A 288,358-nucleotide genomic window follows, 5' to 3' on the forward strand; every position below is an offset into this window, starting at 1 on the left:
CCTCAAATGCCATGTTATCTGAAATAGAGAGAGGTGGTCTGAAGCAGCTAGGACCCAAATTATGTAATGCTTTATACAGATTAGCCAATCCCTGAATTTTAATTGGAAGTATGTAGGGGGACTTGGCAGCTGGTATAACAGGTTTCCTGTAGATAATATTGCCATATAAATATCGAATAGATAAATGGTCTTCAGTAATCCAGTTTAGCCGTAACAAAAGCATGATTACGGTGCCAGGGTCATAATTCTATGGGGCTATCTGCACAGTATGACACTACTCAGTGAGAGAAAGAGAGGAACATTCTGACCAATACTCCCCAATCCATGAGGCTTACTTTTATATATATATATATAGGAGGGTCACATACTTACATAGCCCTGAGATTTGTCTACAAACAAAGAGCTAGGTCCAGAACCTGCACATACTTACACCCATACTTAACTTTAAGCATCTGAGTAGTGAATGGGATTATCTCATGCTTAAAGTTAAACATGTTCATAACTTTTCAGGACCTAGCCCTTATTTGCTCAGATAAGAATGTACCAAATCCAGTGAATTCGACCCTCACTCACTAAGTAGTAGTGTTCTCTTCCAGGCCAACAACTTAGATTTTGTTGAAGAGATCTTTTTTAAAAAAATTATCCAGTTTACTAGGTCATCCAGATTTTCCTGTATGATATCCCAGTCCTTCTCTGTATTGGCAAAACCTCCCAGCTTTGTGTCATCCGCAAACTTTATTAGCACATTCCCACTTTTTGTGCCAAGGTCAGTAATAAAAAGATTAAATAAGATTGGTCCCAAAACCGATCCCTGAGGAACTCCACTAGTAACCTCCCTCCAGCCTGATAGTTCACCTTTCAGTACGACCTGTTGTAGTCTCCCCTTTAACCAGTTCCTTATCCATCTTTCAATTTTCATATTGATCCCCATCTTTTCCAATTTAGCTAATAATTCCCCATGTGGAACCATATCAAATGCCTTACTGAAATCAAGGTAAATTAGATCCACTGCATTTCCTTTGTCTAAAAAATCTGTTACCTTATTAAAGAAGGAGATCACGTTGGTTTGGCACGATCTACCTTTTATAAAACCATGTTGTATTTTGTCCCAATTACCATTAACCTCAATGTCCTTAACTACTTTCTCCTTCAAAAAATTTTCCAAGACCTTGCATACTACAGATGTCAAGCTAACAAGTCTGTAGTTACCCGGATCGCTTTTTTTCCTTTTCTTAAAAATAGGAACAATGTTAGCAATTCTCCAGTCATACGGTACAGCCCCGGAGTTTACAGATTCATGAAAAATTCTTGCTAATGGGTTTGCAATTTCATGTGCCAGTTCCTTTAATATTCTTGGATGACGATTATCTGGGCCCCCCTCCCCCAATTTAGTCCCATTAAGCTGTTCGAGTTTGACTTCTACCTCGAATGTGGTAATATCTACCTCCATATCCTCATTCCCATTTGTCATCCTACCATCATCCCTAAGCTGCTCATTAGCCTCATTAAAGACTGAGGCAAAGTGTTTAGATATTGGGCCAAGCCTATATTATCCTTAACCTCCACTCCATCCTCAGTGTTTAGCGGTCCCACTTCTTTCTTTGTTTTCTTCTTATTTATATGGCTATAGAACCTTTTACTATTGGTTTTAATTCCCTTTGCAAGGTCCAACTCTACATGGCTTTTGGCCTTTCTCACTTTATCCCTACATGTTCTGACCTCAGTAAGGTAGCTTTCCTTGCTGATCCCTCCCATCTTCCACTCCTTGTAGGCTTTCTGCTTTTTCTTAATCACCTTTCTGAGATGCTTGCTCATCCAGCTTGGTCTACGATTCCTGCCTATTAATTTTTTCCCCTTTCTTGGGATGCTAGCTTCTGATAGTTTCTGCCACTTTGACTTGAAGTAATTCCAGTCCTCCTGTGCCTTTAGATCCACAAGTTCTTCAGTCCAATCCACTTCTCTAACTAATTTCCTTAATTTTTTTAAATTAGCCCTTTTGAAATCAAAAACCCTAGTCACAGATCTATTTTTGTTTATCCTTCCATTTAGTTTAAACTGAATTAGTTCACGATCACTCAAACCAAGGTTGTCCCCTACAACCATTTCTTCTATGAGGTCCTCACTACTCACCAAAACCAAATCCAAAATGGCATCCCCTCTTGTTGGTTCAGCAACTACTATGAGAAGGAATCCATCAGCTATCACATCCAGGAAAAACTGAGCCCTATTATTATTACTAGCACTTGTCCTCCAGTCTATATCTGGGAAGTTAAAGTCTCCCATGATCACACAATTCCCATTAGTATTTACTTCATTAAGAACATTAAAGAGGTCTCTATCCGCATCCAAATCAGATGCCGGTGGTGGTCTATAGCACACCCCAAGCACTATCCCAGGGGAGGCTCTAGTACCTTTCTTCCCCAGTGTAATGTTTGCCCAGACAGACTCTGTCTTATCCATTCCATCACTTCTTATTTCTTTACAGTCTATCTCATCATTGATATACAATGATGTATTGTAAATTCTCTAGCTATGGCTCACTTTCACAGATAGTTCTGTTCTCCGCCATCTGTCAGAAAACTTAGCTTTTTAACTATTTTACAGTTAAATCCTGTAAGCATCTTGTTCCTGCAAGTCCAGATTTTCTTGCCAACAGTGCAAAGGCCTTTTGCCCTGGTGTTTAGTGTTAGAAAATCTAGACTCTTGGGAACAAATTCTGCATGGTTTATACTTTGTGTAGACCCACCACCTTTGCCTTTATTTCTGTCTTTCCTAAATAGCACATACCCTTCAATACCTGTACTCCAGTCATGACTACTATTCCACCACGTTTCTGTTATCCCTATAATATCTGGTTTCACTTCCTGCACCAGTAACTCTAGTTCCTCCATTTTGTTACCTAGGCTCCTCGCATTGGTGTACAAACATCTTAATTTTTGCTGTTTGGCTTCGCTCACATTCTTTACCCAGTTAGGCCCAGACATTCTATTGCCAGTATCACCTATTAGACTGGTATCTACACTACCCTTCCTTCTTATGTTCATTCTCCTACCCACGGCTGTATCCTTTCTTACTTCATTTTCTTCCCTCTCAATGTTAAAATCTGGTGTGGAGATTACCTGGACATCTCCCAACCATCTCCCCCCAATTCCTAGTTTAAAGCTATCTTAATCAGTTGTGCCAGCGTCCATCCTAGAAGTCTATTTTTCTCCCTACTCGGGTGAAGTCCATCCTGAGAGAACAGTCCTCTGTCCATGAATGCCTCCCAGTGGCCATACATCCCAAAGCCCTCCTTATAGCACCACTGCCTGAGCCATCTGTTGATTGTCATAATCTTGTCATACCTTTGTTGCCCTTCTCTAGGAACAGGCCACTGAAGATCACCTGAGCCTCGATTTCCTTAAGTGTCTTCCCCAGCTTGGCATAGTCTCCCTTGATACGTTCCAGCAAGAATCTAGCCATATCATTTGTTCCCACATGAAGGACAATCATTTAGTTAGTATTTGCTTAATGTAATCATTTGTCTACACTTTGAATCCAGCTATCAGAACAATCAGATACACATACACTGATTGCAACCCTCAGATTTCAATGGGTCTACACAAAGTATAAACCATGCAGAATTTGTTCCCAAACGTCTAGATTTCCTAACACTAAACACCAGGGCAAAAGGCCTTTGCACTGTTGGCAAGAAAATCTGGACTTGCAGGAACAAGATGCTTTACAGGATTTAACTGTAACATAGTTAAAAAGCTAAGTTTTCTGACAGATGGCTGAGAACAGAACTATCTGTGAAAGTGAGCCATAGCTAGAGAATTTACAATAACAACTCCTTATGAATATGAACTGCTAGTTTTTAATGTTTTTCTGAACTTGCCATTTACTAGTTTTGCAACATTGCCTACACAAAAAAGAAGATATTGTGACCTTTAATGTAATGTGGTGCAGCTTAGTGTGCAGCAGCGTAGCAAGGCATGACAATGCTCACAAGTAAACATTGTGGTTTCTACAAAATGGGGAATCATGGTTCAATGACTGTTGAAATTTTTGTAGGATATGCACAGCTATATTGACAGTTTGCCAGTGTTGTGTTTTCTATACTTAATTGGTCACATAAGATTTTAATAAAAAAAAAAACATTTTGTATATGCAGAATGTCTCTGTCCACTCCGAGATGTTTAGTTGGGAGAGGAAAAATGTGATGTATTAGATATCTGCTATCAAAGAAACAAAACAACAGTATTTAGATATTTCAGAATTGCATTTATTTATCTATAATTTAAATAAGCTAGCATAAAAGAATACCTGTCTCCGGCTCTCTTAGACTCCCTGGCCATCAATCAAAAAGTAAAATTCAAAACCATTACAGAAGAAAAACACAGCACATTGCCCTTACACTCAGTCACCAGTAAACATGAACATAATTACAGACCAAGTCAAAATCTTCCCAGCCCTCAAATTACCCCCAGGTGCTTCAAACCCGTAGACTTTGCAGCATGCCCAAAAGGTCAGACATTGAGAATATTCTGGACCCAAATGCAATTTGATTTCTATTAGGATTTTGCAAACCCTTCAGGGTTTGATTCCCCTGCATGTTTGCTTGGAGGTTCAAGTTCAACCACCTCAAACCTGCTAGGAAGCATCCTTCCTCCCCTCAGGAATCCCATGCTTAGTCCATTGTTGCAAAACACCTCAGCCCCACACAGACTCCCAAACTCTGTGGAGCTATCAATTCACTATTCAGCCTTAATTTTCCAATGGGACGTGGATTTGTATGTCATTGGCAAAATGATGGTTGAATGAATGAGATCCTACCAATGCAGCCCAATATGCTGTTAGCCTTCTTGGCAACAAGGACACATTGTTGACTCATATCCAGCTTCTCATCCACTGCAATCCCCAGGTCCTTTTCTGCAGAACTGCCGCTTAGCCAGTCAGTCCCCAGCCTGTAGCAGTGCACGGGATTCTTTCATCCTAAGTGCAGGACTCTGCACTTGTCCTTGTTGAACCTTATCAGATTCCTTTTGTCCCAATCCTCCAATTTGTCTAGGTCACTCTGGACCCTATCCCTACCCTCCACATATCTACCTCACCCCCAATCTTAGTGTCATCCGTGAACTTGCTGAGGGTGCAATCCATCCCATCATCCAGATCATTAATGAAGATGTTGAACAAAACCAGCCCCAGGACAGACTCCTGGGGCACTCCGCTTGATACTAGCTGCCAACTAGACATCAAGCTGTTGATCACTACCCGTTGAGCCCGACAATATAGCCAGCTTTCTATCCACCTTATAGTCCATCCAATCCATACGTCTTTAACTTGCTGGCAAGAATATTGTGGGAGACCATATCAAAAGCTTTGCTAAAGTCAAGGTATATCACATCCACTGCTTTCCCCATATCCACAGAGCCAGTTATCTCATCATAGAAGGCAATCAGGTTGGTCAGGCATGACTTGCCCTTGGTGAATCCACGTTGACTGTTCCTGATCACCTTCCTCTCCTCCAAGTGCTTCAAAATAGATTCCATGAAGACCTGCTTCAGGGACTGAGGTGAGGCTGACCAGTCTGTAGTTCCCAGGATTCTCTTTCTTCCCTTTTTTTAAAGATGGGCACTATATTTGCCGTTTCCCAATTGTCCAGGACCTCCCCCGATCGCCACGAGTTTTCAAAGATAATGGCCAATGGCTCTGCAATCATATCAGCCAATTCCCTCAGTACCCTCGGATGCATTGCATCCGGCTCCATGAACTTGTGCATGTCCAGCTATTCTGAATAACCTGTTAAGTTAAGCACATGCGTAAGTGTGTGCGGGTTCAGGGCTCATGTTTGTACAGTGGCCAACACAACAGGGCCACAAACGGGCATGGGGCTTTGAGTGCTCCTATGATATACATGTTTAACAACCATTAATAATAATAACAAAACAGTTACAATAACTGCTGTTTTCACTTAAAACCCTTGTCATGCATCCTGTGTTATTTCAATTTGTACTCCAAAATAGAACCTCATCTCACCGACAGTTTTACTTTCTCAAAAAAGTAAACCAGTGCTAGAAACCAGTGTCATCTTTTTTGGCAGTAAGTGATAGAGTAAGTGGTTGCCTGACTCTTAACATTTCAAAAGAAATGTGTTCAGGACAGGTCTGTTTTTTGGGTACAATTTAGCAGTTGGAGTAAATTTCACCTTCAATTTGTGTCCATAAATGTGGAGGCTCATTATGAAAAATAAGCCTCCAAATAATTTCCATTCTTCATCATCTCTAACAAGTGATAATATTTAAACCAATAGAAGCCTATTTTCAAGCATGGGAACTTTAAACAGCTGCCAGAATAGTTTTGTCTCTACCAAGGCTGCTTTTGTTTCAATGAGTTATCTGGTTCAAATGTGTTTTAAAAAGATCATACTGCCAATGCGAGTAGTCTATTCAAAAAGGTCCTTTTCTCCCTGTGAGCAACACAAATGAAAAATGTAGTGTAAGAAATCAATCTAGATATTCTTGTAGTCAAGAGAATTTTTTTATCATTAACTTTGCAATGCTGCCATGTATGAAATTGTGAAAGTACAAAGATATGACTGGATACCTTCTGAAAAGAACTTCCCTTCAGCTTTTGCTGTTGTCTCTGAGGTTGTAAAATAATCTGGTTTCAAAATCTTGTCATTAAAATATTTGCTATTAACAAAAAATGACTAAAGAGCTGGTATTTGATTTTAAATTATGGGTGACTCAGAACCCAAATAAAGCTTGTTTCTCTTTATCCTGCTTCTTTTAAAAAGAAATGAAAACCTTAGTTAAGTTCCATGAATTTCATATTTTCTGATTTCATGGGGGGAAAATCCCACTAGCACTGGTAATTACATAAACGTTATAGAAAAAAGGAATGGATGAATAAAATAATTCAAGCAGTGAGGTTTACTACCTGGACCAGATTAGTTTGCTGCAATTGTAATTTGCATAAGATAATATTAAACATATGGAAAATGTAACTAATGCTCAGAATAGCTATAGATATATGGTTCAACTAACAGCAAGGTAATGTGAATAAAGATAAGGAAAACTGTCATTTAAGGTATTTGGGAAAATGTTATGACATTCTGAAAATATGATTTCTCATCTTTACGAATCACTTCCATTTTACCTATTGGAGGTTACTTTTACAATGTGGGGGATTATTTTTTTCCTGAAAATGGTCTGCATAAGTGGTGAGCACAAATTCTGATCCATAATAAAGTTGTACAAAGTCCATTAAAAATGAATATGATATTGTGAATGATTTTGGTAGCAAAGAAGTTGTGACACTTCACGGAGAGCTACCACTGATCAAGCAAACCATATTGCTGATGCACTTATAAAATTACTTATTCATCATGCATCTATTGAATACAATGAAAAATAAGGTGCATTATGTTAGAAAGCATTTTATTGTCTTCTGTATCTAATTTTATGCCTAAACTAGTAAATGGACTTCTTTCTAATGACATAGCCATGTTATTATCAAAGTGCATATTGTACTGCTCAAGATGAAAGAAGCATGCTTGGAAATCCAATTACAAATTCTTTCAATCAAAAATACTGTGAATGCATTTGAATATTTTTTGACCTAAAAGTATAAAAACTACAGGTACATTGTGTATTTAACATGTGGCTGCTTTTTTCACCTTTCCATTTATTTCTAGGTTCATCTGAAAAACAGGTAAGTCAAATTCAAGTACCTTTGGCAGTTCTGAACATGACATCAATTTTCCACAATAAAGGAAAAACTGCCCACATTTTGCATGTGATGTCCATGAATAACACACAGTGACACTAACTGCTCTGCTCTGAATTAAAAATACACCCATATTTTTAATGTATTCTGATTCCTTATTGCACAATAGAAAGAAGAAAGAAAGAAAGAAAGAAAGAAAGAAAGAAAGAAAGAAAGAAAGAAAGAAAGAAAGATTTATTTCTTCAAATCCCAACTTTTCAAATCAAGGGCTGAAGTGAGGCTCTATTCTTCAAAGTGACTATAAAAGTGGCATTGTGGCCTCCCAAGTTTCAAATCTCCCACTGATTTCTCTATCAAATGTGCTCCATTTTCAATTAAAAATAACATTTTTCTTACTGCCAGCCCTGCAAACTTAACTGGTATAGGAGAATCAGTCCATGTTCTTTGCTGCTTTCTTATCCTCACCAATAATGAAGCTCCTACAGGCCATATTAGGTCCTCAAATACCCATGTGCAAAACCTCCAAATTGTTTTCAGATCACATCCTTGGTAACACCCGTACAACCCCTTTGCCTATAAATGATTACAGCTTAGTACGTAATTCTGTTTATGATGAACGAGTAGAAATAAAGCACTTCTGCTGTGTTGGCTATGTAGGATTAAGAGAAATAAAAGTAATCAATTTTGTTATTAAAGTATGCTAATGTAACCCTGGATAGACACAAGGAACAGTTTTGTTAAGAATGCCCAATCAGTATCAGGGCCTCATTGTGCTGGGTGCTGCACAAATATATCCTAATACTCCTTGTGTACAAAAAGTTAGATTCATGTTTAACTACTGACCAGAATCAGGACTTTATAAGGACATGATATCACAGAGGGATAGATTAGCTATGTGCATAAATTTCAAGTTTATATATATATATATATATATATATATATATATATATATATATATATATATATAATATACACACACACAAATCAACAAGAGATTTATGAGGGCTCCGCAGATAAGCAGGCGGCCTGTTACATATCCATCATAATTTCCTCTTCATTTATTTTCGTGTACGTTAACAAAAAATAATAAAACCTTAAACCCCAATTTCAGTTAAAATCTTGGAGCTCTACTGTAATATCAAGATATAATAATTATAACAACATACTATTTTTGATGCAGGGACAGAGTTGTACATGTAGGTGGTGCTTGAATGGATCTGTGAACTCAACTGTCAAGTCTGATACTCCCTTCTTTGAAAAACTTATTGCAACTTTTCTCAGATTTACTTTCACCTAATCTCTGCCTTCCAGGTCCTTGCCTTTCTTAAAGACGAATGAATGCTATTTATAATCTCTCTAATTACATGGATGGGTTTGGTTGTGCTATTATTGTGCTTATTATTTTAGGGAAAGTTTCATACCCTTCTATCATCTTTTATACTCAAAACCTTCTGTCATACTGTTATCTTGCGATGCTTCTCGGGGTTCCCGAAACTGTGAGTCACCTTGTTACCTCCCTGCCTCCTGTGAGAGGAAGAATTGTTTATGCTTAACTGACTGTCAGCTCTCTGATACCACCAGCCTGTTAGCCACACAAACAATCTCCTCTGGGCTATGCCAGCCCATACTTTGTCTTGCAGGTTAGCAATAGGTGTACCCCAGTCCCTGAAGCACTTTGAAACGTTCCCCTGTGTTGTCTCGTTCTTTATCCATTGATATACCAGAAATCCACTGATATCCACAGAAATACCAGGTCTGTTATCCCCAAGAAAACAGTGTACACACCAGCTTGTGTGATTCAATTGAGGACCAGCTCCTTTTATAATACCGCAACACTGAGATACATTTCTAGTGAAAATAATAAATTTATTATCAAAGATTCGAGATTCAAGAAATAATGAGTAAGGATAGTGGAAATAAAAGGGTGACATATAAAACAAAATCAATCAGATAAGGAATATTGATAAATGTTTAATCTTCAACAAGAAAGGAGATTAATAGTGGGATGCCCCAAGTATCTGTAGCTGGAATAGTGTTGTTTAATATAACTATTCTTTATAATTATTGATGATCTGAAAAAGAGGGTGAACAATAAGGTGGCAACAAAAATAGTCAGGTCTAAAGAAGATGATGTGGAGCACCAATGGAACTTAACAAACAAATAATTCAAACAAGTAGATCAAATTCACTGTTGACAAAGGAAAGGCAATGTACATTGGAAAGAATAATCTAAACTACTCATACACATTGCTGGTTTCTAAATTAACTGTAACCATTTAGGAGCGTAAAAACATGAGAACTACCATATAAAATGGCACCAGTGGTCCCTTTACTCCAATGTCCTGTCTTCAGTAGCCAGTACCAAATATTTCAGAGGAAGATACAAAAAATTATGAAGTAGGCAGTTAGGAAATAATGTGCCCATAGAGATAGTTTCTTCCCACCCCCACATCAGTTAGAGATGAGCCTATGCTCAGAAGTGTGAAGTCTTATATCCTTTTTCAAACTCATTTTGTTTTTTATTTCTTACTATTGTAACTTTAAATGGTTTTCTCATCCATAGAAATTTCCAACTGTTTCTTTGAATCTTACTAAATTCTTGGCTCCAATATCTTGTGACAATGACTTCCATAGGCTAGTTGTGCATTGCGTGAAAAAGTATTTCCTTTTTCACTTTTAGTTTTTCTGCCTTTACATTTCATTAAATGCCCACTTGTTCTTGTAATATTAGAAAGGATGAATAAAAGTACCTGATCTACCATCCCCATAAAATTTATTATTTTATATACTTTTATTGTGTCCCCTATTATTTACCTCCTCAATAAAGTAAACAATCCCAATATTTTCAGTATCTCTTTTCCAGGCCTCTAATCATTCTTGTTACACATTTCATATAGATTCATAGATCCCAAGGTCAGAAAGGACCAATGTGATCATCTAGTCTGACCTCCTGTATAACACAGGCCATATAACTTCCCCAGAATAATTCCTAGAGCATAGCTTTTAGAAAAACATCCAATCTTGATTTAAAAATTGTCAGTGATCGAGAATCCAACATGATCCTTGGTAAGTTGTTCCAAAGATTAATTAGTCTCACTGTTAAAAATGTATGCCTTGTTTCAAGTTTGAATTTGTCTAGATTCAACCTTGAGCCATTGGACCCTTTTATACCTTTTTCTGGTAGATTAAAGAGCCCATTATTAAATATCTGTTCCCCACATAAGTACTTATAGACTGTAATCAAGTTGCCCCTTAACCTTCTCTTTGTTAAAACTAAATAAGTTGAGCTCCTTGAATCTATCACGATAAGGCATGTTGTTAAATCCTTTAATAATTTTTATGGCTCTTCTCTGAACTCTAATTTATCAACATCCTTCTTGAATTGTGGAAACCAGAACTGGACACAGTATTCCAGCATCAATTGCACTAGTGCCAAATACAGAAGTGAAATAATATCTCTATTACTATTCAATATCCCCCTGTTTATGCAGCCAAGGATCACATTATCCCTTCTGGCCACAGAGTCACATTGGGAGCTCATGTTGATTTTGCACCACCACTCCCAAATTTTTTTCAGGGTCACTGCTTCCCAGGATAGACTCCCCAGTTGTGTAAGTCTGGCCTGCATTCTTTGTTCCCTTACATTTAGCCATATTAAAAAGAATAATTTTTTGCTTGTCCCAAGCTTACCAAGTGATCCAGTTCACTAGGCATCAGTAACCTGCCCTCTTCACTATTTACCACTCCTCCAAGTTTTATATCATATGCAAACCTTATTGGTGATGATTTTATGTTTTCTTCAGATCATTGATAAAAACATTAAATAGTATTCTCTGATCCCAAGAACCGATCCCAGCAGGACCTCACTAGATACACACCTGTTCAATGATAATTCCCCATTTACAATTACATTTTGAGAACCAGACAGCTTTTAATCCATGTCATGTGTGCCATGTTAATTTTATAGCTTTTGAGTTTTTTAATCAAAATGTCATGTGGTACCAAGTCAAATGCCTTACAAAAAGCAAATATGAACAACCAAATTTATCAACCAAATTTGTAATTTCATCCAAAAAAAATCAACTTAGTTTGACAGGGTCTATTTTCCATAAACCCATGCTGAATGGCATTAATTATATTACCCTCCTTAAAGTCCTTATTAATTGAGTCCCATATCAACCGCTCCATTATCTTGCCCAGGATAGATGTCAGACTATAATTATCTGGGCCACTCTATTTTATTTTTCTAAATATTGGCACAACATTAGCTGCTCACCTCATGCTCCAGATCATCAATAAATATATTATACAACATTGGTCATAGAATAGAATTTGTGGCACTCAGGGTTTAATTTTGAGCTATGATGAAAATTGACTGTTTATAACTATTCTTTGTTTTCTTTGTCTTAGTCTGGTTCTGATCCATGACAATTCTTTGGTTCTCACACTAGGACTAGTTAAACCTTGTATGTAGTGTGTTTTGATCTCCCCTGTTTTGAAATGAGAGTAGGGAACTTTTTGCGGACAGCAGCAGGGTACACAGACAGTTAGTGCATGGCAGGCTAGTGCAAGGTAGATTTACACCCTAGCTTGCTGTGCACTAACTTTGTATAGACAAGCTCTTTGTTTCTTTAATAGCCTCTTATGACAGACTTTGCAAACGACCTTTTGACAATCCAAAAGGAAAAATACCTGGGCTTCACTTTGGACAACTAAACATGCAGCAATAGTTCAAAAAGCAAAATCATGTTAGAATATATAAAGAAGGGGACAGAAAATAATATTGCAAATATAGCAGTGTTTTAATGTAAATCAATGGTACTCTGTGCCTGGAATACTGAATCCTTTCCTATCCCTACCTCCCATGACTCCACTCATGTGAGGTGCAAAATAGCCCGAAAGTCAATGTAACCATGTATGTGGTTTAGTGTAAAGGGAATCTCTGTGTTGTGTAGGGCTAGTTATGCTGGCCATAAGCCACTCCTTTCCCAACCCCATCTCGTCCTCTCCCATTCCCAGCATAGATCCATAACTAGGGGCATGGCTGAGGGAAAGCGTTTTTAGGATGGTGCACTCTGAGGTTCCTTGGCTTATGGAATGGCCTTTTGGAGGGTGTCCAGCACTAGTCCTTAGGGTGTTCTAAATTGTGCTGTGAGCCAAAATGGTCCCAAGGCAGCCCAAGATGGAATGATATAAAGGTGGCAAAAAGCCATCTTTCCCCACCCTCAACTTCAATGGGACATTTGAGTATCTGGCCCTGCACAGGTCAGTCTGATGGCCAGCTTGCCTAGGGGTCAGGCAGTGATTTCACCATCCTTTCCAGCCTAGTTGCTCTAGAAGGGGCCCGGCTGAGTTCTATGTGTCAGGCCTCTTCCACTCCCTGTAGGGTTCTGTCATGGCAGAGGTACAGGGAAGCAAGGAAGAGGGACCCCAGGACCTCCCACTTCACCAGGTCCTGAACCAGGGCCCTAGAGGGTCGTTATAATATCCAGATGACTTGCTGGTCCACCTCAAGTAACACTATCCCCTGGGTTGCTTCCTATGGGGCTGTGGCTCCTCTGATTGGGTATAGTCACAGGCTCAGGAGTATCCACTTAGTCTCTCAGTAGGATAATGTCCTGCTCATCACATATCAGAGGGGTAGTCGTGTTAGTCTGGATCTGTAAAAAGCAACAGAGAGTCCTGTGGCACCTTTAAGACTAACAGATGTATTGGAGCATAAGCTTTCGTGGGTGAATGCCCACTTCGTCGGATGCATGTAATGGAAATTCACCCACGAAAGCTTATGCTCCAATACATCTGTTAGTCTTAAAGGTGCCACAGGACTCTCTGTTGCTTTTTACTGCTCATCACAGTCTCTTGTGAGCTTCCAACTCTCAAAGGGGGAGAAGGGGAGGAGAATCTGAATCACTGCTTCCAGAGTAGCCTTAGGAATACTGCAGCCACTCTTCATGACAACTCCAGCCATCAGCCTCACTTCCTAGTGCCACCTATTGCTCCTTCACCACTGTCCCTTGGGCTTCCAGTGCTCTTTTAAACTATCCCTCCACCTGGAGCATGCCCTGCAGCTGCTTAGGGGTGGGGGTCTCCCTAGCACTGTACTGTTCTGTTCATTGCCCTTGTTTAAACCACATCACACACTCTTCCCCTCAGTTCCAGAATCGCCAGGTGGACTTTTGTTGGCAATACCCCCCACCCTGTCTTGTGGAAAGAAGTCTTAATTTTTGTGATCCTTGCCAGTTCAATCTAGTACTTTGAAAAGGTTGCAGAGACAAAAACTACTGCATGACTTGGGGGTTGTGGTCCTCCATTGATTGTAACCATCTTGGGGGGATGTGGTCAGTCACCAGCCACAATGAGTAGCCCCATAAGTAGTAATGCAAGGCATCCACAGACCCTTTTATTGCTAGAGCCTCCTTCTTGACCACTGAATAGGCAACTTTCCAGGGAAACAACTTCCTACTAAGATAGAGGACAGGATGTTCCTCTCTCCTCATTTTGTGTGACAGTACAGCTCCAAGGCTGACATGCAATGCATCCGTTTGTAAAAGGTTTTGAGAAGCTGGGATGGAAAAAAACGGATTCCTGAACCAGTGATTTTTTTAGAGTGTGGAAGGCACTGTTGCAAGCTTCATCCATCATATCTTCCTTAGTAAGGCATCTTTCACCAGATCTCTTAAGGGGGAGGCAATCATCACAAAGTTGGGAATAAACTGCTTATAGTACCCACTAGCCCAGGAAGCTATACTGTGCAAAGGGGATCAAGAATTCTGGCAAAGCCTTCAACTTTTCCACCCAGGTGCATAATTGTCCCCCAGCCACAGTATATCTCAGGCTAATTGACATTTAGCAGGATTTGCTGTCAGCCTGGCTTCTTGGCGTCCCTGTTGGACTGCTGTGAGGTGTTTTATGTGATAGTTCCAGGTCTCGCTATAGATGACAATATCATCGATTTAGGCAGCCACATATTATCCATGTGCATGTAATATCTGATCCATTAATCACTGAAAGAGCAGTGGCTCCATGCAGACTGAAGGGCATGGTTCTAAACTGGAATAAGTTCAGGGGTATATAGAGGTCAACTTCTTCCAGGATTTGGAGGTGAGGAGAATCTGCTAGTATCCCTTAGTCATATTGAGGGCAGATATGTACCTGGCAACACCCAGCTTCTCCAGCAATTTATCAATCTGATGCATAAGATAGACATTGAACTTGGCCACTGCATTCACGTTTCACATTTCAAAAGTCAATGCAGAACCATGATGAGCTGTTGGGCTTGGGCACAAGTACGATTGGACTTTACCACTCACTGTGTGATTCCTCAACAACTCCCAGGCCAACAGTTTTGCAGTTCTTGCTGCACCGCTTCCCACATTTTCCTGGGTAGTGTTTGCACATTCTCCCACATTTTTCATCTAGGTTTGGTTACTATAGGGTGGAAAACCAGGTGAGTCCAGACTGGGTTTGCAAAAAACACAGAGAGGAAGGTGCTGATGAGCATGTGTATTTGCTTCTCCTTTTCAGGTCATAACCCCTCTCCAACTGATACAATCTCCAGATGGGTAACCATCATAGCCTGTGGGGCCGAGCTCAGGCAGAGGGGGAAACGAAGTGATGAGGAGTTCCTCCTGTTCTTTCCAAGCTTTCACAAAGCTGACATGATATACTTTAGTACCCTTTCTCTTCCTGGGCTGCAGAATATTGTAATCTATGGTTCCAACCCATCTCACTATTTCAAAGGGACCTTGCCATCAGGCAGCAGCTTGGATTCAGAGGTAGGTAACAAAAGTAAGACCAAGTTTTCTGGTTCCTTCTTGTGGGATCTGGATTCTGCTACCTAGACATGCCCATAACTGCAGTCCATGTATAGGAAATCCCACCAGAAGTGGCCCAGTTGCCCACATGTGAAGCAGTTGCCTGGCCATGGAGGGGCCTCAGTTGTTTGTACTCCCAAGTTTGACTATGTTTCCAGGGCAGTAGAGAGCCTCATGCCAGGCTGGAACTATTGTCCTGTCCCATCTCTCCATGAGGGTGAATTTCTGAGGTCAGTCTCTGTTTGGTTGATCACCCCCATTTTGGCTAGGACAGCCAGGTTCCTCTCACACCTCCACTCCAGGCTCTTCCTCCAGTTGTTTGAGTTGGCTATGGCTGGGCTGGGTCCCCTTTGGGTATTTCTCTGACACACCCTGCAGTCAGCATGTAGTTTTTGGTCAGCTTCACTGCTTCTGACAGAGTCCCTGATCAATGTTGAACCACCCGCTCCTGTACTTTGGGTGGGAGGATCTGGATGAATTGTTCTAACATGATCTTCTCTTCCATCTGTATTCCTGTCTTTTCCTCAGGATGGAGCAGCCACCAGCAATGTTCCTTTAATGCCTGGGCCACTATCCTAGGTTGAGCTGTGGCTGAGAACCTCTCTCATCAGAACCTCTGGTGGTGAGTCTCACTGGACATGCCAAAAGAACGTAATATGGCTGCCTTAAGTAGGGAATACTCCTGTGCCACCATCACATTGAGACTTTGGTATACAGCCTGGTCTGTCTCTGTCAGGTCAGGAGCTATCAGAACTGCCCAGCTCTTCACCAGCCAATGGGCCACCATGGTGATCTTTGGGCTTGTCATCTGGTCCCATTTTTGTCAGTTTCAGAGAGAGGTTTGGAGATGGGTTAGGGTTAGCCACTCCCACCAACAGATTAGATGGCATGTTTTGGAATTGCAGCACTGTCCCCATCTGTTGCACCAGGGGGTTGCTGCTTCTCCCTGTATTAAGTAGTCAACTCCGTAACAAGCTGTTGCTGCTGCTACTGTTCCTTCAGAGCCTGTTGTTGTATCACTAGCTGCTGCAGTAACTGGGTTTCTTGTTGTTGTGACAGTTGTTGATCCTCCACGACCCTCTTTTACATCTTCTCAAGATCCATCTAGAAAACCCTCTTTCCTTTTTTTATTTTTAAATGCCTGAAGGTTTCCTTTAGGCCTGATAACCTTTTCCCCACATTCTTCACCAATTTTGTAGTGGGTCAATCTGATGGCCAGCTGGCCAGGTGATCAGGCAACGGCTCCACAGTTCTCTCAGTCCTGGTCATTCTAGAAAGGGCCCCAGTCGAGTTGTATGCAGCAGACCTCAATCCTTCCTGAATTTTTCTTCCATTCCCCTTGAGGGTTCTGTCATGCTGAAGGTACATGGGAGCAAGAAAGGGGGACCTAGGCCACCTCACAGCACCAGGTCTTGACCCTGGACCCTTGAGGAGTGTTACAATGTCTGGACCACTTGCTGGTCCACCCCAAGCTATACTCTCCATTGGGTCACTTCCTATCATGGTGTGGTTCCTCTGTTTGGGCATGGTCACAGGCTCAGAAGTAGCCACTTAGTCTCTCTGTGGGACAGTGTCCTGTTCTTCACAGTCTCTTCACAGGCTCTTGTGAGCTTCCCACTCTCAAAGAGAGGGTGGGGAATCTGGATCACTGCTTCCAGAGTAGTCTTAGGAATTCTGTCACTCCTCTGACAGCTCCAGGAGTCAGCCTGATCTCCTAGTGCTGCCTAGTAGCTCCTTGCTCCTTGTCCCATGGGCTACAGGTGCCCTTTTAAACTATCTCTCCACCTGGAACATGCCCTGCAGCTGCTGAGCAATGGGGCCGCCCTAGCACAGTAGTGCTCTGTGCATTGCCCTTATTTAGTGTAGAGTCTGTAAACCCCATCACAGGCCCTTTGTGTTCAATTCTGGTCACCCTACCTCAGAAAGATATAGTAGAAACAAAGAAAGTTTAGAGATGGACAACAAACATATGTAGAGGCATAGAATCAGTATTAATCTAATGTCTCACATTCTTATTACCATAAGTGAAGACCTAGAATGAAAACCTGGTTCTGCTGAAGTCAATGACAAAAATCCCATTGACTTCACTGGGGCCAGGTTTTTCTTCATGTGCTGGTCCCTATGTGTATTCCACATGTGGATATGCATGCACCTGACACTGAAAAATCTTGAAGTCATGTCTGTTGTTCCGCACCTACCCCCTGGATATCTTGTGCTCAGAATGGAGGATATAATGGGGGGGGTGAACTGACCACCTCTCCAATGTCTTTGTACAGCTGCATGGCCTGAGTCAGAATCCTCTGTGTCTGGACTTATCCTTCCATCATCTTCACAGAATCATAGAAATGTAAGACTGGAAGGGATCTCGATAGGTCATTGTCCAGTTCCCTGCATTGAGGCAGGACTAAGTATTATCTAGATCATCCCTAACACGTGTGTTTGGCTAACCTGTTCTAAAAACCTCCAATGACAAAGATTCCACAACCTCTGTAGATAATTTGTTCCAGTGCTTAACTATCCTTACAGCTAGGAATTTTTTTCTAATGTCTAACCTAAATCTCCCTTGCTGCAATTTAAGCCCATTACTTCTTGTCTTGTCCTCAGAGGACAAGGAGAACAATTTATCACGCTCCTCTTTATAGCAACTGTTTATTTTCTTGCAGACTGTTATCATGTCTTCCCTTCTCTTCTCCAGACTAAACAAACCCAAGTATTTTAAATCTTTCCTCGTAGGTCATGTTTTCTAGACCTTTCATCATTTTTGTTGCTCTCCTCTGGATTTTCTCCAATTTGTCCACACATTTCCCAAAGTGTGGTGCCCAAAAATGGACACACCACTCCAGCTGAGGCCTTATCAGTGCTGAGTAGCATGGAAGAATACTTCTTATGTCTTGCTTACAACATTCCTGCTAATATATCCCAGAATTATGTTCTTTTATTTTTATTTTTTTGCAATACTATTACATTGTTGACTCACATTTAGTTTGTGATCCTCTATAACCTCCAGATCCTTTTCTGCAGTACTCCTTTTTAGGCAATCGTTTCCCATTTTTTATTTGTGCAATTGATTATTCCTTTCTGAGGGTTGTACTTTGCATTTGCCTTTATTGAATTTCATATTATTTATTTCAGACCATTTCTCCAGATTGTTCAGTTTATTCTGAATTCTAATCCAGTCCTCCAAAGCACTTGCAACCTCTCCCAGCTTGGTATCATCTGCAAACTTTTCAAATATATTATCTTTGCCCCTATTCAAATCATTTATGAAGATATTGACTAGAACCAGACCCAGGACAGATCACTCAATATCTCTGTAAATATAATTGTATATAGTTTGTTAGTGTTTTATAATATTTTATATAGTAGTGTAGCTTAGTTTTTCCCACCTCAGGAACCTTCTCTGTCCCGCCTTTTGGGAGTAATACTATGCCTAGGATTTAAAAATTGTGTCTCCTGTTCTTGCTCCTTCTCTGTCAGTGATGACCACCAGCACTACCTTTACTGCCTTGGGGAGGTGCCTATCTCCACCAAGTGGATTATTTTTCACCCCCTTCCATGCTCAGGAGTAGTTGGAAGAGGAAAATGACGAGCTGGATCCACTGGTAGCAGCAATACCAAAAGGCATATCATCTTCCTCACCCAATAAGGCAATTGCCCAATTTTTACCATCTCCTCCCAACAACTATAGGCAATATCAAGAACTATTGCAGAGGGTGGCAGCAGAACTTCAGGTTCCATTAGAAGAAGTTTAGGATATGCAGTATAAGCTCTTAAATATCCTGCAGTTCACTGGACCCACTCATGTAGCTTTTCCAGTAAATGTGACCAGTATGGAATCAGCTAGAGTATTGTAGCATACACCAGCATCCTGTAGCCCTACTCCTAAAAGGGCTGAGAAATGTTACTTTGTGCCTGCAAGAGGGGCAGAAGTCTAGCTTCCCCATTCTGCCCCCAGCATCCTAGTATACAAGCAGCCACAAAAAATCCAGGCAGAAACATTCTAAAACCACCCCTGTGGACAAGGAAGATAAATGCTTGGACCTTCGGGGCAGGGGGTGAGGGGGAAGGGAGGGGAGAGGTATTTCCCTCCACCAGCCTCCAGTTTAAAATCTCTTACTACCAGGCCCTTGTATGAAATATGATTTTATGAACTATTCCAGGGGTCAAAGACAAACTCCTTGAGGAGGAGAGGGCCCAGTTTCAAGTCTTGGCTGAAGAAGGAGACTTATAGCTAAAACCTCACAGCAAGCTGCAGTGGATGCAGTCAATAATGGATCAAGGTCTATAGCAACCACAATAGTAATGAGGCGAGAATCATTACTTCACTCTTCATGGTTCCCCAAGAGCACCACAGAGGATTTGCCCTTCAATTAAACCAATCTCTTTAATGAGAAAACAGACAAGCCTTTGTACTTGATAAAAGACTCCAGAACAACCCTCCATTCCCTGGGCATATATACCCTGGCCCCAAAGAGGAGGTATCAAAACCAGTATATAATCCAAGGCCTCTTCCACAGCCTTTCTACCACCAATGACCATACAAACTGCTGAGCAACCATCCAAGAGTACAGAGGCTAAGGGATGCAGCCTCACCTACCATGACAACAGCCACACAGCCTCATCCATCAATTAAAGGTTACTTTTGATGGGATACTTGAGAGTTGCAACCTAACAATAATGCTATCCCCCACCTGCTTCTAAACTCCCTTTTGGTGGCTGCCTAGTGTACTTTACCCAGAACTGGAAGGCTATAACAATGGACAAATGGGTGCTAGATATCATCCACTTTGGCTATGCAGTTGCATTTCTTTCTCTACCTCCTCCAAAACCCCCTTCCTGACCCCAATTCAGGGACCACTCTCATGAGGAGCTCCTCTGACAGGAGGTAGACTCTCTCCTTGAGCGAGGAGCTATAGTACATGTGCCACTTCAGCATCAAGGGAAAGAGTTCTACTCCAACTATTTCAAACCCAAGAAAAAAGGAGGATAGAGGCCCATTCAGCTAAATATTTTTATTCTCAAATTAATGGTTATCTTGGCATCACTAATTCCTTCCTTGAGAAAAGATACATGGTTTGTAGTTATAGACATGAAAGATCCTTACTTTCATGTGGACATTACCCAGCTCACAGAAGACTTCTCACATTTCTGATAGGACCGGAACACTATCAGTTCAAGGTACTCTCATTTGGTCTGGCTGTGGCACCAAGGGTCTTCATGAAAGTCTTCTCAGTGGTTGCAGCACAGATGAGACAAAATGGCTACACCATATTCCCATACTTGGACAACTTGCTTCTAAGTGATGGATTCCATGTGGAAGTTCAGTCAGCAACCTTGTCCTTGCTCCACCTCCTGGCATTCTTGGGAATCTGTGTAAACATGGAAAAGTGTACTCTGACTCTCACAAAGCTCATAGACTTTATTGGGGTGATCCTTCCTTTTTGCAGACAGATTCCATGACATGACCTGTCTGATAAACCAAGCCACTCACAAACCCCAAGTAACAGTCCACATCTCTCTTTCTTACATAGTGCTGTTCACCAGGCAGCATCTCTGTTGTCTGCAAGCCTGGCTCCAGTAGATATATATGGCAGACAGGCACAGCATGAATATCATAGTTACAATCCCCATCAATATCAGGGCTTCACTCACCTGGTGGATGAACTTGAATGTGTGCATTGGAGGCCTTTTTCTACCACCCACACTTGTCATGATGATAATCCTGGACACATCCCTCAGAGGCTGGGGAGACCACATGGGCAATCACATGGCACAAGTCATGTGGACACCTCAAGAGGCCAGGATGCATATCAGTCTCTTGCAATTTAGAGCAGTCCGATGGATCTGCAAAGCATTCCTACCACTTATATGATCCCGACAGGTCCAGAAAATGTCAGGCATCATGATTACTTTTTTCCATATAAACAAACAAGGAGGGACAAAATCCCTCGCAATGTGCACAGAGGCAATCAATTTATGGAACTGGTGCATCCTGAACCACATCACAACTTCTGCAATGTACCACACAGATGCTCAGAGCTTGCTGGCAGCCTCAGCAGCATTTTGCCACTGATCATGAGTGAGCATTGTACAATTCAGTGCTGATTAACCTCTTCACTCAGTGGGGAATGCCCCAACTTGAGACCTCTTCATCTCCCAGATAAACAAGAAGTTCAATGTATATTGTTTCAGAGCAGCACAAAGTCAAGACTCCAGGTATAATGTCCTCCTACTGTCCTGGACAGGCCACTAGAGATATGCCTTCCCTCCTTCCCACTACTTTCCCAGGTTCTATGGAAGATTTGTCACAACAAAGCACTAGTCATTATCATTGCACCCAATTGATCCAGACAATTCTGGTTTCTGGACCTCCTAAAAATGTCAACCCATCATCTCATCAGAATTCAGTCTTTCCCAGACCTTCTAACTCAGGAGAATGGTAGGAGCCGACATCCCAACCCAGATTCTCTTCACATCACAGCTTGGCATTTGGATGGGCATCAGACTTCGAGACCTCATGTTTGGAGGCCATTCAAATTATCTTCAATCAGAGCAGGAAAGATTCTACCAGGAAATGTTATCTAGTCAAATGGAAGCATTTCTCTACCTGGGTGCAACAGAACCAATTATCATCAAGACTGTCATGCTGTCTGGAGAGGCTCACAACTGTGAGTGCGTATCTCAGGGCAGACTGTCAGAAACAGGGCAGACAGCCCAAGCCGGTGGTATGTTCTATAATTATGTTTCACCAAGCCAGTGACAAATGTAAACTCCTGGATCACTATACCAGTCTTACCATAGAGTCACAGACAGTCCTCTTAGCCTCTCAGGTCTATCTTGCCATCCAGACAAACTGGACTTGTGATTAAAGGTCACAAACCAAAAAATCATACCACATCAGGTTGTTCCCAGTCCCAGCCTCAGATCAGTTGGTAATTCAGATCTTATCCCAAAAAAACAACGCTGGTAGGCAATTCTACAGTAAACTAAGTAAAGGTTTATTAGCTAAGAAAAAGGAAATCAGAGTTATTGAGAGGTTAAAGCAGGTAAAATGTATGCTCAGGTGAGTCTCAGTCTATAATTCCAAATGGTGGCAGTGATGTAATAAACTTTTCCAGATTCCCAAAAGTCTTTTCAGAGTACCCAAATTGTCTCTTGGAGGTCTCCACTTTGCATCTGATACACTTTTCTGTAAGACTCCAAACAGTTCATAGCGTCGTCTCACAGAAAACAAGCTGACAGTGTCACTACTAGGGCTGTCAATTAATCACAGTTAACTCACACGATTGACAAAAAAATTAATTGTGATTAATTTCACTGTTAAACAATAGAATACCAATTGAAATGTATTAAATATTTTTGGATGTTTTTCAACATTTTCAAATATATTGATTTATATTACAACACAGCATACAAAGTGTATAGTGCTCACTTTATATTATTATTATTTTTATAACAAATATTTGCACTGTGAAAATGATAAACAAAAGAAATAGTTGTGAGACTCTGTACCTCAGGGGGACACCCTGCACCCCTATGTTTATCCTTATAATATGATTGTGTGGTATCTAATTGATGCACTGAGCATGGCTGTTACAGTGATGTTATACTTTGTAATTTCATGTATGTAGTTATGAGGCTGAAAATGTGTCCTCATGGCTTAAAACAAGGCCAGGCAAAAGTCTCCAGGAGCATAGGGACAGTTCACACCTCATCAGGGCAGGTATGGGACAAACCCAGCCCAGCCTCACAGGAACAAAGGGCACTGGCCTAGGCAGCAACAAAGGATCTGTTGGACTCTCGAGTGAGTCACCCCCCTTCCCTTGGTCAGTTTGGGACTACAATGAGGCAATGCTCACCTGACTCTGAGGGTGGGGGCGGGCAAAGCCAAGAGGGAAGAAAGGACATGATAAAAGGGAGAGGTGTTTGCTAATCTCTCTCTCTACCACCTCCATCTATAGACACCACTACCAAGCGACTGAAGCGCTGATCAAAGGGGAGAGCCTGGCTGAAGGGGAACCAGCCAGCCTGTGATGAGACGCGTCTAAGTTTGTAAGGATACTGAAAGTGTTAAGATCAGCTTAGAATGTGTTTTTCTTTTATTTCATTTGACCAAATCTGACTTCTTGTGCTTTGACTTTTAATCACTTAAAATCTATCTTTTGTAGTTAATAACTTGTTTGTTTATTCTACCTGAAGCAGTGCGTTTGGTTTGAAGCATGTCAGAGACTCCCCTTGGGATAACAAACCTAGTACATATCAATTTCTTTGTTAAATTGATGAACTCATATAAGCTTGCAGCTTCCAGCAGACATAACTGGACACTGCAAGATGGACATTCCTAGGGTTGTGTCTGGGATTGGAGATATTGGCAAGAGTCATTTGGTTGCACAATCCAAGCAGTGGCTGACCAAAAGTGCTCACTCACATAGCTGGGAGCAGCTTACCTGCTAGAGGCTGTGCAGGAACAGCCCAGGAGTGGGGGTTCTCACAGCAGAGCAGGTAAGGCTGGTTCCCAGAGTCGAGGATTGGCATAACCTAGCAGATCACAAGTCCAGATAACACCAGGGGAATGTCACAATAGTATTTTTCAATTAATCTCATACAAGTACTGTAGTGCAATCTCTTTATCCTGAAAGTGTAACTTACAACTGCAGATATTTTTGTTACATAACTGCTCTCAAAAACAAAACAATGTAAAATTTTAGAGCTACAAGTCCTACTTCTTGTTCATCCAATTGCTAAGACAAACAAGTTTGTTTACATTTACAAGAGATGCTGCTGCCTGCTTCTTATTTACAATGTCATCTGAAAGTGAGAACGGGCGTTCACATGGTACTTTTGTAGCTGGCGTTGAAAGGTACTTACATGCCAGATATGCTAAACATTCATATGCCCCTTCCATGCTTTGGCCACCATGCCAGAGGACATGCTTCCATGCTGATAATGCTTGTTAAAAAATAATGCGTTAATTAAATTTGTGACTGAACTCCTTGGGGGAGAACTGTATGTCTTTGGCTCTGTTTTACCCGCATTCTGCCATATATTTCATGTTATAGCTGTCTCGGATGATGACCCAGCACATGTTCATTTTAAGAACACTTTCACAGCAGATTTGACAAAACGCAAAGAAGATACCAATGTGAAATTTCTAAAAATAGCTATAGCACTTGACCCAAGATTTAAGAATCAGAAGTGCCTTTGAAAATCTGAGAGGGACAAGGTGCAGAGCATGCTTTCAGAAGTCTTAAAAGAGCAACACTCAGATGCAGAAACTGTAGAACCCGAACCACCAAAAAAGAAAATCAACCTTCTGCTGGTGGCAGCTGACTCAGATGATGAAAATGAACATGCATTGGTCCACTCTGCTTTGGATTGTTATCGAGCAGAACCCGTCATCTGCATGGACGCATGTCCTATGGAATGGTGGTTGAAGATGAAGGGACATATGAATCTTTAACGCATCGGGCACGTAAATATCTTGTAACTCCAGCTACAACAGTGCCATGCAAATGCCTGTTCTCACTTTCAGGTGACAATGTAAACAAGAAGTGGGCAGCATTATCTCCTGTAAATTGTAACCAAATTTGGTTGTCTGAGCAATTGGCTGAAGTAGAACTGAGTGGACTTGTAGGCTCTACAGTTTTACATTGAAAAATAAAACAATGCAGTTATTTTTTATACATAATTCTACATTTGTAAATTCAACTTTCATGATAAAGAGATTGCACTACAGTACTTGTATGAGGTGAATTGAAAAATACTATTTCTTTTGTTTTTACAGTGCAAATATTTGTAATAAAAAATAAATATGAAGTGAGCACTATACACTTTGTATTCTGTGTTGTAATTGAAATCAATATATTTGAAAATGTAGAAAACATCCAAAAATGTTTAAAAAATGGTATTCCATTATTGTTTAACAGCGCAATTAATCATGTGATTAATCACAAATAATTTTTTAATCGCCTGACAGCCCTAGTAACTACCCATGTCAGTTTTTCCTTAGATGACCGTCTTTGACTTCCCATCATCACACACACTGACTAATTCCTTTGAAATTAGTGCCACGTGACTGCCCATGTGGTTTCCCAAGCATCTGAGAGATGTGTCCATAAAGTTCTTTATTTGCATTCCACAAGGCCTCTTCCTGTTTGATGCATTATTTAGTTACAGTGGTATACACAATGTAAATGTTTTCTATTACATTATAACAGGATACAGATAAATGAAAACAATGCAACTAACATCTCATTAGTTTTTATGAAGTTTAAACTCCAAATACACTCTCATACATTTAACAATTACTTTGTTAAATACTAATACACAAGTGAACTGACCTGGGGATTTGGCATGAATTGGCACTTGGTCTGTCAGCATCACAAAAGCCAGCAGGTATTTCTGCTATTTTAAATTACTTCCTTACTTTCAAGACATCAGGTATTTCTATTAGCTCAGGGCAGGACTACCAGCCAGAAATCAATGAATTTCATCCTCCAGTAGATGGCCATTCTATTTTTTACTCATCTGGTAACAGTTGGATTCCAAAAGGGTCCGACTAGGCTCTTCCCACCAGTAGTGAAGTCAATGCTGCAGTGGGACCTCAATCTTGTACTTTTAATATTTACTGTGCCACCTTTTGAACTGCCAGGAAGATGGGTGAGCTGGATACTCTCCTGGCCAACCCACGTTAAACTATATTTCATTAAGAGAAAGTATCCCTTCACCTCCACCCGAAATTCATCCCAAAGGTAATTTACGAGTTCCATATAAACATTCTATTCACTTATTGGTATTCTTCCTGCAGCTCATGCCTCCAGAGAGAAAAGGAAACTTCATTCTCTTGACGTCAGACGAGCATTGTGTTCTACATGCAAAGGATGAAACCATTTAGAAAATCACCTAGACTCTCTGTTGCTATAGCAGAGGGAGCACAGGGACAAAGCATATCTGCTCGGAGACTCTCTATGTGGATTTCTGCTTGTATCCTCCTTTGCTATCAGCTGGCACATCTTTCTTCTGGATGGCGTGAAGGCCCATTCTAATAGAGCGCAGGTGACCTCAGTATCATTTCTTCAAGAACTGCCTATTCTGGATATTTGTAAGGGGACAGCCTGGAGTTCCATCCACACTTTCACAAAGCATTATGCTTAGTCCAATCTTCATCTGCAGAGTCAGCCTTTGGAATTGCAGTGTCATAGACATCTATACCTGCATCTATACCACCTGCATTTGTGCACTCTCCTCCAAACTGAAAACTTACTTGACAGTCACCCTCATTTGGAATACATATAGGGAACAGCATTCAAGAAGAAATGGAGGTTATTTACCTGTGTAACTGGAAGTTCTTCAAGACATGTGATCCCTATCTGTATTCCAATACCCACCTTCCTTCCCCTCTGCTTTGGATCATGACTGGATTCGCAGTAGCGAAGGAAGTGAAGAGGCAGCCAGTTCGCACTTCCCCTTATATCCTTGGTGCTGAGCACAGGGAGAGCCAGGGTGCTGGCATGGACCAATGGACACTATTTGCAAGATTTTCCAATCTCAGGTGTATGGTGCACATGTATACCCACATATGGAATACAGATAAGGACCACAAAACTTTCAGTTACTGGTAAGTAACCTTCATATTTCACCCATGATGCCTTTTTAATGTTAAATTAGTTTGGGGGGTCAAGTGTTTCCCAAATTTCTGTAAAACCACATTCAGATTTATTTCTTTCAGTCTTATTTTGCAGCCCATCCCTCTCATTCCCCCCCCCAGACATACACACACAACACAACACACACACACACCAAGGTGAATGTGTTATAAATAAACTTTCTATGCTGCTTCTCCCACCATATGCATGAACAATGATGTGGCTTTTCCTCTGATTATATAGCCATTAAGTAAATCACAATCATTGTTCAAATTATTTTCCATTATGCCACAAAATTCTCTGTGAAGTTTAAATGAGAATATGGTCCACTTGCTTATTTTGTCTGAGTTTTAATCAGTCTGGTACCAAACTATATTTAGGAGGCAGCCATGTTGAGTGTTTCTGTTATTATTCGTTATTTGAGTTACACAACAAGTAAAGGAACATTATCTCCACTAGGTAGAACTCTTTTACTACCATAATTATTTCATTATCATAAGAACTATTCATGAAGTAAGGTACTATTCTGTATGAGTAAGGGTGGCAGAATGTAGTGAAAAGTTTATGTGCCCTCCAGAATAAATTACTGCAACATGTTCTGATTGTACCTGCCCTTGAGGACCACTCAAAGAGCCTGATTCTCTTTTATACGAGAGCCATTTTACACCACTCTGGCAGTGAAAGAATTATACTTTGTTGTGAAACCAGACTGTCCTACCAATACGTATGTGTAGCTTTTCTTAACTCAAACAATGAATGCAAATTCTCTGCCATAGTTCAGCAATTTCAAATTTGTTGGAACAAATTCATTCCTGTTGTAATTCCACTGAAGGGAAAGAAATTAAATCAGGGAAGAATTTGGCCCACCATGCTTAGGTGGGTTCTACAGAAGAATATGTGCAATATGTATAGACCAATGGCCCATAGGGTCTGGGTATCCTACAAAAGTTATGTGGGATACTTCAAAGGAGGATACCGATAGGCACTAAGCTATGCAATTCTATCATTGGGGTACTGATGAAGAGTGGCAGGAGAGTATGTACTTGACCCCAGTGAGGTTTAGATTTTAGCTATAAAATACTATAAAATCTATAATACTACAAAATGGTTTAATGTAGAAGAATAGAAGGAAAAAACTACTGAAGCATGAACAATACGCGTAGGGACAATTATTGACTGAGAGGAGCTAAGCTTCTTTTTCCACTTTATTTTCCCACTACTATTGTTTTATCTGGTTTTATGTTACTGAACATTGATTTCTTTGTTCAAAACGTTAAAAATTGAGTTCTTCAAATTACTTTTTCCCCAAATGTTTTGGGAGAAAACAGAACCTGAATCAGAATCAACACCTATCCGAGATCATGTGCACTTCTGTAGTTAGATATGGTTCCAGCTATAGGATGTGATAAACCTGAATTTAGGACCACATGGTCTAAAAATCAAAATTCTAGCATGTCTTCTTCATCCCACAACACACAACAATCCTGTCTATGATCTCTCTGATAAAGCTGTAAATTCTGGGTTAATAAAAGAGTGCTGTTCTTTCAAAGGAAATGTTAAGTCACTGGAGCACCATATATCCCCCTTCATCTTAGCTTCCCCAGCTTCTACTTGCTAAATATTGTGCTAAAATGCCTACTTAATCTATAGCCTTCTATTTAGGCTATGACCTTGTTCAGCCACTGCTTATCCTGAAAGAAGACATATAGGAGTTACCATATCACAAGCTTTTCTTCAAACTTAAATACACAAATGTTTTGGCTATCTTATTTTCAATCAAATATACTGTGTACCCCTAATTGGTCACAGTAAAACAACTCTCTTATATCTTTTCTTTTCTTTAAAAAAAGTTTGAAATCATGAGTGATTTCTTCAGTAGATTGATACAAAAATACAAATTTATTTGGCTGATTGCTTCTGCTTTGTGTCTCGATTAATTTATGACATTCCCTTATCTTTGAAGTTAGTTTTAAACTTAACATGCAAAATTACATAGCGTTTTTTCTCAGGTCTGTATATGAATATGGAAGAATATGATAGTTAACTCTTTACTGTCAAACCATTCACAATGAGCAATTCAAAGATTATTAACATTTACACTCTGGATTGCAAGGCACATTCCCAGCAGTATCTATTAGAGTTCAATATAAATCAATACTATTGTAAAATATTTCATAAAGTCTTTCTTTCAACTGCCTACTAATGTGAGGAATTCATCTAGCTTCCATGTTAGACAAGAAAATCAAATGTATTCTGTACAATTCTAATACAGTTTCCTGTCATTTAAAAATGGTGGTAAGATTGTTCTTTGTGCAACATAAACATGATAACCTCTGTGCATTTGATACTTATAGGCAGCCACCTAACCACAGAAAATCAGATTAGATATCCACAGCAAATTTATTTAGCCCATGTGACCACATATTTACCCTTTCAAAGGACTATTTGATTGTTTAGCCTTATATAGATGAAATGTGTGAATTTTATCATTTAATTTAAGAATGTTTCACCATTATTATAAAAGAATTATTTGAAAGAGTAAGAGTAGAAATATTGCATGCTAAGGGCAAAATAAATTAATGTTGCCTATAGTGGGTTGTCCAACACAGAGTCAAGCATGAAAAATACATGCTTACTTATATTTCTGTTCATCTGTTAGGCTAACAGTTAGGCAACCTGAAAGAATCATTATAAGCAGATGCAGTACAGGGATGTTGCTTCAGAAACAATAATTCAGTGCATTGAAAAAGGTCTCTTCTAATAAATAGAAGAATCAAACAACAACTAAAGGAAACTAACCTTTTTATTTTGTACATACCTAAGTCCCTATTTTCCTATTTTCCCTCCTTTGTTTTCCTCAATGTAACCTTGACACTAATTATGTGAGTTAAAATATGGGTGCAAACCAGTCTTCTAATTTTTTAGTGGCACGTGAAGCAGTTTGCATTGTTCCAAGAACACTAAAGAAAACTGTTGACACTATATTTGATGGAAATGAGTGCTTGATTCCTATCAGAAGACCCTAGTATTGCCATCCATTTACTCAAGGTAACTAGTAGGAGTTAACCATGATTCATAATATCAGGAGCACAGCAATTCTTTCACAAGTTCAGGCAAAAAAGAGGGTGGTGGTGGTTTTTTTTACATTATGGATAATAATTTATCTTGATTTTGGCATCTTGTTGAGCAGCAGGTAATGCTGAACTATGATCCAGAATTTTACATCAAATGCTATAGACTAGATATTAATTAATTCTTATAAAGTGGGGCAATAGACTTTACAGTTGAAAATGGTTAACAAATTAATTTATGTTAATTTGATGATATACACAAGTGAATAATATTTATCAAAGCAAAAAATTTTAAATGCATTTCAATATATAGGATAAGCACTTTAGCTTACAAAAAAATCATCAAAATATAAAGCATGGTGCTTAAGTAAACTTTTCTACAGGTTTATTGTAAGCCTTTCCTTTTATCTCAGATTTGACAGGAATTCAGAACTTAATCAGCCTAGGGTTCAGGGCTGGAATCGTTTTCTACTAATCGGGTACCTGACCCAGTATTCTTTGCACTTCCAGAACTCCCATTTACTTAAATGCATATTTTAGCTGTGATAGAAATTCCAAATCAGGTTTGTTTCTTCCAGGTCTCACAATTCTAATAAAACTGTATTATTCCATGAAAACTACTATTGGTGAATGATTATCTGACGTTAACAAATAATGTAGTTACTTCTTTGAAACAGACAGTAAAACCCTGTTTTCAACTGTAAACATCAACAGAAAATGTTTTAAAACTTGAAGTTATTTCACCAAGATCATATCCCTTATATTCTTGTAATTTTTACAATTTGAATTAGGGTAAAAAAAAAAACTGTTGCAAAGATTTGCTGACCCATTTCTCTATTTAAATTTTCATCAAATTGTTAAAAAGAAATCTGCATTTCATTTGAGTGTGAGCACTGTGCACAGTGTCATCTCTAATGGAAAAGTCAGGTCATTTACTCAGGTAAGATGCACTTACTGCTGAAAAAAACATGATGATTTGTCTCCTTTTATTATATATTATTCTGATAATGCTAAATAATTAAGTTATTTAGAACCTAGGAACCTGTGACATTATGAAAGTAAACAGAGATGTTAATAGGAAAGGATTTGGAATACTTTTGCTTAGATTTTTACGATCCCTAAAGATTTCACAAAAGATGTTAACGTTAAAAAGACATCATAAAATCATTTTCAAAGCTCTCAAAGCTTCATTTGATTAAAGGTGGAAACAATTTGGATTATTTTGAAAGTAGACTATGGTAGTAGAAGAGAAACACGTGATTTCATTACACAGCAACATACATTTCCAGTTGTTTTGCAGCTGCGGAAACTGAAGAGGTTATTTCACTGTACACATTTATAATAATAGTATTGGAGAAAATCAGACTTTGCAATTTACATACAGAAATTTAGTGCTGTCATAGAATCACAAAAGAAAGATGAAAGAGACTGATAAGGTCATCCAGTCCATCTCCCTGCTGGTTCAGGATGGATTGTTCCCTATGACATTTTTGCTAGTCCTTCGTCTATCTAATTTTAAATATCCCAAGAGATACTATCTACTTATTTTGGGAAACTGTTCCACAGACTGAAGCATCTCACTATCAGCATATTAGTCAAACTTTTTTTTTGTTTGTTTTTCTTACTTTCATCCAAACTATACATATTTAGCTTTTTTACTCTTTACTTATAAATCAATTTCACTCCCTCCACCCTCAGCCTGATAATGTTTGCTATTCTTTTCTGAGCTGCCTCCAATATATTTTTGGTAATGTGAAATCCAGAATTTAATACAATATTCCAATTATGCTCACCAAAGTAGGACAGAGAAAGACTGCTCCAAGACAGAAAACAAACAGTAGGAATAAAAGGTACATTTTCAATACGGTAAAGGGTCAAAAATGCTATTCATCAAGGATCCACACTAGGATGTTGTCTATGGATGCTTTGGATATATTGGGAGAAGCTCTAACCACAACCTATTCTTTGGATCCTTGTCTTTCCACTAGGGTTACCATACTTAACAAATAAAAAAAGAGGACCCTCCACGGGGTCCTGGCGCCGCCCATTTCCCACCCAGCCCCACCCAACTCCGCCCTTTCCCCGCCCCAATCCCGCCCCCTCCTCCCTCCCACTCCCAGCCACACGGAAAGGGCTGCCCGAGCGCTACCAGCTTCATGGTTTGCTGGGCAGCCCCCAGACCCTGCGCCCCCGGCCGGCGCTTCCCCAGTGCAGCTGGAGCCCGGGAGGGTAAGCGCCCAGCCAGGGGCGCAGGGTCTGGAGGCTGCCCGGCAAACTGTGAAGCCGGTAGCGCTTAGGCTTCGGGCAGCCCCCTTGCCTCCGGACCCTGCACCCCAAGACGAGCACTTCCCCTCCCGGTCTCCGGTGCTGCAGGGTCCGGAGGCAAGGGGGCTGCCTGAAGCCCATAGCGCTCGGGCAGCTCGGCTCTTAAAGAGAGCCGAAGAGTCAGGGGAGGAGCAGAGCCGCCGTGGGAGGGGAAGTGCCTGGCCGGCATTTTCCTGGACATGTTCGGCTTTTTGGCAATTCCCCCCGGACGGGGGTTTGAGTGCCGAAAAGCTGGACATGTCTGGGAAAAACCGGACGTATGGTAACCCTACTTTCCACACTGGTGAAGGCCAGTGGGAAAGTAATGGGCCTTCTGGAAGTGGAGATTGTCAGAGCCTTACCTTTGAGAAGAACAGGGTGCTCTGAGAGAAGCTTGTGTCTAGCCTCTGCTCCAAAATCCATGTATTGGTCCTGACATTCAGTCTAATTATTGAACAGTGTTCCATTTTCAGATCAATTATGGAGAAGATTGTGATGAGATAACTTTCACAGTATCTGGATACCTCCTATTTCCTTGATATTTGGCAACTAGGATTCTGATCTGGATATGACAAAGAGACTACTCTCATTGCATTGACTGAAGATCTTCTCCTAGTTATGGATAAAAAACAAGGGTAAAAATTTAAAAAATACCTAAGTGACTGAGGAGCCTGAATTTCATTTTTAAATGTGACATAGGCACTTAAAACCAGATACTTAAAGGCACACCTCTACCCCGATATAATGCGACCCAATATAACACAAATTTGGATATAACGCGGTAAAGCAGTGCTGCGGGGGGGGGGGGGGCAGGGCTGCGCACTCCGGCGGATCAAAGCAAGTTCGATATAACGCAGTTTCATGTATAACGCGGTAAGATTTTTTGACTCCCAAGGACAGCGTTATATCGGGGTAGAGGTGTATTTGAATGCCTGAAGGTGCAGATAAGAGCTTAGTGGGGTTTTCAAAAGTACTTAAGCACCTAAATCCCATTGATTTTGCAGATAAGATTTAGGCTCCTACGTAGAACTGGTCAAATATTTTTCATTAAGGTTTTCTCTCTCTTGCTCTCTCTCTGTTGAAAAAGGTCAAAACAGAAATGTTTCAATTTCAACAAAATTTCCTCATGCCCAGGATAGGATTGCTGGTTACAGAGAGATCCCACCCAGCCCCACAACATCCAGTAGCTGGGTAGTTTGGGCAACCATCTGTGATGTGAGAAAGAAAAAAAAACAGGTTCATCTCACTGCTCCAAGCAGGGATTTGAACCTGGGCATCCCCACACCCAGGGTATTCACTGTCCTGTAGTGAAGTAGCCACTCTCTTCCACAACATTTTTTTGGAAGGTCTTATTTTTGTTCTGATATCTGAGAGGAACAAAACCAATTTTTTAAACCTCAAAAATTTTCATGAAATGGAATTGCTATTTTCCAGCCAGCCCTACTCCTAAGCTCTTTTGAAATATTTACATTTTAAAATATTAAGTCTATCAGCTGCCTTTGATACCACAGATCCTGAGTTGATATCAACAGATTTTGGTCCACGGCACTGGATAAGGATGCTTTTCTATAGCTTTTTTTCCTTTCTGATTGAAGAAGTCTAGAGGGTAGCACTGAGCAATTGCCAACCTGTTGTCATGACTAGATGTGAGTGAGTTGAGCTCTATCTTGAGAAGACAAAAGGTGATGATGGTTGGCTGGAGAAAACAATTGGAGGATTTGGCTGAGGTTATATTGGCCCTTGTTTGACAGCATATATTCATCAGAGGTAATGAAGTTCACTACTTGGGAGTTAGGTTCCCAGCTGTTTTTACATGGTCAAATAGCAACAGTGACCAGAACTACTTTTTTCTATCTATATCTGGTCAAGCTGTTGCAACCTTCCCCCTCACATGCACACCACAGTTCATGCTTCAGTCATCTCTAGACTGCACTGCTGTATTTCACTCTATCAGGGGCCACAACTTAAACCTATCTACAGAGGGAAGGTAGTGCATAAATCAGCAATTTACTTACTGAGTGAACATCTACACTGCAATAAAAGACCTGTGGAACAGCTGCAGCTGGCACACGCTAGCTGCTTCAGGGTCATGGGACTAAGAGTTGCAATGCAGAAGTTCAGACTCGAACTGAAGTGCGGGCTCTGAAAACATGCCAGTGGGGAGGATCTCAAGGCCCGACTCCAGCCTGAGCCCAAACAGCTACACTACAGTTTTTAGCCCTACAGCACAAACCCAAGTCAATTGCCTGGGCTTTGAGACTCGGCGCAGTGGGATTGTTATTGCAGTGTAGACTTACCCTAAGTGGTCAATGTGAGCATGACTCCTGGCTACCCTTTGGATGCTAAGTGGTGTTTAAGGTGCTGGTTTTGATCTATGCAGCCCTAACTTGTCTGGGACTCTCCTATCTGAGAGACCACCTGTTCCCTGGTGACCTTCCATTTAAAAGAGAAGGGTTTCCTGGCAGAATTTTCTCAGTGAAGGTGCCTTGACTTTGGAATTCACTTCCTCCCTACGTCCAAAATAACCAGAGACTGTTGGCTTCTGGGCATGCTGTAAAGTCCATCTGTTAGAACAGGTGTGTGAAGAGGGCTGAGGTGGTTGTCAGAGGTGGTTGTGAGAGGGGAGGGATTTTTGGCTTTGCTTGGTGGGAGGTTCTGATTTTGAGTATATGAGTTGACTGGTGATTGTTACAGGAGATGAGACAAGAAATATGCTTCTGTTTTCGTTTGTAATTATTTTTGCATTGTTTCATAATTTGTGTTAACAGTATCTGGAGGTATGGGAGCGCTTTTAAATTCAGAAAAATAAATAAACAATCCATATATTTATTAGTGATTTGGAAAAGGAGGGGAATAATGAGGTGGCAAATTTGCAGAAGGCACAAAATAATTTAGATTAGTCAACGCTCAAAAAGCCCATGTGGAATGCCAGAGGTGCTTAACAAGAATGGAGAATTGGCCAGTTTGTTGACAGAGTAAATCCAGTGATAACAAATTCAAGGCAACATACACTGGAAAGTGATAAAGCCAGAATGATCTAAACTGTTCATGCATCTTAGTGAGTTCTAAATGAACTGTAGCCACTTTGGGGGAAATCTAGATGTCATTGTAGACAACTCAGTTAAAACATCTGCTAAATGTACAGTCCAAAGCCTTCAAAATAATAGAATGTATAAAAATAGGGCATGAAATAATACTGAAAACTCCTGGTGAAGGAGGAGCGATTATGTGACAGAACAGGTCGTGCTGGTTGGGGGAGTGGAGAAAAAGTGTAGAATCAACTGAAGTAAAAACCTTAAATGAACCAAACTGTACTATAGAATCTCTATGGGTAGTAATTCCATGCTCTAATAATAAGAATATAGCAGAAGGGATATATTACCGACCACCTGACCAGGATGGTGACAGTGACTGTGAAATGCTCAGGGAGTTTAGAGAGACTATTAAAATAAAAAAAACTCAATAATAATGTGGGATTTCAACTATCCCCATATTGACTGGGTACGTCACCTCAGGACAGGATGCAGAGATAAAGTTTCTTGACACCTTAAATGACTGCTTCTTGGAACCCATAAAAAGAGAGACGATTCTTGATTTAGTCCTAAGTGGAGCACAGGATCTGGTCCAAGAGCTGAATATAGCTGGACCGCTTGGTAATAGTGACCATAATATAATTAAATTTAACATCCCTATGGCAGGGAAAACACCACAGCAGCCCAACACTGTAGCATTTAATTTCAGAAAGGGGGACTACCCAAAAATGAGGAAGTTAGTTAAATAGAAATTAAAAGGTACAGTGCCAAAAGTGAAATCCCTGCAAGCATTTTAAAGACACCATAATAGAGGCTTAACTTAAATGTATATCTCAAATTTGAAAACATAGTAAAAGAACAAAAAAAGTGCCACCATGGCTAAACAACAAAGTAAAAGAAGCAGTGAGAGGCAAAAAGGCATTCTTTAAAAAGTGGAAGTTAAATCCTAGTGAGGAAAATAGAAAGGAACATATACTCTGGCAAGTGAAGTATAAAAATATAATTAGAAAGGCCAAAAAAGAATTTGAAGAACAGCTAGCCAAAGACTCAAAAAGTAATAGCAAAAAAAAAATTAAGTATATCAGGAGCAGGAAGCCTGCTAAACAACCAGTGTGGCAACTGGACAATCAAGATGCTAAAGGAGCACTCAAGGATGATAAGGACATTGTGGAGAAACTAAATGAATTCTTTGCATCAGTTTTTTTTTCAAACAAAGCACAGTCTGTGGAACTCTTTGCCTGAGGATGTTGTGAAGGCCAAGACTATAACAGGGTTTGAAAAAGAACTAGATAAGTTCATGGACGATAAGTCCATCCATGGCTATTAGCCAGGATGGGCAGGGATGGTGTCCCTAGTCTCTGCTTGCCAGAAGCTGGGAATGGGCTGGGAAGGGGATGGATCACTTGATTACCTGTTCTGTTCATTCCTTCTGGGGCCCCTGCATTGGCCACTGTCAGAAGATAGGTTACCGGGCTAGATGGACCTTTGGTCTGACCCAATATGGCCATTCTTATGTAATGCTATTATGCAATGAGATTCATCAAGTTTTGTAACCACTCAGTTTTGTTAATATTATTCTTGCCCTACCTTCCCTCTCCATCCTATTGTTCGTGAACACCAAATTTTAATGTCTTATTTTGAAATCAGATTCTAATATCTCCAGGGCAAGAACTATGTCGTGCTACAAGTTTTTATAGTAGGTCATACAAAGGGGTCTGATGCTGACTGTGGCTTTTGGGTATTATCAAAATAAAAATAAATAATAATTCCAACCAATGTTATGCCCTCATCCTGAATACTGTGCTTATTTCTGGTCAACTCATCTCAAAAAAGATATAGCAGAAATGCAAGGAGTTCACAGAAGGGAAATGTGCTATCTAATAAAAAAATAAATAATATAATTTCATGTGGAGATTTAAAATACTGGGGTTTAGAAGAAAACTTGTAAGATATAAATAAAATAGTGAATGGTAAAGAGAAGGTAAATTATGAGTTCTTATTCACCATATCAGGACAGAAGAACCAGGAGACACTCAATAAAATTGAAAGAAAACCAATTTAAAAATTATACAAAACCTTTCCCCCTGTAATGCATAGATAACCTGTTGAATTCATTGCTACAAAATGTCACCAATGCCAAAAGCTTAGTAGAATATTTTTTTAAAGAATTAGACACATTTCACAATAAGTACATCCCCAATAAGAAGTAGATAGAATAAAAATGCATAAGGAATATAAACTTTCATATTTCAGGGCATAAACCAAACAGTGCCTGAAGGGTATTAAATGAAATCTTTTTCTATGAGCAAATTATTCCATGACTGTCCACTACAGATATTGGCAACTGTCATAGACAAGTTACTGGATTGGTTGAACTACTGGTCTGATCTGTTATGGGATTTCCTATATTTCTTTGTAGTTCAACTTCTATACATAAAGCCCAAAATTTCACCAGATTGTGTTGCTACCCATATTGCATTGCATATTTGTGTTTAATTTGCTGTAAACCATTACCCACGGTCTCCTGTAAGCATTCTTGCTTCTCTGTTTTCTCCTTCCCATTTAATGTGTCAGTATATTTTTCCAGAGATGAATTAACTTCATTTTCCCATTATATGTCTTAGAATTTTCAGTTTTACTTTATATAACAGTGTTTGAAAAGAATTTTTCTAAGACCAGCATATGCTCTGATTATTATACATCACTACTAGCAAAATGGCATTATGCACCTTATTAGGATAGCGGTTTAAACTTTTGATTGAAAGGTTAAAAGACTTCAGTCACAATTAAATGCTTCACTTATTTTGCTAACTTATATAAAAGATATATTTTTTCATATTTCCTAACACATGAGATTGGGAATATTGAATTCATAGCACCTGTCTTCTGGCAGTTTGAATATCAGAAATCTGTTCATTTTTTTCCCCTTGAGTTTGTTGATAAAAGTCTGAGGAGGAGTCATTTTCACTCAACTAAGCAGTTATGATAGTTTGAAAAAAAAAAAAGTGCCTATAAAACTGCTTTGTTCTCAAACTGCAATGTCACTCATTACAATATGAGGTACTGTGAAGTCCCTAGTTAACATCTCGTGCACTTAAAGTTTGAGTGTAAATATGAAGTCAAATTCTTGGTCCCATTGTAGTGTCGTGGAAAAACGACCACGCATTGTGTTTGGATCAGAATCGCCTGAGGCCTCTTTATTTTCATGCATGCACGGGGGGTACCAGCGAACTGGCAATCCCCCCGACTACAGATTTTCAAATAGCTTATATAGCATAAAACCGCAATTAGGTAATGCATACTTTCTTATCAACATTGCCATATTTGGAATACATTCCTCACATACTTTCATGCCAACATTATTGCCATATTTGGAATACATTCCCCAAAAAAGGGAATATAGCTTAGCAAGCTTTCCTGTTTTTCACAGTCTGCCCTTTGTGGTTCCCAAGCTTCCCCCAAAACTATTAGTGAGCCGTTATGAATCATAGGCCTTGTGATTATAGATAGTTCTGCTTTTGTACTTTTCCTTCACCCTGCCTCTAAGAACCCCTCTTCTCCAATAAACTTAACTAATGTTCAGGTCTGAACCAAAGTTCAGGCCCGAGCCAACTAAAATTCAGGCCCTAGCAAATTTTTCCCCCACAGTAGAAAGCCCTGACAATTGTGGCTATCTGGGGGCAAACAGAAAGAGATTTGTTCAAAACATTTATCTAAACAGCTAGCTGCCATATATATTGTGAAGAGCAAAACAAGTTTAAACATTAATAGCTAAATCTTCACATCTAATCTGTGGGCCACAAATCAGATAAACAGCTCAAATTAAGGATTTTCTTGAGTGCAATGCAGAAATGTTACTATACAAGATGTTTCCATTCTCTAAAGGTGGGTTTACTCTGGCTTCACACTACCTCCAGGATGGAGTAAGCATGTTTCTAAAATGGGATGTGCTGTGCCAAAAAGGAATGATTTTAGTCAAACATACCTCAACCAATGATTTTACTATCCTTACAGTGTGTGAAATGAAGACTAGTTCAGGCAGAATAGTTATTTCTCCCCTTAAGTGTAATAACGAATACACATCAGCCTCCTCACATGTGGAGTCATTGGGCAGATAGATTGAGGTAAGGTATAGGTTAATGAAAAAGACTTCATGCAAACCTTAGCACTCAATAACATAATAAAGATCTGAGACATGAATTTAAGTTCTGATATTGGTGGCTCTTTCACTTTTAGATATGTGCAAGTGGCAAGAGCACTGTTTCATTAGTACTTCACTTGCTCGCTTTTTCTGTGGATGGCCATTTTCACCTTTCTTTTCACTTTTTTTCTTCCTGAAATGATTCATTATTTAGACTTCAAGCTTTTCAAGGCCATGACTGTCTTTTGCTCTATGTTTGTACAGTGCCTGGCACAAAAGAGCCCAGATCTCAGGTTAGGCACTATTGTAATAAATAGTAAAACTAAATAATGATAATATTTTATTTTCTTGTGTTTATTTTCATCATTGTAGTTAATTTTAAAAGAACAATTGGCTTATTTGGATCTGAAGAAAAAGAATCATAGCAAGGTGACTAATGATAAAAAAAAGGGATATCTTTATGGGATATCTTTGAAGAGTTCCTTTTTGGAAGAGCAAAGTGCTCAAATGGCAGCAGTTGCAAAGGAGGATCCTGTCTTTGGTTGAAAAGGAAGAAAATCAGAAAAAGAAGTCTAAAATGCCTGTATAAGGAAAAGATAAGAACTGATGAAAAAGATGGGGGTTTAGAAGGTTACAGCAGTGTTTTTACAGCAAAGGCACTGAAAAAAGTCTTAAGTAAAAATCCACTTTCTTAACTCAAATTGGAAAAGAGACATTTTCAGTCCTGAAAGATTTGTTTCTTTCAAGAATTTTCTACAATAGACTGGAGGAGTTGCTGAATTACTTAAAAATCTGTACATATCCAAAGGAAATGTACTTAGGGCTATAAGTTTCACTTTGGAAAACAAAGAGATGGAGAAAATATATTGAAATTTTGTCTAGTCTGGAAAGCTGTGCATGTCCTCTTCTTTTAGTTATTATTAGCAAAGCCCTCAGAGATCATTTTCTATTTGTGATCAGAAATCCAGAATTAAGGGACTGTCTGATGAATCTTGTTTACAAACAGAACCCATTTGAGAAGGGTTTACAAACAGAACTCATTTGAGACTATTGTTTACAAACAGAACCCCTTTGTCTGGCTGGACTCAACTCCTGTAAAATATTCACTCCTCATTGAATATTATGCAGGAGTTGAGTCCAGCTAGAGAAGTGGGGCAGTTAGAGGGAACACCTTTGTGATGTAAAGGAAGGAAGGACCAGTCCATATGCAAGGAAGACAAGAGTCATCACACCAAGGAAGAGATCAATAGGTGGAAGGGACCTATGTTGTAATTCCTTGGGAGCATCACATAAATCAGATGATTATTTTTTGTTTTCTTTTTAATAAGATGAATTGCTGGAGCTGGGGTAAGATAGGCTATGTAGCTTGTGCCACAGTTCAGGCAACTGCACCTGTATTCCCCCTCTACAGTCTAGCAAGGGCACCCATATTAGGCTTACAGCTCCACGGCTATTGTCTCATTTGGGTGGAGACCCGCGTCTCTCTCTTTCTCTTCTGACCAGGGGTATTTCCAGGCTGAACAGTTCCCTGTCTATACTGTGACCTCTCCAGCAAAAAACAGGTTACCTAAGCAGGCTTGTTTTGCTATCTCTTCAGAGATTCTTAACATTGTAAATTACCACAGTTAATCTACCACATAGCTCTTCCTAAGCGAGCATATTTTATTCTTAAAGTGAAAGCATTACAGATAAAACATATTAAAAACTAATAAAACAGCCTACACACATGCTAATAAGCTTACCAGAGATCACCCTAACTCCAACATGGGTGCTGGCAGGTGAACAGGGCCAGTTCCAGCGTTTTTGCCGCCCCAAGCGGCAAATAACAAAAAAAAGCCGTGATCGACGGCAACTCTACCGCCGCCGCTTCATTCTTCGGCATCAATTCGACGGCAGGTCCTTCCCTCCGAGAGGACAGGACCCGCCGCCGAATTGCAGCTGAAATTGCCCCTTTCCGTTGGCCGCCCCAAGCACCTGCTTGCTGCGCTGTTGCCTGGAGCCGGCCCTGCAGGGGAACAGTCCTTCAAACCCCACACAAGAGTTTTTCTGTGGTTGCAAGTTCATAACACCCTTTCCTCAGGACAAGAACCCAAATCTTATGAGGCATCTGTGATCAATGAAGGGGAGGGGGTAGCTCCCTTTTATGGACACCCACCCAGCCAGTTATCTATGAAGTCCCTCTTGGTGGCAGTTCTCTGCTTGCTTTACCTGTAAAATGTTAAAAAAAGACCCCAGGTAAAGGAAAGGGAGTGGGCACCTGACCAAAAGAGCCAATAGGAAGGCTAGAACTTTTTAAAATGGGGAAAAAACTTCCCCTTTGTGTCTGTTGTGTTCTCCAGGAAAGAGGAGAACAGGGAGCAGTTATGCTATGAGAAGCTTTAAGCCAGGTATGATCATAAATCATCAGATCATACCTAGAACTATTTATCTGGAACTCCCAAATGTGTAAGTAGATCAGAAATGTTTAGAAAGATGCAATTCTTTATTTCTGTTTATTTCTTGGCTTGTGGACTCCTCTGTGTGAACCCCAAATGCTTTTTGTTTTGCTTGTAACTTTTAAGCTGGACCTCAATAAGGTTATTCTTGATGTTTAAATTTTGTAAGTGGGTTTTTTAAATCTAGCAAAAGCCTAAGTTCTAGATGTATTTTCTTTCTTTTTCCCCTTGAGTCTGTTGATAAAAGTCTGAGGAGAAGTCATTTTCACTCAACTAAGCAGTTATGATAGTTTGGAAAAAAAGTGCCTATAAAACTGCTTTGTTCTCAAACTGCAATGTCACTCATTACAATATGAGGTACTGTGAAGTCCTTAGTTAACATCTCATGCACTTAAAGTTTGAGTGTAAATATGAAGTCAAATTCTTGGTCCCATTGTAGAAAGCCCTGACAATTGTGGCTATCTGGGGGCAAACAGAAAGAGATTTGTTCAAAACATTTATCTAAACAGCTAGCTGCCATATATATTGTGAAGAGCAAAACAAGTTTAAACATTAATAGCTAAATCTTCACATCTAATCTGTGGGCCACAAATCAGATAAACAGCTCAAATTAAGGAGTTGTGCACCAGCTTCGTGCCAATGTTTTCAGTCACCCCAGGATGGACAGAATGGGTGTACCACTCCATTGATACAGGTGATGCTCTCCCAATTAGAGCCCAAGCCTACCGGATGGCTCCTCAAGCCAAAACTGCCAATAGAAAAGGAGATCAAGGACATGTTACAGATGGGTGTAATCTGCCCCTCTGAGGCCTGGTCTACACTAGGAGGTTATGTCGAATTTAGCAGCGCTAAATCGAATTAACTCTGCACCTGTCCACACAACAAAGCTATTTAGTTTGACATAGAGGTCTCCTAAATTCGACTTCTGTACTCCTCCCCAACGAGGGGAGTAGCGCTAAATTCGATATGGCCATGTCGAATTAGGGTAGGTGTGGATGGAAATCGACGCTAATAGCTCCGGGAGCTATCCCACAGTGCACCACTCTGTTGACGCTCTGGACAGCAGTCAGAGCTCAGACGCTCTGACCAGCCCTCAGGAAAAGCCCCAGGAAAATTTGAATTCCTTTTCCTGTCTGGGCAGTTTGAATCTCATTTCCTGTTTGGACATCGTGGCGAGCTCAGCAGCACTGGCAACGATGCAGAGCTCTCCAGCAGAGATGGCCATGCAATCTCAGAATAGAAAGAGGGCCCCGGCATGGACTGATCGGGAAGTCTTGGATCTGATCGCTGTGTGGGGCGATGAGTCCGTGCTTTCAGAGCTGCGATCGAAAAGACGGAATGCAAAGATCTACGAGAAGATCTCCAAAGCAATGACAGAGAGAGGATACAGCCGGGAGCAACGCAGTGCCGCGTGAAAATAAAGGAGCTGAGACAAGGCTACCAGAAGACCAAAGAGGCAAACGGACGCTCCGGATCCTAGCCGCAGACATGCCATTTCTACGAGGCACTGCATTCCATCCTAGGTGCGGCCGCCACCACTACCCCACCACTGACCGTGGACTCTGAGGATGGGATATTGTCCACGCCCGCTTCCTCTGAGATGGTAGTGGACGGGGAAGAAGAGGAAAGAGATGAGGAGGACGAGGCAGTCAACAGCGCTTACGACGCTGATTTCCCAGACAGCCAGGATCTCTTCATCACCCTCACAGAGATCCCCTACCAACCGTCCCCAGCCGTTAACCCAGACCCAGAATCAGGGGAAGGATCAGCCGGTAAGTGGTTTAAACATGTAAACATTTATTTATAAAAGAATATAAATATTAACTGTGGCTTTTTCATGATTAGACTGTCCTAGGCATTTAAAGTTCTAGTCTTTGGCAGTGCAACTGCTGCAAAAAAATCTAACAATGTCTGGTAAATCTTGATTGGTTTGCCCTAGGCGCTGTACTGTTTAGCCCTTGCCAGTGCAGCTACAGTAAAATTCGGTCAATATATCTGGGGATAGAGCAGAAATCCTCATGGGACATCTCCATGAAGCTCTCCTGGAGGTAATTGGAAAGCCTTTGCATGAGGTTCCTTGGGAGAGCGGCCTTGTTGTGTCCTCCGTAGTAGGAAACGTTTCCGCGCCAGGCTACCATCAAGTACTCCGGGATCATTGCCTTGCACAGCATGGCGGCATACGGCCCTGGTCTTTGGAGGCTTTCCCGAAGCATGCGTTCTTTCTCGCTGTCAGAAATACGCATCAGAGTGATGTCGCTCATGGTCACCTGCTTTGAATTAGGGCAATGTTAGTATTGGGACTGCTTCCCTGTTCCTTTACAGAACTGTAACCGCCGGTTTACAGCCATGCGGTGGAGGCGGGAGAGGGGCAGCATAGAGGGATCTTTCCAGGGGACAGCCGCGAGGGGGTGGGACAGGGGCAGAGTTCATGCTTGCCGGATTGCTGGCAGCAGGAACTGGCCAACGCTAGGAGCATTGCTTTGAACTTGAAAGTAGGGCAGTGCTATTATTAAAGTTTTAAGCTGCCACAAGTCTACGGCTTACCATGTCAGCCCGCTACCCAAATTCTGCTGTGCTGTTCCGATTCTGTGATCTGCACTGCAGGACCCCAGGGACTGAATGCGAAGGCCGAAAATTCGACCTTGTCCTGAGTGCGCATGTGATAGGTGCTGTGAATGGTCTTTTTCACAGAGAAAGACTATTTTCTTTGTTCACCCAAAAATTTATCTTTCTGAGGCATTCACTCCCTTTTTCCCATCCCACAGCCGTGGCTGTCTCCCGACCTACCCTGTCATCAGACTCCCAGAGACTGTCTCAGATTAGGCGTAGACGTAAAAGGACACGGGACGACATGTTCTCAGAACTTATGGGCTGCTCCCAAGCCGAGGCAACCCTGCAGAGACAGTGGAGGGAGAACATGTCCCAATACCAGCGAGCACACAGCGAACGGGAGGAGAGGTGGCGGCAGGAAGACCAGCAGGCAACTCAAACACTGCTTGGACTAATGAGGGAGCAAACGGACACACTCTGGCGCCTTGTGGATGTTCTGCAGGACCGGAGGCAGGAGGAGAGAGCCCTGCTGCAGTCTATGTGTAACCACCGTCCCCCGCCACAAAGTCCCATACCCCCCTCACCGAAAGTACCAAGAAGGAGGGGCTGCAGAGCCCGTGAAAACTGTCACTCTACCCCTGCAGACTGCTCAAGTGGCAGGAGGCTGTCATTCCCCAAAATTTGATAAGTCCTTTCCTTCCCGCATCACCCAATCCCCCATCCCAGTTTCATCCCCTAACTGTCCATTTGCTAATAAAAAATACGTTTCTGTTAATTGCTGTTTCCATCATGTTTTTTTTAGATGACAGTCTGTTTTAAGTGGGGGAAAGGTGGTTGGTACAGACACAGGGGCAGGTTCAGCAGCAGGTCACACACACAGTGCAGTCACTAGGCACCCTGGTCAGTCTGGGAGGTGGTTTTCATTGTCTGTTGGGGGCGGGGGGCTATGAGATTTTTTGGCGGTGGAAGGGCGGTTACAGATCTTATGCAGTGGTCCTTATCCTGGATCACAGAGCCACGCAGCAGGGAATCTGTAACCGTCCTCCCCCTGCCACAAAGTCACATAGCCCCCACACACAGAGTCCCGAACAGGAGGGGTGGCAGGCTCCGTTCAAACAATCAGTCCGCCAGTGCGGACCACTGTAGAAGCAGGAGCCTGGCATTCCTCGAGTTTAGAAGCGTCCTTTGCATGAGTACACTACAGCCGCTCCCCACCACAGTCTGCGTCCCAGTTTCAACACTTTCCCACGAAAACAGTAATAAATAAAATGTTGTTCATTAACAAATTATCAGTGATTTTATTTTTAAATGTGGATTGGAAGGGGGTGAACAGGGTATGAAACTGGAGAGGATTGTGAACAGTCACTGGGTAAAGAAACGGGGCCAGGTTCAGCTTCTCTGTAAACCAACAAAATTGTCACAGGTTACCCTGCTCACTGAGGAACCTAGCTTTCAAAGCCTCCCGGATGCACAGCGCGTCCCGCTGGGCTCTTCTAATCACACGGCTGTCTGGCTGGGCGTAATCATCAGCCAGGCAATTTGCCTCAACCTCCCACCCCGCCATAAAGGCTTCCCCCTTGCTCTCACAGAGATTGTGGAGCACGCAGCAAGCTGCAATAACAATGGGGATATTGGTTTCGCTGAGATCGGAGCGAGTCAATAAGCTTCTCCATCTCCCCTTGAGACGTCCAAAAGCACACTCCACCACCATTCTGCACTTGCTCAGACGGTAGTTGAAGAGTTCCTTTTCACTGTCCAGGGTGCCTGTATAGGGCTTCATGAGCCAGGGCATTAGTGGGTAGGCTGGGTCCCCGAGGATCACTATAGGCATCTCGACATCCCCAACAGTTATTTTGTGGTCCGGGAAGTAAGTACCCTCCTGCAGCCGTCTAAACAAACCAGAGTTCCTGAAAACACGAGCGTCATGAATAGGGTGACCAGACAGCAAGTGTGAAAAATCGGGACGGGGGTGGGGGGGTAATAGGACCCTATATAAGAAAAAGACCCAAAAATCGGGACTGTCCCTATAAAATCGGGACATCTGGTCACCCTAGTCATGAACCTTGCCCGGCCATCTGACGTAGATGTTGGTAAAACGTCCCCTGTGGTCCACCAGTGCTTGCAGCACCATGGAAAAGTAGCCCTTTCGATTAATGTACTGGCTGGCCTGGTGCTCCGGTGCCAGGATAGGGATGTGAGTTCCATCTATGGCCCCACCGCAGTTTGGGAATCTCATCGCTGCGAAGCCATCTATGATCGCCTCCACGTTTCCCAGGGTCACTACCTTTGACAGCAGTACATCAACAATTGCCTTGGCTACTTGCATCACAACAACCCCCCCGGTAGATTTGCCCACGCCAAAGTGGTTCGCGACTGACCGGTAGCTGTCTGGTGTGGCAAGTTTCCAGAGGGCTATGGCCACTCGCTTCTGGACAGTCAGGGCTGCTCGCATCCGGGTGTCCTTGCTCTTCAGGGCAGGGGACAGCAACTCACAAAGTTCAAGGAAAGTTCCCTTCCGCATGCGAAAGTTTCTCAGCCACTGGGATTCATCCCAGACTTGCAGCACTATGCGGTCCCACCAGTCAGTGCTTGTTTCACGTGCCCAGAATCGCCGTTCCACGGCATCAACATGACCCATTGCCACCATGATGTCCACGGCGCGGGGTCCCGTGCTTTGTGACAGGTCTGTGCCACTCTCAGACTTCATGTCCTCATCGCGCTGCCGTAGCCTCCTCGCCCGATTTCTGAACATCTGCCTCTGGAAAAGGTGGCTGATAAGGTGCGAGGTGCTGACAACGGCCATAACTGCAGCGATGGTCACAGCGGGCTCCATGCTCGCAGTGCTGTGGCGTCCGCGATGTCACTCAGCAGAAAAGTGCGCGAACTGATTGCCCGCCGGCGCTTTCAGGAAGGGAGGGAGGGAGGGAGGGAGTGACGGTTGGATGACGACATTTACCCAAAACCACCCTCGACACATTTTTTTCCCCAGCAGGCATTGGGGGCTCGACCCAGAATTCCAATGGGCAGCGGGGACTGCGGGAACTGTGGGATAGCTGCCCACAGTGCACTGCTTCCAATGTTGACGCTTGCCCCGTTAGTGTGGACTCACAAAGTCGAATTACTGTTCTTAGTGTGGAAACACACGTTCGACTTTGTAATATCGATTCCACATATTCGATTTAAGTACAATCGAACTACTCTCGTAGTGTAGACATACCCTGAGAGTGGATGGGCCTCTCCAGTGGTTCTAAGAGGTTTGTGCATATGTTGTTTAATTAGCTGATTACAACTAACAGCTGATTTTGTTTGTTTTCTTTCTCAGCTCTTTCCTGGTGGCAGCGGGGGGTGAAAGGGCTTGAGGGTACCCCACAGGAAGGAATTCCCAAGTGCGCCTTTCTAGTTTCAAAAGGTTTTTTTGTATTTAAGTGGTGGTAGCATTTACCCATCCAAGGTCAGAGAGAAACTGTAACCTTGGGAGTTTAATACAAGCCAGGAATGGCCAGTATTAATTTTAGAATCCTTGCGGGCTCCCACCTTCTGCACTCAAAGTGCCAAAGTGGGGAATCAGCCTTGACATGGTGGCAGAGCAGTGACATCATTTTGAACCAGAAGCACAGTCCTCAGGATTTTAAAAGGATACATTTTTCCTTTTGAAAAAAGAAGAACAGGAGGACTTGTGGCACCTTAGAGACTAACAAATTTATTAGAGCATAAGCTTTCGTGGACTACAGCCCACTTCTTCTTTATGCATCCGAAGAAGTGGGCTGTAGTCCACGAAAGCTTATGCTCTAATAAATTTGTTAGTCTCTAAGGTGCCACAAGTCCTCCTGTTCTTCTTTTTGCGGATACAGACTAACACGGCTGCTACTCTGAAATTTTTCCTTTTGGTTGCTTGAAAGCCAGGGAGGGTTTTATTTTATTTTATTTTATTTTGTTTTATTTGCTGCCTGAAGGGAACAGGTATTCAAAGGGTTCAACCTACAAGCCAGGGAGTCCAAAAAGCAGTTTATTTTTTTTTCTAGCTTTGTGGCAACAAAATAGCTAGGCTAATGTAGGGCAGCCCTGTGCATGAGGTTGAGGTCAGGCACCGAAACTTTAGAAAAACCAGTCATCCCAAAGCAGCACGCCATGGAGAAGACAGGCCCAGATCAAGCCCAGACATCCATGATGGAAATGAAGGGAGGGGATGGGGGAACAAGGACTTCCCAGGAGGGAAGGGTCATCCCTCCCCCGACCGAGATCCATGTGCCAAGATGGAGGGATGCCCTTAACCAGACCGAGTTCTGACGGTGGAAGACAGAGATTTCTTCCTACAGATGATGTGCTTGGAAGTGGAGGACAAAAGAGAGGCAAAGCAATTGGAGGTAGAAGTGGAGTAGAGGAGACAGGCAAAGTGCTTGGAGGCAGAAATGCAGGCGAAGCACTTAGAAGCAGAAGTGGAGGAGAGGAGACAGGCAAAGTGCTTGGAAACAAAATGCTTGGAGTTGGAAGTGGAAAGAGAGGTGAAGTGTTTAGAAGTGGAGACAGAGCTGAAGCACTTACAGCTGTAAAGGGCTCAGCTGGATCTACCAGATAACCCTAAAAGTCCTTCTCCAGGCACCGCTCCCCATTCCAAGAAATTCCCCACATACAAGGTAGGTGATGATATAGAGGCCTTCTTAGAAAATTTTGAAAGGGCCTGCCTTAGGTACAACACTGATACAGACTAGTATATGGTGGAACTGAGGCCACAACTCAGTGGACCCTTAGCAGAGGTGGCAGCTGAAATGCCTAAAGAACACATGAACGAATATGAACTTTTTAAATAAAAGGGCAGAATTAGAATGGGGCTAACACCCAAGTATGCCTGTTGGTGGTTGAGAGCCCTAAGGTGGAAATCAGACATGGCTTTTTTCCCCACAAACCTACCACATTGTAAAAAATTGGGATGCCTGGATATAAGGAGCAAGTGTTAAATCTCTCAAACATCTGTCTCTCCTAATGCAAATGGAGTAGTTCTTAGAGGGTGTTCCTGAGGAAATAGAAAGGTATATGCTAGATGGGAAGCCCAAAACTGTAATTGAGGCGGGGGAGATTGGAACCAAATCATTGGAGGTGGTGGAGAAGAAGAAAGCTAGTAGCAGTTGGTGCGAATACCAGAAGGGGCAACCCGAGACGACACCCCACTATTGGGGTCAGCCCAAAGCCCCACCTCATAAAGAGGAGCCCTCCACAGAGCCAGGGAGACCCCAGATGCCCTCTCGTCCCACCACCCCACTCTCCAAACACCCACCTTGCCCCAGCCCACAGTCAGCTGGGTGATGCTTTAAATGTAATGATTTGGGGCATGTGAAGGCCAAGAGTACCAGCCGACTGCAACCCATCACCCCGGAGTCCCACCGAGAGCCTTCAGGCCCAGATGCCTCACAAATACCCCCAGAGTGAAGGGAAACTGTGAGTGTGGGCAGGAGAAAGATTACTGTGTGAAGACACACTGGAGCACAGGTGTCAGCTATCCACCAATCATCGACCCTGGTGGACCCCAAATTCATCGACCCAGAGGCCCAAGTAATGGTGCAACCCTTTAAAGCCAACTCTTTTAGCTTGCCTAAAGCCAAGTTGCCTGTCCAGTACAAGGGCTGATCAGGAATATGGACTTTTGCAGTCTATGATGATTATCCCATTCCCATGCTGCTGGGAAAAGACTTAGCTAACCATGTGAAGCTAACAAAATGGGTGGGGACGGTCACCTGCAGCCAGGCTAAACAGGCCTCCATAACTAGCTCCATTCCTTAGCCTCCTACAGGGACCCAGCCAGAGGTGGTGGAACCAGACCCCAAACCCGAGTCTATGGCAGCAATTGTAGATCCACTTCCTGGAACCCAGCCAGAATCAGCCCAAGGATCAGAACTGGTGGAGCAACCAACACCAGAGCCCGTGCTTTCAATGCCACCAGAGTCAGGGGAGCCAGCACCAAAGGGCGCCACAAAGCCTGCACCTGCTGCACCAGCTAAACCAGCACAAGAGGCTTAACTGGAGCCTGAAATACCACCTAGTGCACCAGCAGAAAATGGTTCACAGTCAACAGAAACAACCCCATCACCTGCATCGCTTCCAGTGGGACCAAGCTCAAGTCCACAACCCAGCGAGGAACTGATGTCTCCAGCATCAAGGGAGCAGTTCCAGGCAGAGCAGAAAGCAGAAGAATCATAGAATCATAGAATATCAGGGTTGGAAGGGACCTCAGGAGGTCATCTCATCCAACCCCCTGCTCAAAGATGGACCAATTCACCACTAAATCATCTCAGACAGGGCTTTGTCAAGCCGGGCCTTAAAAACCTCCAAGGAAGGAGATTCCACCACCTCCCTAGGTAACGCATTCCAGTGCTTCACCACCCTCCTAGTGAAATAGTGTTTCCTAATATCCAACCTAGACCTCCCCCACTGCAACTTAAGACCATTGCTCCTTGTTCTGTCATCTGCCACCCCTGAAAACAGCCAAGCTCCATCCTCTTTGGAACCCCCCTTCAGATAGTTGAAAGCAGCTATCAAAGCCCCCCTCATTCTTCTCTTCTGCAGACTAAACAATCCCAGTTCCCTCAGCCTCTCCTCATAAGTCATGTGCTCCAGACCCCTAATCATTTTTGTTGCCCTCCGCTGGACTCTTTCCAATTTTTCCACATCCTTCTTGTAGTGTGGGGCCCAAAACTGGACACAATACTCCAGATGAGGCCTCATCAATGTCGAATAAAGGGGAACGATCACATCCCTCGATCTGCTGGCAATGCCCCTACTTATACAGCCCAAAATGCCGTTAGCCTTATTGGCAACAAGAGCACACTGTTGACTCATATCCAGCTTCTCATCCACTGTGACCCCTAGGTCCTTTTCTGCAGAACTGCTACCTAGCCATTCGGTCCCTAGTCTGTAGCAGTGCATAGGATTCTTCCATCCTAAGTGCAGGACTCTGCAGTTGTCCTTGTTGAACCTCATCAGGTTTTTTTTGGCCCAATCCTCTAATTTGTCTAGGTCCCTCTGTATCCGATCCCTACCCTCCAGTGTATCTACAACGCCTCCCAGTTTAGTGTCATCTGCAAACTTGCTGAGAGTGCAGTCCACACCATCCTCCGGGTCATTAATAAAGATATTAAACAAAACTGGCCCCAGGACCGACCCTTGGGGCACTCCGCTTGAAACCGGCTGCCAACGAGACATGGAGCCATTGATCAATACCTGTTGAGCTCGATGATCTAGCCAGCTTTCTATCCACCTTACAGTCCATTCATCCAGCCCATACTTCTTTAACTTGGCAGCAAGAATACTATGGGAGACCATATCAAAAGCTTTGCTAAAGTCAAAGAATAAAAACATCCACTGCTTTCCCTCATCCACAGAGCCAGTTATCAAAGGGAAACCCTCAAGGGAGCTTGAACGGCGGCATGGAGCAACCTACTGTCTCTCAGCTCTTCTAATAGGTCCAGGTTTGTTATAGAAGGAGGACTATTATAATAGGAGACCCTTTCTGGTGGTCACAAGGAGGACTGGCATCCTCAGAGACAGTTGCTAGTTCCAACTAAGTATAGAGCAAAGGTCTTGAGCTTAGCCCATGATCACCCTAGTGGCCATGCTGGGGTAAATAGAACCAAAGACTGTTTGGAGAAGTCATTCCACTGGGAGGAAATGGGCAAGGATATTTCTACCTATGTCCGGTCTTGTGATGTGTGCCAGAGGGTGGGAAAGCCCCAAGACAAGGTCACTCCCAGCCACTCCCCATCATTGAGGTTCCATTTTAGTGTGTAGCTGTGGATATTCTGGTTCCTTTCCCTAAGAAGACACCCAGAGGAAAGCAGTACATACTGACTTTCATGGATTTTGCCACCCGATGGCCAGAAGCAGTAGCTCTAAGCAACACCAGGGCTAAAAGCTTGAGCCAGGCATTGATAGACATTTTTGCCAGTGTAGGTTGACCCTCCGACATCCTTATGGATTTGGAAACTAACTTCCTGGCAGGGACCATGAAACGTCTTTGGGAAGCTCATGGGGTGAACCACTTCGTTGCCACCCTTTACCACTATCAAACGCATGCCTAGTGGAGAAGTTTAATGGGACTTTGGGAGTCATGATACATAAATTTGTGAATGAGCTGTCCAATGATTGGGACCTAGTGTTGCAGCAATTGATCTTTGCCTACAGGGCTGTACCACATCCCAATTTGGGATTTTCACCCTTTACACTCATTTATGGCCATGAAGTTAAGGGGCCATTACAGTTGGTGAAGCAGCAATGGGAGGGGGTTACATCTTCTCCAGGAACTAACATTTTGGACTTTGTAACCAATCTGCAGAACACCTCAAGGACTCTCTAGCCCTTGCTCGAGAAAAACCTACTGGATGCTCAACAAGAGCAAAAGGCCTGGTATGATAAACATGCCAGAGTGCTTTCCTTCAAAGTAGGTGACCAAGTCATGGTCCTGAAAGTGCTCCGAACCAATAAGATGGAAGTGTCGTGGGAGGGGCCATTTACTGTCCAAGAGCACCTGGGAGCTGTTAATTACCTCATAGCATTCCCAGACCCTACTCTAAAACCTAAAGTATACCATGTTAATTCTCTAAAGCACTTTTATTCCTGAGAAATCAAGGTTCTCCAGTTTACAGACCAGGAGAGAGAGAATGCTGAGGGGCCAGAAGGAGTCTTCTATGAAGGAAAGAGCAATGGTGGCATAGAAGAGGGACCTTTCCATGACCCTTCAGCAAATCCAGAAGCTGTGCACCAGCTTCGTGCCAATGTTTTCAGCTACCCCAGGATGGACAGAATGGGCATACCACTCCATTGACACAGGTGATGCTCGCCCAATTAGAGCCCAAGCCTACTGGATGGCTCTTCAAGCCAAAACTGCAATAGAAAATGAGATCCTGGTCCTGGGGGATTGGTCCTGCTTTGAGCAGGGGGTTGGACTAGACCTCCTGAGGTCCCTTCCAAACCTGATATTCTATGATCAAGGACATGTTACAGATGGGTGTAATCTGTCCCTCTGAGAGTGGATGGGCCTCTCCAGTGGTTCTGGTTCCCAAACCAGATGGGGAAATCTGTTTTTGTGTGGACTACCATAAGCTAAATGCCATAACTCACCCAGAAAACTATCCAATGCCATGCACAAATGAGCTATTGGAGAAACTGGGACATGCCCAGTTCATCTCCACCTTAGACTTAACGAAGGGGTACTGGCAAATGCCACTAGATGACCTCACCAAGGAAAGGTCAGCCTTCATTACCCGTGTAGGTTTGTATGAATTTACTGTGCTCCCTTTTGGACTGCGAAATTCACCTGCCACCTTCCAGAGACTGGTAGATAACCTTCTGGCTGGATTTGGGGAATTTACAGTCGCCTACCTTGACAATGTGGCTATATTCTCAGATTCATGGATAGAACACCTGGAACACCTCCAAGCTGTCTTCCAGCGCATAAGGGAGACAGAATTAACTGTTAAGGCCAAAAAATGTCAAATAGGCCTAAACAGGGTAACGTACCTTGGACACCAGATGGGTCAAGAAACTATCAACCCCCTACAGGCTAAAGTAAATGCTATCCAAAATTGGCCTGTCCCTAAGTCAAAAAAAGCAAGTCCAATCCTTCTTGGGCTTGGCCAGGTATTACCAACGATTTGTACCACACTACAGCCAAATTGCCACCTCACTGACAGACCTAACCAGGGAGAAATAGCCAAATGCAGTTCAGTGGACTGAAAAGTGTCAAAGCCTTTAACCATCTTAAGGTGACCCTTATATGAAACCCTGAACTAAGGGCCCCAAACTTCGACCAACTGCTCATTGTAACCACAGATGCATCCGAGCATGGTGTAGGAGCAGTTTTAATGTGTTTTCCAGGAAAGAGGGGGGAGGGATAGCTCAGTGGTTTGAGCATTAGCCTGCTAAACCCAGGGTTGTGGGTTCAATCCTTCAGGGGGCCATTTAGGGAACTGGGGTAAAAATCTGTCTGGGGATTGGTCCTGCTTTGAGCAGGGGGTTGGACTAGATGACCTTCTGAGGTCCCTTCCAACCCTGATATTCTAGGGAGCAGTTATGCTAGGAGAAGCTTTAAGCCAGGTATGATCATAAATCATCAGATCATACCTAGAACTACTTATTTGGAACTCCCAAATGTGTAAGTAGATCAGGTATGTTTAGAAAGATGTGATTAGGTTTATTTCTTGGTTTGTGTACTCCGCTGTTGAAACCCCAAATGTTTTTTGTTTTGCTTGTAACCTGTAAGCTGGACCTCAATAAGGTTATTCTTGATGTTTAAATTTTGTAAGTGGGTTTTTTAAATCTAGCAAAAGCCTAAGTTCCAGATGCATTTTCTTTCTGTTTTTATAAAATTTACCTTTAAGAACAGGATTGGATTTTTGGTATCCTAAGAGGTTTGTGCATATGTTGTTTAATTAGCTGGTGGCAACAGCAGAGTTCTTTTGTTTTTCTTTCTCAGCTCTTCCCCGAAGGGGGGTGAGTGAAAGGGCTTGAGGGTACCCCACAGGAAGGAATTCCCAAGTGCGCCTTTCTGGTTTCAAAGGGGTTTTTTGTATTTAAGTGATGGTAGCATCTATCCATCCAAGGTCAGAGAGAAACTGTTACCTTGGAAGTTTAATACAAGCCAGGAGTGGCCAGTATTAATTTTTAGAATCCTTGCAGGCTCCCACCTTCTGCACTCAAAGTGCCAGAGTGGTGAATCAGCTTTGACAGCATCCAGAGCTTTTAGCCCTTCATAGAATATCAGAGTTGGAAGGGACCTCAAGAGGTCATCTAGTCCAACCCCCTGCTCAAAGATTTGAAATTTTGTTGATGCACCAGTGTCTTAAAACCAATTGAGCTGACTGAACAGGATTCCAAAATACAAAATTTGGTTATTTTTGGTTATCTTTAGCTTCAGAAAGCATTTATGAAGAAGTCCACTTATTTGGAAATATACAAAGAATATCACAAGTGAAGAAGTGGCAGCCTGTTGACTATTCTCAAACTAGTCAATGTAAGTGGAGGGTATAAGTATTTCAGATTTGGTCACCCGTGTATTCTAATAGGTGCAATGCATGTATTCTGTGCAGGGCTGGCTCCAGCTTTTCTGCTGCCCCAAGCAGCAGCAAAAAAAAAAAAAAAAAAAAAAGACGAGTGGCGGCACTTCGGTGGATGGCAGCTGAATCGCATCGTTTCTTTGGTGGCAGTTAGGTGGCGGGTCCTCCCTCTCTTCCTCTTTGGCGGCAATTTGGCAGCAGCTCAAAGAGGAAGAGAGGGAATGAGGGACCCACCACTGAAGACCTAGAGGTGCCGCCCCGATAGCGGACGGAGTGCTGCCCCTTTGAATTGGCCACCCCAAGCACCAGCTTCCTACGCTGGTGCCTGGTGCTGGCCCTGATTCTGTGTTGAATTTGTGAATTTCACCGAACCAGGCAGACCTGTCAAGAAGGATTGTGAATTTGCAAATGCAAAAAGGTTTAATGGGGGGTCATGCTGAATTGAAGTCCTAGTCACCAAATGTTCATTATTTTACTTTCCAGCATTCATCGTATTTCACTACAGTTGTAGATATAGTTACCCAGCTAATTACATACAAGTAAAAGGGAAACAGCACTTAATAAATTACAACAAAAACTTGATATGGAATGTGAAATCCAGAGAGTCCTTTTCATCAGAAAGACTCTCTGTAATGATCTGTTGTAAGGACATTGCAATGGATTGTGTGACTCCATTGCTGTTTACATTTACAACCTATGTAAGTACTAGAGACTTCCTTAAGTATTGGGGCCTCCCTTGGAGCAGAGGTCTCGCCCATTTGCTGGATCAGAAAGAAGACCATAAGTCTGTTTACCACTAGAAACCCTTTCTGTTGGTCCTTGGAGAATCCAGTTTGAACTAGTATATGTGAACCTCTACAGGGGATTGAGCTTCTCTGAAGATGTTACAGCCTGCATGACTTTGGGTAATCACTCACCACTGTTCTCAGTTCCTGGAGGAGTTGAATTTACCCATCCCCTGGAAATACACACAGTCCCTGGACCACAAGGACACAACTATTCATTTACTACATGGACTCCAGAGATAGTAAACTTAATTCAATAAGGTTTCTCCAGGAGATTGCCCTATGTGTCACAGTTTGTACTTGGCATGGACCACAGTAAAGAAAGGAATTCAGTGAAAGGAAGTAATTTTCACCTGAGAGTATGAAACTGCAAACCAGATAGTTAAATCTGGTTAAAATATTTAAAAATCAAAAAATTTAAATTGCAAATATTTCCAAAATTTTGAAATTGTTTCCATTTCAGAATTTGAAAAGGGCCTATTTTCAAATGTTTGCAAAAAATATTTTATTGAAACTTCTTGTGTTACAGAAATTGTCATAAAATGTTTATTTTACTGAAAACCTACATTTCACTAAATGAAAAATTTTGATAATCATTTCAGTAAGTTTTGATATCATTTTTGATACATTAAAAGGTCACCAAAATGTCACTTTTTAAAAAATGAAGTTTTTCATAATTTTTTTCATTTAAAAAAAAAAGCTATTTTTCAAATAAAATCTTAAAATTGCTAAAATTCTAGAGAATAAGGAGATTTGATACAAAAATGATGCCTCTGCATAACCAACTGGGTGATAATTTATACCACTTCACAGAAATGTTTGTAATACAGAATAATCAGTATTCAGATGCTCCTTACTGGGTTAATGTAGATATAAATCACATTAAAACATGTTATTAAGGTTGCAAATTGAAGCACTCAAAGATTTGTGATTAAGGCCAACATTTTTTAAAACTTCCACTAATTTGGAGTGCCTCAGTGACTGGATGTCCAACTTTAAATATCTAGGGCCTGATTTTTCAGAGGTGCTGAATACCCACAGTTCCCTGTTCATTCAGAGGGTTTTGTCACTGCCCAATACTTATGAAAATCAGGCCCCAGGTGTTTCATATAACCAGAAACTGAGGAGTGTACAATTAGTGGTGAATTCAGAAAAAGTCGATCTAAATGGCCAGACTGAAATCTGTTCTTGCACAGGTGGATGGGGGAGTGAGGGATGCAAGAAGAAGCCCTTTGTGTGGCCTGCTCAAGGGCAGATTATACTATCAGCCCCTGTGAGCAGCAACTGCTAGATCCTTGCTCCATCGGGGACCAAATCATGTGGAAAAGAAGTGGAATCATAGAATATCAGGGTTGGAAGGGACCTCAGGAGGTCATCTAGTCCAACCCCCTGCTCAAAGCAGGACCAATTCCCAACTAAATCATCCCAACCAGGGCTGTGTCAAGCCTGACCTTAAAAACCTCTAAGGAAGGAGATTCCACCACATCCCTAGGTAAAAGAGGAGAGGAGGTGAGATCACCTGCCCACTGCATTGCACCAGCTGGACTGACACAAAGAAGGGAGCAATCTGCAACATCCTAACAGGAATCTTCCCTTTCCAAACAGATACGGCTCTTTTTTTCTAGCATGGTAGAGTGAAAAGTTAATTTTGCATATTTTTAATGCTAAAGAAATCAACAGGCTTACCCAGTGCAAGGTGATTGACTAGAATGTGAAAAGGTACAAAGAAAGGGAGAAAAGTTTCATAAGTTGTGTAATGAAGTTATCCGTCACTGTCACATTGGGCATCTCTCTTGAACCTTAGAATAAAAACTGGTTGGCACTGGAGGTATATTTGAACTTTCAGGTAAACAAATGAGTAACTTACATAGGTGAATATAAGTCTTTTCAAGGGAAAACTCTAGGGCAAATTACTTACTTGTCATAGCCTCCTCCAGCTCCCTTCCCTTTAAAGATGTAGGACCAGCAAAATGTTTTAGTTTTTGTCTAAATAAAATATGACTTCTTTTAATGTCTTATGTGTGCCAATTACATTTCTCTGGTGAGCCAGATTATGGAACAAAACCAGACAGGCTGCTGCAAGATAATTGGCATAGAACATTTAGGAAGAAAATCAGAAGGCAAATGAAAGACAGTCTTCCTAGGAAAAACAGAAGTACTGTCAAAGAGTACTGTCAAACCTCATCTTTCCAGATCTTGGCACCAATGGAGGACTTCCATCAGCAAGTGGCTACTCCCAATACCATATTTCCTGTTTACATAGACTTCATGTTTTCACAGCAGTCCAAAATAAGTTGCCCCAGGACGCAGCACAACCAGAAGAGTGTCAAGTGGATAACCTGGAGTTCCAGAATATTTAAGGTGAGAAATGTATCCTCCAGTGACCAAAAACTGCAAAGAGAACTGGTTGAAAAAGGGCCCACTAAAACAATACCAGGGGGAAGAGAAAACACCATAGTCAATAACACCAGCTTCCTGAAGAACTCCAACAAGGCCCTGGCTGAAATGGACTTGAGTAAGGAATTCTTCATAGATTACAGAATGCCATCAGGAGAACAGAACTCCGTCAAAATATGTGGGTGAAAATGTCTCCAAGAGACAGGTTCACATTAGGGTGACCATACGTCCCGTTTTGGCCGGGACAGTCCCTTTTTAAAGCCGTATCCCAGCCATCCTGTCTTTTTTGGCTAAAGTGAGGTGCAGTGTGGAGAATGTGTGGAGGGGAAGCAGAGATTCCAGCCCCATGCAGGGAGGAAGGCAAGGCTCTGGCAGGGGGGAGGAGGAGGAGGAAGGGTTCCAGTGTGAGGGGGACAGGCAGGGTTCAAGCGACCAGCAACAGTCTCAAGTGCGGGGGGAGGAGAGTGTCCTCTGGCAAGCAACTGGGATCAGCCCCATGGGGGGGGAACATGGTTCAGGCGAGCAGCTGGGACCAGGCCTGCACAGTGTCCTATTTCCCTTTGGGAAATATAGTCATCCTATTTCATATAGGATGCAAAATCTTAGAAGATACATGATTTCTTCCTCAGGAACAAATCATAGGAGAAAAGGAATGTAGGCTCTGGGTGCCTTAAAGCAGAATCCAGAAGAAGCCCTCCTGTAAATAAGAATCATTCCTAGAACAAGAGGATCTGGAACAGTCTCAAAAGAAATTTTTCCAAAATGACCATGTAGAATCATAGAATTAGAAGGGACCACAAGGGTCATCTAGTCTAATCCCCTGCCAAAATGCAGGATTTGTTGTATCTAAAACATCCAAGACAAATGGCTATCCAGATAGTAGTATATGTTATAAGACAATTGGTCCTTCAGCCTGCCAGAGAAAGAATAGGAGTAGAATTGATCCTCATCAACAGGTCATCCAGGTAGGAAATCGCTAATACTAGGATTTTGATGAAAACCTATAGGGATAATGCTAACCTGAATGGATGGGACCATCACTGAAAGTTGGATGAGCCTGGTTTAATATTGATGAGAGGACTGAACTGATACCTGGGGGTATGAGTCCTTCAGATTAAATACAAAAAATCCAACATGCACAGAGTTTGTTTCATGCAGAGGTGAAGCTCACATACCCTGTTCTTTGGAAGGTGGAGGTCTACAATGAATCAAAACTCATCTTCTTCCATACAAATAAACAACAAGAGTAGAAGCCTCAATTCTGGTGCAATGGCCAATTTGGCTAATAATTGACATTACAAAACCTAAGTTACAATGTTCAAGTGGGGAAAGGGTGCTACTGGATGATCTTAAGCAGATGACCTCAAGAATCCAGACATCTATAGTGTTGGTCCATCCCTTCAAGGGGAAAAAAAAATCACCTTCTGATCAAGATGGGAGAGGTAAACACAACTGGTGGGTCTGATGCTCCTTCAGAATTGTATGGTACCCAAGAGCTCAGACTAGAAAGAAGCCCTGTCAGCAACGTTTGGCCTGACTGTGGAATACCTACCCTGGCCAAAAGAGACACACCTATAGGAGACAGAAATGAACCAGAGGAAAAAAGCAAAAATGGAAAAGTAGGTTGCCTACCAAATTAGAACAGATGAGGTTTCCGGGATTGTTTAGGTCACTGAGGAAAAGGAGACCTTTTGGAGTCCAAAATTCTTTGATCAACTCATGGAGGTCCTCTTCAAACAATTTCTTGCTGTTGATGAGATACTAGCAACTTTGGACCAGAAGCAGGTCTCTATAGTCCAGGACTGGAGTAAAAGGTAGTGGTACCTTTGAAGGAACATGTATCTGGTCCATCATCCAATTAAGCTCTTACAAGCTAAAAATTCTCAGTATTAGATGCATGACATACATTTTGGCAAGTAGTGACCTTTAATACACCTTTTTTGAGGTTATAAATGCATAAGGTGTTAATTTTCTCATGAGATATTTTAAAGAGTAATTGTTCATATCTTTGAAGGATTAAAAAGTGCTAAAAGAAAAACACATTAAAATTTCAACAAAGGATTTTAAAGAACTAGATTAAATATTAGACATTTTTGCAAAAGGCAATATAAAGGCAGCTAATAATGAACTTCAAAAAGTAAAAAATTGGCCTTACAGAAGTTACATGCATTAATTGCTGATCCAGATAAAATAAAAGCTAAAGTGTTCGCTCCAAAATACAAAGTTGATCTACAGCGATTTATGAAGATAATAAACTATTTGGCAAAATTCATTCCATATCAAAACTTTAATTTTATGAAAATATCATTGGTTTAGAGAAAACAGCCACAAATAGGCATTTGAGCAATTAAACACAGATGTACAATATATCAGTTTTAAAATATTATGATTTAATTAAGCAGGTTGCATTCCAATAGATTTATCTGTCAAAAGACAAGGTATATGCCTTAATGCAGGAAAGTAGTCATAAGAGCATAAAAGTTGCCATTCTCGGTCAGATCATGGCCCATACTACCCAGAATCTTGTCTTTGACTGGCCTGTACAAGAGCTTCAGGAGGAGTCTACAGAGGGGGGCAGTTGGAGTGATCCTCCCCTGTCTTCCATGCTCCACTTCTGGTAGTCGATTAAATTATCCAGTTGAATTATCCTCTGATACCACTCCTGCCCCCAGTGTCATGCTTCTCCTGTTTGATTACCCCCAGGCACTGTTCCCCAAGGCCATCCCAAGAGTGAGCCTGTTGCAACTGGGGAGCTGTTACCTCCCACTCTTACTCTAGCAGGTGCCAGGAAGAAGCCTCTTCTACTCCTCCAGGCAGTGAGAAAAGACACCTCTCACCTCTTTTGCCATCCTCTGCTCTGCACTGGCAGAGCCTCTCACCCCTTCCCTCACTGTGAATGCTGGCAGGTGATAATTAGGTGTGGAGAAAGTGAACAAGGAAGTGTTATTTTCCCCTTCACATAACACAAGAAACAGGGGTCACCTAATTAAATTAATAGGCAACAAGTTTAAAACAAAAAAAGGAAGTACTTCTTCACACAAGGCACAATCAACCTGTGGAACTCATTGCCAGGGGATGTTGCGAAGGCCAAAAGTACAATTGGGTTCAAAAAAGAATTAGATAACTTAATGGCGGATAGGTCCACCAATGGCTATTAGCCAAGATGGTCAAGAATGCAACACCATGTTCTGGGTATTCCTCAAACTCTGACTGCTAGATGCTGAAACTGGACCACAGGGGGTGGATCACTCAATTGCCTGTTCTATTCATTCCCACTGAAGCACCTGGCATTGGCCACTGTCAGAAGACCTGATACTGAGCTGACGATAACAATTCCTTTTCACATAAACTTTCAGGGTTTTGACATTTGGTTTTGTTCCACATTAGAACAAAAACACAATCTTTCAAACATTTTTACAAAACTGGTGTCAAAATATTTATTTTTATATCATAACTTGACCTTTTCCAATTTAGGCAGTCAGGTGTGTGCATGTAGCCTGCTGGTTAGGGCACTGAGCTGGTTCGAGTCCCTGCTCTATCTGATTCAGAGGAAAGTTTTTCACCCCAGTCATTCTAATCAGACACTTGATCTTAGGTCTCCCACCTCCTGAGTCAGAGTATTTCAGTAGCATTGTTGAAACCAATATAGCTCCATGAAACCTTTTGAGTTTGACAAAATGAAATTTCCAACCAGCTGTACTTACTTAGAAGCCTAACTTTAGGCTTTGTCTGAAAATCTTGGCCTGAGGCAATAATTTTCACACGTGGGTACCTAAACTTAGGCATTTAAATCCATATTTAGGAATCTAAAAAAATGGTATATTTACAGAGATGTTGAGCACCACCTCTCATTGACCATAATGGGAGCTGTGGGAGAACTTGTTTGTTTGTCCTCCAGGAGTTGAATGGAAGTGTTCTGGATGGTTTTAGCCCACCAACACATTCAGCTGAGCCATTATATGTCTGCACACTCGCAGCAGCCAGAGCCATCAACATGGATCCTGACCTGGTGGAAAAAAATTCTCACCTCACATTGTCAGTTGTATTTCAGGAATCAGGAGGAGCATCTGTGAGATCCTGGTGGACATTCCAGTGGTAGTTTTTGACCTGCCGAAGATACATCTGGGAATATAAGAACATAAGAATGGCCATACTGTGTCAGACCAAAGGTTCCATCCAGCCCAGTATCCTGTCTACCGACAGTGGACAATGCCAGGTTCACTCACCATCCCTGTTCATCCTGGCTAATAGCCATTGATGGACCTATCCTCCATGAACAAATCTAGTTCTTTTTTGAACCCTGTTATAGCCTTGGCCTTCACAATGTCCTCTGGCAAAGAGTTCCACAGACTGTGCATTGTGTGAAAAAAAACCTTCCTTTTGTTTGTTTTAAATCTGCTGCCTATTAATTTCATTTGGTGACCCCTAGTTCTTGTGTTATGAGAAGGAGTAAATAACATTTCCTTATTTACTTTCTTCACACCAGTCATGATTGTATAGACCTCAATCATATCCCCCCTTAGTCATCTCTTTTCCAAGCTGAAAAGTCCCAGTCTTATTAATCTTTCCTCAGATAAGCTGTTTCATACACCTAATCATTTTTGTTGTCCTTTTCTGAACCTTTTCCAATTCCAATGTTTTTTTTTGAGATCTGTAAATACTGCATGCAGTATTGAAGATGTGGGTATACCATGGATTTATATAGAGGCAATATGATATTTTCTGTCTTATTATCTATCCCTTTCTCAATGATTCCCAACATTCTGTTCACTTTTTTGACTGCCACTGCACATTGAGTGGATGTTTTCAGAGAACTATCCACATTGACTCCAAGATTTCTTTCTTGAGTGGTAACAACTAATTTAGACCCCATCATTTTATATGTATAGTTGGGATTATGTTTTTGAATGTGCATTACTTTGCTTTTATCAACATTGATTTTCATTTGCCATTTTGTTGCCCAGTCACCCAGTTTTGTGAGATCCTTTGGTACCTCTTTGTAGTCTGCTAGGACTTAACTATCTTGAGTAGTTTTGTATTATCTTCAAATTTTGCCACCTCACTGTTTACCCCTTTTTCCAGATCATTTATGAATATGTTGAATAGGACTGGTCCCAGTACACACTCCTGGGGGACTCCACTACTTACTTCACTCCATTCTGAAAACTGACTGTTTATATCTACCCTTTATTTCCTATCTTAACCAGTTACCGATCCATGACAGGACCTTCCCTCTAATCCTCTGACAGCTTACTTTGCTTAAGAGCCTTTGGTGAGGGACCTTGTCAAAGGCTTTCTGAAAATCTAAGTACACTATATCCACTGGATCCCCCTGGTACACATGCTTGTTGACCCTCTCAAAGAATTCTAGTAGATTGGTGAGGTATGATTTCCCTTTACAAAAACTATATTGACTCTTCCCCATCAAATTATGTTCATCTGTGTGTCTGACAATTTTGCTCTTTACTATAGTTTCAACTAGTTTGCCTGGTACTGAAGTCAGGCTTACTGGCCTTTAATTGTTGGGATCACCTCTGAAGCCCTTTTTTTAAAATTGGCATCACATTAGCTATCCTCCGGTCATTTGGTACAGAAGCTAATTTAAATGCTAGGTTATAGACTACAGTTAGTAGTTCTGCAATTTCACATTTGAGTTCCTTCAAAACTCTTGGGTGAATACCATCTGGTCCTAGTGACGTATTTCTATTTAGTTTATCAATTTGTTTGTCAAACACTCAGGTTATAAACACCTCCAGAGAGGTACCACCACCTTGGGAGACTCACATATACTGTTTCAAAATGTTTTTTCCAGAAATGAACAAAGACAGGGCTTTTGTTTTTTTAAAAAAACTGGGTTTAAAGTGACTCAGGGACTTCTTTCTGATCCAGCAAATGGATAGAACCTTATGTCTAAAGGGGTCCCAACCCTGGCAGAAGAGTTGGAAAGACTTTGGTCGTCTAGGGCCCCATATGACTGAGGGTTTGGTAAACTTTTTGCATGAGTATAGGAACTTATATTGTTTTTATATGTTTTCTCTGTAATGCTTTATCTTAAGTATAAATGTCCTTCCTTAGAAAGAGCTGTGTGGTAACTTGTAACTTTGTGGAAAAATTGGAAAGAGTCCAGTGGAGGGGAACAAAAATGATTAGTGGTCTGGAGCACATGACTTATGAGGAGAGGCTGAGGGAACTGGGATTGTTTATTCTGCAGAAGAGAAGAATGAGGGAGGGATTTGATAGCAGCCTTCAACTACCTGAATGGGGGTTCAAAAGAGGATGGAGCTCAGCTGTTCTCAGTGATGGCAGATGACAGAACAAGGAGCAATGGTCTCAAGTTGCAGTGGGGGAGGTCCAGGTTGGATATTAGGAAACACTATTTCACTAGGAGGATAGTGAAGCACTGGAATGCATTACCTGGGGGTGGGGTGGGGGGTGGAGTCTCCTTCCTTGGAGACTTTTAAGGCCCGGCTTGACAAAGCCCTGGCTGGGATGATTTAGTTGGGAATTGGTCCTGCTTTGAGCAGGGGGTTGGACTAGATGACCTCTTAAGGTCCCTTCCAACCCTGATATTCTATGATTCTATTCTATGAACTGCCAGAAATACACTGTTCATAGCCTTCAAAGACAGAGCAATGCATAGGCTCTGGACTTTAGGCAGACTGGCTTCCTGTGGATATCCCAGTGTAAGGCAGCGAGCTGTGCAGCCTTAAAACCCCATGCAGCAGGGAGAGAGAGACAGGTGGCCACCCAGGAGAGGGTATGGCAGGGAGCTGGAAACTTCAAATGGGTGCCCTCAAGGGACCATGGAGGGCGAATACAAGTGCTGTTACCCTGAAACTGTGGCAACCTCTAAAGATGGTAATTATACAATTTATTCCAAACTCCCTCAGTTAAAAGCCGCCTTGTGCCCTGAAGCATGAGGGTTTATATACCCTCCTAGATTTGGGAAGAAGGGGGGTTATTCTGGATATTTTCATTATCCATATAAATGTCCAGTCCTTTTTTTAAAGTAAATAAATAAAAAACCCTACTAAACCCAAAATTAATCTCCTAAATTCTTATTTAAGCACCTAAAACAATTGTTATTTAGGTGTATAAATATACATTTGAGAACATACTTTTAAGCACCCAATTTTACAAGTTTTGCCCAAAGCATTTATTTTACACTGTTGTGATAAAGTTCCTCCCCTATCTTGGTGGGTCCTACACTTATTGGCAGATTTTCTTGCCTCAGAGATTCACCATGTAGGTTGGGGAACAGCCCAGAGACCTTCCCCTCTGGAAGAACCCACAGTCCAGGTCAATTGGAAGGTTTGGGGAGAACCCAGGCCACCCTTCTACTCCGGGTTCCAACCCAGAGCCCTGTGGACTACAGCTGTCTATAGTACCTCCTGTAACAGCTGCATGACAGCTACAACTCCCTGGGCTACTTCCCCACAGCCTCCTCCAAACACCTTCCTTATTCTCACCACAGGACCTTCCTCCTGGTGTCTGATAATGCTTGTGCTCCTCAATCCTCCAGCAGCATACCCTCTCAGTTCCTTGCTCCTTTTTAAAACCCAGGTGCCCTGATTAGCCTGCCTTAATTGATTCTAGAAGCTTCTTCTTGATTGGCTCCAGGTGTCCTAATTAGCCTGCCTGCCTTAACTGGTTCTAGCAGGTTCCTGATTACTGTAGTGCAGCCCCTTCTCTGGTCACTCAGGGAACAGAAACCCAGTCTGACCTGGGAATCATAAATCACTCTCCTGTAGCCTTCTGCCCTGGAGGGAAGGAGGGAGGTAGGGGGCTGCTCCTCCTCTTTCTCTGCTGCTTGCTGGCTGGCTGTTAGACCCACCCATACCCTTAGGTGCTACAGCCCCTTGGGGGGGGCCTGCTGGCCCACTCCCCAGAGAAGAGGAGGGAGAAACCCCAACCATTGCTCCTGCTGCTGGGAATACCACCACCACCTCCACCTGAGCAGGGTCCTTCCTGCTGGCCACCAGACTGCCGCCTGGAGCTGTTACGTTTACTGCTGGGGAGCTGCTGGAACCCTGAGGAGAAGACGAGGAACATCTGCCAGTGGGGGAGCGCGTAGGAATTCTGCAGACCACTGTGGAGGGGGCCCTCCCGGACTGAGTAACTTTTGAACTGTGCTCTTGTGGTGGGGATCTAGACTGTGTTTGTGGAGACACGGGGGTGTGGCGTGGAGCCTGCCCCCTGGTCCATCTGTGTCCCTCTCCCGTCCCCACCACCCCCATCATCGTTGCCCCTCCACCACCCCCACTGGCTACTTACCATCTACCTTGAGCTCCTGCCTCTGGGAATTCAGCTGCTCGCCTAGGCTTGCTACGCCCTGTTGCCACCATTGGGCCTGATACAGCATCCAGCATCCATGGACTTTCTTTTTGTTACAAGCGCACGTGGGTGCACGTGCCCCCCGTTTTGGACTGACCCCCTTCCCCCTGCAACAAGCCCCCAGCTTTGCCCCTGTTGCCTACCCATTTGCCCCTTGCTGCCTTTTGACCCTCCCCCTTGCCTCAGCCCCTCGCTAGCTCCAGTTTGTTTGCCTGCCCTGCCCTTTCCCTCTGCAGCCTTTGTTTGACCCGCCCCAGCCTCTGAAGCTAGCCCCGTGGTTCCTCTGCCCCATTTCCCGCCTGGTTACTCCCTTCCCCCTGCGGTCCCCTTGCCCTGATTAGCCCCTCCCCTCGTGCACCCATGTCGCCTCCTATGCGCTTGTGCCACTCCCCGTTTTAGTTTAATTCTATCTCACTGCACCCCCCCCCCAATGCTGTTATTTCCTCCCTTCCTTGGTGTAACAAGAGGAGCCGGAAACCTTCCCTGAGTCGGTGACTGACCCCTAGCCTTGATAGCCCTCCCCATCCACCCCCCCTTTTTTTGCGCCCTCCTCGCCTGCCTACAGCCTAGCGGGGAGGAGTGATCAAACTGCTTCCCCTTTCCCTACCTCCCCTCCAGTGTCTGCTCTTCCCCCGTCCTCATTATGGCAGGGGAAGAGGAGAGTGAGACCCCTCGGGCAGACCCTGCTGCCCCTCCTCCACCCACCCCACCATCATCCCCCCTAGCCTCTACCTCAACCGCCGCTGCCAAGCCACCTACTACCATCCCTGCTGGAGCGCCGGCAGCGGTGAGTAACGAGGTGACCTCCGCTGCTGCCACGTCCCTCGCCCCCTCTGACTCTGGGGGAGTCCTCCCAGCTGGCAGGAAGGGCCAGGGCACGAAGAAGGGTAAAGGCCCCGCTAAAAAATCCAGGCCCTCCATGGCACGGGGTGCCCCCACTGCCGCAGCCCCGCAACAAGCTGCGGTGTCCCTCCCTGCTGTTCCCTCCACCAGCTCTATGGGTGTCCCGCTTCCAGGGCATACGCCCAGGTGGCGGCGGCCCCCCCGCCTGCCGCTACGTCATCTCCCCCATCCACCACCTCTGCTACCATCTATAGCTGCCGGGGCCCCTTCCCCACCTTGACCAGGAACCACGGCGTCCGTTGCCTCCTGGTGCCCGCCTCGCCCCATGTGGAGACCTATGTGCGGGCGTTGGCGAGGGTGGTGGGGCCCACAGCCATTGTGGCAGCCTCCAAAATGTATGGAAAGGTCGTCTTCTTCCTAGCATCGGAGGCCGCCGCCCAGGAGGCAGTGGAGAAGGGCCTGGCGGTGGGGGGCGTGTATGTCCCCCTGGAACCGCTAGAAGACCTGGGCGCCCGACTGGTCGTGACTTCTGTCCCTCCCTTCCTTCCAAATGCCGCCCTGTTACCCGCCCTCTCTACCCTGAGGAGGCCGATCTCTGTGGTCAGCCCTCTCCCATTGGGCTGCAAAGACCCTGCCCTCCGTCACGTCCTCTCATTCCGCCGGCAGGTACAGTTACAACTGCCGCCGGCGGCACGTGATGGTGAGGCGCTCGAGGGGTCCTTCTTGGTCCCCTACCAGGGGACCCGCTACCGGGTACATTATTCAACGGGGGAGGCCCGGTGCTACCTCTGCCGGGCAATGGGACACGTCCGGAGGGACTGCCCTTTGGCCCGGCACGGAGGGACATCCGGGACCCCCGAGGCCCGGCAGGGCGCTGGCCCCGTCATCGCCGGTGCCCCTAGCCGCCCGGCGCCCGAAGCCACCCCTCCTCCTTTCCGGCCCACCAATGCTCCCGCTCGGGCCCAAGGGGTATCTTCCCCCAGTGCGCCTAGATGAGCGAGAGGGCACCGCCTCTGCTGCCTGCGATCTGACGGGGCCTGTGGAGGAGGGTGAGGTAGGGATATCGCCGGGCATAGAAGAGGGCATGCCCCAGAGAGAATCCTCCCTCCTACATGCTGCCCCACCATTGCCTCCCCGAGTCCCTAAGCCTTCGCTCTTGCTCCCTGACCCAACTCCTGTTAGCCAGCCCCCGGATGATGCCATGGAGGGCTGATCCTTAGTACAGGGGAAGCGGGGCAAGCGGAAGGCTCGAGCTCCACTCCTTCCATCTGATGCGGTAGCCCCCCGGAAGACCAGGAAGGGGGGAACCGATGCTGAGCCTTCCGCTTTGCCCCCGGGTGGGTTTTGTCCACCATTGCCGGCTAGGGAAGACGTGGCAGCATCGGAGGAAATCACTACCCCTCCTCCGGTGTCCCTTCCTATGGAAACCCCGATGGAGCCCCGCTCGCCCCCTTACAATCTGAAGCCCCTGCACGCACCAAGGCGAGCGTCGCTTCGGGTGCAGGAGGGGAGAGCCCTGGGGTGGTGGAAGGTGATCTCCCTTCCATTTATGAGGAGATCGAGGCCCTGGGTCTGACCCCGGTTACCCAGGGGGAGGATGACCCTCTGCCAGCGGGCCTCGATCTGAGCGACCTCGCCTCGGCCCCCCTTTCCCCGTATTCTGTCCCCTTACCCACTACTTCCACTCCCGCCTCCGAGGAGCCCCTGGACTCTTCCACCATCCCAGCTACAGATGGCACCCCGCTAGCGGCCGCCAAACCTCTTGAGGCGACGGCCAGTGCCACGCAACCAGGACCCGAGTCGCCAGGGGACTCCCTCATGGCTGAGGGACAGCCAACCTCCTTTCCAGGTGGGGGCCCCATCGTTGATTCTCCACCTACGGATGCCATGGCCTTACCATCTGCCTTGGAACACGAGTCTGGCATCGCCGAGGGCCCACCTCCCTCCCTGCAAGTCCCTGAGCCCCTTTGTGGGGTGCCACCCTCCCCACCCAGTGGCCTGGCTGCTGAGGCCCCCACTATCGCTCCTTCCCCTGTCCCTATTCCTGACTCCGACCCTGCCCCTGTCACCGACCCCATCCCTGTCCCCTCCACTTCCCATGATGCTATTGCCGCCCCTGGGGCCGTCTCCTTCCATATCCCAGAGGATGACCCCCAAGGAGCGGCCTTTGTTTTTCCCTGTCCCGACCCACCAGGGGCTGCTGTTTTCCCTCCGCCGCCCCCCATTGAGCCAGGATCTGAGGCAGGCCACGTGGTATCGGCCCATCGGACGCCACGTCGAGGGTCTGCCCCCTGCTTCCTGTCTCGGTGGGCCACGGGGCTGTGACAGGGGCCCCGCTGGGGAATAGCCATAGACCAATAACCCCACCCCCCCATATGCTGAGAGAGGAGCTACGGGACTTCCTTGAGGACGTCCGTGGCTCCCGCAACAAGGTACAGCTTGCACTCCAGCGATGGGGGGATTTCCATCAGATCCTCCGGGCTGCGAGGGCCCTCATGGGGGAGGGTAAGAGGACCGGGAGGCAGGCTGCCACGGCCTACCAACGGGTCCGCCTCTTCTGTGACTCCTTAATCGCCTATGGGGTAGGTCATGGATTGTTGCGTGGCCCGACGGAGGCCGTGGGTGTCTCTGCTAGCGAGGATCCCCCCCAGCCCTCCTCATGGCACCGATCATCTTCGCAACATTAAACACCCGGGGCTGTAGGATGGGTCTCCACAGGAGCCAGGTGCTCTCCTTCCTTCGGGAAGGGGGGTACTCTGTGATTTTCCTGCAGGAGACCCATACGGATCCGGCCGCTGAAGCTAGCTGGCGGCTGGAGTGGGGGGACAGGGTCTATTTTAGCCACCTCACAGTTCGTACTGCTGGAGTGGCGACCCTGTTCTCCCCCGACCTACGGCCCGAGGTGCTGGGGGTCACCGAGGCTGTGCCAGGCCGCCTGCTGCACCTCCGGGTCTGCATGGAGGGGCTTGTAGTTAATCTCGTCAACGTTTACGCCCCGACATTGGGCCTGGAGAGGTTGTGTTTTTATCAGCAGGCGTCCGCCTTCCTCGGCACCTTGGATCCTCGCGAGTGCCTGGTCCTGGGCGGGGACTTTAACGCCACCCTTGAGGAACGGGACCGCTCGGGTACCGAACAGCACCAGGCTGCTGCGGACGTCCTCCGGGAGGTCGTCGAACATCACTCCCTGGTGGACGTCTGGCGCGACCACCACCCGGATGACGTTTCAACATTCATTTTTGTCTGGGTGGAGGTCCATCGGTCGTACCACTCCCGGTTGGACCACATCTATATGTCACGCTTCCATCTTTCCCCGGCCCACTCCTCCAGCGTCTGGCTGGCCCCTTTTTCAGATCACCATCTAGCCACCGTGACAGCCTCTCTCTGCGCGGAGAGGCCGGGGCCGGCCTATTGGCACTTTAATAATAGCTTGTTGGAGGATGTGGGCTTTGTGGCGTCCTTCCGTGGAGTTCTGGCTAGCCTGGCGAGGGCAGCGGCGTGCCTTTCCCTTGGCGCGACGGTGGTGGGACCTGGGGAAGGTGCGCGCCCGGCTCTTCTGCCGTGACTACACCCGGGGCGCCAGCCGACGGAGGGATGCGGCGATAGGGCAGTTGGAACGGGAGGTCTTAGAGCTGGAGAGGCGTCTGGCCGCCAGCCCCGGTGATCCATCCCTCTGCGGAGCGTGCCGGGAGAAGCGGGAAGAGCTGCGGTCCCTCGAGGACCATCAGGCCCGAGGTGCCTTTGTTCGATCCCGCATCCGCCTCCTTCGGGAGATGGATCGCGGTTCCCGCTTCTTCTACGCCCTGGAGAAAAAGAGGGGGGCTAAAAAGCACGTCACCTGCCTTCTAGCAGAGGACGGCACCCCCCTCACGGATTCCCCTGTAACACACTAGTCTGAGTCTGTCACACTGTTTATAAGGTTAAAACATAATAGCGGAAACAAAACCAAATAGATTATATAGAATCTGCATCATTGCAAATCTAATGAATAGCCTAGTAATGCTAGCACAAACTTTTGTTACAAAGAAAAGTAAGAAATAAATTAGCAAAACTTACACATTACCCTTGAAAGAATTCAAGGGTGACATCCTTACATACAAACTGGGTACCAGTACAGGAAAGCCTGAGAGAAGGAAATGTGTGTGTTCTGGCTCTGTTCTAGGCTTGTTTTCATCTTTTTGTTGTTGTTGTTTGTTATTTCCACTACCTCTTCCAATCTTTGTCTGATAAACTCCTATCAAGTAAAGTTACAACTTTGTCACATTTCTCCAGTTGGTTATTTTAAAATCACCTCACATTGGAATCCACTTTTGGGTGTGGTGTACAGAGTGAAAATGTTGTTGCTCAGTTAAACAAAAGGTATTTGAACTTCTTCTGGGAGGTAAACAAAATTCCATCTTGTTTCAGCTTTCTGGGGCATTTTACAATAGTTGTCAGATCTCAACTCAATAAATTATAATCACTACTTGAATTCAAGTGGCGCGGGTGCAAGCCATTACAATTAGGGCCATTACAGTTGAAACTTTTTTTCCTGGTTTCATATAAAACTTTCCATCCCAATAAGGAATTACTGCACAAAATTACAATTAAATTTACAAGAAAAAAATCTACATTGTCACAGGCAACTAGTAGGAAGTAAAAAAAAAAAAAGATGAAAAGTAACATTGAAAACAAGATTATTATTGGCATTATCTCATTTCTCATTCTGAATTTCACTTTTTTTCATGTAACTAAAGAAAGACGAGCAAATTTTCTTTCTCAGTGAAAGAGAAATACAGAGAAAGGGAATTGTAAGTTGAGCCCCCAAACAGCAATTTTAATCACTATAGTTTATAAATTTTATAAAGGTCTCTTTTGGTAATTATAAAGCGCTGTTTTAGTGATACTAAGTACTATGAACTGCTATTGCCCAAATAGCAATCCAGAGCACTTTTTAATTACAGAAAGAGACAGGCTTATAAATATAAGGAGAGCCCTTATAAATATATCAGTAATTACAGAAACACAGATGAAGATATCTTATTTGAGAGTAAACTTATTTTTGTGAGCACAGAAATCTTCCTTCATAACATGTATAAGTGGGGTGGCTGCTAAGTCTTTTTCAGTGCCAAAGCCTGATGCAAAATTCCAGGCTAAACCAATCCCATAAGGAACCATCAAAACAGTTTTTACCAGCCAAAGTTCTGAGTTATTTGGATGAAGCTGAGAAAACACCTCGTACGCTGGCAGTGGTTCTAAAAGACCAAAAAGTTCAGAAAAGAAAGGGTCCATCTGAGATCCTGTTGTAGAATCCAAACAGACCTGGTGAGGGTAGCTTCTCTATATTCTAAAGATGCCATAAAGGATAGGACATCCTCACATCTGCCCCACTCAAATTAATCATCTGCATCTGGATCATCTGGCAAAAATCCCTTGTGATGGAGATGTTGGACAGCTCAGTGTTACCAAGCCCCAATTACTCCCCCACGGGATCTATTAGATTGTTTCATCTAAGGTTTCCACCCTCCCCAAATTATCAACACCTTTGGTACTATGTCAACCTCAGTTCCAGGTTAGGCTAGTGTTGCCATGGGAGCTGTGGGATCCATGGTTCCTTTCAGATCTGTGCTCAATACTAAGGTTTTCTTATTTTCAAGAAAAGCAGGTGACATACCATTCTGCAATAATTCTACCTCAAAGTTCACCTGGCATGGGCACAAAGAACAGGCTTGGCAGCCTCAGATTCCTACTTGGGCAGCTCTGTGGTTAAATTTTAGGCAAGATTTAATCCTTATGGGTACTGTGCTACTTTAGAATTTTGACCTATGTTCCTTGATCTCTAGCAGTTGTCTCTCTGGAGAGCAGTGGTGACAAGAAATCATGGTCTCCTTCTCTTCAAGGAAATCTCTTCCTTCAAAGAGTATGAAGGCTCCTGCAGGAATCCCTTGTTACCTGAGTCCCAGGATCTGTAGTTATATCTAATGTGAAATCAGACTCTTGGAAGAGGAGTGATAGTTGAATAATAAAATGCTAATAAAACATATCACATTATTATAGATTTGTGTATATTTAATATTTTGACTAAATTGACTTTTTGTGAGCCCTACAAGTTCTCTTTCAAGTATTTTTTTCTTTACTGAGCACACCTTAACTAAAATTAAAATGTGTTCATCTGAATTTTCTTTTAAGTGATCTTGCTTCCCAGACAAGATTTTCCAGGCTCACCCAGCTTTAATCTCAATACAATAACCTAACTTCTTTTATACTGCATTTCTTCTATAATGCAGCAACTCAACCTTTTCAGCACAGCTAAAAACAGTCATTTTTAAATCTTTTTTTTTTTTTTCAATTTAAAAAAAAATAGTTTAAAAAAAAAAGTTCAGGTATATGCTACAGCTTCTCAGAACTTTGTGACAGAGTGACCTAATCCTAAATCTATGTATTCCTTTGTTAGACCCAATGGCTTCTTAACATATAGCCCTGCTGAGATATTCAAGCTAACTGCTCCGGAGAAAAGGTCTTCTGACTGCAAAGTTCTTTATAAAAATAAGACTTTTTTTTAGAGCTACTGACCACTGTCACGGTGTGATGGGTGATCCAAACAGGAATTTACTGTGCTATTCTAGCCTTTTATGTATGTAGAACTGGCCCTAATCTGGGTTGAGTTCACAGAGGTGGTATTTTGGGGGATCACTAGTCTTTTCTGGATCTTATAGATATTTGACATTTAAAATAATTCATCAAACTCTTTGCTACAATTTGTAGTCTCTGCTTAAAAGAGTCTCATAAAAAGAACAGCAGAAGTTGACTTGACAAGGCCTAGTGCTATTTGTTCTTTACTTTAATGAGTGTTACACTCCTAAAATGTTTATTAAATAACATGTGAATTTGCAGAGTGGACCACCACGTAACTCCTTAGCACAGGTGATTCTGCGATTGTAATACACTGTGAATTTTCCCAATGTTCACTGACCCCTACATTTACCCTTCACCTCTGTGGTGTGTGGTTAGGACACAGGATTATAAAGTGTGTGAAAGAATACAAGATAACTCTAGCTTTATGTCTGTACTTTTGAATGATATGAGAGAGAGAGCTGCACTTATTCCTCCAATATTTTTGCAGTTTTGAATTCTGAATTTAGCTTTGTCATCTGCAATGGATACCTATTCTTCTATTTTGCATCTTTTGTTCTGTTTTTGTGCATGTGCATGCATGTGTGCATATTTCAAGTTCAGCTATTTCTAAACTTCCTTCACTACCAAATAACACATCTTTAATTATTTTTCCTCTATGAACTGGTATTAGCAGTACATAATTTCTTTTCATAATCTTAGATATTGAACTTTGTCACCTGAAACAATAAATAACTAATGTCTATAAAACCAGCACCCAATTTCATGTAATATAAATATTTGTGTAAGTAGGAACATAGTTAAGGTAGGAGAATACAGAAGGGAAAGAAGAACTGATCAGAATAGATTAATCTATTAAAAAATTGGCTGGGCTTATCACATCAGCAACTACACATTTGTTAATACTTTTGACTAAGCGTACTACATATGCAACACTTCTCAATTCAAATAATTTCTGTTTTCAATTCTTTCTTTCCATAATATCTTATCATTTATGAACAATGGGCCCAATCCTGCATGCCTTATTCACTTATGGCCCAATTCTGCAAGGTGATGAGCATTACCATGCATACCAAACCATTACCATGGGAGCTGATAGTATCCATTGCTGTCAGGAGCTGTTCAGCACCTTGCATGATCAAGTCCATATTGAAATCAACATGACTACTCCCATGAGCAAACAAAACAGAATTTGGCCCAAAATGAAACATTTTCCTTGATCAGTTTGATGCTTAAACAAAAGCAAAATACCACGATAAAATCCTGGCTCTATTGAAGTTCGTGGCAAAACTCCCATTGTCTTCAATAAGGCCAGGATTTCATCCCAGAGCCTGAAATACAAACCTGTTAAGTTTTTGTATCAAACATGTAAATGTATGTTTCATCAAACCACTTTTATGTTTTGCTGGCCTTTATCTTGTGTCAACTAAAAATTCATAATACCAGTTTTGACTGAAGGCTGGCTTTAATTACAATTTCTTTTACAGGTCTCAACAGCTTTTTTGTATCCTGGGAAACCAGAACAATTCTTTCTATCATATTCAAAAAGAAAATGAAAAGGTTGGTAAATGTATAAGTAATCTTAACTGATTCATTGATCTGAATACTTTTAAAGTAATACAGTAAGTATTTCGGTCACACTTTGAAGTTAAGCTTGGAGCTCAGTTACATCCCTTAGGGTTACTTTATAGCCATTAAGAATATGTACCTTTTATCTGGTGCCTTCAATTAATTGAATTTCAAAAATATTCTCAAATGTTTTTAGAAAATCATTTAGTTCCTGGAGGACATTCCTGTGTGATTTATTGCTACAGTAATTAAAAGCACTGAGTATTACACTGGTCACTGTTGGAACTCCTGTCTGCCCTTGGCTATGCTTTGGTTTAAGTTAAAACATATAGTGTACTTGAGAGACTTGGGAAGCAAAGCAACAACAACAAAAAAATCTTTTCAGACTGCTTCAGAGTTTGTACACTTTTATAAATAACCTCTTAATGTGATCACAATGATATTTACATGATAATTATATGCAACCATAATTAAACTTCTACGTTAAACAATTCAATAATGAATTCCCTGTTATGGTAAATTATTCCTGACTTCCCAGATTATTTTTCTGTAGTTATAATCAGTATCAAAAAATAATTTTCAGTTTTACACATTATTCCTCTGAAGCAATGATTGAGGGCTTTCAGGAAGAATTAAAATAGCTAATTAGAATAATTTAGCAGAAATTGTTTATCCTATTGAAAGCTAGTCTAACTGAAATATATAAATGTTGCTTTAATTGTATCACTGTTTTACAATTGATTCTGTCCTGAAAACCTCCGTGTGAAAAGTCTTTACTTGTGTGAGTAGCACTATAGTCAATGGCACTACTCCCACAAGAAAGGATTTGTAGGATCAGGCTTCTAGTCCTCTTTTCTTCTAGTTTTATTGCATCTTCACATGGATCCAGGACCTTATTCCTGTACTCCTTACTTAGGGCTCCACTTCAGTAGGACTACTCACATGAGTAAGGTATGTAGGACATGACTGTCTCTCCTTATTGAGGCAAAACTCTCATCACAGTCAATGATCCTGGTTCTGTGAAGCTCTAAGTATCCTGGGCATGCGACTGAGCACTCTCACTGCCCAATTACATCAGTAAGTGATGAGATGATTGGTTTTTTAAACATATAGACTGATGTTATTTCCCTATCTGATAATAATTCCCTCCACCCACTCATACATCAAATTTAGTATGAAAGCCTTTAAACTGTCTAATTCCAATAAATATTATCTACATTGAGATATAAAGATCTTCTAAACACTACGGATACACAAATAAAGCAGTCTAGCATAGACTTTAGAAAGAACTATTGCCTGCATGAAGCAAATTATTTTTAAACATATATCTCTGTGAAATATAAAAGCTTAAAAATGACCTACCAGTAATTAAAAATCCTTGTTTTACATTTTAACTATACACTTCTGTACACAACCGTGGTTTTATGGATTTTGGCTAATGCAGGTCAGTACTAGATAAACATTGCATATTTAAATATACACATTGGAGTCATTGTTCAAATTAATAGCCTTTCCTTTTTTCACAGAAACCCCTAAAGGTTTTCTAATGTATTTCAGTCTTTTGAACATCACATTATGAGCTTCATGTGAAGAAAGAAAAAGAAATGTCCCTTTTGCACATTAAGATCAACTTTGCTATTTTGAGATGAGCACAAAACTGTGTTTCAAAACCACAGGGGAACGAAAAAAGGTTATAGTGAAAATCTGATTGCTTATTTCACCATCTTAATATATCCCAGATGATCTGGTTTTACTGTGTAAATATCCCAGCTATTTAAACAATTTCATTTGTTTCCTGATTAGGTAAAGGTTAAACTCAATGTTTCTGGGGGGTTCCTCATATTGTGCATGAGTTATGAGCCTGGTGTATGTTTTTAGCCCTTGTCTATATGTGATTCAATATTCTGTAAAGTAAAGGCAGAAAAATGTAAGAGACTAATCTTTATCTTATCAGCTCTCACAAGAGAAATGCCTTAAAGGAACATGCAGGGTGCTGCTTCTAGAACTGGTTTTGGCAAGTCAGTAGGTGTCCCTCACTCTGTGTCTGGTGCTGTTGGAGATGCTGATTTTCTAATGACACGTAAAACTAAAGTTTTAACCACATTTTTTAATAATTAAATAATCCCTTTTCACAAAAGAGGACTATTAGCATCAGGCCATGTCTAGCCTGGGATTGTAGCCATTGATGGAGCTTTACCAATGCAGCTGCTCCAGTACAAACCACTAGAATGCATTCCTTGTACCAGTATAAACCATTTTGCACCTGTGCAGCAAGGTGGTAACCCCAGTTTGGAAGGAAGGTAAAAAAGTCACAAAATACTCCTGTGCATCACATCTATGCTAGAGATTTGCACTGATGCAACTACATTCATAGATACACTGATGGCAAATATCCCCAGAGTAGACAAATCCTCCATGTCCTCAACAAATTCCCATTCAGGTCATTATACCCTGTTTGCATAAATTCTCACTGCAGTTTCAGTTTGACACAGTATTCTGCTTTACCTCCTGTCCTAATGAGTTGTACAATGGTGTTGCAAATTGTTAAAAAGTGATGATGTCCCCCACAGAAATGGGTGTATTTCAGTCATGTGTGAATATGTAATTATATGAAAATTATCAGCCCTCACCCACTTTTACCATCTACTCACCCACTTCTACCATCACTGAGATAATGAAAAATCTATTATTTTGATCCCCCTGAAGTAAAGTTGCTATACTAATCTAAGATAGTGTTAATAATCATTAATAAGTTTAAATTATCCCTTTTTGAAATTACCAGCTTCACCTGGTTGTTGTAGCAACTGTCAAGTAGAGAGGAAGACAAAGCAGCAGGTACCCCAGCCCTAGAGGAACAGAAGTATTTTGTCAAATTCTATTCCAGCTGCTTTGCCAGAACAAAAATGAAATAACATTTGGAGAATGATAGTTTGGGAAATAAGTAATGGGATGTGGGTGCTGAAAGGGGACAATATCTCTCCTTCTTGGTTGATCCTGACAGGTACAATCCTCGTAGGCGTATAGAGAACTACAGAAGGACCCAGTTCTGCAGTCCTTGTGGAAGCAAAACTCCCACTCAAGCCAAAGTGACTTTTGCTATTCAAGATTCAGCTCCAAATCATCACATTTAGAATTGGGAAGGAATTTTCCACTACCTCATATTAGTAGTGATCTTGATGGGGTTTTACCTTTCTCCAGAGCATTGTGCCTGGATAATCTTTTATGGTCAAAGGGATGTATCCCACAAAATCATCTGTATATAGTTGTGGATGGAAAATAGTCTTTTCCCCTTGTCTTTTATGTGTATGAATCCAGACAACAATATGAAGTCCATCTCAGTCCAGTCCAAAAGGATGAGGATCTGCCTGGATGTAGGGGAGGGTGGGGGAGTGCCATATTATTTTGAAGAACATTTTCTCACTTAGGGATTACATAACTGAATATTCCACCAAATCATCTTTGTAAAATATTGTGAAACAGATTGCTTTTCTTTGAGAGCTATTTGGAGAGGTAGCCTCTACGGATTAAAAGATAAATTTTTAGAAGGCAGAAGAGTGAAATGGGAAGTAGAGAATGAAATGGAGAAGCTCCTTAGCACAAATTTAGGTTCCGAGCAATGGCTTTGTCAAATAGAATAAAACCTTCCTTCCACACATCCACCTCTCCTCCATTGTCAAATTAAAAGGAGGCACCCCTCCTACTACAGGGAAATTATCAAAGGCGGCAGCCAAAGGAAGGGCTTGTGCTCCACTAGCATAAGCAGATATGTCATCTCATGGAACTAGAACGGAGCCAAAGAATTCATTTGAACATGAGAAAGGTATTGCTCACGTTCCACTCAATGGGAACGTGAATGGGAAAGTGCCTCCCACCTTTGGATGTAGATGTTTTATGTGTTAAATTAAAACACAAGGACTTGGCTAGAATTCTTCAGGTCAATGAAGGTAGGAATGCTAGCAATACCCCTGGTAATGCTGTAACGTCTTCTGAAATCAGATATTTACATTATGTTCTCTGAAATTAAGCTAACAGTGGGAGGGCAAATCAGGAACTATGTTGCTGTGGTTTTGTTACTTTGTTTTAAAATGCAAAAGATCACTACGCGATTGGCAGTGTTTACAGCTGTCCATTATGTACAGATGAGGAAAATGTGTTTTTTTCTTTAATTCCTTTATTTTCGTGTTTTATTTGCCTTTGAAGCTGCTTTCGCAAAGATAATCCGAAAAGACCCTTTCTATTATAACCTTCATCAAACTTAAAATGCCACTTCACGACAATGTGCAATATGTGTTGAACTTTGTAAGTATAGGTACATGTAAATGACACTATCATGAAATAGTTCTGGCAAAAACAAGTTGATATGCAGAGTTGCATATTAACATTAGTGTTCACATTTTGTAATTACTATATGAAGATAGCAACAGAGGGTCCTGTGGCACCTTTGAGACTAACAGAAGTACTGGGAGCATAAGCTTTCGTGGGTAAGAACCTCACTTCTTCAGATGCAAGAAGTGCGCGTCTTGCACCTGAAGAAGTGAGGTTCTTACCCACGAAAGCTTATGCTCCCAGTACTTCTGTTAGTCTCAAAGGTGCCACAGGACCCTCTGTTGCTTTTTACAGATTCAGACTAACAAGGCTACCCCTCTGATATAGGAAGATATTAGATTAAAAATGGGTTTTCTCTCCCCTTTTTCAGACTCTCATCCCCACTCCCCTCCCATTCTCAGATAATTTGGTATGATACACGCGGGTATTATTTCTTAAGGCTAAAGCATTTTTCTCCACTTCTGTCCTCTTGAGACATCTGCTATAGCTTATATATTTAAACACAAATTATATTGATCCCCCCAGACAAACACCTTTCTGACAGTCTTGAGTTGTTCTTACACTGTTGAACGACCAAGGAAAGAAGGTGCGGTTCTGAGGTAAAACTTAAGATATAGCATGCCACAGCAGAGTTGCAATATATATCAGCTAAGTTTCCTTGGGATTGCCCTGCAGCAATAGGCAGGAACCTGAAAGATTTCTGGTGCGGCATAGTTGATCACTCCAGCCTGTGGTAAAAAGTCATTAGCCTACATGTTACTTTAACACCATGATACCGGTGACAACTGGCAGTACCCCAGCCCTATTTGTGTGTAGCAAGTTCACAGTCGAGTAACCTCGACTTTAATGGGTCACCCCAATGGATTTCTCCTTAGAATCCCAGTATGCTGTTGCCCATCGCTGGAGACTTTAGGACAAACAAGAATAGGAAAACACTAGATGAGCACATAGCATTCCCTTCTAAATCTGCTGGAGCTGGAACTTCCGTAGCTTTGGTCCCACTGCTAAGATTCTGCTCCCCTTGAAATCAATGGGAGTTTTGCCATTGGTTTCAAAGGGGAGAGGATCGGGCTTCTAATAAAAGACTGCCAAGGATCTTCAACTGATGAGAGGCATTGCAGGATACTACCGAACTGAAACGTTCTGAATGTGACCATTGTCTATCTTTTATGGATCCAAACTGGACAGAGGAGGTGAACTGAAGGAAGGTGGTTTTCACCGTCCATGTGTAGCTGGGGAATTGCTGCTGCAGTTCATAGTACCTGAGATCCACAATACTGACCAAGCAATTATGGAAAAAATTAAGGCCAGTAGCTGAAGAGGTCCAGGCACACATTCCCTACTTGCACAGGTAACGATTGCCTTTAAGACCTCTCATCAAAAGAGAGGGAGACAAAAAAAGAGAGATGTCTGTAGGTTTAGCGTCTTGCAATCTTTACTTGTACAGATAAACTATAGTTTGGATGTGTGCGCAGTTAATCAAATCTCTGGTAGATGGTTGCCTTACAGCGTGTACAACCTGCAGATCATTAGGTTAAATGGAGGACATTCGTGTCCTTTCAGAATCAATGCAATTATTGTTTGGATCAAGGACAACATTTGGAGTGGCAGAACTAATTTTACTAACCTGCTATTAATTATGGTGTCCCCCTCGCCATAAGCAGCTTTTATAACCCGAGGAATCAAGGAATGCTTGTATCCGTTTTCAAAGGAAAAGTTGAAACTTGAGTGTCTGGTCGTGTTGGAAAGTGTTAATCAGTAGGAAAGAGTGTGATCAGTGAAGCTATTCACTTGAACGTCACTCTAGTACAGGGGGTTAGTGAAGTGATTGTGGCGCCTAGGGACTGAAAGCACTATTCCACTCCAGTCAGGTATTATACACTGAGAAATGTCTACATTAGTTCTCTATAGCTCTCTGCAAAGTGAGTCACTGCAGACAAGAGACGAGATCCCCTGCCATGGAAAACCTCTCGCTAGAAGATTTTAGTCGAAGCCTGGCGTGATCTCAGGTAAAGAAACCTTCTGCTTGTTTTGATGATAGGGCTTTTTTTTCTTCTTCTTTTTCCCCTCAGAGCCTGCTTCACCAGCAAGCCAGCTGAAAACTAACTGCTAGGGAGAAGAGAAACTACCTGTGATAAATCATTTGGCTTTGTGCAGTCTTTACCTAGGACAGAGTACAAATATAATCTACCCTGCATGTTATTTCTTGGGAAAGGGGTGTGGATATTAGCGTATATTAAGGTAGGGTACTGAGTTAAAATTTCTGGATTTTATATCAAACTTTGAAAGGAATCGAATTTGATCTTGCAGTAAGAAAGTTTGATCTGCACATAGAAGTATTGCAAAGCTGTTCATTGCCAACGGCTCGAAGAGGGAAAGGAGGAAGCGTTTGAATGCCTAGGAACCTGCGGCACTTTGGAAATTGAAAAGAAAAATCTTGTATGATCTTCGCTTTGCTAATGAAATAGTGGCTGTAGTCTGCGCAATCTACAGAGCATAGAAATGTTATTGTACAATGGTGTCCACCTAACCGTTCAGCGAGTGCCTATGTTCTGTTTCAGCTGCTCCTGGATGCTGAAAACTTGCGTGTGTGTATCTTGGCTCGAGTTCTTAAGTGTTAAAAGTTAATAAATACAAAGACTAGTGTGAGAATGTGATCCTTCTTGCATTAATCTAGATTGTCAAGAGGATTTAAGTAAAAACTATAAATAAAAGTGTTCCAAGTGGATACGTTTTAGCAACTGATTTTACATGTAGTTGTAACCTGGGTAAATTAATATCAGAGATGCCCTTTTAGGCAATCATTGTGTATGTCATCATCATAACTCTAGATCATAGTGAGGCTTATAGATATGCATGTACAAGAGATATGAAAAACTCACTGTCCCTTGATTTAGACTGCAGTATATGTAATTATACTTCAGATACACTTTTTTCAAAATTTATGTATTTAATGTCAATATTGACTTTATGGGAGCTATTTCACTTGAAAATGTTGCAGTCTGCCCTCAGTTCCATGTCAGATCCCAAACGTGGGCAACACGTTAAGCTTCACAACCTTTGTCAGACAGTGAGTCAAGGCTGTTTAAATCATTAACTTGAAAACAAAGCAAACGCGACCGAAAGATCGTACTAACGTCTATTTAGCCCATAAATATATACCGTCGCCAAGAAATATTTCATGGCGAGGCAATGACACCTCCAAAGCAGAAGAAAATGGGCATATATCCAGTGAAGCTGTAGCTGTATAACCGCAGCTAGATCGCGTCCCTGAAGACGTCCATCAAAGCCTTAGCCTTAGAAGAGCTTCCCTGTTTTACCTGCTGTGGCCTGTTCAGATATCACGATGTTTCCTTCTTGTTTCATGTTTTCATAATAAAACTTGTCTGAACATTGGCTCCAGTTTCTTTGAGAAGAAGAAAAATCAACCAGTTTGTAGTAACCCTTTAAGACATACTTCATTAAGCTTTGGCTCTCAAAGATATGTTTGTGTTTGCAGGTTTTATATTGGGAAACTCTACAGCACTTCATGTTGATTTAGACGGTTTTACTTTCTTTAACTTAGCAAATAGCTCCCGTTGGTTATTTTGCTCAAGTGCTGTTAACTCTTTTGTACAAGAAAGGGGCTTGGCAAGAATATTTTTTTATTACATACCAAATGCTTGCATTTTCCAAATGCTTGAGGATATAGCCCACAGCATTAATCGTCTTTACTTGGATTTGAACAATGTTATGTTGTTCATGTGCAGGAGCCACAAAGCTTTTAAATCATTGCGGGACTTATTGCATGTTTGTGCTCTGGCACTAGAAATTCGTGATGAAATATAACTTCGTTGAGTTTCTCATCAACAAAGAACCATTATTTGTAGACTGTAAGTGACAAGAGAGCAACACTTTGTGTCAAGGTAATGTCCGTTTTATGATGTAAATTATTTTAAAAAATTAAAGACAGTTTTCTTGGGAGTACCGATTGGTTCTGGTATAATGCGCAGTTAGGGTAAAGTAATATAACAGGCAGACTAGAAAAAAATGACAAATTATTACAGTGATTAATAAGGGAACCTTCAATGCAGAAAACCGGATATCAGTGGATTTGCCTGATACAGGGTAGTGAAAGACACTGTAGACATATAAATAGACAAGGAATATAAATATTGAATCTGGTCTTGTATTGTAAAGATTAATCGACTCATCTAAATATCAATCCTGCTGTGTTATGGGTGTCACTGCTGGGTTGACGTCTGGAGTAGTATCAAAAGAAAAAGACAAGACATGCAGTTTGAAAAACTGTAAGATTGTGCTACAGCTTCTCAAAACAGTTCTCCAGCTCTATCAGCTAATTACAGTGCTTTGCACTGAGCCACTCTTGAGATAAGTGCAGCTGTTTTCCTCCCCAGCACCAGTGCATAATGTTCCAGTGTTTATGTAAGCAAAAGCAGTGCACATCTCTTAAGGAAGATCATTTTTATACATTTGTGGATTTTCTCAATTATTTTTTCACAAAATCCTCCAGAAGGTTATACATTATGATATCTGCTTAATAAATAACTAAAAGTAGCATTGTGTTCTGGAAACGCTGAGTAACTGGAAAAAATAAGTGAGAGTTTCATTGTAGCATAAGCCCCAATGGCTAGTTTATTATTATTCACAGAAAGAAGGTGATATTAGCATTGCAGGTGAGAAAGGAATAAACACACTCTCCCAAGAAATCAATACGGAATTCAAAAACAATTATTAATGTCATTTGACTCCTGTTCTTTACGCATTTCTCCCGGCTACAGACACTAAACTGTCTGAATAATTTGCATGTACTGTATCTATTTGTTATTTGGGAACTATTTACGATGCCGTAGGACACCGCTTGTTATAGTCTAACCCAATCCTAGAACTAGTATTTTCATCTGTAAATTAAAGCAATTACGCAGCAGATATTGTATTATGTGTACTGTGGTCTCCAGATAGTCATCAATCACCCTCAATCGAGCTGTCAGAGTGGGCAGATTCGTTTCTGGGAGGCAGTCTTCCAGCTGGGGAGAAGAAGAGAACATCATCATTAATTAGAGTGTGACCCTGGGGCTATTCACATGTCTGAACCCAGGAATCTCTCCGAGCAAGTCTGCACACCATGGAGCAGCACGCCACTGCACCATCAGCCACGGCTCAAGCGCAATGAGCTGTTCTCTAGTTCCTCCAAAAGGCTCACGGATGCCTGGCTAACTTGCTGCCACATTACACTGGCAATTTGTTGTAGTTTTAGCAGTTTACTCCCTATAAATTATTGACAATTACTACCGCCACAGCAGAGGTCACTTTCCTAGAGAAGATAGCCTATGGTGACGACAGCCCAATGTCACATTAGCTGCTCTGCGATGCCGTTATACACCCACAAAAAGGACGGAACTGGGAGCCTGGGTAAATCGAGGAGTTTGTACAGATCATGGGAATTCGGTATTCTGAAAGGAGATTACTTCCCCCTGTTTATTTACCATGACAGAAGTATGTCAAAAGTAAACAAGTCTCTTCTGCATGGGCTTTCAACAATAAAGTTTCACAAACAGGATTATTAGAACTGTAGGGCAGTGTCAGAAACTGCAGCGCTGCACAGAGCGGGTAAAATGGTTCTGCCTTTTGCCTTTCGGTTCAGACCAGCTCCTGCAGTCCTGGTACCCGGAGCCCGGTGCTGAAGGTACCCCAGTTCCTACCTAAATCAGCGTGAGTTGGGGATGGTCAGCCGCAAGTGGAATTGGGCCTTTCATCCCCACTCAAGCAACACGCCAACTATCAAATGGGAGTATAATCTCAGGAGCGAAACTGAGGAATTTGGCTCCACAGACCGATTTAAAACACTTCTCATGTATAAACGGACTCTTTCTGCTCCAGATCCGTAGTGGGGGAGCTATTGAGATTAACGAAATACAGTCTAAAAGCGCTTGAAAATAATGAAGGGACTGATCCTGATACCATTGAAATCAATGGAAGTTTTACCATTGGCTTCAGTGGGGATAGGATTAGGCCCTTGATTTGTAAAATTGTTTGATCTGCCATGCTCACACAAACAATAATGTTTAAATTATATCATCTAGGTTACCCGCCTCTGAAGGGGGGATGCTACGCTTCAAACAGAGTCTAAAACACCGAAGAAAGCTATTTTAATAACTAATCTCAAAAGGCAGAGTTGAGGTGATATCAAGAGTTCTATGAGTGTGAGTTTTCCCAGAATATCGGGTAAAAAGCTGCTGACTATACATTTTAAATAATTTTTGTAACCCATAAAGACAAACTGTTCTTTGATAAATTCGCCAGCCAACAACATAAACTATCATTGTCCGAGTCCGATCCTGCATTCTCTCAGCACCTTACTGTCCCATTCACTTCAATGCATGAGTAAAGCAGGATTGGACCCTAAAGAAGGTAAAAGTTGACTTTTCTAACACAATTACAAATATTGATACTGTGATCAAATTCTTTTCAAGGTGAACACCCATGTCTTCAGTCATTGCCTGGAACGTATATTTATAGTGTTTTTAAATTTAATCGCGCATCTGGACTAAAGGATGCAAAAAAACCCAAAACTGCGTGCCATGTGGTTTATTGTCAGTGTTACTGCTAATTTTAACTGTTGATTAAATCTTAAATGAAGACTCACTCGTGTGTCTCTTCATATGTCTCGTTTGTAATTGAGACTAATTATTGTGGTGGGGTGGGAAGAAGCAGCTGCTCATTAATTAATTTCTAATTAAAAGGGTTTGCCATCCTTCAGTGACTAAGGGGGAAAATCTTAGTTGGTGTAATATTGATTCTTGAGATCAAAACCATTCATAGTCGTCCTACATAACCATATTAAAGTACTATAAATTCAAGTATCTGATGTTTGAGTGCTCTCCAAACTCTGCTTTGTATATTCTTAACACAAACTCAAACCTACCAAAATGAATGTTAAACTTGCAAACGGGTCAAATTGAGTAAGCTTAATGTAACGTCAGAGTCTCTGCTGTTTATAAAACGTGTATCTGAGTTGACCTGTTTTGAACTACTTTTCTTTTATGTTCTTTTTTTCGTGTGTGCAAAATATTTATTTCTGTCGCCACGTTTGTCAATCTCTGAGTCCACGTGTAGAAATTACTTCTAGTTTGTAGAGGTAGAAAAAATGCTACATTCATTATACATCTTTTTAGTTAAAAAAAAGTTTAAGATTCATGCAGGTAAATTAAATATGGTATTCTGCTTCGTCCTATAAGCATCTAGGAACCTGTGGTTACCAATCAATTGGTACAATAGAGCAGAGCAAGGCTGCAATAGCGTGCAGATCAGACGTCTCTCCTTGTTTCTAGATAACTGGGAGCCTCTGTACCATGTCATATCCTCAGTTTGGATACCCTTACTCTTCTGCACCCCAGGTAAGACTCTATTGTCCGCAAACGTTAATTGATTGAATTTCAGTCATTATTGATTTCTACCGTTCAGTGCTTAAAAGCTGCAGTGTTCCTTTATAGTACGTGAAAGCGTTAAATTGGTTACGCACTCAGTCTGTTTATAAAATATTTAAGTTTGTGTTCATATTTGTAAAATGAAAGGAGCATACAGTATTTAGGGTGTTCTGGGTGGGGGCGGGGGAGGCGAGACGAAAGGAAAAGGGGGATGGAAACCCTCCAAGAATAATATTTTATCTTCCGGATTAGGTTTACTATTTACACACTTAAAAGGGAAGTTACTGAACTATCTATTGTAGAAACATAATGGGATATTTGAAACCCGCAGGTTAATAATAGATGTATGTAGGGCTGTTACAAATCTGCAGTCAAAATAAATATGCATGAGTGATTTAGAAAAAAAAAGGTTTAAAAACGCAGATGGGGAGCATTGTGCTGCAAGTGAAGACAAATGATGTCAACACTTTGTACAACCCATTATAAAAGTTACTTTTAAAAGCATTTAATATAAGCATCTTGAAAACCTGACGTAGCCACCCCCTTGTAGAGATTTTCATTAAACACTTAAGAGTTTTGTCTTCCTTTTTTAACTGGTAAAATATCTAATCTGTACATTTCCCGAAACCTTCATTTCCTCTGCCTTTAAAGGAAACAAATGTCAAAACTTAGCTGCAGGTTTTAAAAAGTTTTCTTCCTTTCCCTTAGTTCCTGATGACCACCAATTCCCTGACAACTTGCTGTGAGTCTAGTGGCAGGACTCTGACAGATTCAGGCGCTTCAGCCTCGGCTCAGACCCCAGTCTATTGTCCTGTATACGAAAGCAGGCTGTTAGCCACAGCCAGACATGAGCTCAATTCTGCAGCTGCTTTAGGAGTCTATGGAAATCCTTACACAAGTACCCAGGGCTATGGAAACTACGTTACCTATGGTACTGAAGCCTCTGCCTTCTATTCTTTGGTAAGCAATCCTAGAATCTTCTTGTCACTCATTAGTAAAACAAATCCCAGCTCAAAAGATAAACGAAAACATATCTTCTCGCTGTTTGGCTTGCGTGTTAGAGTCCTCCCTAGAGGAAATCTGTGTTCTCCCCTCTCTTCTGAATTGGAACAGTTCACTAAGACTAAAATTCACGTGCTGTTATGTTTAGATTGCTATACTAAGTCAGTCATGTTTTCAGGACAGAGACCACTTTAAATAGTTCTACTAAATACCTAAATACATGTAGTTCTTTACGTAAGCCTATTTTCTGACTATCGACGCATAGCTCTGCCTTTTTAGCTCTCTCTCTAATTATAAGTATGCTTAACAGTTATATGATACTACAGTTAAAAGACAGTTCTGTGAAACTGATGAACGACACTGGAATGAACGATATAGCTATGTTGGTAGTTCAAAGTTGCATATACAGAGGTGCAGAACAATCGATATACCTTGGAATGAGCTTTTTCTTTGGCATCATTATAGCATGGGTTAATGTGTGTATTGATTTCACTGGCTGCTGAAATTCTAGACCTTTGCTACAGCCAAAACATATCTTACTGTAAGACCACAGCAGTAAAGTTGCCATTCATCTTTCATTTCCTTTGCACATTGTATTTCTGATTAATTAAAGGCGATAGTTGTGAATAGCTAAGATGTCATTAAAAGTTTAAACGCTTGTTGTCACTTTCTAGGTCATTGTTTTATAATGTTAATAAATTTAATGTGCTCTCGGTTCTGTAGAGAAGGGAACTATGAATTAAGCTTTTGCTAGTTATTTCGGTTAGGAGAATACTTTTTAATAAGAAGGGAAACAGGTTCCTTATTGTAGTCAAATACGAGGCAATTGTTTTGGAACCAAACACTGCTGTGGAAAACAATATATTCCATAGCAACATTGTAACATTTGTTTTACATTTTACCATAAATGTAACAAACCAATTCACTTCCCTTAACCACTTCTAAGGCGAGAGACGGGGCGGCTGGCTGGGGGTGGGAATTGGTGAAAGGACACACTCGATTTTGTGTTACAGAACAGTTTCGACGCGAAGGATGGGAGTGGATCTGCGCATGCGGGCATTACCCAGGCGGCTGCCTACTATCCCTACGATCACACACTCAGTCAGTATCAATATGACAGGTAAGAAACAAACAATTAAACAGACGTAACGACGAGCGATTTTTCCTAAGCAAGAGACATTTTAAACAGTGAAACACTGTGTCCTTTTAGCAATGAATTATTAATCAAGGTAAGACAGGCAAATAAATAATTAGACAAAATGGAAGCCTACATTTCTCCTTTGACAAACCTTACATTTGTATATTACCTGGAGACTGAAGAGGGACCTATTGGGCAGGCTGCTCAAACAGTGTAGTAAAAACCAAAGCTTTATTCTGAATGTTAACACTAAATCTCTAAATTAAACATGGGGGGAGAGGCGGTGGAGAGGGGGACTGGCTAAATACCCACAAATTTGTGTTTGTCAGCACTGAGCAGTGTTGTGGGGCTACATCAGTAACCCTGTGCCTGACCCCTGACTTTAGCAAACTATTATCAAATACCCTGCGTCCCCCTTTTCGACATGTAATTCAATTAATTTCATTATTCTACTATAGTAAACTGAATGTTTTAACAAATGGGAGTAACTTTGAAAAACTCAATGAGGCCTAACTATCTTGGGAGTACTTGAAGCGATCATACCAATTTATCTTGGGTCTCTCATAATATTTTATAGAAACTTTTTCTAAGTATATGTTTAAACAAATTGTTCTCCCAACCCAGCATATGGTCCTTTACTTTTCAAGGAGCTATACTTTCCACTAGCCAATTTTTTATTAATTAGCTTTTCTTGTATTGTGTTAAATTGAACAGTCCTTTTATCTTCTGTATGTTTATTAGTTTTAAAACAGCACAAAACCACTTAAACCATCTCAACCTTTTAAGCCCACTGGGTGCCGATGACCTTTCCTGGATGATGTGCATTAAATATTCAGGTGCAGTCCAGTGTCTTCTGCGTCACGTTTTTACAATTTCAGGAACAAAAGGGTAGGAGAGATTACTAATAAAAGGAATAAGGAGGAAATATATTTCTGTTAACAGTTACACCCTGAGGTTACTTAAATGTATTTTATCTGAGCAGGATTTATCAAACAGCTGAAAAGCAGAACTTTTGTGTGCGGGTCTGTGCGTTTCTAAGATGTTTCTGTCACACAAGTTGTTAAAATGGACTTTGCAATTTACTTGGATAAAAATAGACATTTTCTTTTCTATTTATTCTTCAAAGGTTATTGTACAATTGAATTAAAACATTTCTTATGCCCAGTATTTCTCATTTTAAAATTATATGTTATCATTGCTTCTTTCTAACCACTGAATTGTTGCGGTAAATGATTACTAAAAGCCTTTTACGGCCCCCTCAGGTTTTGGTACAGTATTCCTCCGACACTGATTACTGCTAGAAGAAGGTACAGTTAACCTCTCCTAGCACCTGGTCCAAACTCCATATATCTTTCCTTTGGCTTCAGTGGGCTTTGGATCAGGTGCCCAAAGGCCACCTCGCTGTATCTTTGACATGATCTACATATGGTGTCATATATGTCTTGTGAACTACAGATATGGCACCATGGACGGAGGCACCCGAAGAAAAAACGCTACTCGTGAAACCACCAGTACACTGAAGGCATGGCTGCAGGAGCACAGGAAGAACCCCTACCCCACCAAGGGCGAGAAGATCATGCTGGCCATCATCACCAAGATGACCCTCACCCAGGTCTCCACCTGGTTTGCCAATGCCCGGAGGAGGCTCAAGAAGGAGAACAAGATGACCTGGCCTCCAAGGAACAAATGTTCCGATGAGAAGAGATCCTACGAAGAGGAAGGGGAGGAAGAGTCACAGGAAGACAATATGAAGAACGAGAAAAACGATGGTATCTTATTAAATATACATTTACAATTAACAAGCAAAATTCTAGAGTAGCCAGATCAGTTTTCAGTTTCCCTTTTGACTATTTTTATCATGAGTGTTGTTGCATGAGTGGGTAGGATATACTTATGAATTGCACATAGCCTAGAAACATACATACAGAATTGCAGTTGTATTCTTTATTAGAAACGCCCTTTTAAACAGTACTCCGGATCTTTAGAGATGGTATTATTTTAAAGAAACACTGTGATGCTATTTATTCCGTATGCTTTACTGTTTTCCCATTCCTGCAGAGGCCACCAGCAAAGAAGAAAAAGAGCTGGAACTGAGTGATTTGGATGACTTTGACCCCATTGAGTCAGAGAGTTCAGAATGCGAATTGAAACAGCCCTTCCAGCACCTGGAGAGCAGCCAGATAAGGGCAGCCGACACATGTGCTACTGATCATTGCAAGGAGCCTTCTCTAAAGACGCCCATCCCAGCGGCCACCATTGAAGAAGACCTGGAGAGGGCTAAAAACTGTCTCAAGAATGTGGTGGACGAATGTGAACAAGACTTAATCAATGTAAGGCAGAGAAGCTGTGAGTCCAAAATGTGTTTCCAGCAGGGGCAACAAATATTGGAGACAAAGCCCAGGATTTGGTCCCTGGCTCACACCGCCACTTCTCTAAACCAAACTGAGTATCCTTCCTGCATGCTGAAACGCCAAGGAGTCTCCGCCTCCGTTGCAGTTTCTGCTCCTGTTAGTGTCATTGACAGACATCAGGATTCCCCAGTCACCAATCTCAGGAACTGGGTGGATGGGGTGTTTCATGACCCCATATTCAGACACAGTACTTTGAACCAAGCTTTGAGCAACACAACAGTTTCCTGGGCTACCACCAAAGGAGCCATTCTGGAAACGGGATCTTTAGGACGCTCAATTGGAAACAGTACTAACGTGCTAAAAGGCCAACTGTCAAACTTATCCCACCAGGACTCAAATAAAGAATTTCTTGCATTTCCCAAATCAGGAAGCAAAATGTTTTGTTCTTAACAACACCCCAAGTGGCAAAGAACTTTCTAACACCGGAAGAGTGGGATACACTGAAAAGAGATTTGGAAGAATTTAAATTTAAATATAATTTTTTAAAAATAACAAAGATAAGGATTTAAAGTTCAGTTTGCTTAGTTAAACGGGCAGACTTTATTCATTGCTGTTTTGAAGAATTTCTGTTGGCTGCGAATTTAAGGGATCAATGTCGTGAAAATAATTTAACTCCATGTCTAAAAGCACGTACTATAGTGTAGGCGTACTTAAAAGTTTACATCCAAAAGTTTACAAACGAGAAATTTAAATTCTGATATTTAATTTAAGGCATGCCAATATTAGTTATAAAGACTTCTCAGATTTTTTCCTTCTGATTTCATTGTTACCATATAATTCACAAACGGCACTTATACCAAGTTTACACTATTGCACAAATTTACCTTGACAAATATGTTAAAAAAGTATGTTCACTCCAATAAATTGTCTGTTTCAGAAGTAAAAATTAGTGGTGGCGTTTTGCATTACAAAATGAATATGTTCCAATTTTAGAATGTGTGTTCATAGATGTTCTAGTAATTTAAAGAAATGTCAAGATGATTGCATTAATACTAGAAAAAGTTCATGAAATGTCAATAAATCATTAGCATAACTGCAAACAAATTTATTTAAATCAGAAATATTGATACTTTTTCATTGGGCCTTATTTTTTTCTCTTTCTGTGTCTGTAAAGGAATCCAGAATGTTCTAAACTCGGAGATTCTTGAGCAAATAACGGTCTAAGATTTCTCCTTTGAACAGATAGTTATTGTTATGTTTGTAAGTACAACACTACATTTACCAGGTTGTACTCTGTTAAAGAACGCCTTGTTAATGAATACTGTGTGTTACACTGGAATATGGATGTCCAGTCTCAAGAGCCTTCTCTGCTAGAGAAACACAGGGCCATCCATCATTACATTTGTTGAGTTTGACAGTTGTCATCCAGGAAAGGAGGGGGGAAAGAAAAACAATAACAGGAGTTAAATGTTCATCCTTTAAAACAATATTAGATAGATAGATAGATAGATAGATAGATAGATAGATAGATAGATAGATAGATAGATAGATAGATGTGAGAGGAGAGAGAAGTGTAGTTGTGCTCTAGATTTGCTGAAATGAAGGGGGAGAAAACAGAAGGAGGAGAGAAAAAAGTAGACTCCAGCTGCCCACTAATGTGAGGGTAGACAGTGTCCGCCCTATAAACCTGAGAACAGAGTAGGGGGAGGTGGGATCTTGGAGACTAGGCTGGGGAAAATCACCCCGGGACCCAGTGTTGGCCGCTGTGGCAGGGGAATCTCTTTTTATGAGTGCGAAGCAATTGATTCACATGGAAAATTTGATATTTTAAAGAACCGTTTTAGCTTCAAGCTCCTCTGATAGTATGAAGAATCGTTGATTCTCCATGAATATTTCAGCACTTCAGGACAGATGCTTTACCGTTTTGACATTAAATAGAGTGCAGCCAAGAGAAAGAGCTCGTTCTCCGTGTGCTTCAGGAGGTCTCGCTGCCAATTTACCAGTTAAATAGCAAGCGTTTTAAACATTTCCCTTTCAATCCCGGAGTCGAAACAAACTTTCTGTTCCGCAGGCCGGGGAAAATAAAGAAATGATAAACCAAACCTGACAGAAATAAGAAAAATAATCCTCTTAAAATACGAGTTTATAGTCCAGAGGAGCCCTATCAACCGGTGTGGGCAAGAGTTAAACGCTCATAATGGGACTGAAGTAGGAACATGGCAAAAACTCTGCATCCTTTCCCATACTTCCTCCCCCAAAAATTAAAACAAAGACCAGAAATGAAACGGAGCGCTACCCCCAGGAGTTTGTAAAGAAATCTCGAGACAGCAACTAGTTAAAATATAAAACACACCAGCCCGCAAACTTTTGAGACCGGTTAGTGCAGCAATTGAATAAAGGAATCTGGGTGTGGGGAATAGATCAAACCCTTCCCCTCTCTGAAAGCAGCTGTAATTGGATTGTATCCAGTCATATTCCCTGTCATTGTATTGACTTTCGCTCTCTTGGATGATATTATCGAGATCACTGAACCTCGCTGCTGATCTGGCTGTCAAAAGGCTGAGACAGGAGCCCCCGGCCTGGAAAACGTGCATCAGCCAAGATAATTTGAAGTGAAATTTTCATTTTGACAGTAAACCCCTCAATTTCTAAAGGCTCTGCACCCAGAGATCTCGGTGGCAGGGGGAGGCTTTACAGAAAGCCACGTCTTAAACTGAAAAGGGCAAAAGAACTCGAATTAGTTGTAATAGATAAAAGGGCAAAAATAAAGAGTCAAGGGTACTTGACAGTAATAGCGAAAGTGGAGTCTCTGGGGAGAAGTGTTCTCAGCTAGAGGCTGGGCCGGCAGGAATTTTAATGCAGCAGGCCGGCCGGAGAGCTTTCCAGTGAAGCCCTTTAGACAAAGCAATTTTTTTAAAAAAACCAAAATAAGGTAGAAGGGACGAGAGGAAAGGGGGCGCAAGTATTCCGCCATCAAAGCAGCGGTAGAAGCAAATGGGACAGGAATCCGCATAACCACCACATAAGAAAAAATACTGGCATCTGTGCTAGCTATGTTAAAGCAAAAATGTACGTGGGTGTCTATACACGTGTTGTATATGTAAGTACGTGTGTACATGCTAACGTTTCGCTGCAGATTTCAACTTCGGTGTTATTGAGGATGTATGGGGGGAGGCCCGAAGATTTAATTATCCAATACAATGATAGCCAAGTGAGTATGATAGGAACACAAAGTCATATGTAGAGACAAAGTTATGAAGTAAATATAATTCAGATAATGCATTTCTCTAAATCTGCTGTACCACATAAAATCAACACATATACGGAATGCTAAATTATTCAAAACACACTTTCTGTGTATAATTACAGGAATTTTACCCTCAGAGGAAACAACAATATGGCATTAAAATTGGTCTGATTTCTATAGAGTTCTTTTGCACTTTTGCACATATTTCGTGGCCAGGCATTTGAAAAATGGTAACAAATGCTCTTGGAGATAATAACTGACAATATTGACTTACATTCAAATCTGGGGAAAGAAATCCCCAAATAATATTTAAAATAAAGGCAATAAAATTATATTCAAGGCAAAAACGATCCAATATTATAAATTAGAAAAATACTTTACTTTACCCCTTAATGCTATGTTACTATCGTAAAACAAGTTCGAATAAGTTTGTACCCGCTATCTAACAGGACCTGATTGCGGTAGGCTACAGGTATATAGGATGCTCTTTGTATGAAATCAGAATTTTGTTTTGGGGTGTTTTTTTATCCTTGTCTAAAGATTAGCGGTCAGGCATAACAGATCATTCAAAAGCATCCATAAAGTGTGAACAAAAGATTATGAGAAATTAATCTTTGCTATTTGATCCAATAGCACAAGTCAAAGATCACTTTCAACTGTTCCTTGGCTTGGGTGGCGGGGAGGAAAGCGCTAAGAAAGAAAGCCATATCACTTGGATAGATATACAAAGCAGAAATATAAGAGGAGATCAAAAAGAAGGGAGAAGAAAGAAAAAAACATGGAGAAAACGGTCTGAAACTGAGAGACTCTAAATCATTCAGCCATGGCAAATTCAAACACACAAAGGAGGGGATGCTAAATTAACAGTGCTTTTTACATAGAGCCCAAATAAAACTGTAATCAGCGACGCGTTACTTTTCATTAAGCGAGTTTGACAGCAGCATATTCAGCCTCGACAAGGGAACAGGAGCGAAGAAATATACGGCTCTCCTAGCCCGAGTCATAAGATAATTCCTTAAGCTCCATTAACAACTCTTAGCCGCAGGAAATGGGCTCCCTGAAAACATCTCCAAATCTAAAAGCTTTATCGACCTCTCAAACCTCTGCTGATGGTTCTATTTTTTAAAAAAACTTAAGGGAGAGACGTCCAGCAAGGTAATAGACTTTGACACAACACCTTCTTAACTAGAGAGAGAGAGGCAGAGAAAACGAGACCTTAAATGATATTTAAAAGGCAGCCAATTAAGATTTAAAATGATTGTCTCCTGAGATTATGCATGTGATTTATGTCACCTACTTTTTCCCAGGCAAGCATGCAAAATTGCAACTGGGCAGATAGCCTGTTCTTTAAATAATAATATATTTTTTAAAATAAATAGTAGCAATTAATTATCTGTAGCTATCTCAAGCAATTTTAAATATTAAGCTAATAAGAGGTTGGACTTCAGATATTCTGATTGAAAGAATACATTTCAGCAGTCACCTACTTTATCTGTAGTCAATTAAAAGACAACCAAATAAATCATACAAACATTTTCTTTTAACTTTTATGAGCATAATTTTAAAATAAATTTTACTATGTGTTCATGTCTGACTATTAAAGACTTTTAATTAGTACATTTCTCACACAACAGAATGAAATAGCTTTCAGTTCATCCACACAGTAAGAAGACTTTTTTTGTCTTTACAGGATTTGGAATAGCACATATATTAGTGGTAGGCTGGTTGTGAGGGTACATCAGACTTAACAAAGTCTTAGTGATGTATATTTGCCCTTTGTCATTAAATCTGCCCTTCAAATAATTTGAAATTTATTTCTTGTATTGTATTAAATGCCAAGAAAAGTTAACTTTTACTTTAATAATTTCATCCAAAAAGCCCTGAAAATGAGAATGAGGGCTGAAATTCTTTGGGTTGTATTGGAAAGATCTCCAAACAGTGTGAGTTTGGGAGTGGGAGATGGCAGTGGGGAAAGGGAATCATTCAGAGCCTATGTGATCAGACCCTCCCTTGGATAAGTTTAGATCTAATCACAGTCTGATGGGGCTAGGACTAAACTTTCAGCATTAATGCTTTATTTGTGTGGCACTTGTGAGTTTAATTCCCACCTGTACCTTTGTAGATGTAAACCTGGAAAAGGGAGGTTTTTATGGCCAGTGCTAGTGTGTGTATGTGTATAGAAGGTACCACATTATCTAGATTTTCCACTATTCGCTAAATTTAATATTTAGCATTTATATAGCATTTTTCATTCTCTTTACACACATTAATTCTCAAAACACTTATGTGAAGCAGGTATTATTATACCCATTTTACAGAAGGGTAAACTGAGGCACAGAACAGTTAAGTGACTTGCTGAGGTGATTCAGCAAGAAAGTGGCAGAGACAGAAATTAGAACCTGGGTACCCTGACTCTCAAACCCCTGCTTCAGGCCCTGATTCAGTAAGGCTCTTAATGCCTAACTTTAAACACATGAGTAATCTCAGTGAAGCTAATGGGACTACTCATGTGATTAATATAGGCGCATGGTTAAGTCCCTTGTTGTACTGGGACCTTAAGCACTAAATACTCTTGTAATTTAGTTAAGGTTTTATTTGTTTGTTTGTTTGTTAACGATTTGCTTCTGCTCCCACTGAGGTTAAAGCCAAAATGTTCACTAAGGAACCTAAGAATGGTATTCACCAAATCAAGTATCCTAGGCATAGAGCCCAATAATATAGGTCAGCTGGAGATTCCAAGGAGAAGGGTGTTTGCTAAGCCCCATGTCTCTCAGGGAGTTTGGCACCTACTCACAGGCTGCAGTGAGGCACCTATCTACACGTGCGAGTGTACACAATTACTTGGCTGTGTACTGATAGACCATGTATCCTGAACCCATGCCACGTGTCTACATATGCTGTGCTGTGCTGGGCATAGGTATAGGCTGTGAATAGGCATGTACCTTCATCCACACTGCCCCTTTTTAGTATGTAACATTAGTGCTGATGTTTCAGGGGCAGTATCCCAGAGTCCTGTTTGTCACTGAAGACACTGTTGTAACCACCTTGCTATATGTTGCTGGAACTGTATGCCACCTTCACGCATTTGACAACAGCAGTTTCCTGTCATCTCTCCCTTTTGTCAAACTGCATTGGAAACATGGAACAGGCTCCTGCTATTGTTCATTGGACATATATTCATGTGGTGCAGTACCAAATACTGGGTAGAATCAGTCCAAAGAGATTTCAGACAGCAAAGACAGCTTAATCTCAGATGGGGAATGAAATTCCTCTTGGGACCCATAGAACAGATGTGTTGAATAACAGAACTGCAATGGTGTGATAATGGGTGGAGCACTGCTTCTGGTCCTGAAGAACCAGCATAGTGTGGTGGCCTTGGAAATCTGAGATGATGACCAGTGGCTGCAAATCTTCAGAATGAGGAAACAGAACTTCATGGAGTTGTGTGAGCAGCTTCCAGAAACCCCAAAGAACCAGAACACTTGATTTTGGAAATGGATACCAGTGCAGATGCAGGTGGCTATCATCCTTTTGTTGCTGGCAACACCTGATAATTACTGGTCAGTTGCCAACCAATTCAGAGTTGGAACGTCAACTGTCAGGATGGGCTGTACAGGTTTGTCAGGCTACCAATACTGAGATCTACCCACGGGTGGTTGCCATAACCCAAATCCCTGAAATTATAGCAGGATACAGAGGATGGGTTTTGTGAACTGTGCGGGGGCCATCAACAGAATACACATTTCACCAAAAGAGGCCACCAAAAGAGACCAGTATGTGAACCATAAAGGTTAATATTCACTGGTTCTCCGAGGCTTGGTGGACCACAGGGATTAGTTCATGTACACAAATACTGGCACAGGAGAAAGGTCCATGATGCCAGGGAGTTCAGGAGGTCCAGGTTGTAATTTGCGGGTGGAGGTGAGGAAGAGGGTCTTTATTCCCCCAAAATAATGTGCCTATGTACAGTGTTTCTGTGCATACCTTTATTTTGGGTGATCCTGCATACCATCTCTGACTGTGGCTCATTGAAGCGTTACCCCTACATCACCCACCCAAGGAAAAGTTTTGAAAAGAATTGAACTACAGACTGAATAGCTGCAGAACGGTGGTGGTGTCTGCCTTTGTGTCTGAAAGCCTGTTGGTGATGCCTTTGAGCTTGTCTGGATGCCAATGTGGCCAACACAGTTTGAATTATGATGGTATGCTGTGCTTTGCATAACGTATGCAAGGCTAAAAAAGCTTTCAGAGTGAATGGTCACTGGACAGATCTGTTTTTAAGGCCTGTGCAGGTAGCCAGATCCCACCGATGTGCACACTGTTGTTGGTTCCCTGCAGGCCCGGAAAATTTGTGATACTGTGTGCGTGTACCTAATGGAACAGTGGGGAACCAGCAAGTGACTTAGAACTGTGCCAAGGTACACAGTTGTGATGCAGTGGAGCTGCTTGAAAAAGCATTGCCACATACTTCTGTTGCCAGATACCTCAGAGGGTTTCAATCCCCTGCAGTTAATGTACTAACTGAAAGCAGACAGCTGGGGTAGGACCCTCAAGGTTAACAACTTTGTCGGTGGTTTTGTACTGCCATCATTGAGCAATGTTTTCATTACGTATTAACTGCTCTGTTTTGAGTTGGCTTATGGGGAGCACTTCAGCAATGCTAAAGTAATTAAAAAAACAGTTCTTTAAGGTTTGGGGAGAGACTTAACACATTCTTTCCTCACAATTCTTTCTGACATCATAGTGCACAGTTCTTATCAGGTATATGCATGTTGATCCCATGGCATGAGTACTGCCATAGTTGCCAGTGGTAACTGTTTGATGGATGTGGAAGTGTCATTAAATCACTGCTCAGTATCAGATATCTTAACTGTTTAATTTTGTTTCCTTTGTCACTTAATTTTTAACAAAGATACAAAGAGTTTTAAGTAAAATTCTCCTCTACCATTGTGGTGTTTAGGATATCAACAGTTATTTTACTGCATACTTTATTGCCACAAACCTTTTTTTTTTTTTAAACATTAGTGAATTCTTGGCTGCAGGTGCGGGGGTGAAATTGTTAGCATTTCCATGGCACCACACTTTTACAGAAATCATGCAGTCATGTGCTGTGAATCCTGTTACCGCATCCCAAATCTCTGGAAAGTATCATGTTGATCATACTCAGAAAACAACGTGCATGCAGAAGTGAAGGGAAGAGTTACTTTTATTTACATATATACATGGGACATAGAGCTAGAACGGTTTCTAACAGAAACAAATTAACAAAAAAGATGCCCCAAAAAAGACAAAAAACAAGCCAAATTCATTCAGAAGTGGGCAAATATCATTTTCAGAGATCTCCTCATCCTTGCCCTCCCTTTTGCCATGACAAGTGGGGAATAGCTGCGGTTGCAGAATATTGTGGAGAGGGACAAATATGGACATGTCCTGTGTGCAATTTGGGGTCTGAACACATGCAGGGCTAGAGGGACTAGCTTAAGTGGGGGGAGCATTGGTCTGCTAAACCCAGGTTTGTGAGTTCAATCCTTGAAGGGGGCCATTTAGGGATCTGGGGCAAAATCAGTACTTGGTCCTGCTAGTGAAGGCAGGGGGCTAGACTCCATGACCTTTCAAGGTCCCTTCCAGTTCTAGGAGATGGGATATCTCCATTAATTATTATTATATAAGTTCATCATTCACTTCCTGAATGCTTTGGGAGTTCCCCAAAGAGGGTTTTCAGCTGACTGAGAAGTATGTGGTGTTGATCAGCCTGCATGCTCATCCCTGGCAGGAGAGAAGCTGGGATTCACACTTTAGCAGCAGCCTGGGCAATAGTTGGAGAAGGAGGAGAAAGTGGTAACTGTTCCCCTAGAAAAGCAGCTGCCACCGCAATGGGTGGGGCCCAAAAGCATTCTGCTCCCAGTTGGACTAGGGACTGCATGAGTGCATGATCCCATTCTTTCTGTGCTCCTATTGCCAGTGCTATCTCCCCATTTGCAGGAATGTCTCATCCTAAGAGCCCATTCTTCCCTTGCCCTAAGAAAATCTGACTATTCCTGACTCCTTCTGTCAATGCCAACAAGCAGGTCCTCCAGATGCACTTGGTTTCTTCCTCTTCTATCTCTGGGGTGCCACTCCTGCTCTTCCAGCAGAATGGGTTCTCTCTTGGCTTCAGAATGTCCTGGCAAGTTAAACAGAAGATAGCATTATATTGCATTTTCTTTGGAAGATAATTACATCCCCCCACATAGTGCAACTGTGCAGCCAAAGGCTGCAAGGAATGCAGTTGCTACAGCTTCCTTCCTTCAAACTACTTTTGCAGCCCACAAGAAAGGGTCTGAGGTTAAAAGTGATAAGATACCTGCATTAATTTTATTAAAATGTTGCAATGTTTATAGTGTTTACAGTGGGAAGATTTGGAGAGAAGGGCAGTTGACAGGCAAGGATGGCAAATGTGGGTAGCCCAATGGGTAGCCTTTGAGAAACCATGTATCATTAAACTGTTCTTTTCCCATCCAGGCATTTCAAAACCCTTCCTCCATCCCTTCCCACCTGCAGTTGGCTCAGACCAGGGAATATCACTGGTCAAATGCAGGGACACAAGGACTGCTCATTAACACTCTGCTATAGCTTCCACTAAATACAGTGCTTCATGTGATTTCAATACAATCACTGAATTACAGCTGTGTCTTGCTTGGGGACCAGGCTGGGGTGGAGCATGGGTGGGGTGGTGAGGAGGCTGGCTTCAGCCATGTATTACTGGAGCAGGAGATGATATTTCTGGGAAGTGTGGGGGCATATTATAACTTACTGGGCTCAGATTCCAGTTCCTGCCAAAGCTCAGGGTCCTTTTCAGGCTCCTCGGGAAGGGTGTGGGGAGGGGAGCTTCCTCAACCAGGTCTGCCAGGTAGAGGTGCAGAATCACATGTTTCTCTTCTTTCAGGTCTCCTGGGGGTTTCTTCTGGGACTTCATCCAAGGTCCCTGCTGCCTCCTCGCCCTGCCTCTCATCAGTGTCCTGCCATACATTAAGTCTGGCAGAGTCGAGAGTGGGTTGTGACTGAATTCAGGCTCAGTGCTCTCAGCCCTGGAGAACACTCAATCCAGCTCATCACATGCTAGGTCATCTCCCTAGAGTGACTATCTGAATCCTTTACCCCTTGCTACAGGAGCCTGAGGTGCTTCATGCACGCCCAATATTGGGACTGAGTCCCATGAATGTCCATCTCCTCCAGCCTCTGTGAAATCTCCTGTACAGGTGTATGTTCCTTCCAGTATGGGCAAAGTCATGGAGGATGGTGTACTCTGTCCACACATAGATCAGCATCTGGGTGTTCTCCAGAGCCTGGTTGGCAGCTCTTGGAGCATGCTCCATGATTGCTAGTGCTGTTCAATACAGTTCATTACAGAACTAAAAGTGTTCAGCGGAGGCACTAGTATTACTGGCAATGGGGGCGGGGGCAGGGACCTTTATACATTTGAGTAAGGGTCAGGCAGCAAAAGGGGTCAATGCACTGTGGGATTGGCCCTGGAGAACTATTGATATCCATGACCTGGCATGCCCTCCTTGCCACCACCTGCACTGCACTGTAGAACACCAGGCCATAGTGGAGTCATGTACATACCGACCACTCATGTGTGCTACTGTTTGCACACTAGATTGTCCTTCAGAAATGCATTTCAGGGCTTCAGATGTGGACAGTCGGGAGTTATGGCACAATATAGCACATGTAACCATGTACACTGGCAAGTGTAGACCCCCTTGATTGAGATTTTCAGTTGTGAACCCCTCTCCTGGAGTCAGGTGGTAGAGGAGGACTGTCCTCAGTACTTTTAACCCAATGATTAGGATTAGGGAGACCCCTTTCTACCTGATTAGATGAAGGCATTTGAATTGGGCTCTGCCACCTCTCAGGTGAGTGCCCTAACCACTGGGCTATGGGTTATTCTGATGTGGTTCTCCCTCAGTCTTTCCTGTTGAAGCTGTTGCACTTTGGATAAATAATTAAAGAATCATTGTAGCAGAGGGACTGGACCCTGGGTCTCCCTCCTCCAAAGTGAGTGCTCCACCTACCAGGCTACAGAGTAATTTTCACTCTTTCTCTGGCTCAACAAATATTTAAATATTTCCTGGGTCAAGTCCCTGCTCCTCTCAGGCGGAGAAGGGATTTGAACCTGGGGCTCCCACATGCTGGGTAAGTGCTCTAACCACTGGGATATTGGGTAAAAGGGGCAACACCTCCACTTCTTCATATTTTCTTTAAAAAGGGCTGACCTGGCTTCAGCACCTAACTCTAGGACAGGCTTCACAACTCTGAATCCCAAATAGAGATCGCTCCTCCCTCCAACACAAAGTTGGATATCTAAATCTGTGAAGGGGGCAGGGATTAGGCCCCATCCCTCTCATCACTATCTCCCTGCTCAGCTTCCTGTTTTTTGTGGATCCCATTCCTAGGCACTTAACTCTTCCCATGCATTTTATAAGGAGCCTGGGGGCATAATTCAAGGCTTGGTTTCCAATAGGTAACAGAACACCTAAACTTAAGCACTGCAACTAAGAACCTGTGTCCTCTTTGTAGATCTAGCCCAAGTCTTTATTTCTGATTGTAAGTGTGTTGAGTTCATGGGGTTAGCTTGGATCTTAGAAGGATCAAAGGACTTGTAGGCTACTGACAAAGCATGATGGGTAGAAAAGCTCTACTTTCCTCAGTCTAAAGGTTATCAGGCAGATAGTAGGATCTGTTATTAGTCTCTGTAAAGAGGAGACTGCTGGAAGGCCTAGAAAGGTGATCTTGCCAAAGAAAAGCCTTAAGGAAGAAGACTGGGAGGAAGGTTGGAGAGGAACTGAGCAAAGAACTATTTGGGAACCCTATAAGAAGAGGGATGCACCCGGAGAAAAGGGAAGAGTTTTCCCACACCCCGATCAAGGGACTGAAAAATAGAATTTTGCTTTTCCTTCTGGATTGTCTCTTTGGTTTACTCCAGAAGGAGGAGTTTGGGGGTTAGCTGGAGGGTTAAACCATCCAGCCAACAGTGGAAGTTGAGGTACAGGCCAACTCTGATGGTCTGTACCTCAACTCACCAATTCTGATGGCCTGTACCTGTTCACTCACCTTCACACTGAGAATCTGAGTAAATAAAGTCTTTTCTTTCTTGCTTATCAGAAGTTTTATATAGAAGGCATGTCTCCTTTCATTCCAACAATATCACCTTCCTATACATTTTGTTATACAGATGGTCTATGACAGATTAAACATGAGGCAGAAGTTGGAGCATGGATGCCATCAATGCACTGTGTCTGACTGAAGGTAACATAGAGATTTTTTAAAGTCCAATGTCATCGCTGTGCTGGAGGACAAAAAACATTCTTTCCCTACACTATACCATCCACAAAGTCATGATCAGTGGAACTGTTCCAGGCGGTGGATGAGCTAATAAATCTGACCTGCCTTCACCTGGAAGCAAATCAGATATTTCTCACTCTGAGGAGTTTTCTGCTAATTTTGCAGATAAAATAAATCAGGTTTAGAACAGTCTGGGCAGCTCTACAATAAAAGCACTTGTTGATAGGCAGTAGCTAAAATAGATGAAAATAGCAGGGGGACTCACACGCTTTATTGACCATCATGATGGGTCTCAATGTCATATGGTGATGTGTTGTTATGCTGTCTGATGGTGACAGAATGTAGCACAGGAAAGAAAATGAAAACAAGCGAAGAATTTTATCTAGAAGAAGTTCATGCCTTCAGGCAGTCCTACAGCCAGCCAAGTAAAAGTATATTGGCCAAATTTTGCACTTATTTACTTAGAATTTACCCTGCCATAATTCAAACAATTTCATTAGAGTTACTGCACAATTACATTAGTTTATCTGAAAGCAAAATATAGCCATGTATGTGCAGTGTATAGAGTTGGGAGAAGGCATATCCCTAGTAAACCCCTGCACTGATGTAAAGACATCAAATAAAACTGGGGATATACGCCAAGCATTAATTGATGCAATTTCATACACTTTAGCAATTTAAAAGCTATTTCACATGAAAGATTTTAGGGACATAAAAATACACACATATCTGGTATTTTACTGTATTGTACTAGTTACAAGTTATATTATTTTTGTGCATTTGCATGAAATTGAAGTTAAAATAAATAAAACCAAAAAATATGCAAAATAGAAACAAAAACTATCATACTCCCAAACCTATTCATGTTTCCCATAAGACATTTGCATTAAAATATGTACAAACCTCCCAAATACCAGCATTAACAATGTACAGACATCTATAATTAAAGCAAGTTATCCCCTCCAGAGTACATAAGAATAGAAATATTGATTGCCTGTCTTTGTATCCTATCTGCAACCAGTATCTCCAGTCTCCTTCTCAACACAGCCTTGTTCCCTGACATCTCACTCAAACATTCATGGAATTTTATTGCAATATTTTGGCACCAGACTTTCTGTACAGTAATAAAATAATAATATTATTATAGCTCCCAAATTTTCTGTTCATCCTCTTCCTTCCTTTAATTTATTCCACTTTTTCTCTTTTCTTCTATGTCTTTCATAGTTACATAGAGTTTAAGGACAGAAGGGGCCGTTAGAACATCTAGTCTGACCTGTGTAACACAGGCCATTAATTTGAGGTCAGACAAAATGATCTAGTGGTCCCTTCTGGCCATGAACTCTATGAAATAAGTTCCCTCCAGCCTTGGGTGGTGGGAGGATGATAAGATGAGAGGAGTTCCCTATCTCTGCTGTGAGGAAAAGACAGACCTAGACAAATCTCAGGACATAGTCATTTCCCCTTCTTCTAGTACTACATAGTAGGTTGGTGGGAGAAGGGAAAGAAAAGTTAACAATAGGGAAATGGAGAGACTGAGGGGCTGGATGGAGTATCTTTTGTTCTCTCCCTCCCCACCAGGATGGAAGAGAAAGCCAGCAGCATGGGTCTCCTCTTCACTTTTTACTCTAGAGAGGATGTGGAGGATCTGCTGAGTGGACAAATCTTTCTATGAAGAAGAAAAGGGAGTTAGGGAACGCCTAACTGGGGCAGCTCTTTTTCTTCCATCACAGGCAACTGCTATACCACCAGGAAGTCTGGGAGCTGCAGAAATTCTTTTGCTATGCAACAGGATCACCTGCTGTTCCTACTTCAACTTGCTTGGCCTGATAAATTATCTCTTCACTAGTAAGGGAGATGAAGGGGAAGGAGGAGTTCAGCCAGGGCGAGAGGGCCCAACCCTTGAGCCAAGAATTGGGGGTGGGGAGGGAAGGGAGAGCTCCCACACACTGTGCTTTATCTGTTGAAAAATTGGAGAGGGTGCAGAAAAGAGCCACAAAAATTATTTGAAAGCTGGAGAAAATGTCTTCCACTGACTTAGAGGGTGCAATCTGTTCAGCTCATTAAAAAAAAAAAATCAAGAGGTGACCTGATCACAGTCTGTAAGTACTTTCATAGGGAGAATACCAAGCAGTAGAGAGCTCTTTAATCCAGCAGAGAAAGGCATAATAAGAATCAATGACTGGAAGTTAAAGCCAAGGAAATTCAAATTAGAAATAAGGCAGACATTTTTAACAGTGAGGGTGATTAACCATTGGAACAAACTATCAAGGGAAGTAGTGGATTCTTTGTCTCTTGAATTTTCAGATCAAGACTGGATGGCTTTCTGGAAGTTATGCATTAGTCAGACACAATTTATTGGATTCAATGCAGTGGTAACTATTAAACTATATGGTTTGTGCTACACAGTAAATCAGACTACATGATCTAATGATCCTTTCTGGGCTTATAGTCTATGAATCTATTAATTTAACCCCTGGTGGGAGGGGATAAATGCTATATCTTGCTAATTGATATTTGGCCAATTTTGCTTGGTGAGGTTCTGGATATGCTAAGTTTCTTCTGCAATGCAACCTGTGAATAAAACTCAGTCTCCTTGTTGGTGCTAAAATCTAGTGCAGAGGTCTTAGTCCTGTTGCTGGAAACTGTCAATATCCTCTACTGCAGGGCAGAATGCCTCTCTCTCGCTCAGAATTGTATCTTAACAGCCTTGCCAATTATTGGTGTGTTTCTGACTCTTTTTTAGGGACAAGATTACTGATAAGTGGTGAGAAAATTCTGGTGTGATCAGCCGTCCTCAGTCTTTCTTGACCACTTCCAGTCTGGCTTTACAGTGATATGGCACAGAAACAGTATTAGTGTCATTGACTTACAACTACCAATAGACAGATTTCAGGAGTCCGTTAGATGTGTCAATAGACATTGATACTTTTGACCTATGCAGTGCTTTTTACCTATGTAGCCCCTTATTTGAGATGTGGCTTAAGCCTCCTGGCTTCTCTCTCCTTGGTGCTTGCTATCATCAATATTAGAAGTGACTTCTCCCCTCTCTTGAATAGGTTGGGTTCTGGGTTCTTTTTTGCACCTCAATCTTCCACCCAAGGTGACCCCGTACTGTGCCAAGGATAAAAGGGCTGTCCCTTGAGCAAATTAATTGGCAAGAAGTGTAAAGCTTAGTACACAAACGATAACAAAATATATAAGCACAAACCCCAGCAAAGGAATGGAGAACCCAAATTAACAGTGTAACATAGGGAGATTTTACTGAGAACAGGAAAATAGGTTTTGGGGAAGGAAAGTTATGGTTAACTAATAAATACTAAGCATTAATAAATAAACTAATCTCCCAGCATTTACAGCTCATCCCAAACCCCACCTTCCTCCCTGGCACCTTCTAAGGCACATGGTATGCTGAGGTTGAGTCTTGAGATGGAATGTTGCAGTGCTGTTACTTTGGCCAGCTTAAACCAAAAGTTCCCCTTACCTTATTCTTCATCCATGGCTGGGGCAGGGTCTTCTCCTGACATCTACCAGACTTGCGGGTTACCTAGTCTGGAATCCTCCTGGGTATTAGCTCCATTCTTGGTAGTTGACACCAGTATGGAACTCTCTGTCTCTCCAGATCTCACAGCAGTGCAAGACCTCCCTTTGGGGGGGGGGGGGGAGTTTAGTAGGGATTCCCTGAATTATGCTGTCTTTTTAAACTTTCAAAATCAAAATTGCTTTTTTTTATAGAGTCAGATTAGGCACCCCTAATGCCTATGTAGACACAGTTAAACACTTTAATTATTTGACCTGGCTGAGTTATAGCCTAGGTAGGAGAACCTTTTGTGTACATGTATACATGGCCTAATGATTGAATTATGCTCTTTCATTATCAAGGAGTTTTGCACTTTGGTTCCCTCTTTGATCCTGGAATCCTAAGAGGCATTCATCTTTGTTTAGTTAGAGAATTGGGGCCATTTCTCCCAACTATGACCATAAAAAAAAAATTAATGGAGATATCCCATCTCCTAGAACTAGAACGGACCTTGAAAAGTCATTGAGTCCAGCCCCCTGCCTTCACTAGCAGGACCAAGTACTGATTTTGCTCTAGATCCCTAAGTAGCCCCCTCAAGGATTGAACTCACAACCCTGGGTTTAGCAGGCCAATGCTCAAACCACTGAGCTATCCCTCCCCCGATCTGCCCACTGTGATGTCCAGACTGGATAACAGTAATGGGCCTCAGAATACTCAGCTAGTGCAAAACAGGTCTGGAAAGTTATTTAGATCTCCAGAGCTTGTCCTAGCTTCCTATTAACAATCACTGTGATATATTCAATAATATAATAAATAACATTCAGATGATCAGATGGAGAATAGCAGAAAGATTTAGAAACATTTCTAACTTATGTGTTGGGATAAAGACATAGTATCATTCGGAGCCTGTCAGCAAAAATACATCTCATAAAAACAAAATGGAAGAAAAAGCAAATTCATGATTAGATCTGGGCAAATAATATATATATATATATTTTGATTTGCTGGCAATTCTGAAATATATAAAAAATTAGTTTCAGGTTGAACCAAAAATGAAATCTTTAATCTGTTTTTGGCAAATCACAAAGTTGAAAAAATTGTTTTAGATTGAATTAAATGATTTGTTTTTAATACAGTCTCCTCCTGGAGCTCCAGTCACCAGAATCCGGTGGACTCTGGTCTTTATATACTACGTAAATATGAGACAACTTGCTTTTTACTTTTAGAGGTGCAGTAGCTCCACTAGGGAGGAGGTAACTAAATAAATATGTAGTTCCGATATCCTTTAGGACATTTACAGTCATTATAACTTCAGGAATCAAGAACTAACTAATTGTGAGAATATATTGTTACTATAGCAAGGTGAAAGATTAGGGTGAAACTTAAAGGAGTGGTATAGGTAGGAGCCAGGATAAAAGGGAAAGGCAAGGGAAAACAGGGATTATAAATAAACAAAGGAATCCATAACCCCACACCAATAGTTAAAGACTCCCTTCACTGAAATAATCAAAAACCAACAAAATAAACACAAAAAAATAAAGCGGAGTTGGAGGATTAGGGAGGCTTGCAGGTGCAACTACCATGTCTCTCTGTAGTCCTCAGAGTGCTAGTGGGCTGGAGCTGGGTAGGGAGTTGCGGTGTCTGTCACAGAGAGCTCATCCTTTGGGGTGGGGTAAATTCCTGGAGGCCTCAAGCCTTCACTGCCCCAGGCCTCAAGCCTTCACTGTTGTGCAGAGGAGGCTGACCAAGTGAGGTTTGCATTTGATCCCCAGTCTCTGATTTCTCTTATCCACACAGTAGACTCCTTTCCTAACTGAGGAGCTATATCTCTGGCTCCCTTCCCCTGAGTACTACACGCCGGGATTCAGCAACCTTCTGGGTGATCGTAGCCATGTACAGACTAGTCTTGGCCTGTAGTTGGCTGTCCTGGTACATCAGTCAGGCTCAAGGCCCAGGGACAATGACTCCTCTAGTCTAACCTCCACTGGCTGTCCACATCTGAGGCATCCAGGTTAGGCAGACCTTTGATAACCTGGGGATCTTTCTCATTTCTGAAGTCTGCTGACAGGCTTCTTGCTCAGGATTGCCAGGCAAAATTTTTTCATTGTGTAATTCCTCCCACTGGTTGCTTCTAGGCTACTGTCTGTGGGAGCTGCTTCTTGTAAGCTCTCAAAAGAGCAAGGAGGTTAAATCAACATAGAAAAAAAGAGTTTTGCAGAGCTTTTTGCATCTTGTCAGGCTCAGTCTGGGAGCAATGGATGAACAAAGCATAAATATAACAGCTTGGAGTTACTTTTTAATCTCTGCAATGTCACCTAGCTTTCTTGTTACATGTTTGGGGTTCATGTAATAACGAGATTCAGGGGGTTCTTTATAAAATTGGGGCAACAATGAAACATTCTTAGAAGGACAAACTCTATTATTATAGATATTTTGCTATCTCTTATTTCTATGTATTTAATTCTATTATTTAAACTGTAATTGAAACTAATATTGAAAACTAACAAATTGAAAGACACAAGAGATTACACCACCATATCTGTGAAGATTAAGATTAGTTGGCTCTGGCTATATATATTGTTTGGGAGGTAATCGCTTGACCATCAAAAAGGCATCAGATCACTCAAGTATTAATAAAGGTGGCTCTATGGGCATAAATATGCAAAGGCAAAAAGCTAATAGATATAAGACCTGAAAATTTTAGGGCAAGCTCTTCTCAGATCTATCTCTACTTTGATATTCTCTTCTCCTATATGCATGGATCTCCCATTTATGTCAACTGGAATTCTGTATATGTAGAGATTTCCATACAGGTAGACAGAAGAGCAGTATTGGGACTTAGATCTGCAATATGAATCTGAGAGAAGGATTTTCTCCTGGAATGTATTCACCAGAAGTGTGATATGACTTACAGTTTCATTTTCCTGAAAATTATATAATGCATGGAGCAGCTGAATACTTTGCCCCTCCTTCTCTCTTCTTATTTCACTAGGAGGGTGGTGAAGCACTGGAATGGGTTACCTAGGGAGGTGGTGAAATCTCCATCCTTAGAGGTTTTTAAGGATGATTTAGTTGGTCCTGCTTTGAGCAGGGGGTTGGACTAGATGACCTCCTGAGGTCTCCTCCAACCCTAATATTTTATGATTCTTAAACCCTCAGTACCTGGTACACCCATAACAATATTCCAGCCAAGAAGGAGTAAAGCATATAGCTTTTGGTTATTTGAGTGAAGAAACTTCCTTCATAATGACTAGGTTAAAACAGAAAAAAGAAAACAACTCAGAATCTGTAGGCGCTGAGTTCCTATCTTAATTTATCACTGGTCTAATGTTAGAATAACTTATGGATGGGTTGCAAAAGAAATCTGTAGTAAATTTTAGCAAAATATACAGAAATGTTTGTTTAAATTTGCTGGAAAGATGTAGATACTTCCATCTACTCATCGTACTCCTAACTCCCTCCTATTTGCATTCTAGAAATAAGTGTCTAAAATTAGACTTTAAGGGCCAGATTGATAAAGGAACTTAGGTACCTATTGCCTTTTTATGTGTCTAAGTCCAATATGTAGGCACCACTAGAATTAACAAAATCCTCATGCAGCTGCCACCTAACTCTGGAGGCACCTAAAGCACCTACATTTTCACAGTTAAAGTCTCATAGGCACCTAAGTTTATGTTGCTGAGCATGTGCACTGCTGCCTCAAGGAAACACCCACATGCCTCTCTCTCATTTAAGCCCTAGCAGGAGTCTCAAACCAGGCATTGCCCTGCCTAACTTTCCTGTGAGGTCCATCCTGTTCGGCATGCTCAGAGCACACCTAACTCTGCCCCAAACAGAAGAGGGGAGGAGGAGGAGAAGAGGAGGCTGTCTTCTCTATGACCTTTAGCCTTCTCCCAAAATGTGTGAGACCCTGGTTCAATTTCCCACTCTACCTGATAAGGAAAAGGGATTTGAGCACAGGTATCCTACCTTTCAGGTGAGTGGTCTAATGAGTGGGTTATGGAGTATTCTGGTGGGGATGGCTGGCTCTCAATCTCTCCAGTTGAAGTTGTTCCACTGTATATAAATAATTAAATGTGCATTGGGCCACACAGAGTGTGATAATGACTCTATAGTCCAGTGGTTAGGGCAATCAGAGGGAGGGAGAAAACCCAAGTTCAGATTCCTTCTCCTTCCCAGGCAGAGGGAGGAACTGAATCAGGGGCTCATAAATCCTAGGTGAGTGCTCTCAACACTGGGCTAAAGGTTATAAAGGAGGACTCCTTCCCCATATCCTGGATGTTTCGTGTCATGTTAGGCATGCACCACGGTCTTCTTGCAAGAAACTGCATAGGTATTTGACATTGGAGAGGGTTTCGGGATGTGGATCCCAAGCGGAGACAGGCACCTAACTCCCTGAAACGGGTGGGATTTAGGACACAGCCCTCTTCTCAGTATCTGTTATTGACTAGAAAATATAGTAGCTTCCTGCTCAGCATGCTGGCTTTTAGGGATCCTGTTCTTAGTGGCCTAACTTTCCCCATTCATTGTATAGGCAGCCTGGGCACCTAATTCAGGGTAGTGTATTCCACTGTATGTCTAGGCACCTAAAGTTAGGTGTTGCAATAAGTCCCCTTTGTGAATCTAGCCCTAAACCCCTATTTAGGCAGCTAAATAAATGGCCTGATTTTCGAAAATGCTGAGCACCCAGAAGCTTCCATTGACTTTAATGTGTCAGGAAGGAACCAAACTATTTCTAAATCTGTGCTCAATGAATGTAAACAAACAAAATGCTATTTCTTTTGCAAATGAGGATAGAAAAATATGTAAAGTCTCCTAAAATTCCCTAGGCCTGCTGACTTTATTTCCTTTAAATGCTCTCTATCCTCCCTGAAAGATTCAAAGCCCCCAAAATTTGATCAGGCACTGCTCCTGTTTATAAGGCTTAGGACATCCAATCAAGAATCAAAACAAAACAAAAAATATGTGATTTACGTGGCCAATCACAAAGCATAGCTCTGGATTTGCAGACAATCCATAAAGTAATATTTTTTCTTAAAAATGACCTGATGAATAATTATGGAAAACAATCTCATTTGGGAAAAAATCCACAGCCATGTCATGTATATTACAGAACAAAGGACTATGTTAATTTAATATATTGTCATGAATAGCATATAACAGTCAGAAACCAAGAACAAGTTTCATAGGAAATTGGCAATGTATGAGAATCCAGAGAATGTCAAGGAAAGTACAGAAATATTTGAACTTGTGTGCTCAGGTGGTACACAAACAGTTGCAGCTCTACTCATTAAGGTTCAGTATAGAAAAGAAGGGCCATGCATCAGAATGTAAGCAACAGATTAATTTTATGATAAATGCCATTATGTAGAATTCAGAAGGTGGAATGAATACCTATAATAGCACAAATGTTGTCCATATAGGGCCCAATACATTTCCCAGTAAAATAGCTGAGAATTGCTGTGCGCTCAACACTTTGGAAAATCAGACCACTCACTATATAAACATCACTTACAGGCCACTCACCCATATAAAGGTGATTAAATATGGATTTAGGAGCCTAATTTTAGCTCATTTTTTAAAAACCATGGCCAGTGAGTGATATCATACTTATCGCATACTTAAATACCTGTAACTATAAATTAAAATAGTAGAACTGATGTAAATCAGGAAGTGCTGAAATAAGTAAATAAGCTTCAAACATAGATTTTCTGGAAAAAAGGTTTTACAAATCTTAAAAATGTTTTCATTATTATTCATTTTTAATGAAAATGTCTCTTTTTGAAATTTAAACAGCCACTTCACACCCTAGATGCATTTGAAACTTCATCATAGCAGAATTGTGCTTGTACATGAGAAGAAGAAAATGAAAAATGACTAGAAACAAAATTGGTGAAAAAATGTCTACTTTATTGTTAAAAAAGAAAACGTCATCAATGTGAAAAGTGAGAGCATTAGTCTTCAACTGAAGTAACTGGGAGCTTTACTTAGTTAGAACTATTGTAATTAGGATATAAATTAGATATTAATTAGATATTAGTTAGAACTATTGTAATTAGGATATAAATTAGATATTAATTATAATCTCAGGAATTATTAGTGACAAATATAAAAATAATTATTTTAAAATATATTATTTTAAACCTGGAAGTATCACTTTAATTCCCTTTTTAAAACAATAATCACTCTACTACTCCATGATTAACATATTTTAATACTGAAAATGCAACATTTTGTTCAAAATGGAGAGAACTGATGAGCAGGAACACAAGCCCATTTTAGTATAGACTCGATCTCATGCTGGCTTTCACCATAACACGTCTGGGGACTTTTGATCTTGCAGTCAACAACTAATGTATTTCTGTCTGTTTAGTTTTCTTTATACGATTACCTTAAAAGAACACTTTCCATATGTCATCTTATTCCTCTGGGGACTCTGAAAGAAGATAAGAAGACCTCTTAAGTAAGCTTTGTAAAGTCATGTGTCTGTCTATATGTATTAAAGCATGCAGCTATGTTTTATCTTATGTCATACTTAAGTTTATTAAAAATAAATGCAATCTTTTGAATTTAGTCTCATCCAACGTATGTCTCATGCAGTTTAACTATTTGATACCAACTCATCATTTGTTAACACATGCATGTTAAAGAGATCAAATTCAAATATTTATAATAAAATAATTGGAAAATGTAGTGAAATATATGTGCATCCAAACTCAGAATTCAAAACACTCATTTTCTCTCTTAATGTAAAATGTTTTTACAAATATTCTCAAATAGTTCCTATAATCAATATTTACTTCTACAAATTATAACATTATATGTATACCATGCTTAGAATTTTTTCTAAATATAACCAGTGTGATGTAAATGGTATTGTGAAAACTGATACTGATAGAACTTAATAAAGTTGTAGGTAGATGCTGTGTAAGAGTTCCCATGCAGCACTGTCAATGCAATGCATAGGAATCCTGTTCTGAAATACCAAGACATTCCTTTCCTCAGATTAGAGTGCCAGTATCGTTGAACTGTGCCAAAAAATACACTAGTGCAGGCAAGTAAAGGGATGGAATGTGCTCCCTCACTTCCCTAAAGTGGACTACTCACATTGTGGGTCACAGCACAGCAGTGAGAGCAGCCTCTATGACAGTGGATCCCAAACTGGGGTTTGTGAACCCCTGGGGATTCGCAAAATGTTACAGAGGGTTCTCGGGAAAAAAAATCCCTAATGGCGGACAGCTGTCCCTAGGGACCCCAGGCAGCATGAGGCCAGCAGCCCGGAGCCCCTGGACTTCCAAGAGCTAAGCAGCTCAAAGCAAGCATATCTATCACACTGAGGAGATTTAAACTTCAAGACTCCGTATAAGAAATGGAAAGGGAGGTGGACATCTTTTGCTGTTTTTTAAATTAAATAGGCAGCTAGTATTGTTTTTAAAATTATTATGAAGAACAAGTTTAAGCTTTGTTGTAAGGTGCGTTGTTTGCCTGGACTGCTCAAGACCTGAATGCTTGAGTAGGAGGAACTCTTTGAGTTGGCTTCTTAAATACCTTCATGCTGTTTCACATCTGATACTCCTTGATGAAACATAGGAGCCTTGTCTTATAACAGGCTTATTTGAAGTGATACAAGCTACAAAAGTAAGATCTTGGAAGAGTGTTGCCGTTTTCATAATGTAATAAAAATACTGTAATAATAAATAGTAATTAATAATAAATAGTGTGTAATAAGCATGTCATAAAAACAAAATTTATATTTCCAAGATCACTGCTTTTATAATTTATACTCAGGTAAAGGAAAAAAATCCCTGGAAATATTCATTTTTAGGAGGGGGTTCGCGAGACTTGACATTTTAATGAAAGGGGTTCACAGGATGTTAAAGTTTGGGAACCACTGCTCTATGAGGTTGCTTCTCTCCCTCCCATGCAGGTGGATGAGGACTGGGTGGGCAGGACCAGGAAATGGGCAGAGATAGTGTTGGCAATGTTTGAGGGTGGAAGGGGGGGCGAATTAGAAATACTTACATGTTATTGTGTGAAAATGTGGGGAATTAATTTGCATATTTTAAAATAATTGGCATGTAATCATAAACTTCATAAAAAAAAAACTGTGTGTACATTTAGTGCTTCATATAAGGCATCATTTTATCTGAACTGGACCCACACAGAAGAACTTCAGTGGCTACCCTATCAAGAGAGGGAAGGGACCAAAAGGGAACCCAAGTTAACTAAGATCTAATCTACCCAAGGATTTTGTGTCAATGTAACTATTTCTCTTAGGAGGTTAATTTTTTACTGAAATAGTTATACTTCTACTACCCCAAGTGTGCAGCTATACCAGTACAGCACACCCTCTTTCCTATGTGGGAACAATCAATACCAGTATAAGAAGCACATTTACATGAAGATAACTGCATCCAGACTAGAGGGGGTTGTACTACTTAAACTGTATCTGTATAGTTGAAGCAGTACAACTTTTGTGTATAGACATGTCCTAAAAAAGACAAGCAAAAACCACCAGCTAACAGTGGGGATATGTAGCAGATAACTTCTAGATAGTGCCCACTGCTCCACAATATGTCAAGAGAGTTGTGGTAGGAAGACAGCCTGAGATATAAGCCCTTGTAGTAGAGGCCTGGTATGAGGCCTAAGCTAAAGTAGTGGGCAAGCTTTGCTGATATAAAGCAAAGTTAGCAAAAGAGGCTGTTAGCAAATGTCAGGCTCTGCCTGCTTGCAAGTTTACAGAATTTGGCAAGGACAGGGCTAATATTGCAAAAATACACATTCCTATGACATGCTAAGCACAGAGTACTTACACAAACACATCGCAATATCAAATGGTACCAGAACATTTTGCACCCCACAGCTCTGCCAATGCATCCTAACCCCCTGCAGCCACAGATCTGCCAGTGCACTCCAACCGCCCTGACTCGTTCTACCCTGTACCCCACAGCTCTGCCACTGCACCCTGTCCATGTACAAACCCTGCACACATCCAACACTTTACTTCAGCCGGGAGCTCTTTGGGGCTGGGACTATTTTTGTTATTATAGTAACACAGGAGCATCACTATAGTTAAGGTTGTGTCATTACTTCTGTTTAAAGATCTCCTACAGCTCACATAGAATCAAAGAATATTAGGGTTGGAAGAGACCTCAGGAGGTCATCTAGTCCAATTCCCTGCTCAAAGCAGGACCAACACCAACTAAATCATCCCAGCCAGGACTTTGTCAAGCTGGGACTTAAAAACCTCTAAGGATGGAGATTCCACCACCTCTGTAGGTAACCCATTCCAGTGCGTTACCACCAATAGTGTTTCCTAATATCTAACCTAGACTTCCCCCCCTGCACCTTGAGACCACTACTTCTTGTTCTGTCATCTGCCACCACTGAGAACAGCCTAGCTCAATCCTCTTTGGAACCCCCCTTCAAGTAGGTGAAAGCTGCTATCAAATCCCCGCTCATTCTTCTCTTCTGCAGACTAAACAAGCCCAGTTCCCGCAGTCTCTCCTCGTAAGTCATGTGCCCCAGCTCCCTAATCATTTTCGTTGCCCTCTGCTGGACTCTCTCCAATTTGTCCACATCCCTTCTGTAGTGAGGGGACCAAAACTGGACACAATACTCCAGGTGTGGCCTCACCAGTGCCGAATAGAGGAGAATAATCACTTCCCTTGATCTGTTGGCAATGCTCCTACCAATACAGCCCAATATGCCATTGGCCTTCTTGGCAACAAGGGCACACTGCTGACTCACATCCAGCTTCTTGTCCACTGTAATCCCCAGGTTCTTTTCTGCAAAACTACTTCTTAGCCAGTCGGTCCCCAGCCTGTAGCGGTGCATGGGATTCTTCCTTCCTAAGTGCAGGACTCTGCACTTGTCCTTGTTGAACCTCATCAGATTTCTTTTGGCCCAATCCTCCAATTTGTCTAGGTCACTCTGGACCCTATCCCTACCCTCCACCATATCTACCTCTCTCCCGAGCTTAGTGTCATCTTCAAAGTTGCTGAGGGTGCAATCTATCCCATTGTCCAGATCATTAATAAAGATGTTGAACAAAACCAGCCCCAGGACTGACCCTGGGGGCACTCCACTTGATACATGCTTCGCTGGATTCCTTTGAGGTTCAGTGTGCCTCAGGAGGGTGCAGGGTAGGGGTGTGGAGCCCTGAAAAAATAGCTAATTTTCAAAAAGTTTCTAGGTGGTGGATTTTATTCGTTTGTTTGTTTGCTTGCTTGCTTGCTTGTTTTGTGCAGAGCTAGAGATCAAATTATTGATGTGATATGGTTCAAAATGGTCTCAGTTTGTTGAGTTTTACTCAAGGTAGTGCATGGCACTAAATCTTTGGGGGTTGTTGTATTAATTTAGATGGAATATATGGGATAAGGGTATTAACAGAACCCAATCATGGTTCAACATTAAACAGTGTTCAAAAAGGTTTGGGGTTTGGTATACAGGAGACTTCAGCCTGCTTAGTACCATGTAAAACACAACATAGAAAACCCTAGTGACCTTTTATTAAAGATAAAGACAAGAAGGAGCTAGCTAACAGGAGCAGCAAATAGGGGAGTTTTGCAAGGAAACTCTAGGTGAAGGAGGAGAGACTATGTGAATTAGATAAGTTCATGGAGGATAGGTCCATCAAAGCTATTAGCTCAGATGGTCAAGGATGCAACCCCATGCTTCATGTGTTCCTAAATCTCCAACTGCCAGAAACTGAGACTGAAAACAGGGGCTGGATCACTCAAAATTGCCCTGTTCTGTTAATTTCCTCTGGAGCATCTGACACTGGCAACTGTCAGAAGGCAGGATACTGGGAGGGCAAGGAGTACCCCATAACATGAGGATTGCTGACTACAGACTGATTTGGGTGGAGAGAGGTGGCCAATGTTGACATCATCTTTCGCCCACTTTGCACAGTGACTGAAGAGGGTTTAATTTACTGCACTTTGGGATGATACACTTGGGTGGAAATGATTGGGGCCTTATTCTTCATGCTCACCTTATACAATGTATGAGGAGAAATCTGGATCGCATCAGAGATTTGTGTCCAGGTGCTTGGATAGTTTTCTGTGATCTGGCTGAGTGTGTGAATGATCACTATAATGACAATATGAAAGCTATTAATGAGTGTTGGAGGAACATTTATCAAAAAATGGGAGGGTTTCTGGCTGTCTAGAGAACATGTACTGTATGGCATAGAAACAATGCAATTCAAGCTGTGACACCTTACTGTTTCTTGGAGATGGGGTATATATATTGGACAGGGATCAGAGGAGCTTCTTCTCAAATATCAAACTGTTAGCATTTTGGAACAGAAACCCTGTCTGTGATTTCTCTCACTAGCTCTGCCACAAATTCTATCATCCAGCCATTCTGAAGCACAACCAGGAACACCATTCCACTGTAACAGAGTTGTCCTTTGCTCTAAACACTGTATGTGCCTCAGATTATAGGAGGTGGGGAAGTAACAACACTGTAAACATTTGTATACCAAGGAGTGAAGACTTCAGGGATACTGGGTACAGTAGTGAGGAGTGGGGCAGGTTGGAGGTGGGAATGTAGTGAATGGGTCAGGGGCATGGTGGAGGAGGTGTTCCAAAGCAGGGAAAGTGGGGCCCAGCTGATGTGTGGGGTGGAGGGAGTGACTGGCTGACTCAGGATGCAAATTGTGGGATATGATATGTATAACTGCATAAATGACTACTAATTCCCACCAACAACATATCTTTCCTGTTAAAAAAACTAGGAAATTCAATGGCAAAACACCTACATTAACACAAGAGTTAAGATTGCTTGTAGAGCATTGACTTGAGCAAAAGTCAAACTTCTGAAAACCAGGAAATGTCCATGTAATGTGAGCTCAGCCCTCTTTTAGCAATGGCACACTAAACTACATTAACTTACGTTAACACCTTCAACTTTCCAACTCCACAGTTGCTAAAATGTACAAGATCTTCACCTCCTTTTACCACCTATTCACTCCACCATGCTTTCAGCAGCAACTAGAGCAACTCCCTACCCAGGAAGTTCATACGTTTATTAAGCTCCCCATTAAAACACATCCTGGTCTTCTCTGGTAACTGTGGAGGACCAGAAACTCTGTAACCACTTCACATCCCACTTCCTTTATAATAAAAGATTAAAACTGAAATTATAAATCAATGTATATACACATAACAATTCAAGATAATTTCAGTTTCCTTAAAACTACTACTTGCTACTATGTTCATTTATCAATTGCATTTAAATAGTCTTAAGCAGCATTCTAATGATCAAATCTTTGAGAGGGGTCTGCATTCTCACTTCTGTAAAGTTGGTGTGTGGAGTTCCCTGTGGAGGAGGTTCACTTCCTGACAAAGTACCCGCAGGTTCCAGATTCTCTCTTCATTGTGTTGGGAAATATTGTAAATGAACCTGATTCCCCAGGAGAAGTCCTTCTGGAGTCTCCATTAGTTAGGATCTGGGAGTTTTGTCCGAGTTCTGCATGGTTCCAAATGTCTGGGAGTTTTTGAGCCAAACTTTGTTCCCTGCTCTCAGTGCAGGTAGTGCTTTTGGTGTGTGAAAAACACTGACGTTTTGTAGCTGCTGAATTTTTATTTCAGCATCCCATTTTCAAAATTCCTTCAGGTTGAGACACTTAGGTTTAAGCTGTTTGGATGCCACAAGTAAAGTCATCTTCCTATCAGATGCTCTGCTGGAGACAGTCCAGTCACAAGCAGTATTGACAGATATGCAAGGAGTGCTTTACATGGGTCCACTGATTTTTGCAGAAATCTTTTTAAAGTCTGCATTGCTCTCTCCACATCCCCATTGCTCTGGGGGTAATGTGGACTACTAGTAGAGAGTTCAAACCAAAGTCTTGTGCAAATGCTAGGAAAGCTTCAAAGGTAAATTGAGGCCCTTATCAGATATGAGGACTTTAGGAATTCCATGTCTAGTAAATATTGACTTTAGTTTCTGGATGACTGATGAAATCTGTGTAAGTATAGCCAAGTCAATATATTTGCAGAAGCAGTCGACTACAGTAATGTTGGTTAGGGGTCTGATTGTATTATGACATTTCTATATCAGCAAAAGCCATACTATAGACATAAGTTATATCAGCATAACAGTTGGTTTTGCCAATATAGGTCATTTTGCTCCAGTGACTGGTATGAACTAAAATGGCAAAAGCACTCTTTTGCTGGTATAAACTGTGTCTACACTAAGGTCTGCTGATATAGCTATCCTGTTGTACAGGTATAATTAAGCATTAATTGGAGTAGTGGGACTGAAACCTGGGTGTCCCCTGCCCACCTCAGGAGAGTGCTCTAACTACTGGTGTAACAGTCATTCTTACACTCATAATTTGGCCCAATTAATATTTAATTATTATACAAAGTAGACCAGTTTCAACAGGAAAGGTTGAGCTAGACCTACTCCAGAATACTCTACAGCTAGAGCCCTGTGTTTTTCACAAATGTGAAATAACATGAAATAAAATGAAAATCAAAGTAAAAAATTAAATCAAACAAACAAAAAAGCACTGTGCAGGTTTGAGCCAGCCACATTTCCATCATGAGGGGGAGGGGGGGGAAAGGCGTAGGTGCGCCAAACTTCAGTGAGTGGTGTTGCAAGCTGGGACCCTGGGTCACACCTCCGCTCAGGTTTGTCCCAGCTGCCCCTACATCTTGATGCTGGGGGCCAGCCAAACTTCAGTGAGTGGCTTTGCAAGCTGCGCATGGAGTCATGGTGCTGCTCAAGTTTAGCCTGGCCTCCTTCCATCATCACAGAGGGTCAGATGGGAAAAACCTGAGCAGTGCTGCAACCCCATGCACCAGGTTTCAACATCCAGTGTGGGGAGCTGGGACCAGCACCATGGGATAGAAGCTGCCACTGCTTAATGAGTGTGGGTGGGCTCATACTGCAAAAACCTCCCAGGCATCTCCCCCCGCCCAAAAACAGGAACTGACCACCCACAAGACATTCCATCCCAATGGAGAGGGGAATTAATGGGAGGTTGGGGGAATATATATGGGGGATAGTGGATGGGTCCCTGGGTCTATTGGCGGGGGGGGGGGGGCTTGGGCTCAATGGGGGAGGGAGACTATTTAGAGGGGGTAGGGGCAGGGTTTCTGGGGCAAATTGGGTTTGGGTGTGAGGTTCAGTGGGATAGGGCAATGGCACCAATTCAGATATTTCTCAGAGGGTTAATTCTGGTCCCTGAGCCTCCCAGCAGGGGCCCCGTTCTGGTCCCTGCTTGTTTTCCCCCACTCTCCTGCAGTGACTGTAGATCTCTCTTCTCTCTCTTATCCACACAGAACATCTGCTGATACCATCAGAGTCAAGTTCTTGGTGGACTCCCCCATGCTTTGCCATACAGGAACAGACTCCCTTGCACCAGATCACAACACCACTCACTGAAACTTGTCCTGGATGACCCTCTGTCTGTATGGAGGGGTGGTCGGGTCCCCTTCAGTTGGCACCACTGAGAAAGGGGGAAATATAAGGGGGACAGGAGAGCTCGAGTAGGGGACCCCATGGATCGAGAATGTGGGGAGGGGGGGTCTGGAGAGCAAGCAGTAGGGTTTGGGAAGATATGTAGTGTCAAATTTGAGTTAAATTATGAGTATAGGTAAACCGGGATTTATACACTGTTTTTATTTATATACAATCTGCCTCCATCTCTTGGTGTGAAGTCTTTCTAGGGGTCTCTTTCTCCTGACTGACCTTCCTTAGTTTGGGTCTCATTCAGATCAGTTCCTAGACTCTCAACTTCAATTTTCTATCAGCCCTTCAATTTTAGGGCTTTGATCTCTTTCAGTCTCCTGGCTGTTTTTTTGGAGGCAGCCTGGTGCAGGGCTGTCACCCTTTTGATGTCCCAGGCCCTTCTGCCACCCTTTCCTTCTGTGTACTCTCCCCTTTATAGCAGGTCTTGTTTTCTCTGTTGGTTCCAGCTGTGGTGCCTATGTCCATGACTGGCAACTCTGACAGCTGCCAGGGAGTGTGATCAAGCTGCTTGCTTGTAAACAGGAGAGACTCTCCTTGCTTTTCTGTCTATGCTCAGTATAGGGTTTGTAGCTCCCATTACACAGTCATTTGAGGTATTTTATTAATGCAAATGTAATATAATAATGACTGTCGCTCATTTCCGAATACGATTATGACTGGCAATCAGTTTCCACATATATGGTTTACGAGACGTGCCAGGACAAGTTGGTGTCTACGTTCCCTCATACTGTTGGCCAAGATGGCATGATGATATTTTGTTGCTTGTTCTGCTTCCTTCATAGCGGAGTGCCAAGCTCTCTGTGATGGGCCATATTATCCCAGGTCATTGAGTCCAGCCCAGCAGACTGTATGTGCCACTTGATGCAATCCTTGTAGTCGAGTTTGGGATGGCCAACCTTTCTATTGCTTTTTCCAAGTTCACTATACAGAACTCTCTTAGGCAGTAAATTGTTATCCATACATATAACATTACTTGTCCAGGTCAATTGCCTTTGCACTAGCATGGCTTCCACGCTTAGCATGTCTGCTAGCCTTTGTACTTTATTTGTTGGTTATTTTGTCAGACCATTTGATTCCCATTATGCTGCATAGGTGGCATTGTTGCAGACAGTTAAGTTTTTGGATATGGCGAAGATAAAGGGGGCAGGTCTCTAACGAGTATAGAAGACAAGGAAGCATAACAGCTCTGTAAACTTGCCATTTTGTGGACACTTTGATCCCCCATCTTGTCAATAGTCTTTTTTGTAGATGACTGAAACCTGAGGCAACTGACTTTAAGTGTACTGAAAGTTCTTTGTCAATGCTTGTATCTTTGGTAACTGTGTTACTTAGGTAGCAGAATGACTTGATGTTGTTTAATTGGAAGCCATTCAATTTTATTTCTGGTGGTGATGGAACTGATGAACTTCTGCCAGGAGATGGTTGATACAGGATTTCTGTTTTCATTACATTAAAAAAGGCCAAAAAGGGATACAGCAGGGGCAAAGGAATGCAGCAAATGTAGCAGGTCTTTCTCAGAAAGGGTGACCGACTCTGTGTCATTGGCATACAATAGGTCCATTTTGCTGGGATTTGCTTTTGGCCTTGAATCAATGGAGGTTTAGAAGTCTGCCGTCAAATTGTGTTGTTTAAGTGACACCTGTAGTGGTAGTACATGCGGTGACTTCTAACACTCCAGCCAGGAACAAAGTAAATAATGTAGGAGCAAGCACACAGCCATGTTTAATCCCATGGGCTACAGGAAGGGATCAGATGAATTCACACCCACTGATACATGAGACTACATATTGTCATGGAAGCATCGTATAAGGTTGATTAGTTTGTCTGGGCAGCCAAACTTTGCAAGAAGGCACCAAAGAGCAGAGCGTCTGATGGAGTCAAACGCCTTACTTACGTTGACAAGGGCAACATACAGGGGCGTTTTTTGTTCAGCAGCTTTCTCCTGTAACTGTCAGCAGTGCTGTGTGATGAATGAAAACTTCACTGGGATTCATGGAGTACATCATCTGAAATAACCTGAAGCCTCTTCAACAGCAGCTTACCGAAGGTCTTACCAGGGATGGAGTGGAGCAAAATGCCATGATAAGTGCCACAGTCACATTTCTCCCCTTTGCACTTGTAGCTTGTTGCGATTTTGGCATCTTTGAAATCCTGGGGTAAAACCTCATTTTCCCAGCAAAAAGTAAATAGGCCTAACAAAGCTTTGTGAAGTATAGGACCACGGTATTTCAGCACTTCAGCAGGGATTTCGTTGGCTCCAGCTGCTTTTCCATTTGCCGTTTCTCAGTCTCCTCCAAAATGGTGGATCTCTGAGTTCAAATTGAACTGGTCTTTGCTCAATTGAGTCTACTGTTTGATTATTTTCCCTCAACTCATAATTGAGGAGAGTCAAAATGCTCTTTCCATCTATCTAGTATCATACTGTGCTCAGCCAGGAGGGTGGTGCCATCAGTGGACAGGATTGGACATTATTGCCTCTTTTTGGGCCATAAATATACTTTAACTCTTGAAAAAAACCTTGGTGTTATTAATATCAACAAGAGCTTGCAGTTCTGTTGTTTATTTCTCCATCAAGTGTCCTCCATCTCCCACACTTTCTGCACTTCAGATTTTGATTTCTTGAATGCTTCTGCAGCTGTGAGAGAAGACGGGTTGTTCAGTTTAACTTAGTGCACGGCTCAATGGGCCACAAGGAGTGCTTGAATATTGTTGTCATTTGCATCCAACTGTTAATGCATAAAGCCAGTATTGGCTTTATGAATTCTTAGATTTTAAGGCAAGAAGGGACAATTTTGATAATCTTGTCTGACCTCTTGCGTAACGTAGTCAATAGAATTTCACCCAGCAATTCCTGCATGAAGCCCATACTGATTTGCTCATACAGTTCATAGGGGTTTTAAAAAAGGTTTGGGATTCATGGATAACTTTCTTTGAACATTGAAAATATATAGGTTTCCCGCTCATTCACCACACCATTGTCACTTACACTTCTCTGGTGTCTCTTGCATAAGGTGACCCATTGTGCTGCAAGTAATCCAGGTTGATAAATTGCTTCTTTTGTTCAAGCAACATTAGAAAGTCATGTTACATGTGTTTTCAGTGTTACTGCATAAAAACCAGTTGTGTAAAGGAAATAAATCATTTCAGAATAGGCACTTCCATTTAAACAAAATAGTATATAACAAAATTAGTGTATAACTAAATAATATTAACTATTAGAATAAATAGGAGATTATTGTGCTTTGGAGTTTACATGGTAATTTCACTTGGACAACATATCAATATGAAGTTTAATTGGTTTGAAACCTGGAAGGTATGCATTACCATGTGGTTGCTATATATTTATATAACATCATAGAACCATAGGGTTAGAAGACCTCTTGAGGTCCCTTCCAACCCTGATATTTTATGATTCTATGATTCTAAGGGACCTCAAGGATCATCTAGTCTAACCTCCTGCCAAAATGCAGGATTTGTTATGTCTAAACCATCCAAGACAGATGGTGATCCAGCTTCCTTTTGAAAACCTCCAGTGAAGGAGCTTCCATGATCTCCCTAGGTAGTCTGTTCCATTGTCCTACTGTTCTTACAGTTAGGAAGTATTTCCTGAGATTTAATCAAAATATGCTATGCTGAAGTTTGAACCCATTGCCTCTTGTCCAGCCCTCTGTGGCAAGAGTGAACAACTTTTCTCCATCTTTTTTATGGCATCTTTTAAGTATTTGAAGACTTCTATCATGTCCCCCTTCAATCCCCTCTTTTCCACACTAAAGATACCCAGTTCCTTCAGCCTTTGCTCACACGGCTTGCATTTCATCCCTTTGATCATCTTTGTCACTTGCCTCTGGATCCTATCCAAAATGGGTCAAAGGAACGCAGACAATCTGTGATGAAACTGGGAAAACACCTCCTGAATCCAAGGCTTGTGCTTTAGCATCTTATCTTACTTTTTGTTTATTTCTCAGACTATTGAGGAGAGGTTGAGCTGAGGGTTTTGGGTGATTATATCTATGGGCAGGCCTTTTCTTTTTGTACGTTTGCATGTGTTCAATCTGTGCAATGTGTACCTATAGACATATTATTTTTCTAAACTTCAAGAAGGAAATGTATAATGTACAGTACAGTTTACTCCAGATTATCTGACTGGCATGGGGGACATGGGTTTTGGGATTTTGGATAATCAAGAGGGCCGGAGCCATTCAACAGTGGGGAAGCCTCCCCCGTGGACAAGAGCTTGTCCTTCTCCTTGCAGCCCAGGCTTGGTTTCTCTCCTCTGCCCTGCTCACTCGTTCCTGTGACAGTGGAGCTACAAAGAGCTCCCCACATGCTATGGAGCCAGTGACACCCAATCCCTGCTGACACAAGGTGCAGCAGCACAAGGAGCCCTCTGCAGCTCTGCTGTCATGGCCAAGCTCACTCATTCCCATGACAGTGGGGCTGCACAGGGCTCTCTGCACTGCCACAGGAGCCATTCAGCGGCAGGATGGCTTCCCCCCATATCAGGGCCTTTTTGCCTCTCCTCCTCTGTGTTCTGGCCAGGGGCCTCTGCTCTATTATCCAAACCTCCACATTATTCAAATCCCTTCTTTGTTTCCCAGCATGAGATATGTGCCCTCTGCAGCATGGCTCACTCTGGGGGATGAGGAAGGGATTTGGATAATGTGGAGGACTGGATAATAGGGTTTCAGGTAAATTGGAGTATACTGTATACCATTCCATCTACCACTATTTTGATAATGATGATACTAATTTGCTCTATATATGTTAAATCCAAGAACTCAGCATGTTTTGAGAGTTGTGTACTGGAAACTGGATATTTCTGCAGGGATATTGTGAAATAAGGAATCCTTCCCACCACCAGGCCTCAGAAGAAATAGATAGCCATTTGGCTAATATCTATCTCTTCCTGTGACTTATGCATCTTTAGCCTGGTGACAGTTTGAAGTCTATTTTTCTTGATGCATCTTGGGATGACCCATGACTACCAGCAAATAGCAGTAGTTGAAGCAGCTATAAGATTCATGTAGTAAATAATTTCCATGCAGACATTGACCGTATATATAACAGACATTTAACATATATATAACTGACCGTCTTCCAATGCATAAGGCATGGAACAATAAGCTTTCTTCATATTTCAGGTATCCATGCCTCCTTTTCCCACTATTTTCTTCTTAAATACAAGTAAATAAGTTCTGATTTTAGGAGATTAAGGGCTTATTTTTTTCACTTGATATTCAACTAGCCCTTTAAATTTGCATTCAGGTGGCAAAGCTAATTTTTGTCCCCTCACAAAGTTGCTGAAGTGTTTTATAAATAGCCCATTACTTCCATCACTCAGAACTGTAAAGTCTGCTTCTTCCTGCAGACTTCTGCTCTTTGGACCTTCCTCTTACATTACTGGGAAATCACAACAACCTATTGCTTTTTCTGATAATGGAATTCAGAATCAGTGCAGAGAGTTTCCTCAGGTAAACAGTGGTACATGTGCATTAAGAAATATCCCTGGCAATAAAACGTTGAAAAATCATCTCTTTTTTCCTTGACTTTTCTCATAATTCAGACTGTCCAAATTCAGATTCTTCACACTCTCTCTCTCAAATGACATAGCTCCAGACATTTTTTTCTTTTTCTTCTCCTTATTATTGCCCACATTTAACTGATTTCCAATTTAATCAGCCCCTCCCATTAGAAATGATTACATTAGAAACTTTGCAAAGGGGAACCATACTACTTTGATCACATTTTTCCTTTTCAGAAGCTAGAAATATTGGACTAAATTTCCTATTAAACCAATAGTAACTATGATACTATTTTCTATTAAATGTGTATTTTCTTCATACAAGCCAAAATTTTACTCCTGTTACCCACAGAGTGAAAAACCATTAAATGTATATGATAAGATTTTTTACTGACTATTGAGCTCAGGAGGCTGGGACATATACAAATTTTAATTACTATAAGGAAATCAAATGTAGAGTCCAATTGTGCTCTTACTTATACTAGTGTAATTTCATTGGAGTTAATCCTGATTTACTTCTCTGTGAGAAGAAAATAAGACTCTTAGAATTTAAAATTTCCACCCAAAGGACAGATAAAATTTTCACTACATTTCTTACCCTTTGATCTCATATTGAAACCTAAACCTCACAAATTACACAACATTTATTCTCTAATATTTCTAAATTTTATTGTGGTATTTTCTTAAAATCAGGTACAAATCATTTTAATATATTCATCTATAACAACTGTGGTGATTTTGTGGTTACTGCACCATTAAGTCATTTGAGCTATGTCAATTTACAGCAGCTTAGGATCTGACCTGATATTTTGCATAGATCTGTACTTTTCACAAGAATGCTTCCTTTCATAGTCATTTACAAGTTCATGCAGAATATAAAAAGATAAAAAATATCTATCTATCCCTTAAAAATGGAGATAGTCATCATTATATAGCAGCAATATTTTCTGCACAGGCACTTAATACAAAATATCAGACTAATATGCTGAACTGTGTACCTTAGTAATTTCTCTGAATGTTACAAATAGCACATGTTTATTATTTTCTTCTAAATTACATAAATCTAATTTATTTAAAATGTTTATTTTATGTGTTTTGAAGTAAATTTCCCCCTACAAATATTTTATGCCATAATCTCATTGAATATCTTCTTCTTATGACTCATTTGGATGAATTGCTCATGCAGTAGGCAGTATTTAGTTTTATGTTTGCATACACAGAGATGTGGCCCAGGTTTCATAATGCTTTGAATACCAAACCGTAAAACCGCTTTTCAAAAGCAAATTCATAAATGCAATCATGCATACCTTTTTGAGTTATGAGGTGGCTGCAGATTTGGCAGTGCTGACTTGATGCAGTTTTGACAGGTTAGGTTAAAAGATTAAGTCTAGTCTGTCTTCACTTTGCTCTGACTCTGACACACTAAAAAAAGTTGCAGATTGGCTCTATGCCTAGTATGACCTCTACATCTCCTCAGAGTGACAACACTTCCCTTTAAGCCTCTCCAAAGGTCAAGGCAGATAACTTGTTGAGTCTTCCAGATACTTTCTTATCTGTGGCTCTTCCTCCTAACATCACATAGTGGAAGAAATATGCAAAACTCTGAAGGAAAATAAATCAGACTTTATAAGGAGTAACTTGTATTACAGTAAATCTAACCACCACCCTTGTTAGCTTGAAGCCACAATATTATTTAAAAAAAACCACCCAGAGTTCAAAGAGGTCAGACTCTTTCACAACCCATCTCTTTTGCCATGTTGATAGTTATATACATAATTAATTTACATCTGAAGCCAGTTTTTCAATCATTCAAAATGAAAGAGTTAAGTAAATGACAGTAGTTTGTATGAAAAAGAAGCACAGTACTATACTGGGAACTATACTGGGATTTAAGATATATTTAGGCAAAAGTGCACCCTTAAGAAAAATTGAAGACAAATAATAATAAGATAATTAAAGGCAGGCATCACAATCAAAGGCTTTTACAAGCAATGTTGTTATATGTAAGATGATTACCTTCACATAGTCATATAGATTGATAGATTTTAAGGCCAGAAAGGACTGTCATAATAATCTAATCTGATCTCCTGTGTCACACAGGCCATAGAATTTTACTGTTTAAAATTTGTGCCTTATTTTGAGTTTGAATTTGTGTACCTTCTAAATCCAGCTATTGGATCTTGTTATACCTTTGTCTGCTAAATGAAAGGGCCTTCTACTATCAAAAATCCTCACTTCTTGTAGGTAGGTACCTATAGAGTGTGATAAAGTCACCTCTTGTATGTCTCTTCAATAAAATTACAAAATTGGGTTCCTTACATCTCTCATGGTAAGACAGGTTTTCCAGTCCACAAATTATTCCTGTAGCTCATCTCTGAACATTCTCTGATTTTTCAACATCCTTTATGAAGTGTGGATGCCAGAACTGGATACAACATTCCAGTAATTGTTCTCATAATGTCAAATACAGAGATAATCCCTCTTCCTACTCTTATTTGATATTCCCCTGTTTTTACATCCAAGGATCGCATTAGCCCTTTTGTCCAAGCATCGGACTAGGAGCTCATGTTCAGCTAATAATTCACCAGGACCCCATCTCCTTTTTAATCACTGCTTTCCAACTTGCAGTCCCCCAATCTGAAAGCTGTAAAACATGGCCTACATTCTTTGGGTGGCATTCACTTGTAGGGGAGGTTAGGTGTCTACGTGCCATTTTAGGTGCCTATTGGCATTCACAAAACCCCTACTCAGCTGACACCTAAACCTGTAGGCACCTTAATTCCCTAAGTACTTAAACATCTGCCATTAAGTCCCCAAAACATCTAAATTTCAGTGACTAAACATGTGTACAGCCACTGAAGTACTGGTACCACCCAGCAGCTTGCTGACTTTCTCACTCCTAAATCTTAACTGGATTCACAAATGAGGTATTCTCCGCCTCACTTGTCTTTGGGGCCCGACCCAACAGTTATGCTCAAAGCGCCCTTCAGCCCATGCAATATGGGTGGAGCAGGAGTTGGTGGTGCCCCTTTTCTAAGTTGTAACCCAGTTAGCACACTTCCTGAGACTATTAGAGACCCAGGTTCAATTCACCCCTCTCCCTCATTCAGTGTAGTGTCTTGAACTTGACTCTTCTATCTTCCAGGAGCTATGGAGTATTCTGGAAGTGTGTCTCAATCTCTCCTTCTGGACAGACCCACTGTGTATAAATAATTAAATATTCAATTGGCTCAAGGGGACTGGAATCTGGGTCTCTTACATCCTGGGCAAACAATCTATTCAGTGGGCATAAGTAGGCCATTATCTCTTCCTCATTTTTCTTGAAAAAAGGGCTGCCCTGGATTAGGTACCTAACTCCAGGAGAAGGTTTACAGAAGTGAATTCCAAATGGAGATAGATGTCTCTCTTTGGCTCAGAGTTAGGCATCTAAATATTGAGGCCAGACTGCTTGCCATTTCCTAATGGCTAACCAAAGCAGCTCCCAACTCAGTGTGCTGGCTTTTGTGAATCCATGCATTGTATAGGCAAGACTGGGCATCTAACTGAGGGCCGTGAATTCCACTAGGTGGCCAGATGCCTAAAAGATAGGCCACTCAGCACCTAAGTCTCCTTTGTGAACCCCTAGATGTATGACCTTGCATTTAGCTGTATAAATGCATGTTGGTTGGTTGTCCCCAGCTTGTCAAGAAATCCAGAACACTGTGTGTAAGTGACCTATTTTCATAATTGTTACTATTCCAAGAATATCTGTAACCTGCAAAGTTTGAAAATTGTTTTATATTTTTTTTACAAATTATTGACAAAAGTATTTAGTAGCACTGGACTGAAAATCCATCACTGTGAGACTCCCCCCCCCAGTGAAAACAAATCCATATGATGATGATTCCCCATTAACAATTGTTTGATATTTACCTATCATATCAGTTTTTAATTATACTAAGCTGTTAATGAGAATGTGTGTATTATATCAAATGCCATTCAGAAGTCTACGTCTATCAGATCAACCCATTACATTAATCAACCAAATTTGTAATCACATCAAAAAATACTATCTAGTTTTATTGACAAGATTTATTTCTTATAAACCATATTAATTGGCACTCATTATATTACCATCTTTTAGTGCTTTATGGTTGGAATTTCATATCAGCCATACCATTATTTTGCCAGGACCAGTGTCATGCTAGCATGCCTATAATTATCCGAGTCATCCCATTTATTCTTTTTAAACAATAGCTTTCTTCCAGTCCTCTGGAATTTCCCTATTATTCTGAGATTTATTAAACATTAACATCAACAGACCAGAGAGCTCCTCAGCCAACTCTTTTAAAATTCTTGGGATGAAGTCATCTAGAGCCTTTTCTTTATGAACAAGATGCTGTCTACATAAGAAAGTTGCACTGGTTTAACGTAAATCATTTTTCAAACTTATTAAGTTAAACCAGTTCAAAACCCTGTGCAGACACTTATTTTGGTTTAAGAGTGGCTTACTTCAGATTATCTTAAATCAATTTCTAATTAGTATAAAGTAAACTGAAATAGAATATCAGGGTTGGAAGGGACCTCAGGAGGTCATCTAGTCCAACCCTATGCTCAAAGCAGGACCAATCCCCAGACAGATTTTTGCCCCAGATCCCTAAATGGCCCCCTCAAGGGTTGATCTCACAACCCTAGGTTTAGCAGGTCAATGCTCAAACCACCCTTGAACTAAACCAAAATAAGAGTGTTAACACAGTCTTTGGCATCTGTTTAGTTAAATCAGGTTAAAATCATACCTCTAGTTAAACTGGTACAACTTTCTCATATAGACAAGGCCTAAACTACTGACATATTGATTAAAAGAACAGGAGTACTTGTGGCACCTTAGAGACTAACAAATTTATTAGAGCATAAGCTTTCGTGGACTACAGCTCACTTCTTCGGATGCATACAGACTGATGGATTTCCACTCCATACGGCTAAATGCAGTGCCTTGCATAATGACAGGTTTCAGAGTAGCAGCCGTGTTAGTCTGTATCCGCAAAAAGAACAGGAGTACTTGTGGCACCTTAGAGACTAACAAATTTATTAGAGCATAAGCTTTCGTGGACTACAGCCCACTTCTTCGGATGCATACAGACATTTATTGATTAAATTTTATTTAATACTTTTATGAAACTATAAAGATTAGTTTATTTATTTATTTGTTATTGCAAGTGAATGGCATTAATTGCACGTTATTATGAGGCCACATCAGTCTCTCTTTCAAGAAAAAACATGGGTAGAAGCCAGACAGGACAAAAACCTGAAGTCCACTATGCAGATTTGTCTAAAAAGCATCCCTTCAAGATGTAGGTTCTTCAGGGGCCTGAAAAGATGACAAGAGGGGAATCCACTAGGAAGGGAATCCCTTTCCACATAGGACCAGCAAACCTACATCCCCCAATGATTAATTGGGTCTAGGAAGAACTGTGCTGCCAATGGCCTAGTCTCTCTGCAGCGGCACAGTAATAGTCACATAGAGGACTCCTCCAGAGTCAATGTTAAGGCAGCATTACCTACACCTAGGATATCTGCTTGGATATCTGGGGGCTGAGAAAAGAAAGTGGTTATGGAGAAAGGCAGATGTCATGCTCCACCACCCTCACCCAAAGAAGTTCCTAACTTCTTGAAATTAAACATTGTTTCATTGTAAAAAAATATTTAAGGAAAAATGTGTATTCATCTAAATAGTAAAGTAGACTTGCATCTTATTGTTATTTTTAAATTGTTTTGATATTGAAATGGCTCATATTGTCTATTGTGGCTTCAGAGAAAACCCTGTGATACAATGCAGACCTCCTGACTCCAATCCCAACTATACATATAAAATGAAAGGGTCTAAATTAGCTGTTACTACTCAAGAAAGAGCTCTTGGAATCATTGTGGCTAGTTCTCTGGAAACATCCATTCAATGTGCAGTGGCACTCAAAATAGCGAACAGAACGCTGGGAATCATTAAGAAAGGGATAGATAATAAGCCAGAAAACATCATGTTGCCTCTATATAAAACCATGGTACGCCCACATCTTGAATACTGTGTGCAGATTTGGTCACCCCATCTCAAAAAAGATATATTGGAATTGGAAAAGGTTCAGAAAAGGGCAACAAAAATAATTAGGGGTATGGAATGGCTTCTGTATTAGGAAAGAGTAATAAGACTGGTGTAGAGAAAGTATATAAGGAAGTGGTATTTACTCCTTCTTATAACACAAGAACTAGGGGTCACCAAATGAAATTAATAGGCAGCAAGTTTAAAACAAATAAAAGAAAGTATTTCTTCACACAGCGCATAGTCAACCTGTGGAACTCCTTGCCAGAGGATGTTGTGAAGGCCAAGATCATAATAGGGTAAAAAAAGAACTAGATAAATTCATGGAGGATAGGTCCATCAATAGCTATTAGCCAGGATGGGCAGGAATGGTGTCCCTAGCCTCTGTTTGCCAGACGCTGGGAATGAGCAACAGGGGATGGATCACTTGATGATTACCTGTTCTGTTCATTCTCTCTGGGGCACCTGTCACTGCCCTCTGTCGGAAGACAGGATACTGGGCTAGATGGACCTTTTGTCTGACCCAGTAGGGCCATTCTTATGTTCATGAATCTTACACACTAAACTCATTCTCAGGTATCAAGTATGCATGTGTTAGTATGTGCACATGCACAAAATATGGAGGTATAATATTTGTAGTGTTCTATACTGCTCTCTGAGTACATTTTGTGTAGTGTTTTATCTTATTACAGGAAATGGTTTAAGCATTGCATATATTGCTTAATATATGCAATTGCATATATATTAAAATGCCAGGGTTCAGTGCCATGGTTTGCTCTCTTAAATCTGCATATAGAAGAGAGATTATAAAAACATTTACAAAAGTACATTTTCAGATCTGAGGACAGTCCTTGTATTCTAGATGACTGTTTCATGATTTTACCTGATAGAGGTTTAAAGTTTAATTTAGAGAATTTATAGTCTAAAAAGCTGAATTTTCCCATGGACCTGCAGAGTTCTGTGGTGATGTTAAATACCTATTGACTGTGATTTTTGAGTAGTTTTAAGCAGACCAATTCATACATAAAGGTGTTATCCAGCATGCAGTGCAGAGTGTAAGAAGGACAATGGTTCAACAAGGAAATAAAAACGTATTTCTTGTTTTAACATTAGAGAGAGTAAAGAAGATCATGTATTAATTAAACAAAAGACTAAACAGAACAAACCTTTGGAAAAGCAGACATAACATTTAAGAATAAAATCAACATGGCAGGGTAAAGGTCGGAGAAGATCAAGTAAGTTGCTAATAGTTGTGCTTTTTCCATTTTCTTATCAATCAATATTATGTTTTTTCCCAGTGAAAATGCAACAGCAGAGTTATTGCTGACCTTTTCCTCACCCTTCCATTGTGTATAAAATCACAGCAAAATAACAGACAACTTCATAAGCTGCAGAGTTTTTCTAACCAAAACACCACATTTCCAGAAAATATATATTTAAAATAGATATAAAAGCCTTCCTTTATAGGATAAAAAGTAATTTTCTTCTATCTAAATTATATGTATGAAAATCCTATTTGGAATAAAAGATATCAGTTTAAGCATCAATTATTACATGTAATCTTTGGAAAATTCAGATACAATTTTAGCTGATAATTGACAGCCCAGGCCTGCTTCCAGTAAAATTAATGTAAACCAATATTTATTTCAGTGGGAACAGGATTGAGCCCCTAAATCTCTTCTCAAAATTTTGCTCAATAACTACTAGTAATATTATTCTTTCCAAGTTAAAAAATAATTTACCAGAAACTCTTGGTAAGAAATTTACAAAATAGTTAAAAAAATTAAGAAAGAGGAGATAGATACAGTAAATAATTCAGGAAGGAGATTACTTTTCTTTTCCTGTCTTTCCACTTCCTTCCTAATTCTTCTCTCTTATTATGAATAGACACACAGAGAATTGGAGAAACAAAAGAAATTATTAAATTAAAACCTTTGAAGTGATTTAGATGTACTGTCTTTTTGTATGTTTTTTATCCCAGTTAAGTTAAAATTAAATGATAAAAATACACTTTTATATTTTAAAATATCAGTGAATTGATTTTTTTCCTGCATTACTATAGCACACAAACATATAATCATCTCTCATAAAAAAAAGAAGCACCCTTTGAGGGTGTGTGCGAGGGGGAGAATTATTGAAGTTTCCCGCTACAGCTAATTTTAACAGATAACTGTGGTAAAGGTAAATAAAAATAACCAACTCACCTAGTTAGAAACATCAAAACATTCACAGCTGCTCATTATATATTATTTTAATGGAGCATTTTATATAGAACAGTGGAAACACTTAAACATTTCAGTAGTAAAGGTATAACCTATTAACTTAAAATTGATGTAATCATAGTTAAGACAGCTTTACTTACAAGGATGCTTTGCTGGGTAAGGTATCTGTTGCTCAACAGTACTGTGATATGTTTAATCACAGCATGTTATTCAGCCACTAGCTATGTGGTGCTGTACAAGGTTCCAGATAGGGTGTGCTCCCTAGTAACCAAAGAAAGCCCTTTTTTTGCCTTTAGTTATAGCTGTTTTTATTAATAAAAGCCTCTTGTTTAAGAAGGACAGACTGTCAGAGTCACCAGGCAGCCAGCTGAAGCAGGAGCAGATGTAGTTTAGACCATAGGCTGGCAAGCATAGCAACAGCCCGGGGTGAGCGGGGAGATGCAATCTGAGTTTGTTGAAACTACTGACAATAGGAGCACTCCTGGACAGGCAATGACATTGAGCACATTGGAAAGACTGCTTCCCTTAGGAGCCTATATACATGCTTTCAGATCACCTGGGTGGGTCCTCACTTGTAGATTGACTGAATCTGGGGCCTATCTCAAGACCTACAGGTAATTGCCTCTGGCTCAAGGATGATTCATCAGGCTAAGGGAGGCTCAGGCTCAAAGGTATCATGCTGACTCCATAGACTCTGTCATGACATAAAAACATGCTGTGTATCATTCACACCTAATCAACTCAGCTCACATGACAAATACTGGATATTCACAACAAACTGTTCAAGAGCAATATACACACCATGACTTTTTTTTGCAGAAAATTAGAACTGTTCCCAACTCTCATGATTTTATCTTGAATCATGTGATATCTGATGTTTAACTTAAAGCTCCATCTCCTGGATACTATTGATTACATATGAAACTCAGCTTCCATTTAAAAAAGTAAGTTTCTAACTCTCATGGTTTCAGAGAAAAGCTTGAAAAGATGACTCAACTGTGCCATAGAGGATCAAAGACCAGAAGGCAAATAAAAAGAAACTAAAATGTATTATTTGTTAAAAATCTCATGACTCATGATTTTTATACACTTAAGTTTGGCAATACTGAAACTGGTATAACAATACTTAGCTATTGTTACCTTAATCGGGTGTAGCAATGTCTAGTTGTTAGTAAACTGGTTTCAGATCCTTAGATGAAAGGCACCATAGAAGTGCAAAGCATTATTATTGTTATTATTATTCATTTTATTTATCATCATATTACACTGTCCTCAAAGCAGAAATGCCAAAACTGAATGAGAAAGTGGCTCTCATCCTTTTGACTTGGAATATCATTGTCATGTGACAATGTTAACAAATCACAGCAAGAATCACTTTCTTATAAGGAACTGTTTAGGATAAGAAAAACAACATTATCTCTAAACCAGAGGTTCCCAAACTTATTTGGCCTACCGCCCCCTTTTCAGAAAAAAAATTACTCAGCGCCCCCCTTTTCAGAAAAAAAATTACTCAGCGCCCCCCTGGAAATCTACCTTCTTTCAGCGAACAAACAGAAAGATGCAGTGACAAATTTGAGTTCTTTTATGTATCTATATTTCTACGTACATCCTACAATATAGTAAAGAAAGATGTGTTATTAGAATATCGCTCACGACATCAGATATACAGTGGGTTTTGCGTAAGACGGCAAAAGACAACCAAATTAAAATACTAATGAAACTAATAAACTGGGTTTTGTTCTTTGCTCAGCATTAGATATATGTATTTGATATTAAATTGTCAAATATCAAACTAAATTTATCAAGAAATAATTAATTTTAAAAATAATCAAAATGCAATTAAAAATCAGTTCATAGTTTTAATTTAGTTTGCCCTTATTTAAATAATGGTTCCTTATTAACACACGCCTTATTTACTAATTAACACAGATGATTCGATAGATATAAATAAATGTTAATAGTTAACAGTTTTTTTACGATTTCATTCCCCTGTTTTCATTAATATTGTAATAAAAAATGACAAATATATTGACTGTACACTTCAAATAGTACTGTACCGACACAAGCCTGCTATGATTTTATTATTAGTAAGCACTAGAGACACAGAAACATACGGTAGATATGTAAGAAAATGTATAAAAATACTCATGTGTAAATTGCTGTTTTATTGAAACAACAATAATACAATTTGCTTTGTATGTGATCCGTAATCCGTAAAGATCGAAGGTGTCGAATATGAATAAAAAATTTTAAATACTTATTGCACTATTGTTAACTGCTTTTTACATAGTTCAGAAACAATCTAAATTAGATTTCATACATGTCGCTTATTTATAGTATCGTATTGTAAACAAGTCATTACACGCACATATTCCTGCCGATGCATGCTGGACTTCCCGATAATGCGTGACACGCTTGTCTGCCAACACTTGCTTGTTAAGAGCTGTTGGCGGACTTGACACCTGATCGGTTATAATTTGTGAATTTATTTGGAAAATAAAGTAATCACTACAACTTTTCATCTGTTACACAACAGATGAAACATATACAAACGTTTTTTCAAAATTTTCTTATATTCTCTTCTTTCTTTATGCTTCCACCACCCCCTTATTTTTATTCAACGCCCCCCAATTGCACCCGAAGCTACTACTGCCCTCCTGGATCGTTCCAGTGCCCCCCACTCTGCCTCTCTCTCTCTTCCCCCTTCACTCCAGAGAGTGATTAATTATTAATTATTATTATTATTTTATTGTTTTTGTTGTTTGTTGTAGTATTTAGAGGGTCACCCCCATTAAGGATCAGGGCCTAATTTTACATACATTCAATGAAAGGACAGTCCTTGTCCCAAAGTGATAAGTACATAAAGCAAGAGATAACATCCAAATACAGCAAAAGGATGCAGGTGAAGAAGTACAGAACCTTTCTGCCCAGCTTCCTGTTATAGATTTAAAAATACACACCTCTCCACAGCTTCCCTCCATTTTTTCTAAATAATCTTTAACAAACATTTTTATTTCACAACAAATTGTATATCAGTTTAAATTACAGATTACCACTCCAGATCTGGTTACATACATAGTTTTATCTATTGCTTCAAAGTTCCTGTTCAGTAAGTTTAGGACTATTTTCACAAGGTTATCTTCCTTCACTATTGTTGTGGTGTAAATCATTGCTAGTAGGGTCACATACCAATTCAACTGAATTTGGAATCAGTTCTGTTCCCTTTGTACCACTTTGGTTGCACAAAGGGGATAGAAAACTTCCATACCAGGGCAGCTCCATATGCCTTTTGAATAGGGGAATCTCCAAATGGCATAAGTCATCAGAAGTGGTTCACCACCTCTCCTAGCCACACCTTCATTTCTATTTCATAGAATCATAGAATCATAGACTATCAGGGTTGGAAGGGACCTCAGGAGGTCATCTAGTCCAAACCTCTGCCCAAAGCAGGACCAATCCCCAACTAAATCATCCCAGCAATGGCTTTGTCAAGCCTGACCTTAAAAACCTCTAAGGAAGGAGATTCCACTACCTCCCTAGGTAACCCATTCCAGCGCTTCACCACCCTCCTAGAGAAAAAGTTTTTCCTAATATCCAACCTAAACCTCCCCCACTGCAACTTGAGACCATTACTCCTTGTTCTGTCATCTGGTACCACTGAGAACAGTCTACATCCATCCTCTTTGGAACCCCCTTTCAGGTAGTTGAAAGCAGCTATCAAATCCCCCCTCATTCTTCTCTTCTGCAGACTAAACAATCCCAGTTCCCTCAGCCTCTCCTCATAAGTCATGTGCTCCAGACCCCTAATCATTTTTGTTGCCCTCCACTGGACTCTTTCCAATTTTTCCACATCCCTCTTGCAGTGTGGGACCCAAAACTGGACACAGTACTCCAAATGAGGCCTCACCAATGTCAAATAGAGGGGAATGATCACGTCTCTCTATCTGCTGGCAATGCCCCTACTTATACAGCCCAAAATGCCGTTAGCCTTATTGGCAACAAGGGCACACTTTTGACTCATATCCAGCTTCTCATCCACTGTAACCCCTAGGTCCTTTTCTGCAGCACTGCTGCCTAGCCATTCAGTCCCTAGTCTGTAGCAGTGCATGGGATTCTTCCATCCTAAGTGCAGGACTCTGCACTTATCCTTGTTGAACCTCATCAGATTTCTTTTGACCCAATCCTCAAATTTGTCTAGGTCCTTCTGTATCCTATCCCTACCCTCCAGCGTATCTACCACTCCTCCCAGTTTAGTGTCATCTGCAAACTTGCTGAGAGTGCAGTCCACACCATCCTCCAGATCATTAATGAAGATATTGAACAAAACCGGCCCCAGGACCGACCCTTGGGGCACTCCGCTTGATACTGGCTGCCAAATAGACATGGAGTCATTGATCACTACCTGTTGAGCCCAACGATCTAGCCAGCTTGCTATCCACCTTATAGTCCATTCATCCAACCCATACTTCTTTAACTTGCTGCCAAGAATACTGTGGTAGACCATATCAAAAGTTTTACTAAAGTCAAGGAATAACACATCCACTGCTTTCCCCTCATCCACAGAGCCAGTTATCTCATCTGGGAGCTGACCTTGTTCATGAAGACAGAGGCAAAAAAAGCATTGAGTACATGACCTTTTTCCACATCCTCTGTCACTAGGTTGCCTCCCTCATTCAGTAAGGGGCCCACTCTTTCCTTGACTTTCTTCTTGTTGCTAACATACCTGAAGAAACCCTTCTGGTTACTCTTAACATCTCTTGCTAGGTTTTCTATTCCCATTTTCCACCTTTTACTCCTCCTCCCCACTTAGTTCCCCTCCCTACTCCCAAACTTTTCTCCATTATTATTGGATTCCTTCTCAAGTTCCCATTTTCTGCTCCTTTCCCAATTTTAATCATCACAGAATGTGAGAATCTATAGGTCTGGAACCTGGGTCTGCTGGCTCCTGGCCAGCTGCTATGTCCACACTGCCACTTCTGGTAAAGTAGGGAACAGCAACCTATCAGCCCTATGGATTCAAGCATCACTGGATATCCCGCACTAGAGGTCTGGACTGTTGAACCCTACTGCATTCCCTGATTGGCCCAGTCATGCTATTTATAGCCTAAGGGAAACACTTTACAACTAGGTGGATCCTTGGCTTGTTGCTGCAAACAGGCCTTGCTGCACACTCCTGATACTTTACCTTATTCCTGGCCCCAGAAGTGCTGCTGATATCTGGTCTTGTTCCTGGTCCCCTGCTTTGCTCCTGACATCTTGCCCTGCCTCAGTTCTTGGTCCCCTGCTTTGTTTATTCGTTAATCTCATCCTATTTAAAATGACATCATGAATTTTTGGAAGTCATTGTTTTTTAGGTGTTTTAGGTAAGCAATACTGTTCCTACTTCCTTCTGCCTCCATCCCAGGTTCTAGGCTCCACTCCAAACCTTTCTCACCAGCAGGGATCAATTTGGAAAAAGAAAATGATAGCAGTAGTTACTAAAGCTTCATCCAGAACCCAGTGTCTGACCAAAACACCTCACTTTCCAAATGAGCACAAAAAAAACTTCACATGTTCTACTGTAAGCATCTAAATTTGCAAACATTCCAGTCAAAAGATAGAGGTAGAAGATAGGGCTTAGAATGGAAGACTCAAACTATGGAATCATTTTCAACACCTCTGCGATGTATATTTGGGTAATATGCAGTACAGACACCAAAACCAATGGGCCCTAAACGCACTCACATACTTCCCATCAGGCCCACAGTTTAAGACTGGTAAAACATGCCATCATTAATAAAGTAAAAAACATATAAAATAAAAGACGCTTAACCCCTACACCTGAATGTGTATTTCATTATAATGTTTGGCACTAGATTTTCTAAATTTCATCATGATTTTTTCACCTACACTCTGTTTTGTCATTCTACTCTGTGTCTGCCTTTCAGTTATTCAATTTTTTACCTTTCTCTTTACATAAGAGCAAAAGACAGCCATACTGGGTCAGACCAATGGTCCATCTAGCCCAGTATCCTGTCTTCTGACAGTTCCCAATCCCTGGTGCTTCCGAGGGAATGAACAGAACAGGTAATCATCAAGTGATCCATCCCCTGTCACGCATTCCCAGCTTCTTGCAAACAGAGGAACACTTCAGAGCATGTTTTTGCATCCCTGCTCATCCTGGCTAATTTTAATCTTGCCTCATATGGAAGTTGTTCCATACCCTAATCATTTTTGTTGTCTTTCTCTGCACCTTTTCCAATTCAGTATATCTTTTTAGAGATGGAGCAACCAGACCTGCATGCAGTATTCAAGATGTGGGCGTACCACGGATTTATGTAGTAGCAATATGATAGGCCTCCCTACCCTAGTGTTAGAGTTTTCTATCTAGGGCTCCCCACCACAGGGCTAGTGTTCCTATGCCATAGGGTTTCTAACCATAGGATTACTGTTTCTATGGGTCGGGCTCCCTGACTTAGGGTTTGGGTTCCTACGGCGACAGCTCCCCACCTTTGCATTAGGGTTCCTATGGGTTGGACCCTTGCATTCATAGTTAGGCTGCCTTTGCGTAGGCGACTTGGAGATAAGGTTAGGGTTCTGTTCGAAAACCTCTTCTAATGACACCTCAATCTGGGACAGTTCCTCAGATTTATCATCTTAAAAGCGTGTTAACCTAACACTCTTTTTCATCTGAAACTTTCTTCTGCCCCCTCTTCCATTCTCTCCTCCATCAACTTCTCTTATTCTCCTCCTCTGCTCCAATTCTTTTAGACTACTCCCAATGATGCTATCTATCCATCACATGAGATTTGGGGAAAATAAATTATGCCTGATCACTCAATATAACTAAAGTTACTCTATTTTTCCTCTTCTCTTCCATTCTCCTCTCTGTGACAATTTCTCAGGTGACTGTGAGTCACCATGTTATCCCTCTGGTGGTAGGGTCTTTCTTCTCTTATTTCATTAGCAGTAAAACGATTAAGTAAGCAAACTGGCTGTGAGTATCAGGACTCTATTAAACACACCATGATGCTAGTATTCAGTTTTGCCAACAATCATGATTTTATTACGAGTCTCATGATATTTGGTGTTTTACTCAATGTCACAGCTCCTGGAAGCTTGGGAATACATGAGAACCTCAGCTTTCATTAAAAAAAAAAAAGTAAGGGCTAGATCCACAAACAGATTTAGGTATCTAACTACCATTTTAGGCACTTAATTCCAAAATTTAGTTCCTCAAAACCACCACTCAGATGCCACCTAACCCTGCAGGTGACTAAATTCCCTAGCTGCCTATATTTCCTCCAATAAAGTCTCCTAAGTGCCTAAATTTCTGCCAGTGGGCAAGCACAAATACACTCAAGGCCTGTCATTGCTGAGATGTTTGGTGCCTAAGCCCCAGCATCCCAGAGGGAAGATAGGTGGAGAAACATCTAGCATGAGGGGGATCCTCATACAGAACACCACTATGAAGGAAGTGGTGGTACTGGTATCTCTTTTATTCTTAATTGTCCACACATTAGAGCACTCACCCAGGACGTGGAAGACTCAGGTTCAAATTCACACTTTCTACCTGATTTAGAGCAAGGACTCAAACCCAGGTCTCCTGACTCCTAAAAGTGCCCTAACTAATGAGCTATATGGTATTGGGGAGAGGGGACTCTCTCTTAATCTTTCCCTTTGAATTTGTTTCACTTTGTATGAAGTGCTTAATCATTGAAGCAGGAACTGGAACCCGGGTCTCCCAAATGAATGCACTAAGCTCTAGGCTATAGAGTCACTTTCACTCCCTCACTGACCAATAACTATTAAAGTATTTCATACAAAGTGGAATAGCTTCAACTGAAGAGATTGAAAACCCCAACCAACAATACCCTCTACACCATAGAATCATAGAATATTAGGGTTGGAAGAGACCTCAGGAGGTCATCTAGTCCAATCCCCTGGTCAAAGCAGGACCAACACCAATTAAATCATCTCAGCCAAGGCTTTGTCAAACTGGGTCTTAAAAACCTCTAAGGATGGAGATTCCACCACCTCCCTAGGCAACCCATTCCAGTGCTTCACCACCTTCCTCATGAAACAGCGTTTCCTAATATCCAACCTAAACCTCCCCCACTGCAACTTGAGACCATTACTTCTTGTTCTGTCATCTGTCACCACTGAGAACAGCCGAGCTCCATCCTCTTTGGAAGGCTGCTATCAAATCCCCCCTCACTCTTCTCTTCTACAGACCAAATAACCCCAGTTCCCTCAGCGTCTCCTCGTAAGTCATGTGCCCCAGCCCCCTAATCATTTTCGTTTCCTTCCGCTGGACTCTCTCCAATATTCCCATATCCCTTCTGTAGTGGGGGGCTCAAAACTGGACACAATACTCCAGGTGTGACCTCACCAGTGTCGAAGAGAGAGGAATAATCACTTCTCTCGATCTGCTGGCAATGCTCCTACTAATATAGCCCAATATGCCATTGGCCTTCTTGGCAACAAGGTCACACTGCTGACTCATATCCAGCTTCTCGTCCACTTTAATACCCAGGTCCTTTTCTGCAGAACTGCTGCTTAGCCAGTCGGTCCCCAGCCTGTAGTAGTGCATGGGATTCTTTCTGCCTAAGTGCAGGATTCTGCTCTTGTCCTTGTTGAACCTCATCAAATTTCTTTTGGCCCAATCCTCCAATTTGTCTAGGTCCTTCTGAATCCTATCTCTACCCTCCAGTGTATCTACCTCTCCACCCATCTTAGTGTCATCTTCGAAGTTGCTGAGGGTGCAATTCATCCCATCATCCAGATTATTAATAAAGATGTTGAACAAAACCGGCCCCAGGACCAACCTTATGCCAACTAGATATCGAGCCATTGATCACTATGCATTGAGCCCAACAATCTAGCCAGATTTCTATCCACCTATCCATTCATGGAATCCATATTTTTTTAACTTGCTGGCACGAATACTATGGGAGTCCGTATCAAAAGCTTTGCTAAAGTCAAGATATATCACATCCACCGCTTTCCTCATATCCACAGAGCCAGTTATCTCATCATAGAAGGCAATCAGGTTGGTTGGGGCATTCACGGGGGAGAAAGGAGACCTGGGTTTAAGTCCTGCTCTGATTCAGACAGAGGGGGGATTTGAATATGAGTCTCCCACATCACAGGTGAGTGCGCTAACCACTGGGCTCTTGGATATAAGGGGCAGGGAAGAATTGTGGCAGTACCTCCTCATCAGCTTTTTGGGCAAAAGGACTGGCATGGCTTTAGCACCTAACTCTAGGAGAGGTTTCAAGGCTGTAAATCCCAAGTGGAGATAGGGCCCTCCCTCTCGCCCAGAATTAGGTGCCTAACTACCTTTGCCTAAGCCCCACCCCTCTTCTAAGCATTTCCTATTGGCTCTCTGCTCAGCTTGATGACTTTTGAGGATCCTACTGTTAGGCACTTAACACTCTCCATGCATTGTCTGGGGTGCCTGGGTGCCTAACTCAGGACTGTGGATTCCACTGGCAAGCAGGGATCCAAAATTAGGCATTGCAGTGCTGAACCCAAGATGCCGGTGTGCATCCAGACCTGAGTTTCTTGCTCTCCTGGTTAAAGAAAAAAGCTTTACCCAGATGCACTCAAAACCAAAAGACAAATAAAAAGAAAAAAATACATTTTTAAAATATCTCATGATTTGGCAGGGGGGAATGACTAATAATTGTTGAATGTTGGGGTTCACAATAGTGTTGTATTACATGTGCATGTGCTGCAGTTTTTCTCCAAGCCACATTCAGAAGTTACTGCCAGGCATATTGCCCTAGATTTTTGAGGAACACATGTAGGGCTGGTGAGGGGATGAAATGTGCCCCAGTCCTCTACGTAACCACATGTGGCTCCTAAATGTTATAGAGAGCTATCTATAGAATCTGGTAGAGGATGTCAGCCAGATAGGCAGCTGACTTTGCCTTTCACAAAGGTAAGGAAAATCACATTCAATATGGAGATCAGTGTTAGGGATGTAAGCGCCCAGAGCTAGAAAACTTTAAAGAAAATTGGACTTGTGAAAGCTATAGTCTGGGGGAAATGGGTCACCCTGAGCTGAGAGATAATGGCCTCTGTTGGGTAGGGAGCCCATACTGAAAAATCAGATTGGAGAGAATCTGCATAGATGTCTTGTTTTGCTCTGTGTGTCCTGTCCAAAACAGTCTGAATTTAGACTGGGCAGCAACAGTGCTGACATTGCAAGACAGGGCTGAACTAGACAGCAATGGAGCTGACTTCACGAGGCAGGATTGAACTGGATAGTCAAGCTAGTGAAGCAGGGCTTTGCTGGATTGGAGCAGATGGGCCAAGGAGAGTTGTTCTGATGCCCACTTGTTCACCTGAGAGTCTGACTGGACTTGTGAGCGAGGATGTCGATGTGGGGGTGTGGATTGTTCTGTAAAGAAGAGTTCTTGGCCTCACCAAGCTGAGCAGTCAATAACTAGTACTCTGGGGTGGCCATACCCATCACATACTGCATTTTGCTAATTTTATTTTTATATAAACATATGATTATTGTATTTTTCCCAAATAAAGGTATTTGTGGTTTCCTATTCCCAAAGATGCCTGCATGCTTGTTAGTGGGCAAGAAACATCTGGCTGTAAAGGTGATCATGGAAAATTCTCAAACCTGGGAGTTTATAAGGTTTAGGTGGAGACTTGAGCCAAACATTTTATTTTTAGACAGCTCTGAATCTGCCTCTTACTACTGCTAATGAGCCCTGTCAGAAGGCTATGCACCTGCAAGATGGGGGTTACAATTTGGTACTAACTATTTAAAACTCAAGAATAAAGAATAAAAGCTAGTATTATACAAAAAAGACTATATTTTACCTTCCAAGTAGAGAATATTCTATGCAGATAATTGTTTATGTTTATCTATCCTAGTAGCATTGTACCCAGTGGTTGAGATGAGCACATTTGTAAAAGTTAATAGAGCAAACTATAATGTAAGACAAATTGGTGTTATTAGTCTAAAGTTTATGGCTCAACTAAACTAATAATATGCAGTAAAGTAATAGGAATAATTAGAAAATATGAAAAATATATGTGGATTTAAAAAAAAATATGGCAAAACCTTACAATTCTTCCTTTTGAATAGACAATATCTCCAATAATTCTACACAGTATTGCCTCAGGGCATATAAAGAAACAGTAAATGTAAAACTGATAATTACTTTAAATCAAAAAGTATTAAATGCGCAAAATAAAAATTACAGAGAAAATTATCTTGAGAGCTAAACCAATTGTAGGATTTTTTTAAATAAAATCTTGCCTTTAATCATAAAACAAGGGTTTTTTTTATTTTTATCAAATTTGTTTATTCATTATTTCAATTTCTAAGTAGAAAAAGAGGTTCCATCCCAATGTCTGTAGTCCCTGATATAATTTAATTTCACAGCATATATACATTGGGATTCCCTATCCAGCATAAAATAAACTCATAGCAACAGTTAACATATCTTCATAGTAAAACTTCTCCAGCCCTCAGCTCTCTCCTTTGACATATACCAGGGAGAACAGAATTGGCCTTGGAGTGTGCAATTGCCTGGGGAGCTGCAGAGGTTTGAAGCCCTGGGAGCCCCCACTCCCATACTCCCTTATCAGTTGGGCAACTGGACAGCTGAGGAGCCTGGGTGCCCTGCAACCAGGGTTCTGACAAAACAAGTAGTTCTATTTCACAGAGGATTTTGATGTTTGATATTTTAAAATTGTTTTCATCCTGATTCAGAATAACAACCAAAAATTTTAGAGCGACAAGGTGGGTGGGGAAATATCTTCTGGTGGTGGGAGAAACAAGGTCCTGAAGAAGTGCTCTGCATGGCTTGAAAGCTTGTCCAATAAAAGATATTAACTCACCCACCTTGTCTCTCTAATATCCTGGAACTGACACAGCTATCAAAATTTTGAAATTCTCTTCAGAAGGGAAAGCCCCAGGTCCCCAAATCAGAAACAGTTTGCCTGGCTGGCTTCCCTGGACCCTTGGTGTCACCAACTCTGAGGCAGTCCTCCTGGCTGGCAGCCTCTGACCTGGAGGCTCAGGAAACCTTAGGGTCCCTGACTTCAGGTAGTCTCCCTGATTGGCTGTCCTGGGGCCAAGACCCTGGAAACTCCAGAGCTGCTGACCAAAGAAGCCCCGGGGTCCTGACTCAGAGACAGTCTTTGTGCTGGCTGGCCTGAAGTCAGGAAGCCACAGACTCTGGGGAATTGATGAGTCAGGAGCCTAGCAACACACCAGGTGGGGACTCTGGCAGGGTCCCATCCAGCTCACTGGCTGGTATGCAGGGTGGCAGGCAACCAAGCAGGGAAGCAGGCTGGCTGTTCCATCAAATGTTTTGATAGGATTGACTTGTTCCTGCAGAACATTTCAGTTCCATAAAATCAGCATTTTCCAATGGAACACTTCTGTTGGGAAAAGTTTTTACCAGCTCTGGTACCCAGATTCCAAACCATTTAGGGATTTAGGGCTCAATTCTGCAACATGCTGAACATTATGTCCTTAATCTAGCAAAGCACTTATGCACATAATAATGCTCTGGCAATGCAAAGGGGATGGATATCTGGGACAACTGTATATTCCCCTGGAGAGTGAAATCCTGTGTGATATAAAGCCTCAATTCTACAAAACTTTCTCTTGCTTCCTTCCTCCCAGTGTGATGGGGCATTCTGGGGGGCTGCTGGGGGCAGGAAGATGTGTGGCTCACAAATAGGAACAGACGCTCAGCTGGTGAAAATCTCCATCGAAGTCCATCACAATATTCATAGCATAAGGATCCGTGGACTGGAATCCAGCTCTGTCCAGCCTGGACCAGCTGATATTCCCACAGTACCACCAGGAGGCCATACAGAGCCATAGCCAGGGAGCACTGTGGATGGCAGGTGCCATAGGAAGTGTCACCCAAGGGACCTGGAGTGACAGTACCCTGCAGCCGTCAGATTGGCCAGATGCCTATTTAACCCTGAGGCGTGCCCCAGGAAGTTGTCTGGGCAACCATGCAGATTTCTGGCCTGCTGCAACTGGTCTCTGACCCTTGCCTCCTGACCCCAGCCTGGTACTACCTCTGGGTCTTTGACCCCAGCCTGACTCTGACTTGACACCTGACTCCTGACTCCAGTCTGGTTCTACACTACCACCGGTCTTTGAGCCCAGCCTGCCTTTGACCCTGACTCTTGCTTATTGAACCAGGCTCTAGCAATTCTTCCATCCCCTGCTCACAGACTACCATCCCTGATGTGCAGAACCCAGCCCAGTTGTGACCACTAGGACAGACTGCATAGTCCCTTACACATAGTCATAGAGTTTAAAGGCAGAAGGGACCACCAGATCATCTAGTCTGACCCCCTGTGAATCACAGGCCACCAACATCACCCAGAATCTGCACACTTACCCAGCAACTAAAATTAGCCCTGTGACAGGTTCGGTTACAGAGACACCCTTGGGACTGTCACCTGACATGCTGAAACTATCACTGAGCCCATCTTCCCTGCCAGCTTGGGACTCCAGAACCCTGCCTTGTTCAGCCAGACATGCTAGTCTGCTGCAACACAGACCCAGGTCTGAACCACGCCCCTCCAGCCAATCAGGGAGACTACCTGAAGCACCCAGACACCCAGCTCCCAATAAGATCCAAACCCCAAATAAATCCGTTTTACTCTGTATAAAGCTTTTACAGGGTAAACTCATAAATTGTCCACCCTCTATAACACTGATAGAGAGATATGTACAGCTGTTTGCTCTCCCAGGTATTAGTCACTTACTCTGGGTTACTTAATAAACAAAAGTGATTTTATTAAGTATAAAAAGTAGGATTTAAGTGGTTTCAAGTAATAACAGACAGAACAAAGTATGTTACCAAGCAAAATAAAACAAAACACGCAAGTCGAAGCCTAATACATTAAGAAACAGTTTACAGTTAAAATCTCACCATCAGAGATGTTCCAATAAGCTTCTTTCACAGACTAGACTCCTTCTCAGTCTGGGCCCAATCCTTTCCCCTGGTACAGTCCTTGTTCCAGCTCAGGTGGTAACTAGGGAATTTCTCATGACTGCAGCCTGCTTTGTTCTGTTCCACCTCCTTTAATATTTTTGGCACAAGGCGGGAATCCTTTGTCTCTCTCTGGGTTCCCACCCTTCCTTCTAAATAGAAAAGCACCAGGTTTAAGATGAATTCCAGTATTATGTGACATGTTCACATGTCCTCTGAGACTTCATTACTCACTGGCTGTCACCCATGTATACAGGAAGGCTTACAAGTAAACAGAGACATTTACAACTAATTGTCCTAGTTAATGGGAGCCATCAAGATTCTAAACCACCATTAATGGCCCACACTTTGCATAGTTACAATAGGACTTCAGAGTAATACTTCATATTTCTAGCTTCAGATACAAGAACGATACAGTCATACAAATAGGATGAATACACTCAGTAGATTATAAGCTTTGTAATGATACCTTACAAGAGACCTTTTGCATAAAGGATATTTCAGTTACATTATATTTACATTCCAAGCATATTTTCATAAAGCATATGGAGTGCAACATCACAAGCCCCAAAATATTCATAGATTCATAGATTATAGGACTGGAAGGGACCTCGAGAGGTCATCGAGTCCAGTCCCCTGCCCGCATGGCAGGACCAAATACTGTCTAGACCATCCCTGATAGACATTTATCTAACCTACTCTTAAATATCTCCAGAGACGGAGATTCCACAACCTCCCTAGGCAATTTGTTCCAGTGTTTAACCACCCTGACAGTTAGGAACTTTTTCCTAATGTCCAACCTAGACCTCCCTTGCTGCAGTTTAAACCCATTGTTTCTGGTTCTATCCTTAGAGGCTAAGGTGAACAAGTTCTCTCCCTCCTCCTTATGACACCCTTTTAGATACCTGAAAACTGCTATCATGTCCCCTCTCAGTCTTCTCTTCTCCAAACTAAACAAAACATAAGACTTTCAGCCACGGGCTGTGTCAATTTACACAAGGTGAGAACTATTCTATGTGAATAGGCTCAAACATTAAGTTTTCAATGTCAAAAAGGCATACTTAAAACTGTATACTTTAGCTTTGAACACAAAGATGCTACCTTGCAATATGCTTTTGTTCTCTGACAGTTCCAATAATATGCTTTTGCAATATGCTTTTGTTCTCTGACAGTTCCAATAATAGAGATTCAAGGCAAGTTTTGGAATAATAGCAATTCCTTAAATATTTTTCCCCTTTTAATTTTTAGTTCTTCTGCCCTTTAAGACTAGCTATTGTATGAACCAATGTTAAAATCTACTATATGTTGAATTTTGTGATATAATGTGATGTCACTGGGTACACAGAGGAATATAAAGAAATGTTAGATTGTGTAATTTTCAAAAAGGAGCCATTTTAAAATATCTTTGAACATCTCTTTAATCTTAACTATTGTTTCTTGATCATAAAAATGGTAGAAATGAGAGGTGGGAAACATCTATGAAGTCATGATTAATAGCACAATAATTCATTTGTGGAATGCTGACTATGTGCTGAGTGTGTTTGTGGTAGATGGTCTGAGATTTTGGGTAATTGGGTTTGAGGAATATGGACAGTGCTGGGCCTTTGGGTGGATAGATGGGGGAGAGAGATATGGCTGTGTTTTGGGCTCAGTTGTTTTAGGTGGTCTGGGATGTAGAGCGAGAGGTTTGGGTGGATGGATGAGATTGGGTATGGTGGAGTCAATGGTCTGGGATTTGCATAAGTGGGTGGAGTTCTGATTTAGACAGAGTGGCTGAAGAAGGAAAGAGTCATCCACAAATTTCATTATCAGGCTGCCTCATCTTTCACTGTTGACCTGCAAGTTTATGAGGATTTTTAAAAGGTTTCATATGGATCTGAGCAGTATATTTTTGGCAGTGAAAGATTGACAGAAACACCTTAAGCAAGGAGAAGACTTGAACAAAAAATTACAAGATTTTTTTTTAAAGGGTCATCTTAATAGGTCTTGGAGTCATTTTGCAGGCCAAGGCAACAGAATCAACTATCTTCCTATCAGTTGGAGCAGGGCATCACTGAGAGGAGTCAATAGTAGCAGAAGTGGCAAAGAGATAGAGTGGAGATTTCCAGCTGATAGGAGGGGGGTTTACTCAACTTTGAATCATCTGCTTCTTGTTGAGAACATGTCTAATTTTTAGAGTAATATCAATTTCTAAAACTTTTTACTATTCCTGTCCTTTAAAATGGCTTCTTACAGGAATCAATCAATGCAGTGAATTTTGCACTGTTATGTGATTTCAATGTGATACAGGAGACAAAGAAAATGTAGACACTTTACCATAATTTGAAGAAGTAAAAGAAAATCTCTGAAGATTTTTAATCTCAAAGTATTTGCTCAATTTTCTGGAAAAATCTCTTAACCTTTGAAAGTTTACCTTACAATATTGAGTGCATGAGTATTTTCATAATAAAGTGAAAGTGTACTTTTAACAAAATGTTTGGATAGGTTTCCTGAATACTTTGGTGCTGTATTTTAAAAGTAAAATTCCCAATAAAAGTTTCATACTTTTTTCCCCAAGGGAATTGATGACAAAAACACAGATTCTGTGACAATATATTTAAACTCTCAGCAATAGAAAAACCTGTTTCCAAGAGAAACTGATTTGTGATTATCATTATTCTCCAATACTGTACTTTAAGAAGCTAGTTTTGACTATGTTTTACTCTGAAAAGTAGCAAAATATTGAGGGATCCTTGTTAATTTTATTCAGTTATTTCTGTTCTCTAGCCTCAATTAAAGCTGGTAAATTAATCACATAAACAATTTATTCAATAACTTTAGCCCCTTTTTATTTAAAAATTATCTATTAGCAGACTTCTTTTTCTAATTTGTTTGCCATTTGAAATTATTTAGCAAACTGTTTATGCAAACACATTTCAGTCTATAGTTTGAGACCTATTTGCTGCAACCTTTGCTTGCGGTATTTTCTAATCCTAATTTGTAATTTATGTTGTAGGACTGGTTACTTAATTGCCACAGTATTGTTTCTATTCACTTAGTGGATGACTCCCAAATCTACAAAGCACTCCTTGTAATAATTTTAGTTAGATTTGAGCAAATAATTTCCATCTAATTCATTGAATTAACTGAGTCTCCTTTCCTTTTCCTTGAATTTCTGTGAGAAATTTGGGATTTCCTCAAATGTATTTGTTACTAAAATAAACCTGACATGTTTTCTGCACAAATTCATCCTTCCCCCTTCCTGGAATGATTGTGTACAGTTTGCTGTGAGTAGTCTATATTCAAAATTCAAACTCCAATCAGGGTTCTTTCCAAGCTTCATAGAAAGCTTTCTAAGCTTTTTCAGCTCAGTGCAGCACTCAGTAGGAGCTGAGGCTGATCTGCCTCTCCTGGTGCCTGCTACAATCTCACAATAGTAGAGCCTGAAGAGCCCAGCTCAGAGCTGCCACTTCTCATCCTTTCCAACACTAGGCAGGCATTTTCTCATCCCCACTTCAGTCTAAGGGTTTGTCTTTATTGCTAAAAAAGCTGTGTTTTTTCCTTGGAGTAACTAAGGTGAGCTATCGTGACAAGGAGTTTCAGTTTTATGGCAGAGAAAACTTGCCAAGGTCAGCCCCATGTGAGCCCTGTTGCCAGGTCTGGAGAAAGAAATAAGATCCTGGGGTTGTCAGCTCCAAACTTGGAAGGGAACAGGTGAAGATCACTGCCTGTGCCTTGTCTGTGCCAGCTGCTTCCCACTCTAAAGATAATCCTGTGATTCCCAGACTCTTTCTCTCTCTCCATGTACACTCTATCATGCTCTTGCCATTTGCACTCTCACTGGTTTCACTGCCTGGCACCAATCTATGTGGGAGAAATGCCTGAGTATTCAAAGAGAAAGTGAGCATGAGAGTGTTCATGGAGAGAATGTGAGAGAGAGCTGTGAGAATTGGTGTGGGTGGGGGCCAAGGGCAGGAGTAGAGAGTATATGAGTCTGGGGAGACAGAGAGGTCCAGAAGCAGTCATCAGAATCTAAGTTTTAATTTAAAAAAATGTTTTTTCTAGTCCTTAAGTTTCCAAAGAAAACTTTGAAAATGTGAACTAAATGTAACTGATGCTGTAGACAGCCTGAACTGTCCCATTCACCTTAATGTCCCATTTACTCTGAAACCCATTGTCCTGGGAGCCTCCTTCCCCCACTCTTTGATGGGGGAGCCCTTGCTGCGAGGGCCGGCTTTAGGAAGTGCGGGGCCCAATTCGAACATTTTTGGCGGGGCCCTGGCAGGGATGACTTAAAAATAAAAAAACATGTAAAAAAAAGCCTTTAATTTCTTAGCAACTGGTTCCCTATAAAAAGTTCTGATTTAAGGGATGTGCCACAGTATGTATTTTTTTGTACCAATAGAGTTACCATACGTTCGTATTTTCCCGGGAGGAATTTTTAAATTTTTTAAAAATTTAAAAAAATCCTCCTGGACGGTGATTTAAGAACCAAAAAGTGGGCTGGCTGGCTTCAGGCAGGGCCGCAGGGGGGTGCGGCATGGGTTGGCAGGGCTGGAGACAGAGGAGTGTGGGACTGGCTGGCTTCAGGCAGGGGGGTGTGGCAAGGGTTGGCTGGAGACAGGGCAGGGGATGCAGGGCTGGTGTGGGCAGGGGTGTGTGTGGGGCTAGCTGGCTTCGGGCAGAACTGTAGGGGGGTGCGGCAGGGGTTGGCTGGAGACAGGGCAGAGGGTGCGGCAGGGGCTAGCTGTGGGCAGGGGTGCAGGGCTGGCTGCAGGCAGCGGCAGGGCAGGGGGGGCGGGGCTGGTGCAGGCAGGACAGGGGGTGCAGGACTGGTGCGGGAAGGGCAGGGGGTGCAGGGCTGGTGCAGGCAGGAGGTGCAGCAGGGGCTGGCTGCGGGCAGGGGGTGCGGGGCTAGCTGCAGGCAGGGCAGGGGGTGCGGGGCTGGCTGCAGGCAGGAGCTGGTGCTGGCAGGGCATGGGGAGCGGGGCTGGAGGCAAGGCAGGGGGTGCGGGGCTGGCTGGAGACGGGCTGGCTGGGGGCGGCAGAGGCAGCTGGAGCCCCAGCCCTTTAAATAGCTCCCACAGCCCCCCACTATCCCAGGGCTCTGGGGGCTATTTAAAGGGCCTGGGACTCCAACCCCTGCTGGGAGCCCCAGGCCCTTTAAATTGCCCGCTGGGGAAGCCGGGCCACCCCGGTACAGCGCACCAGCTCTTGCCGGTATGCTGTACCAGGGCTTGGGCATGGGGCCCTCTTAGGGGTGGGGCCCGATTCAGGGGAATTGGTTGAATTGGCCTAAAGCCTGCCCTGCTTGCTGCTGCCACTTCCTGGCCATGATTGTGGCATCTTTCTTAGAACAATTAGGATACTGAAAGATTTCCTGACTGGGTGAATAGTTTAAATTTAAATTGTTAAAGTCAATTTTTTTTTTCATCCAAACTTTTTTCATTGAAAAAATGGCTTCTCAACCAAACTCAACATTTTTGTGGAAAACTTTCATTTTGGTCACAATTTTTGAGTTTTTGAAAATCTTTATTTTGGTTAAAACTTCCTGTTTTTCAGTTGTTCGTTTTGGTTTTTCACTTAAAAACTACAAAAAATGGCATGGGACATTCTTCTTAAAGCTAATTTTTTCATGAAAAATAATTTACATTTTCCAACCATCTCTATCATATTCACACAAACTAATTGTGTGTGTGTGTGTGCGTGCGCATGTGGTCCTAGTTCAAAAGGAGTCAGATTCTTGTATGGCTCCTTTAACTGCATCTATTCCAGTGAAAGGTGTTTTGAAAACTCTGTCCCATTGCTGTGTCAAGCAGTGTCTCATCCCATCAGATACTATGGTGATGAAGGTTTCAGAGTAGCAGCCGTGCTAGTCTGTATCTGCAAAAAGAACAGGAGTACTTGTGGCACCTTAGAGACTAACAAATTTATTAGAGCATAAGCTTTCGTGGACTACAGCCCACTTCTTCGGATGCATATCATCCGAAGAAGTGGGCTGTAGTCCACGAAAGCTTATGCTCTAATAAATTTGTTAGTCTCTAAGGTGCCACAAGTACTCCTGTTCTTTTTATGGTGATGAAGGGCATTATATAAGAATCTAGATTTAAGGATACATAATAAAATACCAATTCTTGAGAGAATGCAAGCCTGTGATCTTAACATTTGTTTTCCACAAGCATTTGTGAAAATAAAAACTCACTTAAAAATCACTTAAAATCAATCACAGACACCAAATACAAAAGGGGGCCAAAGTAAATTATTTTTTAAAAAAATGTAATGAATACTCCAGAAATATTTTTCTTATTTGCCTAACTCTAATTTTAGCTCCTCAAATAGCCTTTACCTTAAATCAAGAAATAGCTAGCAGTGATATAACTGCTTTGAACTAATAGTTACCATTTAACAAAAGGGCAGAATTTCAGAAACTGATATTCCAACCCACAAAAGTCCTTGAAAAGTCATGCCACCAATTTTTAAGCAGAACTCTCCTCAGAAATCACAGGGGAGTTCTTCTTAAATACTGCTGGCATGATATGGCTCTGAGGTTTCTAGTATGATCACAAATCTAGACTATTCAAGTCAAATAGCAGCAGGCTCTTTAAAGTGGATTTAAGAAATATTCTTCAAGGTCCACTCTTCTTGCATTGTCAATCTGTCCCCTGATTACTTTTTACATTGTTTTAAATAGTGTTGTAATTTGGATCTCTTTCTTAACAAATCACAAATAACATTCCTTCCTGAGTTTTGTTTCCCTTTAGAGTAATACTATTTTACTGAATATCTAATGTTCTCTCACTTTTTAATGATATAATGAAATCTCAGTTTTAATTACCTGAACAAAAAAGGTTTCAAGTCCATCAGATTGCCTTTCAAGGCCTGCAGAGGTATTAACTGATTCCATAACCAATTACCTACATTTTCCTTTACTTATTGCAAATGTGACCTTTTGTTACAATTTGATTGCAAGTTTCCTGCTGTGACTATGTAACTATCTTATGTGTCTGAGGACGGCTATCATCCTCTCATGTGATGACTGCTGTTAATTTTAATACACTTTGATGGCTGGAGAACAAATAAGTGTCTGTGACACAGTGCAGAGACATTTGAAGGTGGATAAACTACCACTTTAATGAGTAGAAATCAGCAAGCAAAGGGGCTTTCCAGTGACAAACCAGAAGACCTTCAACCTAGGCAAAGAAAAATATTTCAGTCTGCAGGCGATTAAAAAAAAATTGCTGTCCTTACAGTGGTAGAATAATAGTAAACATTATAAATAACACAAACTTAAAGGGTGGATGAATATAACTTTATATTATTAAGATTTGCATAAATGTTCTACAAGTCTCAAACATATATTCTAGTTCTACTGTAAATGAAACTATAATTTCATTTAATAAATCAGTAAGAAACCTATTGCTTAAATCAGCTTCTGTACCAGATGACTGATGGATAGCTAATATAACACTGATTTTTTTAAAAGGCTCCAGATGAGATCCTGGAAATTACAGGCCAGTAAACCCAACTTCAGTATCAGGAAAATTGGTTGAAACTATAGTAAAGAAGAGAATTATCAGACACATAGATGAACATGATATATTGAGGGAAGAGTCAACACAGCTTTTGTAAAGGGAACTCATGCCTCCTCAATCTATTACAGTTCTTTGAAGGGGTCAACAAAAATGTTGACAATGGTAATCCAGTGGATATAGTGTACATGGGCTTTCAGAAAGCCTTTGACAAGGTCCCTTACCATAGGCTCTTAAGCAAAATAAGGACTCATTGGATAAAAAGGAAGGTCCTCTCGTGGATAGGTAACTGGTTAAAAGACAGAAAACAAAGGGTGGAAATAAATGGTCAGTTTTCAGAATGGAATAAGTAAATAGCCATGTCTCCTAGGGACCTATACTGGGACCAGTACTGTTCGACATATTCATAAATAATCAGGGAGGATTTTGGCATCCCTTTGGTCCCTGCCAGCTGGCACTCAGGGCATGAGGCCCAGAAGTCACAGACCTCTTTGTGGATCTCCAGCCAGAAAAATCTCTCTCCAATGTCTCTTCCCTTCTCAAGTGCTCTGTACATGGTACTGAGTGGGAAAGGTGGAGAAGCCTCCACCAGAACTTCCTAAGCGCCAGTAGCTGTCACCATACCTCTCAGATTTGGGGTCTCTGGTCACCTGGTAGAGCTGCTCATTCTGGAGCTCAAAGTGCTTCAAATGTTGGTCTTCACTCTCCTCCCTGTAAGGGATGGTTACCTGCTCCAAGCCCTTATCAAATTTGAAAACTATCAGGTCCCCCTCAATCTTCTTTTCTCAAAACTAAACTTGCAGCCTTTTAAAACTTTCCTCATAGGTCAGGCTTTCTAAACTTTTTATCATTTTTGTTGTTCTCCTCCAGACCTAAAGCGTGGCACGTGGAATTGGACACAGTACTCCGGTTGAGGTCTCACCAGTGCCGAATAAAGTGGGACAGTTACTTCCCATGTTTTAAGACACTCCTGATAATACACTGCAGAATGATCACATTCCCTAGGTTGAGTGTGAGTACAATTGATGAGTTTCCCATTTTATGAGGTTTTTTATCAGTTGTTACTGTTCCCCTTAATAGGATTAGTAGTCAAAATCCCAGCATCATGGTTTGTTTCAATATCCACCTGTTCATAGTGTATACCTGACTTGTGAAGTTTTCTTTCCAGGTGTCTCTGCACAGGATCCCAGTGTTCCTATGTGATTCCCTGAAGCTTTCTCAGGTTATATTTTGTTTAGGAAAGAATGCATCGTTGCCATCACCTACTATGGTGCCGGCCAGTGGTGAGAGACAATGACCAGGGTAGGGGAACCTGGGCCCAGCCTGCTCCACCGGGTTCCAACCCAGGGTACAGTAAACAGTAGTTCAAAAATGTGTGGCCTGGGGGCAGGCACCCCTACACCTGCAGCCTAGGCCACTTTCTACCTCGGTTTCTGTTCCTCTGTTGGTGTCAATGTTTTACTTTGGAGTCCCCTCTAGAGTCCTTTGGTGCTGTGTAAATATCTAAGATAGATTTTGGTGAACAAAAAAATCATTTCTACCTTTCTCAACAGGGATCAGATGCACTGATTTCTGATATATTGATACTGGTTCCCAGAAGGATGAGTATTATGTTGGTAATAAGGCAGTCCACAAAAAGTATTTTTACAAATCCATGTTGATTCAGCACTCATATTCACCTGCAGATGCTCATTAATACTGTTTGGACTGTGCATTGAAGAGGGTATTGTTAAAAAAAAAGTACAACAGAACTTCCTTGCTTTATGAGCTAAAAGGGTCTTCTGAAATTTGGTAAGCACCCTCAGGACTGTAGAGAGAGAGAGAGGAGGGTTTTATATTGTAATGGCCCCTTTTGTAATCAGACCTGATGTGCTTTCTGTCTGATTGACGTATGGAAGAGATCTACAGATCACTCAAAAAATCCCCTTATGATCAGGCTGTGAAATTCATTGAAATGGTAGACTTGATAAGAGTTGCTTATAACAAATAGAAAGAAAGTTACAAATGTAAGGAAATACAGACTAATTATAGAAAATCAGGATTTAAAATTGTATATTTGTGAGCTAGATAAGTTAAATTACAAATTATTAATACATATTTTATTGAAATCACGTTACAATATATTCCCACTCTGCTTAATGCCCTCTTGTCACCTTCTACCTTTCTATATCTCCTTCTATTTTCTTTTGCTCTCTTCTTCACCCTTTTCCAAGATGAAATGGTTTGTAACTCTGCACCTTGTCATTCATTATGATGAAACAACAGATAAGAAACAGACTGATGTATATATTGTCTGTTTCTTATCTGTTGTTTCATCATAATGATGTAAAATTACAAGCAATGTGCGTACTACTAACAATGAAGAAGATATTAATAGCAAAGCTTGCACTGAATTTTGAATACATACCTTGTAAATTATTTTAAATGTTGATACTGAACTAGCAAAAATGTAGATTTTTTTGATATTCACTAGAAAATTGAACTTGATATTTTCTATCTATAAAAGTTTTTTTGACATTTGTTGTTAGTCTAAAAGAGTTTGTAGACTTTGATTTATTTTTTCTCATCTGCAGTAATGAAACATTCTCCTGCTCTGTGAAACAATCTTAAACCCATTGTATACATTAAGTCAGATTGTGACATTAGTATCCCATGCAGTATTGGAGCTGTTGGGAGACATTGCACCCATGTCAGGAGCTGGAGGTATTCTTCATGTGAAGAAGAGACAGATCAGAATGTCTTGCACTGTGCTGTAGTCCCACTTCTCCCTGGGTCATCTAGTGTGGCTCTGACTCCCCCGGTGCTTGTGCCAGGGCATCTATCCTGTTCCTATTAAAATGGATGGGTGTTCTGCCAGAGATTTCCATGGGAGCAGGAGCAGGCCTAGGAAGCAGAAACACCAAGATTCTTGTTGCATACTTGTGCAGGTGTGATGGGGGTTAGGAAGGGTCTCCTGAGCACTCACTTCTTTCCACCCCATTTGAACACCCATGGAAGAACTGTCAGAATCTATTGTAGTCCTTTGTTGAAGAAACTATGTAACTAAGGGATTATCCACAGAGATGTTCACCCCTACTTCAGAGATCCTCTTACTGAGAGGTCCATCATTAATCATCTTTTTAGCTCCTTCTGTATTCTCCTTTCAGATTATGAGCTTGTTCCTGCAGTCCTTACCCAGGAAAACGTGTCCATTGACTTTAATAGGAGAAAAGACCCATACAAAAGGAACAAATCTTCAGGCTCTAAAATTGAGTGTTGGGTCTTGGGGCATCTTCTAAAACAGAATAGCATAATTTACATCATTTCTCATAATATCTGTATTGTTTTCAAAACTAGTTCTATTACTGTTGAAATTCCGTGTATGGACTGTAAATAGCCTGCTTTCACCACAGTACAGATGCATTTTTCCCTGTTTTTTAATTAGATACTGTCTGAAATTCTACACAAGGAAAAAATGTATTAATCACAAATTAGAAGTCATTGCTGTAATTATTGTTCATTCCTTCAGAAGGGAGGAATGGGGTGAAAATGGATGTCAGTATTATTTATAATATATTCACTATTTTTCTCACTGTTTCCTCTCTTCTCTGTGATCTGTACAGGATTACTAACTTTTAGAAGGATTTTTAGTCAGTGATCCTGCCTGGAAAAGATAAAGCTATGGATCTGGATTGTAATACAATACATACTTATTAGATTTCACAATGAAAGATAAAACCATTTTTTAGCCCCTAATCTGATGTATTAGTTTCATATTTCTTTAAAACATCTCTTGTGCTAGAGAAATATTTCCCATTACAGACAAGTCCAGGGGAAAGTGTAGGTGGCTCCATATAACTTAAATGTTAATCTCTTTTAAGGAATTATACTGCTGCCCATCACCACGGTATCTGAGCACCTATATTTATTATCAAAAATAAATAAACTATACTTAAACTCATCAGAAATGCCATGTGTTTGAATGACAGCTCACAACTCTGATTTCTGAAAATGTCACTGTCTAAACATTTTGACACTGATTCTGAGCCTCACTAACACTAGTTTTTACACCTGATTCTTTACCAGCATAAGTAAGATGAGAATAAGGCTCTTTGTATTTAATAACTTGAATGGAGTAACAACATCAAGGGAAACATACTTTTTAACTATGTGTGCTTGCTGGTACCAACATTCAAGTAACATCCCTGCCACTCCTGCATGGCATTGTGGTGGCAAAATGAGGTGTGAGATAGGTAGGTGAAGCTAAATTTACATGACTTACAGTGTAAGGGGGAAAGCTACCGCTGCAACTGGGTTTATAGGGTTTACAGTCTACGAAGGGAAAGGTACACCTGTGGCTGGGTTTATAGCATTTACAGTGCAAGGAAGGTGAGAGGAGGATGCCAGGACCTCTTTTATGGCCTTCAGTTTCATGCTTTAACATCCATTGATTTAATTCCTTTTATCTGTGAATCAGAGAGCAGAACTGGGTCCCTACTGTTTACCTAGCCATTCTTTGCATAATTATGAGATTGGAAGTGTAACTGTTGTCTTCCACCTGTGGTATAAGATAAAATGTTGAACAATAACAGATACGTAAAGAAAAAGAGAAAAACAGAAGCAAAGAGTGATAGGTGAGCAGTCTCCCTTGGCTCTGTGCAGCTTACATGTTAGGAAGTTTATCTTATCACATTGTTATTATTGAGGTGGCTTGCCATGCCATCTAGCAGGGACTACAGGAACTACTGGTTCTTGGAAAAAGGTGAAGAGGGAGCACAAGCAAAGAAGGTACAGGGATTGGTCAGAAAATTCTGGAATTTGTATTTTCTGGGAACCTCAGAAGTTTCTAGAAAGGGTAGTCAGGGAGATACTTTCTAGATGCAAATACAAGAATATGGCTAAAGTCTAGCATCTTCCAGGCAAGATGCTAAGGGACTGATTTTTAACCTACCTAGTGTAACTGTGGATGAAACTTTTTTGAATCCTGATCACTCAATTACATACCTTGAGGTCCTATGTTTTATAGATTCCTTCTGTACTGTGTAGTAAAGTACTTCCTTTTATCTGTTTTAAATATGATGTCATTGAGTATCCCCTTGCTCTTGCATTGAGAATAAATATGAGTATCCAATTGGCTTTCTGTATACCATGCATTATTTCATATGCCTCTACCATCTCTACCCACCCAATCAGTATCCCCTCTTGCTATGGTGCTAAATTCTGATTTTAAGATTCAGAGCATTTGAAGTATTGAGCACTAGCTTTTCCTCCCTGGATACTATGTCATGAATTGCTGTATCTGTGTCTGAACTGCAGCACTGAAGACACAGCAATGTCATGCCCATCCCCTTACCAAAGTCCTCCTGCTTTCTCCCTCTATACAGCCACTGTTCTGCTCTACCCCACAATGGTTCCCAAGCAAGAGAAAGTTATAAATAGTGATTTCTACTATTATGCATTTGGCTGAAGCTATGTCTTAAAAACAGATTACTAACAAAAAATCATTGTGTCCCTGTGTCTGTGCATTTCTTGGCCAGTAGTCAGGCAGCAATGGTCCCACGGCCACATGGACTGGGTGGGGGAACAGAGGGGGCAGGTTAGAAAGGTCTGGGTTGGGGGTGGGACAGTTGTAGATACTGTATAGTTGTTTGTCTAAAGTTACTAACAGCTGTCTTTTGTACCTTGAAAGATTACAGTTTCAATGTTTCCTCCACCCCGCCCCATCTTACACTGCCCTTACAAACAGAAGGGGTGTTCGGCAGCACGATGCTCGGGGATGTTCGGCGGCCCAGCAGTCAGCAGGGGTTTCGGCGGTGCGGCTCTCCGCGGGGAGTGGGGCTGTTCAGCGGCGCGGTGCTCGGCGGGGGTTTCGGCGGCGTGGCGCTCGGCGGGGGGTGTTCGGCGGCACTCTGCACGGGGGGGTTCACCAGCTCGGCGGGGGCTGTTCGGCAGTGCAGTGGGGGTGGGGGCAGTTCAGCGGCGCGGCGCTCAGTGGGGGGGGAGTTTCGGCGGCGCAGCACTCGGGGGCGGGGCGGCACTGGGGGGGGTGTTACGGCGGGGCGGCGCTTTATTTTGCTGCTTGGGGCGGCAAAAAAGTTAGAGCTGGCCCTGCTCCCTGCACTGAGCATGATGCACAAACCAACACAACAGGAGTGGGAGAAGGATCCAGTCTGGCAGTTGAATAAACACAGTATGGTGTCTCTTTTCAGTGGAGAGGCAAGCGGCTTGTGGTGCTGATCTGAAACTTCAGAGAACCAAATAAAGTGTGGTTTGTCTCATTCTTTCCCTGTCCATTTCACTGTTGTTAGGCAGGCACAGAGCCAGGATTTTCTCATGACACCGGGGTTGGTGGGTGGGTGGGTAGTGTTTGTGAATCACATCTCCCTTTGCATGGAAACTCTTACTGCTAGCTGAGAATATAATCAGTTTCCAGTCCAATTGCCTCCCAATCTTGTAAGCATATTTCAGCACATTTCTAGTTTATCAGAAACTTCAGCTGGGTCTTGCGGTTCAACAATAGTGCAAATCTGCTTGGTCCACTTTCATAGCTGACCAAACCTCACCTTTCAGCAATATGTTGAGAGGTGACTATTAGCAGAAACATCTGTCTGGAATAGATTGCCACATCACCTCCACAACTGGACTTGAAAGCCACCTCTCTTTTCAATTCTGGTACCTTTAAAATGGCTATGTTTGTAGATTCCATGCCTAGAAGGGACCAGTGTGATCATCTAGTCTGACCTCCTGTGTAACACAGATCATAGAACTTCCCCAAAATAATTCCTACAGCATATCTTTTAGTAAAACATTCAATGTTCTCCAAATGTTAGACAACCTTTAAAGAAGAAATTGCAAACTGGCAACATAGCACTTGGAACGACCTGCCACCCATCCTGTCCCCTTGAGAATTTGAAAAAAATATTAGTCCTTTTTTTTTTTTTTACCATTAATAGCCTCTCTCCTTCTCATGGGCTACAAAAGTTGTCTGAGAACCAAGGATAACTATTAGTTGCATTCCTGGAATGCTGAAAAGTATCAAAGTTGTGGCCTTCTACAGCAAAGTTATGTTATGTGGGGGGATTTCTCAGCTTCTTCCAAAGGGAAAAAATATATAATACTACCTTTGTCTTTGAACTTGCAGGATCTTCAGTTCCCAAGAGGGATATCACTCCAGGAGTGCAGAAGAAGCACTGCAGAGACAGATAGAAAAGGACCCAGGAAGAGTTGCTCATAAGCATGGACTGGAGAAACCAGGAAAAGTTTGAATCCCTCAGGGCACGGGAGGAGCAGGGTCTTTAGCAGGAAGAGACATTGATGAACTAGTTATGGAGCAGAAGACATGGGGAACAGGACCAAGCTAATCAAACTGGTGGCCAAACAGTTCAGGGTCCACCTGAACCAGTCGATGAACTAAAAGCTCCTCCTCTTCTTCCTCTTTCTCTGGATGCTGGCCAGGTGTTGCTGAGCCATAGTACTCTCCTTCAAAGATCCCCCACCTCCAAGTGACCAGGAGGAAAACATGGAGTCTGTAGGACCCCTGGGACCTCACCCTCCACCAGTACCCAAAACCTCTCACCAGGGGACTCCCATGAACATCCAAGAGGGGAATGATGAGCCTGCAAGTGCCCATCCCTCAGGCCCACACAGTTTCTCCCTAGCATGATTCCCCCCCCCCCCCCCCATCATTCTTCCGGGTCAGAGGAGGATAAAAAAATGGGTGCAGAAACAGTAACATTGGACAGCGTACTTGGATTCATTCCTTTAATGTTTTAAAGATTTTTGGTTGACCTATGTTTTAAGCTATTTTAATTACATGCTCCATCGAGTACTTTTAATAAATGTTATAGTTTCCCTGAATTGTGTATGCTGCTTCCTTCCTAAGTATAATGAACTGAAGATGTTTTCAGGTTCAGGATTGGGCCCCATGATTCACAGCACATGAAATTGCATAGTGAATAACTATCTAGTGCCATGATACTGCAAACATTTTTCTGTCTGTTCCACCCCCACCCACCCCAGGTTCAGAAATATTCACAGTCCCAAGAATACATGGGAAGGATGGTGAAAGGTGTTTTGTGCTTACAGAAAGCACTGCTAGTTTTCAATGTAGCAGAACTCTACAACACAGAAAAGGGTTCATGAACATCTTTATAGCTTAGAAAATGTCATGCAGAAAATTGAAATATAATTCCAGTAACAATACAGGCAATAACAGCAACTGCCACTACCCTAAGCATAAACGGCACCTCCTTTCTCCACAAAGTCTTGACCAGTTTCAAGCACAGTATGTGCAATTAGCACTGCTAAGTGCAGTTAGCACCACTGACAATGAATGGTTAAAAAAATGGCTGCATTACCTCCCACCCACAAGCAAATCTTCATAGGTCCTTGAGAGATTGAGTGCTCCAAATAACAAAGGTTTGTAAAAAAAAAGTGTGAATAGTAAAGACAAAAACATTGTTTAATCGATGACCCCATTACAACGAGGCCACCACTCTCCACAGCACAAACCCAACCGCAAGCTGATAGCGCAGTGGATGTGTTCAGTTATAATTGTCTTTAATTTGTGCAACCTCACAGGAAAAAATGGCTAATGATCTTCATCTACGGGGGAATAAAGCTAGGTAGCCCCACAAGAATGTGCTAATGTTCCATCATGTGTTTTTACAGCAGCTGCACAGGGTGTGAAGATGTCCCTTGGCACAGGCAGATATCATTCTCTGCCTCCCTAATGTTGCAAGATTGTGCACATATGGCATCCCTGATTTCCCTTGCTCAGTGGAAACCATGACCGGTGTGCATGTGGGTGGGATTTGGCTGCCTGTACACACTTTGTCCTGTGTCCACACTTGTCCTGAGCCCCCTTGGGACAGACACACTCCCCTTTACTCTCACAAACAGCATGGAGTGCACAGCAGGCAAGGATTATACCAACAGTGTTTGCCACATTGGCAACCAGATGGGTGCATAGGCAGCACAAATGAGCGTTCAGTCTACCAAACCCACCCTCCACAACTATTCTTCAGTTACTGAGCTTGCAGCTGAATTCCCTTTTTCCAGGGACCTTGATATCAGGGTGCAGTTTCAGAAGCCAAGGCAGATGCAGGTATGCAGTGTTCCCCAAAATAGCAGTTGGCACAGACACATTGTACAGAACAATATTGTTTTGGGAGAATAAAGTCTCTTCTTCTCCCTTTCAAATATAATCCTGATCTCCTCGGCATGCTGACACCATGAACCTTTCCAGTGTCTCCCCACATTTATATTCATGAATCTAAGCCTGGCAGAACAAGTGAATAGTAACCTTTCCAGGTCACATACTCACTGTCCCTTGTAGTGGGAAAAGTACTGGGATGCGGGTGCCATCAATGGCCCCTTCACAGTTCTTAAAACCCATCCTCTCAAATCCAGCTATTCTTTCTGGAACTTTGCTGGTGGCAACCATCCATGGTTAGCTCACAGTGTTAAGTGCCTCATAAACCTGCACAACCAAGACCCCAGCAGTGGACATTCCAATCCCAAAGTGTTTTCAATGGACCAATAGCAGTCTACTATTGCCAGTTTCCACAGGGCAATAGCAACCCAAATGGTCTGACATCCCTTAATTGAGTGTTCTAGCACTGGAGGCAGGGGCGGCTCTATGTTTTTTGCTGCCCCAAGCACGGCAGTCAGGCGGCTTTGGCGACATGCCTGCGGGAGGTCCGCTGGTAACGCGGATTTGGCAGCATGCCTGCGGGAGGTCCGCCGGTCCCGCGCCTTCAACGTCCCCACCGCCGAATTGCCACTGAAACTGCGGGACCGGCAGACCTCCCACAGGCATGCCGCCGAAGGCTCCCTGACTGCCGCCCTCACAGTGACCGGCAGACCACCCCCCCACGGCTTGCCGCCCCAGGCACGCACTTGTTGCGCTGGTGCCTGGAGCAGCACCTGCCTGGAGGAATGATGCAAGCCCCTCATACAGCTCCTCAAAGGCCTGCTTCCTCATTCTGAAGCCACTGCTTGTCATCCCAGGTTTCCAGTACAATGTGATCCCACTACACAATATTGGTTTTCCTGTACCAGAAGTGATAGTCCACCCATGAGCATATCATGGCAATATTGGACTCCATTATACTAGTACCACATGACGGGAATAAACTGTCATTGGCCCTCAAGAATAGCTATATTTGGCATATCAGAAAGTTCTGCCCAAATTCCATCCAACATCTCACTGATCTCCCTCTCTACTGCATAACCATTTGTCCTCACTCCATGTCTTCCACCCAGTTTGGCAGGATCAGGAACTGCCATTGGTAAATGGTTGAAGGCAGGGGACAGTGTCACACCCCAATGGCCCCATTCCTCAAGGGGTCCCCCTTGGGGAGGCAAATCAGCATTGTATATTGATAATGCTGTTGCAAGCATCACAGGGCATTTTGGGGGAAGTTCAAAGGTGTGAGTGTGGAATGGAAGATTCCTTTGCAGGGTACGAGAGGCCAAGAGGGGGAAGGAGGAAAAGAGCAGAGAATGGGTTAATTCAACACTGTAGCTAGCTAGCTCAGTCCGATAATAAGACGCTACACTGGCCCCAGTCCAAGGTCACAGCACTAGACGAAAAATCTGCAGCTGCGTTTCTCTCTCACTCAGCCACAGACAGCCATAAAAAAAAAAGTACACTAAACTAGGGCTGCAGAGATGGAAAACACAGGCGAGACGACGAGAGGTGGGGAAGCAGAGCTGCGTGTCCCTAAAGCTGGTGTGTTTTGGAAAAGTTAAGGAGACCACAGAAAGCCAGTTTGGACTGGTACCAAAAACACCAAAAACTGAGGTCGCGAAACAAAACACCTCCAAAGGAACCCTGGACTTAAAAACCCTCCTAAGAGCTGGAGCAATTCGGAAATCACAGTGAACCCCAAACAACCTGGGCCAAGGACAAGAACTCCTGTCCACCACTCCCCCTCTTCTTCTAATGCTACACACAGGCTTGGCCAGCCTCGGGTAGTGTGGTTGTGAGTATGAAAGTGGGTTAGGGCTTGGGGCACTAACGCTTTCTTCCTTCCTCTGAGTGACGTGGGGAACCTCCCCCCCCCCCGCACTCTCTGCTGTTATTTTATTATTTTATTAATAAAGCTTTAAAACTTAGACACTTGGTGTGTTTTGTCATCTCCTTCCCAAACAATCCTGCGGCCTCAGCCTGATCACCTGATGCCTCAGACAAATTGGTAATAAAAATCTGTCACAGTTTTGGTGGAGAATTGCAGAGGGGGGAGCCCTGCAAAGTGCACCAACTGTTTTGCCCTTGGTAGTTCAGGTTGGCTCTGTTCGGCACTGTTGGTTTTACATGTTAAAATTTTTATAATTAAAGGTGTGCCCACTCTCAGCTGTAAAAGGTCTAAAAACCGAAAAAAGGTTTAGCATTCCTCTTTCCACCCTGGTTAGTGGGGGTAGGGTGCAGGTGGGTATACTTCTGGTTGTAAAAGTCCCGGGTAATAGGAGGGGAGGACTCAGGGAGTCTCACTCCATGCATATAATCCTAGATGCATACACCATCAGCCATAGCATGCCTGAGTTAAAGAGAAGAACATAGGATGTCTCGCTCTGCCCGGGTAGGGTTTTGGTGTATGAAACCTCAGTAATATTGGACCAAGTGATATGGAGGGAGGCTTAGCATCTCTCCCTCTGGCCCAAGGGGGGTGAACATTGTAAGCCCCTGTGCCGGCGTGGGCTACGTAAAATCTCAAGTAATTAAAAATCTTAAAAGTTGTACTAACAAATTGTAACAACATGTTCAGAAAACAAAAGAGTACAGCTGCGGACTTGGAAGTCCCGCAGTCGTGGGCCATGGCATCAACAATGGGTTCAAGGCAGAGGTGGCAGGTTTGTATAATTTTTGATGGTGCCCAGAACAGGTCCAAGACCCTTCCCCCCACCCCCATACCCACCTGCCTTGTAAGCCAATATACAGTAACTCCTCACTTAAAGTCGTCCCGGTTAATGTTGTTTTGTTGTTACGTTGCTGATCAATTAGAGCAGTGGCTCTCAAACTTTTTTTTCTGCGGACCACTTGAAAATTGCTGAGGGCCTTGGCGGACCACTTAATGATCTTTCCAAATGTTTTATATACCGTTAGCTAACTATTGTAAAGCACTTTGGATAAAAGTGCTATATTAAAAAAACCCTACATAATAATTAACTTTTTTTGTTCTACACATAAAAGCACACAACTCATATTTTAATATCAGTAGTCTTAACCTTTCTAATGCGATGAATGTGCCCTCTCTCCCCTGCCGCAGCAGCCCCCAAGCTGGGACTGGGAAGAAGGGGGGGGCCTCTCCCTCTCTCCCCCACCACAGCAGCCCCTGAGCTCGGGCTAGAAAGGAGGCGGTCTCTCCCCTGCCACAGCAGCCGCAGAGCTGAAGCTGGGAAGGAAGGGGGTCTCTCCCCAGCAGCCACAGCTCTGAGCCTCTTTCTCTGGCCGCCGTAGCCCTGCATGTCCCAAATTCCCCCCACCCCCTCTTCTCACACCACTGCCCCTTCCAACCAGAGTTGACATCGGGGTTTGTTACAAGGATAGGTTCCCAGGATGTCACAAACCCCGATGTCAACTCTGTCCACATATCTATTCCAGTGACATCATCATAGGACCTAATCACATCAGCCATACCATCAGGGGCTCGTTCACCTGCACATCTACCAATGTGATATATGCCATCATGTGCCAGCAATGCCCCTCTGCCATGTACATTGGCCAAACCGGACAGTCTCTACGCAAAAGAATTAATGGACACAAATCTGACATCAGGAATCAAAATACTCAAAAACCAGTGGGAGAACACTTTAACCTGTCTGGTCATTCAGTGACAGACCTGCGGGTGGCTATATTACAACAGAAAAACTTAAAAAACAGACTTCAACGAGAAACTGCTGAGCTAGAATTGATATGCAAACTAGACACAATCAACTCCGGTTTGAATAAGGACTGGGAATGGCTGAGCCATTACAAACATTGAATCTATCTCCCCTTGTAAGTATTCTCACACTTGTTATCTAACTGTCTGTCTGTACTGGGCTAGCTTGATTATCACTTCAAAAGTTTTTTTTTCTCTTAATTAATTGGCCTCTCAGAGGTGGTAAGACAACTCCCACCTGTTTATGCTCTCTGTATGTGTGTATATATATCTCCTCAATATATGTTCCATTCTATATGCATCCGAAGAAGTGGGCTGTAGTCCACGAAAGCTTATGCTCTAATAAATTTGTTAGTCTCTAAGGTGCCACAAGTCCTCCTGTTCACCTCATCTTACAAGTGCATCTTCTCTAGGGTCCAGGCACCTAATTAGAGGAGCCACACCTGCATGGCTCCACTAATTAGGTGAGTGGCCCTTCATTCTCTCATGTGTGACCGCCCAGGAGTGCACCTTAGAGGGAACTATCCGCGGACCACCTGAATGGAGCTTGTGGACCACTAGTGATCCATGGACCACAGTTTGAGAACCTCTGGATTAAAGAACATGCTCGTTTAAAGTTGCCCAATGGTCCCTTATAGTGTTGTTTGGCAGCTGCCTGCTTTGTCCACAGCTTGCAGAAAGAGCAGCCCGTTGGAGCTAGCTGGTGGGGGCTTGGAACCAGGGTGGGCCAACAGCCCCCCTATCAGCTCCCCTAAGTTCCCTGTGCAGCTGCCGCAAAGCCGGCTATCAATTGCTGGGCAGTTCAGGTGTCCCTCCCACCCACTGCCATGTGCTGTTCCTGCCCTCTGCCTTGGAGCTGCTCCAGGAGCCTCCTGCTTGCTGGGCAGGTAGGGTGACCAGATGTCCCAATTTTATAGGGATTTTAGGGTCCTGATTTTTGGGTCTTTTACATATATAGGCTCCTATTACACCCCCCCCCCCCCCACACACACACACACACATCCTGTCCTGATTTTTCACACTTGCTGTTTGGTCACCCTATGTGCAGGGGGGGAGGCGGAAGAGGGGTGCTGTTGTCAGAGTGTCCCCCTCCCCCGTTCCTGCCCCCCCATCTCCATAGAGTGGGGGGGGGACATGACAGGGCTCAGAATGGAGGAAGCTTGCTGGTAGCAGCTGCTGTCTCAAAGTCTCTCTCTCACACACAGGGTGTGTGTCTCTGTCTCTCTGCTATGCTGTCTTCCTCCCTCCCCCCTCCATTCCTGCTGCCTTATAGAGTGTGAGGCTGCATTAACACAATGTATGAACCCTTGAGGGCTCAGCCGAGTGCTAGTTCATCATTTAGCAGTAAGGCATTCCCTGGGAAATAGCCCACCCTCTGACTTCCACCTCAACCAAGCTTCACAATCATCATTGCTGTGTACAGTATTAAATTGTTTAAAATGTATACTGTGTATATATATAAAATACAGTCTTTTGTCTGGAAGAAAAAAAAATTCCCTGGAACCTAACCCCCCATTTACCTTAATTCTTATGGGGAAATCAGATTTGCTTAACATCATTTCACTTAAAGTAGCATTTTTCAGGAACATAACTACAACGTTAGGCGAGGAGTTACTGTATATTTTTTTAATAATGTAAAAATGTGACGGCTCTGGGGTGAGGGCTGTGGATGAGGAGTTTGGGGTGTGGGAGGGGCTCAGGGTTGGGGCAGAGGGGTGAAGGCTCTGGAGTGGGACAGGGCTGCACCACACTCACCTTGCACAACTGTCACTACATGTGCTCCTAGGGCCCCGCTCAGATACAGGAAGCCCCCTTGTCTCCCATGCGGTGGGTGCCGGGGGGGGGGTTGCCATCACATGTGCGTCTTCTCCCCTGCTGCTGCCCCTCACCGTATCCTCACTGGGGGTGGGGGGGTGGGGCTGCCCCTTGTCAGGCGTGGGGCAGAAGCGGTGACTGCGGATGGGGGGGCTCCCTGTGCTGGTGGAGGGTCCGATTGGAAAATTAAAGTGTCTGAGGGGGAAGGACAGGCTCAGGGTCAGCCTGCCCTGTCAGTAGTGGAGGGGGCACTAAGACCCTGCAGCGGCAGTTGATGCAGGAAGGCAGCATGGAGCTGCACGGGAGAGACAGGGACACTCTGCTCCAGGGACCCAGGAAGACGAGTGGGGGCAGCAAGTGGACACCAAAACCTCTCGGGAGAGGCATGTGGGGGCGCCAGGCGGGGCCAGGGGAGAGACCCGGCCCCGAACATTGGTGGAGCTGGACTCCCAGGCCCTGAATATTGCTGGAGCCTGGGCACCGTGAGCCCATATAACTCGCTGCCTATGGTTCAAGGCTAAACGCACAGGCATTAGGGATTGCAGACACGAAAGTCCGGCTGCCCAGCCTGCTGGTGTCACAGAAAGCTGGTGGACCTAATGCCCGAGCCACGGGGGAGGCAGCAAAGAGGGACGGAACCCTGCTGCTTCTTTCAAAGGGGGGTAAGAACCTCTCGGTTGGAGAGGGCTCTCACCAAGGTGGAATATAATCCCTGGGGTTCTGTAATGGATCTTCAAAAAAAAGTGCAAACTTGGCAACATTTCTTAAACCCGTATGCCAAGTACAAAAGGCAAAAGGGTAAAAACCTAGGAGCAGCTGTGGGATTAATTTGAACTGCAGCAGCCATGGGGTATCAAATGTCAAAAAAAAAAAAAAAGAGGTGTGTACCCAACAGCTTGTAAAAATTAAGCAATAAAAGCGCAGATCACTAACCAGGCAGCAACCCAAGCCTATGCCCAGAATAAGTTGCAAGCTTTAAGATAGGACTTCCAGGCGGAAAAGGCGAAACGCACCTGCCTGGAACACTGGCTAAGCAAGTACCAGTCCTTCAGGGACTTGACAAAAACTTAACCATTCATGCACAGCACACGCCACAATGGCAGTGTGCTCACCATAAAAAAAAATTAAACTGTTACAACGTCAGCTAGACATGCATTCTGTCTGGGTGGCAAGCCTCATGGGGGATGATTCAGGTGACCCTTCTGAGGGCTTTGATCTCTCCCTTTGTGAGAATCCTCAATTTTGGGCAAAACCTTGTTGCACCCTTATAGCGGCCCTCATTAAGACCGAGGAAAGGTCCAGCGGGTAAAGGGGGAGAAGGTCGTATGTACGGCACCCCCAACTACAAGAAAAGCACCCCCTCCAGTAATTACAAATAAAAAGGAACCAGAAGGGGTCGGGGCTAGTTAAAAAGCCCACCCTCCTTGCTAAATTGATAGTGAAACAAAGCCTGTGCCCATAAAAAAAACAGTTCAACAAAAAAGCAGGATTTGGCCCAGCCAAGCAGGCAGGCAGCAAACAAAAAAAAAATAAAAAATGGATTAAAAGCCCTAATGGCATAGTGGCAAAAGTAAAAAAGTAAGTGTAAACATAAAAAATTTAAATCCCTAAAACAGTACTTAAAATGGTAAAATCTAAGTTAATTAAGGTGACCCCAGCTCCACCACCAAGAGCCCCATGAATACTTCGGAGGGAGGGCGGGGCTGGTGACAACAGACAGCATACTCAACACCAGAGCCTCCAAAATCCTTTTACCTGTAAAGGGTTAAGAAGCTCAGGTAACCTGGCTGACACCTGACCCAAAGGACCAATAAGGGGACAAGATACTTTCAAATATTGGTGGGGGGATGGCTTTTGTTTGTGTTCTTTGTTTGGGGGTTGTTCGCTCTTGGGACTGAGAGGGACCAGACGTCAATCCAGGCTCTTCAAATCTTTCTGAACAAGTCTCTCATACTTCAAACTTGTAAGTAAACAGCCAGGCAAGGCGTGTTAGTTTTTATCTTTGTTTTCTCAACTTGTAAATGTACCTTTTTGCTAGAGTGTTTATCTCTGTTTGCTGTAACTTTGAACCTAAGGCTAGAGGGGATTCCTCTGGGCTCTTTAAGTTTGATTACCCTGTAAAGTTAGTTTCCATCCTGATTTTACAGAGATGATTTTTACCTTTTTCTTTAATTAAAAGCCTTCTTTTTAAGAACCTGATTGATTTTTCCTTGTTTTTAGATCCAAGGGGGTTGGATCTTGATCCACCAGGAGTTGGTAGAAGGTAGGAGGGGGGATGGTTAATTTCTCCTTGTTTTAAGATCCAAGGGGTTTGGATCTGTATTCACCAGGGAATTGATGAAGAGTCTCTCAAGGCTACCCAGGGAAGGGAATTAGCACATTTGGGAGTGGTGGCAGCGGACCAGATCTAAGCTGGTAGTTAAGCTTAGAAGTTTTCATTCAGGACCCCACATTTGTACCCTAAAGTTCAGAGTGGGGAAGCAGCCTTGACATGCTCCAATCCTAAGAGGCCAAAAAACAAGAATGCAGGGCGTGGAGAGAGACTTTAAAAGAAAGTTACAAAATAGACCGTCAGAACAGAAAGGGAAGCCAGGAGTGAATTTTAATGGGCCAGGAGTGGATGGTAAAAGTGATGGAGGTAAATAGATATGTTGAAGTCCTTAATTATGCTGCCGGCAGAATACACGTATGCTCTCATCCCCGCCCTCTCGCTGCCAATATTGAACTGCTTTCCATGCTGCCCAAATTCCTCCCACACATTCCTTGCAACTTCCCAGCCTATCTCAGTACCCCATTCATTCCACCTCTTTGGGCAGCTTCCAAAATGATAGATGGACTTATACACAGCTATAAGAACCTACACTGCTCTTCATTATTATCTCCTTTCCCACCAAGCCTTTTGTGTGTGTTGTTAATTGGTATTTAATAAAAACAAACTCTCTGAAAAATAAGCAATCTTTATTTGTCTCCTACACACAGTGGTTGCTGCTGGAATTAACACACAGTGGCAATTTGATCATTTCCTGAGTATAAAGCAGAGTCAGGAATCATCAAAATTTTCATGCAATACAGCGAGATAACCAAGCATGGCAGAGTGCTGTTTAGAAAGACACATTACTGATGCTCATTGTCAAAATGGTGCCTCAAATCCTACCTGATTCAAATAGCCCCCTCATTGTGCCCTTCTAATAGCCCCGGTATCTGGCTGCTCCTGTGATGTTACACTCCATATTCTTTATGGAAATATGCTTATGATATGGATATGATATAACCGAGATGTACTTTATGCAAGATGGCTCATGTAAGATATCATTGGGAAGGTTATGATTTACTGAATGTGATTATCCAATTTGTATCCATGTATCATTTCTGTATCTAAAGTTAGGAATACGGTCTATGTAACTATTCCAACTGGGTGTGTATTGGGAGGACACCCACCAGACGACAGGCCATCAGATTTGATGGGCCATTAGGAAGGAACAACGAGACAGGGAAAATACTAATCTCTCTCTCTCTCCTGGGAGGCGTCCTGGGACATGACTGTGACACTACTAAGTCAGGTGGTCTTGTCACCTGATACTAAACATTATCTTGGACTTCTTGTAACTTTCCACTAAAAGGGTGGGGGGGGTCAAGTTTGGGAAACAAAGGATTCCCACCTGATGTAAACCTTATTTAAGGGTGGGGAGGAAGGCAAATGGGACTCTACTCCATGGCCTGTCTGCCCAAGAAGAAAGACTGCTAAAGACAACTGAAGGTCAGGCCAGGGGGGAGCCCAGATTGAGACAGAGATCCAGTCTGAAAAGAAATATAACTGGAACTCTGAGCTACAGAAACTCTGCATCCTGCCTAAATTCAATATTTAGGGTGAGAATTTACATTTTGTAACCCATTTCTTTAGTGAATCAAGCTTAGTTTGCATGTTTTGTTTTCTTTGCTCAGTAATCTGCTTTGTTCTGTTTGGTACTCCTTTAACCACTTAAAATTTGCCTTTTATAGTTAATAAAATTTGTTTTGTTTATTATTAAACCCAGTTTCTGTAATTTCTAACTGGGAGGAGGGGCAAGAAGTTGTGCATATCTTCCTCCACATTGAGTGAGGAGGCAAATTTATGAGCTGACATTGTATAGATTTCTCTACAGTGTAAGACCATATACCTTTGGGTCTGCACTCCAAAGGAGGTGGACGCCCTGTGTGCTGAGGCAAGTCCCTTAAGCTGAGTCTTCCCAGAGCTGATATCAGTGTCTGTGTCGTTCTACAGTTGGGTGTGGCCCTGCCTGTGTGTGTGTGCTGGAGAAGGATTAATAGCCTGACTCAGCAAGACAGATAAAAAGGATGCTCAGGCTGGCAGAACAGGCTGACTCAGTGGTATCTTAGCACATCAGTTGGCATCTTAATGGGGGACAACCTGTCACAGACCCCCATTGTGCCCCTCTAATAGCCCTGGTATCAGCTGCTCAAAATCAACCAGATCCACTTCCACGCTGGGGTAAACTTTTCACCCTTAACCTCACAAATATTATGAAACATGCAGTAGGTGGCTATGACCATGAGAATATTTTCCTCATTTAGGCCTAACCTGCCATAAAGGCAGTGCCAGCGTGCTTTTAATCTGCCAAAGGTACATTGTATGGTCATTCTGCATGTTCTTAACCTATTGTTGAAGCACTTCTTGCTGCTGTCCAGGTTTCCTGTGTAAGACTGCATGAGCCATGGGAGTAAGGGGTACTCTGGGTCTCTCAGGATCACTATGTGCATTTCAACATCCCCCACTGGAATCTTCTGATCTGGAAAGAAAGTCATAGAATATCAGGGTTGGAAGGGACCTCAGGAGGTCATCTAGTCCAACCCTCTGCTCAAAGAAGGACCAATCCCCAACTAAATCATCCCAGCCAAGGCTTCGTCAAGCCTGACCTTAAAAACCTCTAAGGAAGAAGATTCCACCACCTCCCTAGGTAATCCATTCCAGTACTTCACCACCCTCTTATTGAAAAAGTTTTTCCTAATATTCAACCTAAACCTCCCCCACTGCAACTTGAGACCATTGCTCCTTGTTCTGTCATCTGCTACCACTGAGAACAGTCTAGATCCATCCTCTTTGGAACCCCCTTTCAGGTAGTTGAAAGTGACTATCAAATCCCCCCTCATTCTTCTCTTCTGCAGACTAAATAATCCCAGTTCCCTCAGCCTGTCCTCAAAAGTCATGTGTTCCAGACCCTAATCATTTTTGTTGCTGTCCACTGGACTCTTTCCAATTTTTCCACAGCCTTCTTGTAGGGTAGTGCCCAAAACTGGACACAGTACTCCAGATGAGGCCTCACCAATGCCGAATAGAGGGGAATGATCACTGTGACAGATTTCAGTTACCAATCTGCCTGAGGCATCAGGTGATCAGGCTGAGGCCACAAGATCGTTTGGGGAGGAGATGACGAAACACACCAAGGGTTTAAATTTTAAAGCTTCATTAATAAAATAATAAAATAACAGCGGAAAGTGATGGGTGTTCCCCATGTCACTCAGAGGAAGGAAGAAAGCGTTAGTGCCCCAAGCCCTAACCCACTTTCATACTCACACACACACTCTACCCACGGCTGGCCAAGCCTGGGTGTAATGTAAGAAGAAGAGGGGGAAGGGTGGACAGGAGTTCTGTCCTGGCGCAAGGTCGTCTGGGGTCCGCTGTAATCTCTGCCTTGCTTGGGCTCTCGGGTGGGTTTTAAGTCCTGGGTTCCTTTGAGGGCATTGTCGTCCAGGGCCCTCTGTGCCTGGTGCTCTTTGTACCAGTCCCAATTGGCTTGCTGTGGCCTTCTTGGCTGCCCAAAACACACCGGCTCCGGAGACTTTGTTTTCCCTCCTGTTGGCCTTCGCTGTCACCGCCTCATTCGCTCTCACTCTTCTCACTTGTATTTCTGCAGCTCTGCTCAACTTAGTTCTCCTCTTCTCATGACTAGGCAGCTGTAGATTTCTCATCTAGCCCATGACCTTGGGCCAGGGCCAGCGTTTTATCTCCACATGGAGCTAGCTGAAGTGCCGAGTTAACCCATTCTCTGCTGTCTTCCTTCTTTCCCCCTCTTGGCCTCTTGCACCCTGCAAGGAATCTTCCATTCCACATTCACACCTTTGGCTCTCCCCTGAAATGCCTTGCGATGCTTTCAACCGCGTTAGCAACATACAATGCTGATTTGCCTCCCCATGGCACCCCCTGAGGGAGGGAGTCCTTGGGCCTGTGACATCCCGTCCCTTGATCTGCTAGCAATGCTCCTACTTATACAGCCCAAAATGCCATTAGCCTTCTTGGCAACAAGGGCACACTGTTGACTCATTTCCAGCTTTTCGTCCACTGTAACCCCTACGTCCTTTTCTGCAGAACTGCTGCCTAATCACTCGGTTCCTAGTCTGTAGCAGTGCATGGGATTCTTCCGTCCTAAGTGCAGGACTCTGCACTTGTCCTTGTTGAACCTCATCAGGTTTCTTTTGGCCCAATCCTCTAATTAGTCTAGGTCCCTCTGTATACTATCCCTACCCTCCAGCCCAGTTTAGTGTCATCTGCAAACTTGCTGAGGGTGCAGTCCACGCCATCCTCCAAATCATTAATGAAGATATTGAACAAAATCTGCCCCAGGACCGACTTTGGGGGCACTCCACTTGATACCGGCTGCCAGCTAGATATGGAGCCATTGATCACTATCCACTGAGCCCGATGATCTAGCCATCTTTCTATCCATGTTATAGTCCATTCATCCAGCCCATACTTCTTTAACTGGCAAGAATACTGTGGGAGATCATATTTCAACTGAATTTACTTTACTATTTCAGTGAGTGTAACAAAGAATGCTGCTAACACCATAATGCATTCTTGTTTGGTCTAGCACTGAAGCACTCAGTTGAAATCAGTGTAACACAGTCCCTGCTTGCAGCTTTCTGTACAGGGCAGTGTTCCTGAAGATGCGTGTGTCATGCACCTTCCTGGACCACCCTGCGTTGATGTCAGTGAAATGGATGCAATTAATGGCTCTGTACACTTGTGTTAATGCAGCCCCAATGATCAACTTCCCAACTCCAAACTGATAGCAGTCTGGAGTTACCAGCTTCCACACAGCAATCACCAAGCACTTCTTCATTGAGAGGGCAGCTCTCATTTTGGTGTCCTTGCACCACAGTGCTGGGGGATGAGCTCTGCACACAGCTCCAGGAAGGTGGCTTTCCACATCCCAAAGTTTTGTAGTGATTGCTCTTATCCCAGACCTGCATAGTGATGCAATACCAGCACTCAGTGCTTGTTTCCTGAGCCCAAAAGTGATGGCCACTGTGTTCAACTGCTCCATGAATGGCAAAAGTAATCTGGTGTTGTTTCTTTCCATGGCACACAGCGGGTCAGGAAATTCTGATTTCTGTTTAAATTGGGTTTTCATGATATACTGCATGACCAGCCCTGATGTGTCCATAACAGAGACTACAACAATAAAGAGCACTGCAGGATCCATCCTTTCAGTCAGAGATGGCAGGGGTATAGTAAACATGGAACACTGAAAAATGCCACAAAACACAGTCGGAAGCCCTTGGAATGATGGGACGGAAAAAAACGGCATCCTGGGATGTTGAGCCCGCACCAATGATGCACTGTAATCCACTCCACCTTCACACAACTCCTAGCTGCAGAAGGTGGCGAATAGCACAGTGGGATAGCTACCCACAGTGCACTGTTCTTTCAGTGAATGGTAGAGCATCAAATGTGGACGTGCTCTGCTGGGAAGGAGTGTTTTGTGAACATGCACAAGTGATGTAATTATACTGGTTATTGATAGTCAGCACAACTTGCAACAACAGAACTCTGTAGTGTAAACAAGGCCTCAGTATGCATATGGGAAGCATGTGCAAGCATGTACATGGTCCAGTACTCAAGTATGCAAGCCACTGTAGAACAGCTTATGAGGACCACTGATTCCTTACCCTCCCACCTAAATGCTACAGGTTAAAGAGCTAACTGAGTCTTCTGCAGGGATAACAAAGTAGCTTTTATGGCCTAGAGAAAGATCCCACACACCTATAACACCATCCTCGGTCTCTAAATGATTTTTAAAATTATTATATTGTTTCTTTATCTTTTGCTCATTATTTACTGTATTTTTTGCTTTGAATGTCATTTAAATGAAAGTGTAAATGAAGTATTGTATAATGAATTATTCTGTGCTGTTTTGGTAAGCAAATCTGTTTGGAATATTTTAAAAGTGCTTTCTGCTCTCCATCTGTATTGGTTCCAAATTACCCCCCAGACCTGACTGTAAGATAGTTACACTGATTTCAACTGAGTGCTTCAGTGCTAGACCAAACAAGAATGAATTATGGTGTTAGCAGCATTCTCTGTTACACTGACTGAAACAGTAAAGTAAATTCAGTAGAAGTAATCTCAGATCAATACTATAAATGAAAAGTTAAAAAACTGTTTAGTTAGTGAAAAGAGAATTTAATGGGGTTATTATTTATGGGGTTTCTTAACATCTGTTATAGGTGATATAATACTACAGGAAGTTTAAAACACAAAGCACACATTAACAAGTATATGCAGTTTCACCTCTAGCAGATGAAAATAAAACAAAAATAAAACTAGTTTGTGTTCTCTGACAATATCATATCATTGAGTTCCCATTCCTGAGTCTGAGGACTTGTCTAAATCAGTGCCGCTGCAATCGATGTAGTGGTATCAATTTAGCAGGTCTGGTGAAGACATGATGAATTGACAGAAGAGCATTCTCCTGTTGATGTAATTAATCCACCTCAACGCGAGGCGGAAGCTATGTTGATGGGAAAGCATCTCCCAACCAACATAGCGTGGTGTAGACACCAGGTTAAGTCGATGTAAGCTGTCACTCTGGGGAGGGGGGTTTACACCCCTGAGAGATGTAACTTACGTCGACTTAAGCAGTAGTATAGAGAAGGCCTTAACTTTCAATCACACAACTGAGAAAGAAGGCTACAATGGTTAAAAACTAACCTGGCCTAGAGGATAAGGGAAAGCAGCTATAAAAATTATATAACAAATGGAAGAGAGAGGAAGTTGATAGTAATGAATATAAATCAGAACTTAGGAATTGTAAAAAATTGATAAAGGAAGCAAAAGGGAACAGGGAGAAATCTATGGCCAGCAGAGTTAAGGACAATAAGAAGGAGTTTTAAAGTATATTAGGAACAAAAAGAATCCTAACAGTGGTCCAATTACTAGATGGAAATGGTGAAATTCTCAATAATAATGAATGTACACTAGAAAGTAGGTCACTTCTAGATCAGGTTTAGCTACATGTTAACTAAGCCTGATCTAAACTTGGGCACTTTTCCTAGTCAAAACTAATCCTAAAGCCTTGTCTAAAATAGGATTTAAAAGGTGTGATGTTAGTACAGGTTAGGGGGAAGACTAGGCTTTAATCAAACAGTTTTGCGTTATTATTTGCCTTTTCTAAGCCAGACTTTTAAAATGTGTTAGCAAGTTAGCTAACATGCCAGCATCTCATCTTAAATCCTAGTCTAAATTATTCCTTTAAGGCTCCAAATGCAGCAATAATCAGTGTAAATCATGACACTAGGCCTGAAGCCTTTAGGCACCCAGATTTTGAAGACAAGAGCCTTAAGCCAAGTATGCAGGAAGATGATAGAAGTAGAAAAGTAAAAATGTTATTTTATCTAATTGGGGGAGCAGGGCAAAGAAGATGCTGCACTCTGAAGCTGACCAATATAAGGGGGAAGAGAGAGCCCACTATATGACAGCATTCTAAACTTTGGAGGTGTAATTCTGAAGGTCTCTGGATGATTCCTTGATGTGGGATTGAATAGTTTGCAGCACTGGGGACCATTGCCAGTTGTGTATGACATCAGAAAGATATAAGTAGGAGCAGTCTGGAACAGGATTAGTTATCAGAGGGGTAGCCGTTTTAGTCTGTATCCACAAAAACAACAAGGAGTCTGGTGGCACCTTAAAGACTAACAGATATATTTGGGCATAAGCTTTTGTGGGCAAAAAACACACTTCTTCAGATGCATGGAGTGAAAATTACAGATAAAGGCATAAATATATATTGGCACATGAAGAGAAGGAAGTTACTTTACAAGTGGAGCACCAATGTTGAAGCCAATAAAGTCAGGGTGGATGTGGTCCACTCCCAATAATTGATGAGAAGGTATCAATACCAAGAGAGGGAAAATTGCTTTTGTAGTGAGCCAGCCATTCCCAGTCCCTATTCAAGCCCAAATTGATAGTGTTAAGTTTGCAAATGAATTGTAGCTCTGAAGTTTCTCTTTGAAGTCTGCAAAAAGAACAGGAGTACTTGTGGCACCTTAGAGACTAACAAATTTATTTGTTAAGTACTCCTTTTCTTTTTGCGGATACAGACTAAAATGGCTGCTACTCTGAAACCTATCTTTGAAGTCTGTTTTTGAAGTTTTTTTGTTGAAGAATGGCTACTTTTAACTCTGTTACTGAATGTCCAGGGAGATTGAAGTTGTTAAGGCTGAATCCCAATTCTGGTACTTTGAGTGCAAAGGATGGGAGCCCGCAAGGATTTTAAAAATTAATACTTATCACTCCAGGCTTGTATTACACTCCCAAGGTTACCGCTTTTTTCTGACCTTGGCTTGGTAAACGCTGCTACCACCCAAATGCAAAAAACCCCTTCAGCCCAGGAAGGAGCATTTGGGAATTCCTCCCTGTGGGATACCCTCAAGCCTTTTCACCCGCCTCTGGGGAAGAGCTGAGAAAGAAAACAAAGGAAATTAGCTGTTGCCACTAGCTAACTAAACAACATATGCACAAGCCTCTTAGGGACACAAAAATCTAATCCTGTTCTTAAAAAAGGTAAAATTTATTAAAAACAAAAAGAAAGGAAATACATTTGAACTTAGGCTTTTTGCTGGATCTTAAAAGAAACAATTACAAAAATTGTTGTAAGAACAATGCCCTCCACATGGCAAAAACTATAAAAGGCTCTGGAAGTACCTCCAATTTGTCCTCAATCCTGCTTCTTACCTCTGGAGGAACCTTGCTACAAACTGAAGCTCTAAACAAAGGACTGAATGACCCATCCAATCTGTGGATGTACTCCAGAGACTTAACTAAAGCCAGCAGTTTATTCCATCAGTGCTACAAGCCTAAACCAAGAACTTTGCCATTACTGTATGTAATTGATTCCTTTAACCAATTTTAACTCTCACCTTTCTTTCTTTTTATAAATAAACCTTTAGATTTTAGATACTAAAAGATTGGCATCAGCGTGATTTTTGGGTAAGATCAAAGTTATATATTGACCTGGGATTGTAGCTGGTCCTTTGGGATCAAAAGAACCTATTATTTGATTAAACTGGTTGTAAAGAACCACTCATCTCTGAATCCAGTGTTTTTGGTGGTGATATAAGAACTGGAATGCCTGAGGAAACTGCCTTTATGTTTTCTTGTTAGCCAGTGTGGTGAAACAGGAGTTTACTTTTGTGGCTGGTTTGGTATATCATAAAAGAATAACCACCAGTTTTGGGTTGTGTTTGCCCTATTTCTCAGCAGTTATTCCTGAATTTGGCATCCTCAGTTGTGACCCACTAAGACTAAGGCACAGTTACAGCTAGTAACTTCTGGGCCTAACCGTATTTTGTAGGACTGGAAGTTAGTTGTTAATGTGTTTGTAAAATAGGAAAGATTTAGTAAAATGAGTGGAACTGTAGAAAGAGGATCACGTTTCCAGAGGGACTGAGATTAACGAGTGAACAGAGGCTAATGAAAGCTTTGATTTGGTTCCTAGGAGTAGCTGGGAGTCACACAGCAGAGCTTCAGAATGTAACCGTGGCCTCTCAGAACATACTGAATACATCTGTGCTTCTTACAACTCTGCTTGTCTGCAGAGTTCCATTACTAATGTAACAGATCTAATCTGAGATCCAATCTCCAACAGTAGCCAGTACCAGATGTTTTAAAGGAAATTAAAAGAAACTACATAATGGACAACTGCAGAACAACCTACCCATATGGTGAAGTTTCCTCATAACCCTATCTATACCTATCTTGTGGAAGTGGAGAGGACCTTGAAAGGTCATTGAGTCCAGTCACCTGCTTTCACAGCAGGACCAAGTACTGTCCCTGACAGATTTTTGCCCCAGCTCCCTAATGGCCCCCCTCAAAGATTGAACTCACAACCCTGGATTTAGCAGGCCAATGCTCAAACCCCTGAGCTCTCTCACCCCCTACAAAGTAAGCAGTTGGCAAATGGGCTAAAATGATTCTTTAATTCATTTATTTGTGTGCATCTTATAAAAATAATAAAAAGTGATATTACTCAGGCTTTGAGCACCCTGACAATTTAATGTTACAAACCAAATACATTTTAATCAGCTCATCCCATGTAGCAAGCAGCAGATTGTAATTAAATATTAATATCCCCATTCATCTTGAAATTCCCCTACCTATATTCAAAGACCAGGTGAAACAAATAGGCCTTGCAACCTGCCCAGAATGTCAGTAAATGAATAAGTGGTGGGAAGGAATTCCAGAGTCCTGGGGCCCTTATGGAAACTGTTTCGTTGCTGCCCACTCTGTTATATCAAGGGTGATCTAGCATCAGCACCTCTATTGATTGTAGCTGTGGCAGTATGTCGTGGGGGAGTGTCTCTCAGGTAGCCTAGTCCCGGACCATTTAAAGATTAAAACAAACAACCTAAACTTTAGTTGAAAGCTCACAACTCAGCAGTATCAGAGGGGTTAATCTGTATCCACAAAAACAACGAGGAGTCTGGTGGCACCTTAAAGACTAACCGATTTATTTTGGCATAATAAATGCATAATAATTAATAAATAAATGCATAATAAATGCCCAAATAAATTGGTTAGTCTTTAAGGTGCCACCAAACTCAGCAGTGTAAATCCTCTAGCAGAGGTGGCATGTATTCTCTATAACACAGTAACTGTACCAAGTTCTAGACCAGGAGTGGGCGAACTTTTTGGCCTGAGGGCCACATCGAGGAATAAAAATTGTATGGCGGGCCATGAATGCTCACAAAATTGGGGTTGGGGTGCAGGAGGGGGTGAGGGCTCTGGTTGGGGGTGTGGGCTCCGGGGTGGGGCTGGGGATGAGGAGTTTGGGGTGTAGGAGAGTGCTCTGTGCTGGGACCGAGGGGGATCAGGGCTGAGGCAGGGATGCAGGAAGGGGTGCAGGTTCTGGCTGGGGGTGCGGGCTCTGGGGAGGGGCTGAGAGATTTGGGTGCAGGAGGGTGCTCCGTGCTGGGATCGAAGGGTTTGAAGAGTGGAAGGGAGATCAGAGCTGGGGCAGGGCATTGAGACGTGTGGAGAGGCTCAGGGATACAGGCTCCGAGCGGCGCTTACCTCAAGTGGCTCCCGGAAGCAGTGGTATGTCCCTTCTCCGGCTCCTAGGCATGGAGAGGCTCCCGACCCTCAAAGCAGGGCTATGCTGTGGCTTCCAGGAACTGCGTGGTGCAGCCCCGACCCGGCTCCCCAGCAGGAGTTTGAGGGCCAACTTAAAACGGCTCACGGGCCGGACCGTAGTTTGCCCACGCTTGTTCTAGACCCTGCAAGGCTGGAACCAGGCACTAAAGGGATTCCTGGCTGCTGATGCCTCTGCATCAGGCTGTAAGGCTAGGCTCACCAGGAAGTACCACCCAGCAGGATCTGAGTAACAGCCCCTCACAGCCCACTGATTGACCAGTACCAATACCTAAAGAAGAAAGCCATGAAGGGGAGCTGTCTGAGCAACAACATAGACTGCTTGTTTATCTCTGCTCAAGACACTGTTTACAATAGACCCAGACTCTGGCTTTGACGCTGGTTTGTCCTCGACTTCGCTATTTGATTGCTGTCTTTAATCTGATGCCTGTCCCTAGTAGCCTGATCCTGTCTGCCTCCTGATGCCTGATTCTCGGACTGCTCACTGGCACGTCTCGAACTCTGACCTCCTGGTACTTGACTCAACCTGACTCCCGACTCCTGCTCTGACCACTAGATCTAACTACCCAGGTTTTGGTTGTGACAGTTTGCTCAGACCACCTTCACGCCCCATGCAAATACATCCAGTCTATCCACAGATGATGGAAGGGGTGGGCATCTCTCCAGCCAGTGGATCCCTGAGGGCCTCGGACCTACAGGATCAAGTCACCTGTCTGCAGGTGGAGAACCTCGCTCTACAGACTTCTGCTATGCATTGTGCACTCAACATACAGACCCTGCACGAGCAATGAGCCTGGTTTCAGGATCAAGTGGTGCAGCTCAATGTCGAAGCACAGACCATACGTAAGCAGCTCGCACACTCACAGGGAGAAATGGTGACACTACATGCCCAAACAGACCAAACATCACTGGAACTAGCCCCCACGGTGCCACTGCCAGAATGGTTTAATGGGGATTGTTGGAAATTCCAGGAATTCCTGAACCAATGCAGGCTGCTCTTCCTGCTCCACCCCGAGCATACCCCACAGACCAGACTAAGATGGGGCTGGTAGTCAGCCTGCTCTCCAACTAAGTGCTCAATTGGTCCTCCACCCTGTTGGCGCAGGACAGCCCAGAGCTCTCTGACTGGGATGCCTTCCTGAAAGCCTTCATGACCATCTTTGATGACCTGCATCACATCTGCTCTGCAGCGGCCATCCTCTGGAAACTTCACCAGGGCAAGGGCTGGCCATTTCCTACACCATCCATTTCTGATGGCTTGTGTCTGATGTTGAATGGAATGAGGCAGCTCAACTTTACCAATTCTTGTGGGGGCTCAATGATGAGGTAAAAGATGAGTTAGCCCACATGAAAAACCCCACCCACCTTGGTGCCTTTATTGACCTTGCCTTGCACATTGACTTTTGGTTGGAAGGCACAGAATGAGGAAAGGAGGGATAGCCCAACACCTCCATGCTGCCATCCACACCTAGGCTTGTAGAACTGAGTCCTGAATCCATACAGGTCAACCTGGGTCACCGATGTCTGACCACAGAGGACAGAGAGCATCAATGACAGCTGAAGTTCTGTTTTTACTGTGGGAGACCAGGACACGTCCTTGCCTCTTGCTCAGCTCAGGAAATGGACCAGCCCAGGCCCAATAGGGGAGCATAGCCTGGGCATCACCAGAGCTCCATGCACTGGAACCATCCCCCAGCCCTCAAGTAAAATCTGACTTGGGAACCCTGGTGCCTCCCTGCATTTCCAGTTGCTAGTGCAGTTGCAGGTCTTGGGGCAGGCACAGCAGATCCCCCCACAACTAGCAGTGACAGGCTCCAGGGCTGCAGCCAACTTTATAGATACTTAGGCACCCACAACTCTTCATATCCCCCTCTGGCTGAAACCCCCATCAAACCTGGTAGAGATGATTGATGGGTCACCCCATCATCGGGACTGGTGACTCAAGAGATTGCCCTCTTAGAGGCCATAATGGAAGAAACAATATGCTTCAATGTGATCCACTCCCCACTCTTCCCGATAATTCTTGGCATTCCTTAGGTGAAGTGTATCTACTGGTGGCAGAAGAGCATTAGCTTCTCCTCCAAATACTGTCAGAAAGAATGCTTCCAAAGAAGCAACCAACCCCCCCCCCCCATGTGACCCATGCCTAGGGCCCAAGGATGGGAGGAGACCCTTCGAAGTTGAATCTTAGATGGTGGGCGCTAGCCAGGGAGAAGAAGCTCCAAGCCAAAACCTCAGTCTCCCTGGCAAGTACCACAACTACTTGGATGTATTCAAAAAGAAAAATGCAGACTCGCTACCCCCACACAGAGACTATGACTGGGGCAAAGGTGCCCTATGGATGGATATACTCCATGTCTGAAACTGAGATGGATGCGCTACATGGGATTATCCAGGAAAACCTCACCAAGGGCTTCATTTGGTGATCTACCTCTCCAGTGGGGGTACCAGTCCTCTTTGTGAAGAAGGACAGGTCACTATGCCTCTGCATAGACTATCACACATTGAATCAACTGACTGTTCATAAGTGGTATCCAATTCTGGAATTGCAGGACCACCTGAAGACTGCCAGGATCTTCATGAAACTAGATCTTCAGGGGGCATACAATCTAGTGCTCATAAGGCCTGGGGACAAAAATGGAAGACCTCCTTTTGTATCCAATATGGGCAGTTTGAATACTTGGTGATGCTGTTTGGCTTAACAAATGCCTCTGCAACATTTCAACATTTTGTAAATGATGTTTCCAGGGATATTCTGGACCAACATGTGATTATCTACCTCGATGATATACTGGTGTTTTCTGAAAACCCAGAGCAGCACTACTACCATGTCTGGTCTGTACTGAGGAGACTCTGGAAGCACAGGCTGTATGCTAAACTGGAAAAGTAAACCTTTGACCACGCCACCATTGAATTTGTTCAGGGGTACACCATCTTTCCAGAGGGAGTCCAGATGGATACGCAAAAGGTGGAAGCCATTCGCAACTGGACAGCACTCCAGACCCTCCAGGAACTACAGCACTTCCTGGGCTTTGTGAATTTTTATAGAGGATTCATCTCCAACTTCTCCCACATATCATCCCCAAATGGATTAACAAACAGAATGGGTGAACCAAGTACTGGAGCAGTAATTTAAGCGATTTGTGAATTATAATCCGGATAACTGGTCCATGCTCCTGCCATATGCAAAGTTTTCTTACAGCAATGCTAACCATTCCTTTACATGTCTGAGCCTCTTCTTTGCTAATTACAGGTTCCATCCCCTGCTTCCACCTGGCATTACCAGCAGCTTCCTCGAACTCTGCTGCCACTGACTGGGTCCAACAGATCCAGCTCATTCAGGAAGAACTCAAGAACCACTTTGAACAGGAGAAGAAGGAGGCCTACAAAAGGCATATGGACCATTGGTGACAAGCTCCACTATTTATGGTAGGTCAGACAGTATGGCTCACTGCCAAACACCTCCAGACCAGGCAACTGTCCTGAAAATTGGACCACCAGTTCCTGGGACCCTTTCTGATATGCCAGCAAACTAACCTGGTTACCTTCAAACTCCAGCTTCCCCAGTCTCTCAAAATACATCCAGTTTTCCATGTTTCCCTTCTGAAGCTCTACATTGGGAACCCCTTCCCTGACCGAACCACACCACCACCTCCCCAGTCAAAATCCAGGGTCATGAAGACTACAAAGCACATGCCATCCTCAATTCACAACAGATGTGTGAATGCCTATATTATCTGGTGGACTGGTAAGTCTACGGCCCCCAAGAACGCACTGGGGTGCCTGCCTCCTATGTCCATAGTCCTGGCCTGGTGTAGGAATTCCACAAGGCTCACCCAGACAAGCCTAGGCCAGCACCACCCCAGGTGGTGATGTTAGAATCTGCAGGGCTGGAACCTGGGGGTTCTGGGCTGTTGATGCCTCTGCATTGACACAGGAGGCTTAGACTAAGCTCCTACAGGAGGACCCTGTGAGGCTGGCTTGACAGGACATACCAGCCAGCACGACCTGAATGGCAGCCCCTCACAGCCCATTGATTGACTGGTATCAGTACTCAAATCAGGAAACCATGAAGGGGAGCTGTCTGAGCAACTACACAGACTGCCTGCCCATCTCTGCTCCAGACTCTGTTTGCAATAGAACTTAGACTCTGGCTTCCAACCCAGGTTTGTCCTTGATTTTGCTATTTGATTGTTATCTGTAACCTGAAGCCCAACCCTAATCTCCTGGTAACCTGACCCTGCTTGCCTCCTGACATCTGACTCTCAGTTTCTCTTCTGGCCTGTCTCAGACTCTGATCTCCCGGTAACCTGACCCTGACTCCTCCTGATGCCTGATTCTTGGTCTGCCAGCTGGCCTATCTAGGACTCTGACTTCCTGGTACTTGACTTGGCCTAACTCCTGCTCTGACCACTAGGTATGACCGCCTATGTCTCAGTCATGACACCAAGTGGATAGCTACCTTCTGCACCAGTTCCAGCTTTCAACTAGATTAAGATGTAGCCCCAGGTGCAGCACACTACAATAGTCTAGCCTTGTTGATAACAAAAACATCATCCAAAATGTAAGACTGTACCCATCTTGCCATGTGTAAATAATAAAAGGCTCTCTTGACTTCTGCTGCCACTTGATCTTTATCAAGGCGAAAAAAAATTAAAGGGGGAGGGGATAGCTCAGTGGTTTGAGCATTGGCCTGCTAAACCCAGGGTTATGAGCTCAATCCTTGAGGGGGCCACTTAGGGATCTGGGACAAAATCAGTACTTGGTCCTGCTAGTGAAGGCAGGGGGCTGGACTCGATGACCTTTCAAGGTCCCTTCCAGTTCTAGGAAATAGGATAGGATATCTCCAAGGCAGACCCTCAAATTATACACTTGACTTACCAATGGCAATGAAAAGCCTCAATCCTAGAAGCAGATATAATTTCTACCATCTCTTGTGTTTATTTCTGCCAACCTACCACTATCTCTTCTGTCTTGTCTGCATTGATTTTCAGACAGCTCATTTTTATCTATGCCTCAATCTTCACCAAACACTGGGACAATCTCAACTGCTCCTTCTAGATCATTTGGCACATAAACATAAAGCCGAGTGTCATCTGTATACTGAAGACATTGCAGCCCAATGAAAGGTTTCAGAGTAGCAGCCGTGTTAGTCTGTATCCGCAAAAAGAAGAACAGGAGGACTTGTGGCACCTTAGAGACTAATAAACTTGTTAGTCTCTAAGGTGCCACAAGTCCTCCTGTTCTTCTTATTGCAGCCCAAGTTTCCCCATTAACCATCCTAATAGAGCAATATACACATGAAAGAGCTCTTTGAATTGATCACCTAACCAAAAAAGTTTTAAAAAAATGGGGTCAAATGAAACATATTTGAGTCAAAATGAAACATTTCCTTTCATTTTTGAGGGTTTTTTTTTAACCTTTTTGAAATTTTTAAAATAAAATTGGTCTTTTGAAAATGTCAATTAAATGTTTCAACTCTTTTGGATTTTTTTGTGTTTAGGGGTTTTTTGACAAAAACAATTTGGTGAATTCGACATGCATTTGCAAAATGTTTCAATCAACCCAAATCTGCATTTTTCTGTGAAATTTTTTTTTTTGCCTAAAAGTTTCACCCAGCTCTAGCATGCTCCCTCCCTCCTTCCTCATATGTCCCTAAAAGCCTTCCATAGTCAACACCACATGATGAGGACTCTATGATTCTGGGAGGTTGTGGAATCTCCTTCACTAGAGTTTATCAAAAGGAGGCTGGATAGCCATCTGTCTAGGATGGTTTAGACACAACAAAGCCTGCATTTTCACAGGAGGTTAGACTAAATTAGTGGCTCTCAACTTTCCAGATTACTGTACCCCTTTCAGGAGTCTGATTTGTCTTTGTCTTTCACCTCACTTAAAAACTACTTGATTACAAAATCAGACATAAAATTACAAAAGTGTCACAACACACGGTTACTGAAAAATTGCTTACTTTCTCATTTTTACCATATAATTATAAAATAAATCAATTGGAATATCATTGTATAGTATATAGAGAAATATAAACTTATAAAATTTAGTTTGTTCTGACTTTCCTAGTGCTTTTTATGTAGCCTGTTGTAAAAATAGGCAAATATCTAGATGAGTTGATGTACCCCCAGAAGATCTCTGTGTACCCCTGGTTGAGAACCACTGAACTAGATGACTATGGCATTTCCTTCTAATCCTATGATTCTATGACTCACCCATATCATTATGGCTGGGGAACAGAGCCAGGGTACATCCACTGTGTGAAGCATGTTCTATCCAGAACAGCTGAAAAACCAATGGCAAAAACATTTAGCAAGGGATTAGCTGCCACTCAACTCTCTCCTCTCTGACAGGGCAGGAGGAAAAAGAGAATGACAGCATAACTCCCAGAGTTATCCCTAATTCCAGGAGGGAGGAAGGACCAAAGTGCACCATGGAGGGGCATCTCCTCCTTGAGGCTGAAGCTTCCTTTTCCTTGTGCCCCAGCCTCCTCCACAGGCCCCTGTTCTTCTTAAGGAAGAGCAATAAATATTCCTTGGAAACTCTGAGTTCCATGGTAAAGAGCACTCTGTCCATACTAAAGGGCTTTACCACAGAAAAGCATGATATGGAGAGGCAGTGTGTTCGGTAGACAGAGCACTGGAGTGACAGTCAGGAGTACTGGATTCTGTTATCAGCTCTGCTATTCTTCTGCTGTGTGACCACAGACAAGTCACTTCAGCTCTCTGCCTGTTTTCATTTCCATGCTTTGCCACTCTTGTGTCTCTTCAGGTCAGGGACTGTCTCTTCCTCTCTGAAGGTAGTATGCTGAGCACAAAAGAACCCCAAAATTTTTTGAGGCCTTTAGGCACTAGTTTAATATAACTATTATTATTAGGAGAAGAAGTTATAAAATGGAAGAGGTTTATTAGAACAGTGAGGTCATCACACTGCAAGTAAAAGACACAGGCACCGAAAGAGGACATACCAGATATTAAAGTGATATGACACTTGATTTGTAGTAAAAGAGGCCAGGTCTGTAAAAATGAAAAGTAAAGTACAGTATTTGTCTGGGCATAAAATGACAAAATATTTTAGGCAAATCCTAACAAATTATTTTGTCTTAATTTAATCAATTCCTATTGTCAGCATACATATTTATTCATGTCTGCACAGCTGAAAATTAGCGCTCATAGCTTTTGAGTCTGAATTATGAAAATGACTAAAATTCCCAAAGGGAAAGATCAAATGGATTGATATGACTATTAAAATGCATTAGCAGGAAATAATATGTGAGAAACAGGCCAATTACTTTAGTTTCAAGTTAGTTAGTTCAGATCAATTTTCAATATTGTATCCTTCTGATCATATCTCAACTTTTTTACTTCTTAATATTTACTGTGTGGCATGACAATTTGAAAGACTGATCACTATATGAAGATTAAATTGTTATAAAAGTTCCAAAGAGTCTTTATACATATTTTATAAAACTTTTTGTGCATTTGGAGAATGATCAACTGAAATTTAATTGGTTTAGACTTAATCATTTTAAATTTTAAATAACTGCACAAAAATAAAATTTTAAATCTAGCCATGTCTAATAAATTAGTACTATAATACTGATAGCCTCCCAGGAATCAAACTCGGTTTAGCATGACTAAAGAGGTTCTGTCAAATATGAATGTTCTAGCTATCTATCATTGCTAGAGTTCATAATGTGCTGGAAGTAGTTGATATTGTGAAAGTTTTGAACATAATGTTCAAGAAGTCGTGTAAGTAGCATTTTCAGGCCTGGATAAGCCCACTGGAGTTGAATCGCACAATTTTATAAAAGGTTCTAAAATAGTTGTCATTGAAAATGCAAGTTGGAGATAGTGCTTTAAGTACAGTCAGTGAAGGCAGTTTATGCCAGAATTTTCAGGAGGGCTCAACACCCACAGCTGGGCTAGATTCAAACGGCTCTGCTCCTACTTAGGCACCCAAATAGAGGCCACATTTTCAAAAGATCTCAACACAGTCAGTGCATGAAGAAGATGGAGCTTTTCGAAAATCTGGTCTTTATTTAGGGGCATAAATAGGAGATGAGTGACTTTGAAAATTGTTGCCCCCAGGAGTGGGTTCTGAGAACTTGAAAATCTGGTTCTGAGCTTCCTGGAAACATAGCACTTAGTTAAAATGGTTTGTGCTGGTGAGCCTCCCTGGAGTTTCCTGTGCTTCGTTCAAGTGCACTGTAGTTTTCTGAATGAAGGCAAAATTTCCCAGGAAACATTCCAGGCCAAGTTTTTACACTGTAGGGTTCATATTAGCTGTTCTCTCAGTAACCTTCTCAACACAGCCTTCTTGCAAACTTTCACCCCTTTCACAGTTCTGAAATTACGTCCCTCCACATTGTTAATGGCCTATTTCTTAAGATCCTGCTAACCTATAATTTTACTTAATTGCAGTGTGCTGTTTTAGAGTAGCTTGTCTACATGGGAAAGTTTTTTGGCTATAACTTTAAGTTTTTTCAGCACAAACTGTCTTATGTCCACACACAAAAGTTCCTTTTCTGCTCTTTTATCCCGCTTTAATTAATCTGCTTTGAAAACAAATTAACTCCAGTCTGGAATGAGTTATACTGGTATAAGGTTCATGTGGACACATCCGTATCTTGGATTAACTATTTCATATCTTGTATGCAGTGTTGTTGTAACCATGTCAGTCCCAGGATATTAGAGAGTCAAGGTGAGTGAGGTAATATCTTTTATTAGGCCAACTTCTCTTGGTGAGAGAAACAAGCTTTTTGAGCTACCCAGAACGCTTTTTCAGGTCTGAGAAAGGAACAAAAAGTTTCACAGCTAAGTACAAGATCAAAAAGGTAGTTTAGCACAAGTAGTAGCTAAAACATGTATTCTAAAGGACCATTCAAGGTGAAGTGGACTGTTAACACCCCTGTAGTCAGAGGACAAAAGGCAGTTTGTGGGTCACAGATTGTTGTAATAAGCCATAAAGCCAGTGTCTTTATTAAGACCATAATTTTTAGTGTCTAGCAAAATTATGAATTTAAGTTCCCTATCTGTTCAATCTTGTATTTAGCTGTAATACTCCTAGTAACTTTCCCAGACCTGAAGAAGTGCTCTTTGTAGCTTGAAAGCTTGTCTCACTCATCAACTGAAGTTGGTCCAATAAAAGATATTCTGTTGCCTATCTTGTCTCTCTATTCCATATCTGGCAGTCCTCACACTGCTGTCCCACACTGCTCTCAACTGTGCTAGGGTCATCTTGACCAGACATTATTTCCTCAGGTGCCCCTTGGTGATTGCAGCTGGTGGCAAGCTCACACACCCAGAGGCACATACCTTATAGCAGCCATACGCTGTGCTTCCACATGGTCTTATAGGAAATCCTGGACTTCCTCACCTTCAGGACAGAGGAGCATGTCCAGTCCTATCTTAACAGTAGTCACCAGAGTGCCAAGAGCTACAAGTGGCTGGCAAAGCAAATTCAGAAGACGTTCTCCCAAGACACAGACCAGTGCCACTACAAAGGATTACAAGAACACAAGGGACAAGAACAGAGTCTTCAGTAATATTGCCAGTACCTGTTTGTCCTATGAGGAGCTGGACTGGATTTCTTCAAGGGAGGCCATCACTAAACCCTGGCATGGGGTTTTGGACAGTTTGGAGTAGACTGTAGAAGGCACCCAACTGACTCCACCAGGAGGAGATTCCTTTGGACAGCAAAGATCTCTTTGGCATACCCAACCCAAAGCTGGATACCTGGAGAAATTTTCTGGGAGTTTGAAGGAAATCTTTATTTTTTGCAATGAAAACAATCCCTTGCCCACTACAGAACACATACTACTAAACCAGCCAGCATACCTGCAAGCTGCCTTTGGTTTCTTGTGTCAAGAAACTTTTCATAGATTCACAGAGTTGAAGACCAGAAGGGACCATTAAATCATCTAGTTTGACCTCCTGTATATCACAGGCTAGTAAGTTTCACACAGTTACCCTTGTATTGAACCCAATAACTTGAATTTGGCTAAAGCATAACTTGTGTTTGGCTTAAACATATCTTCCAGAAAGTCTTTATTTGAAGATATCAAGAAATGGAGAATCAACCACTTCCCTGTGTAGTTTGTCTCAATGGTTAATTACCCTCACTGTCAAAAATTGTGCCTTATTTGTAATTTGAATGGTCTGACTTCTGCTTCCAGCTTTTAGTTCTTGCTATGCCTTCCCTCACTAGATTAAAAGCCCTTTAATATCTAGTTTAGGTATTTAGACACTGTAATCAAGTCACTTCTCAGTGGTTTAATTTTTGGCAAAGAAAAGAACTGGGGAAATGCAAGTGATGTATTAGGTCACATTTGGAAAAACATCTGTGTTTTTGCTCCAGCAGAATGCTTGCAGAAAGCTAATGAATGAAATACATATATATACCAGACAAACACACGTGGCACATATTTGGTGAGACAATGGACACTCGAAGACATTTGGAAATCAGACAAGACACATGAGTTGACCATTTGAAAAAGATCTTTTATTTTCACAATTTACATTAGCATTGGCAAGAACAGAACCTGCACCTCCCTCCCTTGCTCATGACAGCAGCACTGCAAGGCTTTAAAAATCAAACATTATATGGCAGGCATATTTAGTGTAATAGCAGATAGAATAAAAAAACTGTTCACCTTTCTGCACTCCTCAGCTTTTGGGTCATCTGGACAGGATATCCACTTTTGTTCAAATACCATTTGCAGACACCCCAGGGTCCTATTTACAATTGACTTTTGTTGCAAGCATGTACAATCTAAAGCCATGATGACATAACAAGAGCTAATGGCTGAAAGCTAAACCTAGATAAATTCAGGCTAGAAATAAGGCACAATTGTTTCACAGTAAGGGCAAGTAACCATTGGAATAACTTTTCTGATGGGCAGCACAAACCACATCCCTGATACAACCTCCCCCCCCCCGACACACACACACACACCACCACCGCTACTACCACCATCACTAAATTTCAACTGTCTGCTTCAAAGCATGGGGCCACTACAGGTTTTCAAAGAAAAGGTCATCAGAATTTTAAAACATGGGCTAAATGATGTATTTTCCCCTACCCTGATCCTTAGGCTGAAGCAGACACCTTGCATGGAGAATTTCAGCCCAAATTATAACTTTACCAAAATGTAATCAACAACAGAAAGTAGGGTTCTGTAGTGGGAAGTGTTGGGCAACCTTAACAACAGGCAGCGCTATCAGCTCCACACATAATTAATCTATAGATTTGCTCTCTAGAGAAAGGCGCATGTCTAGTTTCATCTTTCCAATAGTTGCTGGAATGCAAATTTACTGGTAGCTACCAGAAAAATGCAGAACCTTGGCTATAGCAGAGATGAGTTCTAGTGCAGAAGTAAAGCCAAGGAGTTGTGACAGACCCACAACACTACGAAGAGCAATAACAACAACTCTGTCAACTAGTGTAGTACTGTCAAGGCTGTATCCCCACTTTGAACTTTAGGGTACAAATATAGGGGCCTGCATGAAAACTTCTAAGCTTAACTACCAGCTTAGGTCTGGTCCGCTGCCACCATCCCAATGGATTCCCTCCCTGGGAAGCCTTGAGAAACCTTTCACCAAGTCCCTGGTGAATACAGATCCAAACCCCTTGGATCTAAAACAAGGAGAAATTAACCATTCCCCTCCTTCCTCCCACCAACTCCTGGTGAAAACAGATCCAACCCCCTTGGATCTAAAACAAGCAAAAATTAACCATCCCCCCTTCTTTCTCCCACCAACTCCTGGTGAATACAGATCCAACCCCCTTGGATCTAAAACAAGCAAAAATTAACCAGGTTCTTAAAAAGAAGGCTTTTAATTAAAGAAAAAGGTAAAAATCATCTCTGTAAAATCAGTATGGAAAATAACTTTACAGGGTAATAAAACTTAAAGAGCTCAGAGGACTCCCCTTTAGTCTTAGGTTCAAAGTACAGCAAACAAAGATAAACACTCTAGTAAAAGGTACATTTACAAGTTGAGAAAACAAAGGAAAACTAAGACGCCTTGCCTGGCTTTTTACTTACAAGTTTGAAATAGGAGAGACTTGCTTAGAAAGATGGGGAAAGCCTGGATTGATGTCTGGTCCCTCTCAGTCCCGAGAGCGAACGAACAACCCAAACAAAGAGCACAAACAAAAGCCTTCCCGCCCCCCCCCCCCCCCCCCCCAAGATTTGAAAGTATCTTGTCCCCTTATTGGTCCTTTGGGTCAGATGCCAGCCAGGCTACCTGAGCTTCTTAACCCTTTACAGGGAAAAGGATTTTGGAGTCTCTGGCCAGGAGGGATTTTATAGTACTGTACACAGGACAGCTGTTACCCTTCCCTTTATAGTTATGACACGCCCCCCAAATCACAGATAGTGTTGGATGTTCGGTTCCACACTGGCTGTGATTTCTTCCTGGAGCTCTAGGAGAAAACAGAGTTAATAAGACACATGTACCTTTGGACATACTACTGATTATATAAAAACTAACAATATGTTTCATTCCAAGAACAATTGTTAACCAGTTAACTCTGGGAAACTTTCCCGGGAGAGTGCATCAGCCACTTTGTTAGAAGCTCCCGAAATGTGTTGTATTTCAAAATCAAAATCTTGGAGAGCTAAACTCCACCGAAGAAGTTTTTTGTTATTTCCCTTGGCGGTATGAAGCCATTGTAGCGCAGCATGGTCTGTTTGTAGTTGGAAACGCCATCCCCAAACATATGGGCGTAGCTTTTCCAGCGCGTACACAATGGCGTAGCATTCCTTTTCGCTGATTGACCAGTGGCTTTCCCTCTCAGACAGTTTCTTGCTGAGAAACACGACAGGATGGAATTCTTGATCCGGTCCTTCCTGCATTAAAACTGCTCCCACGCCTCGCTCGGACGCATCTGTGGTTACTAGGAACGGTTTGTCAAAGTCTGGGGCCCTTAGCACAGGGTCAGACATGAGTGTCGCCTTAAGCTGGTTAAAGGCCTTTTGACACTCATCAGTCCACTGAACTGCATTTGGCTGTTTCTTTCTGGTTAGGTCTATCAGCGGGGCGGTGATTTGGCTGTAGTGGGGTACAAATCGCCTATAATATCCAGCCAAGCCTAAGAAGGATTGGACCTGTTTCTTAGACTTTGGAACCAGCCACTTTTGGATAGCATCCACTTTGGCCTGTAGGGGATTTATAGTTCCTCGACCCACCTGGTGCCCCAGGTAAGTCACTCTATTTTGGCCTATTTGACACTTTTTAGCCTTAACAGTTAGTCCTGCCTGCTGGATGCACTCGAAGACTTTTTCCAGGTGCTCCAGGTGCTCTGCCCATGAATCAGAAAAAATGGCCACATCATCGAAGTAGGCAACTGCAGATTCTCCCAATCCCGCTAGGAGACCATCTACAAGTCTTTGGAAGGTGGCGGGTGCATTTCACAACCCGAAAGGGAGTACATTGAATTCATACACCCCTGCCTGGGTGATGAAGGCTGACCTTTCCTTAGCGGGTTCATCTAATGGTACTTGCCAGTACCCCTTGGTTAAGTCTAAAGTAGAGATGAATTGGGCATGTCCCAATTTCTCCAATAGCTCATCTGTGCATGGCATTGGATAGTTGTCAGGACGAGTTACAGCATTTAGCTTACAGTAGTCCACGCAAAAGCGTATTTCCCCATCTGGTTTGGGAACTAGAACCACTGGAGATGCCCATGCACTATTAGAGGGGCGGATTATACCCATCTGTAGCATGTCCTGGATCTCCCTTTGGATAGCAGTTTTGGCATGAGGTGACTACCAGTAGGGTGGGGTTCTAATTGGGTGAGCATTACCTGTGTCAATGGAGTGGTATGCCCGTTCGGTCCGTCCTGGAGTGGCTGAGAAAATTGGTGCAAAGCTTGTGCACAGCTCCTTGATCTGCTGTCGCTGCAGACGTCCAAGGGTCGTGGAGAGGTTCATCTCTTCTACGCCACCATCCCTTTTTCCTTCGTAGTAGACACCTTCAGGCCACTCCGTGTCATCTGTTTCCTGGGCTGTAAACTGGCAAACGTTTAATTCTCTGGAATAAAAGGGCTTAAGAGAATTAACATGGTATACGTTGGGCTTTATGTTGGAGGTGGGGGAGGCTATGAGATAGTTAACAGCTCCTAGGCGCTCCTGGACCGTGAATGGTCCTTCCCATGACGCTTCCATTTTATGGGCCTGGAGCGCCTTTAAGACCATGACTTGGTCTCCTACTTTGAAGGACCATTCTCTGGAATGTTTATCCTACCAGGCCTTTTGCTCTTCCTGAGCATCCTTTAGGTTTTCTTTAGCAAGGGCTAAAGCGTGTCGGAGGGTGCTTTTTAGGTTGCTTACAAAGTCTAGAATGTTAGTTCCTGGAGAAGGCGTAAACCCCTCCCATTGCTGCTTCACCAACTGTAATGGCCCCTTAACCTCGCGGCCATACACAAGTTCAAATGGTGAAAACCCTAAACTGGGATGTGGTACAGCCCTGTAGGCAAAAAGCAACTGCTGCAACACTAGATCCCAATCATTGGAGTGTTCATTTACGAATTTACGTATCATGGCCCCCAAAGTTCCATTAAACCTCTCCACCAGGCCATTGGTTTCATGGTGGTAAGGGGTGGCAACCAAGTGATTCACCCCATGAGCTTCCCACAGGTTTTCCATGGTCCCTGCCAGGAAATTAGTTCCCGAATCTGTAAGGATGTCGGAGGGCCAACCTACCCTGGCAAAAATGTCTGTTAATGCCTGGCACACACTTTTAGCCCTGGTGTTGCTTAAGGGTACTGCTTCTGGCCATCAGGTAGCAAAATCCATGAAAGTCAGTACGTACTGCTTTCCTCTGGGTGTCTTCTTTGGGAAAGGACCCAGAATATCCACAGCTACTCGCTGAAATGGGACCTCAATTATGGGTAGTGGCTGGAGAGGGGCTTTAACCTGGTCTTGGGGCTTTCCCACTCGTTGGCACACCTCACAAGACCGGACATAATTAGCAACGTCCTTGCCCATTCCCTCCCAGTGGAAGGACTTCCCCAACCGGTCTTTGGTTCTGTTCACCCCAGAATGGCCACTGGGATGATCATGGGCTAAGCTCAAGAGCTTTACCCGATACTTAGTGGGAACTACCAACTGTCTTTGAGGATGCCAGTCTTCCTGGTGTCCACCAGAAAGAGTCTCCTTGTATAAAAGTCCTTGTTCTATAACAACCCGGGATCCGTTAATAGAGCTGAGAGGCGGTGGGGTGCTCCACGCCGCCGCCCAAGCTTTCTGAAGGCTGTCATCTGCTTCCTGCTCGGCCTGGAACTGTTCCCTTGATGCTGGAGACATCAGTTCCTCCTTGGACTGTGGACTGGGGCTTGGTCCCTCTGGAAGCGATGCAGGTGCTGGGGCTGTTTCCATTGACTGTGAACCGCTGTCCGCTGGTGCACTTTGTGGTATCTCAGGCTCTGGCTGAGCCTCTTGGGTAGGGTTATCTGCTGCTTCTGCCAGGTCAGGCTCGCTGGTGCCCTCTGGCATTGGAGTTGTAGACGGGTTTGCAAGCGCTGGACTCAGTGCTGGCAATGGTTCTGGTGCTGGTTGCGTTGCCAGTTCCGGTTCTGGGACTGGCTTTGGCTGGGTCTCTGGGATTGGATCCACTACGGCTGTTGCAGTCGTTGGCAGGGGATCTGGTTCCACCACCTTTGTTTGGGTCTCTGGTAATACAGACGGGGCCCTCGTGGACGGCTCAGGAACAGGGATGGGGGTGAAAGCTTGCTTAGCCTGGCTGCGGGTGACTATTCCCACCCTCTTGGCTAGCTTCACATGGTTGGCCAAGTCTTCCCCCAGCAGCATGGGAATGGGATAATTGTCATAGACTGCAAAAGTCCACATTCCTGACCAGCCCTTGTACTGGACATGCAACGTGGCTGTAGGCAAGGTTACAGACTGTGACATGAAGGGTTGAATTGTCACTGGAGCCTCCGGGTTGATGAGTTTGGGGTCCACTAGGGATTGGTGGATAGTTGACACTTGTGCCCCAGTGTCCCTCCAAGCGATAACCTTCTTTCCGCCCACTCTCAAGGTTTCCCTTCGCTCCGAGGGTATGAGAAAGGCATCTTGGTCTGGGGATCTTTGGTGTGATTGGGGTGTAATGAACTGTAATCGGTTGGGGTTCTTGGGGCAGTGAGCCTTTATATGTCCCAGTTCATTACATTTAAAACATCGCCCTGCTAAGGTATCATCGGGGCGATGTTGGTTGGTGGAGACTGGTGTGGTGGGGTGACAAGGCGTCTGGGGTTTCCCTTGGGATGTGGGTGGGGCCTTGGGTTGTCCCCGGTGGTAAGGTTTTGTTTCGGCTTGCCCCTTCTGATATTCGCTCCAACTGCTACTAGTTTTTTTCTTTTCTGCCACCCCCACCCATTTGGCTCCAATCTCCCCCGCCTCGGTTACAGTTTTGGGCTTCCTATCTAGGATGTACCTTTCTATTTCCTCAGGAACACCCAGTAAAAACTGCTCCATTTGCATTAGGAAGGGCTACTCTTCCGTAGATTTAACATTTGCTCCTGATATTCAGGCATCCCAATTTTTCCCAATGTGGTAGGCATGTCGGATAAATGACACATCGGGTTTCCACTTTAGGGCTCTGAACCACCGACGGGCATGCTCAGGTGTTAGCCCCATTCTGATTCTGGCCTTGTTTTTAAAAAGTTCATAACTGTTCATGTGTTCCTTAGGCATTTCAGCCGCCACCTCTGCTAAGGGTCCACTGAGCTGCGGCCTCAGCTCTACCATGTACTGGTCTGGAATGATGCTGTATCCAAGGCAGGCCCTTTCAAAATTTTCTAAGAAGGCCTCAGTATCATCGCCTGCCTTGTAGGTGGGGAATTTTCTGGGATGGGAAGTGGTACCTGGAGGGGGGTTGTTAGGATTGGCTGGTGCATCCTGCCTAGCCTTTGCTACTTCCAGTTCATGCTTCCTTTCTTTTTCTCTCTCCTCCATCTCTTTTTCTTTCAGCTCCATAGTTCTCTTGTGAGCCTCCTCTTTGGCTTTTTCCAGCTCCATCTCTCTTTCATGGGCCTCCTTTTTGGCTTTCTCTTCTCTTGCTCTCTGCTCTGTCTCGAGTTTTGTTAATTGAAGCAGTCTCTGATGTTTTCTTTCATTTTCTTCTGCTTCTAGTTTGGCCAGTTCTATTTTTTTAGCTACTTCTTTGGTAGTCATTTTCCTGTTTTCTTGTGCTGGGTCACCCCCTCTGCAGTTGACTGAAACTGGGAAGCTCTCAGCTCTGGCTGCTGCTGAGTTAACAGAGACTTTCTAACTAGCTACTCCCGAGGATGTAAAAAGAAAAAACAATTCAGCTTGTAAATTCCTTTTACCAGTCATTTGTTTGCTCATTAATTGAACACTTCTCTTAACAAAGGACCTTGTTAAAAAAACTTAACACCTCTGCCTTCAGGCAAGGAGAGATAAGATATGCATCTACCTTCAGCTCTGTTTTCCAAGCAGCTAGAAGGAAAAAAAATCTCACTGGCTTTTGGGTTTAAAATGATCCTACCGCTCTGCCCACCATGTCAAGGCTGTATCCCCACTTTGAACTTTAGGGTACAAATGTAGGGGCCTGCATGAAAACTTCTAAGCTTAACTACCAGCTTAGGTCTGGTCCGCTGCCACCATCCCAATGGATTCCCTCCCTGGGAAGCCTTCAGAAACCTTTCACCAAGTCCCTGGTGAATACAGATCCAAACCCCTTGGATCTAAAACAAGGAGAAATTAACCATCCCCCGTTCTTTCTCCCACCAACTCCTGGTGAATACAGATCCAACCCCCTTGGATCTAAAACAAGGAGAAATTAACCATCCCCCCTTCTTTCTCCCACCAACTCCTGGTGAATACAGTTCCAACCCCCCTGGGATCTTAAAACAAGGAGAAATTAACCATCCCCCCTTCTTTCTCCCACCAACTCCTGGTGAATACAGTTCCAACCCCCCTGGGGTCTTAAAACAAGGAAAAAATCAATCAGGTTCTTAAAAAGAAGATTTTTTAATTAAAGAAAAAGGTAAAAATCATCTCTGTAAAATCAGTATGGAAAATAACTTTACAGGGTAATCAAACTTAAAGAGCTCAGAGGACTCCCCTCTAGTCTTAGGTTCAAAGTACAGCAAACAAAGATAAACACTCTAGTAAAAGGTACATTTACAAGTTGAGTAAACAAAGTAAAACTAAGACGCCTTGCCTGGCTTTTTACTCACAAGTTTGAAATAGGAGAGACTTGTTTAGAAAGATGGGGAGAACCTGGATTGATGTCTGGTCCCTCTCATTCCCGAGAGCGAACGAACAACCCAAACAAAGAGCACAAACAAAAGCCTTCCCACCTCTCCCGCCCCCCCCCCCCAAGATTTGAAAGTATCTTGGTCCTTTGGGTCAGATGCCAGCCAGGTTACCTGAGCTTCTTAACCCTTTACAGGGAAAAGGATTTTGGAGTCTCTGGCCAGGAGGGATTTTATAGTACTGTACACAGGATAGCTGTTACCCTTCCCTTTATAGTTATGACAACTACCTGTGTCTATGATGATTAATAGATTCATATCTTTTAAGGCCGGAAAGGACCATTTTATTAATAATCTGATATTGTTTAACGTATTTATTAACAAACTGGAAAGGGGGATGAGCAGTGAGGTACAAAATTTGAAGATGACACTGTGACAGAAATTGCAACTAGATGCATTATTTTTGGGGACCATAATGTATTAAGCTTATGAATGGTTTAGGCATCACTGTAAGCCACAGACTGTATGCAACTCCAGGGGAAGAGGAGGTGTACCACAACTCCTCCAGAAACCAAAAACAGTAGGGGGGCATAAAAAGGCAAACTGACTCAGGGCCTTCTTTGTAATCTAGCAAATCTACCTTCTGTTCAAGGCAGGGCCCCAACCCTTGTGGAAGGGTTGGAAAGACTTTGGCTTAGTAGGGTCTCATAAGACTGATGGGTGATTCCTGGTACGTTTAGTGTGTATTTAAATCTGTTTACTGTTTTTATGGTTTTTCTCTGGTAATGATTTTATCTGAAGAATAAATGTGCTTGCATAAAAAGAGCTGTGTGGTAGCTTTTAACTGCCGGCAATATGCTATTCATAGCCCTCAGAGACAAAACAATGCACAGGCATTGGCCATTAGACAGACTGGCTTGCCAGGGATATCACAATGAAAGGCAAGGAGTTGTGCACCCTTAAAAAAACCCAGTCAGAAGGCAGTGGGACAAGTGTCTCTGCCCCAAGACAGGTGATAGCTGGAGACCTGAGACCTAATTTAGGCATAATCATAAACATCTATTATTAGTATATCTATGATTTAATCAGAAGTAAGGTCCCCAATTTTGCAACTCCTACTGAAATATGGTTGGATTATGCCAATGGACCAATTTTGGCCCAGGTGGTGCTGGCAGGCTACTTGGTACCATATGAACTAAGAAGGATCATAGAGAGAGAGAGACATAGCATCTAGCCTATAAATGCAGGAGGTCTTCCACCCAAAACATGGATCTGATACAGTGTTCCATCTACTATGGGAGTCCTGAGATGGTGTTAAAATGAGGATGATTCTCATGAATGGTTTGTCTTGCTACACAGCAAAGTCCCTAGTTAAGCTGATGGAATGTCTTACTGCTAAAACACTGAAGTAACCCAGTCTGACTGTGCTTGGTGATTTCAATATCCATATAATTCTCTTTCTTCTACCATGGGACTATCCCAGTTGGTTGTAGGCTCAACTTATACAGCTGGTCAAACTTGAGAGCTGGTGTTTGGGTTGAGATTGAAAGTCCGGAGAATCAGGGAAGGTGAGTTATATGGGATCAGGAATATTCAGGACCTGGGGGCCCAACTGCACCAAAGTTTGAGGTCAGGTCTTTCGCCCAGCTCCCCCTGCCGCCCCCGCGCACCTCCCCTGGAGCATCTCTCGGCCTTGCCTGCTGCCCCCAGGTGATTTAAAAGGGCCTGGGGGCTGTGGCGTACCCAGGTGTAGTGATCAGGGGGAGTGATCACAAAAAAAGGTGCCACCTGCTGCGGCGCTTTTACTCACCCGGGGGCTCTGGGTCTTCAGCGGCAGTTCGGCGGCGGGTCCTTCACACGCTCCACAGGTCTTCGGCGGCATTTCAGCGGCAGGTCCTTTGGTGCTGCCAAACACACCTGGAGCGAGTGAAGGACCGCCACCGAAGTGCCACCGAAGATCTGGAGCACCGCTCCGTCAGTAAAAGCGCCACTGGGTGAGTAAAAATTAAAAAGGTGCCAAGAAATTGAAAAGGCGCCGCTTGGGCTCGGTGGGAGAGTGACCGCTGCCCCGCTCCTCCCCTAGCTACGCTACTGCCTGTGGGTACCCGGCCGCCGCCACCACCTCCGGCAGTGCAGCGGGGCTAAGGCAGCTTCCTGCCCGGCCTCACTCCACACCACTCTCGGAAACGGCCGGAACGGCCCTATGGACCAGGATGAGGGGGTGTTTCCACATGCTGCCCCTGCCCCAAGAGGTGAATCTACAGCTCCCATTGGCCAGGAGCTGCGGCCAGTGGGAGCTGCGAGGGTGGTGCCTGCGGAGAGACCCCGTGTCTCCCGAGCCTAGGAGCCACAGCGAGAGGGGTGTGCAGATAGCTTTTAGGAGCCACATGAGGTAATTGCTGCATCCCCACTATGGCAAGCCTCCCCTAACTGGGCCCCTCTTCCCCACTCCTGCAAGGCTCCCTAGCTAGGACTCTCATCCCCACTCTTGCCAGCCCCCCGCCAGGATCCTTACCCTCCAACTCCATCCAGCCCTCTCAGCCAGGCCTCCACTTGCACTTAAAAAGTTGGATAACACACGGAGTTCGGCCAACATGAGCAACAGATATGTAACCCTCTAGGAGGTTGCACACAGTGTCACTTCTGTAGGCCAAGTTCATTGTACACATACAGCTGCTTGCATACCACCATTGTTCTCCACAATCTTCTTGTGTCTCACCTTTCAGTCTCTCTCTCTGTTTCAAACCCTAACCTCAACTCTGTGTCCCACACTCCCATCCCCCTAACCCTAATCACGTGTGCTCCCTCATCTGCATTACAGTGTACCCCATTTTCCCACCCCATGCCAGGGTCTCTGTGTTTCCCCTTTTTCTCCTCAGAATCCAGAAGCTCCCCAGTGTGATTATGATGACAGATTCAAATCTGTCAATCACCCATTTTTAGTAGAAATCGTTTTTTTCTGGTTCTGGTTGGCTCCAAAATCAGTAGGGTCCTGTTCATTGATCCCTAGAACATTCCCTGAAACTGTGGAATTGGAAGGATGTAGTTTTCAAAAGTTTTCAAAAGTTATTTTGTTATAGGCAGACAGACAGAGTAATGCCATTGAGTAGAGTGTAGGGCTTCACTTCACTCACCCAATTACTGCTTTTTGTTGTTAGTTTTTACAGTCTACAAATACTTTGGGGGTTTATTTGGGTTTTTTGGTCTGTTACCCTGTGTCACCCTCATTTGTCTTTTAATGATCACTCTCCTTCCCTTTGGTAATTATAGTTACTCTTGCCTGAACAATTTGTCTGTCTGGTAGTGTATTGTGCAGAACTGAACACTTTATTCTAGATGTAGCCAAACCAGAGCTGTATGGAGAATCACTATTAGTTCCTTGTCTATGATATGATTTCCCTGATTATGGAGCCCAAAACAACATTGTCCTTGAACTTGTGACAGTTACCTTATTGAAATCTAACCAAGAGAGATTTTCTTAAGGTAAATTTTATCTGAGTCAAATGCTCACTTTGACTGTTTTAAATCATATTCCCAAGAAAGATTTCATGCAAGTTACATGCTGTTTTCTGATTGATTGTTGATAGGTTATGGTACAGCTTTCTTCTACCTTTTTCAGTAGGTAAGGACACATACCTATTCTGAAAAGTAAGAACTGGGTCTGAAGACTGCCTAAGGGTGTTCCTCTTTATGATTTTCTATGAAAGACTGTAAATGTCTCCTCTAGGGATATCTTCCAGATAATATTATTGCATATCAATTTGAAACATATTTCATTTTTTCCTATGGATATCTGGTATTTAGTGTCTTCCAAAACTTGTGCCCTATGACAGATATTATATATTTTCTGTAATCTGAGAAAAAGAAATTAAAATAAGCTAGTGTGAATACCATTAACCCCTCTATACATTTGATGTGGTGGTATATGTAATTTTTTATTTGGCATACCATCCATGGCTCTTGGCAGTCAAGAACTGCTAAAAATGGACTCCATGCTGCCAATTTGTAGAGTTTAATAGCTATTGAACAGAAAGTAGTTTAGGAATTTTAGTGAGAATTTAGTACATACTTTTCTCAGTGGAATTTGTATGGAGGGAAGAAGTGAGCAATTGATTTTTGCCTGGAAGTGTATATTTATAGTTCTCGTCCATCCTCCCTGTGCAAGGAAAAGGCCGGGGTAGAGACCGTCGAATCGTGGAAGTCAACGAATGGCTACGCAGGTGGTGTCGGAGAGAAGGCTTTGGATTCTTCGACCATGGGATGGTGTTCCAAGAAGAAGGAGTGCTAGGCAGAGACGGGCTCCACCTAACGAAAAGAGGGAAGAGCATCTTCGCCAGCAGGCTGGCTAACCTAGTGAGGAGGGCTTTAAACTAGGTGCACCGGGGGAAGGAGACCAAAGCCCTGAGGTAAGTGGGGAAATGGGATCCTGGGAGGAAGCACAAGCAGGAGAGCGCAAGAGGGGAGGACTCCTGTCTCATGCTGAGAAAGAGGGACGATCGATGAGTTATCTTAAGTGCCTATACACAAATGCAAGAAGCCTGGGAAACAAGCAGGGAGAACTGGAAGTCCTGGCACAGTCAGGGAACTATGATGTGATTGGAATAACAGAGACTTGGTGGGATAACTCACATGACTGGAGTACTGTCATGGATGGATATAAACTGTTCAGGAAGGACAGGCAGGGCAGAAAAGGTGGGGGAGTTGCGTTGTATGTAAGAGAGGAGTATGACTGCTCAGAGCTCCGGTATGAAACTGCAGAAAAACCTGAGAGTCTCTGGATAAAGTTGAGAAGTGTGAGCAACAAGGGTGATGTCGTGGTTGGAGTCTGCTATAGACCACCAGACCAGGGGGATGAGGTGGACGAGGCTTTCTTCTGGCAACTAGCAGAAGTTGCTAGATCGCAGGCCCTGGTTCTCATGGGAGACTTTAATCACCCTGATATCTGCTGGGAGAGCAATACAGCGGTGCACAGGCAATCCAGGAAATTTTTGGATAGTGTAGGGGACAATTTCTTGGTGCAAGTGCTGGAGGAACCAACTAGGGGCAAAGCTTTTCTTGACCTGCTACTCACAAACAGGGAAGAACTAGTAGGGGAAGCAAAAGTGGATGGGAACCTGGGAGGCAGTGACCATGAGATGGTAGAGTTCAGGATCCTGACACAAGGAAGAAAGGAGAGCAGCAGAATACGGACCCTGGACTTCAGAAAAGCAGACTTTGACTCCCTCAGGGAACAGATGGGCAGGATCCCCTGGGAGAATAACATGAAGGGCAAATGGGTCCAGGAGAGCTGGCTGTATTTTAAAGAATCCTTATTGAGGTTGCAGGAACAAACCATCCCGATGTGTAGAAAGAATAGTAAATATGGCAGGCGACTAACTTGGCTAAACAGTGAAATCCTTGCTGATCTTAAACGCAAAAAAGAAGCTTACAAGAAGTGGAAGATTGGACAAATGACCAGGGAGGAGTATAAAAATATTGCTCAGGCGTGCAGGAGTGAAATCAGGAAGGCCAAATCACACTTGGAGTTGCAGTTAGCAAGAGATGTTAGGAGTAACAAGAAGGGTTTCTTCAGGTATGTTAGCAACAAGAAGAAAATCAAGGAAAGTGTGGGCCCCTTACTGAATGAGGGAGGCAACCTAGTGACCGAGGATGTGGAAAAAGCTAATGTACTCAATGATTTTTTTGCCTCTGTCTTCACGCACAAGGTCAGCTCCCAGATTGCTGCACTGGGCAGTACAGCATGGGGAGAAGGTGACCAACCCTCTGTGGAGAAAGAAGTGGTTCGGGACTATTTAGAAAAACTGGACGTGCACAAGTCCATGGGGCCGGATGCGCTGCATCCGAGGGTGCTAAAGGAGTTGGTGGGTGAGATTGCAGAGCCATTAGCCATTATTTTTGAAAACTCATGGCGATCGGGGGAGGTCCCAGATGACTGGAAAAAGGCTAATGTAGTGCCCATCTTTAAAAAAGGGAAGAAGGAGGATCCGGGGAACTACAGGCCAGTCAGCCTCACCTCAGTCCCTGGAAAAATCATGGAGCAGGTCCTCAAGGAATCAATTATGAAACATTTAGAGGAGAGGAACGTGATCAGGAACAGTCAGCATGGATTCACGAAGGGGAAGTCGTGCCTGACTAACCTAATTGCCTTCTATGATGAGATAACTGGCTCTGTGGATGAGGGGAAAGCAGTGGATGTGTTATTCCTTGACTTTAGCAAAGCTTTTGATACGGTCTCCCACAGTATTCTTGCCGCCAAGTTAAAGAAGTATGGGCTGGATGAATGGACTGTAAGGTGGATAGAAAGCTGGCTAGATCATCGGGCTCAACGTGTAGTGATCAATGGCTCCATGTCTAGTTGGCAGCCGGTTTCAAGCGGAGTGCCCCAAGGGTCGGTCCTGGGGCCGGTTTTGTTTAATATCTTTATTAATGATCTGGAGGATGGTGTGGACTGCACTCTCAGCAAGTTTGCAGATGACACTAAACTAGGAGGCGTGGTAGATACACTAGAGGGTAGGGATCGGATACGGAGGGACCTAGACAAATTAGAGGATTGGGCCGAAAAAAACCTGATGAGGTTCAACAAGGACAAGTGCAGAGTCCTGCACTTAGGACGGAAGAATCCCATGCACTGCTACAGATTAGGGACCGAATGGCTAGGTAGCAGTTCTGCAGAAAAGGACCTAGGGGTCACAGTGGACGAGAAGCTGGATATGAGTCAACAGTGTGCTCTTGTTGCCAAGAAGGCTAACGGCATTTTGGGTTGTATAAGTAGGGGCATTGCCAGCAGATCGAGGAACGTGATCGTTCCCCTTTATTCGACATTGGTGAGGCCTCATCTGGAATACTGTGTCCAGTTTTGGGCCCCACACTACAAGAAGGATGTGGAGAAATTGGAAAGAGTCCAGCGGAGGGCAACAAAAATGATTAGGGGTCTGGAGCACATGACTTATGAGGAGAGGCTGAGGGAACTGGGATTGTTTAGTCTCCAGAAGAGAAGAATGAGGGGGGATTTGATAGCAGCCTTCAACTACCTGAAGGGGGGTTCCAAAGAGGATGGAGCTCGGCTGTTCTCAGTGGTGGCAGATGATAGAACAAGGAGCAATGGTCTCAAGTTGCAGTGGGGGAGGTCCAGGTTGGATATCAGGAAAAACTATTTCACTAGGAGGGTGGTGAAACACTGGAATGCGTTACCTAGGGAGGTGGTGGAATCTCCTTCCTTGGAGGTTTTTAAGGCCCGGCTTGACAAAGCCCTGGATGGGATGATTTAGCTGGGAATTGGTCCTGCTTTGAGCAGGGGGTTGGACTAGATGACCTCTTGAGGTCCCTTCCAACTCTGATATTCTATGATTCTATGATATAAAACCAACATATATACTATGACTTGTCAACAGAATGTATTTGGGTTTTTTCACATTTTATATTAAAAAATAATAAACTTTGGCCAGAAAATATTTCATAGGTGATCTGCTGCCAAGCAAGAAGGATTTGAATTATTTTTGGGCACTTTGAGTTATGAGGTCTCAGAATAAAAGAATAGAACATTAAGAATAAACTATTAAGTCAGTTAACCTAGTAGTCCTGGAGGAAAACACTGCTAAAGTGAACCACATTTTCATGTTGCCCTACCTGCTATAATGAATGATACATGAAACACTTTAGATGGTACCATGGGGTTCATAGTGATGAGCTGACAATGTGAGTTTCCTTGGCTTCACTGGCAAACCATCCAAATATTTTATTAAACAATTTTTAATCTAATTTTGTATACATTCACAGATAAGGTCCATAACTGTTTTAAAATTATATTTTGTTAAAGGATAGAAGATCTACTTCTCCACTCCAAATGATCAACAAATATAACATATATAAAAATAATAACGGATGTTTTGTATGTAAGACAATTTACCAACATGGAAAAGTGTACATATACCTTGCACATTACCACCCACTGTAGTGCTCCTTTCATAAATATGATTAAGAGACGATCGCATGAAAGTAAGAAGAAATGAAGATGAATAACCCCAAATATCTCTGAGAATACAATGATCTTAAATTCACATAGTATCTACTAGCTAATTAATTTGTAGTTTCATCCACTCTGGTTCCACACTTTCACTGATCTGAAATAACCAGAAGGGAAAAGTAAAAGGAAAGAATGCTATATATTCACCTTGGCACAAGACTTTACTTAGGAAGTTAATATCAAGCACCATCACTGAACTGGCCTATTCTGGAATCCATCTTTCCACTACTTGCTATAGTACTTTTAAAAATACCATTTTATTGCTATTAACCAGTAAGGACTTGTCAAACAGTGCACTTTTCTCTAAAAACTGTATGATCTGTGACTGTATGTTACAGCTTCCAACAGGAGGTCCTGCAGCTCTACTACACCCCACCCCACCCCAGGAAAGAAGTAGCAAATGTGAGCCTTCCAGGCCCACGGAGAGAAGTTGCACAGAAGCAGCCAATCACAGTTGAGCAGACCCAGATAAAAGCAGCTGCAGGAACCTTAGCAATGCAGTTCCTGCCTGGCAACAGAGGGGCATGGATGGATGTTCCTCCTGCCCTCTCTGGCTAATGGCACTTGAGGGATAACTAGAGTTTGGTTCTAGCTGCATTTGCTGAAGCTGGAAGAGAAAAGACCTGAGAACTTAAACCCTGAGGTAAAGGGAGAAGATGAAGAGGCCTGGTGAGAAGAGGTCCAGGGAAGTAGCAGCAATGAACTGATGTCTGCAGTATGTGGCTGCTGTTTATAGGGTCCTGGGGTTAGAACCTGGAATAATGGGCATGCCTGGGTTCCACCCCTGGCAAAGTAGTGTAAATAGTGAGAAGGGGGACAAGTCTCATTTGGAAGCCTGAGTAAAGGGCTTAATTTAAAGGGCCCAGAGCCAGGGTAGAAGATTCTGGTGAAGGCAGATAGCAAAAGTCTAACAAAACTATGCTGATTTTCACCAGCCAACTATCTGGCCCTTTCTGCCCATCCTATCTCCTGAGAGGATCAGAAATCTCCCTCTAAACTCCTATAATTTTGCTGTGGGCTATATCCCTGAAAATTCTGTCTCTTGAATTCACTCAGATGGAGAATTCAGAATGGTTTCCAGCCCTTGTATCAAGTGTCAATTTTATGTCATTTTGCTATTTTTTTTCCTCCAGCATTTCTGCAAATCATCTCCATGATTTCCAGGAAGATAAAGTAGATTGGGTTACATTCTGTACTCCAAAGAGGAGGTTAGAGACAAGTTACACAATCTGTAACATACGGACATGCTATTGTATTAGTTAGTGATACAAAGCAACTTGCATGACATACCCTATACCATTCAAAAAAAGATAACCACCTCTCAATAATATTGGCCCAGAGAATAAAAATCAGTATTGTTCCCAAAATTTGAGAACTCCAGAAAATCAGGTGGAATTGCTCAGTGATAAGCTGGTGAATTGGCTATTGCTGTGAACCTTTGGTTTGTCATCCAGAAAGCTAATCAATCTAATGGCAACTGACTTTAAGTAAAGGCTGTCCCACTTCATTTTTAGCAAACTACATACATCATGTATTACATGTACAGATTTAAGAAAGGCACTTGTAAAAGTGACATTGTTACAGAGGACATATTCAGAATTTAGCAGTACACTCTAGCTGCTTTGCACTTCTACAGCAACATAAAGCAGCCATAAATGCAGCATACCTGGGCAGCCTACCTGCTGTTCTAAACTGCTGGTGGTAAGAATATTCTAGCCACAGTCTCTCCTGCCCCAGTCTCCTCCAACATACCCATTACACAGAAAGGAATAAGCAATGTAGCGTTGAAGATGCCAGCTTTATGCTATATAGAGTTATCACCTTACTAGGAAAATCCCCAGCTGCTTCATTAGGGTAGATTTCCAAGTACTTTGCACTCCCTGAACTGCACAAAGCAGTTGGAATGAGGCCATGGCACTAAGCTATCAGCCTTTGGAATTTATTTGCTTAATATAGACTTCTGAACTTAAAACTTCAGGAAATTAGAGTTATAGTTTTAAAGATAGATCAATTATTTCACTGAGGACTAGGTACTTAGCAAATTTTGGCCTCAACCCTTATTCTGCTCACAGAATGTAAAAAATCATCATCTTGGCTTTATTCATTATTAGGATCCCCTCAGCTTTTTTGGTTTGGGTTATTTTAACTATCCAAAGTGGCTGAACAGTTTGCTGCGGTAAGTCAGCACTTGATTTTAAATTTGAGTTCTGTTCATTGATTGTGATTGGTCAGATAGGGTTCTGTTCCTTGAGGGGGTGAGCATAACTTATTCACCTGCAACAATTTCCTTAACTCTATATTAGTTACAATCCTGCAGAAATGCCCTCTGAAACTTATGTTCATCAAGAGCACAAGTGTCAATCTCCAAACCTCAAGAGTTGGAAATCCAGGAAATGTGGAATTAAAGTTCCCCTGCATATATCTTCCAAGAGTGTTAGAGTTACAGTAAAAACAAGAGCATTAAAAAGCTGGGAAAAGAGTTAATACACAGCCACATGCCCTTAACTCCACCCCATTTGAGCTGCCAACAACTGGTTTCATCTTTCTGTTGGAAGTGGGAATATTTACCTTTAGTGATCTGACCTTCAGGAAAGAGACTCAGCAAAATCCTCTAATGCAGTGTTTCCCAAACTTGGGACGCCGCTTGTTTAGGGAAAGCCCCTGGCGGGCCTGGCCGATATGTTTACCTGCCATGTCCACAGATCTGGCTGATCACAGCTCCCACTGGCCACAGTTTGCCGCTCCAGGCCAATGGGAGCTGCTGGAAGTGGTGCGGGCCGAAGGACGTGCTGGCCGCCGATTCCAGCAGCTCCCATTGGCCTGGAGCGGCGAACCGCAGCTAGTGGGAGTCGCAATCGGCCAGACCTGAGGACGCGGCAGGTAAACAAACTGGCCCAGCCCGCCAGGGGCTTTCCCTACACAAGCGGCGTCCCAAGTTTGGGAAACACTGCTCTAATGTATTGTCAGCCTCTTTCATTGGATTCATACAGCTGGAAGCAAAGAAGAGAGGCAGCTCAGTGTCTCAAGTGAGATCTCTGACCAGCAGCACTTACTTTCCTGATCAATGCTGCTACAAGGATCACACTGAAGGCCCTACTGTACTGCATGACTTGGAATTGAAGTTCCAGTGGGCACAGGGAAAATGGCTGGTTTTGTTAGAGAGGATTAAGGCATTTTGATGTTCTTAGTTTTCCTATGAGACTAGAATTAAAGTTGTATGGTTGTATTCTATGAGGAAAGTAAAATTAATTCTGCATTTCTCAGGTTTCTCATAGTTTTTAAGCTTACTTTGGGGAGTGATCCTCTGATGTTCAGGAAGGGCACAAGCAGCATAAGGAGCACTGTTGTATAGCTACAATCATGAAGTCCATGTAAATTTTTTTGTTTGAATTTTTTTCATACTTACAATATAGTTTATTTCAGAACAATGAGAGAGATTAATTATGTGGCCTCTGCAACCTTAATTCTATGTATCTGCATTGCAATACCGGAGAGTTCTTTCAAAAGTGCTTGACTTGGGAGCCTAAAAACCATTTTCCTCAGACTTGGGCACTGAGAATTGTAGAGTCTCTGAGAAAATCAATGGGATTTAGGCTCTTATGTCACACAGGCACTTTTGAAAATGGATCTTGAGCATCTAAGTCACTTAATTTTTTTAAAGGTATTTAGGCACCTAAAAGGTGCTGAGAAGCAGCTTTCAAAAGCACCTAGACATCCTGTTGTTCTGAGATACTATGGTGAACTTTTGATTTCAGTATCTGGTGTGCTCTCACCTTAAGACATCAAGGGCCTAATATTTCAGGTGTTGAGCACCCACAGATGCCATTGACTTAATTGGAATGGTGAGTGTTCACCGCTTCTAAAAGTCAGGTTCTAGGTGTCACAAGACAGGCATCCATAAAATAAAGTTAGTGACCACCTCTGATTTCAATGCATTCCCAGCAGCACAAAGGAAGCCTGTTACAGAGCTTGACACAAAACCCAGTTCTCCTGAATTTTAGGAGAGTGCTTTAAACACAGGACCATCCTTTCTCTTCCTGTAGACTCCTGCCTCATTTAATCCACAGGAATTGCATAATATGCAATTATTCATTAGCCAGCAATAGAATACTGCACATAAAGATTTCTGGGTTCTCTTCTTGAATCTGGGAATAGCATGTGGTTTAGCAGAGGACTGACTGCTAGGATGCTTGGGTGCTATTTTTTATTATGATGTACATAATATTTATCTGTAAGTCTCAAATGTTTTCTAAATGTAGGAGTAGCCTCAGTCTGCAAACAACATAGTCAGACTGCCTCTCAAAAAGGACATATTACATCTAGGTGCTTGGCTAAACTTGGGTCTGCTATGTTAGAATTCAAAATAGAAATCAAGTCTCTATCAGAAATATTTTTATGCAAACTTTGGGGGACTCAGTTACTGAATCTGTGAGATAGGAATCTCATAGCTACCTCCATCTAGGGTAGGGATACAAAGTTTCATTCATTAATGGTTGCAAAATATAAAGTTATTAATGCTATTCAGTGAGAGGATGCATTGTCTCCTAGTTCCCACCCAGTGTTTCTTATCCTAGGCCAAATGGTGTATTGATGAAGAAAAGCAGCAGTAGCTAGCCGTTCATCTTACCTATGCCCTGAATGGCTGAAAGCCTGACACCTCCATCAGAACAAGGAGCATGGGCTCATCTATGAAACCACTTAGGAATTAAGCTTCCCCAGTAATGAACCTGCTATGAAAGACAAGCAGGAAGTGCTGGGCTCGCAAGCCAGAGAAAACTAGTATACAGGCAATCTGAAAGTGGCTTGCCAGAACTGCCATTCTAGAGCAGAACCCCACAACTATCCTAGCCTTGGGGTGAGCCTAAATCTAATGGAATACTACTATGTCCCCAGTGACTTGCCTATCTGTATCCGTGAGACTTTGAACAGAAAAAAGTCATTAGAATATGTGAAGTAGAAGCATCCAACCAATTCTTAGAGATAAGTAGTACCAGAATTTTGTCAGAGAAATTCAGTCTTGGGCCCAGCTCTGCCATAGCATTTTTCAGACCTATCATTTTTATTTGCACATGTCTGAGGACAGTGAAAATTAGAGCTTATAATAGGAAGAGGGTTGCAACTTTGAAGTTGAGGTTGGGTGCTACCTCCTCCATAATAATAAAGAGGAGAAAATGAAGATGCCTGTGGAACCTTAAAGCTGAATGAGGTAGATTATACAGAGATGTAGCAGTTAAATAGGGATTAGAATACTTGCTGCAGCTAAAGTATTACTCTAAGAAAAATTAGGCTAATGTAAGGTTTATTATCTGGGGCTAGAGTTTAAATTATCTCTAATTACATTCACATAATAATTCTGTGTAGATGTAGCTCAATTGTGAAAGGTGATGTCAGATTTCAGGCACTCTAATTGATTCTGTGCCAGGGTTGTAGTGGGAGGGGGTAGGTGTGATATCCTTTGTCAAACTATATTCTACCCCAAATAAAATCACTGCAGGTGCATGCAAGTTTAAAATGCATTATCCACAAGTACTCTAAATATGCAAGTTTGAAATTTGCTGTCAGCACTCATTTATGCCCCTCAAGCAGAGTCACTTAAATATTTGAGGAAAGCTAACACAGGGGACATACATGATTACAGCTGAAACAAGTTCATTTTTAAATTAGCGAATACTTAGAGATTTTGCAGTATTTGCCCAGCTCAGTTCACCATAACTTCATTTTAGATTTCTATTTCCTAACATCTTTCCTCCACATTTGTAATTTCTCTACTGATAAAAGGCCTTCTCCCCCTCCCTCCGCCCCAATTATAAGAGAAAATACCGGTTTGACGACTTATTGCACACAAGGCTTTAACAGTTCTAGCCACATACCTGGCTGCTTCAAAATCACTTTAAGTAGCCCATAAGACATCACTTTAATCTACAATAATAAAGTGAACTTTTAAAGGATGTAACTTCAGTAAAACTGGAGAACCACAAAAAAAATGAGAATTTTTTTTTTTAAAAAAACACAGACATACTGAGTTGTCAGAAGCTCTAGTCTTGCTCTTAAATTGGAGGTGTACTAGAAACAAATAAGAAACTAGCTATCTAGAGGACATCATTTTGAATACTCAGCAATATTTACTCAGGGTGATAAACTATACCCAATATATCACCATAACTACATAGTGTTTGAAGGGGGAGAAAAAAAAAGACATTCCAGCCATAGAAGTCTTTATTTGCTTTCTGTCACCCAGCATAGACACCCAACAATGACCCCCCGAATCTGGGCCCTAACAGTGTACAGGGAATGGATTTTGCTACTGCAGTCACTAGTGTTACATCAGAGGTAGTCTTCAAAAAAGGCTGCTGCTGAAGCTTGTGATCTTAGTGAAACTGTTCAGCTTGAACTAGCAGAGTTTCAGAAAGAACAGCATCCCTTGCTTTGTTAAAGAGTCTGTTCTTCATGAAACTGCAGATAATTCAAACACAACTTTTGAGCCAGCTGAACACTTTCATGAAGATCCTCTCTGTAAAAACAGCTTACTTTGTCAAACATCCTGTTCTTATCAACAATAAGATGAGACACAATATGGAAATCAGATACAAAGGAAGATGTAAGAACAAAAATGAAAAGCAAGACAAACTTAAAAAGGAAAAACAAGCTCAATCGAAAATGGAATATTTGAAAATCAAAATGTTTGTACAAAACTAGAACAATTGCAGCTACTCTTACAAATTGAGTAATATGCAAATAAGTATATAATGTTTACTTCCGTTATACACCAGGATCAAATCATTGTTTAGGTCTGGGATTTTTCAGTTGTAGAGGGCAGTTGGTTGCAGAGTTAGCTGTCCTGTCCCCTCAGAGGAAACAGCCAGTATCATGATATACCATGCCCAGGAAGGATATTTTCAAAGGTGTTGAGTAGATTGAGCTCTTACTTACTTCCAAAGAGTACTGCTCATCACCTCTTGTTCATATGCCTAACTTGACACTCAATCTTGAAAAATGTAACTTTATCAATACTAAATGCAATAGGGTTCTCTATCTACTAACTGTGAATAAAAATACTTTTGAAAAGAGTTTGAGAGGCTCAGACAAAAGAAGCTGTAAGTGCAGAGTAATATAGTATTCTGACCTTTTATGAGATTATCAGATTGCATGAGATGGTATATAAGCTTTTCAGAATATGCTGGGGGGGACTTGTGTGGTCTGGGGTATGACTGACAAAGAAATGCAGGAGTCCAGGTAGCTAGATTTAGTATCCTAAGTCAAAGGTTAAAGTGTGAGGTATCTGAGTTAGTTTTCTCATACCTAGTACCCATTATCCCTTCCTCAATGGTGGGAGGGAAGTTTCCTAATACTTCCTTTAGGAAAAGCACATAGAGGCAAGAACCACTACAGCCATAGAAAATATTCAAGAAATAAGGTGGCAGAAATAAGTCTATCATTAGAGTACAGCATTCACACATAATTCTCTCTTGCCATATTCTCTGCATGGGTGTGTAGAGCCCTAATTGTGAAGGGTGAGGTTAGAGCCCTGCCCAGCTTGCTTGCTTCTTTGTCAGGCTCTAGAGTGGGGTTTTGTCCCAAGCAGTATCCAACATCATGAGAATATACCACTTTTGTGAATACTGCACATGCAAAATTAAAATTAGTAATCTGAGTAGCTCAGCATCAGTATTTGACATTTGCTTTCTGTGAACCAAATTTGATCACTAGTCACTGAAAGTGAACATAAATGGGGTACAATAATTACTGAAGCAAATTGATAAAGTGTTCATGAAAGTTGTGATGTACACCCAATTTTAGATCTACCCTCGGATAAGCATCTGGACAAGTTATTTAGGGTTATTTATTCAAACGGGAGTGGTGTTTAAAGCTAGATATCTTAATCCTTATTTAGCTGCCTAAATATGCATATGGACCTAGGTTATTAAGTTGGGAACAAATGTTTGAAAATTTAGATCTTAACCTCATTGTTGCCTTCTGTAAAATGGGGATAAAACTGTCACATTGAAGATTGGGAATGATTGTAGTTCTATGAAAATAGAACTTTGTACAGAAGTATTAAGTGAACATATAGCTGAAAGGAAGAGAAAACAGCAGTGCATATGAGATATTACTACAGGACAATTTCCACAGTGAAAACTGCTTCATAGAAAGTTATCCTGGCCCACATCCCCTTCCATTCTGATCATTCTTTCATTCATTCATTCATGAGGTGAAATACCCTGTGACAACTGCTCAATTGCTTACACAGAGAAGTGATATTAGGGAAGTACTTGATTTATTTTGCACCACCTTTGAATGCATTTTAGCAGTGCAGAGTGAGCACTACTCACCCAGCAATCTACAGGCCACTGTCAAGTGCTGCATAAACCCGCAGTTTTAACATTGTGAGCAAGGGAGTCTATCAATACCAACGGGCAGAGGACACACCACAACACAACTCACTTCGCACATGACATGCTCACTGTCATAATCTGTATCTAAAAGGTGTCTTATGCAAACCGCTAACAGGCTTGCCTTTAATATTATTGCATGGTATATGTAGGGATGATGAATAAAGAATTACACGTGTGCTGGAAATGTTCCTAAAATGTTTGGCAGGCCCTCCCTAAGTCTAGCCTGTTTTAGACAAAAGAATGCCATTTTCGAGGGTTGACTGTGTCTCCAAAGTAAATTAAGCAAGATGTGACCAAAGAGAACGAAAAGTACACTTACAAGTAAAGTAAACCAAAGCCAACAGGAGAGTAAGTAGGGGAAGATGACCACTTAATCTTGACAAGAGATGGAGACTGCAACCTTGAGGAAGCCTTCCTACTGCTTGAAACAGTGTGAGTGAACTTTGAGAAGATATATTCAGAGACAAAAAGCCATTTTGTCCATCACTGGATGGACACAAGGGGACAGAACTCTCATAAGCTGAGGTCACTCTATTCTTCAAGCAAAAGGAGCTGAAGTCTCTTGGAGCTAATTATAGGGAAGAAATATGTCTAGACAAAGTAGCTTGCTGAAGTTAGATTTTAGTCAATAGAAATCATGTTAGGTCTTGTTTTACTTAAAACTGTACATTTTCTATTCTCTCATCTGTTCTTTGTTGTTTGTTTTATTATGAAACTATCTCAGTGCTGTGTATTAAACTGAAGGGTAAAATCCTCACCCAGTCTAACAGGCTGGTGTGTGCTCTGTCTCTTTGGAGGAAGTAAATTTGATAATTTCTGTGAGGGTGCAATGAGGACTGGACACAGCAGGGAAGATTGTTTTGGGGAGACTCAGGGATGGAAAGGCTATTGGTGTCCTGCTGCAAGGAGTAGCCAAGCTGGGGGATGCCAGGGGGAGGCCATTGTGCTGTGAGCAGGTGGCTAGTATCAGAGCTCTAAGCCAAAGCAGCACAGTCCAAAAACCCCAGGATTATAGGGCGGGTGCTGAAAACCCCTTACTGGTGTGGGTGAACCACTCCCCCACCCCAAGAGTTAAATATCCACTGCTTCAAGCTCTTCCATGGCACCCAGAGCATAGTGAAAGATGTCCTGGTACAGGAGTAAGAATGGCTATGAGGTGATTAAGTACTTCTGAAAACTCAAGTCTTATTTTCAGGACCTCTTCTAATGTCCCTGAGTGACTGACATAAAACTGTTTTATTCTAGGTTTTTTTGTTTTTTTTTTTAAACCTGCAGATTCTGGTCACCTGAAGAAATAAGACAATGAAGTGACAGGCTAGCTGACTGCACATGCCTGAAGGAACACTGCCAGCAGGCCTGTCCCCTACTGATACTTCCCTCTCTTCCATCACAAGGCATCTAAATGAGCCATGCAGGCTCTGCCAGAAGCCACAAATAAAGGCACAGACAAATGTATATGAAGTCACTCATCCTACTGCTGAAAAGTGTGCCATGGGTCAAGCTCTCAGGAAGCTGAACCACAATTGATCCAGTTTCAATAATTGGCCATGTTTCTCCTCACATTCCCTCTGCATTTAGGTAAGCCAGTACTAACTGCTGCAGGGAGGCATTTATATTCACTTAAACTTGGTTATAGTGGTTTAGCTTCCTCCATAACGCTGGACTTTTTTCCTGAAGAATATGCTTTAGAAATTATTTCACGGAAGTTCTGTGACCTGTTATTCAGGTCATCAGACTAGATGATCACAATGGTCCCCTCTGGCCTGGGAATCTATGAATCAAGCCAAAGAGCTACAGACCAGGTTTAAACCAGTTAAAAAGTATCTAAACACACAGTTGCACCAATTTAACTAAACAAGTATAAAGCTGTGTTTTTTTAATAGACTCACCCCCACTAAGTTTCAGCTAATCAGTAGTCACTGTCAGTGCCAGGCCAATACAGAACAATGTCAATTAAATCAGAAATATGAATAACTTTGAATTATTTAAGAACATTTTACTTTATGACCAAAAAGCCACAATAGAGGAAAAAGGCTGTATTAATTTTTTAAAAAGTGACCTGGTTTAGAGGGGAAGTGAAGAAAGCTATAGGAAGTTATTAGGGCTGTCGATTAATCACAGTTAACTCATGCGATTAACTCAAAAAATATTAATCCTGATTAAAAAAATTAATTACAATTAATCAGTTTTAATTGCACTGTTAAACAATAGAATACAAATTGAAATTTATTAAATATTTTGGATGTTTTTCTACAGTTTCATATACATTGTATTCTGTGTTGTAATTGAAATCAAAGTGCATATTTTGATAACATATTTGCACTGTAAAAATGATAAAAGAAATAGTATTTTTCAATTCACCTCATACAAGTACTGTAGTGCAATCTCTTTGTTGTGAAAGTGCAACTTACAAATGTATATTTTGTTTGTTTGTTACATAACTGCATTCAAAAACAAAACAATGTAAAACTTCAGAGCCTACAAGTGCACTCAGTCCTCCTCCTTGTTCAGCCAATCACTAAAAAACAAATTTGTTAACATTTACAGGAGATAATGCTGCCCTCTTCTTATTTACAAGATCACCAGAAATTGAGAACAGGCATTTGCATGGCACTTTTGAAGCTCGTGTTGCAAGGTATTTACGTGCCAGATATGCTAAAAAAAATATGGCGCTTCATGCTTTGGCCACCATTCCAAAGGACATGCTTCCATGCTGATGACGCTCATTAAAAAAATAATGTGTTAATTAAATTTGTGACTGAACTCCTGGGGGGGGAAATTGTATGTCCCCTGTTCTGTTTTACCTGCATACTGCCATACATTTCATGTTATAGAAGTCTCGGATGATGACCCAGCACATGTTCATTTTAAGAACACTTTCACCGTAGATTTGACAAAACTCAAAGAAGGTACCAATGTGAGATTTCTAACTGACCCAAGGTTTAAGAATCTGAAGTGCCTTCCAAAATCTGAGAGGAACGAGGTGTGGAGCATGTTTTCAGAAGTCTTAAATGAGCAACACTCCAAAGCGGAAACTACAGAACCCGAACCACCAAAAAAGAAAATCAACATCCTGCTTGTGGGATCTGACTCAGATGATGAAAATGAACATGCATCGGTCTACACTGCTTGGATTGTTATTGAGCAGAACCCATCATCAGCATGGACGCATGTCCACTGGAATGGTGGTTGACGCATGAAGGGACCTCTGAATCTTTAGCGTATCTAGCACTTAAATACCTTGTGACACCAGCTACAACAGTGCCATGCGAACCCGTTCTCACTTTCAGGTGACATTGTAAACAAGAAGTGGGCAGCATTATCTCCTGCAAATATAAACAAACTTCTTTGTTTTGGCAACTGGCTGAATAAGAAGTAGGACTGAGTGGACTTGCAGGCTCTAAAATTTTACATTATTTTATTTTTGAATGCAGTTTTTTTGCACATAATTCTACATTTGTAAGTTCAACTTTCAGGATAAAGAGATTGCACTACAGTACTTGTATTAGGTGAATTGAAAAATACTATTTTTTTACAGTGCAAATACTTGTAATCAAAAATAATTATAAAGTGATCACTGTACACTTTATTCTGAGCTGTAATTGAAATCAATAGATTAGAAAATGTAGAAAACGTCAAAAAATAATTCAATGGTATTCTATTATTGTGTAACAGTGCTATTAATTGCAATTAATTTTTTAATCGCTTGACAGCCCTAGAAGTTACAAATATGAAAGGGGAAGCTGATAGCTGCTGATTTATATTTATTATTAGAAACTGTAGAAAGTTGATAAGGGAGGTAAAAGGACAAGGAGAAGCCTATAACCAACACTAAGGAGTTTAAATACATTAGGAATGAAAATAATCCTGACAATGGTACTGGTCCGTATTATTTCCATCTAGTAGAATTACCAATAATGATGCATAAAGGCAAGAAGTATTTAATAAATACACCTCTACCCTGATATAAGCTGTCCTCAGGAGCCAAAAAATCTTACCACGTTATAGGTAAAACTGCGTTATATCGAACTTGCTTTGATCCGTTGGAGCGCGCAGCCCTGGCCCCCCCGCCCCCGAGTGCTGCTTTACTGCGTTATATCCAAATCCGTGTTATATCGGGTCGCATTATATCGGGGTAGAGGTGTATTTCTATTCTGTATTTGGGAGGAAAATAGGTCCCATCAGATAACACTCTTTCTATTCCAAGAGTTTTAAGAGAGGTGGCAGAGGAGCTTGTTAGACCATTATGTTCATTTTTCAGTAAGACTTGGAACACTGTACTACTGTGGGGAAGTTCTGGAACACTGGGGAAGTTCTGGAAAGAAGCTAATGTTGTGCCAATTTTTTAAAAAGCTAAATAGGATGACCCAGGTAACTACAGGCCTGTCAGTCTGACATTGATTCCAGGAAAAATAATAGAGAGGCTGATTTAATTCTTTACTAAAAGAAGTCCTATAATATAATTAATGCAAGCCTACATAGGTTTATGGAAAATAGATCCTGTCTAACTTTTTACCAACCAAACTTGTAATTTCATTAAAAAAAAGAAGAGTGATGTAATTACTTAGATTTCTGGAAGGCATTTGACTTGGTAGCACATGGCATTTTGATTAAAAACTAGAAAGATAAAATTAATATGGCACACATTCAATGGTTTAAAAACTGGCTAAATGATAGGTCTCCAAATGTAATTGTAAACAGGGAATCATCAAATGGGTGCATTTCTAATGGGGTCCTGTAGGGATCTGTTTTTAGCCCTATGCTATTTACCATTTTTATTAAGGAAGTGGAAGAAAACAGAATCAGTGAAAGTTTGCAGATGACACTGAGACAATGCGGTTCTGGTGGAACCCAACTGAGAGTGCCAACTCAGGACAAATTGCTAAAACAGGGCAGTTACAGCCCAAGGCTGGGGTTTTTCCACCTCTAAGGCAAACCAAACCAGCCAGACTAGGAGGACTTCGGTCTCATCCCACTGGCTAACCGCAAGTCTCACAAGCAATCTCCTTAGACACTCCAGTTTCCCAGTATTACCACCAGCGCCACGCGTTATGGGGACAAATGGTTATGAAAACCAATACCCCAGTAAAAGAAAAAGGTTCTCCTGATCCCAAAGGACCAAGCCCCAGACCCAGGTCAATATACAAATCAGATCTTACCCACAAATCACGCTGTTGCCAATCCTTTAGAATCTAAAATCTAAAGGTTTATTCATAAAAGGAAAAAGATAGAGATGAGAGTTAGAATTGGTTAAATGGAATCAATTACATACAGTAATGGCAAAGTTCTTGGTTCAGGCTTGCAGCAGCGATGGAATAAACTGCAGGTTCAATCAAGTCTCTGGAATACATCCCCAGCTGGGATGGGTCATTCAGTCCTTTGTTCAGAGCTTCAGTTTGTAGCAAAGTTCCTCCAGAGGTAAGAAACAGGATTGAAGACAAGATGGAGATGAGGCATCAGCCTTATATAGTCTTTTCCAGGTGTAAGAACACCTCTTTGTTCTTACTGTGGAAAATTACAGCAAAATGGAGTCTGGAGTCACATGGGCCAGTCCCTGCATACTTTGCTGAGTTACAAGGCGTATCTGCCTTCTCTCAATGGGTCCATTGTATAGCTGATGGTCCTTAATGGGCCATCAAGCAGGCTATGCAGAGCTAATCTCAGCTTGTCTGGGATGTCACCCAGAAGCATAGCATAAGTTTGCCATACAGACAGTATAGAGCCAATATTCATAACTTCAACTACAAAACTGATACACACATATAGACAGCATAATCATAACCAGTAAACCATAACCTTGTCCTAGACACCCCATTTGACCCCCTTTATACAAGATTTGCGTGCCACTACAGGACCTTGGTTGCAACAATGATCTATACGGTCCCAGTTTATGTCAATAACGTCACAGACACAAATTAGGGGAATAGTAAATAAAGAAGAGGACAGATCACTGATACAGAACAATATGGATTGCTTGGTAAACTGGGTGCAAGCAAACAATATGGCTACATATAGATGTCTATATCTAGGAACAAAGAACACTTACAGAATGAATGACTATCCAGGTTTGGTGGCTGTCAAGGCTGTATCCCCACTTTGAACTTTAGGGTACAAAATGTGGGGGCCTGCATGAAGACTTCTAAGCTTAACTACCAGCTTAGGTCTGGTCCGCTGCCACCATCCCAATGGATTCCCTTCCCTGGGAAGCCTTGAGAAACCTTTCACCAATTCCCTGGTGAATACAGATCCAAACCCCTTGGATCTTAAAACAAGGAGAAATTAACCATTCCCCTCCTTCCTCCCATCAACTCCTGGTGAATACAGTTCCAACCCCCCTGGGATCTTAAAACAAGGAGAAATTAACCATCCCCCCTTCTTTCTCCCACCAACTCCTGGTGAATACAGTTCCAACACCCCTGGGATCTTAAAACAAGGAAAAAATCAATCAGGTTCTTAAAAAGAAGATTTTTTAATTAAAAAAAAAGATAAAAATCATCTCTGTAAAATCAGTATGGAAAATAACTTTACAGGGTAATCAAACTTAAAGAGCTCAGAGGACTCCCCTCTAATCTTAGGTTCAAAGTACAGCAAACAAAGATAAACACTCTAGTAAAAGGTACATTTACAAGTTGAGAAAACAAAGTAAAACTAAGACGCCTTGCCTGGCTTTTTACTTACAAGTTTGAAATAGGAGAGACTTGTTTAGAAAAATGGGGAGAACCTGGATTGATGTCTGGTCCCTCTCAGTCCCGAGAGCGAACAAACAACCCAAACAAAGAGCACAAAACAAAAGCCTTCCCGCCCCCCCCCCCACCCCCCAAGATTTGAAAGTATCTTGTCCCCTTATTGGTCCTTTGGGTCAGACGCCAGCCAGGTTACCTGAGCTTCTTAACCCTTTACAGGGAAAAGGATTTTGGAGTCTCTGGCCAGGAGGGATTTTATAGTACTGTACACAGGACAGCTGTTACCCTTCCCTTTATAGTTATGACACGCCCCCCAAATCACAGATAGTGTTGGACGTTTGGTTCCACACTGGCTGTGATTTCTTCCTGGAGCTCTAGGAGAAAACAGAGTTAGTAAGACACATGTACCTTTGGACATACTACTGATTATATAAAAACTAACAATATGTTTCATTCCAAGAACAATTGTTAACCAGTTAACTCTGGGAAACTTTCCCGGGAGAGTGCATCAGCCACTTTGTTAGAAGCTCCCAAAATGTGTTGTATTTCAAAATCAAAATCTTGGAGAGCTAAACTCCACCGAAGAAGTTTTTTGTTATTTCCCTTGGCGGTATGAAGCCATTGTAGCGCAGCATGGTCTGTTTGTAGTTGGAAACGCCGTCCCCAAACATATGGGCGTAGCTTTTCCAGCGCGTACACAATGGCGTAGCATTCCTTTTCGCTGATTGACCAGTGGCTTTCCCTCTCAGTTTCTTGCTGAGAAACACGACAGGATGGAATTCTTGATCCGGTCCTTCCTGCATTAAAACTGCTCCCACGCCTCGCTCGGACGCATCTGTGGTTACTAGGAACGGTTTGTCAAAGTCCTGGGCCCTTAGCACAGGGTCAGACATGAGTGTCGCCTTAAGCTGGTTAAAGGCCTTTTGACACTCATCAGTCCACTGAACTGCATTTGGCTGTTTCTTTCTGGTTAGGTCTATCAGCGGGGCGGTGATTTGGCTGTAGTGGGGTACAAATTGCCTATAATATCCAGCCAAGCCTAAGAAGGATTGGACCTGTTTCTTAGACTTTGGAACCAGCCACTTTTGGATAGCATCCACTTTGGCCTGTAGGGGATTTATAGTTCCTCGACCCACCTGGTGCCCCAGGTAAGTCACTCTGTTTTGGCCTATTTGACACTTTTTAGCCTTAACAGTTAGTCCTGCCTGCTGGATGCGCTCGAAGACTTTTTCCAGGTGCTCTGCCCATGAATCAGAAAAAATGGCCACATCATCGAAGTAGGCAACTGCAGATTCTCCCAATCCCGCTAGGAGACCATCTACAAGTCTTTGGAAGGTGGCGGGTGCATTTCGCAACCCGAAAGGGAGTACATTGAATTCATACACCCCTGCCTGGGTGACGAAGGCTGACCTTTCCTTAGCGGGTTCATCTAGTGGTACTTGCCAGTACCCCTTGGTTAAGTCTAAAGTAGAGATGAATTGGGCATGTCCCAATTTCTCCAATAGCTCATCTGTGCGTGGCATTGGATAGTTGTCAGGACGAGTTACAGCATTTAGCTTATGGTAGTCCACGCAAAAGCGTATTTCCCCATCTGGTTTGGAAACTAGAACCACTGGAGATGCCCATGCACTATTAGAGGGGTGGATTATACCCATCTGTAGCATGTCCTGGATCTCCCTTTGGATAGCAGTTTTGGCATGAGGTGACTCCCGGTAGTGTGGGGTTCTAATTGGGTGAGCATTACCTGTGTCAATGGAGTGGTATGCCCGTTCGGTCCGTCCTGGAGTGGCTGAGAAAACTGGTGCAAAGCTTGTGTACAGCTCCTTGATCTGCTGTCGCTGCAGACGTCCAAGGGTCGTGGAGAGGTTAATCTCTTCTACGCCACCATCCTTTTTTCCTTCGTAGTAGACACCTTCAGGCCACTCCGTGTCATCTGTTTCCTGGGCTGTAAACTGGCAAACGTTTAATTCTCTGGAATAAAAGGCGTTAAGAGAATTAACATGGTATACCTTGGGCTTTATGTTGGAGGTGGGGGAGGCTGTGAGATAGTTAACAGCTCCTAGGCGCTCCTGGACCGTGAATGGTCCTTCCCACGACGCTTCCATTTTATGGGCCTGGAGCGCCTTTAAGACCATGACTTGGTCTCCTACTTTGAAGGACCGTTCTCTGGAATGTTTATTATACCAGGCCTTTTGCTCTTCCTGAGCATTCTTTAGCAAGGACTAAAGAGTGTCGGAGGGTGCTTTGTAGGTTGCTTACAAAGTTTAGAATGTTAGTTCCTGGAGAAAGCGTAAACCCCTCCCATTGCTGCTTCACCAACTGTAATGGCCCCTTAACCTCGCGGCCACAGACAAGTTCAAATGGTGAAAACCCTAAACTGGGATGTGGTACAGCCCTGTAGGCGAAAAGCAACTGCTGCAACACTAGGTCCCAATCATTGGAGTGTTCATTTACGAATTTCATGGCCCCCAAAGTTCCATTAAACCTCTCCACCAGGCCATTGGTTTCATGGTGGTAAGGGGTGGCAACCAAGTGATTCACCCCATGAGCTTCCCACAGGTTTTCCATGGTCCCTGCCAGGAAATTAGTTCCCGAATCTGTAAGGATGTCGGAGGGCCAACCTACCCTGGCAAAAATGTCTGTTAATGCCTGGCACACACTTTTAGCCCTGGTGTTGCTTAAGGGTACTGCTTCTGGCCATCGGGTAGCAAAATCCATGAAAGTCAGTACGTACTGCTTTCCTCTGGGTGTCTTCTTTGGGAAAGGACCCAGAATATCCACAGCTACTCGCTGAAATGGGACCTCAATTATGGGTAGTGGCTGGTTTTAATGGTGTTAGACTGGTGTTAGACTTGCTGGGTTCCAGGGCTGAAGCCCAAGCCCAAGTCCCACCACCCAGAGCCAAAGCCCAAGCCCTTGGGCTTCAGCCTTGGATGGTGGGGCTCAGGTTACAGGCCCCCTCGCCTGGGGCTGAAACCCTGGGGGTTCAGCTTTGAATCCCCCTCCCCTCGGGTCGTGTAGCTATTTGTGTTGTCAGAAAGGGGTCACAGTGCAATGAAGTTTGAGAAACCTTGGACTAGATGATCAAAATGGTCCCTTCTTGCCTCAGAATCTATCAATGTAACATTTCTCAATACACTTCCTATAAAATCAATGATCCAGAAGAATATATAAACTCAGTGCTATTGGTGAGGGGGTAAACAAGGAGGACAGGTCACTGAGACAGCACTCCAGAGCATGTGGTATACTGGGTGCAATTAAACATATTTTAATAAAGCCAAAGGCAAGATCACATTTAGGAACAAATGTAGGGCTTACTTAAAGGACAGGGAGAATGGTGGCAAGAGACTACCCAGGAAAGCAGTGACTGAAAAGGATTGAGAGATTATATTTTAATCAACTAAACACAATCATCCACTGCAATACTGTAGCAAAAAGGCATATATTTTTTCTTATGCCTCTGTCTCTGCCCATGTTATTTTGAAATGCTGATATTGATTTGTAAAAAAGATTACAAATAGCTGCTGTTGCCTGATATTAAAAAAAGTGTACAGAAAGTTAAGAACGCTTCTAAGGAGCAGTTTTAGCTAGACCCCAGATTGGGAATCAGATTAATAAATTATTTCCTGAAGAGCAATACAGGAACCAATTAAAGAGAAATGCTGTTTCACACAGTATGTCATCAAAATATAGGGTCTGGTGTCACTGACACTGGATTTAACACGAGAATATTAAAATTAGTATGTGTAGTTATATATTCTAACAGACTAATAAAGGTAATCTAATCTCATGCTTCAGGGTATAATCCAATGCCTTTCACTGGTCAGGGCCAAAAAATTGCCATATACAGTACATACACAAAAATCAATTTGGCATCACTTAGTCCCATTTTTCATTGACTGCCAAATGTTTGTCACAAGTCCTTAAAGAATTATTTTTAGTATACTTCTGCATAGCTACTGTGCATATAATACAATAAATGATTTATATGTGCAGTTTATACAAACCATGTGTATGCCACAATTCTGTGGACACAGAAGTTACTGTAAAGATACTGCTTGCTGCAGAATTGTGCTTCAGAATCAAAGCTCATTTAAAATAAAGTCGAAAGCCTGAAGACAGCACTTGACATTTAAATTATTTCACACCAAGCCAGTATGCTTATCCCACAATATAGGGCTGCGTCCCATGCCTTTCCATGTGCCAAAAGCCCCAGTTGCCAAATCCTACAACTTCTACAATGCAGGTGTGTAGGAAGTTCAGAAATATTTACATCAAAAACAAAGTATAGGAACAGCAAGTTGAATTGAATATAAAAATAAACAGGGTTAAAGTATCAATTGTATTATTCACTTTGTATTCAATTCAGTAAAAGTTTCCAATTTTTTAAACTTAATTTCCAGTCTGCTGCTACAGAGTGCAACAGAATTCAAGTTTACCTTTCCACTAAATACATGGGGGTTCTCTTTGATAGCTAATCTACATCTAATTTCTCCTCTGCTGTTGATGAATCTTGAAAGGTTTTTCTGAGGTACTGCAATATTCTTCAGCATTACAGAAATGCTTAATAAAATAAGTTATATCTGCAAACTATTCTAAGTGTACAGGTGGAGAAAAAAAGATTTGAAGATTCACGCTTTCCACTCAATCTGATGAAGAAAAACACAAAAAAATTATTGTACATACATGAATGGATAAAGCGGTGGAGTTCAATGTTCTACTTTTTGAACTTAGTCCACATAAAAACTAGAATGTAGATGGTCTGGTTCTCCATTATCCTGCACCAAATATAGTAATTTGCACCAGTGCTAAGTGGTTATAAAATCCCACTAATTTGATCTGATAGCATTTTGTACCTACTTCACAATCCTGTAAATGACTACAAATGGTGCAGGATAATGGACAATCAGATCCTAAATGTCTTTTCAGCAGTTAAGATAGAAAGTGACCAAGATTTACTGGTTATCAGCATCATTAACTTTTTGAAAAACTTTGAAAGTTTGTTTTTCATATTTATGAAGAGAATTTAAGTGTGGTCAACCCTTTTCATTGTACTTTAGACATTTTGTGAGGTTTTCAAGATGGCTGAGAAATATAGACAATATCCTGTTCTAGTCAGCCATAACTTCTAGCTTTGAAAATGAGAAATCTCTATCCCACACAACAAAAGAGCAAATGGATTTCAATTTAGTTAGTTATTTATATCAGCAGAGAAATGGCACACAATGACCAATCTATGAACAGGAGTAATAATGAAGCCAAGAGACAAAAACTTAGAATTATCAAACCTCATATCCTCTAATCTGAAACCCAGGTCTAATTCAGGGTGGGAAAAAAATTATATATATTTAACCTATCAAAAGGGAAAGGGTATCAGATTTCCATTTCCATTTGATTTCAGCATCAGTTTCAAGTCCAAGACATTTTACTAAGAGGCATCCCAGATGGCAAAAGCATAACATGGCACCAGGTCTATTCTATGAACAAATTGATATTAGAATTTCTACCTCAAAACTTCTTTACATTCATCTCTCAAAACACTCTTAGGGCTGTCTACACAGTAGGATAATGTGCACTACTGGGCTGTGATTTCTAAAACACATTAATGTGTTGTGCATTAATTGGTCCACGTAGACCAGGGGTAGTCTATTATTTTTGTCAAGGTCCAAATTTCTTGCTCAAGGTATAGTCAAGATCCAGATTCCAGAGAAAATAATGAAAAAACCACAACAATAATATTAATATGTAAATAAAAAGATTTTGGGGTCTGTTCAAAAGCATCTGGTGATTTAGATTTGGCTCACGGTCTTCCCATGATGTAGACTCTGCTGGTGCACACTAAAAGTTCTCAAGAAAGCCTCAACATAGTACTATACACTACATTAAAGAGCACTAGGGAAACTTTACTGTGCATCAGTAGAGTCTACATGGACTAATTAACATGCAACATGTTAATGCTCTATAAAAATCACCCCCCTAACCTGCAGGGTGCATTACCTCATCATGTAGACAAGCCCTTTTAGTTTTTCATGTTTTAATCTATGGAAACGCCATTGTGCAAGATATTTTTTTTAAACAAATATAAAGGCTTTGAGCTTTTAAATTTCATTTATTGTTAATATTTTAAACACAAATTATGACAAAATTCTGCAGGGCATGAAGGGATGATCTTTCAGTGATGATGTTTCTGTTTAAACTGAAGTCCACAGTAACCACATGTTCCAGTTTTCGTATCTTTGTCCTGCAAAAAGAAAACATCTCAATAAAAAAATATAAGACTTGACAAGTATAATTTTAATTTACTATTGTAGATTTTAAAAATTGCACTTCATTAAATTACCTGTATATTTACCTATCTTCTTCCTAAAATGACTAACATCCTGATTCAAATATAGTTAACTTTACATTTCAATTGTGATATCTATACTGAAATTTGACTAAAAGTTGCATTGAGGGGGTCACGTTTGCCCATATCATGCCCAGTTTCCAAGTTACTTCTCTCCTCCTTTTAAAAATGCCAGCTCTATAAGCTCAAAGTGGGATCTGAAAATCAAGCTGTTATTTCTAACAGTATATCAACAGTAAAAGGTTTCTCAAGCCAAATTGGACCCTCTGACACCTGTGCAACTTCTCAAGTTGCAAAGTTACCTCAAAAAGTAACTTCACTGGGTTTTCACAGATGTCACTGATTGGAATTTAACAAACATTGTATGTTGATTATTCAAAATAAAATAGTAGAGAGTAACTCTCTTAAGACATGTCTACACTGGGAGTTCGGACAATTGCACAGTCCTATAGTGTAGCTGACAAAGAGAAGGAAAGTTCAGAGACTGAGTTCTGAGGGACATCCTAAAGGGGAACTTTGGAAGAAGAATAAGATTACTGTGAAAAGTCCAGGCAAGTACAGCCAAGAGTTGTTAAGTAACAATATAAAAAGCATTTATAGAATCATAGGACTGGAAAGGACCTCGAGAGCTCATCTCAAAGTGCAGAAAATTGATTTGTTTGTTTTAGAGCCAAGGTACCATAGGATTAGTTTGTTTGCTCAACTCAGACCATAGAACACGAGTTTGACTGATTCTGCCAGCAAGACATTTTCCTGCCATTCTCATCCTCAAAACATAAGCTACGATAAGAGCTAAGCACTTGTCACTGGCTTTCCAGCTGCTCTTCAACATCAAGTTCATTCAGGAGCAGTCTCCATTCATCTTTAGCATCTCTCACAAATGGCAAAAATCAACATCAGTGATTTTGTGGCACAAAAATAAGTGACAAGCAAAGACTTCAACTTGAGAAAAACATGCCAATCTTCTTTTATGCAAACTAGCAATTAAATAAAAGGGACTGAAGCACTTTGCCTTGGATATTTCCTCCAGATGGATTTAACTCTCAGATCCACTATCAGATATTTCAAGTGAAGAAAAAGAGGAAAAATACAGAAACTAAAAGAATCTTCCACCATTAGAACCGAAGATCCAGATTACTACCCAAATATATATTTATAAAGGTGATTTGTTGCACTGAACTGAAACGAACAGTGAGAAATTGTGAAAGTTAAGTCACAGAAGAAAAGACAACTTAATTCAGAACCGTGAATTAAAATATCTACACTTCTGTCCATTCAGCTCCACATCCATTGAGAAAGTTTTCTGAATACTCACATTAGTTTGTCCAAAGCTACATAATGGGCTGGGAATGACAATAGCAATTTAGTTGGTAAAAGCATCTCAATCTTTCACATCATATCTAAGAGCCTTATAGACTGTGGATTCCATTATTTTGTTTCATTTATAGAATCACAAAACTTTTCAATTTTAAATATAATTGAGCCTTTCCATGTCTGAGTAATAAATATACTTATAAAATGAATCATATGTTTTCTTCATAAAACGTATGGAGTTTTTCCATGTTGGGAAAAATCACAACGATGCTGACATCAAATAAAACCACCAATTAAAAAAAAAAGAAAAAAAAGAAAAGAGTTCTTGATGGTCATCTTAGCCAGAGACCAAGTGGACATAGAGAATGAAGATTTTAAACTCAGATTATGAACTCTTAATCAGGGACCATGTCTTGTGTGTGTGGCGAGCACCCAGCATGCTACCAGGCCACCAATAATCACATCCTACTTACACTTAGAAATGGTTCCTCTAAAATGACATGCATTGGCAGGGCAGCATCCCGGAAACTGTCAGTACTTATGAACAGCAAGATAGTGAGGGGAAGTTCATACTGCACACGCTCTCTTAGGATATATGATATATAATATATATAGGATATTTCGTCTTCAAAACTGTCAAACCAGCATTTTATACAAGTACTAACCTGATATGCTTTAATTTAAAAAAAAAAAATTATCTAAGAAAAAAAAAAAAAAAAAAAAAACTTACTTTGAAAAATAGAGAGACTATCATGAATCTGCATAGATATTCAGGACAGAAAGGTCCCAATGAAAGTTCCTACTTTTTGTTTATAAGGCATTATTTGTTCCTAGCTGATCTTTCCCTAGCTCACTTTGCACTATGCCTTTGTTTGATCATGCCATTCCTTCCACTTCCTCTTCCCAGGATCTAATCTAAAACCTATTGATGTTAACAGAAAGATCCTGTTAATTTCAATGGATTAGAGATGAGGGTCATGTTCAGTCATTTAAGACTGTAAACTCTTCTGAGCAGAAAACCTTACCCCTATATGTTTAGCCATGCACACCTATGTTATTATAGAAATAATAAAAGTGACAGTCACTCCCTCCTTTGCAACTCACTAAGCCAAAACATCTAAAGAGTGAGTGATTTTACCTACCATAAATAAATTAGTAAATAAAATATACTACATGTGATACAGGGGGATAGCACAAAAGGAGATTAAAGTTCTGTTACCAAATTTATGTACACTTTAGGATGTCCCAGAGCTCCACCACCACCATCACATGATATCACTCGGCTTTCAACTTTATTCACAGGCTGCTCTGCTATTAAGTCAATAGCAAAGGTCTCATTTACCTGCAATAACAGAACAAGAGAAAAGATTTTTCCTGAGGTTCACTGCACTAAGGCACAAATCAGAAGATCACCATCTGAGCCCCTCAGAAACCAAATTCTGCATAATAATTTTTAAAAGAAGCATTATTAAATATTGAACAGATAACCATAGGTGATTGTTTAAGGGAACAAACTAAATATATACTAAATATCAAGCAAAGCTTATCTAATTTCTACCAAACTATGGGTAAATTTCCTTGCTTTAATAGAACAGCAGCAGTTTAAACTCCTTCATGTTAGGAAAAAGATTGGGATTTTTTAATATAGTGAACTCTGAAGTGCAGAGAAACTCCTTTAACAGCATATATCTGAAACAGAAACTTTGTATTTTATAAATAGTTTATAGACATTTATAATAATAATTACCTCAACTTGAAGCAAACAGTTCAAAAATAACTTTAGATCTATTCAACTGCATTAAAATATGGTCTTGTCACAAATCTGTCCAGGCTTTCCCAAATTCACTGTCTATACTCTTCAAAGACTCAGACCATTTACCTTTGATTATACACATTTCTAATTAGAGTGTGAACTCTGCTTTTATACCAAGGAACAAATTCTGCCCTCAAATCTGAACACAACATTCACTGACTTTAATAAGTTCAAATGAACAAATATAGAATTCAACACAATTAATTCATATTTTTATACACACAGTATCTCCTGAACAGCAAACAGGATTTAACTTTGATCTCACAGACCAAATGGAAGAAAGTCTAGAAAAAATATTTACAGATATCTGTAAGTACTGAACACTAACTTTAATAGCTATTAAAGTACAGCTTATTGTATTAAATTAAAATAGGAACATATGGTGAAACACAAAGTTATTCTAGCAGTTTTAATTGACCCGTATTTGTCAATGAACAATATACACATTGTTTTCCCTTTAGGGCTTGAACACAGACTAACATACCACTTTTCCCAAAAAAAATAACTTTTGTTAATACATGCCTGTGTGATGCTGGCCTCTACTTTACTAGAAAAGCTGGGTATTTTAAAAAAATCAGTTTTATATACACAAGAGTATAAAATATTCTGCAATGTCAATCAAAAGAAGCAGTATCTGCTGTGTGCATATCTTCACAAGTATTATATAAAACATGCAATTTGATTGGTTTTGAAAAATGCAGATACTCATGGGGAATACAAGCATAAGGTAGGTAGGTTTATATCAGGTGAATCCTGAAGAGCTAAAAGTAGTTACTTTACAGTTCTGGCATATGGCAACATGTAACAGATTCCCTGCTCCCAAATTATGTCTTCCACACAGGATTTAAATTCTTTAATACAAGATTGGAAAATTCATGTAGCTAATCAAATCAGTTATCCAGACTGAATGTTTTAGTAGCTAAAGAAGTTAATCAATAATTTCCATTTTGAACCAAGTTTTAGCATAGCCTCAAACCAAGATTTAGCTATTTACCCACAAATACACACGTGCAAAAATTAGAGATTGCATTTTAAAATATGAAACTTTAAAACAATCAAATAACCATAAATACAGAAACTTTGCTGAGCCAGTGTCTCAATCTCATTGGCATTATGCATGTGTGCACAAGTGGGTGGAACTTCAGTTAACATGGGAGGGCTTGGGTAATTGTGAAAGTGGGCATGGAGGAAGTCCTTCCTCCTATATAACAGGAGATAGGGAGCACAGAAGGAGATATGGCTCTGAAGTATAGCTGATGCAAAGGCAGGAATAGAACCCATCTCTCTGACATAGTCAATGTCCAACAATTTCCTTTGCCAAGGGAACCTCTGCCTCATGCACTACACAACTATGCCTCATGTACTGTTCAACTTGCATGGAATATATGGAAAAACAGTAAGTGATCAAGTAATTAAGGACAGTAATAATGCACATGCATGGGGTGGGGAGAAAAGACGGTTACTCACCGTTGTAACTGTTGTTCTTCGAGATGTGTTGCTCATATCCATTCCATTAGGTGTGCGCGCGCCGCGTGCATGATCGTCGGAGAATTTTCTACCCTAGCAACACCGGCGGGTCGGCTGTGGAGCCCCCTAGAGTGGCGCCTTCATGGCGCTGAATATATACCCCAGCCGACCCGGCGCCCCCTCAGTTCCTTCTTGCCGGCTACTCCGACAGTGGGGAAGGGGGGCGGGTTTGGAATGGATATGAGCAACACATCTCGAAGAACAACAGTTACAACGGTGAGTAACCGTCTTTTCTTCTTCGAGTGCTTGTTCATATCCATTCCATTAGGTGACTCCCAAGCCCAACTTAGGTGGTGGGGTCGGAGTGAGCCATTGCTGTGTGCAAAACCACTGATCCGAAGGCAGCATCGTCCCTGGACTGCTGCACTAGTGCATAGTGAGCTGTAAATGTGTGGACTGATGACCAAACCGCAGCTCTACAAATGTCCTGGATCGGAACTTGCGCCAGGAAAGCCGTTGAGGAAGCTTGGGCCCTCGTGGAGTGGGCGGTGAGGTGCGGTGCTGAGACACCTGCCAGGTCATAGCAAGTTCGGATGCAAGACGTAATCCAGGAGGATAGGCGTTGTGAGGAGACCGGTGAGCCTTTCATTCGGTCGGCCACTGCAACGAAGAGTTGCGTCGTCTTTCTAAAGTGCCTTGTGCGGTCAATATAGAAGGCCAGGGCCCTGCGTACGTCCAGAGAATGCAAACGTTGATCCTGGCGAGTAGCATGCGGTTTAGGATGAAAGACCGGGAGAAATATATCCTGGTTGATATGAAAAGGAGAAACCACCTTAGGGAGAAAGGCAGGATGTGGACGAAGCTGCACTTTATCCTTATGGAAAACCGTGTAAGGGGGCTCGGATGTAAGCGCCCTGAGTTCAGAAACGCGCCTTGCTGAGGTGATGGCTACGAGGAAGGCTGTCTTCCAGGATAGGTACAGAAGTGAACAGGTGGCCAGTGGCTCGAATGGAGGACCTGTGAGCTTGGAGAGAACCAGGTTGAGGTCCCACGTCGGAACGGGCTGACATTGTTGTGGGTACATCCGGTCTAAGCCCTTGAGGAATCTAACGACCATCGGGTTAGAGAATACCGAGGACGCGAGTTCCCCTGGGTGAAAGGCCGATATAGCAGCCAGGTGAACCCTAATTGAAGATATCGCCAAACCTTGCTGTTTTAGGGAGAGGAGATATTCCAATATGAGAGGAATAGGTGCCTGTAACGGGGACACGGCTCGTTGTTCGCACCAACAGGAGAACCGCTTCCACTTGGCCAAGTACGTGGTCCGTGTTGAAGGCTTCCTACTGCTCAGCAGAATCTGTTGGACCGAGTGCGAGCATTGTTGCTCTGCCTGGGTGAACCATGGAGCAACCACGCCGTGAGGTGGAGTGATTGCAGGTCGGGGTGACGCAGCCGGCCGTGGTCCTGCGAGATGAGATCTGGACATAATGGAAGCGGGATCGGTGTCTGAACCGAGAGTTCCAACAGTGTGGTGTACCAATGTTGTCTCGGCCATGCTGGGGCGACCAGAATTACCTGTGCCTGGTCTCTGCGCAATTTGAGCAGTACCTTGTGGACCAGAGGAAACGGAGGGAAGGCATAAAACAGGTGGTCTTTCCAGGGAAGGAGAAACGCATCCGAGAGGGAGCCCGGAGCTCGACCTTGCAGGGAGCAGAACACGTGGCACTTCCTGTTGTCTCGAGATGCAAACAGGTCTATCTGGGGAAACCCCCACTTCTGGAAGACGGAATGTATGATGTCCGGCCGGATAGACCACTCGTGCATTTGAAAGGACCTGCTGAGTCGGTCCGCTAAAGTGTTCTGGACTCCAGGGAGGAACGATGCCGTGAGATGGATTGAGTGGGCGATGCAGAAGTCCCACAGGCGAATGGCCTCTTGGCATAGAATTGACGAACGTGCTCCTCCTTGCTTGTTGATGTAAAACATGGCCGTGGTGTTGTCGATGAGAACTAACACACAGCGGCCACGTAGGAGATTGAGAAATGCCTGGCACGCCAGGCGCACCGCCATCAGTTCCCGAACATTGATGTGCAGGGCTAGCTGAGGTGCAGTCCACAGGCCCTGGGTATGGTGCTCGTTGAGATGGGCGCCCCAACCCAGAGATGAAGCGTCTGTGACCAGGTGTAGAGAGGGTTGTGGGGCGTGAAACGGCATCCCCTCGCAAACCACATTGTGATCTAGCCACCATGTGAGGGAGGTCAGGACCGAGTTCGGGACCGTGACCACCATGTTCAGGCTGTCCCGACGTGGGCGGTATATCGATGACACCCAGGTCTGGAGTGGGCGAAGCCGAAGTCTGGCATGCCTGGTTACGTACGTGCAGGAAGCCATGTGACCCAGCAGGGTAAGGCACGACCTCACCGTGGTAGTTGGGAAGGCCTTGAGCCCTTGAATGAGGCTCGTGATGGTGCAAAAGCGGTTGTCTGGCAGGATGGCTTGTGCACGTCTGGAGTCTAGGACTGCGCCGATGAATTCTATTCTCTGGGTAGGTTCTAGAGTGGATTTGTCCTTGTTGAGTAGGATGCCCAACTCGTTGAATGTGTGCACTATTCTGTGGACGTGAGCTCGAACTTGCTCTTTGGTGCGACCGCGTACCAGCCAGTCGTCTAGGTACGGGAACACCTGTATCCCTTGCCGACGAAGGTACGCTGCCACGACAGCCATACATTTCGTGAACACTCTTGGGGCCGAGGATAGGCCGAAGGGAAGGACTGCAAATTGGTAGTGCACCTTGCTTACCACGAATCGCAGGAAGCGTCTGTGAGGCGGGTAAATTGCGATATGAAAGTATGCGTCTTTCATGTCGAGGGCGGCGAACCAGTCTCCAGGATCGAGGGAAGGGATAATGGCCCCCAAAGAGACCATGCGGAACTTCAACTTTACTACGAATTTGTTGAGTCCGCGCAAGTCCAAGATGGGTCGTAGACCTCCTTTGGACTTGGGGATCAGGAAGTAACGGGAATAAAATCCCCTGCCCCTTAACTCTACTGGAACCTCCTCTATGGCCCCCATAGCAAGGAGCGTGGAAACCTCCTGTATAAAAAGTTGCTCATGAGAAGGGTCCCTGAAGAGGGACGGGGAAGGGGGGTGGGAGGGGGGGATTGAAGAGAACTGGATAGCGTATCCCCTCTCCACCGTGCGAAGGACCCAACGGTCCGAAGTTATAAGGGACCAAACACGGTGGAAGTGGGAGAGGCGATCCCGAAAGGAGGGGGCTGGATCCTGGGGGATGACTGGGGCGCCGTCCTCGACCGCACCTTCAAAAGTTCTGCCTGGGGCCTGCGGGTGGTCTTGGTGGCCCCTGGTTCTGACCGGGTTGAGGGCCGGTCCACCTTCGTCTACCACCTCGCCCGCGCCTCCGGGCCGAGTCCTGTCTCTGACGAGGTGGGGGGGGGGGGGGTAGAAGCGCTGAGGCTGAGGCCTAAATGGCCTGCGCTGAGGGCCCGCAACATGCATCCCCAGGGAGCGCATGATTGTCCTGGAGTCCTTGAGGCTCTGCAGGCGAGAGTCCGTCTTCTCCGAGAACAACCCCTGTCCTTCGAAGGGCAAATCCTGCAGGGTTTGTTGCAATTCCGGGGGCAAACCCGAAACTTGGAGCCAGGAGGTCCTTCGCATAGCGATACCCGAAGCCAGGGTTCTCGCAGCCGAGTCCGCTATGTCCAAGGAGGCCTGTAAGGAGGTCCGAGCCACCTTCTTACCCTCCTCTACCAAGGCCCCAAACTCCTCCCTGGACTCTTGGGGAACCAATTCCTTGAACTTCCCCATAGAGTTCCAGGAGTTAAAGTTGTAGCGGCTCAGGAGCGCCTGCTGGTTAGCCGCTCTAAGTTGCAGCCCTCCGGCTGAATAAACTTTACGGCCAAACAAATCGAGGCGCTTAGCCTCCTTCGATTTGGGCGCCGCGGCCTGTTGACCGTGGCGCTCCCTTGCATTCACTGATGCCACCACCAGTGAACACGGCTGGGGGTGGGTATATAAGTACTCGTAGTCTTTGGAGGGGACAAAGTACTTTCTTTCCACCCCTCTCGCTGTGGGTGGGATAGAGGCAGGAGTTTGCCATATCGTACTTGCATTCGCCTGGATCGTGCGGATCAGGGGTAACGCCACTCGCGATGGGGCATCCGCCGCGAGGATATTTACGATGGGGTCCTGCACCTCCACTATCTCCTCCGCCTGCAGGTCCATATTACGGGCCACCCTACGTAGGAGGTCCTGGTGAGCCCGAAGATCTATTGGGGGTGGACCTGTGCACGATGTGCCCGCCACTGCCTCATCCGGAGAGGAAGAGGAAGATGCCTCCGGTGGTAAAGGATCCAAGGGAGGGTCCTGGTCTCCCTGCTCCTGGGCCGGAGCATCACCTGCGCTTGGGTCCAGGACGTCAGGTAGTGCGGACACGGAAGCCTCCATGCCCCCTGGCGGAGGCCGAGAGATGGTGGACTCCGGGGCCCTTCTAACGGAGTGGCCCGAGCGAGAGGTCGAAGTTATTGGAGCCCCTTGCGCCTGATGGTACGCCCACGGGGTCCAGAACGACCAGTGAGATGGGCCATGAGCAGGGTCCTCTGCTACCTCCTGCCAATGGCCTATGTCCTGCTCCTCGGCTTGCCCCTGAGGGGGGTATGCCGATCTCGATAAGTCCTCAGAGGAGCGAGACACCGATCTCGATGGCCATGGCGGTGCCGAGTGCGCCGAGACGAATCCCGTGGGCTGCGGTGCTGCACGGTACCGGTCCGGAGATGTTCTATCTCCACGCGGTGCCGGCGATCGGTGCCGGGATCGCGACCGGTGCCGATGACCTCGCCGGTGCCGGGAATCGGATCTGGACCTCGACGATGACCTGGAGTAGGCCCGGTGCCGGGAGCGGCCTCTCGACGTCGAGCGTCGATCGTGGCGGTGCCGAGAACTACGTCTCGATGTTGATCGGTGCCGACGATCATAACGGTGCCGAGACGTAGAGCGGTGCCGCGACGAAGATCTTGGCCGCGAGTATGACCGGTGCCGAGGTGATATCCGGCGCCGGGACTGCGAGCGGTGTGGGGACCTGCTTCGGGACCTGGACCGGTGCCGTGGTTCCAGCCCCTGCGATGGAGGGCGCATCAAGGCAGGTTTCCCCCTAGACTGGACAGGACGAGTCAACGGTGCCGGCGGTGCCGGTGGTTGCGGCGGTGCCGGCTCCGTGAGAGCGATCAAGTCTCTCGCCGTCGCGAAGGTCTCTGGGGTCGACGGGAGGCACTGTATCACCGCCGGTCTCGGTGGAGACCCTGTCTGCACCGGACTCAACGGCCTCGGAGCCGGAGTCGACGGTGCTGGAGGCACCTGTTTCCGGTGCTCCACAGGCGGACGCGGCTCTACCCCCGGCACTGGGGGAGCCGGCGTCTTCGGCACGGAGGTCCCCATCTTATGGGCTTTTTTATGTCCCGGGGATAATGAACGGCGCCGAGGCACTTGCTGTGCTTGCGGTGCCGACGAGGTCCGGTGCCGTGGAGGCTTGTCCGACGCCACTCGCGTGGTCGGAATAGTCGGTGCCGCCGGGGCACTGCGCACCGAGGTGCTAGGTGCCGGGGCCTGACGCGCTGATGGAGCGTCCGGGCTAAGTGCCGCCTCCATAAGGAGTTGCCGCAGCCGAAAGTCCCGCTCCTTCTTGGTCCTCGGCCTGAAGGCCTTACAGATCTTGCACTTATCTGTTTGATGGGACTCTCCCAGGCACTTCAGACACGAGTCGTGCGGGTCGCTCGTTGGCATAGGCTTAGCGCAGGAGGCGCACTGCTTGAAGCCGGGAGCCTTGGGCATGAGCCCGGCCACGCGGGCGGGGGAAAAAGGGGGAGACAACCCCCTTAATCCCCTTGAACTATATACAACTAGTAACAAGTGAAAGAACCAACTATTTAACTATAAACAACTAGAACTATAACTATAACTGTGAATGACTAAATAAGCTAGGGAGAGTGGAGAACAGCTATGCCGCGCTCCACAGTTCCAACGACCGTCAGGGGCGGTAAGAAGGAACTGAGGGGGCGCCGGGTCGGCTGGGGTATATATTCAGCGCCATGAAGGCGCCACTCTAGGGGGCTCCACAGCCGACCCGCCGGTGTTGCTAGGGTAGAAAATTCTCCGACGATCATGCACGCGGCGCGCGCACACCTAATGGAATGGATATGAGCAAGCACTCGAAGAAGAATTAAGGTTACAAGGCTACCTTGATTTCAGATTTACTACCAGTAAAGTTCCTCACTTTGCAATTTTAATATTCTTTGGCTTGGACTACATGACGGGTTTTCCAGGTGTGCAACCTGAAACTGGGAGCCCTCTGTCCCACCAAACTGGATTCCCTCTCACCTTGTGTAGCTGTGACAAGCTGCAAACCTCTGATAGGTACTGCATTTAACAAAGACATCCACAGGCACGGACACACCCAGTTGAGTTACATGAATGCTTCTCCAACCCACTCATGAATTAACAATAGAGAGGCTCCAGCCAATTCCCCCCAGCTCCCCAACTTTATTCCCCTGAGCTGTACCAGCCTGACCAGAATACATTTATAACCCAGTCCGTCCCTCCTCAATGTGGAGAGGACATGCAGCACCAGTATTTGTTCCTGAGCTGAGGTTTCCCAAGCACTTCACACAAAATACACTGTTTTAAGTAAAACATAAAACAGGTTTATTAGCTACAGATAGATTTTGAGTGATTATGGTGGTAGGCATAAAGGACAGAGATGGTTACCAAAGAAAATAAAAATAAGCACATGATCTAAGTTTTATAAACTAAACAGGATTTGAATCAAGCAGTATCTCAACCCAATAGATAGTACAAGCCAGTTAACAGAGCTACAATACACAGGCTGGAATTCCCCTCCAGTTCGGGAACACCTTCACCCTTTCAGTCTTTGTCCTCTAGATATGTTTCTAGGTGTTCAGTTGTGGGGGGGAGTGAGACCAAGCGATGATGTCACTTCCCCTCTGTTACAGTTTCCTCCAGCTTGCTGGAAAGATCTTTGCTCCTGACATGGAGGTCCGCCTCCATTGGTCAAGCATTCTCCATTGTCTACGTGCTCTCTCTGAGAAGTCTCCCTTGTATACAATTCCTAGGATAGTCATTGTGAGAGTGGATTCCCTTTAATGGGCCATTAGCTCATCTGGCTCCTCCATTGTTGTACCTGAAAGGCTGGTTGTGGGTATTCCCAACCTCACAACATATTTCAATAACACATATAGCAAAACTTCATAACTTCACATACCATAACAACACATACAATCCAACAGGACATTAATGTTCAACCGATCAAAACTTTTAAAATGATATCTCATAAGGCATACTTTGTCAAAACATATAATTATATGACAGTGGTGAATATGGGGGTTCCAGGATGCTATTCTGAGGCACACAGTGCCACAAATATGAGTTAGGTTAGTATGTTGTTATGAATGACTTTTATTATAATGCACTGTAATAATATTTTAAACTGACAAACATGGACAAGTAAAGCAACTGATCTCAGTTATACTTGCCCTTGCTGAATATTTCAATTCCACCCCCCCTTCCTAGTTTAATTGCATTAATGAATTGCTTCTTATGCTTTACTACATGAATTATATGTACCTCTTAATTTACAATATTCATACTGAAAAGCCAACCAGGCACTCAGAAGGTGGGAAATGCAGAGTTCGGGTTGAAACTCTGACCTCAATCTCTTTTCCTCCCTTAAGGCAGCAGCAGAACATGGATAGTGCCTCCCCTCACACACACACTCCTATTGGGCTTGTGTGTTCAGGAGGCAGAATCTAATATAGTACAGCTCATGTTCTCTCACACATGCTTCCTATATTATACCAGCACTACTCTTAGTCAACTTGAAACTATTATACATAGCTTGTTGTTTAATCAGTGAGACAGATATGACAATGTCCTGTAAAATACTGGACAAACCTTACTGAATTAAGTGTAAGTATTTTAGCAGACCATTGTATTGAAAATGCAAAGGTTTGTGTACTATTGCGGGATTGCATGGAACTTCTTTAACGGGACTAATGCAATCTCTGGGAGATCTTAGGCACTTCAAAGCACTTTGGGGGCAATACTTGTAAAGTGCATTTCCTAGAAAATAGTTGGGTGGCAGGGGAAGGAAGGAAAATGCAAATGACCCACCTCAAATCCATCCTACTGAAGCTGTACTTTAAGCAGGAACCCATTGCCTGGCTAATGACCTCTTCACTGTCTCTTCAAAGAGCCAAACTGGATAAATGAGGGACTCACTGAGTCATGGGTTATTCTTGTTCAGAGCAAAGGGTTTGATTAACTTAAAACCACGTTTGAAGGATTGCTCCTACCACAGCCCGTGTTGCAGTTGAGGTGATCTCTGGCAAGCTTATTAGCATGTGTGGTGGTTCTTCTATTATTTTTTCTATGCTTTCTCTGTATTGCTTTTAAGAATAAAATATGCTTGCTTAAAAAACGCAATGAGGTAACATAACTGGGGCAATTATACTGGGTACCATCTGAGGAGAGAAACAAACAAACCTGCTTTGGTAGACTGTCCTTTGCTAGGAATAACACTGTTAAGGCAGGAAACTGTTCTGGCTGGAAATATCCCAGTCAAAAGGGAGCAGAACACTTGTCTCCACCCAAGAGAGGTGTTGGCTGGGGAGCCTGAAGCATAGAGTGGGTGTACTTGCTGAACCACAGAGGGGGAATACAGGTGCAGTTGACCTGAACTGTGACAGTCTTTGGACTTTTTGGTATTCACACATTATTGTTTTACAACAAAATACATTTTTAGTTTGTATTAACAATTCGTCATTTTTTAAGAGAATGTTGCCCAGCCTTTGGGTGATACTGCATCTTCCTAAGAAACTGCTAAATACCGTGGACTGAAAGCCCGAGATTTTCAAAAATAGCAGCCTACAATTAGGCTTCTAAATCCATATTCAAACATATAAATAAAGCCCTGATTCAGCAAACACTTTAAATAAATAGTTCTCTGAACAGGGATGGACTTAAGTGGCCTGATTTTCCAAGTAATGAGAATTCAGCAGCTCCCACTGAAAATCAGGCCACTTAAGTATCTAAATATTGATTCAGATGTCTAAAGTTAGGCTATTTTTGAAAATACTAGCTGAAAATTACAGCTAAAAATGCACATTGTTCTAAAATGTAACATCTATGCCTTTTTTAGACTTTTCAATAAGCCTTTAATTCCTAAACAACAACTTTCAAGAGCGATTCTGGTGACCAAGCAAGCCAGCCTTAAAGTAAAAAAAAATAGCATTAAGGAGTCTACAGAAGGTTCTTAACTTTTGATCAATTACACTGCTCTACAGCCAAAATGCTTCTGAAATAAATGTAGTCAAACTTTACTAATTCTGGGTCACTGAGAACGAAAATGATGCTTAAAATTGTTGATTGGCTCTAGTTTTCAAGATATGCTATTGGGTCAGTATATACAACCCTTGACTTGGGAATGGCGGAGGATAAGTGAGTTAGGCCTGGTCTACACTACGACTAATTCGGATTTATCAGCTTTAATTCGAATTTACCCTGCAACCGTCCACACAACGACGCTATTTATTTCGATGTAAAGGGCCCTTTAAATCGATTTCTGTACTCCACCCCGATGAGCGGAGTAGCGCCAAAATCGATTTTAACATTTCGAATTAGGGATAGTGTGGCCGCAATCCGATGGTATTGGCCTCCGGGAGCTATCCCACAGTGCATCATTGTGACCGCTCTGGACAGGAATCTAAACTCGGATGCACTGGCCAGGTAGACAGGAAAAGCCCCGCGAACATTTGAATTTCATTTCCTGTTTGCCCAGCGTGGAGAGCACAGGTGACCACAGATAGCTCATCAGCACAGGTAACCATGCAGGCTGATAATCGAAAAAGAGCACCAGCATGGACCGTGAGGGAGGTACTGGATCTGATCGCTGTATGGGGAGAGGATTCAGTGCTTGCAGAACTTCGTTCTAAAAGACGAAATGCAAAAACTGCATGCAATTCTAGGGGGGGGGCTGCCACCACTACCCCACCTGTGATCGTGGATTCCGGGTCGGGGATAGTCTCATCAGCGACGCCTGAGGATTCTGCCGATGGGGGAGAGGAGGAGGAGGAGGAGGATGAGCTTGCAGAGAGCACACAGCACTCCGTTCTCCCCAACAGCCAGGATCTTTTTCTCACCCTGACTGAAGTACCCTCCCAACCCTCCCAAGCCAGTACCCAAGACTCTGACCCCATGGAAGGGACCTCAGGTGAGTTTACCTTTTAAAATATAAAACTTGTTTTAAAAGCAAACGGTTTTTAATGATTACTTTGCCCTGAGGACTTGGGATGCATTCGCGGTCAGTTCAGCTACTGGAAAAGTCTGTTAACGTGTCTGGGGATGGAACGGAAATCCTCCAGGGACATCTCCATGAAGCTCTCCTGGAGGTACTCCAAAAGCCTTGCCACAAGGTTTCTGGGCAGTGCATCCTTATTCCCTCCTCCATGGTAGGACACTTGACCACGCCATGCTTGCAGCAAGTAATCTGGTATCATTGCCTGACAAAGCCTGGCAGCGTATGGTCCCGGTGTTTGCTGGCATTCAAGCAACATCCGTTCTTTATCTTGTTGTGTAATCCTCAGGAGAGTGATATCACTCCTGGTAACCTGGTTGAAATAGGGGAACTTAATTAAGGGGACAGAGGTGGCCGTTCCTACTGGGCTGTTTGCCTGTGGCGGAAAATAAATCCTTCCCTGCAGTTAGCCAAGCGCAGATGGGAAATTGGCCCTGAGTTTTTCGCGTTTGGCTAGCAGGGATCTTCCCTGTTACCAGCCACGCGGTGGGGGGAGGGGTACCGTGATCATCCCAGAGAATTCATGGCGGGAGGGGGGCGGCGGCGGGGGGGTGGGTGGTTAGTTTGGTGCCTGCAGGGATCTTCCCTGATACCAGCCACGCGGTGGGGGGGAGGGGTACAGCGATCATCCCAGAGAATTCATGGCGGGGGGGGGGTTTAGTTTGTTTTCTGCTGCTGCTGAATGTTAACAAAAAACCACAGCACTCTACAGGCTATGCTTGGTATGTGGGAAAGGAGGGCGCAGAAGCTGTAAAACAATGGCTTACCATGGCCGCATGCAAGCCAAATTCTGTTGCCCAGACCTGTGATCTCTAGCAGCAAAGCCACAGGCACTCAGCATTAAGAGGCAAAATGCGACCTTGCACAGAAATCACATGTGCTATGTAATGTGAATAGTGTTGGTCACCGTGAAAGAGTATAAGCATTGTTCTGCAAAATGTAGCTTTTTAAACAATTCTCTCTTTTTTCCCCTCCCTACAGCAGCTGCAAATTCCTCAAGCCTCCCTCTTCCATCCCGAAGGTTATCACAGATAAGGCGTCGTAAGAAGAGAACGCGAGACGAGATGTTTTCTGAAATTATGGAATCCAGCCGCAGTGACAGAGCTCATCTGAATGAGTGGAAGGAAACAGTTTCAAAGTATAGGAAAGAAGCCAGTGAACGTGAGGACAGGAGGGACCAACGTGAGGACAGGAGGGACCAACGTGAGGACAGGAGGGACGCTCGAGATGAGAGGCGGCGGCAGGAAGACCAGAGGAGGCAGGATGCAACGCTGGGGCTGCTGCGTGAGTAAACAGACAGGCTCCGGCGTCTGGTGGAGCTTCAGGAACGGCTGCTGGAAAACAGACTGCCGCTTCAGCCCCTGTTCCACCCTCCCCCCTCCCCATGTTCCGTATCCTCCTCACCCAGACGTGTAAGAACGCGGGGGGGGGAGGCTCCGTACACCTTCCCATTCCACCCCAGTAGACAGCCCAAGCAAAAGACTGTCATTTTTTTAACCTTTTCTTTGTGGCTTTTTCCTTCCCAGCAATCCTCCTCCCAAATACCACCCGGGTTCCCTCCCTCTTTTTCTAATCTATTAATAAAGAATAAATGATTTTTAAATGATAGTGACTTTATTTGGTTTGAAAGAAAGCTGGGGGAAGGAGGAGGTTGGGTTCCTTACAGAAAATCAGTCAATAAAGGGGGCGGGTTTTCATGAAGGAGAAACAAACAGATATTTCACACTGTAGCCTGGCCAGTCATGAAACTGGTTTTTAAAGCTTCTCTGATGCACAGCGCTTCCTGGTGTGCTCTTCTAATCGCCCTGGTGTCTGGCTGCGCGTAATCAGCAGCCAGGCGATTTGCCTCAGCCTCCCACCCCGCCATAAAGGTCTCCCCCTTACTTTCACAGAGATTGTGGAGCACACAGCAAGCAGAAATAACAATGGGGAGATTTCTTTGGCTGAGGTCAGAGCGAGTCAATAATGATCGCCAGCGACCTTTTAAACGGCCAAATGCACATTCTACCACCATTCTGCACTTGCTTAGCCTGTAGTTAAACAGCTCCTGACTCCTGTCCAGGCTGCCTGTGTACGGCTTCATGAGCCATGGCATTAAGGGGTAGGCTGGGTCCCCAAGAATAACTATTGGCATTTCAACATCCCCAACGGTTATTTTCTGGTCCGGAAAGTAAGTCCCTTGCTGCAGCCCTTTAAACAGAGTAGTGTTCCTGAAGACGCGAGCGTCATGAACCCTTCCCGCCCAGCCCGCGTTGATGTTGGTGAAACGTCCCTTGTGATCCACAAGTGCTTGCAGCACCATTGAAAAGTACCCCTTGCGGTTTATGTACTCGGTGGCTTGGTGCTCCGGTGCCAAGATAGGGATATGGGTTCCATCTATCGCCCCACCACAGTTAGGGAATCCCATTGCAGCAAAACCATCCACTATAGCCTGCACATTTCCCAGAGTCACTAACTTTCGTAGCAGCACCTGAGTGATTGCTTTGGCTACTTGCATCACAGCAGCCCCCACAGTAGATTTGCCCACTCCAAATTGATTCCCGACTGACCGGTAGCTGTCTGGCGTTGCAAGCTTCCACAGGGCTATCGCCACGCGCTTCTCAACTGTGAGGGCTGCTCTCATCTTGGTATTCTGGCGTTTCAGGGCAGGGGACAGCAAGTCACAAAGTTCCATGAAAGTGCCCTTACGCATGCGAAAGTTCCGCAGCCACTGGGAATCGTCCCAGACCTGATCTCCAAAGCACCGGGGCCCGTGGTTTCACAGAATTCTGTATCCGTGTCCATGTCCATGTCAATGTCCTCATCATGCTTGTCGCTGCGCTGCCGCCGCCGCTGCCTCCTCGCCTCGTTTTTCTGGTCCTGGCTGAGCATAAACTCCACGAGAACGCGCGAGGTGTTTACAATGTTCATGACTGCTGTCTTGAGCTCAGCGGGCTCCATGCTTGCCGTGGTATGGAGTCTGCAGTGTTCACCGACCCAGGAAAAAAGGCGCGAAAATGGTTGTCTGCCGTCCGTTGCTTTCATGCAGGGAGGGAGGAGGGAGGGAGGAGGTGAGGCTGTACCCAGAACCACCCGCGACGATGTTTTTTGTCCCATCAGGCACTGGGATCTTAACCCACAATCCCAATGGGCGCGGGAGACTGCGGGAACTATGGGATAGCTACCCACAGTGCAACGGTGCAGAAATCGACGCTAGCCCCGGTACTTGGACGCACACCACCGAATTAATGTGCTTAGTGTGGCCGCATACATTTCGACTTTATACAACCTGTTTTTCAAATCCGAATTATATAAATTCGGATTAATCCCGTAGTGTAGACATACCCTTATAAAGGGAAGGGATCTCAATTTAAACCAGAAATGACTAAAATACATCTTTGACTGGATCTATGAATAAATTTATGACTGGGTTTGGACAGTACTTGCTTTTTAGGCAAAACAATGAATGAATGATGCAATCTGAAGCTGGTATTGCGCCACACATGATATGAATTGCATCATGTTATTCCTAGAAGTCATGGATGATGCAATCATAACAAAGCTTACATCACTCTGCTGAACAAATTGCCCTATATCAGCTCTAGAAATCATACAGTGTCATGCTCTCTTATTTGTCAGTGTTTGATTTTGCAAAGGGACACATTTCTGTTTAGCCAAAGTGAGCAGAGATGCCTCGTACTTGTGTGAACAGTGCAGATAACAGTGCAGATAATGTTTGTGCTGAAGTGACTTTTGCATCACAAAAGCGCAGTATAACCACTATGGTTAAGAAAGCCTATCACCTTTATTTTGGCTGCAAAATTGGAGATCAGGACAAGAGGTGGGCCCCACACATATGCTGCAACACTTGTGCAACAAATCTTCGCCAGTGGTTGAACAGGAAAAGGAAATCTATGCCTTTTGTAGTGCCAATGATTTGGAGAGAGCCAACAGATCATACCAGCAATTGTTACTTCTGCATGGTGCCTCCAGTTGGGAAAGGTGGGTCAAAGAAGAAAAAGTGGACTGTGCATTATCCAAACATTCCATCAGCTATACGCCCACGGAGGAGGACTGCCAGTTCCTGATGCACCAGAATCATTCTTACTTGAGTCAGACGAGGAAGAGGAAGAGGATGAGGATGAAACTTCTGGTCCTGAACCATCAATGTCACAGGACCCACATTTTCTCCCATCCTCCTCCTCTGAACCACACCTCGTAACACAAGATGAGCTGAATGACCTTGTCAGGGATTTGGAACTACCCAAGAGTAAGGCAGAGCTGTTGGGCTCCAGACTACAGCAGTGAAATCTCCTGGCAGGTGATGTTAGGGTTTCCATGTTTTGTGACTGTCAAAAGGATCTTGTCCCATTCTTCTTCATGGAAGGTGATCTTGTAGCCTGCAACAACATCGATGGTGTGATAGGAGCCCTCAACATCGTTCACGATGCAGATGAGTGGAGACTGTTCATTGATTCATCGAAGACGAGTCTTAAAGCTGTTTTACTGCATAATGACAATGTTTTGCCATCAATTCCAGTTGGTCATGCAGTCCATATGAAGGAAACCTATGACAACATGAAACAATTTTTGAGGTGCATAAACTATGACCAACATCAGTGGCAGCTTTGTGGTGATTTGAAGGTTGTTGCTTTCTTGCTTGGTCTGCAGACTGGATACACAAAATACTGCTGTTTTCTCTTCGAATGGGATAGTCGTGCAAGAGATTCCCACTACATCAAGAAAGATTGGCCACTCCGACAGTCATTGGAGCCTGGGAGGAAAATTGTTCAGCATCCACCACTTGTTGAATCAAGGAAGATTTTGTTACCACCCTTACACATCAAGCTGGGTCTGATGAAGAACTTTGTCAGGGCCATTGACAAAACACAAGCAGCTTTCAAGTACCTCCGTGGAAAATTTCCAAGGTTAAGTGAAGCTAAGATAAAGGAAGGTGTCTTTGTTGGTCCTCAGATTCGTGAACTTCTTCGAGATGATGTATTTGACCAGGCACTGCGTGGCAAGGAAAAGACGGCATGGAAAGCCTTCCGGTTAGTGGCAATAAATTTTCTCGGAAACAACAAGGCAGACAACTACAGGTTGTTGGTGGAAAACCTCCTCAAGGCATACAAAAGCTTTGGTTGCAACATGTCACTAAAGATACATTTTTTGCACTCTCATCTAGATTTTTTTCCACCGAACTGCGGAGCAGTGAGCGACGAGCGCAGCGAGCAATTTCACCAGGATATTGCAACAATGGAGAAACGCTATCAGGGCAAATGGAGCCCATCAATGCTTGCAGACTATTGCTGGACAGTGACAAGAGATGCTCCACTTAATGAATACAAGAGACAAGCCAAGAAGAGCCGAGTAGACACTGAATAGGACTAAACTATGTACATAATAGTTTTTTGCCTTTTGTTTCATAATAAATTGTATTTATATAACCCTTTTGCTGATTTGTAAAGTGTTACATAAACAGGACAGGTGAAATATTATCATGTAAAGCAACCATAAACACATGAAGAGACCCATAGGTTTACAATTTATGATTAAAACTCTACTATGTACACAATATACATAGACATAAAATGTAAACACTTAAATATCTTAGAAACAGTAGCCAATCAGTTGTTTTAATTGTCATATTTGAATTCAGCACATCAAAATACATAATAAATAGCACATTTTATCTCTGAAGCAGACGTCTCAAAAATTGTAGACCAGTGTTATTAGGGTTTTGTTGATATTTATTATCAATTAGATGTGCAGTTGTTTAAGAGAAATCAGATTTATCTTTCTGACTGATGAGGGGGGAAAAAGGAGGTTTAAAAACATTTTAATAGATTTTAAAAGGTAAGTAGTGGTTTACAAATCCTTATCTTGTTTTCAGTTAAGAGATACAATGAATTATCTTGCAGTATTACAGATTGCAGTGAATGATTAAGTTAGTTACTTGTTCAAATAGGTGATTTGAATTCATGGATGTTACTTGTTCATGTGATTACTAAACCCCTTTTCCTTTCCTTATATTTTCAATTGCTTATTATTTCAATAAACCTAGTGGAGTAAGCAGATTTGTTAGCATCTATATGAAACATCCTCTCTAAAAATCTAGATAAAGTGAACCATTAAAACTACTTCATATTTAACCATATTTTAAACAATAGTTCTGAAACACTCAATGAGCCATCATGTTGCCTTAACATTTTGGGGGAAAGAAATAGATATGCTTTGCAGTTTAGCACTCCAAGGGCTGTATTTCCAAGTTCCAGAACTTCCAGCCACTTCTGGATTAAGTAAAAGCACAGGTGCTGTACCTCAAGGAAGTTATTTACAGATAATATCAGGTTACGAGGATTAATTTCCTCACTGGGCCCCTTATTACCTATCAGTTTAAGATGATGGAAAAACTTCAACTCCATTCCTGCTGTACCAAAGTATATCTTAGGGTAAGTCTACGCTACCTGCCGTATCGACGGGCAGCGATTGATCCAGCGGGGGTCGATTTATCATGTCTAGTCTAGATGCGATAAATTGACCCCCGAGCACTCTCCCGTCGACTCCTGTACTCCACCGCTGCGAGAGGCGCAAGAAGAGTCGACGGGGGAGCTGCAGCAGTCGACTCACCGCGGTGAAGGAACCACAATAAGTTGATCTAAGTAATTCGACTTCAGCTACATTATTCACGTAGCTTAGATCGATCCCCCACCTACCCACCCCAAGTGTAGACCAGGCCCAACTCTTGACTTGCCCACATCAAAATAAGTGCACCAGGAAGTAATGTTAAATATTTATAGCCAGCAAAAAAACATTTATAGTCCACAATAAAACATTAGCAGTTTGCTTCTCTTCAGAGGTGGTAGCTCAGATCGGAGTAAAATGGCTGCTGCATGTCATGCATAGCTCCCCACAAAGAAAAGGCAGTCTTCCTCATTCAGCAGTTGATCTGTCATTCCTTTCAACCCAGGTCCACAGTATTGACTCATTCCACCCACATACCGAGTGGGTTCAGTTCCAAGCGCTATGTTCCACCTGGTCACAGGGCAAGAACATAACTAAGGCTGCCCAGACCTTTCAATTCTGCTAGTTGGAAAAGGGTTGCCCTGGTTAAGAACCCCCTCTTGAACTATCATCTTGGTTCTATCTTTGAACAGTCCTGTATGCTTCTGTTTGAATCCATTAGGTATCAACAGTGACAAACACAGCAAAATACCTCCTCAGTGGAAACAGCAATGCTAGAAAATAGTTCCAGGATCTCAAACTTCAAGAATGCAATGCATATTCTAGGGTTCCCTAACAAGAGCTCCCCAATACTGGCCAATTCTCAAAATTCACTGTACCAATAGTTAGATGCCAAGGCACCAGGGGATATATGCATAACCAAGAATGTATAGATACAATCATGCTGTAAGAGTACTAAACATGAAACAGAGCTTCTGTACGGATTTGATTAAATCCACTAAAGACACACAACTTCCGTTTTCAGAAAGCATAGCTGGCATGCTTATAAATGCAATGTTGAAAAGCTGGACTTGAAAGTCACAGACTGATTCTGCCATTTTGGATTCTTCTCCAGTACAGTATTCTGCCACTTACGCCAGAAGGGTAAATATGAATTCAAGCAAAGAAAAACTGTGTCATTATAGTATAACATACTTATCTTGAAGACAAATTAGAGGATTGGGCCTAGACAAATTACAGGATTAGGCCAAAAGAAATCTGATGAGGTTCAACAAGGAAAAGTGCAGAGTCCTGCACTTAGGACGGAAGAATCACATGCACTGCTACAGATTAGGGACCGAATGGCTAGGCAGCAGTTCTACAGAAAAGGACCTAGGTGTTACAGTGGACGAGAGGCTGGATATGAGTCAACAGCGTGCCCTTGTTGCCAAGAAGGCAAACGGCATATTGGGCTGTATAAGTAGGGGCATTGCCAGCAGATCGAGGGACATGATCATTCCCCTCTATTCTGCATTGCTGAGGCCTCATCTGGAGTACTGTGTCCAGTTTTGGGCCCCACACTACAAGAAGGATGTGGAAAAGTTGGAAAGAGTCCAGCAGAGGGCAACAAAAATGATTAGGGGGCTGGAGCACATGACTTCTGAGAAGAGGCTGAAGGAACTGGGATTGCAGAAGAGAATGAGGGGGGGGATTTGATAGCTGCTTTCAACTACCTGAAGGGGGGTTTCAAAGAGAATGGAACTAGACTGTTCTCAGTGGTAGCAGATGACAGAATAAGGAGTAATGGTCTGAAGTGGCAGTGGGGGAGATCTAGGTTGGATAGTAGGAAAAACTTTTTCACTAGGAGGGTGGTGAAGCACTGGAATGGGTTACCTAGGGAAGTGGTGGAATCTTCTTCCTTAGAGGTTGTTAAGGTCAGGCTTGACAAAGCCCTGGCTGGGATGATTTAGTTGGGGATTGGTCTTGCTTTGAGCAGGGGGTTGGACTAAGTGACCTCCTGAGGTCCCTTCCAACCTTGATATTCTATGATTCTAAGGCCTGGTCTACACTACGACTTTAATTCGGTTTTATCAGCGTTAATTCGAATTTACCCTGCAACCGTCCACACAACGACGCCATTTATTTCGAAATAAAGGGCCCTTTAAATCGATTTCTGTACTCCACCCTGATGAGCGGAGTAGCGCCAAAATCGATTTTAACATTTCGAATTAGGGATAGTGTGGCCGCAATTCGATGGTATTGGCCTCCGGGAGATATCCCACAATGCACCATTCTGACCGCTCTGGACAGCAATCCGAACTCGGATGCACTGGCCAGGTAGACAGGAAAAGCCCCGCGAACATTTGAATTTCATTTCCTGTTTGCCCAGCGTGGAGAGCACAGGTGACCACAGATAGCTCATCAGCACAGGTAACCATGCAGGCCGATAATCGAAAAAGAGCACCAGCATGGACCGTGAGGGAGGTACTGGATCTGATCGCTGTATGGGGAGAGGATTCAGTGCTAGCAGAATTTCGTTTTAAAAGACGAAATGCCAAAACTTTTGAAAAAATCTCCAAGGGCATGATGGAGAGAGGCCACAATAGGGACTCAGATCAGTGCCGCGTGAAAGTCAGGAAGCTCAGACAAGCCTATCAAAAAACAAAAGAGGCAAACGGTCGCTCTGGGTTAGAGCCGCGGACATGCCGCTTCTACGCCGAGCTGCATGCAATTCTAGGGGGGGCCGCCACCACTACCCCACCTGTGATCGTGGATTCCGGGTCGGGGATAGTCTCATCAGCTACACCTGAGGATTCTGCCAATGGGGGAGAGGAGGAGGAGGAGGAGGAGGAGGAGGATGAGCTTGCAGAGAGCACACAGCACTCCGTTCTCCCCAACAGCCAGGATCTTTTTCTCACCCTGACTGAAGTACCCTTCCAACCCTCCCAAGCCAGTACCCAAGACTCTGACCCCATGGAAGGGACCTCAGGTGAGTTTACCTTTTAAAATATAAAACTTGTTTTAAAAGCAAACGGTTTTTAATGATTACTTTGCCCTGAGGACTTGGGATGCATTCGCGGTCAGTTCAGCTACTGGAAAAGTCTGTTAACGTGTCTGGGGATGGAGCGGAAATCCTCCAGGGACATCTCCATGAAGCTCTCCTGGAGGTACTCCAAAAGCCTTGCCACAAGGTTTCTGGGCAGTGCATCCTTATTCCGTCCTCCATCGTAGGACACTTGACCACGCCATGCTTGCAGCAAGTAATCTGGTATCATTGCCTGACAAAGCCTGGCAGCGTATGGTCCCGGTGTTTGCTGGCATTCAAGCAACATCCGTTCTTTATCTTGTTGTGTAATCCTCAGGAGAGTGATATCACTCATGGTAACCTGGTTGAAATACGGGAACTTAATTAAGGGGACAGAAGTGGCCGTTCCTACTGGGCTGTTTGCCTGTGGCTGAAAATAAATCCTTCCCTGCAGTTAGCCAAGCGCAGATGGGAAATTGGCCCCGAGCTTTTCGCATTTGGCTAGCAGGGATCTTCCCTGTTACCAGCCACGCGGTGGGGGGAGGGGTACCGTGATCATCCCAGAGAATTTATGGCGGGAGGGGAGCTGCAGGGGGGGGGGGGGTTAGTTTGGTTCCTGCAGGGATCTTCCCTGATACCAGCCACGCGGTGGGGGGAGGGGTACAGCGATCATCCCAGAGAATTCATGGCGGGAGGGGTGGGGTGGGGTGGTTAGTTTGTTTTCTGCTGCTGCTGAATGTTAACAGAAAAACCGCAGCACTCTACGGGCTTTGCTTGGTATGTGGGAAAGGAGGGCGCAGAAGCCGTAAGACAATGGCTTACCATGGCCGCATGCAAGCCGAATTCTGTTGCCCGGACCTGTGATCTCTAGCAGCAAAGCCACAGGCACTCAGTATTAAGAGGCAAAATGCGACCTTGCACAGAAATCACATCTGCTATGTAATGTGAATAGCGTTGGTCACCGTGAAAGAGAATAAGCATTATTCTGCAAAATGTATCTTTTTAAACAATTCTCTCTTCTTTCCCCTCCCTACAGCAGCTGCAAATTCCTCAAGCCTCCCTCCTCCATCCCGAAGGCTATCACAGATAAGGTGTCGTAAAAAGAAGACGCGAGACGAGATGTTTTCAGAAATTATGGAATCCAGCCGCAGTGACAGAACTCATCTGAATGAGTGGAAGGAAACGGTTGCAAAGTATAGGAAAGAAGCCAGTGAACGTGAGGACACGAGGGACCAACGTGAGGAGAGGAGAGATGCTCGAGATGAGAGGTGGCGGCAGGAAGATCAGAGGAGGCAGGATGCAAGATGCAACGCTGGGGCTGCTGCATGAGCAAACAGACATGCTCCGGCGTCTGGTGGAGCTTCAGGAACGGCTGCAGGAAAACAGACTGGTGCTACAGCCCCTGTACCCCCCTCCCCATGTTCCATATTCTCCTCACCCAGACGTGTAAGAACGCGGGGGGGAGGGGAGGGGGAGGCTCTGTACACCTTCCCATTCCACCCCAGTGGACAGCCCAAGCAAAAGGCTGTCTTTTTTTAACCTTTTTTTAGTGGCCGCAGCCACTGGGAATCGTCCCACACCTGCAACACTATGCGGTCCCACCAGTCTGTGCTTGTTTCCCTTGCCCAGAATCGGCGTTCCATGGATAGAACCTGCCCCATTAACAACATGATCTCCAAAGCACCGGGGCCCGTGGTTTCACAGAATTCTGTGTCCGTGTCCATGTCCATGTCCTCATCATGCTTGTTGCTGCGCTGCCGCCGCCGCTGCCTCCTCGCCTCATTTTTCTGGTCCTGGCTCAGCATAAACTCCACGAGAACGCGCGAGGTGTTTACAATGTTCATGACTGCTGTCTTGAGCTCAGCAGGCTCCATGCTTGCCGTGGTATGGAGTCTGCAGTGTTCACCCAGGAAAAAAGGCGCGAAATGGTTGTCTGCCGTCCCTTGCTTTCATGCAGGGAGGGAGGGAGGGAGGAGGTGAGGCTGTACCCAGAACCACCTGCGACGATGTTTTTTGTCCCATCAGGCACTGGGATCTCAACCCAGAATTCCAATGGGCGCGGGAGACTGCGGGAACTATGGGATAGCTATGGGATAGCTACCCACAGTGCAACGCTGCAGAAATCAACGCTAGCCCCGGTACTTGGACGCACACCGCCGAATTAATGTGCTTAGTGTGGCCGCATATATTTCGACTTTATACAATCTGTTTCCCAAATTCGAATTATATAAATTCGGATTAATCCCGTAGTGTAGACATACCCTAAGATTCAGAAGGGGAAAAAAAGAGACCACTTACATATTTTAGTGCCTGTACAAAAGTGGGGATTTTAAGAAAAATTGTAATATAAGTAGACTAAAAAATATTATTTATTTGAAATGGTGTCAGATTTCACCCTTCACCCAAAGAACATTTACATTCTCATTTTCATAATTAAGACGTAGACCAGGAAAGTTAAAGGTGATCCTGCTAAGATTTATTTTAAAATGGGCTTGTGTCTAATTTGGTTTTTCTAAGATGTATAAAGAAGGCCCCCAAATTTGTTTCTTTTTTTTTTTCCCTTTACCCTTAAAAATATGAGGATTGTCAAATCTGGCGTTCACTAGTTTTACCAAAAGGAATTCAGGGACGTCTGAGGGACTTGTTTTGTGAACTCCAACATCTACCTCAATGGGCAAGGGTGTTTAACAAAGGCAACACAGTCATGTAATCCTGTTCATAAACTTAACAAGATCCATTTTAAAACTAGTTAGGTTGTTTGCCCCCACTAATATTAGAAGGCTGTTCAAGAACCTCACTCCTCTGTAGTAACACTGTACTTACAATAAGATATATTAATGAACTAAGGCCCCATCCTGCAAACATTCACACACACAAGTAGTCCCATTGATTTCACTTTGTGTACAGGATCAGGACCCAATACTCTAGTTGTCTAGCAAATAAGTACTTACCGGTAACTTTGCCAAATAAATAGTCTCATTGGCCTTCAATAGGACTCCTCATGGAGTTAATGTGTTTAACTGTTTTGCTGAACTGAGGCCTGACTTAATGCTGTAATTAAATTTTAAAACCCTATAAATGGCAGCACATTTTCCCTATTATTCTCAGTTATACTTAATCTGTAATATATTGTCTTAATTAGTGTCCTGAGTACTTTTCATATAAATAACATTCATGGACTCTAGCACACACAATACTACAGATACTTTACCCATGCAGCTAAGGTTGTAGAAAAAATGTGATTATGTAATTAAGGACTATTGTAATGCATCCTCACATAGAACAGAATGAAGGTTGCACATGCATCCTTTGCTATGGTATTTCATGAATATTTAGTGCTTACCCATGCAACTTTAATGGTCTCAACTTGTTTTTGGTATTGAATTACTAGAAGAGAAGGGGGAAGATATTTGTTTTTAAAAAGATGTTCTACAGAAGCTTCATAATAAAGTGTTCTATAATACATAATCTTTTTTTATTCCTGTATGCCAGCTCAACAGCAACAGGGCCCAATGAAGTCTATCCACCATCATATATAATATTAAAAAGTTGTTCTATAGAATAAAAAGATGTTCTATAGAAGCTTCAGACTTCCAAGTTTTGCAGGTTTCCAACACACTGCAAACAGTGCGCTGAATTACCACAATCCAACTCCCACATAACAATCTTGTGCACCATATGGGATCCAGGGGAGCTTTTGTTTCCACTGTGCACTTTTCAAGATCAGTTGGAACCCTTTCTCAGCCCCTAAATTACCATACACAGTGTATGAAAGTTCTTGCTTCAGCCCTGACTCTATGGCCCCAAACCTGCATATATTTGCACACATACTTAAAGTTAAGTGCATGCTTAAGTGTCTGTAGGATCAGAGCCTAAATTGATTGGACTGCACATTGTGAATCTAACTTAGTGCACAAGCACATGCCACCAACCTTCTTCAGTGCACACTTAACAAAAAGTTACGGCACACGGTCAGAACCCAGTTTCAATTACCTAGAAAATAGTGAAATCAAAGTCTATATCTGCTGAAATAAGGCTGAGACTCCTCTTCAGTGGAAACTAATTTCATGCCAAATTTCAGCTTCCAGTCTTATGCATTTAGGCAGTAGGATTGCCCAAAACATGTATTCCTTTCAAACTCCCATTTTTCCCCAGCGATTATAAGGCCAGAAGGAATCACTGTGATCAACAAGGCTGATCACCATCACCACCCCACCGACCAATATAAATACACCACAGGACTTCCCTAAATTAATTCCTGTTTGAACTAGAGTATCTCTTTTAGAAAAAGATAGTCTTGATTTAAAGATTTCCGGTAACTACAAATCCACCACAACCATTTATAAATTGTTCAAATGGTTACTCTTACTGTAATAAATGTGCACCATATTTTTTAGTCAGAATTTGTCTAATTTCACTTCCAATCATTGGATCTTGTTATATCTTTGTCTGCCAGAACGAAAAGTCCTTAGTCAAATTTCTTCCCCTCATGTTGGTACCTATAGACAGTGATAAAGTCATCCTTTAACCTTCTCTTTGTTAAATTAAAGAGACTGAGCATTGTTACATTAATTTAGATGGAATATATGAGCCCAAACAGTTAAAGGTGTCAATACAACCCAATCACTGTCCAACATTAAACAGTTTTAAACCAGGTTTGGGGTTTGGTATACAGAGACCTCAGCCTGCTTAGAACCATGGCAAACAGACCATTAAAAATCCTAACTTTTTATTAAAGATACAGAAAAGTAGGAAAACAGTCAAAGTATTTGAAATGTAAAGTATTAAAGAAGACTTTCATTTTAACATGCCCCTTGTTCCCTTTAGCTGGACACTTTTTAAGAAGGAAAAAAAATCCTTGTTTGACAATCTTTTAGGTGGTATTGAAAATGGTAATAACTCTCCTTTTGGGGAAATAAGAATTTAGTAGAGATGAGCTGGAGCTGTCGTTATTGCTGTGAAGTGCAATCCTAAGATGACAAAACAAGAAACACACACACAAAGGGAGAGAAAAAGAACCTCAAAGATAGAAGCTGCAGCTTGTCTCCCTGGTGTTGACTTTCACTTGCAACCTTACTGCTGGAGAAACACAGGTACAGCACAGTCTTATCAGCCACTCTCAGGCCTGGCAAACTCATATGAGCAGCAGGCTATTTAAGGCATCACTTTTAGCTGCCTCTTGCTTGTCACAGCTTATAGCAGTGTTGTAAAATATACAGTCTTAGCAGACTATGCCAGACTCTTTTTAGAGAGACGGGAAAAGAATAGTAAAAGAGAAGAAATCAGGTAGGGAAGGAAAAAGAAGACACTAGTGGGGTGAGGGTGAGAAAGAGTCTCACAGCTCAGGTGGTATTTGGGATTTAGCCTAAGCCAGTGGAGGTAGCAATGTTATTTGGCTCCTTCTTCCTGGCCTGGTCTGCTCAGGATCTCTCTCTGGACCGTCTTCATCCTAATCATGAGACCAAGGAGTCCAGAGGGAGGGAGGATGGCAGCCATGATGGTGAACCTCGTTCCAGTAACCAATTTTTCTCCCAAAAGCTTTCTTTAAGGACCCCAAAAGGGAATGATGGGTGGAATATCCCATCCCTTCATCATTTTGTCCACCAATTAGGTCTAGTTTTATACACGGCAATTCTGGTTCTACACTTCTTTTGTTACCAAGCATGATCTTAACACAGTCCTTGAGTCATATCGGGAGACTTTTTTGTTTGGACTAATTCAGTCTGTCTCACTTTTGCACCTTTTCCCATCAATATTTGTTGTTACAGGTTATTATGACAGCTCATGAACTTACACTCACTTTTTACAATTGAGCTAACAAGTAGAGTAAATTTGTAGGTCCAATTATCACAACAGTTCTTTGAGTAATAAGGTACATTTTCCAATTCTTTCACCAATCTTGTCATGCTCAGAAAAACAGATGAAACATTCTTGCTCAACTTTACAAAACAAGTCAGCCTCTAGAGGCTAAGCCCAAGCATAGGAAGTTTTCAAACAATTGAAAAGTCAGTTATAATGGAAAATGTTATGTAATTTTAACTAAGCAAATCGTGATCAGTACTCTGCTATAACAGAGTACTATTATTGCTCTATTTGGAACTGCTGCTGGAAAGATCAAGACAAAGTAAGCTTCCACAGAAAGATCATTCATTATTAAAGGATAGTCAAACAGTAATATAGTACTAAAATTCTGTATGAAATGTGGTTACTCTCTCATTATGTGTTTTTACAGCACCTAGAACAATAGGGGCTTCATGTCACTGGGGACCCTAAGTGCTACCACAATTCAAATAATAAACATGTATCAAATATCTAATCGCTTGATTACTTTTACATTCATCTATGGATTTAATCCAGTTTGGCAGAATTTGATTTTCATGGAGTAGATGGAATCAAATGTATTATAATTAACTGAAATTTAGTGGCTAATATATACAAATTTTAAAAAGTTTAAGAGGAAATTCTCCAGAGTAACAATATTTGAGGGAGTAGGAGTTAGTAAATAAAATTTAAGGCTTGTATAGTCATGGTACTATTCCAGATAACTACATATGTGGACACACTTATTCTAGAATAAGAGTGCCTTGTTCCTGTTTATCTTAGCCCAATGGGTTAATAGCTGTTCCTGAATAACTCCACAGGTAGACAACCCCCTAGATCAAAGCTGTGGAACAGAGGAGTATATAAGCAGTCTGACATCAAAGCAAAGAATTACACATCAGCGAGAGTCTGGAGGAGCAACTTGTTCGAAGACAGCGCAAAACAGATCTGTCATTTCTACTTTGTAACACATTTTAAAAATTGTAGACATTAAAGCTATTTATTTTGATAAACCTAAATATTTAAGGCATCATTACTCAAGAAAATTAAAATCATATCCTGAAGAGTCTAGCTACTATGTGTTTTACCTCCTTCTGTCGAGCAACAAATCGAACCTTCCTGTAGTCATTTTCTTCATAAACCTGAAATACAAAATAAGTTGTATCTTAATTAGAAAGTAGTTACCATGACTAAGGGATATGAATATTTAAACTACAATAAAAATCTGCTGGCAGTTCAATACAAAAGTGAAATTGACTTTCTGGGCTTCAAGTTCATTGTCATCTTGAGGATGGGGATTGAGGGCGGAGTTATCACTTCCCACAAAATATTTCAAATGGGCAAATGATACAATTTAGAACATAAGAATGGCCATACTGAGTCAGACTAATGGCCCATCTAGCCTTTCTATCTTCTGAAAGCGGCCAAAGCCAGGTGCTTTAGTGGGAATGAATGGAATAGGCAATCATCATCATCCACGCTGGCAATCAGAGGCTAGGGACACTCAGAGCATGCTGTTGTATCCCTTACCCCCTTAGCTAAAAAGACATTGATGGACCTATAATCCATCAATTTATCTAGTTCTTTTTTGAATCCCGTTATAGTTTTGGCCTTTACAACATACCCCGGCAATGAGGTCGACAGGTCCTCCTTTACTTTCTCCACACCAGTCATGATTTTATAGACCACTATCATATCCCCTCTTAGTCATCCTTTTCCAAGCTGAAAAGTCCAAGTCTTTGTAATTTCTCCTCATATGGATGCTGTTCCATACACTTAATAATTTTTGTTGCCTTTTTCTGCACCTTTTCTAATTCTAATATATCTTTTTTTGAGAGGAGGTGGCAAAAACTGCATGCAGTATTCAAGTTGTGGTCATATCATGGAATTATATAGTGACATTATATTTTCTGTCTTATTTAGATCCCGGCACTGAAACAAAATTCGTATCTGCAACTGATCCATAAACATGGTCCGTTCCAAGATCTCTTTTGGGAGTGGTAACAAGTAATTCAGACCGTATAATTTTGTATATACAGTTGGGATTACGTTTTCCAGTATGCATTACTTTGCATTTATCAACATTGAATTTCATCTGCCATTTTGTTGCCCAGTCACCCAGTTTTGTGAAATCCCTTTGCAACTTTTTGCAGTCTGCTTTGGACTTAACTACCTTGAGTCTCATCTGCAAATTTTGCCTCCTCACTGTCTGCCCCCTTTTCCAGATCATTTATTAATATATAGAACAGTACTGGTCCTAGTACAGATCCCTGGAAGACACCACTATTTACCTATCTCCACTGTTAAAACTGACCATTTATTCCTACCCTTTGTTTCCTATCTTTCAACCAGTTATTGATCCATGAGAGGACGTGCCCTCTTATCCCATGACTGCCTACTTTGCTTAAAAGTCTTTGGTGAGGGACTTTATCAAAGCGTTTCTGAAAGTCCTAGTACATTATATCTACTGGATTACCCTTGTCCACATGTTTGTTGACCCCCTCAAAGAATTCTAATAGATTGGTGAGGCATGATTTCCCTTTACAAAAGCCATGTTGACTCCTCCCCAACATATGTTGATCTGTGTGTCTAATAATTCTGTTCTTTATTATAGTGTCAACCAATTTACCTGGTACTGAAGTTGGGCTTACTGGCCTGTTCTGTAATCACCAAGATCACCTCTGGAACCTTTCTTAAACATTGGTGTACATTAGCTATCCTTCAGTCATTTGGTACAGAAGCTGATTTAAATGACAGGTTACATAGCAGAGTTAGTAGTTCTGCAGTTTCATATTTCCTTCAGAACTCTTGGGTGATCATCTGGTCCTGGTGACTTATTATTATTTCAGGGTTTCAGCTGGCTACCAGCAGGTGTTCAGGGAAGGATCCCACTGCCCACCCCCTTCAATGCACTGGTTTTTTTTTAAATATCTCAGTCCTCATAAACATCAGGGATGGCTACAGCTGGAGATGAGACACTCGTGGGCTGAGCCAAGGCTCTGAGGTGGCACTGAGCATTCTCTCTCTCAGATGCTCATGATCTAACTGTATGTGAGGTCAGGAAGGAATTTTACCCCAGATCACACTCACAGTAACTCTAGGGGTTTCTGCCTCCTCTGCAGCACATAGAATAATAGAATCATAGACTTTAAGGTCAGAAGGAACCATTATGATCGTCTAGTCTGACCTCCTGCACAACGCAGGCCACAGAATCTCACCCACCCACCCCGGTATCAAACCCCCAACCTATGTCTGAGCTACTGAAGTCCTCAAATAATGGTTTAAAGACTTCAAGGTGCAGAGAATCCTCCAGCAAGTGACCCAGGCCCCACGCTACAGAGGAAGGCGAAAAAACCCCAGGCCTCTGCCAATCTGCCTTGGAGGAAAATTCCTTCCCGACCCCAAATATGACAATCAACTAAACCCTGAGCAGGTGGGCAAGACTCACCGGCCAGACACCCAGGAAAGAATTCTCTGTAGTAACTCAGATCCCATCTAACATCCCATCACAGGCCATTGGGCATATTTAACGCTAATAGTCAAAGATCAATTAATTGCCAAAATTAGGCTATCCCATCATACCATCCCCTCCATAAATTTATCAAGCTTAGTCTTGAAGCCAGATATGTCTTTTGCCCGCCCTGCTACCCTTGGAAGGCTGTTCCAGAACTTCACACTTCTGATGGTTAGAAACCTTCATCTAATTTCAAGTCTAAACTTCCTGATGGCCAGTTTATATCCATTTGTTCTTGTGTCCACATTGATACTAAGCTTAAATAATTCCTCTCCTTTCCTGGTATTTATCCCTCTGATATATTTATAGCCTTCTTTTGGTTAGGCTAAACAAGCCAAGCTCTTTGAGTCTCCTTTCATAAGACAGGTTTTCCATTCCTCGGATCATCCTAGTAGCCCTTCTCTGTACCTGTTCCAGTTTGAATTCATCCTTCTTAAACACGGGAGACCAGAACTTCACACCGTATTTCAGATGAGGTCTCACCTGTGCCTTGTATAACGGTACTAACACCTCCTTATCTCTACTGGAAATACCTCACCTGACGCATCCCAAGACTGCATTAACTTTTTTCATTGCCATATCACATCAGCGGCTCAGTAATCCTGTGATCAACCAATACTCCGAGGTCCTTCTCCACCTCTGTTACTTCCAACTGATGCGTCCCCAGCTTATAACAAATATTCTTGTTATTAATCCCTAAAAGCATGACTTTGCACTTTTCACTATTAAATTTCATCCTATTACTATTACTCCAGTTTACAAGGTTATCCAGATCTTCCTGTATGATATCCCGGTCCTTCTCTGTATTGGCAATACCTCCCAGCTTTGTGTCATCCGCAAACTTTATTAGCACATTCCCACTTTTTGTGCCAAGATCAGTAATAAAAAGATTAGATAAGATTGGTCCCAAAACTGATCCCTGAGGAACTCCACTAGCAAACTCCCTCCAGCCTGACAGTTCACCTTTCAGTAAGGCCCATTGTAGTCTCCCCTTTAACCAGTTCCTTGTCCACCTTTCAGTTTTCATATTGAGCCCCATCTTTTCCAATTTAGCTAATAATTCCCCATGTGGAACCGTATCAAATACCTTACTGAAATCAAGGTAAATTAGATCCACCGCATTTCCTTTGTCTAAGAAATCTGTTACCTTCTCAAAGGAGGAGGTCAGGTTGGTTTGGCACGATCTACCTTTTGTAAAACCATGTTGTATTTTGTCCCAATTTCCATTGACCTCAATATCCTTAACTACTTTCTCCTTCAAAATTTTTTCCAAGATCTTGCTTACTACAGATGTCAAACTAATAGGCCTATAGTTACCCGGATCACATTTTTTTCCTTTCTTAAAAATAGGAACTATGTTAGCAATTCTCCAGTCATATGGTACAACTCCTGAATTTACAGATTCATGAAAAATTCCTGCTAATGGGCTTGCAATTTCATGTGCCAGTTCCTTTAATATTCTTGGATGAAGATTATCTGGGCCCCCCAATTTAGTCCCATTAAGCTGTTCGAGTTTGGCTTCTACCTCGTATGTGGCAATATCTACCTCCATATCCTCATTCGCATTTGTCATCCTACCTGAGGTAAAGTATTTGTTTAGATATTGGGCCAAGCCAAATTATCCTTAACCTCCGCTCTATCCTCAGTGTTTAGCAGTCCCACTTCTTTCTTTGTTTTCTTCTTATTTATATGGCTATAGAACCTTTTACTATTGGTTTTAATTCCCTTTGCAAGGCCAAAAGCCATGTAGAGTTGGACCTTTCTCACTTTATCCCTACATGTTCTGACCTCAATAAGGTAGCTTTCCTTGCTGATCACTCCCATCTTCCACTCCTTGTAGGCTTTCTGCTTTTTCTTAATCACTTCTCTGAGATGCTTGCTCATCCAGCTTGGTCTACAATTCTGCCTATGAATTTTTCCCCCTTTCATGGGATGCAGGCTTCTGATAGTTTCTGCAACTTTGACTTGAAGTAATTCCAGGCCTCCTCCGCCTTATTAGAAATATGCTAATTAAGCATGTGTGTGCAGGCCCCGAGTGTTTTAACCAAAAAAAACCAAACAACCCTATCCCACATAAATAAACCAAATTCAAGAGTATTCTGGGTATATTGATGTTAGCCCAGTTTGTTCTCTATGGGCTGAGTGGAGGTATCAATCAAGTGTGGCTTCAAATATCTTATTTTGCTTTTGAATAAATGTTTTCATCCCCATCCCAACAGTACTGGGTTTACTATAGGGCCAATGGTGCCAGGTCTACATTCATAAGGGGCCCATAATGATTAGATGGGGGCCCGCGAACATGTTTGGTGCCAGGCCCACAAAAGGTTAATCCAGCCCTGGCCATTCCCCATTCTGCCCACCCCCACACAGTATTCCACTCTCCCCAGAAGTGTCCCCGTCCATCCATTCTCCTGTTACCTCCCCAAAATCTGCCACCCAGGTCCTTAGCAAACAATCCAGCTGGGGATCGTCATATGCGACTGCAGTCTCACCACATAATCCTCACATAGCAGCCCACTCAGCCACGCCTACGGATATTCCACATACAAACCGAACACTTGCAGTAGTAATCTTGAGTTCTGTGACACTCCTCAGCTGGTGAACCAGAGACAGGAGGCAATTACTAGAGTTAGGGGGAAACCATACAGAGAAGGGGAGACATACTGTGAAGGCTGTAGTCTCAGTCACCAATCCACAGATGAATTATTACTAAGGGCCTGTAGAGAAAGTAAGGGAGGGATATGGAGCGGACCCATGGGGGCATTTCTGCGGAGGGGAAATACTATGAGGGACCATAAAAAGCATGGCAGTGAAAGTGCAATCTCAGGGCTGGTCTACACTACCACAGTAAATAGATCTAACTTACGCAACTTCAGTTACCTGACTGCACTGTTGATGGGAGAGCATCTCCCGTCCAGGCCATTTCTACACTATGGGGAGAGACTGACCTAAAATATGCCAATTCAGCTACATGAATAACATAGCTTAAGTCGACATATTTAGATCTACTTACACTACATTATGTGGACGGAAGACGCTCTCCTATCGACTCCCCTTGCGCTTCTTGTTCAGGTGGAGTACAGAAGTCGATGGGATCTTCACTAGACCTGCTAAATCGACCACCGACGCATCGATCTCCCGGTAAGTGTAGACAAACCCTCAGGGAGGCGGAGTACACAAATGGATTTATTTAGTGTGTCTTCACCAGACCCACTAAATCAATACTCACTGCATTGATTGCAACACTGTTGATCTACTAGTAAGTTTAAACATGCCCTCAGCTACTGAATTACATACGTCAGCTGAGGGGCCTGCTAAAGAGGACAGCACACAGCTCCATTGATAAAAGCTAATCGTAGCGCAGGTGCAAGTGCAAGTATTATTGCAATGCGGAATGGCTAGTGTGGAAAACAGATTTGAACACGCCAGCAAAAAAGACCTAATCACATAATTGTACTGTGCACAAGCGCAGCAGCGCCCTGATCCGACTGGGGACTCTGGCTACCACAACACACCAGGTTACAAGGAAGCTGAAGAAGCAGCGGAGTAACACCCCCTCAACACATGCATTAGAGACACGGGAAACCCAGATTGGGGAGCGACTCCGGAGCCGGCAAACAGCTCCCAGCCTCGGGAACCCCCCTGGCTTTTGTGCCGCGGCCGGAAACGCGTAACTCGGGGGCACTCACCGGCCCCACCCGGGGCGGCTCAGCTCGGGGGAAGCCAGCAGCCCATTCCGGCACAGCAACGTTACCTGTCCCGTGTGCGTCACGCTCTCACCGCTCTCGGATACGCGCGCGCCGTAGCCTCTCCGGGGGGGTGCGGCCGCCACTCGAACTGGAGCGAGGCGCCTTAGCAACAACAATCTGCGGAAGGTCGAGTAGGGCGCTGCCATTTTGAATCAACCACGTGATCGAGCAACCTGGAGCTGCGGCTGCACATGCGCAACGCGCTTTGCCCCGGAGGAGGCGCAGTGGCGCACGTGACACCGCAGCATGAGACTCGCCCCCGCCTCGTATGGGCCGTGCTGCGGCGGCGCAGTCACGGACTCGCTTTGGTTGGGGGGCAGGGCTCGGCTCAGCTCGCAGCGCCTCGGTCTTCACGTGACCCCTCCGAGCCCGAGTCGCGCTCCTTAGTCCACGCTACAGCTGCTTCGCCGCCGGCGAGCGAAGGTCGGTGGCTCGGACGGGGGGTGGCGCCGTTGGGGGGCGGTCTGGCCCGGGGTCGCCAGTTCCCCATCAGCGAGCGGGGCCCGGCTCACAGGAGCCTGGCTGTATCTGGGTCATGGCAGGGCCGGGGTCAAGGGGCTTCCCCTTCCCCCTCCCTTGAGCCAGGCCGGAACGGCCCTGGTGCCTGCTTGGGCCCGTTACCCGCGGCTGGCCGGGCATGTTGGTGGCTGCGCTGGTGGCCGGTGGGGTGAGGGCGCGGTGTGGGGTCGCTAGGGCCCTGCCTGGGCCGCCGGGCGAAAGGCCCCTCACTCGTCTCTTCTGCCGCAGGTGTGACAACATGGCGGCTTTGCTCGTGAAGACCCTACTGGCGGCTGCCGCCACCCCGCTGTGTTACCTCCGGCATTGCGTGGCCCCGCGCCTGCCCTTCTCTTCCCTGGGCTTCGGACACTTCCTACCGACCGCGCCAGGGTTGGCCGCCAAGCAGCGCGGCCTGGTAGGTCAGCCACTGCTTGCAAGCAGCCAGCTTCCAGTCGTACTGACTGTTATGGGGATGAAAACAAAAGGTGTAATCAAAAGGCGCTGTAAGGACTGTTTTATTGTTCGCAGACGTGGACGATTATTTGTATACTGTAAAACTCATCCCAGACACAAGCAACGACTGGCATAATTTCAGGTTTTTAATGCAAGTAAAACACCTGTTTTCTGAAAATATCCCTCGAAAGACTAGTAAGCTTCTGAATGAAAATACTAAACTAATTCTGCGTATGAAATGGTGATCACTGTAAAGATTGCATATAGTACCAAGATACACATGAATGGCTACTGAGCTGTGGATTTCTCACTATGTGGTAGATTGATCTGTTCCCATAACAGCTATGGCCCCTAATCAGAAAAAGTGGTGTAAAAATGACTGTCATTATAGTAACTACACTCCCAACAATAAAACTTGTTTAAACTTACATTTGCTTTGAGTTAAGATGCTCAATAATAAAATAGGAAAAAAACCTCAAGTGATGGTGTTTTCCTACTTTCTCCAGTAAGTGTGGAGGTAATTACTAAAGTGTTGGTAAATGAATATAATTTTTCCATCATGTAAGGGAGGGAGCAATAGTAGAGCTAAGTTTTCATTGTCTGTAAAGTTATAAGGTATTTAATGCTCGTTACAGTTCAGAATCAAGATAAAATAATTATAGTAATTTGAAGTGGTACAGCCTGTAGTAATGCAATAACAATGATACTTGTGCAACAACTTCTTGTTGCTAGATCATAAATGCTATCGATCAAAAGCCTAATTAAAAAAATTAAACAGATATAAACATAGTGTTTAACTTTGTGTGATTTTTGTCAATCCCTATAATTTATATACACACTGTATTGGCATAACTGTCAGAGGTTTGACTTACTTTTTACTAATACATTTATGCTGGTGTAACCCTTAGTGTAAAGACATCTTTACCAGTATAAAAACCCAAGGTTGAGAGTTCAATCATTGAGGGGGCCATTGAGGGATCTGGGGCAAAAATCTGTCTGGGGATTGGCCCTGCTTTGAGCAGAGGGTTGGACTAGGTGACCTCCTGAGGTCCCTTTCAACCCTGATATTCAAGAAATGTGCTTTGGGGTGGTGCAGCATTCTACTACTTTAACTACAACTGGTATTGTTAGAGCAGTAAAACTTTTGTGCATGGACAAGGTCTTGGTTTACTACTGCCAGCCAAGTTAACATATGAGTATGCAGATTTTCATCCACCAAAGATGTCAGTTGCTCACCATTAATAGCCAATGGTGGGTTTGTTTTTTCTTGTTTTTCTAAAAATCAGTATTAATTATATATGCATCCATATAGTGAATATGACCTTTATGAACATAAGAACGGGCATACTGGGTCAGACCAAAGGTCCATCTAGCCCAATATCCTGTCATCCGACAGTAGCCATTGCCACGTGCCCCACAGGGAATGAACAGAGCAGGTAATCAAGTGATCCATTCCCTGACACTCATTCCCAGCTTCTGGCAAACAGAGGCTAGGGACATCATTCCTGTCCATCCTGGCAAATAGCCATTGATGGCCCTGTCCTCCATGAACTTGTCTAGTTCTTTTTTGAACCCCATTATAGATTTGGCCTTCACAACATCCTCTGGCAAGGAGTTTCACAGATTGACTGTGTTCTGTAGAAAAAATACTTCCTTTTGTTTGTTTTAAACCTGCTCCCTATTGATTTCATTGGGTGACTCCTAGTTCTTGTATTATGAGAAGGAGTAAATAACACTTCCTCATTTACTTTCTCCATACCAGTCATGATTTTATAGATCTTTATCATATCTCCCCCCCCCCCCCCCATAGTCATCTCCTTTCCAAGCTGAAAAGTCCCATTCTTATTAATCTCTCCTCATACGGAAGCCGTTTCATACCGCTAATAATTTTTGTTGCCCTTCTCTGTACCTTTTCCACTTTCAATATATCTTTTTTGAGATGGGACGATCACATCTGCATGCATTATTCAAGATGTGGGTGTACCACTGATTTATATAGAGGCAATATGATATTTTCAGTCTTATTTTCTATCCCTTTCTTAAGATTCCGAACTTTGTTTTTGGGGGGGGGTTTTTTGGACTGATGCTGCACACTGAGCGGATGTTTCCAGAGAACTATCCACAATCACGCCAAGATCTCTTTCTTGAGTGGTAACAACTAATTTAGACCCCATCATTTTATATGTATAGTTGGGATGTTTTCCAGTGTGCATTACTTTGCTTTTATCAACATTGAATTTCATCTACCATTTTGTTGTCCAGTCACCCAGTTTTGAGAGAGCCTTTTGTAGCTATTCACAGTGTGCCTGGAACTTAACTATCTTGAGTAGTTTTGTATCATCTGTAAATTTTGGCACCTGTTTACTGCTTTTTCCAGATAATTTATAAAGATGTTGAATAGCACTGGTCCCAGTACAGACCCCTGGGACACCATTATTTACATCTCTTCATTCTGAAAACTGACAGTTTATTCCTACCCGTTGTTTCCTATCTTTTTAACCAGTTACCAATCCATGAGAGGACCTTCCCTCTTATCCCACGATAGCTTACTTTAAGAGCCTTTGGTGAGGGACCTTGTCAAAGGCTTTCTGAAAATCTAAGTACGCTACATAAGAATAGCCGTACTGGGTCAGACCAAAGGTCCATCCAGCCCAATATCCTGTCTACCAACAGTGGCCAATGCCAGGTGCCCCAGAGGGAGTGAACCTAACAGGTAATGATCAAATGATCTCTCTCCTGCTGTCCATCACCACCCTCTGACAAACAGAGGCTCTGGACACCATTCCTTGTCCATTAATGGCTATTGGCCATTAATGGACTTAACCTCCATGAATTTATCCAGTTCTCTTTTAAACCCTGTTATAGTCCTAGCCTTCACAACCTTCTCAGGCAAGGAGTTCCACAAGTTGACTGTGCTGTGTGAAGAACTTTTTCCTTTTATTTGTTTTAAACCGACTGCCCATTAATTTCATTTGGTGGCCCCTAGTTCTTATATTATGGGAACAAGTAAATAACTTTTCCTTTTTCACTTTTTCCACATCATTCATGATTTTATATTTCTCTATCATATCCCCCCTTAGTCTCCTCTTTTCCAAGCTGAAAAGTCCTAGCCTCTTTAATCTCTTCTCATATGGGACCCGTTCCAAACCTCTAATCATTTTAGTTGCCCTTCTCTGAACCTTTTCTAATGCCAGTACATCTTTTTTGATAGGAGACCACATCTGTACGCAGTATTCAAGATGTGGGCCTACAATGGATTTATATAAGGGCAATAAGATATTCTCCGTCTTATTCTCTATCCCCTTTTTAATGATTCCTAACATTGTGTTTGCTTTTTTGACTGCCGCTGCACACTGCGTGGATGCCTTCAGAGAACTATCCACGATGATTCCAAGATCTTTTTCCTGATTAGTTGTAGCTAAATTAGCCACCATCATATTGTATGTATAGTTGGTTGTTTTTTTTCCCCAATGTGCATTACTTTACATTTATCTACATTAAATTTCATTTGCCATTTTGTTGCCCAATCAACTGGATCCCCCTTGTCCACATGCTAGTTGCCCCCGTCAAACAATTCTAGTAGATTGGTGAGGCAAAAACCATGTTGACTCTTCCCCAACAAATTGTGTTCATCTATGTTTAATATCTTTATCAATGATCTGGAGGATGGTGTGGACTGCACTCTCAGCAAGTTTGCAGATGACACTAAACTGGGAGGTGTGGTAGATACACTAGAGGGTAGAGATCGGATACAGAGGGACCTAGACAAATTAGAGGATTGGGCCAAAAAAAACCTGATGAGGTTCAACAAGGACAAGTGCAGAGTCCTGCACTTAGGACGGAAGAATCCCATGCACTGCTACAGACTAGGGACCGAATGGCTAGGTAGCAGTTCTGCAGAAAAGGACCTAGGGGTCACAGTGGATGAGAAGCTGGATATGAGTCAACAGTGTGCTCCTGTTGCCAAGAAGGCTAACGGCATTTTGGGCTGTATAAGTAGGGGCATTGCCAGCAGATCGAGGAACGTGATCGTTCCCCTTTATTCGACATTGGTGAGGCCTCATCTGGAGTACTGTGTCCAGTTTTGGGCCCCACACTACCAGAAGGATTTGGAAAAATTGGAAAGAGTTCAGCGGAGGGCAACAAAAATTATTAGAGGTCTGGAGCACATGACTTATGAGGAGAGGCTGAGGGAACTGGGATTGTTTAGTCACCAGAAGAGAAGAATGAGGGGGGATTTGATAGCTGCTTTCAAATACCTGAAGGGGGGTTCCAAAGAGGATGGAACTCAGCTGTTCTCAGTGGTGGCAGATGACAGAACAAGGAGCAATGGTCTCAAGTTGCAGTGGGGGAGGTCTAGGTTGGATATTAGGAAACACTATTTCACTAGAAGGTTGGTGAAGCACTGGAATGGGTTACCTAGGGAGGTGGTGGAATCTCCTTCCTTGGAGGTTTTTAAGGTCAGTCTTGACAAAGCCCTGGCTGGGATGATTTAGTTGGGAATTGGTCCTGCTTTGAGCAGGGGGTTGGACTAGATGACCTCCTGAGGTCCCTTCCAACCCTGATATTCTATGATTCTATGTGTCTGACAATTTTGATTTTTACTATAGTTTCAACCAGTTTGCCTGGTACTGAAGTCAGGCTTACTGGCCTGTAATTGCTGGGATCACCTCTGGAGGCCTTTTAAAAAATTGGCATCATGTTAGCTATCCTCCACTCGTTTGGTACAGAAGCTGATCTAAATGACATGCAGTAGTCCTGCAATTTTACATTTGAGTTCCTTCAAAACTCTTGGGTGAATACCATCTGGTCCTGGTAACTTATTACTCTTTAGTTTATCAATGTGTTCCAAAACCTTGTCTAATGACATCTCCATCTGGGACAGTTCCTCAGATTTGTCACCTAAAAAGAATGGCTCAGGTTTGGGAATCTCCCTCAGCCATGAAGACTGATGCAAAGAATTCATTCAGTTTCTCCACCATGGCCTTATCGTTCTTGAGTGCTCCTTTAGCATCTTGATCATCCTATGGCCCCACTAGTTGTTTAGCAGGCTTTCTGCTTCTGATGTACTTTAAAAAAATTGGTTTCAGAGTAGCAGCCATGTTAGTCTGTATCCGCAAAAAGAACAGGAGTACTTGTGGCACCTTATACTCAAATAAATTTGTTAGTCTCTAAGGTGCCACAAGTACTCCTGTTCTTTTTTATTTATTTTTTTTTTTAATTAACTATTACTTTTTGAGACTTTGGCTAGCTGTTCTTCAAATTCTTTTTTTGGCCTTCCTAATTATATTTTTACACTTCATTTGCCAGAGTTTATGTGCCTTTCTATTTTCCTCACTAGTATTTAACTTCCACTTTTTAAAGGAAGCCTTTTTGCCTCTCACAGCTTCTTTTACTTTCGTTTAGCCACAATGACACTTTTTTGGTTCTCTATGTTTTTTAATTTGAGATATACATTTAAGTTGAACGTCTATTATGGTGTCTTTAAAAAGTTTCCATGCCACTTTTAAGGGTTTCACTTTTGGCACCGGACCTTTTAATTTCTGTTTAACTAACTTCCTCATTTTTGTGTTGTCCTGCTTTCTGAAATTAAATGCTACAGTGTGAGGCTGCTGTAGTGTTTTCCCTGCCACAGGGATGTTAAATTTAATTATATTATGGTCACTATTCATAGAATCATAGAATATCAGAGTTGGAAGGTACCTCAAGAGGTCATCTAGTCCAACCCCCTGCTCAAAGCAGGACCAATTCCCAAGCAGTCCAGCTATATTCACTTCTTGGACCAGATCCTGTGCTCCACTTAGGACTAAATCAAGAGTTGCCTTTCCTCTTGTTTGTTCAGGACTAGCTGCTCCAAGAAGCAGTCAATTAAGGTGTCAAGAAACTTTATCTCTGCATCCTGTCCTGAGGTGACGTACCCGGTCAATATGGTGATAGATAAAATTCCCCAATATTATTGAGTTTTTTATTTTTATAGCCTTTCTAATCTTCCTGAGCATTTCACAGTCACAATCACCATCCTGGTCAGGTGGTCGGTAATATATCTCTACTGCTATATTCTGATTATTAAAGCTTGGAATTACTATCCATTGAGATTCTATGGTATAGTTTGGTTCATTTAAGATTTTTACTTCATTTGATTCTACGCTTTCTTTCATATATAGTGCCACTCCCCTGTGACCTGTTCTGTCCTTCGATAGTATTTTGTACCTTGTGGTAATGTGTCCCATTGATTATCCTCATTCCACCAAGTTTCTGTTATGCCTATTATATCGATATCCTCATTTAATACGAGGCACTCTAGTTCACCCATCTTCTAGCATTTGTATATAAGCACTTTAAAAACTTGTCACTTCTTTGCTGTCTGCCATTACATGATGTAATTGAATGGGATTCTTTTTTTGTTTGATTGTTTCTCATCAGATCCTACCCATATTTTATCATCTTCCATTCTGTCCTCCTTACTAGGTCATAGAGAATCTCCATTAATAGATCCTCCCATAAAAGCAATGTTCCCTCTTTTTCTTACAAAGCAACAGAGGGTCCTTTGGCACCTTTAAGACTAACAGTTAGTCTGTTAGTCTTAAAGGTGCCACAGGACCTTCTGTTGCTTTTTACAGATTCAGACTAATACGGCTACCCCTCTGATCTTTTTTTTTACATCCATGTGCAAAATTAATTTGATGTGCACCAATATTGAGCTGATGTGGGGCGGAGATAGGGCCGAGGGGTTTGGAGCGTAGGAGGGGGCTCAGGGCTGGGGCAGAGGGTTGAGGTGCTAGGGGTGCGGGCTCTGGGGTGGGGCAGGGGATGAGGTGTTTGGGGGCTGCAAAGAGGACTCTCCCCAACCCTCTCGCTGCAGCAGCGCCGGGGGAGAGGCGCTTCTCTCCGCCTGCGCAACCCTTGATAGCCTGCCACACAGCTTAGAGAGAACTTACCCCTAAGGGATGTCTCTGTCCGAACTATGTGTTCCTCCACATCTGTCGGCTTTCCCCCAGCTCTTAGTTTAAAAACTACTGTACAACCTTTTTAATTTTAAATGCCAGCAATTTGGTTCCATTTTGGTTTAGGTGGAGCCCATCCTTCCTATATAGGCTTCCCCTTTCCCAAAAGTTTCTCCAGTTCCTAATAAATCTTAAACCTCCTCCTCCCTACATCATTGTTTCATTCACACATTGAGACCCTGCAGTTCTGCTTGTCTTAAGTGGCCATGCGCGTGGAACTGGAAGCATTTCAGAGGAATACTACCATGGAGGTCCTGGACTTAAATCTCTTACCTGGCAGCCTAAATTTGGCCTCCAGGACCTCTCTCCTATCCTTCCCTATGTCATTGGTACCTACATATACCACAACGATGGCTCCTCCCCAGGACTTACACATACATTTATCTAGATGTCTCAAGAGCTCTGCAACCTTCGCACCAGGCAGGCAAGTCAACATACAGTTCTTCTGGTAATCGTAAACCTAGCTATATATGTTTCTAATGATTGAAACCCCTATAACTATACCCTGTCTCTTCCTAATAACTGGAGTTCCCTCCCCCGGAAAAGTATCCTCAGTGCGAGAGGATATAATGACATTGCCTGGAAGAGGAGGGTCCCAACTAGGGGATCATTTCCCTCAGCTCCAGTTAGATGTTCTCCTTCCCTGAGACTTTCATTCTCCTCAACAGCAGAAAGGCGGTCAGACCAGGGGTTGGACCATTCTACTGTGTCCCGGAAAGTCTCATCTATGTACCTCTCTGTCTTCCTTAGCTCCTCCAGTTCAGCCACTCTGGTCTCCAAAGCCTGTACGCAATCCCTGAGGGCCAGGAGCTCCTTGCACCAAATGCACACACGTCACCTGCCCATATTAGGATCCACATTATTTGCAGTGGGTTTCTATAATGATGTGATCCCTTTTACATAGTGTATGGGGAAACTGGCTATAATCTCTCTTTTCAATTTTTTTTTTTAACACTCTCCATTATAAAAGATTCTTGACTTTTTTTTTTTGGAATAGTTGCAACACCACCAGTGATTCCAGCAATCCTTTGAAATTTGGCAGTACTGATCATTTTGGAGTCCAGGATGTGCATTTTGCTGGTTGCCTGTAAATCTATTCAAATTTAGCCCAGTTATATGGTGAAAATTGCTAATACCTGACTGGTTTCACAAAACATACTTTTTTGCATGCCCCAAACTCTGAAGTTCTGAAAGACTTTTTTTGCATGCAACTTTTTCCATTGCCTCGTAATTGTTCCATAGAGAGCTGAACCTCAGACAGAACAGATAAAATTGAAACAGCAGTGGATGTGGGGGGCCACACAACATGGAGTGGGGTGACTGTGAAATATATCTGTTGAGTTATGAATTTCATTGTTTTCTAAACACTACTTGTACTTATTGTGAATTAGATCATTTTGTAGCAGGAACTTGACATGTAGAAAAGGTGTGACCAAGCAAACAAGGGGGCAACAGCATTAAATGATCCTGATCTGCTTGAACAATGAGGTTTCTTCCAGCATTGTCTTTGTATTTGAATGGCTCACCTCTAACAATCTGTTTTGGGAAATAGGAGGGAGGGCCTGGAATTCCTACACAGAAATCTTGGATGGGAGAGCTTTCTTCATCTGAAAAAAGAGGGACAAGAGACTGTTTAAAAAGTGTGCTTCTCCAAGCCAATGAAACTTTCATTGCCAGAACCAGACAACCCAGAAGAAGCTGGACCAAACTAGAGACTTATAAAAAGGGCTGAGATCAGACTGAGGGAAGATTGCTTTCAGGAGTAAATTGTAACTCTTGTGCTTTTTAAGAGTAAAGGATGGGTTTAAGAAATTCCTTTAAGCCTGTGGCTGTTCTGTGATGTGGTCCCTGAAGGGTATTACTAGGAAAAATAGCTCACACAGCCAGATGACCTCTGGGAGAAATGTGTTGAAGCAACTGGGGAGTTCAGGAGGACTGAGGCAATGGTCTTGGGCTCTAGGTGCCTGGCTTTGGGTCCCACTGCCAAGAGGGGTACCAGGCATGGGGTCTGCACCTGTGGAATACACCTGAGTGACCCAGAGCTAGAAACAGTGATCAATTGCTACCCAGACCCACAGGAGTTAACATCGTATGGAATTCAGTGGTTGGATTGCCTCAGAACAGGCTGGGTTCTGTTCACACAGTGGGACTGGACCAGTTTGTGATGGGAAACAGAACCTTGGGGTTAGGTGTGATGTGTGGGACAGAGTTTGTTACCCACCACTATCACTGCGCTGGCCCACAGAGGATAACCACCTCCAGCTACTAAAGTCAATCCTTTAGCTTAAGTGATGCAAATCTACTGTGCTGAAAGTGAAGGATTTAAACCTTGCTGCTGCTGTGTGATTGGGGTTGTTACAGTTGTAATAGAACATTTTTGTCTTTTCTCCCTTGAAAAAGAAGTGCTAGGAAATTACAGAAACAAAAGAAAATTCGGGCTGCAAAAGTTAGGAAAGGCCAGCTTTGATGTTGCCCCTGCATCCTTAATTCTGCCACTTCTGCATATGCTTCATGATAGTTTTTAATTATGTGAACACATACTATTTTTTCCACAGAACCCCTGCCACTAAATGCAATGAGCAAAATGGGTGATGCTCTGGAAGTAGATTAAGGTTGTACAGTGACTTAAGCTGTTGTCTGTCACATTTGCTGTAGAAGTTGGAATATGTATACAGAATGAGAGAGGGGATGACATAGAATTGCTTTGTGATTAAAGCAGTTGAATGCCACCCAGAAGGACTTAGTTTTATTTCTGCCTCTGCCACAATTTTTCTGTGATGCTGAGCAGGTCACTTAAACTAAAATGCAACAGAGGGTCCTGTGGCACCTTTGAGACTAACAGAAGTATTGGGAGCATAAGCTTTCGTGGGTAAGAACCTCACTTCTTCAGATGCAAGTAATGGAAATCTCCAGAGGCAGGTATAAATCAGTATGGAGATAACAAGGTTAGTTCAATCAGGGAGGGTGAGGTGCTCTGCTAGCAGTTGAGGTGTGAACACCAAGGGAGGAGAAACTGCTGATTGAACTAACCTCGTTATCTCCATACTGATTTATACCTGCCTCTGGAGATTTCCATTACTTGCATCTGAAGAAGTGAGGTTCTTACCCACGAAAGCTTATGCTCCCAATACTTCTGTTAGTCTCAAAGGTGCCACAGACCCTCTGTTGCTTTTTACAGATTCAGACTAACACGGCTACCCCTCTGATACTTAAACTAAAATGTTTGCAGGTGGCCACTAATTGTATATTCCTTATTTTCTGGTTGACCAATGTGGCTATTATTACCTGAAGTGCAGAACTCTAAAAAGCGTAATTGAAGTAAATAGGAGATGTGGATGCTCAACCATTTTGGTAGTAAAATAGTATATTCTGGAAGATTGAGTATAGGCCTGGAAAACAGGAGGTTCTGGGTTCTAATTCTAGTTCTGTCATTGTGTGACCTTGAGAATCACTTTGTCTTTCTGTCTCAATTTTTCCATCTGTGAAATGGGGGTAGTAATACTGGTCTCCCCAGGGTGATGTTATAATCAATGTCTGTACAGTGTTTGAATATAAATAGCTAAGTGCTCTGAAAAATCAGGCTCTAATTGTTTCTCATTTGAGTGCAATCATTAAGGTGTCCAAAATTAGTGGGGACTGTTGCACATATTGGCCTTAATCTCACTGTGCTCCAGTTCCCATCTGTAAAATGGGGAGGTAGAAAGATGGAGTAGTCATTAATGTACTAGCCTGGGTCTCAGGAGCTTTGGATTCAAGTCCCTGCTCTACCACAGATTGTGAGACCTTGGGCAAGTCACTTAGGCCCAGATCCTCAAAGGTAAATCAATGGATCTTAGGAACCTAAATATCTCAGGGCTTTAGTCTCTCTGTGTCTCAGTTCCCCGTCTGTAGAATGGGGATAACAGTACTTCGGTACCACTGAGGGATGGTGACAGCCACCAAGACCTTGCATGAGCTTACTTTCTTTTTACTGTTACCTTTAAGCAATTTTTTGTTTATATTTAGTTATTTAAGTTTTGGCCTCAGGTTGTGTGTATCTGTCCATAGTGGTACCTTCCATTTGCAATGGAAATAATATTTTCTTTTTGAATGACATCTTAAAATTCGTGGTAAACTAATGTTAAAAACTTAAAGGATTAGCATTGGCAGTGGCAAACTTTGTTCTGTGCTCTTGTGAAATTTCAAAGGAGTGGACCACAGATCACTGAAGAAAATTATCAAAACACTTACTAATTATTATTCATTGCATTATGGTACCGCCTCAGCTGAGATTGGGGCCTTTGACACTGTACAAACAATAAAAGACAGTCCCAGCCCTAAAGAGCTGACAATCTAAATAAACAATACAAAGTGCTAAAGGGAAAGAGGGAGACAAGCTGAGTGAAAAGAATGATGGTCAGGAAACAGCATAGTTCCATGATTTTTGTTGGTTTTGTGTTGGTGGACTTTTTTCTCATTTTGGGGGTGTGTGGTGGCAGGTGGGCTTTTGTTGGGAGGGGATTAGCTAAAAGACACAAAGGAAGGGATAAAAGGTTGGGAGAGTGGGAAAGGAAAAAACATGGAGATTAGTTGGAGTGAGGCTGAAATGAAGAGACTGTAGGAGAGAACTGGATCATACATCCAATCAGCATAGGGAAGAGACTGTCCAGAGTAAAAACTGAAAAAAAGCAATCAAGCTCTGATAATGGCATCAGCAACTAAGGTCCCTGCTGTAGCTGTTTGTCTGCTCCTGCTGACTGTTTCTTGGTGCCCCCTTCCCACAGTTTCTCTCTGTTCCCCAAAGCTCACATGGCTGGACATGGTGTATCTCCTCTGCACAGTTAAAAATGTAAGAATGGCCATACTGGTTCAGACCAATGGTCCATTTAGCCCAGTATCCTGTCTTCTGATGGCCAGTGCCAGGTGCTTCAGAGGGAATGAACAGAACAGGTAATCATCAAGTGATCCATCCCCTGCCACCCATTCCCAGCTTTCGTCAAACAGAGGCTAGGGACACTTCCAAGCATGGTTTTGTACCCTTCTCCATCCTTGCTAATAGCCATTGATGGACCTATCCTCCATCTAGTTCTTTTTTGAATGCTATTATAGTCTTGGCCTTCAGAACATCCTCTGGCAAAGAGTTCCACAGGTTGACTGTGTGTTGTGTGAAGAAATACTTCATTTTGTTTATTTTAAACCTGCTGCCTATTAATTTCATTTGGTGACCAATCTATTAATATTTCAAATGAAATATTGTACAACAAACTACTTACATTTTTAAAGATATTTTTAATTTCAGTTTTGCACTAATGATCTGATCCAATGTTCACTGAAGTTAGTGGAAAGAATCCCATAGACTTCAATAGGTTTTGAATCAGACCTTAAGAACCTGATCTGATCCCTTCCCTCTGACCTCACAGGGGTATGAGGACCTAAATTCAACATGTGCACTCTTTGCACTCCTTGCAGAGCAAGTACTCTATAGTAGCTGTCTCCCCAGCAGTCCAGATGAGAGAGGAGTTGAGGGGGGGGAGGGGGAAGTGTGTGTGTGTGTGTGTACTGCAACTGTGCAGTTGCACTAAAGATCCAAATTTTTGGAGACAGGATTTCCTTCCCTACACTGATCCCTTCCACAGGGCCCGTTTACAAAGACAGTATATGGGTCCAGGATTTAGCTCCAAGTACAAACAATTCTGGCAATATTACACAAGCATGAATTGCCCTGTGAGGATAAAAGATAAATGATTTGCTTTATAGGATATTTTGGGCAAATTTACTTTACTCATAATAAACAATCAATTTTTTAGTAAATTCTTAACAGTTTTTCTGTGTGCATATGAAAGATTTGACCAGACTCACCAATCTTCTTTTTTAATAAACCAGCATAAAGTAGAATTTATTTACATAATGCAATGATCCATGAAGGTTACCATAACATCAAGGTACCATATTAACCGCTTGAATGGAATTCATTAGAAATTAACTACCACTTAAATTAATTTTCCCACATTCACAAAGCTGTAATGGCGGAAAAAGGAACCGTCCATCAGCATGTACTGACAGGGGAGCTGTCACTGCTTTTATTTATAGGTGAATACATTAACCCATGAAGCAGCCTTTCTATACCAAATTCTGAGCCTCTTTATTCATAAACTGCTTCTTCGGATGACTTTTCTATTAATAAGTAATCCAGCTTCAGTTAAACAGGAACTTATCCTGCCTTAACACACTCACTAGTGGCTAAATTTTGAGACCTTTATCATTTTGTCTCACAAGTGTCAGAAAATGAATTGCTCATAAACCCCCTCCAAATATCATAGTGTATTTAATTTTCAGGGATTAATATTGGTATCAGTAGCCTTATTAACGCTAAACACAGTAGCATTGATAATTTTTCAATTTACTCTCTTGATTGGTTTTGCCAATAAAATAATGACAAAGAATTCTGTTCTATTCTGCTAGATTCACACTAGGACGTAGGTACCTAACTTCTCTCTTAAGCACCTAAATCCCAAAATCAGGTCCCACTGGGATTCACAAAGCCCTGCTCAGCTGCCCCCTGGCACACGTAGATGCCTAAACTTACTAGGTGCCTACATTTTTGCATTAAAAGTTCCCTCAGTGCCTATGTTTCTGCTTCTGAGCATGTGCATTGCAGCCCTACACCAGGTGTCTGGACACCTCAGCCCCAGAGCTATTCACGAACTGGGGAAAGATAGATATTCCAGTGCATAACTTGCTGTTGGATCCAATCTGGTAAGAGTGCTCAGAGTTTGCCTACAGGATTGGGCCATTACAGATGAGTTTACACAAAATGGTGGGGGCCTGGGAAGGAGCAGAAGCTCCCTTGTAACTTTTAGCTAAATGGTTAGGATACTCACTTGGGATGAGGGAGACCCCTGTTTCAAGTCATCCATTCTCCACCAGCGGGGGAAAAGAGATTTGAATAGGAATCTGCCATTTCTCAGGTGAGATACCTAAACACTGGGCTTTGAGATATTCTGAAGTGGGGCTCCCTCAGTCCCTCCTGTTGAAGCTGTTCCACTGTGGATAGATAATATAAAATTAATTGGTGCAGGGGGACTGGACCCTGGGTCTCCTACTGAGTGCTTTAACCACCAGGCTACAGGGTCATTCTCCTGTTTGGCATTCCCCCTCTCTTTCTCTCGGGATTTTGGGAACTTCTGAGGGTGAGGCTCTGTTTGTTATGTGCTGTGTGCACTACCTGGGCTTCTGGTAGTCTCTGTTTTGTTATTTGTTGTTTCTGTATTTTAGGGATGTTGGTTCCACCCCTGTTGAGGCTGAATCCCCACTCTGTCACTCTGAGTGCAGAAGTGGGGGCCCGCAAGGATTTAAAAAATTAATACTTGCCACTCCAGGCTTGGTAAACGCTGCCACCACCCAAATGCAATAAAACCCCCTTTGAACCTAGGAAGGCGCACTTGGGAATTCCTCCTTCTGAGATACCCTCAAGCCCTTTCACACACCACAACCCTCCACCCCCCGGGGAAGAGCTGAGAAAGAAAACAAAGAAAATTAGCTGTAACTACCAGCTAATCAAACAACATATTGACAAACCTCTTAGGACACCAAAAATCCAATCCTGTTCTTAAAAAAGGTAAATTTTATTAAAAACAAAATGAAAGAACATATATCTAGAACTTAGGCTCTTGCTAGATTTTAAAAGATCAATTCCAAAAATCAAGCACCCAAAATAGCTTTCTTGGGAGTTCAGCTTAAAGGTTGCAAGCAAACAAAAACATCTGAGATTAGCACAGAGGAGTTCACAAGCCAATATGAAATAAAAGAAGTAACTCTAATCATGTCTTTTTAGACATTCCCTAATTTTACTTACATATCTGAGGCTCCAGATAAGTAGATTCGAGGTATGAATTGATAATATATAATCATACCTGGCTTAAAGCTGGTTCCAGCATTACTGCTCCATGTCCCTGCAGCCCAGAGAACAACAGACAAAGGGAAAGTTTCTTTCCCAATTTTAAAAAGTTCTACTTTCCCATTGGCTCTTTTGGTCAGGTGCCCACTCCTTTGCTTTTACCTGTAGGCTTGTTAACCCTTTACAGGTAAAGCAAGCAGAGAACAGACCAAGAGGGATTTTACAGCTAACTGGCTGGCTGGGTGTCCATCAAAGGGAGCTACTACCCCCCGCTCATGCATCACAACCCCACATTCCCTTGAGGGATTGGGGGGTTTCTCCATGGGGTTCACTTCAGTTGAGATGAATGGTTTGATCCACAAGCACGGGATTTGGTGTGTGCCAGCTGTCTCCTGCACTGTGGAGGATGTGTTATGGAGTGTCGGTAAGCTTGTTGGCTGTGCGAATATAAAATCTGCCTCTCAAATGAGCAAATCTATAGTGATTTTCCTGGCCCAGGAGCAGCTTGTGAATTTTTTGGCACAGGAGGGACTCTGGGGCAAGGAGTCTTTTGGTCAAGTTTTTTCCCTGTTTACTGCTACTATTAAAGTATTGTTTCCAATGTCTCCCTTTCTTTCGCAGTGAGATGCTAGTGTCTGATCTCTCCCATTATGGGAAGGTAGCTGAGATGCAAGAACCTGGATGTGAGATATGTTATGTCATTCCAGCACAGAGTTTATGTGGTTCTAAGTAACCCTAAACAGCCCTTGAACCTAGTTTTAAAGTATATAGATGGGGTGGATTATACAGTGTTTGCGACCTCTGAAAACATGAAATGTTTCCTGTGTGATGATCCTTTTTA

At 42.7% G+C, this 288,358-nt stretch overlaps 2 protein-coding genes and 4 long non-coding RNA genes across 10 annotated transcripts; 3 read left to right on the top strand and 3 right to left on the bottom strand.

Annotated features, from left to right (window-relative positions):
• Window positions 1-20,527: 20,527 nt before the first annotated feature.
• On the bottom strand, window positions 20,528-82,374 carry LOC122172299 (uncharacterized). Of its 2 annotated transcripts, XR_006172482.2 has the most exons (4): window positions 82,235-82,366; window positions 79,070-79,127; window positions 62,954-63,048; window positions 20,528-20,893 (listed from the first exon to the last, which is right to left on the bottom strand). It is a non-coding gene; the product is annotated as an uncharacterized LOC122172299 (long non-coding RNA). The 2 variants fall into 2 exon arrangements; XR_006172478.2 differs by lacking the exon at window positions 79,070-79,127 and having other exon boundaries at window positions 82,235-82,374.
• IRX4 (iroquois homeobox 4) lies at window positions 80,017-93,627 on the top strand. 3 transcript variants are annotated; one of them, XM_008173688.4, is made up of 6 exons: window positions 80,017-80,225; window positions 87,846-88,004; window positions 88,743-88,994; window positions 90,050-90,156; window positions 91,630-91,943; window positions 92,233-93,619. In XM_008173688.4, the coding sequence occupies exons 2-6, from the start codon at window positions 87,960-87,962 to the stop codon at window positions 92,973-92,975; spliced, it is 1,461 nt and encodes a 486-aa protein (XP_008171910.1). In that variant the 5' UTR covers window positions 80,017-80,225; window positions 87,846-87,959; the 3' UTR covers window positions 92,976-93,619. The 3 variants fall into 3 exon arrangements, with proteins under 3 accessions (XP_008171910.1, XP_008171909.1, XP_008171912.1); XM_008173687.4 differs by lacking the exon at window positions 80,017-80,225 and adding an exon at window positions 82,509-82,616 and having other exon boundaries at window positions 92,233-93,627; XM_008173690.4 differs by lacking the exon at window positions 80,017-80,225 and adding an exon at window positions 82,521-82,616 and having other exon boundaries at window positions 87,939-88,004; window positions 92,233-93,443.
• On the bottom strand, window positions 85,212-137,477 carry LOC101949468 (uncharacterized). The gene is made up of 3 exons (XR_006172476.2): window positions 137,054-137,477; window positions 115,005-115,049; window positions 85,212-85,634 (listed from the first exon to the last, which is right to left on the bottom strand). It is a non-coding gene; the product is annotated as an uncharacterized LOC101949468 (long non-coding RNA).
• Window positions 137,478-157,520: 20,043 nt separating this feature from the next.
• Window positions 157,521-166,227, top strand: LOC135981474 (uncharacterized). Its single transcript, XR_010598500.1, has 2 exons — window positions 157,521-159,409; window positions 165,518-166,227. It is a non-coding gene; the product is annotated as an uncharacterized LOC135981474 (long non-coding RNA).
• A 67,696-nt stretch (window positions 166,228-233,923) lies between these two features.
• NDUFS6 (NADH:ubiquinone oxidoreductase subunit S6) lies at window positions 233,924-271,832 on the bottom strand. Of its 2 annotated transcripts, XM_065584155.1 has the most exons (4): window positions 271,692-271,832; window positions 265,512-265,565; window positions 236,714-236,836; window positions 233,924-234,075 (listed from the first exon to the last, which is right to left on the bottom strand). In XM_065584155.1, exons 1-4 carry the CDS (start codon window positions 271,830-271,832, stop codon window positions 234,007-234,009), a joined length of 387 nt encoding a protein of 128 aa, XP_065440227.1. In that variant the 3' UTR covers window positions 233,924-234,006. The 2 variants fall into 2 exon arrangements, with proteins under 2 accessions (XP_065440227.1, XP_065440228.1); XM_065584156.1 differs by lacking the exon at window positions 236,714-236,836 and having other exon boundaries at window positions 271,627-271,832.
• A 128-nt stretch (window positions 271,833-271,960) lies between these two features.
• Window positions 271,961-273,426, top strand: LOC135981475 (uncharacterized). Its single transcript, XR_010598501.1, has 2 exons — window positions 271,961-272,109; window positions 272,434-273,426. It is a non-coding gene; the product is annotated as an uncharacterized LOC135981475 (long non-coding RNA).
• Window positions 273,427-288,358: the final 14,932 nt, after the last annotated feature.

The sequence above is a fragment of the Chrysemys picta genome, chromosome 2 (assembly GCF_011386835.1).
Source record: "Chrysemys picta bellii isolate R12L10 chromosome 2, ASM1138683v2, whole genome shotgun sequence".
In the NCBI taxonomy this organism is placed as follows: domain Eukaryota; kingdom Metazoa; phylum Chordata; order Testudines; family Emydidae; genus Chrysemys; species Chrysemys picta.

Bases quoted from the DNA above. Each gene is read 5' to 3' on its own strand.
- IRX4 (XM_008173688.4), top strand. From the start codon at position 87,960: ATGTCATATCCTCAGTTTGGATACCCTTACTCTTCTGCACCCCAG. The intron at 88,005-88,742 runs GTAAGACTCTAT...CCTTTCCCTTAG, and splicing joins CTTACTCTTCTGCACCCCAG to TTCCTGATGACCACCAATTC. The intron at 88,995-90,049 runs GTAAGCAATCCT...TTTGTGTTACAG, and splicing joins CCTCTGCCTTCTATTCTTTG to AACAGTTTCGACGCGAAGGA.
- NDUFS6 (XM_065584155.1), bottom strand. From the start codon at position 271,832: ATGGCAGCGCCCTACTCGACCTTCCGCAGATTGTTGTTGCTAAGGCGC. The intron at 265,566-271,691 runs GTAACGTTGCTG...TTTGTATTTCAG, and splicing joins GCGTGACGCACACGGGACAG to GTTTATGAAGAAAATGACTA. The intron at 234,076-236,713 runs GTAACAGAACTT...TTCTTTTTGCAG, and splicing joins CTAAAGTGTACATAAATTTG to GACAAAGATACGAAAACTGG.